The sequence below is a fragment of the Chrysemys picta genome, chromosome 2 (assembly GCF_011386835.1).
Source record: "Chrysemys picta bellii isolate R12L10 chromosome 2, ASM1138683v2, whole genome shotgun sequence".
NCBI lineage: Eukaryota > Metazoa > Chordata > Testudines > Emydidae > Chrysemys > Chrysemys picta.
The window spans coordinates 47,354,081-47,582,742 of record NC_088792.1 but is presented as its reverse complement, the minus strand read 5'-3'; the positions used below and the strand labels follow the sequence as shown (position 1 = coordinate 47,582,742).

The 228,662-nt window shown below is 44.0% G+C and overlaps 6 protein-coding genes across 13 annotated transcripts; 4 read left to right on the top strand and 2 right to left on the bottom strand.

The window, feature by feature from the left end:
- Positions 1 to 5,686: 5,686 nt before the first annotated feature.
- Positions 5,687 to 36,960, top strand: CLXN (calaxin). The gene is made up of 6 exons (XM_005308529.5): positions 5,687 to 6,230; positions 7,745 to 7,900; positions 15,551 to 15,655; positions 24,367 to 24,518; positions 34,321 to 34,425; positions 36,480 to 36,960. Exons 1-6 carry the CDS (start codon positions 6,173 to 6,175, stop codon positions 36,528 to 36,530), a joined length of 627 nt encoding a protein of 208 aa, XP_005308586.1. The 5' UTR covers positions 5,687 to 6,172; the 3' UTR covers positions 36,531 to 36,960.
- On the bottom strand, positions 36,781 to 48,194 carry RBM48 (RNA binding motif protein 48). Of its 3 annotated transcripts, none has more exons than XM_005308532.5 (5): positions 48,063 to 48,194; positions 43,098 to 43,288; positions 42,675 to 42,820; positions 39,459 to 40,027; positions 36,781 to 37,061 (listed from the first exon to the last, which is right to left on the bottom strand). In XM_005308532.5, the coding sequence occupies exons 1-5, from the start codon at positions 48,171 to 48,173 to the stop codon at positions 36,975 to 36,977; spliced, it is 1,104 nt and encodes a 367-aa protein (XP_005308589.1). In that variant the 5' UTR covers positions 48,174 to 48,194; the 3' UTR covers positions 36,781 to 36,974. The 3 variants fall into 3 exon arrangements, with proteins under 3 accessions (XP_005308589.1, XP_042713177.1, XP_065439154.1); XM_042857243.2 differs by having other exon boundaries at positions 48,016 to 48,179; XM_065583082.1 differs by lacking the exon at positions 48,063 to 48,194 and adding an exon at positions 46,889 to 47,784.
- PEX1 (peroxisomal biogenesis factor 1) lies at positions 48,132 to 102,301 on the top strand. Of its 4 annotated transcripts, none has more exons than XM_008163454.4 (24): positions 48,132 to 48,362; positions 52,950 to 53,093; positions 58,432 to 58,515; positions 58,749 to 58,863; positions 58,954 to 59,723; positions 62,998 to 63,117; positions 65,504 to 65,627; positions 65,903 to 66,012; positions 67,267 to 67,370; positions 68,901 to 69,033; positions 69,709 to 69,805; positions 77,937 to 78,107; positions 79,405 to 79,559; positions 80,746 to 80,935; positions 81,175 to 81,341; positions 82,112 to 82,246; positions 83,911 to 83,975; positions 86,778 to 86,920; positions 87,004 to 87,107; positions 88,648 to 88,824; positions 92,636 to 92,866; positions 99,292 to 99,489; positions 99,822 to 99,952; positions 101,999 to 102,301. In XM_008163454.4, the coding sequence occupies exons 1-24, from the start codon at positions 48,132 to 48,134 to the stop codon at positions 102,081 to 102,083; spliced, it is 3,984 nt and encodes a 1,327-aa protein (XP_008161676.2). In that variant the 3' UTR covers positions 102,084 to 102,301. The 4 variants fall into 4 exon arrangements, with proteins under 4 accessions (XP_008161676.2, XP_008161675.2, XP_008161678.2 ...); XM_008163453.4 differs by having other exon boundaries at positions 65,882 to 66,012; XM_008163456.4 differs by lacking the exon at positions 48,132 to 48,362 and adding an exon at positions 48,525 to 48,658.
- Positions 102,302 to 107,293: 4,992 nt separating this feature from the next.
- On the top strand, positions 107,294 to 143,014 carry LOC101935599 (1-aminocyclopropane-1-carboxylate synthase-like protein 1). The gene is made up of 14 exons (XM_065583083.1): positions 107,294 to 107,596; positions 109,205 to 109,264; positions 111,658 to 111,728; positions 113,442 to 113,511; positions 114,735 to 114,801; positions 116,591 to 116,688; positions 117,960 to 118,037; positions 121,688 to 121,788; positions 125,225 to 125,311; positions 126,616 to 126,661; positions 129,522 to 129,663; positions 129,765 to 129,907; positions 132,163 to 132,316; positions 142,173 to 143,014. Exons 1-14 carry the CDS (start codon positions 107,450 to 107,452, stop codon positions 142,352 to 142,354), a joined length of 1,446 nt encoding a protein of 481 aa, XP_065439155.1. The 5' UTR covers positions 107,294 to 107,449; the 3' UTR covers positions 142,355 to 143,014.
- A 7,589-nt stretch (positions 143,015 to 150,603) lies between these two features.
- On the top strand, positions 150,604 to 175,332 carry LOC112061258 (protein lifeguard 1-like). Of its 3 annotated transcripts, none has more exons than XM_065583080.1 (11): positions 150,604 to 150,766; positions 151,233 to 151,455; positions 156,912 to 157,118; positions 160,928 to 161,006; positions 168,634 to 168,687; positions 170,131 to 170,221; positions 172,074 to 172,111; positions 172,195 to 172,282; positions 173,011 to 173,187; positions 174,123 to 174,170; positions 174,764 to 175,332. In XM_065583080.1, exons 2-11 carry the CDS (start codon positions 151,254 to 151,256, stop codon positions 174,944 to 174,946), a joined length of 1,167 nt encoding a protein of 388 aa, XP_065439152.1. In that variant the 5' UTR covers positions 150,604 to 150,766; positions 151,233 to 151,253; the 3' UTR covers positions 174,947 to 175,332. The 3 variants fall into 3 exon arrangements, with proteins under 3 accessions (XP_065439152.1, XP_065439153.1, XP_065439151.1); XM_065583081.1 differs by having other exon boundaries at positions 150,609 to 150,891; XM_065583079.1 differs by having other exon boundaries at positions 150,609 to 150,891; positions 151,222 to 151,455.
- Positions 175,333 to 181,135: 5,803 nt separating this feature from the next.
- On the bottom strand, positions 181,136 to 188,169 carry GATAD1 (GATA zinc finger domain containing 1). The gene is made up of 5 exons (XM_005314292.5): positions 187,984 to 188,169; positions 187,502 to 187,627; positions 185,124 to 185,183; positions 183,650 to 183,833; positions 181,136 to 181,551 (listed from the first exon to the last, which is right to left on the bottom strand). The coding sequence occupies exons 1-5, from the start codon at positions 188,167 to 188,169 to the stop codon at positions 181,361 to 181,363; spliced, it is 747 nt and encodes a 248-aa protein (XP_005314349.1). The 3' UTR covers positions 181,136 to 181,360.
- Between the last annotated feature and the right edge of the window lie 40,493 nt (positions 188,170 to 228,662).

Below are 228,662 nucleotides of genomic sequence, written 5' to 3'. Positions count from 1 at the left end.
GCTTCAGTATCAACAATGAAAAACATTATTCAGCTTTTCAGTACTTTAAAAAAGTTATAGTGAACTTTTTATATCTATCAGCCACGTTTTCCAAAAATAGGAGCCTAAAATTAGGTTTCTATGTGTGGGATTTTCAAACGTACTTAAGAGCACAAATCACATTGACTGCAAACCCTGATGCAAGTGTATAGTCTGGTCATAGTATTGTAGCTTTCTTAACTTGTGTAAGTTCAATCTACCAGAATGTGGGTGTTGGTGGCAAATGTAGCCAGAACTATTTGCTTATCGGTTATGTGAGTTTGTATTCATATCCTAGTAAGAATGTTAAGATCCTGGATTATTAGTCTTTTTCAGCATATGTGAGCATTTTAAGTGTCAAACTTCTTCATAGAAAAGTCCAAAATTTCTTCTAACATTTAGGAAACTAAAGAAAAATATATAAAACATCCACTTTAGCAGTTTGTTTATACAATGGGAAGAAAGTACAGAACTAGCAATGTGTGCATTTAAAATGTTTTAAATTTTTACAATTATTTTTGTACACCTTTTTTTAAGAGATGGTCAAGTACTATCCTATAAAGTAGCTAGTAAATGTTTAGCCTCCATACACTTAAGCTTGAAATCAAATTATTTCCCTTGACTGTTAACCTTTTACATGGGGTAAACATAGATTTTGTATTGTTTTTATTTGGAACACAAGCCATCATGGTTTTTTGCTTTCTCATCCACAGCAAAGTTTTTATTATGGCTCAGTCCTAAGAGGGGTTGAGTGCTCTGAACTCCCATTTAATTAGTGGGTGCTGAGTGCACTCAACCCCTTGAAGCATAAAACCTTTTAGGTAGAGCTCTGGTAGCAGTATTTCTAACCAATTTATGTTCTCTGATGGTTGGCATTAGAGCAGCTCAAGAATGCTGTTGTATACCATATGTACATTTAAGGGTTACCATGATGTACTTAACTCTATATACATTTTTGTTTTAGAGGACATTCCTTATGATATAATTACAAAGTAGGTCATGCTTCTAAAGTAAGCTAGTTGACTGTATTTGTAACATCACTGAATGCCCAGGCCAAATATCCTGTATCTGGAGTTACATGTAGGCACCAAAATAAAAATGGCCTGACTTTCACCAGTGCTGAATACCTGCATCAACTTCAGTGGGAGTTATGAGTATACAGCACCTTTAAAAAGATAGTCACACCTAACTTTAGAAACAACTCTTTCACATTTGGATGCTTAACTTTGAATCAGGAGCAGTATGTATCCTTTTATGATTCTATACAGCTTGAAAGGGTGATACTGTCTGAATATCTATTTAACATCACAAGGATATTATACCAAACTCTCATAGGAGAGGGTAAGAACATTGTTTTAAAGGCTTATCAAAGCTTGGCAAACCAGAGCCTCTTACTACAATATAATAGTTGCAGTTGCTGAGTGACTAAAGGGTGGGCTTTGGCACCTGAACTGGACCCTCTGAAAACAGCCGAGGTGTCTTTTAGCTCCAGTCTGGACTGCACTAGGTCTTTTCTGAACAATAAGGTGATATGTGCAAGTTCCACTTCCTGCCTCATATTCACTGGCTATAAATAAAAGCTGCAGTAGAGCTTTGCTCACTGCAAAGTGTGGTAGGGATAAGCAGTCCAAGCTTCATTGACTGACTTGGAGGCACTGAAATGTGCAAACCTAGAGCCAGCGCCATCCCTTGGGTATGGTGAATTGGGATGATCACTCTGGGCCCTGAGCTTTAGGGGGCCCCGCACTTGAGTGTGTGTGTTATGTTGGGGGGCGCTAGGCTGGCCTGGGGTAGGGGAGCCTGGGGGGATGGAGTTAGCAGTTCAGGGGGCCAGCCCAGCCCTGGGTGTTGCCGGGGAGCCTAGCCAGCCCCAGGGGTTGGCGGGAAGCGTGTGTTGTATTTCTTTTCCTTGCTTGACCGCCGCCAGCATCCTAGCACTGCCGGAACATGCCAGTGGCAGACTGACCCCATCCATTGGCCTTTTGCCCTGAACCTAGGGTGACCAGGCAGCAAGTGTGAAAAATCAGGACGGAGGTGGGGGGTAATAGAAGCCTATATAAGAAAAAGACCCAAAAATCAGGACTGTCCCTATAAAATTGGGACATCTGGTCACCCTACCTGAACCCCTCCCTTTTCTGGGACCTACCCAGCACAGGGGGCCTCCCTATAAAGCCCAGGAGGGCTTTAAACTAGGTTCGACGGGGACAGGTGAGCAAAGCCCACAGGTAAGTGGGGAACATGGAGACGGGTCGGAAACGAGAGGGAGTGTGGGCTATATTGGCAGAGAGAAAAGAGGGTCAGGACAAAACTGGGAGGAAAGATCAAACCAGTATCTTAGATGCCTATATACAAATGCGAGAAGTATGGGGAATAAGCAGGAAGAACTGGAAGTGCTAATAAATAAATACAACTATGACACTGTTGGCATCACTGAAACTTGGTGGGATTATACACGATTGGAATGGTGTGGAGGGGTACAGCTTGCTCAGGAAGGATAGACGGGAAAAAGGGAGGGGGTGTTGCCTTATATATTAAAAATGTACACACTTGGACTGAGGTAGAGATGGACATAGGAAATGGAAGTGTTGAGAGTCTCTGGGTTAGGCTAAAAGGGGCAAAAAACAAGGGAGATGTCATGCTAGGAGTCTACTACAGGCCACCTAACCAGGTGGAAGAGGTGGATGAGGCTTTTTTCAAGCAACTAACAAAATCATCCAAAGCCCAAGATTTGGTGGTGATGGGGGACTTCAACTATCCGGATATACGTTGGGAAAATAACACAGCGGGGCACAGACTATCCAACAAATTCTTGGACTGCATTGGAGACAACTTTTTATTTCAGAAGGTTGAAAAAGCTACTAGGGGGGAAGCTGTTCTAGACTTGATTTTAACAAATAGGGAGGAACTCGTTGAGAATTTGAAAGTAGAAGGCAGCCTGGGTGAAAGTGATCATGAAATCATAGAGTTTGCAATTCTAAGGAAGGGTAGAAGGGAGAACAGCAAAATAGAGAGAATGGATTTCAGGAAGGCAGATTTTGGTAAGCTCAGAGAGCTGATAGGTAAGGTCCCATGGGAATCAAGACTGAGGGGAAAAACAACTGAGGAGAGTTGGCAGTTTTTCAAAGGGACACTATTAAGGGCCCAAAAGCAAGCTATTCCGCTGGTTAGGAAAGATAGAAAATGGGGCAAAAGACCACCTTGGCTTAACCACGAGATCTTGCACCATCTAAAAAATAAAAAGGAGTCATATAAAAAATGGAAACTAGGACAGATTACAAAGGATGAATATAGGCAAACAACACAGGAATGCAGGGGCAAGATTAGGAAGGCAAAGGCACAAAATGAGCTCAAACTAGCTACGGGAATAAAAGGAAACAAGAAGACTTTTTATCAATACATTAGAAGCAAGAGGAAGACCAAAGACAGGGTAGGCCCACTGCTTAGTGAAGAGGGAGAAACAGTAACAGGAAACTTGGAAATGGCAGAGATGCTTAATGACTTCTTTGTTTCGGTCTTCACCAAGAAGTCTGAAGGAATGCCTAACATAGTGAATGCTAATGGGAAGGGGGTAGGTTTAGCGGATAAAATAAAAAAAGAACAAGTTAAAAATCACTTAGAAAAGTTAGATGCTTGCAAGTCACCTGGGCCTGATGAAATGCATCCTAGAATACTCAAGGAGCTAATAGAGGAGGTATCTGAGCCTCTAGCTATTATCTTTGGAAAGTCATGGGAGACGGGAGAGATTCCAGAAGACTGGAAAAGGGCAAATATAGTGCCCATCTATAAAAAGGGAAATAAAAACAACCCAGGAAACTACAGACCAGTTAGTTTAACTTCTGTGCCAGGGAAGATAATGGAGCAAGTAATTAAGGAAATCATCTGCAAACACTTGGAAGGTAGTAAGGTGATAGGGAACAGCCAGCATGGATTTGTGAAGAACAAATCATGTCAAACCAATCTGATAGCTTTCTTTGATAGGATAACGAGCCTTGTGGATAAGGGTGAAGCTGTGGATGTGGTATACCTAGACTTTAGTAAGGCATTTGATACAGTCTCGCATGATAGTCTTATCGATAAACTAGGCAAATACAATTTAGATGGGGCTACTATAAGGTGGGTGCATAACTGGCTGGATAACCGTACTCAGAGAGTTGTTATTAATGGTTCCCAATCCTGCTGGAAAGGCGTAACAAGTGGGGTACCACAGGGGTCTGTTTTGGGACCGGCTCTGTTCAATATCTTCATCAACGACTTAGATATTGGCATAGAAAGTACGCTTATTAAGTTTGCGGATGATACCAAACGGGGAGGGATTGCAACTGCTTTGGAGGACAGGGTCATAATTCAAAATGATCTGGACAAATTGGAGAAATGGTCTGAGTTAAACAGGATGAAGTTTAACAAAGACAAATGCAAAGTGCTCCACTTAGGAAGGAACAATCAGTTTCACACATACAGAATGGGAAGAGACTGTCTAGGAAGGAGTACAGCAGAAAGGGATCTAGGGGTTATAGTGGACCACAAGCTAAATATGAGTCAACAGTGTGATGCTGTTGCAAAAAAAGCAAACATGATTCTGGGATGTATTAACAGGTGTGTTGTGAGCAAGACACGAGAAGTCATTCTTCCGCTCTACTCTGCTCTGGTTAGGCCTCAGCTGGAGTATTGTGTCCAGTTCTGGGCGCCGCATTTTAAAAAAGATGTGGAGAAATTGGAAAGGGTCCAGAGAAGAGCAACAAGAATGATTAAAGGTCTTGAGAACATGACCTATGAAGGAAGGCTGAAAGAATTGGGTTTGTTTAGTTTGGAAAAGAGAAGACTGAGAGGGGACATGATAGCAGTTTTCAGGTATCTAAAAGGGTGTCATAAGGAGGAGGGAGAAAACTTGTTCACCTTAGCCTCTAAGGATAGAACCAGAAGCAATGGGTTTAAACTGCAGCAAGGGAGGTTTAGGTTGGACATTAGGAAAAAGTTCCTAACTGTCAGGGTGGTTAAACACTGGAATAAATTGCCAAGGGAGGTTGTGGAATCTCCATCTCTGGAGATATTTAAGAGTAGGTTAGATAAATGTCTATCAGGGATGGTCTAGACAGTATTTGGTCCTGCCATGCGGGCAGGGGACTGGACTCGATGACCTCTCGAGGTCCCTTCCAGTCCTAGAATCTATGAATCTAACACAGGTGCCACCCTGTGACTCTCCATCATCCCTTGCCCCCCTGCCCCAGGACTGGTGTCCCCTCCCCACACCAGATTTCACCTGTATAAAAAAATCAGCCTGCACTTCCCTAGGTTGATTTGTCCCGGGCCCTGCACCCCTCTAGGGTCGGCCCTGCCTAGAGCAGCACTCTACTATCTGCTGCCCAGTAAGTAACCATTAAGGAGTGGGGAAAGCGAAAACTGGGAAAAAAGGCAAAATGCAAACAATGCAGGCCAACAGCTCTGACCCATAGAGCAGAGAGATTTGCCACTCACTGTCCAAAAGCGGAGGGAGTTTTATTTCCCCAGGTGAACAAACTGTAATTCAGCAGCAGCAGTCGGCAGGTGGCACTTTAGGCGGGTTCTCAAGCCTCCAGTGCCAGGCAGCCTGGACTAAGGCAGCCGCGAGTTGGAGGGTGGAGAGCGGCCCGGGGGCTCAGCAGCAGCAGCGGTGCGGAGCGGGATCCGAGCCGCCTTGGTAGAGTGGCAGGACAGCGAGAGGCGGGGTGGGCATGGAGCTGCCCGGCGGGAGAGGTGCCCGGCGGCTCCGAGGGAGAGGCCATGGCTGAAGGCTGCCATGAGGCGCCTCGAGCAGCGGGCCCCGCTGAGCCCGTAGCAGAGGTGAGGGGCACTAGAGGGAGGCCCGCTCCCCACAGGCGCTGTAGGCCCGGTGCCCACGGGGCTGCTGAGCGAGGCTGGCTGCTGCCAGCACAGGTGTGTGAACGGGGTTCGGCTGAGAAATGGACCTGCTCAGACCCTGTACTTGGGCAGCGGCCGAGGAAGCCGCTGCTAACGTTACTGAGCAATGACGCTTTATGAGTCCCCGCCCCTCTGCGGGAGGCCCGGTCTCTTGCTTTGTGATTGGCTGGTCCCCGGTCTTCTGTTTCCATGGTGACAGCGTGCGGCTCTTAGGAGAAGAGCCGCTGCCGGGCACAGGCCGCGCCGGCTCGAGAGCACCATGAACAGGAAGAAGCTGCAGAAAGTCGCGGAGTCGGTGTGCAGGACCGCGAAGCACTGTGAGTGCGGGGCACGGCCTGGGCCTGCTGCGGCCCGCCACGGCCTGGGCTCCCCCAGCAGCTCCCAGCCCCGCCCCAAGCAAAACTCATGTCTAGGGTGACCAGTCCCGATTTTATAGGGACAGTCCTGATTTGGGGGTCTTTTTCTTATATAGGCTCCTATTACCCCCTCCCCCGACTCCCTGTCCTGATTTTTCACACTTGCTGTCTGGTCACCCTACTCACGTCCCCCCACCCCTGCTTCATCATCCCAGTACCTCCTCTGCACCCCCATCTCCATGGATCCAGCCCCTAATGCCCTGCCCAGCCCTGGGCATTCCCCTGCAGCCCCCATGGATCCATCCCCTAATGCCCAGCCTATTCCCCTGCAGCTGCCCCATCCCCATGGAAACCACCCCCAGGAATTCACCTGCACTTCCCCATTGTCAGGGAACTAGTGCCCTCAAAACTCTTCCAGCTCCCTTAGAAAACCCATGTTGGTCCCCTTACAAAATCAGCCCTACTGGATCCCACTCACCCCTTATGTGTCTGCCACAGAGTATGTTGTATATTCAATCTGCATCTCTATTATATTCTTACACTGTTGTAGGCCTCTCAAAATTTGGGTTCTGAAATTAAGATGGGGAACATACCTGTCTCTATATGTTGTAAAGACCTGGCCAATGTGTAACATGGCCTACTACAAGACGGAGTCATAACTAATTAGTTTGTAAAGGCCTTGCTAAAAGCTAATTGGGAATCTCCTTTAGCTTGAGTAGGAAGATGTGAGCTCTACTTTAGCTGTCACAGTAAAATGAATATAGTGAACAGTACAATGAAAATCATGAAGCTCTTGTTGGTCACACATTTGTTATAATATTTAAGAAAAGGATGTGTAGCTGAGAGAAAGGAGAGGGCTAGAAAATGCTTCTCTCTTTCTTTAAGCCTATATTAAGCTATATATGGACACAAGTTTTTAAGGTATATTGAAAACAAGTGTATATTGTTCTCTTGTGACCTGAAGTCCGTTTTCACGGGAATGGAAATGGCATTGGAGCTGATGAGCTGGTGGTTCAGTCTGATCCTGAAGAGACCAATTTCAAATGTGGAACAGTTAAAAGAAAAAAGTATCAAAGTATTATGAATCCTGATTTTAAAAGCCTTTACATAGCATTTCTCCAGCTTTATTTGTGATATTTCTAAATATAATAGTAGACTGAAACAATAGTCTTCTTGTCACTTCTCACCTTGACAGCATTACAGAGTCTAAACCCACTGAACATTAATGAAATGATAGTATCCTCCTTTACATAGAGCTGAGCTAGTGTTACCTCTCTTTTTGGAAAAAACTGCCTAACATCTCATGCCTCCTCAGGAAACTGGTGCGGTCCCTGAGAGGTATTTACTTCATGTTTTGTTGTTGTTTTTTATAACGTGTTAAAGATTTATTACAATGTTAAGGTTGCAGCTTCTCCTTAGTTTTGCATGGAACTTAATATTATAACCTCTATTATAACTTTGTTTTTATTTCACAGTCAATAAAATTGAAGTGGAATGTCTCATAAAGCTGTTCCACACCCTGGTGGTTGAACCCAGTGATCGGCATGCCACCATTGGCTTAGATCGTAACACATTCAGAAACATTCTGCATGTCACATTTGGGATGACAGATGACATGATTATGGACCGAGGTGAGACTAACTGATTAAAAAAGGCTGTAATTTCTGTAAAAGACACATAGGGCAACCGCTTCCAAACTGGTCTGTGAAGCACGTGCTAGTAGTCCATGGAGTGTTCCCAGTTCACATGATGCTGGCTTCTCGTTCTTGTTGCTCTACAAGAGCATTGGAGAGGAGAGCCTTGATGCCTGTAAAGGTAGCTGGAAACAAGGAGGAGGAGCTGCATATATGTTAATTAACATCCCCCCAAACAAAAATCCTACCAAAACAAGACACTCCACTGTACACCATTCTCCCCACGGAGATGAGAAAACAGATGTGACAGATATTCGTCATATTGCTTAATGCACTACTAGAAGGTGCTCAGATACTATGATGATGAGTGCAGTATAAGAACCTATACAGAATAGAATAGTTGCTGTAGTTGCCACAAGGATGTTGCACAATTGCAAGTGGGATCATGAATGGCAGGCAAAGTGATGTGTGTGATTTGATTTGGAGGAGTCCAAAAGACAATTTATTAAAATATAATCCAAACTATGGAAAAAATTGACAATTTCTTGCTTAGAGCAGAAGATAAAAGTTTCTTATGAAAAGGCCATTGATTGACACATCTGCACTGAGTATGATCACTCACCTGTGTGTGATGTTTTCTTCCAGAACCAGGTCACTGTGTTTTTCCCACCTCGATGAGAGAGAGATTTGCTGTCAGCTTCCTGACACCCACATTCAGTTAGCCACCCAAATAAACTCCTCAGGGCTCTGCCAGTCCTTACTTTGCCTTGCAGGTTAACATTTGGTATGTGATGCTCCAAGAATAAGATATGGAGAGTGTATGTATAAAAGGGAAAGAAAATATGGTGGCATATGCGCTGTCCAGGGTTCTGACCCACTGCATATGGGTCACTCAATGACTAACTCTCCTGCAGCTTTGTAAGGGGGGAGGTGTGACCCTAAGAGCATACCAAGTCAGAGGGCAAGGGGCTCTCTGGTATGTAGCAGTGAGTCTCAGCTGGCCTGACCAGGTCAGTGCACCCCACACATTGTAGTCATATTTATTTAAAAGGTATCTTAACATTGGACAACTATCAACTCACTGATCATTAATATTCTTGCATTATGTATGTATGGTTGACATGCAAAGAACAGGTTTCAGAGTAGCAGCCGTGTTAGTCTGTATTCGCAAAAAGAACAGGAGTACTGTGGCACCTTAGAGACTAACAAATTTATTTGAGCATAAGCTTTCGTGGGCTACAGCCCACTTCTTCGGATGCATATAAAATGGAACATATATTGAGGAAATATATATACACGCGCATACAGAGAGCATGAACAGGTGGGAGTTGTCTTACCAACTCTGAGAGGCCAATTAAGTAAGACAGACCTGTCCTCGCTTACAGACAACCCCCCAACCTGAAGCAAATACTCAACAGCAACCACACATGACTGAACAAAAACACTGACCCAGGAAGCTATCCTTGCAACAAAGCCCGATGCCAACTCTGTCCACATATCTATTCAAGTGACATCATCATAGGACCTAATCATATCAGCCATACCATCAGGGGCTCGTTCACCTGCACATCTACCAATGTGATATATGCCATCATGTGCCAGCAATGCCCCTCTGCCATGTACATTGGCCAAACCGGACAGTCTCTACACAAAAGAATTAATGGACACAAATCTGACATCAGGAATCATAATACTCAAAAACCAGTGGGAGAACACTTTAACCTGTCTGGTCATTCAATGGCTATTTTACAACAGAAAAGCTTCAAAAACAGACTCCAACAAGAAACTGCTGAACTCTAATTGATATGCAAATTAAACACAATCAATTTAGGTTTGAGTAAAGACTGGGAATGACTGAGCCATTACAAACATTGAATCTATCTCCCCTTGTAAGTACTCTCACACTTCTTATCAATCTGTCTGTACTGGGCTATCCTGATCATCACTTCAAACGTTTTTTTTTTCTCTTACTTAATTGGCCTCTCAGAGTTGGTAAGACAACTCCCACCAGTTCATGCTCTCTGTATGTGTGTGTGTATATATCTCCTCAATATATGTTCCATTCTATGCATCCGAAGAAGTGGGATGTAGCCCACGAAAGCTTATGCTCAAATAAATTTGTTAGTCTCTAAGGTGCCACAAGTACTCATGCAAAGAACAATACAGACATGCTGAAAATATGTGACTAAAATGTGTTTAAAGCAGGCATGTCAGAAAAGTTGATAAACAGATTTTTCTTAGACAAGGATTTGTGAACTCCCCCTGTCTGTCTTGCAAGCCATGGACAATAGGGATACATCAGCAAAGCAATAAACAAAGCAATCAGCTCACAGGCAGAAGGGAAGACAACATTTGCACTGTAAAAATTGCAGCAGGAAACAGTGCATGGGAATTCACCAGGATGGGATACTTTCATCAAGATGGTGTCGCCCCCACATCACACCCTCCCAGAGCAGACAAGAGACTGAATCTCCAAGCAGACCTTTCTGGCTCTTGACACTAGGACATTGAACTTTGGGGGAATATAAGAAACTGGAAAAAGACTTTGCTTTATCCTTCACCTGAGGAGGCAAAGTAAACCAGTGCTTTGGGCTCTTTGTTGGTTCCTGGCTAACATAGGCGCTGACACCGTGGGTGCTCCAGGAGCACCCACGGAAAAAGACAGCCAGCTTCCCCTTTCTCCACAGCGCCGTCCTCCTCCCCCCCCTCCCCGCCACAGATCAGCTGTTCCACGCTGTGCAGGAGGCGCTGGGAGGGAGGAGGAGGAGGGGGGGCGTAAAGAGGTGGGGTGGGGTGTGGCCTTGGGGGAAAGGGTGAAGTGGGGGCAAGGCCAAGGGTGGAGCAAGGGCGGGAAGGGGTGGAGTGCGGGCGGGCTCTGGGGAGAGGAGCATCCCCCAGGTAGAGAGGAAGTCGGTGTCTATGCTGGCTAAAGACTGGCCAGCCTTGCTGGAAGAATGACTTTAGTTTGTTAAATTAGATTATAGTCTTAGAAGTGTATTTTTACTTTTGTTTGTTTGTGACCATTTCTCTCCCTTCTCCTTCTACTTGGTACCACTTACATCTAGGTTCTATTGTTAGTAAACTTGTTTTACTTTTACAAAACCATTTCAGTGCTGAATATTACACCAAAGGGTAAAATCCTCAGCTAATCTAGCAGGCTGGTGTGTATTCTGTCTCTGTGGAGGCAAGAAATTTAGTAAGCTCTGTGCGGGTCCAGTGAGGGACTGGATACCACTGCGGAGACTAAGGACTGGAAGGTCTGTTGGTGTCACCCTGCAAGGAGTAACCAGTCTGGTGGCAGCCGGGGTGAGGCCATAGTGCTGTGAACGTGTTGCTGGTGTCAGGGCTCTGAACCAAAGCTGCACAGCACAGAAGCACCCAGGGCTGCAGGGCAGGCGGTGACACAACCCCTTACTGGTCTGAGCAAACCCCCAAAGTGTTACAACCAGCCTCCTTGCACTCAGAAGCATTTCCCTGCAGTCTTCAGCCCCCTGTGACTGGACACTCGCAATAATTACCAGGTTTGCTACTCCTGAGGGACTAGTATACACTGACCAGCTTGTTTGAGTCAACTCTGTGTCAGCTCCAATATAACACAGCACTGTAATCTACAGTGAAAAGAAGTATAAGTTTATTAACAAAGGCTAAGATTTTAAGAGAGTGAGCAAGGGTAATAAGAACAATAGGTTACAAGTAAAACAAAAGTGTAATGCTTCTACTAGACTAAAACTTAACTCTAACAAGCTAACCTCGTCTAAAGCAATTTTGCAACTCCGTCCTTTCATGCAGTGTTTCAACTGAGGTTGTTTGAGAAAGACTGTGAACTAGTGTGCTAGTTATAGTGAGTTTGTCAGGCCTGACAGGAGTTGCTGTTATAGAACACCGAACTCTTGCCAGATGGTATTGAGGGTTTCTTAGGGCCACACCATGCCACAGTGCTGAAGGGAAGGGTCATATGCTGGTACTCCTACACAGAGAATATCTCCTTTGTTTTTGATGAAGAAAGGGTAATGAGTAAGCACTGCTATGCTGAGTTCAGCTCCCTCCACTGTTGTGTATGGGAGGTTTCTGAATGGTGGTGTCCTGCAGCCACGTGGTTGGCTTCCTCACAGCTGCTGAAAGTAGGATGCTAGAAGAGGGCGTTACGGTATCATAGCCACCTTCTTTCTCTGTAGTGAGCCACTATAGGGAGGGCAGTAGGCAGGCATTACTGCCTGTAGACCACTCTTTTCCTATAATGTGAGGTACCAGTGGGGGAAATACTACGGAATACTGTGTCAGAGTGGATACCCTCCTGAGCAGGGACACTGAGAGCAGACTGATATGGAGGTGTTGCTGAGCCAACATAGATTTCTTTCCTTCACTAACAGATAGGAGTGATGGGGAAGTATTAGTGCACAAAAATGTGCTTCCTTCCCCGACCCATGGGGTAGAAAGGGGGTGGTTTGGGGCTCTACTGCACTGGCATGAATTCCGTCTGGCATATAGGTGCCTAAAGGAGGGTACTGAGGAGACATTACTGAGGAAGTGCTGCAAAGCTGGGTCTAACTCCCACACACACATGCTGGGGGGAAGTATCTGAGGTGTTCCATCACCGGGTCTGATTCCCCCATGCAAGGAATACAGAAACGTCATCCTATGGACTGAATGAGATATTGGTCCAGTGGAAAAAATAGTATGCAAACATGTAATTAAAGAGTGTATCATAAGGCATATACAAAAGGGGGGGCTGAATTAAGGTTGAACAGACAACCTTAATTCTGGCATTTCCTAGTTTTGCAGTGCTGTGCTCTAAGGTGTGTAATATTTCAATTCACTGCAATGGTACAGGAGTATTGCTGTTGCTGTAACTAAGCTGCTTAAATACCACTGAGAATCTGGACCTAACTTACTAATTGTTCTAAAAGGATTTTTAAGATGCAAAGCACAATACTAAGTATTTACAGGCTCCACTGATAGCAAAGTTAAATACAGTAGCTTTGTTTCTTATCATAGGGAAGGGTGAAGAAATAAATAGGCATATTGGTTCGTGCAAGATGGCAGAAAGTTGTTGGTGTTATGTACAAAAAAAGACGTGTGTTGGATTTTCTGGATGACTTCCTCCATGGCTACCTAGGACAAAACATTATTGCTAAACTCCTTCGATCTGCAAATATGTTTTCAATGGTGGATCTCCTTTAGGCTTTTCTGGGATTTGTGCTGCTTACTGGGGTGCATAAACCCAGCAAAGCAACAGGTCAGCTAGCAGAACAAGGTGGCTATTCCACCTGTGATAGCCTAGATTCCCCAACAGGAGTTTGGAGCAGAAGACTGCCAGACCTGGATGCAAGATTTTTATAGTAATGGATATTAAGGCTCATATGGTTTTCAACAGAATAGTTGAATAAGGGAATTTTTGCAAAAGTGAAGCAAATCAAAACACACAAATATCTTCAGCCAAAAAATGTTCATATTTACACTAAATTTAAGAAAATGTTGCCTTGTGTCATAGAATCATAGAAATGGAGGACTGGAAGGAACCAAAGTAGGTCATCTAGTCCAGTCCCCTGCACTGAGGGAGAGCTAAGTATTATTTAGACCATTACCTACAGGTGTTTGTCACTGGAGGTTTTTAAGAACACGTTAGACAGAGATTCCACAACCTCCCTAGGTAATTTGTTCCAGTGCTTAACTACCCTTGCAGTTAGGAAGTTTTTCCTAATGTCTAACTAACTCTCTCTTGCTGCAATTTAAGCCCATTACAGTAACTCCTCACTTAACGTTATAGTTATGTTCCTGAAAAATGCAACTTTAAGTGAAACGATGTTAAACGAATCCAGTTTTCCCATAAGATTTAATGTAAATGTGGGGGGTTAGGTTCCAAGGAAATTTTTTGGGGGCAGACAAAAGGCATTATATACTGTACAGTACTTCCCCTTCAAAGCACCGTTTCTCTCCAGCCACTGGCTGCGCAGCTGCCCCTGCTCCTCCGGCCCGTGCTCACAGGGCCACATTCCGAAAGGAGCTTTAAAGCTGCAGGCCAGGGCCCCGGGGCCCCCTTAGCCCAGGGCCCTGCAGTCCCTACGTTCCGGGTGGCCCTGCCCGGGGGGGGGGGCAGCTTCCCCGCTCCCTCCCTCCCTGTCAGAAAGTCCTAAGCACTGCCAAACAGCTGTTTGGCAGCGGGGGAAGCGCTTTAAGGGACGGAGGAAGGGAGGGGGAGGAGGCGGAGAGGAGGAACTTGTGCAATCTCCCTTGTAAAGTCAGTCAAACGACGTTATAAGGGAGTGTAGCAGCGTGGTCCCCCGCTCCTGTCTGGAAGGGCTTAAAACAGCCCTGGCAGAGGGCTGGGGCAGGGGAAAAGCTGGGCTGATAGGCAGAACAGCTGCAGCTGGGCCACGCCCCAATCAGGCCACAGCTGCCCTGTATAAAAGGCTGTGAGCCAGAGACCCAGGAGAAGGCTCTCGGGCCTGGCAGTCTGTGGAAAGGATACTAGGAGTGAAGCAGGGCTAGGGAGGAGCAGGGGAGCTCCAGGCTGGCAACTCCCCAGGCTGCAGGGCCTGGTCCAAGGCCATTAGAGGTACTGGGAGACAGAGGAAGGCAGCAGGTCGAACCCCCTTGCCTATGATGAGTGGCTTTTGCACTGCAGTCTGCCCCAGGGAGCGGGGGCTTGGCGATGACTAGCAGTAGCCCAGACCGAGGCAAGGTGGGGATTAGAGGGTTGGGAGTTTCCCAGAGATTGGTGGGGGTATTGCCAGGGGGCAACCCCAGGGTAAAGGGGCACCGGGGTCCTGGAGGGACACGGGGCCAGCTACAAGCGGGACACCGGCCTGCAGAGGGCGCTCCGGAGGCTGGACAAGCTAATTCCCAGAAGCGACCAGCAGGAGGCACCACAAGGGGGAGTTGTGCACCGTTACAGGGAGCATTGCACAACTTTAAATGAGTATGTTCCCTAATGGAGCAGTGATGTAACTTTGAAACAACGTTAAGCGGGAGGATGTTAAGTGAGGAGTTACTGTACTTCTTTTTCCTGTTCTCAAGGGGTAAGGAAGACCGGTTATCATCCTCCTCTTTATAACAACCTTTTAGGTACTTGAAGACTATTATTATATCCCCCCTACCCCTCTCTTCTCCAGACTAAACAAACTCATTTTTTTCAGTCTTCCTTCATAGGTCATGTTTTCTAGACCTTTAATCATTTTGGTTGCTGTCCTCTGGACTTTCTCCAATTTGCCCACATCTATCCCAAAGTATGGTGCCCAGAACTGGGCACAGTAGTCCAGCTGAGACCTTATCAGTGCTGAGTAGAGTGGAATAATTATTACTTGTATGTTCTTACAACACTCCTGCTAATACATCCCAGAATGTTTGTGCTTTTTTTTTTTTTGCAACAGTATTACTTTGTTGACTCTTGATAGTTTGTGATCCACTATAACCCCCAGATCCTTTTCTGTAGTACTTTTTCGTAGGCAGTCATTTCCAATTTTATATTTGTGCAATTGATTATTCCTTCCTAATTGTAGTACTTTGCATTTGTCCTTATTGAATTTCATGATATTTATTTCAGACCACTTCTTCATTTTGTCAAAATCATTTTGAATTGTTTGTCTTTGCATTGCTCCTCTGTAAGTATTCTATTTGCAATACATCTAGCTTTTCTCCTCTTTTCAGTGTTCCGTGCTTTTGACACAGACAATGACAGCTGTGTCAGTGTAACAGAATGGGTGGAAGGTTTATCAATATTTCTTCGCGGGACATTAGAAGAAAAGATGAAATGTAAGGTTTATGTGTATGTCAATTTTTAGTAATAATTAAATTTATGACTATTTAAATCTACTTTTTAAATGTAACTAATACTAATCATCTGCTGTTATAAAATTCAGGATAATTGGAGGGTTTTCCTTTGAACAATTTCATGCTACTGGGTTGAGTCCTTCAAAGCTTGTTACCATTGGAATTTTGTGTTTTCCATTTCTGTGCTTGCATGAGAGCCCACAGACATGAAAAAAGTCTTTATCAAGATATTAAGACCAAGAATTAAAGACATTTAAAGGCCCAAGCTGGGGCATGTGAAATGCTGTTCATGGGGAGCCTCACAGGGACTAAGTCAGTGCAGAGAAGTCCAGAAGCCACTCTGTCCTAGACACTGGAGTAAAAGCCTAAAATAGTGAGATTGTTATTTTGAAGCATAGCCTTTAACCTAATCTTAAAAACTCTTAAGATCTTTTTAAAATTTCTGCACTCATTTTAAGCAAAAGCAATTGCTTGGTCAGATACAAGAGGTGGACATAATGACACTGGGTTGAGTCCTCCTAAGCTTGTTACCGTTGGACTTTTGTTTTTTCCCATCCAAATCAGGCAGAGCTGGGAGTTGAACATGGGTCTCCCACATTGCAGGCCAGTGCCCTAGCCCCTGGGCTATAGAGTCACGCTAACTTCCCCACCTCCATCCCTCCAAGAGTCAAAACTGGACCTGAGGAACCTTCCTGCCAAATCTGTCATTGAAACAGATATAAGAAGAACAGGAGTACTTGTGGCACCTTAGAGACTAACAAATTTATTAGAGCATAAGCTTTCGTGGACTACAGCCCACTTCTTCGGATTTCTTTCTGAAATCTGAAACAGATATGTTTCCAAGAAAAATTTATCTTTCAACAAAACAGTACTTTCTGACAGAAAAATGTTTCACTAAAAATATTTTGACCAGCTCAAGTATTGACAAATACAAGTAGGCTAAACCAGTTTGGAATACTATTTACAAATAGGAGGGTTGGGTGGGTATTTTGCTGACTGAAAGCTTTTTCTTAATAGTGTAATTGGCAAAGGAACGGACCAGAAGGTTTTAGCAGAAGTCAGGATTGGTTTAGTCATTTGTTCTTTGGGGCTGGGCTTGACATGGTTTGAAAGCCAAGATAAACTTGGAGCCACTTGACAATTAAGGAGAGATTTGCAGCTAGAAGGGGAAGAGAGAGAGAGAGAGAGAGAGAAAGAGAAAGAGAGTGTGTGTGTGTGTGTGTGTGTGTGTACACGCGCTGTCAGTCTTCTCCATATCCATCTCTATCACATGCCTTTCAACCTGCAACTTTCATATAAGTTAGCTACCATGGTTTAAAAATATACCTTCTATTTTAGTCTAAACAAGGCCTGTGGCCTGCAGCATCTCTTTCCATGCCTTCACACATGAATCTGGGGCTCAGCTGCATTTGTACTGGGCTTGGCCTTTGAACTGTTTCGTGCTGTGCCCTGCAGTGATGTCAGGGGCTCCACAAATTCATTTCCCTCACATAATTCTAGAGTAAGAGCCATACAGTGGAGTCGCATCTTACGCGGGGGTTAGGTTCTAAAGTCAGCGCGTAAGGCGAAAATTGCATATCGTCAAAATTACCCTTGAAAATCCCTTAAATCACCCATAAAGTACAGTATACTGTACATGGTTTTGTGTATACAACCCTGTACAGTAATATGTATAATGTATACAGTAATGTACAGTATGAGTACATATGCAAAATATAATCTTACAGTACTGTATTTTTAATTACAGGGGGTAATTACAGGGGGGTCGTCAGGGCTTGATGCCAATCCAGGAGACGGAGGTGACGGAGAGCGAGTCATAGATGAAGTGGTTGGCTCTGGTTCAGCTAGAGAAGTTGATTGTGTAGGCTCATCTGCTGCTGGTTGTTTTTCCTTGAAAAACCATGGTGATCGGCAACTGTCACTGTTGTCTCTTGAGCTGCTCAAACATTTCTTGATACGGTCTCAAATAGTCCATAATACTACATGTGATTTTGAGACTTCGTTCCATAGAAGGATTGTATTCAGAAAATCATTAAAGTGTTTCGCTGCTTGGAACACTTCAGCAAATTTATGAAGATTCCAACTTGCTGGCTCTTCCTGTTCGTCGTCATCATCTTTGTCGTCTGCAGACAATTTTATCAGTTCCTCTAACTCTTCGTTAGTCAATGTTTCTCTATGGCTCTCAATTAATTTTTCAATTTCTTCCTCAAGGATGTCGACGAAGCCATCACCACTCACTTGCCTGGCCACCTGAACAATGCATTTCACTTCTTTGTCAATGGTCAGGAAACCCTTAAAATCATTCACACATTCTTTCCATAGGTTTCGCCAACATGCATTGACTGTTTCAGGCTTGATTGCATCCATTGCTGATTGCATCACTTATATTAAACAGGCAATGTTGAAGGACTTCCAACATTCCATCACATTAAGATTGGGATCAGCATCCATAGCGCTACGTATCCGTGCGAATGTAAGCCTCGTGTACGTGGCCTCGAAACAGCGAATCATGCCTTGGTCGAGAGGTTGGAGGATGGAGGTGGTATTCGGGGGGAGAAAGATGATTTCAACATCATTATGTGCAAACCAGAATGCCACAGGGTGGCCAGGAGCATTGTCTATGATCAGCAACACTTTAAAGTCAAGTCCTTTCTCTTCGAGGTACCGCTTGACCTTCGGAATGAAACACTTGTGGAACCAATCCAGAAATAATGCTGCCAAGCCTTTTTATTTGATTGCCAGAACACAGGCAGGAGATTTCTGTTCTTGCCTTTTAGGGCATGGGGATTTGCAGCCCTGTAGAGCAAGCCTGGCTTTATTAAACGCCCAGCTGCATTGCCACAAAACAACACAGTCACACGGTCTTTAGCTGCTTTGAAGCCAGGGGCTTGGCTTTCTGATTTCGAAATGTAAGTGAGGTTGGGCATTTTTTTTCCAGAAGAGCCCAGTCTCGTCAGCATTAAAAACTTGCTCTGGAAGATAGCCCTTTTCTTCTATGATTTTCTTTAATTGTTAGGGGTAGGCTTTTGCTGCCTCATTGGCAGATGCAGCTTCACCAGTAGTCTGCACATTTTTGAGGTTGAGGCGGTTCCTAAAACTGTTAAGCCAACCTTGGCTGGCTTTGAATTCCTTCTCATCAGAAGGCTGTCCCTCTTCTGCAAGAGGTTTGAACAGCGCGTAGAGGCTAAGAGCCTTTTCTCGCAACGTGTTGCCATCGATAGGCACACGTTTACGGCTCATGTCTTCCAGCCATAAGTTTAATGCCTTTTCAGTCTTCATTAAAAAGTCTTATCACACACCTGGCTCATCACCTTAGCAGTTATTGGAGCACTTGATGCCACGGCTTGACGAATTTCTCTCTCTCGAATCTTGATGGCACGGATGCTAGATTCGTTGCGGCCATATTTACGCGCCACATTGGAGACCGACATACCATCTCTCAATAAGTCCAACACAGCCAGTTTTTCCTCCAGCATTGGAACAGATCGCTGTTTCTTCAGTTGAGCACCAGATGAAGGTACAGACCCCCATTATACCGAAACAATACCAGTTTTTGTATCATCATCCAGAACACCCATCAAACTGCAATACTTGGTCACCTTTCTCAAATGACTACTTTGAAATTCAATTAATCTGAGTAAAGCCACTCTGTCTGACAAGCTTTCTGTCTACCATCACAGTGTTGCTGAAAAAGCAAAACTGCATCTTTAAACTTAAGGGGAGAAAGACGGTTACCAAACTTGCTAAGAAGTTCTATTTAAAAGATTAAGGGCTTTGAAAGAGGGGAAACAGTTTTTCATCACAGCTTTAAACGAGCTAGCAATCTGTGTGTCCAAGGAGAAGGAACAGAGAAAAATTTAAAAAGGAAAGAAAATTTAAAAATGCTCAACATAAAATAGCTGTTTCTGGCTTGTTTGGAGCTTAACCTTGGTTAGCTTTGTGGAATTTTGATTGTTTAAGCACTGTGAATATAGTATGATGCAGTCTATATTTTCATTGTGCATTGGGAAGGAATTTATCAATTACTGACAGCTGTCTGACTCCACAGTTGCAGCACATCCTTAAGACAAAAGATGAAATCCTGGTTCTATTGAAGTCAGTAGCAAAATGCCTATTGACTTCAACAGGGGCAGGATTTTATTCAAAGGCAGAAACATATTTTTGCTGTTGTGAAGGTTAGGTATATCACTTGTATCTTGTGATGCAGTATCACAAGACTCATTGAGAGCAGTCATGTATTAGCAAAGAGGAAGCAATAACAAGTATTTTTGTTGATTGATTAACATACATAGTAAAAAAACTTATTTTTATAGTATTTCGAGATTCTCTCTCTCTACATTAAAGGATGCCTGATTTGCCATTTTTGAACTGATATAGCTCATGCTCAGATTTTATAGCCCAGCTTCTGACCTGGTTAGGGTTCACCCTCTAATTGTAATGCAAAGGTAACAATACCTCAGGAGTATGGGTAATTGAGTCCGTTCTCTCCTATCTGCCTCTCACTCAGTTTCTTTCATATAGGTGTCAGTTTACAAATTGTTTGGAAACAAACTTTCACCACATATTAAACATGTTTAGGGAATGGCAGGAGAAAGAGTACGAGTTACAGTCTTTCCCTGCTCTCCTCCTCCTTGGTGAGTGGGACCAGGCAGGGGCTGAGGCTTGCTTCTCCCATAGGGCACAGGGCTGGGATGGGGTAGCCCTGGTGATGCCAGCCCTGCACAGGACCTCCAGGGATCTTTGAGATGTGATCAGCTGTACATAAGAACATAAGAACAGCCGTACCGGGTCAGACCAAAGGTCCATCTAGCCCAGTATCCTGTCTACCGACAGTGGCCAATGCCAGGTGCCCCAGAGGGAGTGGACCAACAGGCAATGATCAAGTGATCTCTCTCCTGCCATCCATCTCCATCCTCTGACAAACAGAGGCTAGGGACACCATTCCTTACCCATCTTGGCTAATAGCCATTAATGGACTTAACCTCCATGAATTTATCCAGTTCTCTTTTAAACGCTGTTATAGTCCTAGCCTTCACAACCTCCTCAGGTAAGGAGTTCCACAAGTTGACCGTGCGATGCGTGAAGAAGAACTTCCTTGTATTTGTTTTAAACCTGCTGCCTATTAATTTCATTTGGTGACAAGAACTAGGGGTATTATGGGAATAAGTAAATAACTTTTCCTTATCCACTTTCTCCACATCACTCATGATTTTATATACCTCTATCATATCCCCCCTTAGTCTCCTCTTTTCCAAGCTGAAGAGTCCTAGCCTCTTTAATCTCTCCTCATATGGGACCCGTTCCAAACCCCTAATCATTTTAGTTGCCCTTTTCTGAACCTTTTCTAGTGCCAGTATATCTTTTTTTAGATGAGGAGACCACATCTGTACGCAGTATTCGAGATGTGGGCGTACCATCGATTTATATAAGGGCAATAATATATTCTCAGTCTTATTCTCTATCCCCTTTTTAATGATCCCTAACATCCTGTTTGCTTTTTTGACCGCCTCTGCACACTGCGCGGACACCTTCAGAGAACTATTCACAATGACTCCAAGATCTTTTTCCTGACTTGTTGTAGCTAAATTAGCCCCCATCATATTGTATGTATAGTTGGGGTTATTTTTTCCAATGTGCATTACTTTACATTTATCCACATTAAATTTAATTTGCCATTTTGTTGCCCAATCACTTTGTGATGAACTTCAAAAAGATCTCACAAAACTGTCTGCTTTGGTCTTAACAATCTTGAGCAGTTTAGTATCATCTGCAAACTTTGCCACCTCACTGTTTACCCCTTTCTCCAGATCATTTATAAATAAGTTGAATAGGATTGGTCCGAGGACTGACCCTTAGGGAATACCACTAGTTACCCCTCTCCATTCTGAGAATTTACCATTAATTCCTACCTTTTGTTCCCGGTCTTTTAACCAGTTCTCAGTCCATGAAAGGACCTTCCCTTTTATCCCATGACAACTTACTTTACTTAAGAGCCTTTGGTGAGGGACCTTGTCAAAGGCTTTCTGGAAATCTAAGTACACTATGTCCACTGGATTCCCCCTTGTCCACATGTTTGTTGACCCCTTCAAAGAACTCTAATAGATTAGTAAAACACGATTTCCCTTTACAGAAACCATGTTGACTATTGCTCAACAGTTTGTTTTTCTATGTGTCTGACAATTTTATTTTTAACTATTGTTTCGACTAATTTGCCCGGTACCGACGTTAGACTTACCGGTCTGTAATTGCCAGGATCACCTCTAGAGCCCTTTTTAAATATTGGCGTTACATTAGCTAACTTCCAGTCATTGGGTACAGAAGCCGATTTAAAGGACAGGTTACAAACCTTAGTTAATAGTTCCGCAACTTCACATTTGAGTTCTTTCAGAACTCTTGGGTGAATGCCATCTGGTCCCGGTGACTTGTTAATGTTAAGTTTATCAATTAATTCCAAAACTTCCTCTAGTGACACTTCAATCTGTGACAGTTCCTCAGATTTGTCACCTACAAAAGCCGGCTCAGGTTTGGGAATCTCCCTAACATCCTCAGCCGTGAAGACTGAAGCAAAGAATCCATTTAATTTCTCCACAATGACTTTATCGTCTTTAAGCGCTCCTTTTGTATCTCGATCATCAAGGGGCCCCACTGGTTGTTTAGCAGGCTTCCTGCTTCTGATATACTTAAAAAACATTTTGTTATTACCTTTGGCGTTTTTGGCTAGCCGTTCTTCAAACTCCTCTTTGGCTTTTCTTATGACATTCTTGCACTTAATTTGGCAGCATTTATGCTCCTTTCTATTTGCCTCACTAGGATTTGACTTCCACTTTTTAAAGGAAATCTTTTTATCTCTCGCTGCTTCTTTTACATGGTTGTTAAGCCATGGTGGCTCTTTTAGTTCTTTTACTGTGTTTCTTAATTTGGGGTATACATTGAAGTTGGGCTTCTATTATGGTGTCTTTAAAAAGCGCCCAAGCAGCTTGCAGGGATTTCACTTTAGTCACTATACTTTTTAACTTCTGTTTAGCTATCCCCCTCATTTTTGCATAGTTCCCCCTTTTGAAATTAAATGCCAAAGTGTTGGGCTGTTGAGATGTTCTTCCCACCACAGGGATGTTGAATGCTATTGTATTATGGTCACTATTTCCAAGCAGTCCTGTTATAGTTACCTCTTGGACCAGCTCCTGCGCTCCACTCAGGACTAAATCTAGAGTTGCTTCTCCCCTTGTGGGTTCCCGTACCAGCTGCTCCATAAAGCAGTCATTTAAAGTATCGAGAAATTTTATCTCTGCATTTCGTCCTGAAGTGAAATGTTCCCAGTCAATATGGGGATAATTGAAATCCCCCACTATTATTGGGTTCTTAATTTTGATAGTCTCTCTAATTTCCCTTAGCATTTCATCATCACTATCACTGTCCTGGTCAGGTGGTCTATAATAGATCCCTAATGTTATATTCTTATTAGAGCATGAATTTTCTATCCATAGAGATTCTATGGAAAATGTGGATTCACTTAAGATTTTTACTTCATTTGATTCTACATTTTCTTTCACATATAGTGCCACTCCTCCCCCCGCCCCCCCGCACGACCTGTTTTGTCCTTCCGATATATTTTGTACCCCGGAATGATTGTGTCCCATTGATTGCTCTCAGTCCACCAGGTTTCTGTGATGCCTATTATATCAATATCCTCCTTTATCACGAGCCACTCTAGTTCACCCATCTTATTATTTAGACTTCTAGCATTTGTGTACAAGCACTTTAAAAACTTGTCACTGTTTATTTGTCTGCCCTTTTCTGATGTGTCAGATTCTTTTTTATGTGAATGTTTATCATCTGATCTGGCCTTTACATTATCCTCCTCCATCCTCTGCTCCCGACTATAACCTGGAGATTCTCTATCATTAGACTCTCCCCTAAGAGAAGTCTCTGTCCGATCCATATGCTCCTCTGCAGCAGTCGGCTTTCCCCCATCTCCTAGTTTAAAAAACTGCTCTACAACCTTTTTAATGTTTAGTGCCAGCAGTCTGGTTCCACTTTGGTTTAGGTGGAGCCCACCTCTCCTGTATAGGCTGCCCCCATCCCAAAAGTTTCCCCAGTTCCTAATGAATGTAAACCCCTCCTCTCTACACCATCGTCTCATCCACTCATTGAGACTCTAACTGTAGGGTGCCAGGGCTCAGGCATCCACCCTGTGGATTGGTGGAATAGGGGGAATCCAGCCCCTGTTGAAGGGTAAAGGACTCTGCTACCAACTTGACATTTAATCATTTACAAAACAAGTTTAGCTTCTGCAGCCTCTCCAGCCACACACCCACACCTGCACCCCAAACTGCAACTTTAACAAACTGTGTCCTCAATTTTAGGACCAAAAACTCAACTTTCTTACAGCCTTCCTTATATCCAAATAACCACTCACTTTTGTAACTGTTATTTAAAATCTGTCATTTATTATGCATTGCATAATATTGTTCAATCTCTATTATATATTTTAGCTGAAATGAAGTTTAGCTATGAACAATCCATAAATTATAATTAACAATCAGCATAAAACATTTGTACATGGCAAATCTTCTCTGTTCCTGAGCTACTCAGTATAAAATTGTCTTTACCTGTTCTAACACATAACTAACAAGCAACTCTAATGATTTGGGAAATTATTGTATGAAATTAAATTAGATTTATCTTTTGAAAAGATTGTTTTGAGGTCTATGATCTGAATGGTGATGGATACATTTCAAGAGAGGAAATGTTTCATATGCTGAAGAATAGCCTGCTAAAACAACCATCAGAAGAAGATCCTGATGAGGGAATTAAGGACTTGGTAGAAATAACACTGAAGAAAATGGCAAGTATCAAATCTAAATAGCAGTTTATTTTAGTTATGGTGCACCTCTCTAATATAAATGAATTGATCTTCACAACAACTCCAGGAGGTAGGAAAATATTATCCCTACTTTACAAATGGAAACTGAGGCACGAAGATATTAAGTGACTTGCCCAGGTCATACAGGAGGTCTAAGAAGGGGCCAAAAATATAACCCAGATCTCATGAATCCCAGTCCAGTGTCCTAACAAAACTATCCTTCCTTGCTCAGTTCATCACACTAATATATTTTCTCCTGATCAACTAAAGATACTTGGGAATATTTTTTTAAAAGTCCAGTAGACAAAACTCCAAGGTGTAGCTGATCTCTTCTATGAGAACATGATTCTCAAACTTGCTCTGTATTTATTTCAATAAAAGGTGTCACCTACAATTTTATTCTTTACTAAAATTGTATGTTATCACTTTTTTTTTTATTAGGTAAAACTTACTTCTCCAGTTTACTAATTCTGTTTAGAGTACAACCCCAAGGCTATTTGTGTAAACTAAGGGCCTTATCAATGGGACTATTCTTGTGAGTAACGAATGCAGAATTGGATGCTAAAATTGTAGCAACATGTCTAGTAACATAGGCAAATTGTCATACTCTTTCTTTGCCATATGAGAAGTATAAATTGTTTAATATTCATGTAATGTTATGTGTGAGAGAACAATAGAATTTCCAACCTCAAACATTCAAAAATCAGGTCAGGCTCACAGAAATATGAAATTGGCTTAAAAATGAGATTTTAAAATGTAATTTCAGGGTTCTTTTTATTTGCTTTCTATGTTTTAAAACTTATGGTTATGGAGAAAAGCTTGAAAAAATTAACCCTAGAAGACTAGAAACTTACTTTTTTTTTTTTTTTTTAAGTATAAAAGCTGAGATTCTCACATAGTAAGATGAGTTGAGGCTTTTAAGAAAAACACCAAATATCACAAGACTCATGATAAAATCACAAAAGTTGGCAACAATGGAATATTAAGAATGTCAAGAACAATAAAGTTAAAAAAATTGTTGATATATTCATCAAACTGTCTGATTTAACTGAGCCATAAACAAGCATTGCATGGCTGCAACAGCATTTTTAAAAACTTGTTTATTCCAGTTTATTATAATGAGCTACTGAGTCAGACTAGAAGATTCAGCCATTCACAAGTTACACCAGGGTCTTATGTGAGTTCTGTTAATAATGAACCATTAAAAGCAAGCCTGTCAGCACCAAGAAAAGCGCAATATCAGGCACAGAGAGAGTGCTTTGAATCTCTCCCCAGTGACACATCCAGCCAATGTCGGATTGGCATTGACTGCTTCTGTTTCTCTTTAGGTAGAAGAAGACTGGGCTGACGCAGCACCAGACAGATATGTAAGGGAGGAGAGGGGGGAAACCTATGAGGGTATTTGTGGCTTAAACTCACTCCTGCCACAAAGGAAAAAGTAATGGAAGATAATTTTTAATTCACCATCTAATCATTCTACTCTTCAAATGTTAGAAATTTCGTATGTTTAGGGCAACTTCAAATACAACAATAAAATAATTTCTTCTTTGAATAATTATCAATATGAACTCCACTCTTGGTGCTCATGAATCCCATGTATGTGAAATCAGATCATCTTGGCCAGCCGTGTCTGTTGGGGGTCACGTTTGCACTCGAGATACCTGTGGCCCCTCTTCCCTCGAGGATATAAAGGGTAGAGTGACCCCAATCATCCCTCAGTTCCTAATTAGTGCCTGTGGCAGTGAAAGAGAACCTCTCCACCTACATCTCTGTGCACTGTGCTAGTTAGCAGTAGTACTGATAATTATTTATTTGGTTAGAAGCGTTAGTCTCTTGCCTGGTGGCAACAACAAAAAATGGTTTCAGTCAGATATTTAGTATTAGACAACACTCCTTCTACCTCACCCTCTCCCTTGTACGGGGGCTCTAGAAGCATAGCAGAAGCAAAATCCCTGGGGCTTAAAACCTGGTCCAAGTGTGACACTTCAATGTTGCTTAACAAAAAGTATACCAGGTGCCTTTTTTGCCTAACGGAAGGACATATTCTTGAGCAGTGTCCATATATCACTCCTCTAAAGTTCTAAGCGGACTCCAAAAGCTACAGTGAAACCTGCCTAAATTGTTCCTTATGAAGTACTCTATACAAGCCTCCATGGATGCCAAAAGAGAGGATGTAGCAAGATGTCAGTCCTCCGGTCAGTCCCTCTCCATGAGCACCCTGGTGAGACTAAATTCAACCCCAAGATTCCATGCTACATTGACCAATAGGTCCCAGTCGTCTGCTTTGACTACATCTGACAGGTGGGAAGGAGCACCCACTACAGAGGTAAGATGAAATGTAGATCACCCTCCCTGATGCCTACCAAGTTGAGATAGAAGAGTCAGCAAATACCTGATTCATCTAAGGCTAAACAATTGAAGGTTAGTCAACAGCCTGACATAGATCCCTCAGTACTGTCTGTTAAACATGTGCCTGGAGTTCCAACTAAATCTGCGGACTGCCCTTCCTCTGGCACCAATCTATTGGAACTCATTGCCTTGGTATCTACTGCATCTATCCTATCTCTGTTGCTATCTAAAGCATATAAGGCACCAAATGATCTAACTGTAGGACTGGTACCAAAGTCACTTTTTCTTGAGAGGTTGAGGTTGGTGATAGCTAAGCCACCAGTCACCAGGTCATCAGAAGGAAGTCTCTCTGGTATTGACTTCATCCCCTACCCAAGTAGAGAAAATACAGCAGAGCCAGGACACTCTTGACAGAATGGCTTCATCTTTAGAGGTCTCTTCCTTTTCTTCACCACCATTGATCCACAGTATGGAGTCATCTACTACATATTCACACAAACACCCCCTGCTCACCTCCACGAGGTTGCACAAGGGGAGTCACTTATGTTACTTATCACCTTACTATCTTCTAGGTATTTGCAAATTGATTGCTTAATTATTTGCTCCATTATCTTTTCAGGTACTGAATTTAAACTGACTGGTCTGTAATTCCCCAGATTGTCCTTATTCCCCTTTTTATAGATTGACACTATATTTTCCAGTCCTCTGGAAATCTCTCCTGTCTTCCATGACTTTTCAAAGATAATCGCTAATGGCTCAGATATTTCATCAGTCAGCTCCTTGAGTATTCTAGGATGCATTTCATCAGGCCCTGGTGACTTGAAAACATCTAACTTGTATAATTGTTAACGTTCCCCCTATTTTAGCCTCTGATCCTACCTCATTTTCACTGGCATTCATTATGTTAGCTGTCCAATTGCTACTAAACTTTTTGGTGAAAACTGAAACAACAAAATCACTTGGCACTTCTGCCAGTTCCACATTTTTGGTTATTGTTGTCCCGCCCCCCATTGAGTGACAGGCCTACCCTGTCCTTGGTCTTCCTCTTGCTTTTAATTCATTTGTAGAATGTTTTCTTGTTACCCTTTATCTCTAGCTAGTTTAATCTCGTTTTGTGCCTTTGCCTTTCTAATTTTGTTCCTACATACGTGTTTGTTTATATTTCATCCTTTGTAATTTGACCTAGTTTCCACTTTTTGTAGGACTCAGCTTTGTCCCTACAGAAGAACCTGAGAGGCAGAGGTAGGATGTACAGCCATGTTCTTGTAAACCTGCATCTTCTGCCCCTTCCAGAGTTAGATTCTCCCTCCCCAAAGAGGCAGTATAGACCAACCCAGCCATGTCAGTTAGTGCAGCCTCAGATTCTGGAAAGGCAGAAGGAAAGAGATGAGGAACAATATCTGCCAGGAGAGAAACAACTTGTTTCCACTGTGATTTCCTCATCCTCCCTCAATGAGGCAGTAAATCCCTCGATGTCTTCCTCAGCTGATCATGTTCTCATGTCCTTCCACCACACACACACTTTTTTTTCCCCAGTGTTGGCACATGATATGGCCTGGTCTGTAGCCCAGCTAGATCTTCCATGGTGCATGGCTCCTCCAGGAGCTGGCAGACCAACAGATGTTCCATGATTTGTGTTTCACCACTGTCACATGTTTCTGGGTCACTGGAATAGCTCCACTTAGGCATATTGACTTTTGAGCTGCCAACTCTTGTTCAGAAGCAATTTAAACATCTCCAAGTCAATTCTTTTATACATGTATGAAGGCATTCAGCAACATTGATGTGCATGTTGACACCCTTGTTGAGTATTTTGAACCATGTGTGCAACATTTCCAGTTGTGTAGTCGATGATATTTTTAAGCGGTTCCATTGCTGCTAGGAAGCTTTTTCACAATTTCATGTGGCTAAGTGCCCTGGTTCACTCATGTAGCAGATGTCTGGTATCTTTGACCAGTCATAATCATTCCATTTTGCTTGTGAATTCTCTCCGGATATCTAGCGGCACGATTCTGGCAAGCATGTAAAGGCTGTTCACATTTGTTGGTTTTAGACATCCTGTGATATAGTGGCAGCTCTCATTCAGCACAGGATTTAGCTTCTTTGGATGAGCCAGTCTTTCCCACACTGGATATTTATATTCAGTGATCAAATAGCAAAGTGTAAGTGCAGTGACACTTAGAGTTGCTGCGTTGGTTCCCCATTTTGAATTTACACGTTTCCTCAGTATGTTGTTCTGGGAGCTAACTTTGTCTTTTGTCGTCTCCACATGTGCCTTGAAGGAGAGAGTGTGGTCTAGCATCACTCCAAACTAGACAGGATTCCAGCAGTGGGCAAATGATACCCCATTCCAGATAATGTTGAGTTGTCTATTGGCCTCATGATTCTGAAGATGGAAGAGACTTGCCTCTCTTTTGGCTAGGTTGGTACGCAATTGGTTCTTTCAGAGTAACAGCCGTGTTAGTCTGTATCCGCAAAAAGAAGAACAGGAGTACTTGTGGCACCTTAGAGACTAACAAATTTATTAGAGCATAAGCTTTCGTGGACTACAGCCTAATAAATTTGTTAGTCTCTAAGGTGCCACAAGTACTCCTGTTCTTCTTTTAATTGGTTCTTTGTGTAACAAACTGAGAGCTCAGACAGTGCTGATGTTAGTTTAGCTTCGATCTGGACAAAATTTTTAGCTTGGGCAGTGATGCATAGGTCATTGGCACAGATAACATTTCTTGTGCTGAGATGGATTAGTTGATCATTCATGTATTGGAGAGCATATGCTCCTTTGTGGTAGGCCATTTTATTTGTTGGTTGCCTTCAACTCCCCTTCCTGCATAGTTCGACATAAAAACGTTGGTTCTCTAGTAGAGATTGTCAGTCATACGAGGTGGTCCTCTTTCATCATGTTGTATGTTATAAATAACATGTGATTCACTGTCACATGCTGCTGATAGGTCAACAAATACGGTGCTGCTATCATACACTTTTCAAAGCCATCTTCGATATATTGAATGATGTTCAGCACTTGACTAGTGCATGACTTGCCTGGACAGAAGCCAGCTTGTTCTGGGATTGGGTGCTTTTTAATGAATGGTGATAGGTGGTGCAGACTGAGATGGCTCATACAGTTTGTAGAAGTGACATAGTAGCGATATAGGTGTGAAGTTCTTTGACTCTGTTGCATCCTTCCCTGAGTTCAGGAGTGCCACTACATATGCTCACTGCCAGATCTTGGGTCCTTTGTATGTTGCTGAGACATGTGTTAAACAACTTACGTAACCAGTTCTTTACTGCTTTTTTCCCAGTGTTGGCACGTGCTCTTAATAAGGTTCTGTGATTACTTCTGTTTTTCCTTCTTTAGGGCAGAGATCCGTTCTTCACTGGCTATGATGGTATCCTCAGTGAATGGGTCTGCTTTGAACTTCTGTTTATATTTAGCATACCAATCCAATAGGATTTAACATACCAGTGTTAGTCCTCGCACATAATTTGTTTTGAAACCTTGTGGAATATACTTCTTTGAGACAGTCAGTGCTGCATTGACAAACTGGTCATAATTTTCTGGTGTTTGGTTCAGTCTTTCTTACAATGGCATCAAGGTCGTTGGTGAAGCCCTTCCATTCTGCTTTTTTAAAATTAAAGCGGTACCAACATGGTACTGAGTTAGGTGATATGGATGGTGATGGATGCGACACTCTGTACCTCAGAATATCAACCTGGAACTCCCATATTCACCATTGTCATATGATTGATACATTTTGTACAAAGTATGCCTTGTGAGATATCATTTTTAAGTCTTGATCTGCTGAACATTAATATCCTCTTGAATTGTATGTGACATTATGAACTATACCTATAGGTGTTACTGAAATATGTTTTGAGGTTGGGAAATGCCCACACCTGGCCTTCAATGGGGACAAAGGAGCAACTATCAATGGCCAGACAGGTGTTGATGGCCCATCAAGAAGAATCCACTATCCCAGAGACTTCTGAGAGAGGGCACATACACAATTGGGGGCAGCCTGACGCCCACATCACAGCAAGGATCTTTCTAGCAGCTGGAAGAAAGTATAAAAGAGGGACAGTAACATAATCACTGGGCCTCTCACCTCCCACATCTCAACACCTGGAAGATCATCCAGAAGACAAAGTCTTTGAACTGGGGAGATTGCACCCAAGCTGAAAGGGAACCCAAGCTGAAAGGGAACCCCATCTGTGCATTAAGAACTGTGATCTGCCTGTAACATCTATTAGGGTGAAAGACTGTTTGATTCAAATTTTGCTTAGTCTGTTAAAGTTAGAATTTAGACTGCATTTTTTTTTCTTTTTGGTAATCAACTTTTATCTCTATGCTTGCTACTTATAATCACTTAAAATCTATCTGTTTTATATTTTACCTAAAAACAGTGTGGTTTTGGTTGGAGTGCTTGGGGAATCTCAGCTCAGGTTAGCAAAGGCTCTTGCACATGCACTATCCTTTTGGCGGAGTGGCAAACTTATTAATGAGCTTACACTGTCCATGGGAGTCTTGAGGCAGTGTTAAGATGGTATATTTCTGGGGTGCAAGGCTGGGGCCTGGGGTGATTGGTTGGTGCCTGACTCTGTATGATTCGTAGTGGCTCACGGAGCATTCATGCAATTTAGCTGGGTGTGAAGCTCCACAAGTTGATGCTGAGTGATCACAGCACCTGGAAGGGTCTTGCTGCTTGTCATTGGCATAGCATTGTGTGAGACAGCCCAGGCTGGAGACTTACAGGGACACAGCAGTCCCACAGTTCCATGTTGTATCCTGCGGTTCACATCACAAGGGGCCAGTGCTGCAAATGTAGGAATCAGACCCAAATTAAGTTTGTTATATGAATCCGCTATGTTGTTGCTAATAAACACTACATCAGGGTTGTAGCCCTATATCCATGGACTGCTACTGAAAGAACTGGGGACTTAAGATTCTGAATTAACTCAAATGTAGCCTCATTGATCACTTCAGTGAATTCCAGGACCTCATCAAATACATGGCAGAGTCTCTGGAGATTATCATAAAGTAGTACAGAGGAAACCTCACAAGCTCTTGGATACGTTGCCCTCTTCCATAACTGTCAGGCTTTCCATACTGATAAATAAGGTATTGTTGGAGCCTTCACAAGAACTGAGACAGACTTCAATATTTGATTCCTGCTATACCTAAGAGTGCAGACAGAAGTCCCTTCCAGTGACTTTGAATATTCTTATTCTCACGTGGTACAGGGATCTCTGGTTGTAGGAACCATCCAGGAGAAGTCCAAGCTGCTAGGGCCTCCAAAGAAATATCTAGGGAGAAGAACCCTAGCTAGGCCTGTTTGGATGCAAAGTCTGTTCACCTGCCAGCCTCCAGAGGCTTATAGCTAGCTACCACTCTTCTTTAAATATGACTTTTAAAATGGGACAAACTATCACAGGAACATCGAGAGGAATTAAAGCCATCATGATGGAAAGACAACTGATATCGCACGTTTCTATTCAAGATGCACTTGACATGTCCAACACACAGCACTTACTATGGCCACTTCTATGACGGTGAGAAGATATATTTCTGGCTTTGATCATTAAGGATTCACAGGAAGGTCCAACCCACAATTGAGGATCTTTCCTTTGAAGTTAATAAGCATTTTAATTCCAAAACAGGTAAGGCCCTCCATTCATTGGAGGACTCCAGGACAACTCTGCACTCTTTGGGTCCGTAGTTCTATCCCCAAGAAGAAAGCAAATAAGATCACAGTCTTCTGTCAGACAAAATCTCTCTGCCCATTATTATTATTATCAGCCTTAGAGGACCTCTAAACCACCAATAAAAAGGAGAAGTTCCATCAACAAAGATCTTCTGCCTCTTCCTCCACTTCTGCACAATCTGCATCTTCTACGAGGCAGCAGGTTTGGTATTGGTGTTGAGAGCCTGACAGAACTTCTCAAGGATCACTTCCCTTCCACAGACCCCTTCGGCAACCACCTTTTATTTTTGGGAAGCCTGGACTGTCACCTCAGACTAATGTGTCCTGGAAATTGCTGAATCTAGTTTCATCTCTTCCTATCTCCTCCTCCCATCACTTTTAAGGGACCAGATACTGTTTGAGATTCCAAACTATAGTGAACCTTATGCACCAGGTTCTATCTCACCCAGAGACATGGGTAAGAGCATGCCTCAGACTTCTGGGACAGATGGCCTCATGCACATATGCGACTCAGTTTGCAAAACTTCACCTATGCAAAACTTCACCTTACAAGGGTGATTGAAATCAGTGTAACTACCCAGCAGAGACCACATGAATATGTTGGTCATGGTCCCTCAGAAAGTCTTCTCTTTAAACTGGTGGAAAAATACATTTCAGGTGTGCAAGGAAGTACCCTTCTCTGCACCTCTACATACCAAGACAGGTGACAGATACCTCTACTCAGGGATTGGGGGGTGGGGGGGTTCACCTACATCACTTTCAGCCACAGGGTCTGTCGTTTCCTCAAGAACCTTATATACACACAAATGGCTAAGGACAGGGTCACTCTTAGGCTTCATCCCAGGTTCCTGCCCAAAGTTGTGTCAGACTTCCATATGAACCAGTTCATCTCCCAGTTTTCTCACTCGTATGTGGATGAAGCTAAACGTCACACATTTGATGTAGTAATGTCATTGTTACGCTACCTTAACAGGTCAAAATCATTGAAGAACACACCTAGACTGAGAGAGTTAAGAGACAGGGTGTATCCTTACAGAGATAAACAGAATGGGTCTCCACTTGTATAAGAGTGTCATAAGCTAGCCAAGTTAGATCTACCTAGTCACCTTAGAGCTCATTCCATTAGAGCTCAGGCAGCCTCTGCTGCCAGTTTGAAGAACGTCCCTGATTTGTAAGGCAGCTATGTGGCATTCACGAAACATTTATAAAATGCTCTTCTTTGCTAGAGGCTTCCAGAGTGAACACCTGTGTTGGTAGAGCTGTCCTGTTTAAATAGGACTCCTAAAGCCCATCTCAAAGCAATCAGACCACTGCACATTAATTACCAAAAGTGGAATTCATGTGGACAATTCTTAGAAGTATTTTACCTTATAGTAACTGTTTTTTTTGAGATATACTATCCACATGGATTCTATGACGGGGCTTCCTTCCCTGCTACTATGGATTCCTATTCCTCTGGGATTCTGTGTTGGTCAAGGAACTGCAGGACAGTTGGCCCACTCTACCCTTTATGCAATCAGGTGGGGGATACGAGAACATATAGGGTGCAAGCAAGACACCCCCCCCCCCCCCAACAGAAACTGCTGGCCAAATGAATCTGATCTTGTGTGCATACACACCAAGAGTGGAATCCAACTCGACAATCACTCAAAGATTAAATTATTTTATAGCATTAGCACAGTTACTGTAAGGTAAGTAACCGCTTTTGACCAATAATGCTTATCCTCCTTTCCTAGGACTATGATCATGATGGCAAGCTCTCTTACACAGATTTTGAAAAAGCTGTAAGAGATGAAAATCTTCTCTTGGAAGCATTTGGACCATGTTTGCCAGACATCAAGGTATTCATTTTTGCATGTAAAAAAATTAAATAACTTGGGACAATACTGCCCGTCAGCCTAATGATTGCCTTGAAAGCTTACCACAATACATACATTCACAGTTCTTTGAGAATTTCCAGATCTCCAGTTGTAAGATATTCATGTGCCCATGCTGGATTCAGTCTATCATAGCAAGACCTACACAAACACTTCCTTACAGCTCCAGGACTTCCAGGATCCCCGCCCAGGACGGCCAGCCAAGCAGACTGTCCCAGCGCTGGGGCTCTTAGGAGTCTGGCTCCTCCACAGCCCCAATTCCCAGAACTGCTTACCAGGCAGCTCAGGGAGAGCTTGGATTCTGTTTTGCACAGAACTTCAAAATTTTGAGGGTTTATTCTGACTCAGAACAAAACCAACTTAGTATTACTACTGTCCTCTGCCCAGCTGTATTTATCTTAATTTTAGAGATAAGGGAAACAAAGGCATTAGATTAAGTGACTTGTCCAACCTCTTACAAAGTTGATGACAAAATTGGACTGAAAATCCAGGCCATCTAACTCCTACTCTGCTCTAGTTATTAAACCATGGTCTTGTTGAAGATTCAGATCAACTGCTACATGCTCGCAGCTTCTATGCTTTGTGTACTGTGCCCTACAAAACATGTACATTTTTAAAAGGAAACTAGGGCTCCCGTAGAAAAGGAGAACACTTTAGAGCATATTAGCCTGCAGCTGCAGTCTCAGAAGAAGTTTGGATATGCTCTTTATTGTCCTGTAGCATAAAAAAAAATCCCACCAAAACAAGTACCTCATTATTCTTTTACTTTTCTTAAGCCAAGGCAAGACAGCATTCTCAATGCAGCCTTTGCTTTTAACTTCAGATGTTCAAAAATCAGGATATTCCCATGAGTAGTACATCTAGTTATAACTACGTATCAGGGGTCGGCAACCTACGGCACATGAGCCGATTCTGAGTGGCACGCTGCCTGCCCAGTGAGGGGGGGGGGAGGGGCCGGAAAGCGCCACGCTGGGGGAAGAAGGGGGAGGAGGGAAGCTTGGCTGCCGCAGGACCAAGCTTCTGCCTCCAGCCCCTGCAGGGGAGAGCGGGGGGGGGGGAGTGGGAGAGTCCTGGCCCCCTGCCCCACTCAGCCCCCCCCGCCCACCGCTCTCCCCTGCGGGGGCAGGAGGCAGAAGCTTGATCCTGCGGCAGCCAAGCTCCACCCCCCGTTTCTTCCCACAACATGGTGCATTCCAGCCCCTCTCCCTGCCGGCAATGGCCCTTGCGAGGGGGAGTGGAGCAGAGCAGAGTGGCCGCGTGTTCCCTGCTCCGCAGAGGAGGCAGAGAGAGGTAGGGACGGGCCTTGGGGAAAGGGGTGGAACAGGGCATATCCCTCCCAGCCCCCTGCCATGAGCCGCTCAGGGGAGGGGGCTGGGAGCACCTCCACGAGCGGAGCACCCAGCCTTCTGCCATGCACCCCCCACACACCCTCCAGCCCTCTGCCCTGACCTCCCTCCAACACCCAGCCTTCTGCCCTGCACCTCCACACACACCCCAGCCCTCTGCCCTGACCTCGAGTCGCCCCGCTCAGCCCGCTGCAGGCCTAGGTGAACAGACCCCCAGGCTGGAAGCGGGCTGAGCAGGCTGGCGGCGTAAGATCAGCATTTTAATTTAATTTTAAAGGAAGCTTCTTAAACATTTTGAAAACCTTGTTTACTTTACATACAACAATACTTTAGTTATATAATATAGACTTATAGAGAGAGACCTTCTAAAAAACGTTAACATGTATTACATATATGTATCCTTTGGTTTCCCAAAGGAACCATCACTTTGAATGTTCTGACTTAAGTTCTCTGCCTTGAAGCCATTTACATTTAATTTCCATTATCGAAGTGCCAGATGGTATCTGAGAAATTGGAAAGATGTTTTCAAATGTTCAGTAATTTGTTTACTCTTACAAGCCTCAATTTAGCACTATTATTTTCTGAATACCTTTCATCCTTTCTTAAACTAGTTTAACTAATTTTTTTTATTTTACAACTATTTTGTCACGTTGTGTCTTCTTTCTTTTACAGAGCAGCATGGCATTTGAAATGCAGGCATTCCGAGAAACTGGTGATATGTAGCTCTGCAACTGGAAAACTGCTGCAAAGGACAGTTTCTCTGCATCAGTTTTCTTAAGACAGTAAAAACAGCAGCAAGTCAGAACTCTTACTTTAATATTACATCTCCACATTCCTTAACTTCAGTATACTTGCTACTGAAGAAATGGGTAAGAGGATAACAAATGGCTTTTAAAGGAGTTGGAGTTAGTGTTTCATGAGGTATAAAATATTATCGGTGTGTCTGGCTATTGAGATACAAGAATGCTACTAATTATAGACATTTGTTTAATGAAATGTCAAAAAATACAAGATTTAGAATCATGAATGTTTATGCTACTGCTAGAAAATACATTATAATATACAGACAATTTAATATTTCTTTACCTTTGACATTAAAAAAAATAAAAAAAAATGAAATTACATCCTTTAAAGACAGATGATCATCAAAGATGCTGCCAGGGGTATCTATATTCTTCTTCTCTGCTTTATTGGTGGCTTTGTTTGAGTATCTTCTGGCTTTTCCCCAGATGATTTTGGAACAGAAACTGCTACCTAGTTTAAAAAGGAAAAAGTCCAAAAAATCAGTAAATTGTAATTATTCCTGCTTCTGTTGCTTTTAGAATAAATGTCCCTAGATGTTTATGTAACTTCAATATTTGAATTTTAGGAGCAATGTACAGTATTTGTTCATTGCAATTGTATTACAAGCTTTACGCCACACAAAGTTGTAAATGAATGTTACGCACAAAGACAAATTAAATAAAAAAATTAATTCTTAGAATGACAATATGAAATACTGAGAAAACAGTACAGCATCAACAAGCAAGTGAATCAGTGACAAACAACTTGCTGTATTTTAACAAATAATTGATTTTGAAGGTTTGGTAATGATAGAATGTTGCACACTTTCATTATGTGCATCAACAATAGAGGAATATCGAAGTATAGTTTAGCCACCTGCAACTAAAACTGTCAAATGGAAAAAGGAGGAAGTGCTTTGGAATAAAGTGGGTTTTTGTCTTTTTTTTTTTTTTTTTTATTATTATTATTAAAGGTGATGTGTGATTCATTAATTGATTTAGCAATTTAGTTGCAGTTGAGCCCCTTCAAATCTACATAGCTTTCTTTATTGAAGGTAGAAGTCTGTTTCTTGATTGTCTTAATCTAAACCTACTAAATAGAATAGTATAATAGTAAAAGAAAAATGTTTACTATTGCACGTTACCTCATGTACAGTATTACAATTCTTATTAAAGGGCTACTGTACTATGAAAAGTGACTCTACACATGGCATTTGGAGGACCATATTTAATCTCTCTGACTCCGTAACATATTTGTTTAGTTTACAAATGCTTTTCTTTAAATTCGACTGCCAGACCTGCATACAACCTGCAATCGAAGTGCAACATCAGTGTAAATTCTGAAACTAAAAATGTTTGTTCATTTTTAATCAAGAGCTGGCGTACGGGGGAGGGACAGCTCAGTGGTTTGAGCATTGGCCTGCTAAACCCAGGGTTGTGAGTTCAATCCTTGAGGGGGCCACTTAGGGATCTGGGGCAAAATCAGTACTTGGTCCTGCTAGTGAAGGCAGGGGGCTAGACTCGATGACCTTTCGAGGTCCCTTCCAGTTCTAGGAGATAGGATATCTCCATATATTTTTTTATTTTTATTTTATTTTTATTTTTTTTTTACAGCTACAGATAGTATCCACTGAAGTAAATCAGTCCACTTGTGAACTGAAATGCTACTCTATGTGAGTACAAGTGTCTGTCCCTAAACAGCTGTTAGTAAACTGCATTTTGAAAGTTGTACGTTCCAAGATTGAATGCTTTTTGCATTTTAAAATCGGGAATAAAGTAGGTAGTTTGGAATAAAATGAACTCAAATATTTTGTCAAAACACTAGTTTGTTTCATGCCAGTCTCTTATAGTCTCCCCAAAGAAATGTGGAAAAGCATCCATTAAAGCTCTCATATCAGGCAAACTGATTTCCTAGGATGTTTCCTTTAGATCTCATTTAAATCATTCATTGGAGGAAGACAGACTAAACTATCACTCCATTTATTTACTCATTAATTTAGAAATGGCAATTCTAACTATATTTTTGCTTAACTTCAGAGCCGGAGCAACTTAAGCTGTCCTACTTGTTCAACCCCTTTACTGTTCACAGAAAATGAAAATAATCCTGAACCCCTCATTGTAATATAGCAGTTCAAGTAAAATATTTCACCTGGGGCAGTATGCAACTTCAATGAAGAAAATATAAATAATTTTCAAATAATTAAAAGGCAAAGAAAAGGAAATTCTAGTAAGACAGTTCACAGCATCTGTATGCTTTTGTTTCATTCAAAATAAATGCAGACTAAAGCAGACAGCAGAGATTTAAATGATGTCATGCAGTCTGCCATAAACAAAATTGTGTTAAATTCTTCAGAGTCTAAGTCCAACATTATGAAGACCTCTAAAATTCAAATATGTGGTCAGCTGCTTTAGATACCCCTACTGCAAGGAAGAGTGAGGTGTGTGGGGAAAATGAACAAATATGGAAAATGAACAGTATCTTGATGATACTTTTATTTCCAAAAATGACAGAGGCCTAAAAAACAAAACTGTATAAAATGAAAATACTTCAACAGCATGAAGTTGGTGCAGTATCAAAATGAATCAGAGTATTATGATTAGAGGGATAAAAAAACACTTTGGTTTTAGGTGCTTTTTTGACATTTGGCCTGATCCTGAGAGGAGATGAGAACCTGTGACTGACTTCAATGGGCATTATGGTTGCTCGCACTTCTCAGAATCAGGCCCCATTATTATCAAATTGCTGGAAAAATACCCAATATGTTGAGGTAAGTTACTGTATAGCCCCATAAATACATTTAAAACCAATTTTCAATGAATGATGAATATAAACATATGTTTGAATTAGAAGGGTTTTTTGAGTGCATACCTCCGTAAGTTTATTTCTAATTAAACTTGCTGAAGTATTCAATGAATCATCATCCATGTCCACTTTTGGTATTTCTGGTAGCCGTGGACCAATAATGACTCCGGTACTATCTGAGTCTATTCCAATGAAGTCAATTTGATTGCCTTGGTCTCGCTTTCTCTTTCGCTCTTGCAGTTGAGTTGTGCGGGGCATAAATCTCCCAATTCCATTATCAGAAGAAACTTTTCTTTGCAGCACAAGTGAAACTGGTGTGTTAGTATATCCCCCCTGTTGTGCACTTTGAGTCAAAGGTTTACTTTGGCAAAAGGATTCAGAAGTTTCAGCACAGTTACTGACATATTGAGGGAATGCCAACACTCTCTGAAAGTGACCTCCTGAAGGACATGCTGTGTTTCTTGATGAAAATTCACAAGATGGCTGGTAAGGGTAAGGACAACATGCAGATGGATCCCAGTTACCAGTGTTTGCACCTGCTGCACTGAATCCTAAGGTTTCTGGTTGAAAGTCATGTTCTGAGTTCTTTGAAACAGTCTTTTTAGGCTCCTGTATCTTCTTTACCACAAAATGAACTTTAACACAAAGAGGTAGTTGATTGTTATTATATAACTTCTCTAAATTATATATAACAAAGAAAAGCATTTATTTAGCATAGCTGAATTAAAGTGAAGCTGACCACTAGAGTCAAGTTCCAGTCTAATCTCAAGTTTCAGTTACTCATTTTTCAAAAGTTTCACCTTTCAAACTCTTTTCCAAGCATGGCTTCTGCTTGATTATTAATTACATTGGAAATATTGAGCAAAAACATTTCAGCAGTTTTTGCGAAAGAAGGAAAGCAAACAATTCTTCCAACTTTTTTAAATAGTATGTGTTCATGTAATTAAAGACTGTATCATAATTAAGCTTGGCAGAATTCAATTTTTATCATTTTGATGGATAATATTGATTTTTAAGCATTTTAAGATTCTCAATTTAAATTTTCACAATTGTGCAAAATTATGGATTTTAATCATATTTTGCAATTCTTATCCATTTAAATTTTCACAGTTGCAGGAAATTATGGGGGGGGGTCAGACAGTAATTATATAGTAACAGACGTTGAGATTCAAAAAGTTAAAAGCTTTATAATCCTTACAAAACAAATTGTCAACGTCACATATAGAAATACACACCGTAAATATCCTTAAACTCTAATAAGGTCTCATGCAGCACTTATCTTACTTTGCCTATCTGTACATTTTGATTATAATCAATGGAAATATTTTGCGTGTGTATGGTGAACTCGGTTTTTACTGACATTTACCAATAAAAATATAATCCTTCCAAATCTAATCATAATACAGAGGCAGAAGGAGGGAGCAACCTTAACTTTGGCATCTCCTGATGCAGGTGCTTAACTGCAAAGTTAAAATTCTCTTTACATTGTTTTTGATGGAGTATTAAATTAGTCCCATGAAGTTTAATATTTCACCTCTTAACATTAATTCACTTGCATTATCTTTCTGGCAATCCAGACTTCATTCCATTAAGTGCGAAAGTGTTGATTGCCACAACAATTGTAGTTCATGATTAAGGATACGATTTCGTCATGGCAGGAACGGATTCCGTGACTTTACCTGACCCCCCTGACTTCTTCGGCTTCAGCTATCAGCAGCTGAAGTCAGGGCTGGAGCCGGAGCTGGAGCCGGAGCTGGAGCCGGGACTGCACGCCCCCGCCCTGCATGGCTGCAGCTGGCACTGAAGCCGAGGCTATGCTCCTCTTTCTCGCAGGTGGGCTGGAGCCAGGACTGTGACATTCCTCCCCATGTGGCTGGGCTGGAACCAGGACTTTATGCCCTCCCCCGACAGCTTCCACTGGGGCTGGAGCTGTGCACACCCCCTGTGGCTGCAGCCAGGGCTGTGCGCACCGTCCCTCAGCCATAGCTGCAGCCGGGGCCATGCGCTCCTGCCCCATTGCTGGGAATGCAGCCGGGGCCATGCACATGCCCCTCAGCAACTTTGGCCAGGGCTGGAGCGGTGCACACAACCCCATGGCTGCGGCTGTAGCTGGGACGCTGTGCAGCTGCAGCCAGCTCCGGAGCCTGTGCTGTACACCCTCACATGGCTGTGTCCCCCATCCTCCCCACGAGGTGGTGCGGCTTGGCCTGTCAGTCCCCCACCGTGGGACTCCAGCTGTCATTTCCTTCTCCCCGCCTCTGTTATTTTTAGTAAAGTCACAGACAGGTCACGGGCTCCCCTGAACTTTTGTTTATTGCCCATGACCTGTCCGTGACTGTTACTAAAAATAAACATGACAAAATCTTAACCTTAATTCATGATTATTAGTAAGTGTGAAATCACTAGAGTTCAGAAAGCCAAGACAGTGTGTTCCTGACACCTATTCTATATAAACTATTTCCTCTTTCAATTATACTGCAGAAGTTCACCAGTGCAATTATCTTCCCCAATCAGAACCAAAGCATCTGAGCATACAGTGACAATATATGAAACACCTGGAGCCTAAACTCTCTATAAAATCTAGGGATGAGATTCTATGGTGTGCTTCTTGGAGATCTCACAGCTCGAAGGTGGAGGGGCAGGAGGAGGGAAAGGGAACGTGACTGGTTAATGTGGCTTTAAGTCCGTTTTGTGCCCTTCCAATCTGGGCTGCTCGGGGTGAGGCTATCTAAGTTACAGTAACTCCTGGGGCTGTCCTATGGGCTACAACACTGTCTGGAATCTCCACAGTGCTTCATGCTGCAGCCCCACCATTGACATATCCTACCCCTACTATGTCCATCACCAGTCCCTGCACTAGGGGAATTCTCTTCTTGGTAGATCCACGATTTTTAGGGCCTGTTTACACCACTCCAGCCCTTTTACCCTGCATAAATGGGTCAGAATGGGGATAAGAATCTCACCCCATGTTTCTTAGCCGTGCTTATGTTTCTGATAAATGAGATCACACACAATGAAAACCAGGGAAATAGAAGCATTAAAACCTGTGCATTTCTTATTTCCCCCATTCACCATCTTTTGTGTGACTTTGATCATTTAGAATCCACTAAACATTGAGGTGCCTTTCCATTCTGCTCTTAAAATACTAAAGACAGATATGCACGTTTTGCAGCAAAGTAAAGATGAACAATTAACTATAAGAGTAGACATTTTTACTTTGTCAAAACATATCCACAACAAAAGTGATATTTTAAACTTTCAATAGGATGTCCAATTACAAACCTCTATTACTTGTTGCTTTTGCGATATATTTTCTCCTGTCTTGCAGCTTCTCCCTAGTCTCTTGGACTGTTTCAAATTCTGGAGCATAACACACATGAAGCAAACTACCAAAGAAACTCCGTTCATCCAGTTTTCTCTTGGCTATCCTAAACAAAAGGAAATTGTATTCAAATGTTATATTACTCCAGTGTTGTCACACTTCACACTTTAACAAACATATTTGAGGATCACTGATATTCTCTTGATCTATGTTTGTAATAAATGTTTCAGTTGAGACACGGTGAGGAGGACACACCACTCTTGTATGTACCAAATATATTTATGTTGGATGAATATACTACTTTAATCTCAAGAAATTTACCACTATTAAGACACCAAACATTCAAGAAATGGAAGGCAGACAGATATTATCTATTGCAATACCTTGCACTCTGTAATTTTTGGAATTTGATAAGATAAACTTCTGTAAATTGTTCTGCTGGATACTCATCTAAAGCATTGTACTCTTCAATGGCACCATATAATGCAAATTGTTCCACTAATTCCTTCATAACACCCAAAGCAGGAACTCCCTGTATTAGCAAATAACGAGATTCCAAGTTGACAGTATACACCTGAAAGAAATAAACACATTTGAATACATTCATACTTTTATCTTGCAATAAAAACATTAAATACCATATTCAAACAGCTCAAGTAATTTTCTTATATTATCTATTGGACCTAAAACACTCTTAGAACTTTGAAAATTTTAAAACATCTACCGTTTTGATTTTGAGCTTGGAGTATCGTAGGACCGCAACAGGAATTTGTAAGAATTCCATGGTCAACAAAGACCTCCTCATCAGTGAGTGTGGAAAGAACTCAATCATTCTGATCCAAAAGCAGGTGTCTACCATTTGTGTTAGGGCTTATTTTTGAGCAGGTCTGATCCAGTAAAGAGCGGGTCGGATCCAGTAAAGTGCAGTGCTATAGTCTAGCCAGTACATTGCAAATTCCTTGCAACAATGAACAGCTGATTTTCTGGACAATTATCATGTGGCACTGGCAAAGTAAAAGAAAGTATTCCTGTCACATCTTTCTTGGTTAGAAACATGGTGAATTTACATGGGGAAAATAAAGGATCCCCAGTGGGAGAAACGATATGACTCTGTGCAGTGTCATACTAAGAGCAGACTGCTCTGCAAGTGCAGTGATCATGTAGCACATGTGCATTGGGGAAGCATTTGATACAAGATATTCAGAATAAAACAGGTTTTCCCCATTCAGCAGGTTATGCAGGATTAGAGATCATTCTGACTCTGTTGCATAATGAGGAATATATTCCATGAAAAGCTTCACATCTGCTCAATCCATATTTAAATCCGCTAAACTCATTACAGTTAAGGTCAAAATGCATTGTCAATGAGTCTTTCAAGAAGCTTTTTGAATGCATGACCCCCACATTGGTCTTCAGTACTCCTCTTTCTTTTGTTGATCATTGTGTTTTTACTTTCCTTCTCTCATACACCAGAGCAATGATTTTATATGTTATCCATGGGATGTCTTAGCTAGTAACTTCTACCATACAGGTTTATCTGCAGATTTTTGATAGCATCTTTCAGACATTCCCAAGTCACTTGGTCTTTATTTGCATTAATGATCCACAACACTTCTTTGCAGTGACTTTCCATCTCCTAAGTCCTCAGAGCTTCAAGGTATTTGACTTTGTGTAACTTTTTCAGTTTTATATTCTGTCTCCTCATTACCAATCTGTGATCTGATCCACAATCTGTGCTTGGCATAACATTAATCTTCCTAATACAATTTCTATACCTATGGTTGATCATGATCAAATCAATTTTAGTTTTTATTCTTCCCTCCTGGTGATTCTCATGTATGCTTTGTGCTTTCTTTTTGTTGAAAATGACTGCAGATAATGAGACCATGTCTCTCAAAATTCTCTGAATCTTTCTTCTCTGTCATTTCTTTCACTGGCACCAAATAATATCTGTGAAGTTGGCCTTTTTCCACTTCCATTTTTGCATTCTAGTCTCCGATAAGAATTACATCTTTCTTTCCACCACTGATTTCCTTCAGTGTTTTCACAGAATTTTTCAACATCATCTTCAGAATCTGCAGTTTCTTGGGACATATATTTGAATAATCATTGTACATGCTTTTATTGCTATTAGCATTACAGGTTCAGATGACAGATTCACTTATTCAATCCTTTCAGCTATAGTTCTATCTACCATAATTCCCACTCCTTTCCCACTTCACAATCCACCTACATTGATAACTCTGTATTCTTTGCTGCTCAGAAGACTTGTGACAAAGTCATCTCCACCTATACAGAACATCTCAATCCTATTGTAACATTTCACCTTTCCATTTGTCCGCATACACTGGGTGCTTTCTAGGTTGATTCAGTCCCCTTACATTCCTGTGGTCACCAGTTTCACATGTCTGGCCATGCAGGGCACCGGTTCACACTGAAGGCCAGTCAGACTGCATGGCAGTCGAGGAATGTTAAGTTGGGTGATTATGACAACTTTGGCACTAATACTCCACAAACGCCTCAAGAATCAAGTGCAGCCATTTTTTTCAGGTTGGAACCCTAGCCTCTAGCAAAAAGACAGTCCACAAGGGAGCAGGGATTGATAAGAAAATAAGTGAACAACAATATGGTTTCACACCTACAAAGAGCACAATAATGAAGATCACATTAGAAAAATCAACTGAAATGGGGAAAACAATATACTTGTGCTTAACTGACTTCCAAAAGCATTTGACTGAATCTACCACTACATATTGCTCAATATATTAAGTGTAAGGACTAAGAGATATGAACTTTGAGTCATATAATTGCCTTCTGATTCCAGTATAATTGTAATGGAAGATGAAAATGAAATGGATATCAAGAGAGGAGTGAGCCAAAGCTGTATAATGCCACCAATTTTATTCAACATTTATAGTGAGTGTTCGTTTGATTAATTAATTGACAAAATAGATATATTAAAAGCAGGGGCGGCTCTATGTTTTTTGCCGCCCCAAGCACGGCAGTTAGGCGGGCTTCAGTTAGGCATGCCTGCAGGCGGTCCACGGTCACGCGGATTAGGTGGCGTTTCTGCGGATGATCTGCCAGTCCCGCGGCTTTGGCGTACTTGCCGCCGAAACCGCAGGACCGGCGGACCTCCCGCAGGCATGCCGCCGAAGGCTGCCTGACTGCCGCCCTCACATCGACTGGCAGGCCGCCCCCCGCGGCTTGCCGCCCCAGGCACGAGTTTGCTGCGCTGGTGCCTGGAGCTGCCCCTGTTAAAAGTAATGGAAAACGGGTTAATAACATTTGCTATGCAGATGACACGGTGCTGGTGGCTGATTTAGAACTAGGTCTGATGAAGTTAGTGGAAATTATGTATGAATATGGCAAATAATATGATCCACATTCAACTCGAGATAAAACAAAAACTATGGTGGTATACAAGGATCCTGGGAAAACAAGCAAGATTCCAGTTAATTACAGTGCTGTACAGCAATTGAGAAATGATTACTACTTAGGAAGCATCATTACTGGAAGATCTGATACTAAAGTCAACACCAGAATAGCAGGAGCAAAAGAGTCATTCTGGAAGAATAAACATCTCAGAAGGACATAAGTCTGAAGACTAAATTCCAAATCTTCAGAACTTACATTTGGTCTGTTAAATTACAGCTATGAAACATGGATATTCAAAGAATCAATCATAATGAAACTACAATCCGTCGAATTATGGTGTTATAGAAAAAAATCATGGATAGACCCCGTAACCAACAAAGAAATACTGCAGATGATTGGAACTCAGCAAAATCTAATTAGAGATCTTATTAAAAGATTTGAGTAGCAGGGCATATTTTAAGAGCTTCAGTGGGTGATTCATGTTTACACGCACTGCAAGGTAAAGCTGATGACAGAAGAGCACAAGACAGAAAAAGAAGATCTTGGATGGACAGTGTGATGTGATATGTGTGGATCAAAAGAACTATTCATCCACAAAGAGATTAGCAGAGGATCATACAGAATGGGTTACCATGATTGCAAGCCTCCAGTAATGGAGATGCCACATAAAAAGAGCCACATATATATTTCCAAAACTCAAAACAAAAAATACAATGAAAACTATTTTGCAACCCAGCAGCTTTCTTCAAATAGCCTTTAGTCAATCATATATATTCACTGAATATGATTTAATTACCTTTTATAACATGCTGACAAGAGCTACAGTTGGAATATTTAGGTCTCAACCTTAACCAACTTTCAAAATCGTGTTTTATAATCCTGATACTACAAAAACAAGAACAATTTTACTCATATGAGTAGTCCCATTGAGTGAATAAAATTACAGGCCTGTTTGCAGGATTGGACCCTGGATTTGTATGCATTGTACTCAAACTTTCAAGACAAGATAAATGAATAAATCTTTCCATTTCTGTTCTCTACAATTTCATGACTTAACTGAATAGTAATGGGCTTTCTCAGTGCGTAACAAAATATCTAAAATGAGGCCCAAAACAAAAATAGTACAAGTGGAATTTTCAAATAATGTAGGATTTCTTTCAATGTGAATAAAGTTTCCTGTAGTTTCATGATTGAACATCTCTGATGTTAATGATTCACATTCACAATACCACCCAGTTTGTGTAAAAGGGAGGGAACTGTGGTCTGAGCAAATTGATGTTTATTGTAATGAGAGATGCACACACGTTAATCAATCAAGTGGTTCCTAACCATTCTGGGGGCAAGTGTTATATCAATTTTTATCAGACTGAAACCTCATCAATTTCTAGCCAGTGCCAGGTAGGTGAGTGTGTATGAGGGGATGATTTGTAATCCTGTAAATCCTGCATCATCCTACAGCGCGCCTCTTCTTCCTCCTCTTCTCTCCTCTCCCCCCCACCCGTGACAGACTGCGGCCTTTGGACCGGACTGGCACCCACATCTCGCTAGGGAGCTAGGGCTGAGCCCCGGGCTGTGGGGTGCCTCAGGGTGGCGTGGCATTGTCGGGGAGGGCTTTGTTCGGAACTGGGACAGGGAGTTATTAACACAGTTCCAGGCGCTGCAGCATTCGGACCGGGCATACTGGTGTAGCGTCACCCCCGGACGGGGCGGCGGCAAGAGCAGCCCGTAACCTGCTGCGCACCAAGGGTTCTTGGGCTGCGTCCCGGCGAGGGGGGAGCGGCAGGCCGGGCTGTGTTCCGTACCCGGGGGCGGGTGAGGACATTTGAGGCAAGACACCCAGAGGCTCCACCAGGCCTAACCCCCGTGGCGCGGGTCCCGGCTGAGCGGAACCAGGCGACCGGTCCCCGTCTAACCAGTACCCACCACACACAACCTGCTGGCAGCAGCCACCCAGAGCCGCCCACTCCCACCTTCACTGCACGGGGCCTACGCCCCTCTCGGTACTTGGCGCGCGAGTCGCACACGTCCTGCTGCGCGTGATGTTTACAGACACCGCCGACTCCATCGCCAGGCGCCGCCATCTTCCCACCTTCCCCCGCGCGCCACAGCCAGGCAGCACCAGCAGCTCCCCGAGAAAACAGCCAATCACAGAAACGGGGAGCGTTTACCGGGCTCTTATTGGCTCCGGGCGGGGAAGTACAAGAGAGATTTGGACGGGCCAGACAGCACCAACAGAATTCCTCGAGAGAACAGCCAATCAGAGAAAGCGGGTGAGCGTGGTACGCACTCTCATTGGCCTGTGATGGGCCATACCAATGCCGCTGGAGGTTGGGGGGCAAAGTACTGAGGGCTCGTGCTTCCTTCCTTCTTTCTACCTGGGCGCGGAGCAGCCGCTCGATGCTGCCGGGGCGCGCCGGGGTTGGGTGCTGCGGGCATGATGTGGGGCAGCGGCTACCCCGGCGGAGGGGGCGCGGGAGGCGCTGCTGTGACTGTTGCCTTCAGCGGCGCCCGCGACTGCTTCCTGCACCTGCCTCCTGCGCTGGCCTCCCACCTTCGCCTGCAGCAGGTACCGGGGGTGGGCCCCGTCCGGGCTCTGGGCGGAGGGGCCCCTCGGAGCGGCTCATAGCAGAGTCCCGTCCTCTCTCCCCACCAGCACCCTATCGCTGGGGTGACAGCGAGGCGCCCTCCTCCACCCTTCACGGATTCACACCTCCCAGCCGGCCTCCCCCTCATCGCTACTGTGACAGCGGCACTACCCGCCGCCAGTTCGTTAGACACCCCCTCTCCCTGCCAGCATCCCACTGCCATGGCGACACTGAGCCCCCCAATGCTACTGATACCCCCGACACCCACCCTCACCATGATGCTCCCCCCCTGCCAGTGATGCCCCCAACACCAGCACCTCCTCATGATGCCCCCTAATGCCAGTGACACCGCCAGCACCAGCACCTCCACAATGCCCCCTAATGCCAGTGATGACCCCAATGCCTGCATCCCCCACGACGCTTCCACTCCATACCAGTGGCACCTCCCAATGCCAGTGACACCCCCCAATGCCAGCAGTGCCCTCTAATGTTAACATCGCCTCCCAATGCCAGTAATGCCCCAATGTCAGCATCTCCTCACTACATGCCCCCAATGCCAGTGATGCCCTACTAATGCCAGCACCTCCTCACAATGTGCCCCCGATGCCAGCATGCCCTATGTCCTCACAATGCCCCAGAGCCAGTGACATCCCCAGTTCCAGTGATGCCCTCTAAATCCAGTGCTTGATGCCAGCAATGCCCTGATGCCAGCTCCTCCTCACTGTGTCCTGCAATGCCAGCAACATCCCCCAATGCCAGCGCTTCCTCACACTGCCTCTCTGATGCCAGCAACTCCTCAAGGTGCCCCCCCGGTAGCGACCTGTCCATGCTAGCGCCGCCTCACACGGCCCCTTATGCCAGCAACAATCTCCAATACCAGCACCACCTCACAACACCCCTTTAACGCCAGTAACACCACAGATACCTCCCTCAATGCCAATGACACCACCCGATGCCAGCACTGCCCACGATGCCCCCTTGATGGTGGCGATGACCCCTGATGCCAGTATTTCCTCATGATGACCCCTGATGCCAGCAATGACACCCTGATGCCAACACCTCCTCACGACATCCCTCAGTGCCAGTGATGCCTCCCCGATGCCAGCAGCTCCTCACAATGCTCCCCCTCCTTGCCAGCAATGCCCCCTGATGCCAGCACCTTCTGACATTCCCAATGCCAGCAACACCCCCCCTATATCAGCACCTTCTTACAATACCCCCTGACACTGGTGCCTCCTTACAAGGAGCCCCTCAACACTAGCAACGCCTCTGACACCAGCATCACAACACTTCCTGATGCCCCTGACTCCAGCATCGCCTCACAACACCCCACTCAACGCCACCATTGTCCCCCTCAATGCCAGTGCCCTCTCATAATGTCCCTCTTGATGTAAGCAACACCCCCATGCCAGCACCCCATCATGATGACCCCTCAAATCCAAATTTCCTGTCCTGATGCCCTACCTCTAGGCGAGCACCCCCTTGCAATGCACCCCTCAGTGCCAGCAATACTCCCTCTCCAATGCCCCCTCAATATCCTCAACACACCCTGATGCCAGTATCCCCTCATGACGCCCCCTCTCAATGCCAGCAATGCCCCCTCAAGACAAGTACTTCCTTGTGACAGGCCCTTGTGATGCCAGTGACCCCTCGCACCAGTCCTCCTTGACACCAGCAATGCGCCCCACATCACCAGTGCCCCTCACAATGCCCTGTTAGTGCCAACAATGCTAGCTGCACTGCCCTTCATGCCTCCGAGGCCCCTCTTCAACACCAGTGCACTCTCACAATGCACTTCTTGACTCCAGCAGCACCCCCTTGATGCCAGTGATACCCCTTCGCGTCACTCCCCACCACCAGCGATAGCCCCTATTGTTGTCAGTGCCCTCTCACAATGCCCCCCCTGTTGCCACCAGAGCTCCTCACCACTAGTATCCCCTTGCAGTGGCGAGGTGCTCCAAGCCTGTAATATTCTAGGTTGACATGACAATGTCTTGTTGGGCAGAGCACAATGTGAAGACCATGAAGCTGTGTTATGTGCGAGCCGTGCTTAGACCATGGTAATCTCAGAGAATTCAGGACAGGGGCCATGTTTGGACTAGGGTCCCTTTGGCCAGTTGACAGAATCCCCCATCCATCTGGAGTCTAGTGTGCTCTCTGTTATCACAGCCAAAAATCAAACCAGCACTCTTGTGGTCCACAGGTTGCTGGAATCACTATTGGGTAGAATTGCTACCAGCCACTCTGAAATTTACAAGGACTTATAGAGGACTTTGGGCATCCCGGATGTTAAGACCAGGAATATAGGAATGTATACTAGATCAGAGCCCTGGGACATCTAATTCAGTATCCTGGGTGACAGTGATAAATAGTTGATGCTTCAGAGGAAGGTACAAGAAACATAGTAGCTGACAATATAAAATAACTTTCTGTCAAGTTGCCTTTAACTCTTGTTGACTTGTCCAGTGAAACAAAATAAATGCAGCATCATAACATGTTTTTGACACGATACAACCCTCCACTTGTCCCCTTCCCCAAAAAATTGTAGCCTGGAATGTCATCCCTGATTCCTAATGCCACACAATCTGCCTGTACTCCTCCAAATCCCTCCTAATATCCCACATCTTTACATTTTCCGCACTCCAACAATTGCTTGATAGAGCAGTAGGGCTGGGGGAGTGCAGGCAGGAGCCAGCGGCGGCTGGCTATGTGTCACCTCTGCTGCCCACTCATTAGCCCTTTACGTGCTTCCCCTCTTGCTGTCCTCTCCTTGCTTTGCCCCTTCACTCCCCCAGCCCTACTGCTCCTCCATATCCCCCCCCGTGGGGCGCTCCCAGCACTGTGCAGAGAACCAGCCCCTGGTTGGAGTACTCAGCTCACCAACAGCCTGGCCGGCAGGCTCCTTCCTTCCCCCACTACCTCTGGCTGTGCAGGCATCCCAGGAAAACCCAAGACCCTCTGGCCCGAAGTGCTGGCCAGGAGGAGCCGATCCCTACATGTGCCAAAGCCCCGCACAGTGTTGGCACGGGGAAGCCTCTCAGCTAAGTTCTGGAGTGGTGAAAGGAAGCGATTTCTAGCCTGTTTATGTCTCGAACCTGCAGGTTCCACAGTATCCCCCAGGGCAGGGGCTTAGCACCCTCTTCGCCCACCCCTCCCTCTGGGTCCTGCCCTCAGGGAGCACGGGACTGCTCCATCCCCTAGGCACCCTCCTCTGCTGAGCCACTTCTCTGGCTGGGTTCGCTGACGCCCCTGCAGTCAGGTTTCCTGGGCCCTGGTGCACAATGCATCCTTAGGGCTTAACCACTTCCTCCCAGTACCCCCCCTCCTTCTGCCCTGTGACTGGAAGCAGCTCCCATGCCTTCCCTCCTGCACAGGGCCAAAATGTTGCTGCTGGCCATATTCTGGTGTGAACCCTGGAAGAAATCGGGGGGAGGGGCATGTGACCCTGCATGCCCCCCACATGAGTTGTCTCGGGAAGACACGGTCCTAGGTACCAGGAGAGGTGGGTCCATCCCGGGGGCCCAGCCAAGCATGGAGGTTGAAGAGTGCCGGGCAGGGAGGGTCGGGTTGGTCGGTCACCCCCACTGTGTGAAATAGGAGTACGGGAGTGTGTGCGTCACCCCTCCTTCTGTGTGTGTTTGGAGGGGGGTAGGGGTGTGTGTGTCACCCCTCCCCGTGTGAACTCTAAAGCCTTAAAGGTAAGAAGGTAAATAAAAAGAATCCAATTACACAGTATTTCTTTTTAACAGGGGCTCAGTCAACTTGATGCTAATTTGAACATTTATACGATTGCCATTGAATTTATTTGAATATAAGTAATTTTACCAGTTGTCCCATATTCAGCATAGGGAAATATGGTCATCCTAACATTAACCTTTAAAGGAAAACTGACAAGATGCATATATTTGAGTACCAAACAGATTCATAACCTTTTGTGCATGTCAACCTCTTTTTCTACCTTCATTACTTGATGTTCCTATTATGTATCAAAGCAAGGCCCCAATGATCACATTGGATATATATAGGCAAACCCTTGCACCTGCACAGAGAGCCCTATTCAGATTTGCAATGATTCAGTGTATTTCTGTATTACTAGTGCTAAGATCCTACATTATTCATTAAAATAGGGCATGACAAATCCAGAAACAAATTACACATTTCTGTTCATTTTGTAATCAAATGGAAGATTTTGTCTATATTGTTTGTCAGAATGAGGATTATTTAATTTAAATTGTTTGATATTAATGTTGTTCTGTTCTCTGAAATCAACAGGGCCAAGCTGTGAAAGTCTCCTGGGGTCACCAGCCTATATTCTTGAGTTGGATGGAAATCAGACATCATGGTCACCATGGTGAAAATATTGCTGAAATTAACAGACACCTAGCAGAGAAACTTGGCATTGCAGAAGGAGAGCAGGTTTGGAATGCACTTAAAAAAGAATTCTGAAGGAATAATGCTTTACAGTTTAGGCTACAATCATGCAACCTGTTCCATGCAGGCAGACAGATCCCCACTGTCTTCGCTGGGGCTGTATGTGGTAAGAGGTGTCCACTCACATGGAATAAATTTCAGGAGTTGGGGCTTAAGCCCCAGTCCTGCAAAGATTTACCCACTGAAATCAATAGATCTACTTACAGGGTGTACAGTTAAGTATTTGTTTCAGAGTAGCAGCCGTGTTAGTCTGTATCCGCAAAAAGAAGAACAGGAGTACTTGTGGCACCTTAGAGACTAACAAATTTATTAGAGCATAAGCTTTCGTGGACTACAGCCCACTTCTTCGGATGCATATAGAATGGAACATATATTGAGGAGATATATATACACACATACAGAGAGCATAAACAGGTGGGAGTTGTCTTACCAACTCTGAGAGGCCAATTAATTAAGAGAAAAAAAACTTTTGAAGTGATAATCAAGATAGCCCAGTACAGACAGTTTGATAAGAAGTGTGAGCATACTTACAAGGGGAGATAGAATCAATGTTTGTAATGGCTCAGCCATTCCCAGTCCTTATTCAAACCGGAGTTGATTGTGTCTAGTTTGCATATCAATTCTAGCTCAGCAGTCTCTCGTTGGAGTCTGTTTTTGAAGTTTTTCTGTTGTAATATAGCCACCCACATCACTGAACAAAACCACTAACCCAGCAACCTATCCTTGTAACAAACCCCGATGCCAACTCTGTCCACATATCTATTCAAGTGACATCATCATAGGACCTAATCACATCAGCCATACCATCAGGGGCTCGTTCACCTGCACATCTACCAATGTGATATATGCCATCATGTGCCAGCAATGCCCCTCTGCCATGTACATTGGCCAAACCGGACAGTCTCTACGCAAAAGAATTAATGGACACAAATCTGACATCAGGAATCAAAATACTCAAAAACCAGTGGGAGAACACTTTAACCTGTCTGGTCATTCAGTGACAGACCTGCGGGTGGCTATATTACAACAGAAAAACTTCAAAAACAGACTCCAACGAGAGACTGCTGAGCTAGAATTGATATGCAAACTAGACACAATCAACTCCGGTTTGAATAAGGACTGGGAATGGCTGAGCCATTACAAACATTGATTCTATCTCCCCTTGTAAGTATGCTCACACTTCTTATCAAACTGTCTGTACTGGACTATCTTGATTATCACTTCAAAAGTTTTTTTTCTCTTAATTAATTGGCCCCTTAGAGTTGGTAAGACAACTCCCACCTGTTTATGCTCTCTGTATGTGTGTATATATATCTCCTCAATATATGTTCCATTCTATATGATCCGAAGAAGTGGGCTGTAGTCCACGAAAGCTTATGCTCTAATAAATTTGTTAGTCTCTAAGGTGCCACAAGTACTCCTGTTCTTCTTTTTAAGTATTTGTGTAGGTCTTTGCAGGATTGAAGTGTGAGTGTGTAGTGAAATGTTAATTTAAAGGAAAAGTATTTTTAAAAGAAATAAAACAAGTTTGGAATTTTCTCATGGTAATTGTTTGTTTTCTTCAGTTCTTGTCTTTTTGTTTATAATTATGAACTTATTCCTAACGCATTTGACATTCTTTCTGCCCTGAGACTTCGACTCATTTCTCCTTGTACCACATGTTGCCGATTTGCTGTAAAAGGATCTGGCTTTCCTCACTGTTAGACCAGGTGCTATAGTTCTTCTTGTGACTCCTGTTACAAAGAGAAGTTGGACAGGTGCCCAGGAGACAGTACACAGTCAAAGTTTTGTCCATCATGTGACTGTAAAGCTTTCAACAACACAGTGTTTTGGTTATAGTGGGTGGAAAATTAAATTAACATGGGCAGAAAAGTATTACTTCACACACAGCTGTTCTAAGTATATTTCACACATGATAAACTTTATTTATAGAAAGAATGCACAGCAGGAAACATTTTAGGTCAGGCAGTGTGGCACCTCCACTTGTTTGCTTTTGGAAAATCATTACTGGAAAACTAATGGTTATCCGGCCACTGGACTATAAAACATCTTGTTGGGTCAACAGCAGAAGTAACTGGAAAATTTGTATGACGTATAGCTGCTAGAGTGGTTATTTTAATCTCAACTGGAATTGTTTTATCCTGACTCTAGATACAATAGTTAAGAAAAGTAGCCCATAGAATATTGTGAAAATTTGCTATTTTCCTACTGTTCACAAGATAATGATATTGGCTCTGCTGATAAGATCTAACTAGATTAGGGTACTGTTGCCCCCCTAGCTGTAGTTGTGGCCAGATTTTTACACATTTATGCTTATTTAAGATATACAAATGCTAAATAAAGAAATAAATCCTCACAATTATCCTGTTAAAATCGGGAAATTACTAGCTCACAGAAGAAAATCCTTATGAGCAACCTTCAGATCCTAGCAAAAAATTCACCAAATAAATAAAGTCTTCTGTCCTATCAAAGGAACAAATTAAAATAGATGGCCCCACTATCCCTTTGCCTTCAGGAAGCATGTGTTTATTTGCAGTAATAGGATTCCATGAAAAATATTCCCTTCTATTTACTATTGTACGGAAGGGAAAGGATATTTCTTATTTGTATTGTATACATTGAAACTTTAGGATCCTGCAGGTGTAAAGCCAATTGCTTATTTTGGAAAACCTGATTTGAAGCTGCAGTTGCCCAGAGGACAGAGGATTAAAAGTTGCCTCGTTTTAAGAGAACGTTTTTTAAAGAAAAAAATGTTGAGATGCCAGTATCTTGAAAAGTGCTACTCTTTGACAAATGGAGCTTTTGGTGAACATCACCCTTTATTTTTTTCTGTATTGACTGGCTTCTCTGAAACAATCTGCTTCTCCCTGAGCTGCATCAGCTCCCAGCATTCTTCCTGAGGGTCAGCTTATACCAATGAGATGACCAATTCCTGAAAGTTGTGTTGTGGAAGGGATGCTTCTGTGAGCCCACTCATAAAACTGTGATTTTTTCCTTACAAGTGGAAAACTGCTTCTCAACTGCTTCTGCCTTATATAACTGTATACAGTTATTTATACTTTTGAGCTTTCCAAATTCCACTTTATTTTTAGGCTAATTCAAAATTTCAGAAACATGTATTCAGAAACTGTGCTCTATGTTTTTGTTTGGTTTTAGTTAGGTTTTTTAAAATACTTCTGTAACCCCTATGGTGAGTCCTTTGTTCTTGGTATGCTTTGAAATTTGATTGATAGTTAATCCACTAATAATATTATTGATGTTGCTACTTCTTTTCACTTTGTACCTGCTGTGTTGATTATAGGGGAATGGGGGGGTCTATAGCCTAAGCATGGCACAAAAGAAATCACGAACTATATTTTACTCCTGGGGGAATTCTGCACCACTATTCTGCAGGCACGGAATTCAGGTCCCTCTGCAGATTTCTTAGCTTCCCAGCAGAAAATGATGGGGAAGCAAAGGGAAGCCGCAAGAGTGGTCACATGCCCGCGTGTTTTCCAGCATGGGCGGTGGGTGTCATAGTCACGGGAAGGCATTGTCTTCCCAAACAGCCTGACGTCCCCCTGTCCATGCTCCACCCCCAGGCCCCATCGTGCCTGCTGTTCCTTGGGGCAGGCAGGCTTGGGGTCACGGTGTGCCCCCAGGGCTGTGCCGTGCCACCCATCCTCCTGGGGCTGGGGCCCAGGGAGGCTGGGGCATGTTGGGGGTCAGGCCTGGCGGTGCGGCCCAGGGAAGTTGGGTCGGGCCCGGTGGAGCGGCCCGGAGAGGCTGGGGCCGTGCTGCCCGGCACTCAGGGGCCAGGGGGCGCTGAGAGTACTAGCCTGAGGCAGGGGCCAGCGGGCATGGGGAGGACTAGGGTCACTGGGCAGGGGGCCAATAGCCACAGTGGGGCTGGGCTCTGGTGGGCATGGAAGGCGCGTGGCCGTGGGTGGAAGGGGTGGGGCGGGGCTGGGGGCTAGCCTCCCTAAGCCAGGGGTTCACCCACCTCCCATGCTTTCTGGCACCGGGAGCAGCTGGCCTGGGGATACCCATGGGAGTAGTTGGGGGAGGCACTGCCCCAAGAAACAGAGGCAAGGAATGGGGGGGCACACTGGGTCACATGCCGCTGCCATTTCTGGGAATGCAGAGCTGCCTGGCTGAAGGAAGGTTCAGTTCCAGCTGTTGATTCTGCAGCTGAATGCTGCCTCCTGGGTCCTAGTGCTGGTCAAGCTCCTCATTCTCTGTGCTGGGAGCCTTCCTGTTTTCTGTACAATTGTGAGTGCTTGTGGTGGGGCAGGGCAAGAGGGTGGGGTGGAGGAAATGGGGGTTGTGTGCTGGGATGGGGGGAAGACGCAATGGGGAAAGAAGGGGGTAGGATAAGGGAGGGGGATGTGGGAGTGAGAGGAGGGGGATGAGGCAGGGGGCAGTGGGGAGAGGAAAGGTGATGGGAAAGGGGGGAAGCGGGAGCCCGGCATGTGGTGCCGCCCAGCATGTGGTGCCCCTCAGTAGCAGCAGCTGGGGCTCATCCGTTAAGCAGGCCCATCAATTCCCCCACCTGATGAGCCCCATCTCCCGTGCACCTGGACCACCCCGAAGAGTCCTTCCACACGCAGACCCTCCTGTCAAGCCCCAGACCCCCTCACCCATACCCCATCTGCCGAGCCCCAACCACCTTCACCCGGCTCCCCTGAAGAGTCTCATTTTCCCTGCACTCAGAACCCCGCAACGAGCTCCTGTGCATCCATCTCCCCTACTGAGCTGCCCATACCCAGACTGCCTCACACAGAACCCTCTCACCCCTCACCTGGATGCCTCCACACTAAGCCCAGCCACACTTGGATCCTGCTTGGCTGAGCCTGCCTGCCCACACCTGGTATGCCTGGCACAGAGGGCAGGGCTCCGGGGTGTTTCTGGGGTAGGCCTGGCCCTTGCGTTGTGTCAGGGTCCGGGTGCAGCCTTACCACTGAGTCCCTGTCCTGGGGGGAGGGAGGGCTGCAGGGTGATGTCCCACCTTTGTACAGCACTGGCCTGTGCTCCTCACTGGAGCTTCCACAGTTCTTTATTGACAAAAAAATTGTAGAATTTTAAAATGTGCACACAAATTTTATTTTTTTGGCACTGAATTTTTAATTTTTTTGTGCAGAATTCCCTCAGGAGTAATGTATTGAAGCTTCATGCTGTGTTAAGTTGTATAGCTAATGTAATTTAAAAGGCAAGTAATTTTAATCATCCAAAGTGTACAGTGAAGCAGACTTCATTCTTTCAAATTACTTAAAGATTTAACTTTTTTCTTTATGTAAATATCAGAGGCTAAACATTTTTTTTTAAAAGTGTTATTTTCTGCCAGATATTCCTTGAGCCATGCTCCCAAGTCTTATCCTGTCAGCAAGTAGAAGTGGAACCCCTCTCTGCAGATGATTGGGAAATACTGGTAATAAAAACATTTAAATTGCTCTCATACTTTTGTTATTCATGATAAGCATTCCCCGGCCCTCAACCTGTTCCATTTCTCCTCAAGGCACTGTTTCCTATACATTGGTGGTGTACATTGCACGTGTATAATTCAAATTTGATTTTATATAGGGATATACAGTTTGTATCTTAAAACAAATGCAAAATGTAATGTGAAGTATTTGATTTCTAATTATGCAAAGTTGTCTTTAGGAGCTGCATGCTTCCTCTCTTGAAAAGCATCTTCTTGACCAGATTCGAATAGTATTTCCAAAAGCCATCTTCCCAGTGTGGGTTGAGCAGAATACTCATATTTACATTCGAATTGGTAAGTGGTGATGGAGGCATTTCGTGCAATGCTACAGAGAGCCTTTATCAAAGGTAGATAAATGTACTGATGATTTTTGTTTAATTACAGGTACACTAAAGCCACCTGCTTCTTATGGGAGACTAGAACCTCGTACACAGCTTTTCGTATGTCCAAAAACACGCCAGCTTGAAGAAAACACCACCAATCTGCCTTCCTCAAAAAGTGACTTTTTACATGAAAGATTTATTAAAAGTAACATGGATCAAGGAGAAATCATAAAGGAACCTTTGGCCAAAGAATCTCATTTAAATCCAGATGTCCTCAAACAGTGTAAGCCAGATGCAAAAGAGACATTTGGCTCAAATGTCCTGCCAAACGTATGGAATTTTATCGGGAGCATTTTCTCTCGCTCTCCTGAGCAGAAACAGGAGACTTCCTGTGGTCCAAGTGAAATGAGTGCATTCAGAGATGAGCTATTAAACTTGATTCACATGGACTCTATTTTCAGAGTATGTCAGTCCCAGCCTCCTAGTGTACAGAGCACATCAGCCACAAAGGCATTTCAGAAAAATACCATTCATGTTTTTCCATGGAATCTGGAGTTTGTTGATCTAGATCCCAATATTAAAGTGTCTTATGGGAAGATTAGTAAGCTTCGCTCCCTAAGACAACGCCATCGAGAAGCAAAGCAGAATCTACCATTTGAGAAGCAAAAGCAAATGTCCAGCACAGAAGACAGAAACCAGTATGGCTCTAATATCAGTCAAGAATCCAGTGAGATCTCTGTTGTGCAGATAGTATGGAATGGATTTGAAGATCTAGAGAGTGCCATAAAGCATAACAACAGTGTGGAAGCCATGCATGTTGGAAGAGTTTGGGTTAGTCTGAATACAGTTGCTTTTGGGGTTTTAATAAGATAACTTAGGGGTGCTTGATTAGTATAAAATTGTATAGAGTAGATTTTGTAAACATTATTTTTTTAAGTAAGGTAGACTAAAATACAATAGATAATATCAAGTGTAGCTGTTCTTTGCTAATTTGTCCTGTTCTGGACTATTCAAACCCAGCAGTAGCCCTCTGAAATGCACAGCATAGGCTGGGTCTCCACAGCTCTGTGGCAATTCTGCAGCAAAAATGAGAAAGTTCTCCAGCATCTTTTTAAAGATTTTCTGGAATTTGTGAGTTATTTATATTGAGTGCCTTAACAGTCTGCTTGTAGCTATAGTATTCCAGAGACTCTGAAATTATCTATGTGTACATACATATTACATATAACAAGGTATGTGGTTACATCACATACTCATGCCTCTCTGGTGTGCTCTGGCCTCCAGCCTTCAACAAACTAAGGAGTAATGGTATTACATATCATAGCATTGTACAATTGATGTATAATTTTAGTATTTTTTAAAAACTTTAATTAAAGACAACAAGGAGTCTGGTGGCACCTTAAAGACTAACAGATTTATTTGGGCATAAGCTTTCGTGGGTAAAAACCTCACTTCTTCAGATGCATAGAGTGAAAGTTACAGATGCAGGCATTATATACTGACACATGGAGAGCAGGGAGTTACTTCGCAAGTGGAGAACCAGTGTTGACAGGGCCAATTCAATCAGGGTGGATGTAGTCCACTCCCAATAATAGATGAGGAGGTGTCAATTCCAGGAGAGGAAAAGCTGCTTCTGTAATGAGCCAGCCACTCCCAGTCCCTATTCAAGCCCAGATTAATGGTGTTAAATTTGCAAATGAATTTTAGTTCTGCTGTTTCTCTTTGAAGTCTGTTTCGGAAGTTTTTTTGTTCAATGATGGTGACTTTTAAATCTGTAATAGAATGACCAGGGAGATTGAAGTGTTCACTTACTGGCTTATGTATGTTACCATTCCTGATGTCCGATTTGTGTCCATTTATTCTTTTGTGGAGGGACTGTCCGGTTTGGCCAATGTACATGGCAGAGGGGCATTGCTGGCACATGATGGCATATATGCACCAACCCAGGAACCAATCCCTATAGCAAACCTCGTTGCCTACTCTGTCCCCATATCTACTCTGGCGACACCATCAGAGGACCCAACCACATCAACCACACTATCAAGGGCTCATTCACCTGCACATCCACTAATGTTATATATGCCATCATGTGCCAGCAATGCCCCTCTGCCATGTACATTGGCCAAACCGGACAGTCCCTCCGCAAAAGAATAAATGGACACAAATTAACTATTCCTCTCCTGGAATTGACACCTCCTCATCTATTATTGGGAGTGGACTACATCCACCCTGATTGAATTGGCCCTGTCAACACTGGTTCTCCACTTGCGAAGTAACTCCCTGCTCTCCATGTGTCAGTATATAATGCCTGCATCTGTAACTTTCACTCTATGCATCTGAAGAAGTGAGGTTTTTACCCATGGAAGCTTATGCCCAAATAAATCTGTTAGTCTTTAAGGTGCCACCAGACTCCTTGTTGTTTTTGTAGATACAGACTAACACGGCTACTCCCTGATACTTGACACCATGCAAGGCATTTAATTAAAGAAACACCTTTATTTTAAAAATAGTTTGTTTAAAATAAATTATTTTATGTTAATAAAAATTAATTCACAGTTAAGACACTGAAAACCTTAATAGGAATCTCCAGCTGGATCTCAGGATACATACACACTGCAAAATAAATAAATAAAAATGCAGCTAAGAATTTCAGAGCCCAGGTCAACTGATTCAGGCTTGCAGTACTCACACTAGGGATAAAAATAGAGCCCAAGTGAGAATGTCTGCATTGTTATTTTTGGCACTGTAGTGCAAGCCCAAGTCAGTTGACCCGTACTCTGAGACTAACTACTGTGGGTTTTTTGTTGTTTTTGTTTTTTTTATGAGGAGTGGGGTGTTTTCAGTGTAGACATATCATTACATGCTGTTTTGGAAGATTGCACTTGCAGGTCTCAGTTGGTAGCCACTGACATTTCAATGTCCTGACAGCTCTGCTGCTAGCTTTTGTTCTTGGTTCCCTGGAAACAGATGTTGGATCAATAAGAGATAAAATGCTTTTAAAATCACCATTTGGATGTTTTAAAACAGTGGATTCTAAGGCAGTGTTCCCACCAATTCACCATCCTTTTCAGTGGAAATGAGAATACCAGCCAATAGCAGAGTCATTACTGCCGTCTCTTGTAGACTTCAGTTTTGTATATCAGCTGAGAACTTCAAGTGCTATTTTCCAGATATGACTTACTGTATAGTCTCTTGGTGACAATAGGTTCTTCATTTTTGAGCTGTTTCAATTTAGGAATTAAATTAAATTATAATAGAGTGTAAGGAATATATATTTCAAATAAAGGAGGACAAATTGGTTAGTGTAAGCTATGAAAATTAAATTTTATCCTTGGCTTTGCCACTAACCTGCTGCGTCACCTTGAGCTAGTCACTTCACCTTTCAATGCCTCAGTTTTCTAATCTATAAAATAAGGTTAATGATACTTACCCTCTTTGTGTTCAATGGATGAAAGGAGCTGTATAAGAGGATTGGGGGAAAGCTCAAATTCTTACTGCTCAGATTCTCTTCACAAAATGTTAAGAGATGTTCAAAATTACTAGATCATTACATTTTCACTAGCTAAGTTAGATGGCTTCTTCTGCCTCTCTGTCTGTCTACATTACACTCATGAATCAATTATCAAATGCATTACTGGTGGTTAAGACAGGTTTATATGAATTTTGTATTTAAAAGAAAAGAAGCTTTTTCAAATGGCTATTAAAACTGAAGCATTTTTAGGATAGGCATAAACTTTTAAAAGTTATATGGTAATACAGACAGATTCCTCCTTCCCCCTCACTCTTTTATCTCACTTCATTTGTTTGTTTCTAAGGAGGTTAACAAGTTTTAACTGTTTCCACAAAGAACAAAAGAGGCAATTAGGAGGCGAGAGTGTGAGGGAAGAGGATTTGAGTCCAACTGGCAATAGAATGGTTTCCTCTTAAATTCTATTGCAAATTACAACTAGTCAAGTCAGGCTGATGATCAACTGTAATGGAAATGCTTTTATTGATGAATACACTTCCATGGAATGTGAAGTTAAACTTGTGGGATATTGTAACCAATTTCTGCTGTGTGACCATCTTTTCTTTTTACTTTTTGTTTTAAATTTATATATTTCAGATTCCAGATGGCCTGAGAAAGAGAATACATATAGAAATGCATGCAACGGTCAGAATTAAGTCAGTGGAATCAGTCCCTAAAATTCCAGCATCTCTTAGGTTACAACCCAAAAGGAATTTAGTGAGTTGGTGTTCTTAGTATATCATTCAGTCATTTTGCATATGTTTAAGCAATGATAGTGTTGCTCTGGTTGAGGTTTATCAGTGTTGTTTTGTTTTTTATTTGTTGGGTGATAATTTGGGAACTTCAAATCACATTAGACTAATATTTAAAATATACATTATTCCAAATGCAATTTCCCCTCGAATAAATACAATTTTATGATTTAAAGTCATATCTAAATCAGCGAGACACTTGTACCATCTGTATAAATGAAACTTTATACATAATATTACTTCATACTTCTGTATCACCTTTCATCCAAGGATTATTAATGTCAAGTAATTAAACCTCACAACACCCTTTTGTGTTTGGGAGGTATTACAATACTCATTCTACAGTGTATTGAATACAGATTTTCTGTTTTATAAAAATAAAGTGATTTGCCCAAGGTCATACAATGGTTGAGGAATAGAGCCTATAAATTCGGACACTTAGTCTCTAACCATTAGACCGGTCTCCATACGTTTTCAAATCACATCTGTCTTCTCTTTTGCTTTTCCTTCATAATTTCTCTCTCCTTCTGTTTAACACATTGGCATTTTCCATGTTCATAATGTAATTAAATATTACTCGTTTTGTGCAGGACCCTGAGCCACCTGGTGTAGGCTGTGTGTGTGTTATAAATAAAAACATTTACTCTGTAAAGTGTGTTCTGACATAGTTTTAATAAAATATCGCTATGTAGTGTAAGGGGTAAATCCTACAAACCTATATGCCTGTGAGGCATGAGAAGTTAAAGGCTACTCACATGTGTTGGTAAGGGTTTACAGGGCCGAGTCCCAAAATTATATTTGAATATTGTTGTACATAATTACATATTGCTGCATTAGAAAGCATTACATAGCAAGAGTAGTATGGTTCTCACTTCATCTTAGGACATAAGCAACATTTTCTCCTTGACAGGGTCCCACATAGATAAGACTGCCATTAAAAAATAAAAGTGATTTACAAAAGAAATATTGGACCAGATCCTCAGCTGGTGTGGATCAGTATAGTCTAGCTTTAAACCTACAAAGGCAAAGAAACCCAATGCTGAGTCTGAAACTCCTTTGAGAAGAAGCTCTTATGCTCCTCTAGCAGGCAATACCTGGGGAGAGTTTCTAAATAAGATAGTTAAGGCATATTCATACAGTTTAATGTGGTGTTTTAAGTTTTACTCTGAATTATCTTTGCTTTTTTCCTTCTGCTATAAATTTAATAGTGAAGTAAATATTTGAACCCCTCTATCCTCCCTCAACGGAGCCACACCCATTGTTCTCATTGCAAATCTATGCCAACAAAAACCTATTTAATGTCAGCTCTCACTGTCCATCAAGTGCTGCTCTTACACAAGGCAAATGTCTTCATTGGGTTAGTTCATTATGGGCAGTATGTTTGTTTTGCTGTGACACTTGTGTGGTCATTTTGCACTTTAGTTGCTCCACAAAACATATAATACTAATCTATAATAAGCACAGAGTTTTCATATGCATCTGGTGTTCTTTCTCCACAAACGGATTGAATTTTGTTTTGCCTTTTTACTATATTTTAAAATATACCATGGTTGAAATCTATCAGTTTAATAAATACAAATTTTTTCTGTAAATGGTTGATTGCAGGGTAGATGCTTGAACTAAGTAGTAATTAAACCTGAGGTTTTTGTACATAGGTGTAAAATAAATATCTTGAAGGCAGTAAACTAAAGAAATATAAAGTAATTTTATGTGATCTTATATAAATTTAATATGGAGTTCTTCCTTTCTTTCTTTTCTACTTCAGCTCAAGTGATTTTAGTTCCAAAAGGAAGCAAAGAGAAAGGTGGAAAATTAGGTGAATAATATGGTAGGATCCTCTTTTTCCTTTCTGAACAGAGCTTCCTCCCTTCCGAAAGAGATCTCTGTTGATCTCCCTTGCCTTTGAGAGGAAGGATGCTCCAGTAGTTAAGGGGCTAGCATGGCATTCAAGAGGCCCAGTTTCGATTCCTTGCTCTGCCACAGACTTCCTGTATGACCTTGGGCAAGATATTTAATTTCTTTGTACCTCCGTTCCCCATCTGTGAAATGGGTATAATAGAATTTCCCTGCCTCCCAGGTATGTTGTGAGGATAAATACATTAGCGATTGTGAGGTGTTCCAACATTATGGTAATGGGAGTCATGTCTGTATCCAACATAGATAGGTTGTGGGGATGTGACAGGACTTAGTGTTATGAATGAACAATGCCATTAGAACTTTTTCCATCTATGAGCTACCATTAGGAACAAATATATATATACTGAACCATCTATACTGAAGGGTTATCATTTGGAAAGGAACAGCCGTAATAAAGCAACCCTCCCTCTTTTTCCCCCCATTTTCCTGTTTAGCATAAAGACATAAGTGAAGATGACATAAAATCTGCTTTTAGTTCATGGTTGGAGGATACCACTACTGCTGATCTTCCCTGGATAATGACAGACACACACTGCATACAACTAGTTGTTAAAGAAGGTAAGGAAAACTATGTCTGTATTCTCTCTGTATTATGAAGCCTCCTTAGGCAACATTTCTTTTTAAAAATGGTGTTTTTATACTGAGGGACATAATAGATGCTTCCCTCCATTTAAATTGTAGATGTAAGTCAATCTTTAACAGTGATTTTAGTTTAATTCATTCATTTTAGATTACATTTATTTAAAAAATATATATATTACTGGGTTCATATTGTGCTGAAGAAAAATAGAGTTAATTTGAAATCTTGATAGTTGTTCAGTGTGTTTCCACAGGAATGGAAGAGTTTGTCCTTAGTGTAGTACATCCTTCTCACACTGAAGAAAATAAATCAGAGAATATTTTTATGTTGGATCCCAGTTTGCTGCAGAAGACAAATATACAAGTAAATATCACATAGTATCAGGTATCAAGTAACTTAAATTCTGTTACATGTGGTGAAAAATAAAATTAACGGTGTATCATATGTGTCTGTTTCAATTACAGTATTAAGTAATTTAATGTTGTAGTGCCTGTGTTCATCACCATATATGTACATCTCATGTGTTACCTTATAGCATGAGGCTTTGCTAAGACTCCACATAGTCCATAGTATTTTGGACCTAAATTCTGTAGCAATGATCAAACTCCCACTAAATTCAATGGGAGCAGAATTAGGCCAACACTGAGCAATTTTGAAAATTCTACTCTTCATATTTAATTGCCTTAAATACCTATTTCACCTTTTTTCCCCCCTTGGTACCCAAGACATTGTACTGTCTGGAACATGTGAAGTGAGGAGGTGCTAATTGTTTATTCCATCAAATGTGAGGGCTGCTTTCGATCCACACCTGTCCCAGTTCATGCCGTGCTCTTGCTCTCAAACTGCTTCTGTGTCCTCCGCCTCTCCCTTTCCCTGTAAACCCCCCCTCCCTCCCCCACACACACACATAGCCTCTTCTTATGGGGCAAGTATTCCCTTTCCTAAACTGCTTGTTGAGTCAAGATCTGAGTCTCCAATGTTAGCATACCCCTCTATTGTTGCTGGTGATGAGCTAATTTTTTTATATTGATGCAGTTGCATGACAGAAGCAGTGAAGAAAACTGTTCTGTTGCTCTGCAAACTTGTTCACTAAAAGTAAAATAGAAGTTTATCCTTATTAATGGATTATGTCCAAGATTAGTCACTTTGGAGACATGTTAGCACTAGCATCCAAATGGGCCTTATATATTATATGAAGAATTTGATTGATAACTGGGAGATAATTACCCTCTTTAGCTAGTATGAATGAAACTTTCATCTACACCATTTTATCAATATGTGAGTCTTTCATGCAAGTATAGTTTCATTAAAACATTTAGTCAGTGTTTTAGAATCATAGAAGATCAGGGTTGGAAGGGACCTCAGGAGGTCATCTAGTCCAACCCCCTGCTCAAAGCAGGGCCAATCCCCAACTAAATTCCCAAATCCCTAAATGGCCCCCTCAAGGATTGAGCTCACAACCCTGGGTTTAGCAGGCCAATGCTCAAACCACTGAGCTATCCCTTCATTTTCTTCAAACAGCTTACAAAAAGATGCAAATCAGTTTTGTACTTTTCTTTTGTAAATGTATATGTATATTTGATTTTTAAAATATTGACTTTTTCTTTTTGTTTATAGGTTCTTATACATCCTATGCCTACAAAAGCTAATGATGACAGCACACAGTCTACTATACATGATACTGACCAGATCCTTCCTTTCCACAAACTAAACAGTTTAGGGTGAGATATTTTGACAATGTCAAATATGGGAAGAAAAAAAAGAAAGCCAGATATATTAGAAAATGCACAGCTTCTGGAAAACTAAACTAGCTGTTAAAAATTCTGTGAAAAATGTAACTAGACATCTCTTTGGACTGGGTCAGGCTGACACAATACTTGGGACCTGATCATGTAATCACTTACTTATTTACACCTTTATTTTGCTCTTGTGAGTAGCCTTATTGTAGTCAATGGGATTACTTACACAGCTGAAGTGATGTACATTCTAAGTGTTTGCAGGATCGGCTCCTTGGATGAGATGCCTTGAAGGACAACCTACTTTGACAAAGTCAGACCTGAAAATTATAGGAGAGTGGCAGAAAGCAGTTATATCAGCCCTAGAAAGGTGAAGGCCCTTTTCCTTATGAACTGAAAAGAGGTTCCGACAGACTAAGTAGACACACCTGAGTCCAATGACCTTTAAAAATCCCACTTCTGGTGAGAGAGGAAGAAGGGATGAGAAACAAGCTGCAGCAGGGAGAAAAGGCTTCTCCTGGGTGGAAGGCTGCTCGCCTCCCTATAAGGGAAATGATCTAGTTAGCTGCTGTTTGTGGAAAGACTGGCATCCAGAAACCAGCGTAATAAGACAACACACAAGAGAGGGGCAGGGAAAGGCATTCCTTTTTGTGTTATGAATTTGGGATTTTGTTTGGCTTACGAGAACTACTTGGGCCTACCCAATATTGAAAAATAAACCAGCTTGAAAAATTAAAAGTCTCTGGAAGGAGATGCCTTGCCATGCTATGTACTCCCAGAAGCTGTGTTGATAATTCACTAGGTGGCGCTCTTCCCTCAATCTGTACCAAACCGGACCTCGCTAGTGTTAAGGGGTACTATACTGCTAGATGTTTCTTTTTTGTTGTTGTTATGTATTTTCTTTAAGTTGAAATCTAAAACTGCTATCTTTGTGGATCTTAAAGGCGTGCTGTCAGGTTAAAAGTGACCTACAGTTTAGGAAAGGAGGTGAATAAAAGTAGCTTTAAGTCAATTTTGTATTTCCCTAATTCTGGCCCAGGTCAAGGACCTACGTTGTCCCTAGGCTGCTCTGAGTTACGCCAGCTTGTAATAGCTTTCTATAGGCTATTACACCAATGTATAATAGCCAAAGTGTATTGCGCTCTGGCTATACCCTCTCCTGACCACACCCTTGGACACATCTCCTATGCCTGGACACATCCTCTATGCTAGAATAGGGAAGGCGGCTGGTGCAGAGCTTTTACAATAGTTCTTCACTGGTTGGAAAACCACGTGTGATGGGGATATTTTGCAAGGGCTAGCTATGCCCCTTTATGCCACTTGTGTAGTGTAGAAGTTCATGGCATCTAATTGAAGGGGGCCATAGATTTTCTTGAACATCTGAAGCACTTAGGGTTTTTCAGTATGTATGGAAAGCATGCTATTAAAATGCAAGTAGTTATTATTACCTAGATTGAGTGTACTGAGACAGCTGTAGCTTGTTTAATGTTTTATTTGGTTTGCCTTACTTTGCAGAGGAGTGGGTAAACTAGGAACATCCACCTTTGAGCACATAACCCACAGCCTCTTGGGACGTCCTTTATCTCAAAAGCTAGCTACCATAGCTGTGGGACTGCGCAGTGGAGCTGTCCTGCTCACAGGAACAAAGGTGCATTTCTACAACTCTCCTTATCTGTATGCCAAAATAGTTTTCTTGCACTAACTTAATTTTAATACTCCAAACAGGCATTGTAAACCTGTTTCTTTTCTGCTACAAGGAATCAGAGAATAGAATTGAAAAAGAGCTGTTGGATTAACTAATCCACCTCCCCTGCCAATGCAGCATCATTTCCTCTGTTATATTTTAGTGTTTTTTACCATCTAAGTTTTAAATGCCCCTAACACTGGAGCGTCCATCATTTACCTTGGAAGATTATTCCACACTGTGTTTTTACCCTTCAAATATGTGTAGATACTTATGCCTCAACATTATTTAACATTTATTTTTAAATTATTTGAATTCAGAAAAAAATCATAATTTTTCCCCCTAAACACTTCACACATTTGACTCTCAGTGATTCTCCTGTTATATTTCCCATGTTGTTTAATGGCAAATCCTGAACCCTTTAAAATCTGTGAGAATTTTATCACTGATTTCAGTGGGATCAGAACTGGGCCCGTACTAGGTACTACTATTGACAAGGAATGAAAATCACCCTCTATACAACCAGCCATCTATTTAGCATCTGTGTTTCCTGAGGAATAGTCCACAGAAGCAAAGAAAGAAGTAGTTTCTGTTACTCTGGATGTTGTTTTAGAAGACTACCCAACATTTATTTTGTAGGGAAGTGGAAAGTCAACATTAGCGAAGGCCATCTGCAAAGAAGCCTTTGATAGATTGGATGCTCATGTGGAAGTAATTGACTGTAAGGCTTTAAGAGGTATGACTATGATCATAGTTTTTCACTCAAACATTTGTTATAATGATAGGGAAGCATTCAGGGCTTATCATTTTATTATGTTCAAATTATCTACAGTATTATAAAACTTTGATCTAGCTATTTATTTGGGCTGCGTGGCTTTTCTTTAAAATGTTTTGTATTGTTTCTATAATGCAATTTGGTGCCTGGCAGTAAGCACCTTTATAAATTCATTGCATTGTGCTAGTTCCATCATTTAAGCTTATTCAGAATGTACACTTTTCTAATTTTTTGTGCTTCTTCAAGTAGTGTCCCTGTGGGTGCTCCACTTGAGGTGTGCATCCACCTTCAGTATGAGATTTTCATCAGTAATGTCCATTCAGCAAAAGGCATATAGGGCTGCAAGAGATGAACCGCCCTCTGTTCCTTCTCGACCACTCACCTGAGACAGTGCGTCCAATAGCATTCATTTACAATTCTGCCTGTTAACTAGTTTCTAGTCCATTTTTATTCTTTGGTAGATAAATGAAGCCTGTTTTGTCTTTGGGGTATGCTGGACAGAGGCAGAGAAGACTCTAACTAGGAGATCTGTGAAATCTCCTCAGAGAGAATTCTCCTCTAAAAGACCTATCATACCAGAAACTTTGTGCCCTTCAAAGGTTTCTGCGGCGGCTTCAAGCAGTCCTGGTACTGAGGCTTCCAGATTGAGCTTGAGCTTGTCTAAGTCTCAGCTTGTCTTAAGTCTTGCCCCAGTGCCCAATGTACCGTTGAAGCATGATCAGAGTACTAGAGATAAAGACTTTGCACCTAAGAAGCCGGAACCATCCACACCAACTGTGCATCAGTATCTTGACCAACAGTTCAGCCAACATCAGTGCCTCAGCTTTCTACGTCTGGAGCTCACCAAGTCTTTACACAAGCCTACCCAGTACTGCAGGAGTTCAGATTCTCCAGGGATTTAATTTGTCTCAGATGAGCCTGAGACTCCTCTGGTGAGCTCGTTTAGACTCCAAGTACCACAGCCTGCATTATCTTTGATACCCCACCTTTCACCAGTACCTTATGATTCCCCAGTACCCACACAGCCAGACAAGCAGATGATCACTCCACTGTCATCTGCTCTGCTGTCACACTATGTAGACGAGAGCTCTTCAGACTGTCAAATATCAGCTCAGAGCTTTCATGTCTATTTACCCAAACTGATTCTTCTGAAGATGTTCAGTATAGGGACATTTGACTGCCTTCATGGTGTCAACTGATTCAACACCCTCCCTGGATAACATCGTCCTGGATAACTCCCCCATTTCTTTATAGATCACTTCCATGGCCAAACGGGAACCTTTGGGCATTATATCACCAGCAATTTTCTAAGGCACCTAACACTCATGCGGAACATCAGAGACAGTGTTCCCTGCCCCCATCCATCCCTCTTTAGCAATTCCTCCTGCAGGAGGAAACATTTGAGGAGCAAGAAAGGAGGGATGAGGAGGAGGCTACTCCTCAGGCAAATATTTTATCATTCTCTCCAGGTGAAGCAGTTATGCTTCCTCCATCTAACACGGATGACTTCAAACAGTTCCAGAACTGGATGAAGAGAGTGACAGATGCGCTCTGAATTCCAATAGAAAAAGTCCAAGAAACCCAGCATAAATTATGGGACATTCTACGTACACCATCTGTATCACAGGTGGCCCTGCCTGTGCATGAGGTGCTGTTGGAACTGCCAAAACAATTTGGCAAACTCTTGCCACTGCCATCCCAACAGCTAAAAGGGTGAATTAAAAAATACCATGTCCTGGCTAGGGGCTCGGAATTTGTATTTTCTCACCCCACCCCCAACTCCCTAATTGCAGATGCAATCAGTGAACAGAACAGGCACACCATTGAAAGGCTACCCTAGATAACAAGGACCAAAAGCATTTAGATGTGTTTGTTCACAAGAATTACTCGTCTGCCACTCTGCAGTTTAGAAATGTGAATAATCAGGTGATACTCACGAAGTATAATCACATAAACTCTATTAAATCTATATAAAGTCTTTTACAGAGCATCTCCCCAGAAACACAGGCAGCAATTTCAGGCTATCATTAATGAGCGGTATCACTTGGCCAGGATGACTTTACAGGCTTCTGTTGATGCAACTGACATGGCAGCTCATTCCATCTACACAGCTATGGTGGCTGCAATCCTCCGGTTTCCCATGTGACATCCAAGACACTGTAAAGGACCTCCCTTTTAATTGCCTCAAATTATTCAGTGAGACCATGGAGGAGTCCGTACGTTCCTTGAAGTATTCTAGGGCAACACTTGACTTGTTGGATATGTGCACCTCCAAACAAAAGGAGGTTCAGTAGGTCCCAAACAGCTCAAGGGTACAACCTATCCCAGTTTTCCACCTGAGTACCTGAGCCATCTGAGAAGGAACCCAGACTGCAGAAAGGAAAACCCTACACAGCTACCGGCCTGTTGACGCAACAAACGTCATCTGTGAAACATTCCTTCTGATGCGTTGGTTGAGGACCATGACATTCCCACAATCTGGACCAGATGCCACACCATCCTCCCCAGTCTATCCTTCCACCTTTGGGGGTTGTCTCTTCCATTTCTACCGTTCATGGGAGAAGTTTATTTCCAACAGATGGGTACTGGAAAAAGTTCAAACCTTAGTTTTAGCACCATCTCTATTTGCAAGGCTTGGTCTTCAGCTCAGCACCACAACGTCCTTCTTCCTACCAGTACAGCAGCTAGAGGTTATTGGAGTCACTCTAATGCTACAGCATCTAGAGCCTGTCTACAAGGAGCAGATTCCTCACCCTGACAAAACTAATTGCATGAGTTCAACTAAGTCCTCAAGTCACTGCTTCAGGCCATGGCAGTGTTCACCTTTGTCACCTTATATGCCTGCTTGCATCTGCACTGCTTCCAATCCTGGCTCAGGTCAGTCGATATCCCCAACAGGGACAGTATGAACAAGTTTAGCTCTGCCCCTCAAAGTGTGTTAGTCTCCCTTAACTGGTGGAAGAATCCGGACAAGGTGTGTTCAGGGGTTCCTTTTGTGGAAGCAGAGAAAGAACTGACAGGAAGGGGATGCAATGCATGACAGTTCTTTCTCTGCTTCCACACTTTCAAACATTGTCCTCTTGCCGTTACAATTGTTTTGGACACGTTCCTCTTCATATAGAGAGTTCACCTACAGGATCACACTGTACAGAGAAGGTGGACCACACAGGAATCCACCATTCACATCAACATTCTATACCCAATGACCTTAGTAGACACTTCACGTGGGATCACACATGGAAACTCGACAAATCCATACTCAGACAGATATTTCTCTCACCTGGGGTTTTCCAGCAATAGATCCCTTTGCCATTGTTGCCAGCTGAAGATTCATGAACTTCTGCTCAAAGGGAGGTCTGGGTCATCATTCCTGGGAGGATGACTTTCTCCGCTCATGGTCGAAGAACCTTCTATATGTCTTTCCTCCAATGCTGCTAATCCTCAGGGACCTGAATAAAATCAGACAGGACAGAGCCACAGGCATTTTGATTGCACCAACCTGGCCAAGATAAGTATGGTTCCCTTATCTCCTTCACCGCTCCTCTCGACTGGCTATCAATCTACCATTGATGTCTAGCCTTCTCATGTGGGACAAAGGGAACATTCTTCACCCCATCTCAAAACTCTGACTCAAAGCCTGGTACATGGATGGTTGTCAGAGATAGAGCTCTCCTGTTCCAGGGAGGTGCAGGAGGTCCTGCTCAACAGTAGAAAGGAATCCACCAGGAAAACTTACCTTCAGAAATGAAAAAGATTTACCATTGGTGCACTCAGCAACACCTGTCTCCTATGGATTTTCCCATCTTGGAAGTTTTAGAATACTTTAGAGTACCCCGAAGAAAGGGAGGTCTCTCCTTGAGCTCCACTGAAGTCCATCTGGCAGCCACCACAGTGTTTCATTTGCCTGTAGAAGAGTCCTATGTGTTTGCTCACCTTGCAACTTCTGGGTTTATCAAATAGTTATCAAACCTTTTCCCACATGTCAGGGAGCCCACCCCAACCTGGATCTTGAACCTAGCTCTCAATTTGACAAAACCTCCCTTTAAACCAACAGCTACCGGTATGCTTTTACACCTTTCTAGGAAAATGCCTTTGTGAGCAAGGGGCTTCAATGGCTGACCCTTCTGTACTGTTTTCTTCAAAGATGACGTGTTCCTCAGACTTTCATATAAATTGGACTATTCATCTCCCCATATTTTATCCTAAACCCCATCAAACTAGGGAAGATGCTGCCCTCCATACTTTGGGATATTAGGAAAATAATGACATGCTATTTGGACAGGACTAAACCTTTTTTGAACTTCTCTGAGGCTATTTGTATCTTTTGCAGACTGAGCTTAAGGTACACCAGTGTTTACCGAGAGACTTTCTAACTGGGTTTCCACCTGTATTTTCTAATGCTAGGAAGTCACTAACATGCCATGCCTACTCATAATTAAGGCTATGTTTTAGTCACAGGTATTTTTAGTAAAAGTCACAGACAAGTCACAGGTAGTAAAAAAAAAAAAATTCACAGCCCGTGACCTGTCCATGACTTTCACTAAAAATACTCATGACTAAAACTTGAGGCGGGAGCTGGGACCCCTGCTGGTTCCCGGCCAATGGAAGCTGCGGGAGCGGTGCCTGCAGGCAGAGGCAGTGACCACACCTCCACCTAGCCGCTGAGTGAGGGGTATGTCCAGGTAAGTGCTGCCCAGAGCCCACCTCACCTCGTCCCGTGCCCCAATCCTGCCCCCTCCCACACCCAAAGACTGAAGTTCCCATCTCCTTCAGGGGGTACTGCTCAGGAGTCACCTCGAGTGGCGCAGTCATAGGGATGCTACTCGAAGAAGGAGAGGTTGCTTACCCTGGACAGTAGCTAGAGTTCTTTGAGATATGTGTCCCTATGGACGCTCCACTATTCACTCTCCATTCCCTCTGCTTCATAGCCCTGGTCTACACTACGAGTTTAGGTCGAATTTAGCAGCGTTAGATCGATTTAACCCTGCACCCGTCCACACGACGAAACCATTTTTGTCGACTTAAAGGGCTCTTAAAATCGATTTCTGTACTCCTCCCAGACGCGGGGATTAGTGCTGAAATCGACATCACCAGGTCAAATTTGGGGTAGTGTGGACGCAATTCGACAGTATTGGCCTCCAGGAGCTATCCCAGAGTGCTCCATTGTGACCGCTCTGGACAGCACATTGAACTCAGATGCACTAGCCAGGTACACAGGAAAAGCCCTAGGAACTTTTGAATTTTATTTCCTGTTTGGCCAGCGTGGCGAACTCCGCAGCACAGGTGACCATGCAGTCCCCCCAGAATGTTTCTATGCCCCCCCATCATCTCTATCTCTGAGGTTACCGCAGATTAGAAGGCGAAAAAAACGCACTTGCAATGACATGTTTTCCGAGCTCATGCAGTCCTCCCACACTGATAGGGCACAGCGTAATGCATGGAGGCATTCAGTGGCAGAGGCCAGGAAAGAATTGCTATGTTTGCTTAACGGCAAAAGTATCATGCCTCGCTAGTGATCCTGTCCGAGCCAGGTCGCTGTGTCACATGCACTCCGCGCTGTGTCAGCCTTTGGCGGGCATGACTGCTTTGTGAGCAGGGAGTCCATAGATATAGACATTGCATTAGGTAGCTTCTGTAGCTAGAGAAAACATTCCTATGCATTCGTCAAAGTCTGTGGCAAAAAAAGAGAAGCCCCATAGTGTAGTGGTTATCACGTTCACCTATCACATGAAAGCCCTGTAGTGTAGTGGTGATCACGTTCACCTAACACGCGAAATGTCCCCGGTTTGAAACCGGGCGGAAACAGGTCACTGTTCCTTTTTCTGACTCCCCTCCTGCATTTTTAGTCTTAGAACGGACTGCACTGTGAAATTTTACTTTGAATTATATCAATTATGAGTTAAATAACACGGAAGCTCTCTCTAAGTTATAGTCCTGGATTCCTTACCCTTTCAGCTGCTCTGATAAATTAACATTTTTGTTGGGGGCGGGGGGAAATTTTCATTAAGCCTTTTATAGGGACTAAATGTTATCTAGGTCTCTGAAATAATCTTAACATGGCCCATAGAGTGCAATCCTTCATTCTGGATTTGTCATTCCACAAGTTGAACTGCTCCTTACTACTGTCCAGGCTTCATGAGCCATGGGAGCAAGGGGCAGGCTGGGGTAGGTGCGACCGCGCGGTAATGCTGGCTGGGAGAGCAGCCTGAGGAAGAAGCCTCCAGCTCGCATGATATTCCAGGTAGGACTGAATCTCCATGAGACGAAACTTAAAGAAGAGAATGACCTGGAGTCACTCCCATTCAGTGCTCTAAGAGGAGGATAGCCATGTCTGTCCAGGCACCCCTGATCGACCTCACCGAGGTCTGCTCGCTGAGCGAGGCTGAGCAGGACTCCGTCTGGCAAGAGCCGGCGAACGGAGCCCCAGACCAGCAGCGGGCTGAGCCGCTCAGCTCGCTGCCGGTCTGGGGCTCGATCCACCGGCCCCACTCAGCCCACTGCTTGCCTGGGGTTCCCATCGTCCAGGCAGGAAGCGGGCTGAGCGGGTCTGGCAGACGGGACCCCAGAAAAAAGGCGCGAAACGATTGTCTGCCGTTGCTTTCACAGAAGGAGGGAGGGAGGGGGGCCTGACGACATGAACCCAAAACCACCCGTGACAAAGTTTTTGCCCCATCAGGCATTGGGAGCTTAACCCAGAATTCCAATGGGCTGCGGAGACTGCAGGAACTGTGGGATAGCTACCACACTGCATCACTCTGTAAGTCGATGCTAGCTGTGGTAGTGAGGACGCACTCCGCCGACTTAATGCGCTTAGTGTGGACATACGCAACGGCCTGTATAAAATCGAATTCTAAAAAATCAACTTCTATAAAATCGACCTAATTTCATAGTGTAGACATACCCATAGTCTTTTATCTCTGTGGGACTTTGTAATGGAGAAGGAACTGAAGGCGGTTCATCTGTTGCAGTCGCATATGCCCTTGGTATAGGGCACAAGGCTAACTATGGCACATAAATGAACTGAACAGAAACTGCTGCCAAAAATTTCCAAGTGAAGTCACATGTGCAGCTCAAGTGGAGCACGCCTAGAGACACACATCTTGAAGAACTCCAGCTACTGTACAGGGTAAGCAACATCTCCTTCCCAGAATTCAACCACAACCTACCTCAATGTTTAGTCCCCATTACTATGAAATAAAGAAAGAAAGTGCAAATTGGACTGTGTATTTTTCTCTGTGCTGAATGGAACAAAAGTAGTTGAATATAATTATATCTATACTCTTTTTCTCATGGAACAGGTGAAAGTATATCAAATTAGTGAGAACTAATTATTTTTTGTATGTTAAGGAATGTACAAACTTAACATTGTATAGAATAGCCTTTAGTTTCTAATTTCAAGTTTGGTCTAGAAATTTTAATATTTTTACAAATTTTATAGATCTAATGTAAATTACTTTGTCCATCTGATGAAAAATCACTTTTTAAAAAAGCAAACATTTAAAATAAATATTCTTTATATATAGTTTCATTGGAAAACCAGGAATGGTGAATTTTAAAACCTGCCATTCTTCTGAAGGTATTGTTAAATTTTCAGTGCTTGCTGAACTAGAGTAGTATTGACAATTTCTAATTGTTGTATGTACCAACAACTTCTTGATCTCAGATTGTGCTAGTTGTCTTTGTTGACATTCAGGTTCTCTTGTGAGTTCAAAAGTACTTAGGTGCAACATAAAGGGTAGGAGGGCAAATGTGGCTTTTTGCCACTTTTCCACTGACCATCCTTTCCTTGTAATCCTGGGCTTTATATAGTTCTGAAGCTGTTCTAGTTTACTCTGATGTTGTATAAACTAAAGATCCGGTTGTGTTGGATGTCTGTGTCTGGCCATTCCCCCTTCTGCCCCCGGCATGATCCCTATTCCAGGGGTGGAGGCGAGCATTCATATAGAACTGGCATAGCCAGCTGAAAGTTCCTCCCATAAAGGAGAATCTTTAGCTGCCCATTTAGAGTCATTTTAAGGCCCTTTGCATTGCCAGCACAAATTTTAACTTTTTCATGCTGTGTTTTGATACTAAGATTGTATTTTTGTTTTAGGAAAAAGATTAGAAAACATACGAAAAAAAGTGGAGGAAGTTTTTCTAGAGGCAGCATGGAGACAGCCATCCATTCTTCTGATGGATGATCTTGATCACATTGTTGGAGTTCCTTCTACACCAGAGCATGAGAACAGCCCTGAAGCAGTTCAGAGCTATAGACTTGCACATGGTAATGCTATGCTAGAAGCTTCTGGGTAATTTTTTCCTGTTGCTTCTTATGTGCCTGGATAAAAATGTATTGTAATTTAGAATTTCTTGTACCTGAATGACAGTTGTCTGGACAGTTCTATTTTCACCATCCCTACTTCTGGATCATTTAGCATTCTATGTTGTTCACATCTCAGATAAACTGCCACAGTTTACAAGTTCCAGATGAATTTTGAACCAGTTTTAATATAGATTATTATGCATAAGTAGCATTTTTTTTAACTGAATGTGTACCTTTCTTATCTACTTGGTGCACTTCATTGTGTGCAAGTCATCGGTTATTTTATTTAAATTTTTCCAAACCCTAGCCTTTAAGGGACGAACTGGACAATGCATCCTCCATACGATCTTTTTCTCTGAAGTGCAGCCAACATTAAAATCTCTCCACATAAACATTTTCAGTACAAGAGACTGAAATAACATAATATGAAATAATCAAGATCAATGTATTTTATTATTTTAACTGTGTTAAATTATGCCCTGGTAGGATTTAAGCTATAACAGATCTTCAATTTTCTAAGCAGTGTCAAAGGGAGATTGCAACTTTTTAAATTAAATTCCTTTTGTGGTTTCTGGAATTCACAGTGAGATTACATTTTCAAAAATGTTCACCTAAATTACAAAATGGGTAGTTGTATGTACAACTTCAATGTCTTAGTGCTTCATTTTTGTTTTATGCACACAACCTTGATACACAGTTTTAAAAGTTAGCATAAATGATCTGCCTTACTTATACACTTTATTTTTGTACATGACATCTAGAGATCTAAGTAGTTCAAAACTGCTGTTTATCCTAAACTCTTAGTACAATGGCTTGGCACACAATACAGTTCAACATCTTAGTATTGTGCTAAGTCATACAATAAACTATCTAAAGTATATTATTATTTCAACTTTTTCCTGACTACGCTGCAGAGTTGGGATTATAGCTTTCTGCATTTTATTCATACCAGATACAACAGCAGAATTCACAATAGAGAAAATCATCTTTAATATCACAGGGTAGATCTCATCAATAACTATACAAGTTTAGTTCTAGGCAAAGCATTTCTGACAGTGTTTCCTTGTTGGAGTAGACTGTGCCTTGAAAAATAAATGCATTTGTTTAGATGATAACAGTTCTATAATACATTACAGAAAAGTTAGTGTAGTACTTGGTGTTATATAATATCTCTAGTACTGTAAAAATACTCAGCATTAATAAATGTATGAAACTTATAATCTTTTATTACTCATGAAACAATGTCTTCTATATCTAGTTTTGAAAGATGTGATAAAAGAAGTTATTTCCATGGGCAGTTTGATTGCATTAATTGCCACAAGCCAGTCTGAACATTCTCTGCATCCTTCCCTTGTTTCTGGTCAAGGAACTCATATATTTCAATGCTTCAAACATATCCAGCCTCCAGATCAGGTAAATGCAATAACTGAATAACTTGGTCAAAATGTTGGTTGTGACTTCCCTACAGCCTCAGATGCTGCACCAAAAAGGTAACAAAAAAGGATAGTTTGCTGCTGAAGTTGAGATAAAACAAAACCAAAACCACAACACTATTGGGGGATTTTAAGAGGTCTTTTGTGATATTAAATAGCATATAACTTTTCTATCTGTTATCTTCAGGGTTCCTTTTTGGGAAAAAAACAGAGAGTTATGCCTAGTGGTGAGTCTGTCTCCCACCACCCAAATTAACAGACCCTTCACCATAATGTATACTTTCCCAAATTGTATTTGGGTTGTAAAATATTTAAAGGGTACTAGTTTGTTTTAATTCAAAAATTGGTTTAATTAATATATCCTTCTACTCTTAAAAATAGACTGTATTGAAACGGTACAAAAGAAATGGCAACCAATGTATTAAATATAGTGTACTCTAAGGAAAAATAAAAAGATTTGCATTTTGTACTAGTGTGTAAGAGAATGCCCACAACACCTTGGAATCGTACCCAAGTTTATGGTGCTTATTGTTCTCCTGTCATAAATGAGCCATTTAAAAAATCAAGGACTGCAGTCAGATCTCTGACTTGTGCTGACTTGTGACAGAAGAAAAGACTTCCCCTGAAAAACTATGTTGTATGACAACTCTGTAATCTGAAATTACCCAGACTTGTTTTTTAACCAGTGTCCAAATACAAATGAAAATTTCCAGTATAGGCCTTATTCTACAAGGTAGTTGAGGGTACTCAGCGCCTCTCAGGATCAGGCCCTTTATACCTGTGTGATTTGGTCTGTTTGTTCCTAGGATTTCTCATTCTTCATTTCTGATTTGGAATTTATTCCAGTGCTTGTGATGCAGATATGACTGGGATAGAATAGAAAGATTGATTTCTGAAATGATCATTGCTGGGCTAGAGGTTACAGTGGTCAATTGGTCATTTAGAATTGTAAAGCTGGTGAACTCTTAGGAAAGGTCAGATTAAAATAATCAATTTTTCTTCAATTTGTGTTAGTATTTTTTATATATTAGTCACAAAACTCCTATGTTGAATGAAATGTTGGTAACTTTTCATTATCTGAAACATTTGAGTCTTCTAAGCTTAAGATAATAATTCATATCTGGATAAAACTATGTATAAATTCACTGTATATTTTTATTTTTCAGGAGCAAAGATGTGAATTACTGCATTCCATAATAGAAAATAAATTGAACTCCAAAATAAACAGATTCTATGATCTTGATCTCCAGCATATTGCAAAGGAAACAGAAGGGTTTATAGCTAGAGATTTTACAATGCTAGTGGATCGTGCCATACACTCCTGTGTTTCTAATAAGGGAGCGTGCAACAAGGAAGGTATGTGATAGTCACCAAATCTCTACTTTGTTTTAGTTGTACCATATGGCACATGCTTGCAATAATACAAAAGCAAGTAAAACTGTCTCTATATTTTACATTTAAAATGCATTTAACTGTTATTTAGAAAGTTTTGTTGTCTTGATATCATATGCATATATTCTTTTTTTCCCCCACCATAAGGCTAAATTGATTTTAACTGGAGTTTCTTTTGTTCCTGGGGGGTTTTTTTTCAACAGACTTGAATCTGTCAACCTTGGACTTTCAAAAAGCTTTAAAAGATTTTACTCCTTCATCTCTGAGAAATGTTAACCTACACAAACCTAAAGACTTGGGCTGGGACAGGATTGGTGGCTTAAAGGATGTACAGCAAATACTCATGGATACCATCCAGTTACCCACAAAGGTACCCTTTTCTTTTAAACCAGGAACAAATGCTTCAGTACTTTACAAACCATTGTGTTTCTGGAACTCTGATTAACAATTTTACTTTGTGGAACAGCTACTCTTAGAAAAAATGGACTCTTACAGGTACAGCACAGAACTTGCAATCCTAGTAGAGGGAAGACTAAGGTGCCTTTAAGACATTTTTGCACCCTTCCTTACCTGAGATGTTCTGAAGGCTTGAGAGGCCTAGAGAACATAACATAGGCATTCCAAGCCTATGGGCCGTAGCGCTGCCCAGAAGCTCTGCAGTATTGCAGCCTTGACCTGGACACATTCCTCCCAACCCCAGGCTTGTCTTCAACTCCTTAGCTTGTAAGTTGGTCCTGAGAAGGTAACATTATTACAGCTATCTTCTGCAGTGCCTGAACCAGAGGACTCTTCCCTTAGCTGGTTATGGAGCTTTTTAGTACCCTTTTACATCAGCCTGGCTCTCTTACCCAATGTAGAGGTACCAGAGTAAAGGTGAGAAACTCACCATAGAGCTTTTCAAAGAAATGGTTTTGAACTTTTTATAATAGGCTACTTTAATATAACCCAATTATATAATTATAATATAACTGATAATATCAGTTGAGATGAGCCCTTCTGGTCATAATGTGGATGAAGTAAGTAATCTCACAAGAATATCCATATAAAGAAACACTCGTCAGAAGCCAATTATTACATTATGTTTCCAAATAAGTAATTATTTGGAAATAGGTATTACTCTTGATGACTCTGTATTTTCAGTATCCAGGATTATTTGCAAACCTGCCGATACGACAGAGGACAGGAATTTTGTTGTATGGTGCTCCTGGAACAGGAAAAACTCTGTTAGCAGGTGTAGTTGCCCGAGAGAGTGGAATGAATTTTATCAGCATCAAGGTAACAAAATTTTGATGGTTTATTAGTTCTTTGTATTAACACAAAAAATCCCAACATAGTTACTTTGTCTAAGTGTGTGTGTGTGTGTGTGTGTGTGTGTGTAAAATATATATGCAAAAACAAATACCAAAATAAGAAACTCACATTTAAAATGAAGTCATTATCATGACCACAAAGAAACTGTTACAACATTTAATTTTTCCGGATAAATACTTGGATAAATTTAGTCGGGGGGGGGGGGGGGGGCGAGAGAGAGAGAGAGAGAGTGTGTGTGTGTGTGTGTGTGTGTGTGTGTGTGTGAATGAATGATGCTCTAGTCTAGAGGTTAGGGCACCTGCCTGGGATGTGGGAGACCCAGGGTCCAGTCCCCCGCTCGAATCACTCTTTTGTTATTTATCCACAGTGGAACAGGTTCAATAGGAGAGACTGAAGGGTCTCCCCCCCCCCCCCCCCATCAGAATATCCCATAGCTCATTGGCTAGAGCAGTCTCCTGGGAGGTGGGAGACCCCTCTTCAAATCCTTCTCCCTCCATGAGAGGGGAATATTGAACCTGGCTCTCTCATCTCAGGTGAGTGCTCTAACCACTGGGCTAAAAGTTATAAGGTGGGCACTGCCAGGGCAATTTTGAATGGGGGCCAATCCAGTAGGCTTGCTCAGCAGCCACCTACCGGGTTGAGCCCTGCACACAAGATAGGGAGGCAAATGCCTATTTCTATCTTTCCCCAGAATCAAGCCTGGTCTACACTGGGGGAGGGGCGAGCTAAGTCGGTCTAAGTTACGCAACTTCAGCTATGAAAAAAATGTAGCTGAAGTCGACGTACTTAGAGCTACTTACCGCGGTGTCTTCACTGCGGTAGGTCGATTGTTGACACTCCCCCGTCGACTCCGCCTACGCTTCTCGCTCCGGTGGAGTACCGGAGTCGATGGGAGAGCCCTCAGCGGTCGATTTATCACGTCTTCACTGGACGCGATAAATCAGCCCCTGCTGGATCGATCACGCCGGAGGTAAGTGTAGACATGCCCTCAGTCTGAGGCTTAAGTGGGAGACAGGTATCTGGACACCAGAGGCAGAAACATAGGCACAGAGGGAACTTTTATCCTGAAAGTTTAGGCACTGAGTGGGTTTGGCAGGAGATTTGTGAATTGCAGTGGAGCCAAAACTGGGATTTAGGCACCTAAACCCAAGACTTAGATGTCTAAGTACCTTTATGGATCTGGCCCTGGCTATCTAAGCACCACTGAGTGACTTCATGCTGTGGCCACACAATGTTATCTCTGAGAGTTTGTTTGTAATTAATCACTAAGTATATTTTAGAAAATGTTGTTATGTATTCTTAATTTCTTCTTCTTTATAAAAGGATTCTAACTCAGTGGGTAATGCAGCTAGCCAGAATAGTTTAAATGTATCTTCAGAACACAATCCCCAGACTTGTGATACTGTAACACATTTCCCTTTATAGCAGGAAAACTGAGAGCCAATGAAATTAGCAATACCTGGCACAGTTTATCTAGTTTTTTGAATCACCTGGGAACCACTGCTTGCCTGTTACTTTCAAATTCTCTAGTGCTTGCATAAATAACCCACCTTGCTAGTAGATTCCACAGTGATATGGAATTAAGAAAAAACACAACTCCTGAGTCTTCTCATTTTGTTATTTTACAGGGACCAGAGCTCCTCAGTAAATATATTGGAGCAAGTGAGCAAGCTGTTCGAGATGTCTTTAACAGGTTGGTTCTCTAAGAATAAATGTTGTTGTAAATAGATTCCACTTTCATGGCTGATACTAAAAATAATTATTTGAATTTCCTAGTCAGCAGTCTGAAAGAGCAGGCTTAATGGGTCTTGATCATTAGGTCTGAAATATCTAGACCTGCTGAAACCACATGTTAAAATACTGACAGGGTCAACTTAACCTTCATTCTTCATAATTTGATAAATTGAGTTCCTTGCAGTTTATTGTGTAGGCGGCCTTTGGATAAGACTTTACAAACATGTTTGCTTGTATTGATATTAAAGTTTCCATAGTATTTTAACACCATAATTGTGAACTTCAGAAGGAAATAGACATAAGTACAAAATAAAGTATAAAATATTAATGGTAGTTAACAGGAAATCCTGTTCTTCAAAGCAGTTCATTTCCACAGGAAACCATAATAATTGCTGCCTTCTATAATTAAATGTAACTATATTAGGACTTGTCTACCTACTGCGTGGGGGCCATACACAACCCACCAGAGCATTTCATAAGGCCCACTGTTTGCTTTGTACAATATACTAATGGCCGATTCATTAGCGTTTTGTCGTCATGTTTACATCATTTTAGTTTACACAAGTGTATAAATAAACAATACTGTACATAGGTTGTTTCTATCTAAAAATATACAAAACAAGCTGAACTGAAAATATAAACCAATACAGGTGATTTTAAATCTTATTAAAATCTGTAGAATCTGTTTGGCCCACACAAGGTTGTGCTTAGGTTACTCCTGGGGGAATTCCTTGCCACTGCACGTGCGCATAATTAATGAGCCACACATCATTTTAATTTTTTGCGCAGAAAAAAGCGTCTGCTGGAATGTTGCTGCAGTTCTACCTTTTGCTCACCAGAGGGCACTGTGGCGATAGAACACAGCAACCGCTCCCAGCCTGCTAGGGAAGAGAAAGAGCCTGCCTTCTTTGCAGCACCTGTCAGGCCACGTCAGGAGATAGGGGCTATGGGGAGATAGACAGCGTGTGGCTGCTGGGGGGTCAGACAGGAGCTCATAAGGGCTAGTGGGGGAGGACAGACTGGGGCTGAATGGGAGTGGAGGTCCAGGGTCACAGGGGGAGGGAGGTGCAAGGCCATCTGGGCAGAGCGGGAGGGGGCGCAGAGCTACAGGGGGAAGGGGCTGGCTGAGGGGGGGCACACAGACACATGGGGAGAGGTGCAGGGACACAAGTACAGGGGAGTGGCTGAGTGGGGGCACAGAGACACATGGGGATGTGGGAGGGGATGCAGGACCACACAGGAATGGGGTGTCTGAGTGGGGGTGGAAGGACACATGGGAATGGGGGGGAGTGGGTGTCTGAGTGGGGGTGAAGAGACATGTGGACAGGGCATGCAAGGATACATGGGGGTACAGGGACACATGGGGACACGGCAGATGTGCCTGACTGAATCGGAGAAGCTAGGGGTCAGCCAGGGTCTGCATGGGGGAAGCTCCCTAACAGTCCATCCCCACCCCCCAAAAAAAACTGTTCCATACTTTTCCCACTCATACGCAACAACCCTCCAAGTTCACACCCAGACTCCTTCCCAGCAATTACTTCCCTCTCCCTCAGCTCCTCCATTACCTCCCTGACTCCGAGGGGTGCGGGAAATATGGTTCTGTATTGAAGTTTAAATGAATTATTATTCAGAGTTCTGTATTAATATGCCTAGTAAAGAATCTATTTGTCAAAAAACATTTTCCGAATCTTTTTTTATTGCCTGTATTGTTACAGACATACTTGCTGACAGGTATTTTGAAATAAATGACCAAAAATAATTGAAACCAGTGTGATTATATTGTGTTATTTTGACAAATAAAATATGCAGAATTTGAAAATATTGTGCGCAGAATTTTTAATGTTTTGGCACAGAATTTCCCTAGGAGTATTAGGTTTATGTGGCCCTCCTGTGTAATAAGGTTGCACACGACTGGCCTGCATGAACACTGAGTTCATGGCAAGCTGGGATGTAAATCTACCCTGCAATAGTCTGCCATACAAGGGTTCTTAAACTGGGGGTCGGGATCCCTCAAGGCGTCATGAGGTTATTACATGGGGGGGGTCGTGAGCTGTCAGTCTCCACCCCAAACCCCGCTTTGCCTCCAGCATTTATAATGATGTTAAATATATAAAAAAGTTTTTTTAATTTATAAGGGGGGGTCACACACAGAGGCTTGTTATGTGAAAGGGGTCACCAGTACAAAAGTTTGAGAACCACTGCACTAAGGGCTTACCTTCACAAACATTTAGGCTGCGGCTAGCTACGGTGTGAATCTACCCCCGCACTACTCTGCCACGGTCTAACAGTTCAGGCATAAACAGTTTGGTAGAGCACTTTAATCTAGTCCTCTTTGAAACAGGACTAGATCAAAGCGCATTAGCGGATTTTTAATGTGCATTAGCTGGGTTCACACGAACAGTTAGACTGTGGCAGACTAGTGCAGGCTAGATTCACACAGCAGCTTGCTGTAAACTAAATGTTTGTGTAGACAAGCTCTCAGCGTCTGTGTGAACCCTGCTTCTGCACACCAGAAGTTCCCTACTGTGCTTCAGTCTACTCCTTTTTCAAAGCGGGGTAGATCAAATACTACAGAACTTTTAGTGCACACTAGTAGGATCCCCACTAGCACAGGGTAGATTTACACCCCAACTTGCTACAAATAAGTGTTGTGTAGACAAGTCCTTACAAACCAAACAGAACACATATTTCACATCTCTAAGCAGATTTATTTTACTTAGCTTAAACCTAAACTGAATTGAAGGATTGCATTTTGTTCCAGAGCACAGGCAGCCAAGCCTTGTATAGTTTTCTTTGATGAGTTTGATTCCATTGCCCCTCGACGAGGTCATGATAATACTGGAGTGACAGACCGAGTGGTTAACCAACTGTTGACTCAGCTGGATGGAGTAGAAGGCTTACAAGGTAAATAATTTAGCTGCGTCTTTTTTTAATTTTTAAAAGGCATGAGTTCAACACATTAATGATAATCTCTTACTTTTTCTAAGGGGTTTATGTGTTGGCTGCTACTAGTCGTCCTGATTTGATTGACCCTGCTCTGTTGAGGCCAGGTCGACTGGATAAATGCCTGTACTGTCCTCCTCCTGATCAGGTGAAGAAACAATATACTACACCATATATGAAAGGAAAAAAATTAGAATAATGAACAGGATTCTCCATTACCTTGTACTTTGTGTAGTCATGGACACCTGAACAAAGTGGACTTGGTTCACCATTGCATCACTTCAGTTTTACACCTGTGTAACTTTAATAATTTCTGTGGAATTGCACTGGTATAAAACTGGAGTAATGCAGAGTGGATCAGATGCAATGAATGTAAAATGGGGATAAAACACGACCAAATCAAAATTATGGAGTTCTACGCCCGCTTTGCACTGTGTAACTGACTATGCAGTGTTCAAGCAGTGTAAAATCAGTCCCAGTATTCTTAGGTCTTGTGTTTGTAGAAAGAATGTAACCCTTCAGATGTTTGTAATCCCATTTAGTAGACAGCCATATTTGATTTGATTTGACTGGTAGTGTTATTGTTTATTTTCTCCAGATATTCTTCCATTGTTTTCCACAGATGTAGAACCAATCATGATCTTGTGGACAAAGCCCACATAAAAGGGGCTTTGCTTACAGGAAATACATAGGAGCAGGGATTGTGGAGATTGAAATTTGTCATTTCCATCTGCCAACAGGGCCCAGGTCTCCATTTCACCTGCTGTTGCAGGGCATGATGAGGAGTAGAGTACATGGCCTTTTGCTTCCCCATGCAAATTAGTGACCCAGTGTTTTCCAGAGCAGGTAGGCATGGAGTCCAGCTGTTTGGGTGTTCCCTTACCTGGCCTGCATGCAATGGAAACATATTTAATCAGCATTTGGACAGTTATGTACAGTCATAGGACCTGATCCAACACTCACTGATGTAAATGGAAGGACTTTCAGTGACTTTAGTGGGTTTTGGATCAGGCCAGTAGAGATTGCAGGATTTGTCCCTTTGATTGCTCCTAATTATAATGGAGAATATTCATTAGCAATTTACATGGCAAGTTTAATAGATATCATCCCATTTCATACTCACATGCACAAAGATAGATAATCCCATGCACTAAGAATGCAAACACATTCTATCCAAATATTTTTCATTGCTATTTCCATAGGACAAAAAAATGAGCTCTTCAGGCCAATAGGGTCATTTCCTTTGTCTGGACACTTCTCTTCTTATGTTTAGAAAGGTGAAAACTGGTAAAAAGGCAAGGACTTTCTTATATTTATACGTTATATTTATAAAATGTGCATGAGAGTTCACATTTAATGGTGTATTTAAAAATCTTGGATATTGATGATATAATTAGAGAATGCGCTCAGAGAATTCATGGCTCACTGGATATTTTGTTTGGCAGTATTTTTCTTAGAAAAATTAAGTGATAGTAGTAATAAGCATATGCTTGTATTTGAAAATAGATTGTGCAGTATTTTCATATATGTACTATTTTAATTATACAAGTATTCCTTCCAAAACTTACATTTCTGTAGATTAGTTTGACCTCCTGAGAAAGTGCTTGAGAGAATGACTGTCAAAGTACTGAATAGCAGTTAGAAGCAGGAAACAGATGACGTTACCTTTTTTTTTTTTTTCTTTTTAGACTTCTCGTTTTGAAATCCTAAAAGCCCTCAGTCATTCTCTGCCTTTGGCAAATGATGTGGACTTTCAGCATTTGGCAGCAAAAACAGAGCACTTCACAGGAGCTGACCTAAAAGCTTTACTGTACAATGCCCAGTTAGAGGCAATACATGCTAGCTTGGGTTCAAGTTTACCACAAGTAAGTGCACTTCAAGTATTTAAAGTATTTCCTTAATTACTGCATTGTGCTACAAATATATTTTAGAGAGGTTAACTTTACACAAAATAGATTTCTGCCACTTTTGGAAAAATTATATTTAAATAAAATGTCTCCTTTTCCTATAATTTCTGTGATCTGTAAACTCTGACAGATAGTTTAAATCTTATTCTATATTTGTAGCTTATTAAAATTGTAATAATTTCCCTGTGACAAAATTAGTTTAACTTTTTAAAGTATATTTGCCATTTAGAAAAGATGTTAAATTGATTTGTTTTGGTCTGAACCCATGCATATTGACAAGATAGAACCCAGTAGCCCCTCACCTGAGTGTCTTTAGGGTCAGTGAGCATTTTCCCAACATTAGGATACTAAAAGCAGTTGACATACCTAATAATATCAGCGTGGACACCTGATAATTCTTCGTTGAGTAGTGTCCCCATGGGTGCTCCACTTCAGGTGTGCTCATGCCCCATGCACCTTTAATCGAAGTATTTTGGTAGTAGTATCTCTTTGGCCTGCGCATGCATCATATAATTCCTCATGCCCCACTCCAGGCTATATAGGGGCGCACAGGCAAGCCACTCTCCATGCCTTCTTTTCAAAGTTGCTTAGCCTAGGTACCCTTCTTTAGTTATTACATTTACATTTTATTTAATAATTTAGGGTGACTTTTGATCTCTTTCCTCATTGGGGAGGGGGACTTTCCTCTGTTAGATTCTGTTGCCTTGGGGGTAGGCCAGGTTCTCTGAGCTTCAAGTGGTGAATTTCTTGCTGGGAGAAATGCTGGGAGGCATTCTCGTTGTGTCCACCGCTTGGTTGAATCTCATATCCAATGAGAATGCTCCATCTGCTCCATCTTTAAGGGTAGGGTAAGAAAAAATCGGGAGCTAAAACTGACTCTTAATAATGGAGAGTTCCCTCCAACAAGCCTCAGCTCCAGGCCAGGAGACCCTACCGGACATTGGCTGCTCAGTGAACACAGGGCTCTGTCAACTTCAACACATTCACCTATGTCTACCCAAGGTAAATCCACAGAGAAAACCCATAGAAAATGAAGTCATTCTCCACAGAAAGAGTCCACCTCAAAAATACCTCAGTTCCCATGGATCAAGACTGCTTTGGAGATTCTCGAGGAATCTACTGGTTTTGCAGGAGCTGGAGTCTCCCTTGTTAGTCAGTACTGCAAGGTTATCGGTACTGCGACAAGCACGGTCACCAAGGTTAGACCTTTCCCTGGTGCCACTTGGCTCTCCAACACATTCAGAGTGTGTTGAGGCTCCCCCTCTTGAAGAGCAGGAATTTTCCTTTCATTCAAATAGTTTTATCCAGGATTCCCTGACACTTCAGACAAGAGATTTCCATCCTGACACTTTTGACAAGAGTGGGATTTGCACCAAAGGTGGGCCTGTGTTCCCCTGACCTGGTTCAAGCACCAGTGAATGTCACTCAGATGCCTTTTGGCCCTCCCTATTGGCCACACTGAGATTTTTGGGCTGTGTATCGTCCGCAATTTTCCCATGACCCTTGTCTCTCTTGCAGTGAATACAAAGGGAGATGCTCCTCTACTCCAATTGCTCCTCCTTCATTATCTCAGGAACAAAAATCCTTTGAGGAGCAAGAGGCCAAGACAGATAAAGAGGTTACTCCACAAACAAATATTCATTTTTCCCAGATGAAGCAGTTATGCCTCCCTCATCAACTGTGGTTGATGACTTCAGATACTTCCAAGAGTTAATGAAGCGCATTATGGATTCCCTCCAGATTCCCCTGGAAGAGGTCAGGGAGTAACAGCATAAGCTCTTGGACATCCTCCAGTGGATCCCTATACCTGAGTTGCCCTGTCTATTAATGAGGCCCTGTTCAATCTTGCCAAAACCATCTGTCAGACCCCTGCAACAATTCCACCGACGTGTAAACAGGACGATAAAAAATATTATGTCCCAGCTAAAGACTCTGAATTTCTGTTAACCCATCTGAAACTGATCTCCCTGGTTGTGGAGTCAGTGAACAAATATGACAGACAACATCATGCGAAGGCCACACCCTCTGATGAGGACCAAAAACGCCTTGATCTATTCAGCAGAAAGACCTACTCATCCAGAACACTTCAATTTAGGACCGCGAACTGTCAAGCTCTCATGACTAAATGCAATCATTCAAATTACCACCTTTATTGAGCATCTGCCGGCTGATCAGTGTGACCCATTTCAGGTTGCTATTAATGACAGTCCGCTGTTAGCTACAGACCTTTTTGGACACAGCCTACATTGCCACTTGATCCATCTCTATGGCAGTAGTCATGCATAGGGATTCCCCTCTGTATTCCTAGTTGAATACCTTCCCTTTGATGACTTCATTGAGTCCACTGGTGAATCACTGAATACCTATAAGGATTCCAGAGCCACATTGCGATCCCTTGGGATTTACACACCTACAGACAAATTTAGTAGATTCCAAACCACTCAAAGATCCTACCCTGCTTCATTCTCAGGATTGCGGAGACCATATGAACCACCCAGGAAAAAGTTGAGGGTCCTGAGAAAGAGACCACCTGCTCCCTCTGCACCTGCTACTGAAACACCATAATCTAAGCATCAGTTTTAATGGGCTTGTTGAAGACCCGAAACTATCCCCCCCAACACCAAGCTGTATATACACCATTGTACCCTCCTTCTACTCTTTTTGGAATCTCTCTCCCACGTTTTTTTCTGCATAGGAGAGAACCACATCAGACAAATGGGTCCTGGAGGTATAAGATCAGAGAATGCTATTTATCTTACTTCCCTCCCCTACACCCACCCCCTTCCCCGTCCCTCTTCATGGACCCCTCTCACAAGCACCTCTTAAAGCTAGAAGTGGATCTGCAAATGGATGCTGTAGCTGCATCTGCAGAAGTGGTTTTTTTTACCGACAAAAGCTTATGCCCAAATAAATCTGTTAGTGCCACTGGACTCCTCATTGTTTTTTGTGGATACAGACTAACACGGATACCCCTCTGATACTTGGCTGTAGAACTAGTTTCTATTCTGCACAGAGGGAAGGGATTTTATTCCAGCTACTTTCTGGTCCCAAAAAAGAAAGGAGGATGGAGACCAATTTTGGATCTAAGACTCCTAAACAACATTGTCAAGCCTCAAAAATTCAGGATGGTTTCTCTTGTAGCTATAATTCCATCATTACAACCAGGGAATTGGTTTTCAGCCTTCAACTTTCAGGTCGCTTATTTTCATATCGCAACTCACTCATCTCACAAAGGTTTGAAATAGGGCAGTAAGTAGCCGCTCTGTCAACATCAACTGATGGTTTCTTGAGGAAAAGGCATACACAAACCTCTTTAAAATTTAGCAGCATCTTTCCCTCTTAATAGAAACATTGACAAACACCACTAATAATGGACCAGTTACTTTCCAGCAGTCTTTCATCAGCCCGGAAGGATATGGTACAGTACAGGTTGCGTTTGAAGTTCTGTTAACATCTCCATATGCTTAGTGAGTGACACAGGCCACGAAACAATGAAATAAGACATTATATTTATCTCCCAAATTATTGCTCTTCTGTCTGCTACAGAAGCAAAAAGTTCCAGCTAAATCTGAAGAATTTTCTCTGCAAAAAATATTTAGAAATTTCCTCACAGTGGAGGAGGGATTGCTAGAATCAGCAACCAAGCAGAAACAACCCAAATTAAATTGTTTGTTAAATATCAATTTTAAATGAAATAGCAAATTGCTGTTATGTGTGACTAAATTAAAGCCTCTGGCAATGTTCTCATTTTGTTCTTGTTTTGTCTCAGGATATCGGTTCTAGTTCAGACAGTGACCTCAGTCTCTCTTCTATGGTTTTCTTAAACCATAGCAGTGGTTCAGATGATTCAGCAGGGGATGTAGAAGGAGGGCTGGAGCAGTCTCTTATTTCCCTAGAGATGTCCGAGTTGTTTCCTGAAGATTCAAGGTCCAACATTTATCGTCTTTACTTTGGAAGCTCCTATGAATCAGAGCTAGGAAATGGAACTCCTTCAGAACTGGTAATTTGCCTCTTTTTCTATAATTGACATTTATTCTAAACTTTTTTTTAGGGGGACAATATAAAAATGTACAAATTAGGATATTTTGTGTTTGAAAACAGATACAGTGAATTTAAAAGACAGGAACAGTTACAGTGCTTTATCTCTCAAACCTTCCCAGGCCATCTTCTCTTGTCACTTCCTGAGAGGAGAGAGGAAGGCACACTGACAAAATATGATATTGACTTCTCTGCAATTTGACAGCGTCTTAGACCAAGATATTTTATAATTAAGTAAACCATGTCCTAACTAGTTCTTTTTATGTAAACTATCTGTTTTTTCCCGCAAAAAATTCTCCCAAAGTAACCGAGGCTGAATAGTACCATATTACAGAACCATTTCAGTCAGCATAGACTGCTGGAGAGCCAAGTCACAATCAAAATGCTGAGAATGCCAGCATCTGGAATGTGGCAGTTTCCAATCAGCTATTCCATCAGTGCACTACTTTTGGCCAAATGGGTTGCTTCTGTGGAGTAAGAAAATCTTAGCTGCAGTTATTGATTAGAAATTCTGGTTCTTAAGTCCATAGTTTTGTTGCCACCGCTGTTAAACAAGTCACCTAAGGAATTGATTCCTTTATTCCTTTACTTGTGCCAGACTCAGGATTTCACCATAATGGGACTTTAGCAACTATGGATGGGTAACTTATTTTGTTAATGCTGGTCCTATTGATGCCATATATCCAAGGGCTTGTTTGTTATAATTCACGTCAGACACACATGAACAGGTTCAACGTGTGTTGAAAACCAAAGAACAGAAATTATAAAAAAAAATTGAGAATATATTTAAGAACTTATGTGATGCAGTGAACAAATGAAAAAGTAAATTTAATTTTTGAAACAGGATCTTGCATCTCTATGAAATGCATGGGTTTATAAAAAAAATATTTTAAATCCTGAAAAACGTTTTTTTAGGCTAAAGCACCTCTTACTGATAAAATCATACTTTTTTTCTTATCTTCAAATTGGCTCTAGATAATAGGGTTTTTCTAAAAGTCCTATTAGAGGTCTTTGTACAGAAAATAAATATTAATCATTTTGAAGAAAGCTTGGTGATTTGAAACTGTAATAGCCTGTTGTCAGGCTGAAATCCTAACTGGCTAAACAACTTTCCTTTAAATTCCTACTAAATCATTTAATGACATTATAATTCAGGTAGCCACTTCTTCCCAACAGGTATAACTAGATTCTCAGGGTTGGCATAGTTCTTTGGCAGCTCTTTGCTTCCATTCATTCAAGGTCACATGAGGTATAATTTTAATTATGTTACCATAGAAGTAATAATATTATCTTATAACAAAGCTTGGCCAGTAATATTCAAAGCTGTATTCTCTATTTTTTATCCTCAGGGAATAAATTTTGTTCATATTTACTGAAATCATAAAACCCCTCAAAATAACCATGTCTCTTTCAAATACAGTAGAGCAAGTATTACACTACTTGCAGTAATCCCACAAGATCTAGGTGCATCAGGGAAAATTAATATCAAGTATTTAGAAATAGCTTATAAATATAATGTCAGCTAGTCAGTAGAATAAACTGCCAGAGGCAGCTGTAGAATTACCATTACTTGAGGTATTCAAAGATAGACTTGCCACAAGGCTAAATTTGACACCTGCCTGTTAAGGGTGGTTTAGAGATAATAAATTCAATCTTGCTATGATACAGGGAATGGATTTACATGATACAATACACAAGAGGACCCTTCCAATCCAAATGCGTCTATTCCAGATTTTGGAAGAAGTTTTAACATGAGGGAGTTCAAATATTTTCCCAAAACACAAAGAAAAAAACCTTTTTTTTTTTTTAAACTTTTTATTATATCAAAGTTACAGTAAGACATTAACATACTTCATTGTACATTACTTATTACTTATTCAGGATCATGTTAATATTCAAAGAACCTAGCTAAAGATTCTGGCTTGCTGGCTAAGGCCCTCTTCCTCTGAGTATGCTAAAAAGGGTGACCACATTTCTAAATAACTATCCTCTTTTTGGCGCTTCTCTTGTATATGTACTTGATGCGAAACCTTTTCCATTATAAAGAGACTCCATATTTTACTATACCACAATCCCATAGAAGTCACATTTTTCCAATAACATGCAATACAAAATCTTGCTAACAATAAAAAAGAAATTAATTTGTTATTCTGTTTAAAATGTAGCTCCTTTACTGGTGCATTAAGTTAGCAGGTCAGGGTATTCCTGGGAAGCTGGCATTTTGTTATAAGATGAATTTCTTTAATAATTTCCTCCCCAAATCATCTCATTCATGGGTGCCACTGCCACATGTGCAATTGTGTCCCCCTTTCTCCACATTTCCTCCAACTAAGTGCATCTCTAGTGTAAAAATACAATGGATCTTAACTGGAGTCAAATGCCATCTATACAGTAATTTATTTTAAAAAATAGTTTTGAGCTACACATATTGAAAATGTATATCTTGTTTCTCATACAGAGACGCACTCATCTAGATGAATTTTTGTCCAAATTCCTCTCCCATCTTTTCTTTTCTCTGTTTTAAATATTGTGATCATTCTGTCTTTGATTTACCTTAATCTCTTTAATTGCAATATTACGTTCCATATAAGTTTATTTGGTTTGACCTTTGATTTTTTCACTTTGTAGTGCCTATTGTTTTAGTCCAGGAATCGGCAACCTTTGGCATGTGGTCCGCCAGGGTAAGCACCCTGGTGGGCCGGGCCAGTTTGTTTACCTGCCGCGTCTGCAGGTTTGGCCGATCGCAGCTCCCACTGGCTGCGGTTCGCCGCTCCAGGCCAATGGGGGATGCGGGAAGCAGCGCGAGCCGAGTGATGTGCTGGCCACCGCTTCCCGCCGCCCCCATTGGCCTGGAGCAGTGAATGCCACAACAATACATATACAATTGCATTTTTAACACAATGTATTCCAAAAGTATTAACCATCATTCAATAAGGTTTAACTTAATTCAATAAAGTTTAGGATATTACAGTCTCTCACAACATCGTATTAAATTTGTTATCAAAGTTTAAATCCTGGTGGATGGGTATCCAAAGTATTAATATCAAGAAAAGTTCAAATCTTATGTATGGAATTTTTATTATTCCCAGTGGTCTTCCAGGTATCAGAATCTACTTTAGCCAGCCTTTTTTGCACCTAGAATTCAGACTGGATTCTCAGGCAATCCCTCATGTCATTTATTCTTAAAGTAGAACTTAGCTCAATTCTACGTCACCACTAGGTTATTCATGGGGAGCTGCAAACAAAATTATTTTTTTTGAGATAAGATATTGGGACAAATGTCTTCATCCAGGACCATTGTTACTGCAGCTCTACAGTTTCAGCTAGTTTGGTGCATCGTGTGTTCACCTCCTCTCTGGTGTTTTTTATATTTACTTATATTAGAATGTAAAGTCTTTGGATAAGGGACTATATTTTTGCATAAATCTGCAATACAGTATACACACTTACAATGCTATATAATTAATTGTGCCTGGCATTCTTCAGTAACCGTGACTAAGACTATATCTTTATCACAAACTTTTTTTTAAACACAAAAACACTAATTTAAGGTTTTATTAGCAACAAGTAATGATCTTGTAACTTTCTGAGTAAAACTCCTATAAGATTTTTTTTTTTATAAACTTGTCTCTATATGTAACTGGATAACCTGATTTTTTTTAAACAATTATCATTAAGCAGCTTAAAATATTTTAAATTACGAAATAAAGTGCTCGGTTGACTTTGCTCTTCTTTAAAACAAAATAAATGTGTGTCGTCCCCCCCACCAACCTTAACCATGTCTTAACCATGAGATGACAGAATGCTATTAAAGGTATAGGGATTAATCTCCGATGATCACTTTTGAACCCAGATCTCCATTACACTAGGAAAATGTACTGCTGCTGTTTATTACCAGGCTGAACCTAATTTTTTTTTCTCCTTTAACAGAACTCCAACAAGTTTGTCAAGCTACTGTAACATGTTTCACTCTTCCACTCTTGTCCCTAAAAGAAAGCTGTATATTCGTAATGTTTCCATGTTAAAACATGGATGAATGTTCAAAATATTTTAATATGTCAAATATCATCTACATTAATAACAGTTTTTAAAGCACAATGGCTAGTAATGCAGTCAGTATCTTACAGGAGGCAATTTCAAAGGCAGTTCTCTGTGTAGGGAAATTGATTTTGTTCTGCATTTCTAACACAGTAAATTGAAATGCATTTAGGTTTTGATTCAGTTCAGTAAAGTCAACAGGAGTCTTGATTGGATTCAGTGGTTGTTGGATCAGAACATTAGAGATTAAGGCCCCAATTCAGCAATGTACATAGGTATATGAATAACTTTAAGGATATCAGAAGTCAGTGGAACTAGTCATATGCTTAAAGTTATGCATGTGCTTAAGTACTTCTCTGAATCAGACCCTACAGGATTGTCAGAGACTACATGCTGGGAGAATTTCTTTAACAGCTTAGCAGACATTCCAACAAAGACAATCTCTAAGTAGCACGTCTGGTAGTCCCTGTCAATACTGTGGTTAAAACTATGCTTAAATATGATTTTTCTAGTGCAGTTCTAGCATGTTTGGATATATGGGGATTGTTGATGTGTAGGTAGAAGACAGATGTTGATATAACATCAGAGTTAGGTTGTGTAACCTATGAACTTCATAGTTTTCCATAATTGTACTTTAAACTTTAACATTAATGTAGACTCACCTGTCTTTCAGATGTTATTTTTGTAATAACTGCAGTGTTCTGATCAAGCTCTTGTATTAAAAAGTTGATATGTGTATTCAGACCCTTAATTTTATCTTAATAAAGAATTTTGTCTGAGAAATTCCTTTAGTTTTATGATGAAGTATCATGGTAAACATCAATAGCCCTCCAATGCAGACACCTTTATTCTCCAGTAACTGTATAAATTAGATTGGGGTAAAATTTTCAAAAGTGCCTAAATGAGTAACTTAGGCACCTATGTCCCATTTTCAAAAATGATTTAAGGGGTGATTTTTAGAGGCACAAATGGCAGTTAGGTGACCTTCAAGGAGTTTTTCAAGAGACTTAGGAGTGTAAATGCTTAAGTCACTTTTGAAAATTGGACTTAGGAACCTAAGTCCCTGAGGTGCTTTTGAAATATAGCATAGATGACAGTTTGATACTTCAGAGTTCTTGAACTTCCTAATATGCTTCAGCTTTGGGCTTTGGAATGATATAAATTTTCTAAAGTTTGCAGAGAACTCACAGATTACTGATGTTTAAATTATCAGAGTGAATAGTTTCAAAACTTACTATGTAAACTTTCTCAGAATTCAAAGCCCCTAGTTCTTCCTACTGTTGGGATGTGCCAACCAGTACAGCTTGGACACACCATCCAAGTTGTACTGCTGTTGCATCCCTAAGAGTCTGAATATTCAGAGACCACCTCAGAGAATTCTGGTTACAAATAAGTAACCTTCATTTCTTCTTCAAGTGTACTCTGTGTATTCACACTCTTGAAGTGCACCAGCTGGTGCAGTTTGGCCTCAAAGAACTCAGAGTACAAGTAAATAACCTTCATTTTTCACTCATAACTAAAACCAATTTGGACTTATTAGACCAAACTGTTTTTGAAATAGGGCATTCCCAAAAAGTTAGATTTTTCTAAAAGTGAAATACCTTATTCAAAGTTTTGTATGTTGTTTGAGCCAATGTGTTGGTGCAATGGTGCCCCCTCTGGCCAGCGGGGCATTGGCACTTGAACTCATTTAGCCTGGTGGGCTGTTAGTCTATTACTGGTGCCCAGGGATCTGAAGACCCTCCCCACTCTTAAGTCCATCAGGGGGTTGGTAAGGAAATCCATGCCCACCCACTCCACTGGGTTCCAGCTCAGGGTCCTCAAGCTAGATAAGCTGGATCAGGATTCATTGTCTCCAGCTATGCCCTGAGCTCCTCCCTACTTCCCCCGGGTTTCTGCAGACTCTTCAGCCTGCTGTTCTGGCTGTCTCCTTCCAGGGTGTCTCTTCAGCAGCTTGCTGGCAGGAGTTCCCTCCTCCAGGCCTTCTTACTCTTCTGATGGCTGCCCCGCCCTGCCCCTTTGCTTCCCAGTCCTTTTATCCTCCCAGCTATGTTGAGACAGCTAAGGAGCAATGACCAGCAGTGCCTGTGTTAACCTTTTGGTTGCTGGGCCAGCATGGGGTACATATACCCCTTGACAATGTCCAAAATAGCTTGTCTGGTTAGCCAGAAGCTTTTGTGCTGGGATGTCAGTATAAATGACACATTTTAGAAAAAAAGGATTTTTATTGGTGAAGAGAGAAAGCTTAGGTACACAACTGTGGTTAAATGGAACGAGTATTAAAATCTTAACTATGGAGTTGCTGTTTTGGATTAATAATAACTTAGTGTTTTTCCCCCGTCACTCTAGAGCTCTCAGTGTTTGTCTGGACCAAACTCCATAACCCATGATTTAACTGGCATTACTTTGAGAGATATAGTATCGTCGCAACCCTCCATGCTCAGAACCGCCTCACAAGAAGGTTTCCAAGAACTTAATCAAGAACAAATAGAGCAACTCAGGGCTGAAATCAATGCAATCAAGGCCAACTACAGGATCAAGAATGGAGTATGGCAGTTTTTTCATATTATTCAATCCTAACATGTTTCGATTAGTTTTCACTCCTTGTCTGTATTTTTTCCTGTTTATAAATTATTTCTGCAGTAATATTAAACTGAAACAGAGTAAAGCTAATGTGTAAAGGTCAAAGACATAGTTTGACAAAATATGCCAGCAAGTTGACTGCTTCATATAGCTACATTATTCCTGTGTTTTTAATGTCTAGAGATAAGCTTAGTACTGTGTGTGTAGTACACTTGAGATAAAATATACTTTAGAATAATACTGACAAATGTTGGAAAAGATCCCAAAGTTATTACTATTTATTTTCTGTTTTCAAGGAGGATGTTGCCCCTAGCCAATCAGGATTAACCAGGAACACTTTAATTATTAGTCAGTCCCACTTAATGGCTGCACTTGAGGACACAAGACCATCTGTAAGTCAAGATGACTGGAAGAATTTTGTTGAACTGTAAGTAGTAAATTATGTTACTAAATTTGTTTAAATTTCATGCATGAACATTACATTTAGTTCAATCTTTCAAGAGTTGTTTAATATCAGTGTTTTGCAAAATAACTGAATTATATTATACATTATATAATCCCCACAGCAAAGTTCATCTTTTCAGCACTTCTGAACTATTAAACATTAATAAAATTAAATATGCATAAGGGAAGCACAATTCACCAGTGTGTTGGTTTGAACATTTGCATTATCTTCTCTGTTGTTTCTCCTTGTAGTTATTTTGATTGCATATAGATATTAACTTGCTTAGATTTAGCTATTCCATTATTTAGACTACTTTATCTTATGGTTGATAGCAATGATGCATGCTAGTGGCTCATTCTTACTTCAGCTACATAATTGTCTACATAAATCCCACTAGTGCTAAAGGAAGTTACCTATTTGCCTGAAGGGGAAAACTGACCCTTAGAAAATCAAGGCAATTATGCACCCGATCCAAAGACCACTGAAGATGATGGAAACAATCCCATTTTTATCAATGGGCTTTCGGTCAGACTCAATTTCTACTGCAAGTACTATCTACAGTAGCAACAAGAATAATTAAAAAATCTTCAATTAATTTAATCTATCTTTTTCATATGAATAGAACACGCTTCAGTATATTGCGGAAGCTCCATGTTATAACTCAGTTTTCTCAATTAGATTCCAAGTTACAACTACATTATGTATAACTATATTGCTTTCTATAGCACCAAGAGATTCTTGGATCCCTGAGATGGCGTGTTACATGAGCAAAGTGTTACATTTCTTTGCTCATGAAAGTATAAAATATTCACATGTTTAGTTGTATTCATATTTTTGTTTGCAAAGTAAAATCATAAATAATTTAACATGCAATTAAATGCTAATGTTTCAGAATACACAAGTAATATTTTAAATATTTTAGGCCCATCCTGCATCTATACCAGACAAACAGTGGTTTCAGCTGCTTGTTTCAGCAATAAGTCAGGTGTTTTGGTTTGGGGGGTGGTATTTTTGTCTCTAAATTTTTTGTTCTTTTGAGTTTAATAACTTCTTAAAAATGAGGAAAAAAATAGAGAAAGGGAGCAGTTAATCTGAGGCAAAAGTTCGATAACAATTTTTAATGTATTAATCTGCATTTACCATATTCCCATCCATTGACATGGATATCATTGCTAAGTTAGACCTAATTTCATAGTGACCTGAGAAAGCTGAAGCTCGGAGGGGGGAGTTTTTTGTTTTGTTTTGGGTCTGGTTGAGGAGGTGTTAAATTCAGACCTTTTTGGTGGGCTGCCCTAGCACCGTACTTTGATCCCTGAGTTGATTATCTCTTAGAGAATAGGCCATGGCTACACTTGGGAATTCACAGGGCTGCCGTGGCAGCATTGTGAAGCGCGAGTGTAGTCGCGTGTACTCTCCGAGGGGAGTAGCTTGCAGTGCTGCGAGCGAGCGTGCAGCGCTGCAGGCGGCAGGTGCTGATTACACTGGCGCTTTACAGTGCTGCACTTGCTCCGCTCGGGCGGGGGCGTTTTCATACCCCTGAGCGCAGCAAGTTGCAGCGCTGTATAGCGCCAGTGTAGCCAGGGCCAGAGTGTCCCTGCTTTTCAGAGCTTGGGCGTATAAGAATTTCCTCTCACAATCTGCTGGGAACTTCACATGGATTTGGAATTACAGTAAATGAAATCTGTTGCTCTAGCTAAGGATTCTGTGTAACATACATTTTGTTCTATTAATCTTATATATCTGCAGTGTTGCTAATAAGGAGTAAGAATGTCCCATCCTGCAGCAAACATTTATTGGAAGGGTCTTTATAGGTATAAATCTTTCATTAATATGAATCTATGATCACTCATAGTTTGTTCCTAACATTGTGTAAAGAGGGTATTCTCTAATATGTACAACTCTTGCGTTATTCATACAATCACACACAACTGGTTTGGTCTTCATTGGCATTGATGTGTAACTAATGAGGATTTTGAAAAGAATGATGGCATCTTATACTAATATGCTATTACTTATTCTTGTTTCTAGCTATGAGAATTTTCAGCATCCCAAGAAGAGGAAAGGGCAGAATGGAGCAACTTTCAGACCAGGACAAAAAGTGACTTTAGCATAATAATTTTTAATGTGATTGTAATCACTAAATTGTAGCTTTAAATGTTAGATGTTTAAATTATAAGATCAGAATAAGATTTATATTCATATGGGTTTATTATTGCAGTGACTGAATGACAGGCTTCTTTGAAATTAATTTTAAGGACTGTAAAATTATTTGACATTTTATTTTGCAAAAATATGTCTTCCTACAAATTGGTATTAAACATTTTGAGACAACATTGGTTACAATGTATCTAATTGCTTATCTGCCAATGAAGTCCAGGTTTTGAACTTATCGTGCAGTTTTTGGAAGGAATTGATGGTTTTATCAAGCTTTCTTCTTTCTCACAACAAATATAGGTTGTTTTCTTCACAGCTGTTCTACAGTTATATTTCTATAGTTGTAATGAAAACCAAATGGCATCCTAAGGTAGATTTACCAAAATTCTGTGTTCAGGAGAAGCATGGTATTTATACAACTTATATGGATAAATTTTAATAACTAACAACACTGGAAATATACAAATATATTGAGCTATGTATGTTATGGTCTTTATAAGTCTAAAGGGGAAACATTCTGCATGTTTATTGGTAGGTAAGTAGTCCAATATATTCTTTCAGATCAGCTACAGATGAATAGAATTAAAAACAAACCAAAATCTAAGCTTACCTTCTAAAGTAAGAAAATAGAGACAGGATAGATTTATTTTCAAAAAAGGGAAAAGATGTTTTCATTTTCCAACTAAAACATCTGAGAAAGCATTGAAATTTAAGTCTGAAGGGAAGACCAAGTGGAGAACTAGGATATTGATAAGCATCAGAACATAGTAAATTGTCAGTAAAATACTCTGTGGAGTCACCTTCATAGTCAGAGTATGTGTGGTTTTTTTAAATAGCATATTGTATTTCAGTGTCAAAAATTGTACTGACAATCTTAAAATGAAAGCAAGTCTCCATCAGGCTCCACACTGAGATCCCCGTTTACTCTGCAGAATGAAAGTAGGATTACATACCATGGCTTGCAAAACTTTCATGAAAACTTAACAGTACATACTCCTCTACTTCCTCCTCACTCTTTTCAATGAGGAAGTTAATACATATAATAATGGTATTTTACTACTTCTCTATCCTCTTCCCCCCCCCTCCAAAAAAAAAAAATCTCTGAGCAAGAGAGTAAGTAGACTGTTACAGATGTGCTGTACTAACTGATGTAAAGATGGTAGAACCTTGATTGGGGCTGTGGGCAATACTTCTCAGCCAGAGGTCACTATTAGCAATTAGATATGAGATAATCTCTTCTTCACTAATCCTTCAATAATAACTAAAAACTAACAGATGGAATGGCGCATGTCTACAGAATGTTTTATTCAGGTGTATGATTATGGTGTACAGGGGATATAAGAAACCCTTAGCCAGCCTGGGGAGAATTCCTCTGGTTCAGGACTGCATACCAGTCATAGGTAAGGCTAAGATTTAGTCACAAGTATTTTTAGTAAAAGTCATGGACAGGTCACAGGTAGTAAACAAAAAGTCAGGGCCCCTGACCTGTCTATGACTTTTACTAAAAATACCCCTAACTAAATCTTAGGTGCTGGGGAGGGGGCGCTCCCAGGTATGCTTCTTCTCTGGAGGGGTGCCCCCCACTGCAGCTGCTCTGGGTGGGGGGCGGCCTGAGGCCCCGCCACTGTTACTCTCAGACTGCTGCTGCTCCTGGACTACTACTACAGGGCAGAGCCCAGGACCAGCTGCCTGGGGCTGCCCGAGCAGCGGCCGGTTCGGCTGGCTCCGGGCCGACCCGGCTGCTCAGGCGACCATGGAGTCAGCCGCACCGGCTGCTGCAGAAATCACAGAGGTCCTGGAAAGTCACAGAATCTGCAACTTCCATGACCTCTTTGAAAGACTTAGTCATAGGCTGCCCTGTGCAAGCCTTCTCACAAGACCCAGAATATGAGGTATGCCAGGAATAAAGGGGGATAGGAGGGAAGCATAAACTGCTATGAAGATTCTCAGCTGCTGTTGGTTGTGAAACTACCCACAGGCACCCCAAGAATGAGCCCATATTTTTTAAAGCATCTCTTAGCTGCTCTATTTTTCTCCAGGAGCCACACCAGATTTGTTCATGTTCCCCCTATAGAAGTAAAATGGTGAACAAGGATGCCAGTTAGTGACAGGTGGGATGGTAGTGTTTGTGATGTGTTCACTGGAACTAGTCTGAGATCACGACACTAATTTCAAGTAGGCCACCAAAAGTCACTGGATAATAATGACATAATTAATCTATATTTGAACCACTGAGCTAAAGATGAAAGGGTCTGTGCCTCAATACTAATCCCTTATGTCACCCTGTGCCCCTAATGTGATATATAAAGCCGTGAAGTCAATTTTTTTCTGGGTGCTTATTATAAACTGTGTAAAAGTTGACTGTAAAAGTTAGGTTATCTTTTTAATCCTCTATCATCTGTCTTGTCAGCTGCAACTGAAATGTTCTCAATTGCCAGCCATTCTTTCTTAGTAGTTGATGGGTATCTAAAAAAAACAAGAGCTAAATATAGACAAGGTTACATAAGTGCAAGGGATTTTTTTGTTTTGTTTTGCTTCCTGGAAGCAAAACAATAGTTAGGAAAGTGGTGTTTTGAAAGTCCAATGCAATTATGTCAACACAAGACTTCCAATATGATCCCCCCAAAAAGAGAGCCATCAAACTAAATCCTTCATAGAATTATTTGCCGGAGTAACACTCTGACTTAAGGAGAGTGGATTCTGGGAGTGGTTTAGAATCTAATTTATTTCTTTTACAGAATATTGATGATCTCAGCAGTAAGGGAATCTGTCAGTCATTCAGCCAAGGACTGTGTGGCCTTGATCTGTATTTTAAAAAATCATTTTTCATATATAAAAGCTTGTGTGAGAGGTCAATTTTCAGTGGGTCACAGCAGAATACCTCTTTTGTTACACATGTAGCTAAACCAATAAGTACCAGTCTCCTCAAAAATTTGCAACGAACAATAGGTAAAATGCAGGTCTTGTCCCTGTCTGCAGTATAGTTCCAATGTGACTTTCTCCCCCATGTTCACTCTGCATTGGTCATGAAACCTTAGTTGATTTTCAATGGATTCAAGCTATTTGTGTTTTTAAATTCTACTCTGTTTTTGGAGGTTAATCAAAGACAGACAGCACTGTTATGTGTAAGAGATCCATCCCGTGCTGTTGTTATCTAATAGCAGCTGATCCCACACTCCAGTTATATAACATTTCCAAGGAACTTCTAGGAAGTCACAGTAGCCTCCAAGTACTATGTAAAAAATATGTAACTAATACAGCATGACCTTGTTTGGATAGTAGAGAGTTACAACAAGCCTCTTTGGTGCACAAGCCTATTAGCTGCCAACAGCTCAGAAAAGTTACGCTTAGATAACTGCAGGGACAGAATTTCTCTGACACCCATTTGGATAGCAGTCAAAAAACACGCCAGTATTCTAACGTTAACAGAAGAAAATTTCCTTAGCAAAAAACAGAGGTAATTTTTAAAAAACAAACAGAAGTAGTTTAAGCCAGATTGAAAGTCTGTCTTCCATCCTGTGGCCTCACAGAATTACTCGTCTAAATGCAGCAGCGTGCACCCCTAAGTGACCTTAGCTCTGCATGATACTCCATGCAGCACTGCCTGTGATCAACACTCCAAGCTTGCCTTGTGACATGTATGCTATATGCAGAACAGAGAAACAAGCACAAATCAAAGACAGTGCGGCAAGGCAGCCCTACTGGCACTGGAGAAGCAACAGCAGCAGCCCCTCCAGTACCAACATTTACAACAGAACACATTGCTGGACATTTTAACTTAAATCCAACATCTTGTGACCCTCTAATGTACATGAACCCTTGGGAAATTATTCCTATCTATGCCTTGTTGAATCCTGGTAAACCCTCCTTGTAACTTCCATCACATTAAATTTTTCTCCTGGGCATGACAGTGTGACATTCCTCACATATCCATCCTCCCAATGCACACTGACAGACTCACAGAGATACCTGTACCTACCTCCAAATTAATTCTGGAAAAGCAGGGGTTAATGTAGCTTAATAAATAAATACGTATCCTGTTTTCTGATACATGGGGCTCAGCAGATATGAAGGTAAAATCTCTGTATTGACAAGTGACACTCCACATTTTAAGCCACTCATCTGTTCTGGAGGTACAGAGCTCTTTTTCTAAGACCAGTAATAAGGATGATACTCAATCCAAGGTTAAAGTATTGATTAAAAAAAAAAAGAACATTATGTTGTGGTCTATCCAGATCCTAGGGTTTTCTTCTCCATGTCAAAAATACCATTGTCTCAGCCCTATATTAGGTAAGATGCAGTCAGAACAGTCTGCTCTGCACTTAGTATGCTTTACATAACCAACGCAGAATTCAAATATTAACTCAGGCATGGTTTTTGAAGTTAGACACCCTAATTCTCACAGCTGGCTGAAATAAGTTAGAGAATTTTTCACTTGACCACAGCTCAAAGAGTACTCCCATTGTGCAGAAGAGGAAAGCAAAATAGAGATTAAGTGACTTCACCTATTTTGATTTTGCTAAAACTGGACCAAAATAGGACACTTACTCCATAACAAAATGTGTGAATTAAAACAGATTTAGTTATTTCCGTACAAGTTTGGGTGTAGCCGAACCTTTGTGCAGGAAGCTCTGTCCTTCCTGTTTGCTGCATCAGGTCTGAAATGAGAATCTCTGTGACGCTGGGCTAACGTCTCCCTAGCTGCACTGTAAGGCGGAAAGCACATTTCCTGTCACTGTGAAATACTGATAATGCTGCGTTCCAACGCCTGTATTTAATCTCCTAACATACCCGATCAAAACCAACCCCGGGCGTTTTGACACAATGCCATCTGGGCTTGACACACGTACGGGACCAGCTCAGGACGTGGCGATCTCCCAGGGCCCGCCAGAGAAGAGGGACTGTGCGGGGGGAAAGAGGGGGTGTCTGCGGCTCTGCGTGTCCCGGCTCCCGGGCGGCGCGGCAGAGCCCCAGGGACGGGACCTGACCCGCGGCGATGCGCAGCGTCCCCTCGGCTAGCGCACGGCCGGGCCGCGGGAGAGCCCCAGGGGGCTCAGGCCTGGGGCGGGGATGCAGGGCCCTGCAGTTTCCGGAAAGCCGAAGTCTGGGCAGGAAACTGCGAGGGGCGGTCCTCACCTCAGGGCACCCCGGGCGGCGCAGCCAAGCTGAGGACGGGGGTGGCTCCAGTTGACGGGGCGGGGCGGCTTGTCCCTCTCAGCATCCCGGTCTGGAAGACGCCACCTCCACGCTCCCTGCGTCCGCCGCCTCTGTCCCCGACTCCTTCATCCTTTGTCTTCACTCCGGAAGGGCCGCGGCGGGCGCAGGATGAGCAGCGGCGGCGCAGGCAGCAATGGCCGGGCGGCGGCTCTCTCCGCCCGGGGCTCCCGCATCGCCGGCGGCGCCCGGGGCCTGCTGGACAAAGGCTTCGACTTGTACATCGCGGACCCCTTCGACCGGGACCGCAACCCGCGGGTGAGGGGAGCCGGCAGGGCAGAGCCGGGGGGCGAGGAGTCCCGCAGGTTTGGGGGCGTCAGTCCCTCCGAGCAGCAGGCCGGGGGGAGGGCGAAGGGGCCCGCGCCACGGGGATGGGCGCTGCGGAATGCCCTGGAGCAGGTGCCGGGGCAGGTGTCGGCAGACGGGCGGGGGTTGGGGAGCAGGTAGAGGACGAGCCATCCATGGGAGCTGCCCCCATCGCCCTGATATCAGAGCCTCGCACGGGAATTAATACCCCCCCCCCGAGGTACCAGTTCCCTTATCCCCCTTGCCCACACTGGGAACCGAGGCACCCCGGGTATGTTCAGACCGCAGGGGGAGATGGAGTGACTTGCCCAGAGAGCAGGGCACTGAACTGGGGGCTCGAGTCCAGCACCCCAACCGCTGGAGCCTCCTCCCTGTCCCCCTGTGGTGGTTGAGCGGGGCGGGGAGGTGGGGTGCGGGCAGTGCTTAGTTTGTGCCGGGCTCAGCCCTGGAACCGCTAGGCTTAGCAGTTCACAGTCCCGGCGCCTCTGGGCTTGCTGTGTCAGTTATGAAAGAAAAAGAATGGCTTGAGCCCTGGCACCTCTTTCATTACAAATTAAGCGGTGTGTGTAGGGTTCCTCGAGATTCCTACGCAGGACTTTAAAACAACCCTCTGTAAACTGGGCTACTGCAGGGTGACTAAGGAGTAAAGACGCAAGGTGGGAGGGGAAGAGTGAGATGCATTGTTGTTGCTGATCCCTGTAGAGGATGGTGCTGCTGAGCCAGTCTGGGTAAGGTGGTTCAAGCTGGTTTGTGCCAGTAATACTTGATGACGTTATTCCCTGATCCGAAATCACCCTAACAAGGAGGTGCTGGTGCTGCTGCCTCTCTATTTGCATAGTGTCTGACGAACATGAGCATGTCTGCTGTACGTTGCATAATGAGACCACTTCCCTGCCCCGGCAACCAATGTTATGTATTGTTTGATGTTATATTCCTACAGGAATAGGAATAATCCGTGTTCTATACTGTGAGAGCATTCATTTGCCAGAGCACAATTGGATGCAAGCAAACAATTCCAACTCCTTTGATCCCATTTCCAGAGGCTAGTGGTTTTTCTGATACAAACAAGGTTTCTTGTTGTCCAGACCAGAGTGAAGTGTGTCGGGCCTTTGGCACAGTTGTCAGCCCCAATTGATCAAAAACAGGATGTTAACTTAAAAATCATGAGAGCTTAAAAAATAACATTTAAGGTTCCCTTTATTTGCCTCCTAGTTTTTGAGCCTTTAGGAGTAACATTTTCAAGCTTTTCTCCACAACTAGGAGGACTAGAAACTTAGTTTAATTTTAAATGAAACTGAGATTCTCACATCATCACCTGGCTTCAGGAGATGAGGCTTTAAGAAAAGCACCAAATACCCCAAGGCTTATGATAAAATAGCCTGTCACAGTTATTCTCAACTCTGGCAATCTTTCATACTGGCCTCTGGCTAACAGGTTTGGGCTACTGAATTGGAGATATGGTAGTAAATGTTTCAGGCCCTTCTTATAAAGACAAAGGGAATCCAAACTGGATTATTTTTAGATGGCCTCAATTGTTTAATATCTGTAATTTTCTTTCAGGGCATTTTGAATTTGGGAACAAGTGAGAACAAACTTTGCTATGATTTAATACAGGAAAGAGTAAGTGGATATGAATAATTTGGAATGATGGATTTTGACCTATAGAATGGTATTGCAGCTGTCAGTTGAATTTTAATAATGGTGTGGTGTTTTACAGATGAATAATTTAGAACAGAATAAATAATGCCTTTAATTGTCTCTAGTGAATTGATAGCGTTATGACAAAAAACTTTTTTAAACAACCATGCTTTATACTTAATATTTGTATATCAGTCAGATACACTTAGCAAAGTAATATAACAATGAAAAGTGTGGCTCTGGCTGAGAGCCAAAACCATTTTCTTTGAAATTTGCCTAAGCAACATCACTCAGATTTTTAAAAAAATGTTCAATCCAAAGTGTTCTTTATGTTTAGATAGAAATAATTTAAAGTACTCTTCTCATTTAATCAAAAAAAATTGTTTGGAGATTATTTTTTTCTTATGAAAGAAATTACCAAGTACTCTATCATATTGTTTGATTCTCTCCTGGTGGAGCCAAAACTCTTACCTAGAATGGAAAGCATTCTTTATGTTGGAATTATGCATTGATTTTAAGCAAAACTATTTTAAAAAAGTGAGTAATTTTTGTATACCAGTCCAGATGTCAGGCTGCAGTGCTGCACAAAGGCAATTTCTATTATCTGAAAAATGATAATATAAAAATGGCACCTTTTTAAGTGAGAAAGTAATTTTTAAAGCTGTGGAAGAATAAACTAGATTTTATTTTAGGTCACACAGCAGCAAAATTAGTTTCCAATTGTAGGGCCAGCTTGTGCTTTCATTTAGACTTGTTCACCCCTACTAAAAGTCACTGAAATTGCACGGATGCAGTATGTTCTGCAGAATCTTTATTACTGATGTCAGTGCTTGATTTGTAGATCTCAAGGTGAGTTGGCATGCCTGACAATTTGGAAGAGGAAATGTTTTTTTAATAACGTGAGATCTGTGCAAATTTTAGCTGGAAGTAGTTGGCCCAGTAAATATGGAACTGCACATTGTCTTTATTAGTCACTTTCAGACTAGATCCACATTTTAAAATAAAAAATCTAACCCAGTTGCTTCGGCTATTTCTTAACTGTACCAGGTAAAATTATTAGTTCCTTCCCAACCAACTGAGAAGCTAAGTTCCCTATAAGTTGCGTGGCTGCGCAGCAGCCTATTTAGCGCTGCGCAGGTGCTCAGGGAACCAGCCCAGCCGACTGGCCGAGCGAGGGGCTCCAACTTCCCCTCTAGCTGGGGGTGTGTGCTCGACTCTGCTCAAGCCCCGCCCCCACTCCATCCCTTCCCCCAAGTCCCCGCCCACCCTGACTCTTCCCGCTCCGCCCCCATCCCGCCTCCTCCCCCAAGCGTGCCTCATCCCCGCTCCTCCCTCCCGGAGCTTCCTACATGCCGCAAAACAGCTGTTTGCAGCGGGCGGGAGGCACTGGGAGGAAGGGGGAGGAGTTGGTCAGTGCGGTGGGTGGGAGGCACTGGGAGGAATGGGGAGGTTCGCTGCTAGCAGCACCCGTTAGTTTTTCTCTGAGTCAGCGCCGATGGGGGCGCCCGGCCCCAACTCAGCACCGGACCTGTCGCAGTTAGGGGAGGGGCGGCCTGAAGCCAGCCCCAGCCCAGACCTGCCGCGGCGGGGGAGGGGCGCCTATCACCCAGCCCAGGTGCTGCAGAGGAGAAAGAGCTGGGGGGAGTCCCCTCTCTCCTCTCCCCGCCTTAGCCCCAGAACACCCTCCTACACCCTAAACCCCTCATCCCTGACCCCAGGCAGAGCCCACATCCTCATCCAGAGCCCTCACCCTATGCACCCCAACCCTCTGCCCCAGCCTGAACCCCCTCCCATACTCCGAACCCCTCAGCCCCACTCCACACCACATATGAATTTTGTTATGTGCACCAATATGGAGGTGATGTGTCACATCACCTCCATATTGGTGCACATAACAAAACTGATTCCGCACATGTGTGGGAAAAATTAGAGGGAACACTGTTGAGAAGGTAATTTAAACACAATTGACTTTTAATTTTTAAAATAATGCTCTACCTTCTGTAAATATTAAAAGAAAATGGTGGGGATTTTGGTGTGTCCTCAAACAGTAATTATAGAATCTCTGAGATTAGTTCTAGTATATTTTCACTCAACAATGTGTTGGATTTAACCAGGACAGAACAGTCCATAAATAACTTTTTGCTGATCTGAAGAAACTGCTGATGAGCATCTTGCAAATAAAAAGATGGAAGTTTGAACTGGGAAGATGGATCTAACTCTTGAATATTAAGATTTTCCATCGCCCCATTGTTACAGAATGGTATTATGTAACTACATAGATTGTCATGTGGTTCAGTAGAACACAAGCTCATAGGTAAGAATATGTTTTTCGACACTATGTTTTTTACGTCTCTTTCTGTTTTTTATGTTAACAGCTCACAAGACCTGACATGAACTATCTGGCACCTCACCTTTTGCAATATTCTGATACACAAGGCATTGAAAGGTATGAAGTTACTAAAATATTGTCTCCTTTTCACAATTTGTTGTGGTTTCATTTAATCTACAAACCCAGGAGTTTATACCCAGTTTAATATTAGCTGCTTGCTCTGAAGATGTTTTTCTGTTTCCTGTTGGTTTTCAAGAGTTACTTTCCTTTTTTTTTTTCCAGCTCCTACGACCTTTACCTACCACCTCCCCCGCAAAAAAAAGCATGACACCTTGCATATAGGCAGGGGAGAATGCTGTAGAGGTCCTTTCACAGCTAGTAGCAGTAATTCTCACAGGCAAACTCTGGCAGTGAACAGTTAAGCTAGAACTCTGTGTTCTTCAGAGACAGGATCTGGGTAAATGCTGATCCTGTAAATATCAATGGGAATTTTGCCATTGACTTGAGTTGGGCCCACCTGAGAATATAATCTTGATCTACTCTGATTTCACTGATTTTTTGTTGCACCAATTCTTGGGTTCCTTCCAAAACCAAGTCCCAACAGTGGAGTGGGTGCAAAGATGCATATGCTTTTTCTAGTTATTTTTTCATACAGATATAGTTCTGGGGTGGCCAAACTTACTGACCCTCCAAGCCACATACAGTAATCTTCAAAAGTTCAAGAGCCAGGTGTGCCTGCTGGGGCTCAGGGCTTCAGCCCTGCAGCGGGGTGATGGGGCTAGAGCCTTCTGCCCTGCAAGGAGGGAGGTCTTGGGGTTTCAGCCCTACTCCTGCTGAAGCCCCCAGCACCAGCATGTATATCCCGTGGGGCTGAAGCCCTGAGCCCCTGCAGGGATGAAGCCCCTAGACCAGCGGTTCTCAACCTGCGACCGCATGCAGCCCAATTAGCACAGAGCTGTGGCCCAGATGTGCGCTATAAGAATTAAAAAACTTGCCGCTCTGGTCTGGCAGGGGGCGGGGCTGGCTGAGATTGCGAGAGTGTAAGGCAGCCTGCAGGAGCGCTTCTGCCAGCAGGGGGCTGGCGAGTACTGATGGGGTGGGAGAGTGGGTCTCTGGGCAGGTTGGGGGGGGACTTTCAGCATTGAGGGGGTGAGGCGCTGGGAAGTAGGGGTTTGTGGGGATGCTGCAGCACCCCCAGGTTTTAGGTGCGGCTCTGCTCCTGGCCCGGTTTCTCTGGTCCTGGCTGCTAGCCTGTACCCAGTGCTTCACTCCTAGCTGCCCAGCGCGGCGGGACTTGGGTCCTGGCTGCTCGGCCCCATGTGGCAGGGTCCAGCTGCCCAGCCCCGTGCCCAGGGCTCCACTCCTGGCCCTGCTGTGTGGAGGGGTCTCTGAGCGGGCAGGGGGGCAGTGGGCATAGGGAACTGTGGGGCAGGTATTTGTGGGGGAAAGGGGCGCTGTGAGCCGCACTTTAACTGTAAAAGAGCCACATGAGGCTCACGAGCCACAGTTTGGCTTCCCCTGTCATAATTGATCCACCTTTATTAGAATTCTGCACCAGACAGTTTTAGTGGGAAAGAGCCTATCCAAAGCAACCTAGACTGTGGAAGCTACATTTGCTGGCTGTCCTTCACACCAGCCTGTTCATTTTGGCCTACTGCATGTCTCCACCTCAAGTACTGTAACTTAGTGGAACCAAAATTTGTTCATCTTTCATGAGAGTAAAAGTGTATCAAGTTATTTTTCCGATTCTAGATAAAGTCTATTCTATGTATTTTGATCTTTTTGTAAGAAGAATTATGTAATGCAAAGTGTTTTAATTTTGCATTTCAGCTTCAGAGAAGAAATTGCCAAATTTCTCACTGAGTATGCCAAAGCTCCAAAAGCACTGAATCCAGAGCATGTAAGAAACGAGTGCTTCATCTCTGCATCTTGCTTTTTTTAGCTATAGATATTTTCTGTACAGATTTGCTTATCTTTTAGAAGGTATTATAAAAGCATTTCCAGATGTCTCATCAAATTTAAAATGTTCTGGATTGCAAACAACACATGAAACTAGTTACAAACCCACTTAGTATGAAGAACTTATGCTGTTGTTCTTTGATCCTTAACTGATCTTAAATTCATAAAGTTCTAGGGCCCATATGCTCCAGATTTATGTTGTAGAGAGGTGCTATAACCATGAGGAGGAAAACTGTAGGTTGGGTTCTGAAGGGGTTAGGGAGTTATGGCTGTGTTCTTCCCACCCCCTTCACTGCCATGGAAAAACGGTGTGTGGAGACTATGAATAGGATAGGAGGGAGGTGGTTATGTCTCCCCAAATCATTTGCATAGGTTTCAAATGTAGAGTAATAGCTTGTGTATTTATGTATAACAAAATGAGCACTAAAATTCTGCTAGTGGTTATTATGTAAAACTCTTATTGACTTTAGCTGGGAGTGCCATATGCACAGTAACAAGATGTGGCTGATAAAAGCTTCATTTACTTCCGGACTCTGATATTGTAGGCAACAATATATCAAGACTTTTCTATCCATCTCTGGATAGTAGGTGTGTAGCACTTGTGATGCCTCAGTTAACCCACCTCCAGCTGTTGGGAGGTAGAAGGAGCTTTCTGTATCTTCACCTCTTTCTTTCTCACACACACCACCATTGAGCCTCTGGGCTGTTAGAAAGGAGGCATTATTGCAGGACTGCATATTTTGGAAAAAAACTTTCCAGACAGTGGTTATAAATCTTTCCTCTAAACCCAACTTTAGGCCTCAGTGCTGCTACTCATGTGTGATGTGCATGCAGGTTCAATTTAGAAGGCTATTGACTTTTTTTAAACCAGTAGTGCAAACCACCTTTATTTTTTTTTAATTTATTTTCAAAATATTACAAACTGTGAAGCTGGGGTTTACAATGAAATGCATTAAAAAACCTTAACTGTAGCAGCACGACCAACATAGATATCATATATAATGCTCTAGTTTGCAAGATCAGAATCTTGCTTTACAATAATGGTTGCTTTTTAATAAAGTTAAATCCAATCTTGCATATTCTTTACTTTTCTAAGTATTACCTTCTAACCAGTCACAAAGGTGTTGGTAGTTCTGTTGATATCATTTTGTCTACTTGTTTCAGATAGTTGTTATGAGTGGCTGTTGTGCTGTCTTTGCTACCCTTTCAACTGTATTATGTGATCCTGGAGGTAAGCTTAAAAATAAATTTTCTTAATCTGAAAGCATTATATATACAGGTGAATTTAATTTTTTTTTGTAACTTAATGAATGTGTGTGATCCACAGTGGCAATAAGTAGCCTTTGTATTTATTTATTGTATTTATATTAAAAGTGATAAAAGACACCAATTCAAGGCTGTAGTTGCCCTGATATATTAATTACAAAAATCCCAGAAGCATTAAAATAGTAATTCCAATAGAAATCCAACTAGCCACCTACAGAGATTCGTTTTCACCGCTTCATTATTACAGAAAGCATATCCTTAGTCCTCTCCGAAATCCCTGTCAAAGATCTCTTTCAGTATGCCTGAAAGGTCACAAAATCTGGGCTAAAATTTGGATAATCAGAGGGAGCAAATTCCAGAGTCTCAGGTCTGGTCTATACTACCCGCCTGAATCGGCGGGTAGAAATCGACCTCTCGGGGATCGATTTATCGCGTCCCATCAGGACGCGACAATCGATCCCCGAATCGGCGCTCTAACTCCACCAGCGGAGGTGGTAGTAAGCGCCGCCGACAAAAAGCGGCAGAAGTCGATTTTGCCGCCGTCCTCACAACGGGGTAAGTCGGCTGCAATACGTCGAATTCAGCTACGCTATTCACGTAGCTGAATTTGCGTATCTTAAATCGACTCCCTGCTGTAGTGTAGATGTACCCTCAGAGCCCTCACAGCGAACACCCGGCCAGTCCCCTCCTCTCTGTTATAGTGAGAGCACCCCTCTCTGGCACCTATAAAGATGTAAACTTTGGGGACAAGCACTGTTGCTGAAGTGTTGTGTTGTGTTGTGAAAATGTATGGAAATGTAAGTTTATAGTGTTAAAAGAAATAGTAGTATACAGATTAATCAAAATGGCAAGAGTTACTTCTGAACTTTGTTTACATGAATCACAAAAATATTGACTGCAAATGATAAATACAGATATAAATTAAATCATGATATGAATATGTTACCCTGAAAATACTATAGTACGTAGGAATAAGTAGGATGCAAGAAGATCTACTTATATCATTGTAGCACCTAAATGAGGATGGGGAGAGGGAGGAGGGAATGCAAATCTTGGAGTCAAGCCAGTGGCCATGTGTATGTTTCAAACCACTGGTTGTAAAGTTCTGAGTGTAGAACATCATGACAGCAATAAAAACTTAAATAATGAGGGAGCTGCGTGAAAGGAGCTACCTTAAAAGATGGAAAAGCAAGAACATCCATTTGAAAAGGAAGTGACTGTAATTGTATCTGGCAATACACAACTAAGATGCTTGGATACCACAGTGAATGGTGCAGTAAAAACCTATATACTGTGTAAAAGATCAAATGGGCATTATAACATGCGGGATACTGGCAGCTGAGTATAATACAGAAAAAATAATTAAGATTCACAGCATTTACCTGAAGAAAAGATGGCAACAGTTGAATATTAACAAAATGATAATTTAAGCACACACTAGTCATATGCCAGTTTTGATATTAAGGAAACACCCAGTGGGTCAAGTCACCTTCAACTCATGCTTCATAAGTGGTTGTCAAAATAGATATTGAACTAAAAACGCAAAGGAAAAAAGCAGAAAAAGACTCAGCAAATGGAACAAATTGCTTTATGCTGGGTATCCGTAGCCATTCACTTTAGGGTGCAAAGTAGATGGTGAGAATAGATTGGATATAGATCTCTTGGAAAACAACAGATTCAGTCTGTAAATGTATAGTGAAGTAATTGATAATGGGAATATTTACTGTTACCTCTTATTTGCATTTTTGGTTTAGATGGGTACCTTATTCCTACTCCATATTACGGTGGAATAAATTCAAAAACCTGGCTGTATGGTGGAATACAACCTGTCCATGTGCCCTTGTTTAGTGAGGTAAAATTTCAGTCTATTAAAGACTGTATTATATGTATGTACAAAAATGTATGTTAAAGAATTTGAATGACAGTTTCACAGGGAGCATCAAAGCAACAAAAGACCACAGATTAAAGCAGGCATGGAAACTGCACTAGCCTCTTATCTTTTGATGTTTGGAGTGTTGTTGTAGCCGTGTTGGTCCAGGATATTCGAAAGACAAGGTAGGTGAGGTCTTATCTTTTATTTAACCAGCTTATGTTGGTAAAAGAGACAAACTTTTGAGCTTACATATAGCTTTTCTTCAGTTCTGGGTTCTGTGTAAGCTCAAAAGTTTCTCTCTTTCACCAGCAGAAATCGGTCCAATAAAACATGATCTCACCCACGTAGTCTCTCATCTTTACAGGAAAACTATCTTGTTCAGGTTGCAGCATATTGGTAGGATGGTGTGATCAACTTTGTACTTCAGCTGTCTACTGTACCTGCTCTGTTTACATGCAGAATAAGTTTTGCAGAACTGGCAGTTCACCTTTCACAAGCGTTAAATTCATCATGTAAATGTTTATTTTCTCTAGCCCTGGAATATGTATTTCACCTTCCCACGATGAACCCAAATGTACTGCTTGAGAGAGAGAGAGCAGTCTGGGATAAAGATAACATTTAAAAACAAAATTATTGATGTGTGGACAGGAGTATTCTTGGTTATGAATTTGGAGATGGACCTTGGTTTTGTTCCTGTTAGCTTGTTTTTCTTCCTCCCTACTTGCACCATTGTTTTTGAAAACTTGTTTTGCCTATGCTATTCAGAAGTCACACTTAGGGTATGTCTATGCTGCAATTAGACAACCACAGTTGGCCCGCAGCTCACCTAGCAGGGCTGTTTAATTGCGGCGTAGGGGTTCATGGTCAGGTTGCAGCCTGAGCTCTGGGACCCTTCCACCTTGCAGGGTTCTAGAACCTGGGGTGCAGCCCAAGTCTGAATGTCTATCCTGCAGTTAGACAGCCCCTTAGTCTGAGCCCCGCAAGCCCAACTCAGCTGGCATGGGCAAAGCAGGGGCTTTTAATTGGAATGTAGACATACCCTTAGAAGGTAAGGGGAGCAATAGTAACTAAAGTCAGATACTGCTTTCTTCCAGAAATCACTTCTGCAAATACATATCAGATACATCCCTCTCCTCTTTAAAGCTCCCTTCCATTTAGACAGGATTATTTTAGAAACTTTAACTACTATTATATTTGCTTTATTTGGAAGTGATTCCTTAACTGTTTTTTGTTGGTTTTGTCTTGCACAGGTGACTGATGAAGAAAGTCATCCTTTTCAATTAACAGTTGAAAAATTAGAGACTGCCCTACAGAGAGCTAAAGAACAGGTAGGAATGGTATTAACTGATCACCAGGACCAGCTATGTGTGTTTTCTCTAAGTACAATGTTAATAACTCAGTTTCGCTCAACATTGGAACGTTATTTTATCTGGCTTAAAACCCAACTGCTTGAAATCTTACAGAAGTCTGAATTCATGAACTATTACAGGCATGCACACAACTCTGGCAACAAAAAAAGACTTAAATTTCCCATATAAACCAAACAGTGTGATAATGTATTGCGTCTGCATCATACTACTTTGTACAGAATGAGTCTTAAAATGTATGTTTTTGCAGACTTAATTTCTCATTCACTGGTCTTACACAAGTTTGGAGTGTAGTAATGATCTGAATGTGTTGCCTTTAGGAAGAGGAAGAGCATTACTTGAGTGGCCTGTTCAATTAAAAAAAAAAAAAAAAAAAATCTTGTCAGATTCTGAAGGGAGTCCTGTCAATTTCCACCTAGCCAAGAGGATTGGGAACCATGAAACATGGCTTTGGCGATGGGAGATGCAACAAAACAACAAGGGAAGACTCCTTGCAGAAAGTTATCTTTCAAGGATTTTGCCAAAAATACAATCTTAGTTTTCTGTTGAAGTTATATTAAATTGTCTTATTCTAAGCATTCTTGCTTGAATGACTTCAACATGGTTGCACAGTTTGTCTTGTACTCTGGGTTTCTTTCATCCTATTCTGTTTCATATATTCATAGAAAAAACATGAAAGCATTATTTATATTGAACCTGTTTGTGGTGTTTTGCTCAATCATCCAGAAGAGGGAACACATGATAACTAGCAAATCTTGTTACCAGAGCTGTGGCGGTAGCATTGGTAATACTGGTTTCATAACAAGAAAGTAAACTAAGTAGAGTTACTGTTCTGTGTTTTCTAATTAACACAGGGTGAAAAGTAAGGTTTGATAAAAGGTAAAGGACATAGTTGCAGTAGGGAAGAAAATGTTTACGTTTCGAAGAGAGTATTGCAAACGATCAACAGTAAAGCCTACAAATAAAACTGCAAAACATTTGTATCTCTTTATAGTAAATGTGTTACAAACAGTTAGAGTTAAACAACCTGCTGAGAGTTGCTAGCTTGACTTCTATATACATGAAACATTTATTTAATCATTTTCAGAATCTATGTCAAGCTGTGGGCATGTTACAGTTTAAAATAGATCATTATTATTTTTAAAAAATTTGTAGTAAACTTAAACAAAGTCTCTGTTAATATTTTTGACTATCTGCTTCCTATAGTCACTTGCATCAATGACCAGTGAAGTCTCTGTCTTCACAAGACTTATTTTCCACAATTAACTTTCTCTGTATTAAGTGGCCACTGGTAAAAAGCATTTTTGGCGATACTGAGATGGACACTTCCACTTTATTTGCATTGAAACTGTCCAACTTAAGTTATAGGAAGAGCAGTTCCAACTATAGCTGGGGCTTGGATTCACCACGTAGGTGCAGTAGTACCAGATCCTAACAAAGACACTTTAGCTAAACATCCCTGTGTTAGCTGTTGCCACAGGTTTTGCTATATTAATACAGTCACCTATCAATGTTTCAGCAGACTAAGCAAAACTAAGGGACCGCAAGGTGAATTTAAGAGGTTCTGTCACTTAAACTGAGAACATGGTCCCTTAAGAGTAACGTTCCGACATGTATATGTATCTATGTATTAGACGTACCTTGGGTTTTGTCTCAAATAAAATTTCAGTATTTTAAGAAACTCTTAAGTAATCCCTATGGTTGTTCTAGTACATGAAACTGTCTCTCTCTTTAACAAAAAGTACAGTATTGGAAATATTCAATTTAATGATCTGATTGACTAAATATCAAGGGCTTTGTAGTATCTTGAATGCAATTTTATGCAACATCTGCTAATTAATCTTGTGTTACAATATTTTAAAGTCTTGAATTTTACATTAACTACCCTTCAAATTATAACATTTCAGTGTACTATCTATAATTCCCTCCTTCCTATACACAGAAATAGCTGTAAAAATCAGGACTTGAATAGGACACTGCTTTTTGTGTGGAAGGATACTTAAAGTGCACTGGAATCATATATTTTGAAGGGAGCGGGGGGAAGTTTTAGTTGTTAATTTATTATGACAAGGATCTTTCCCTTTTAGATAGTAAAGATTGTAGGATTTGGCCCAAACTTAGCCCAAAAGTCCCATAAAATCAATGGAAAATTGTTGATGTTGTATCTTAAAGGCAATTTTGATCTTGCATGTTCAATTTTTATTTGAAAGCTTTACATTTAATGAACTTTAACTTTTAGAGATCTGTATGATTCAATCCTTGTAAAATTGAAACTGTTTTCAAGAATATTATTACAAATAACTGCTTTGGGACAATTGTTACTGGAAAGCTCCAAAATAGATTTATTTCTAATTCAGTTCATGCTCATTAACTCCTATTAATGTTAATGTAAATTACATATATCAAGGGGAGAATAGATTTCAGTGTTCCCTCACAACCGAAAATACATTTTCCTATTGGTTTTTTTGTCTCACATGTGATAGAAGTTCCTTGGATTTTTGTCCTTAAAAATAATTGCCCTCCTTTGAAGGTTAGAGAGGGGTGAGAAAAATCCTCAACCCAGCCAGTTCGCTAAAAACTAAATGGGGTAAACTCAAAATAGAAGTGTGGCATAATTCCAAATTTATCCTGTACATCAATTAGTGGATGACAATTCCTCCTATTGACATAGTGCTTAAATATAACAATTTATATTTCTTGCTACAATCATTGCAGTAATTGGCTATGTATGCAATATAAAACTTTTTGTTAGATAGAGAATATGTTAAATGTGTGTGTTAATTAGTACATATTGCATTAGTATACAATGGATGAGTTTTTCCTGAGTGTCCCACTACATTCTGTATAAAAATATAATATAAAAAGAGTATGAAGTTGTGTGTTCCTAGTTGTGTAACTGAATTTGTGTGGGAATCTTTTCTCTACACAGTATTTACAGCCTTTTATAACTGGAGGAGAGAAAACTCTCTAATCTCTGCAGAGTTCTATTTCAAATGTACTTTCCTCCATGGTTGAGCAAGACAGTTGGATATAAGTAATTATTTACTTCAGTGTTTGTTTTAACTTTTCTAAATTCCTTTTAGGACACCAAGAAACTTAAATTTCATACTTCTACTGCCTTAGATGCTCTTAATTTTGTAAGGCAATAAGTTAAAAAAATTTGCTCAAAAACTGGTTGTGAGATATGAAGGTCCAAATTCTGCTCTGTCATGTCAGTCTGTATCCTTAGTAACACCGCTGAACTCTATGGAACGATTCTAGAAGTGTAAATGAGAGCAGAATTTGGTCCATACTGCATTATAATCCTGCCTGTTGGCATTCATATTTTTATGGAACTAGGACTAGCTCGATTTACATTTGCCAGTAAATTATTTGATGTATTTCTTTGATGCTATTAATTGAAAAGGTTGGGTAAACTAGAGAACAAGTTGCGTAGCCGGAACTTCCTTGTGTTTTAGTGGTTTATTATTAAAGAAGGATCATATGTGCTCATGTGCAATCAAGTAAATATTTAATAACTTTTTATTGAAGGGGTAGCAGCTTTATAGCCTCGCTAGTCATTTGTTTGACGTCATGTTGGCGTCTCCGACTATCAGTTTTTCTTTTTTCAGGGCATCCGAGTCAGAGCATTAATCCTGATCAACCCTCACAATCCATTAGGGGACATTTACCCAGCACAGTTACTGAAAGAATGTCTAGAGTTTGCGCACAGGTTTGAGTCCTAGCGCTATTTGTTTGGGATTTAATTTCCATGATGCAATATGCTAGTTATAAAAATCACCTTTGGTAATCTTATTTTGTTCCATTGGGCATATGACCTGTGGGAGGGGTGGTTCCTTTAGAATTTATTATCCCATAACTATCCTTTCTATGCGGCCTTTCTGGGGAAATTTATAAGTGAAATTACTTAAAGTGGGACCCAAGATGCTATTTCTGAATGAATAGCCCTATGCTGAGAGTTAGCTCTTTGTGCAACTAAACAAAAAGCTTTCTTGTATGCATAGCATTGTTTCTGTGTTTAATGCATGTGTCAAAAAAATGAAAATTGGTAATTATCAAAGTCTTTAGGAGCGAGAGTGTATAATACAGATAGAACTTTCATTTGAAAAATTACCAAAATAATGTTATAAAATTGGCATTGTGAAAAAGGCATCTAATTGGCTAGGGAAGGTTCCAGGTATCAAGGTATCCTCTATATTTACCTAGTTTAAGATTTATAAGTCAATTTACTCTTCCTCAAAGAAGGAAGACCCCAATAAAGAAAGTATTTTCTATTTTGCTTTTATTCTTCCTCTGACTCAGAGTTCATATTCTAGGATCTAACAATCTCCTGAAGCTTGGATGGGGGAGCATTTGCCACATTTAGCCTTTGCAATTTTTTACGCATTCAAATTCAATGTAATGTCATTGGGAGTTTTGCCAAATAAGGACTGCAAAATTTGTCCTTACGCTATTAGTTTCCAGAGCAGAAGCAAATTTCTGATGATCTAAAATATAACTGGTTGGTATGCATTGATCAGTACATACCAAAAATATCCTGTTTATTAAATTATTTTCACTTTTGAAGCAAATTAACGTAAAAAAACTGTATAACTTCTGATGATCTAGTGGCAGTTAGAGTTCTCAGAACTCTTGTAAATTGTCAAAGCTGAATTCTGCAAATTAGGGCTGTCAAATGATTTAAAAAAATTAATCACTATTAATTGTGTGATTTAAAAAATTACGTGATTAATTGCACTGTTAAACAATAATATAATACCATTTATTTAAATATTTGTGGATGTTTTCTACATTTTCAAATATATTGATTTCAATTACAACACAGAATACGAAGTGTACAGTGCTCACTTTATATTTATTTTTATTACAGATATTTGCACTGTAAAAAACAAAAGAAATAGTATTTTTCAATTCACCTAATACAAGTACTGTAGTGCAATCTCTTTATCATGAAAGTTGAACTTACAAATGTTGAATTGTATAAAAAAAAACTGCATTCAAAAATGAAACAACGTAAAACTTTAGAGCCTACAAGTCCATTCAGTCCTATTTCTTGTTCAGCCAATCGCTCACACAAATAAGTTTGTTTACATTTGCAGGAGATAATGCTGCCCACTTCTTGTTCACTATGTCACCTGAAAGTGAGAATAGGTATTCTCATGGCGCTGTTGTAGCTGGTGTTGCGAGATATTTACATGCCAGATGCGCTAAAGATTCATATGTCCCTTCATGCTTTAGCCACCATTCCAGAGGACATGCTGATGACGGGTTCTGCTCAATAACAATCCAAAGCAGTACGGACCAACGCATGTTCATTTTCATCATCTGAGTCAGGTGCCACCAGCAGAAGCTTGATTTTCTTTTTTGATGGTTTGGGTTTCTGTAGTTTCCGTATCAGAGTGTTACTCTTTTAAGACTTCTGAAAGCATGTTCCACATCTCATCCCTCTCAGATTTTGCATGGCACTTCAGTTTCTTAAACCTTGGGTTGAGTGCTGTAGCTATCTTTAGGAATCTCACATTGATACCTTCTTTGCGTTTTGTGAAATCTGCAGTAAAAGTGTTTTTAAAATGAACAACACATGCTGGGCCATCATCTGAGACTGCTATAACATGAAATATATGGCAGAATGTGAGTAAAATAGAGCTGGAGACATACAATTCTCCCCCAAGGAGTTCAGTCAGAAATTTAATTAACATATTATTTTTTTAATGAGCATCATCAGCATGGATGCATGTCCTCTGGAATGGTGACCGAAGCATGAAGGGGCATATGAATATTTAGCATATCTGGCATGTAAATACCTTGCAATGCTGGCTACAAAAGTCCCATGCAAATGCCTGTTTTCACTTTCTGGTAACATTATAAATAAGAAGTGGGCAGCATTATCTCCCGAAAATGTAAACAAACTTGTTTGTCTTGGCAATTGGCTGAACGAGAAGTAGGACTGAGTGGACTTGTAGGCTCTAAAATTTTGCATTGTTTTGTTTTTGAGTGCAGTCATGTAACAAAAAATCTACAGTTGTAGATTACACTTTTAAGATAAAGAGATTGCACTACAGTACTTTGTATGAGGTTAATAGAAAAACACTATTGCTTTTGTTTATCATTTTTACAATGCAAATATTAGTAATCAACTAATTCTATTAATATAATGTGAGCAATGTACACTTTGTATTCTGTGTTGTAATTGAAATCAATATATTTGAAAATGTATAAAAACATCCAAAAATATTAAATAAATTTCAATTGGTATTCTATTGTTTAACAACGCAATTAAAACTGAGATTAATTGCGATTAATTTTTTTGAGTCAATCATGTGAGTTAACTGCGATTAAGCGACAGCCCTACTGCAAATGTATTTTTTTGCAGCAGGACCCACAGACTTCAGGATGCAACAGTCTTCTAAAGTCAGTAGTAAAACAGCATTTTGGAGGGGGGAAAAAAGATTCCTTCCTCCTCCTCCCCAGCCCCCTGAAAAAAGCCTTAAATTTTCAAACAGAATACTTTTGTATTCTGAAACTGAATTTTCTTTTTTAAATTTAAAAATGAAGGGTTCTGTTACACTGGAATACCTGCACTGCTTGGGTGTTTAAAGGCATCCTGCCATTGATTCTGTATTTCTGAATATACCCAAAGCATGCTGGTATCAAGTATAATCACAGAACTTGCTGTGTATTTGTGGCTTTAACTTTGGGACAATAATAGGGAATATATATTAAATAAAACTCGCCATGCACTTATCTAACAGAACTGCACCCAGATTCATGTCTTGTTGCAATAAGTTCTGCATGGTAAACTACAACGTGTTGCTACATTTTGTGTTTTAGTTTTTAAATAATTGGTTGTGGGGAACTATATCTGTCCTGCAGAGATATTCTTAGCACTCAGTAGAATTTTATTTTAGACATGCTTGCACCTAGTTCTGCTGGGAAGTACAGATTTATATAAAAATGGATGTTGGTAATATGTAAGTGCTTAAACTGAACCTTGTAATCTTTAATAAGAATTGATATTTTGAGTAAAACTTCTCTGGGGTGAGTATAATTATAAATAGGAAATAATTGTGGTAATTTATATGTGGAAATTTGTTAAAGCTTTGACTTTTAAATATTTCTCTAACATATTTATTTATTTCTATACATAGATATCAATTACATGTAATAATAGATGAAATATATATGCTGTCTGTGTACGATGATACCACCTTCACCAGTGTTCTTAGCTTAGATTGGTAAGTGTTGTAGCTTTCTACTATCATAATGCCAAATAGAATGAGAGCCATCTGTTCAGATTTCTGGGTGGCTAATCTTTATATCTCCACCTTTATAACTGAAACTGGTTAATGCACAGTGCCTTATTTTGGGTGCCTACAAGATTGTTTGCTTGCTTGCAACTAGTGCAGATGCATCAGCGTGCTTATCAGGAGTGGGGAAAGGAGTTTATCCTCCTAGTTGCTTCATTTTCTCCAATGGCTGCTGTTGCCACACAGACTAAGCTTAAGGTTTTCATTGGAATGTGTATAGCCCTTAATGGACTCTTTCTATATAAGATGTCAGAAGTCCTGCAAGTTATCTACTGTATCCTCTCTCCATCTGGAATCAGATATTTTGGAGCGTTTGGGTTTCCTGGGGCGTGTGAGGGAGAACATATCCCCCCCCTAAAACACGTAGGCATTTTGGCAACTTATAAATTTTTTCATAAAATACAGAATGTTCATTTTTAACTCTGTATTTAAGCACTTACTGAAATGCACCTCATACAGTAGTAATTCTCCAGGTCAATCCAAATGTGCCTAGCACAGCGAGCATCTGGTTGTTCTCTTATAATCCGTAAGAAAAATTGGATAAGGGCCAAATTTTCGAGTACAGAATGAAGACTGTGGTAAAAAATTTTTTAAAAGAGGCTTTTCTCTCTGTGCAAATTCATCCCAACATTATAGAGCTAAAGGATACAATCATCAGCCTCACCCTGTAACAAGCCAGGGCTACTAACCAAGGTGTGCAATGAGCTGTAGATGTAGCCTTCTGCTCTGCATTCTTCTTCCTTTATGAGGCTGTGGCTCAATGGAGTCACACTGTGTGAGGGTATGCCCTAAATAGGTCCCTTTCTCCACTTCATGATTTAATATGCAGAGTCATCACGGAGCTCAGAACACTATGAAGTGCAGAAGGTATAGAGGGCCCCCTTGTGGATTTTGAGCCATTTACAGAAACACTCTATTGTGCTATTTGGGCTCCAAATGAATAGAATATCTTTAACAGGCTCATGTGTTTCAGCCTCTGTCATTTGTTTTTTATTAATACCTCAGCATTTATGTAGCTGCAGGATATCAATATTCTTCAATAATGACCTGTTATTAATTAGAATATTGAAAGCTATGAAGAAAAAATGGTTATATTCTTTCTACAAAACAATGTTGTAATTTTGAAAATCACTTTTATTGTATTTAGTCTGAAGGAAGTTGTGGTAATCTTCAAAAACATGAAGTTGTAATTACATCTGTAAAAGTTTTGTTTTGTTTTGCTCCTTCTCCAGTTTACCAGATCCAGAACGGACACATTTTATGTGGGGCTTTAGCAAGGTAGGTCCAGAATGTTGATTATATCTGAGTTTAGTTTTGAATATTTCTCTCCAAAATAACTTAGAGTATAACTATAATCTTTTAAAGGAATTGCTTATTGCCAATTTGAAGCATTAGGACACCATTTTGCCAGTTTACAGTGACAAAATAATGGAAAGTCTTTTCAATACTTGTGAAGAGCAGCACAAGCACTTTGCAAACATTTTGCTTTTAGGAGAAATTGCAGAAAATGAGTATTTTAGAGCACTTTGGGGAAATTATATTTAACCTCTATTCCAAAGATGTGCAGTCTACTGGTGGTATCATTCATCTGTGGTTTCCCACTTCCTCTGTCTTCTAAAACAGAAACAAAGCAGAATCACTAACAGCAGCATGGTTTAGTAGACAAAGCATGGGATTGTGGGCCAGGGACACTTGAGTTATAATCCTTATTCTGTCATTGATCTGCTGGGTAACCTTGGTGAAGCTACTTTATCTCTCTGTCTTAGGCCTGGGCTACACTAGCGGGGGGGGGGGGGAGGGTTTGAACTAAGATACGCAACTTCAGCTACGCTATTCGCATAGCTAAAGTCGAAGTATCTTAGTTTGACTTACCTGGCCGTCCTCACGGCAGCGAGTCGACTGCCGCGGCTCCCCCGTCGACTATGCTTACTCCTCCTGCCAAGGTGGAGTACGGGCATTGATTCGGGGATCGATTTATCGCGTCCAGACGAGACGCGATAAATCGATCCCCGATACATCGAACACTACCCGCCGATCCGGCAGGTAGTATAGACGTACCCTTAGTCTTTTCCATAGGTGCTGGAACTAGGGTTGCTGCTGCACCCCCTGGCTTGAAGTGGTTTCCATCATATAAAGATTTACAGTTTGATTCAATGGCTTTCAGCACCCCCACTATACAAATTGTTCCAGCACCTCTGGTCTTCTCCATCTCTACAATGGGGATAATAATTATGTCCATGAATATTATCAGTTGGTCATCTAGTTACTTTGTATACAGTGTTTTGAAAATATATAGTAGTAGTGGTGTTTTAAAATTCTATATAACTTTGTACGGTTTCAGGGCTATATGGGTTTATCACATTGGGATAGAATTAGCTAATATGGACAGAGAGACATAGTTTGCCATCATGGTTGGAAGTGCCCAATGTACTCTGCATCTTGTAGCAACAGGCCCTTCATTTCTTTAAAATGTAGGTGTACTAATAAAGCTACTGAGCCAGTTCCATAAGAATGCTAGAAAATGTGTGTGATGATTAAATACCAAATTACCAAATACCAATTTAAATAACACATCTTCAAGGCAAAAACTCTTAACTCTTCCATCCTACTTCATTTTTGAAGGAAGGATGCACTGTTCAAATATTAATTTGTGGTACTTTTGATATGTGTAAAATATATAGCATTAACAAAACCTTACATTTATAGACCTCTGACTTGTTTAAATTCTCAAAAATCAGGAAATGCCAACATCACAGTTGTACATGCAACTTTAACTCTGCCCCCGTGGGACTACATTCATGATAGTCTTTAGTTACCTGAACACACATTATTTGTCAGATACAATATAATATCATTCAGTATTTTTTCTACAACCTCAGACCAGTGTTCTTCTGTAATAATTGGGATCTGAGCCTCTGGATTCGACTATAACTGCAGATATTTAAGGCATGCAAAATGTATTTAATATTGCAAAAATCCCATAAACTATGTGTTTCTTTGCTATGACATTATCTGATACAAATGTAACGGACTGTAAAACAAAAAGTTCAAGAAGAAAGGGAACAATCAATTCATATAATCATGGAACGCCATAGCTCACCAGTTACTCAGTTTTTTCATTGATTGAGCAGCAGAGATGCACAGTTCTGTGGGGAACAGTACCACGGGTGGTCTGATAGTAGAATGAGCTCTCAGCTTCTGAGTAGCTTCATTCTCCCAGCGGCTGACCAGGATTTATTTGGAGTTTTGTGGCAGGATGTGTGTGTCTCTAGTTGGTTGTTGGATTTTTTGTTTTTGTTTTTTGTGTTGTTCGGTGAGATGGTCATTTCCCTAAACGTATTGGCCCACAACAGTGTCATTTGCAGTCTTGCTTATGTATATTTGCACTGGGCTTGTGTGTATTTTAATGTGACTAGTGCCATGGGATTGTCAACTGAAATTCCTTGAGCTTGATCCTGCATTCTCTACTCAGGTAAAACTTCTATTGATTTCAGTAGGAGCTTTGCCTAAGAAGGAATCTAGGGCTGGGTTCATAAATTGAAAAAATAAATACACAGCACTTTTTCCATCAGTACTTAACAAAGGTAGGTAAATATAATTATCCCCATCTTTCAGGTGGAGAATCTGAGATACAGACAGGTTAAGTAAGTTGCTCAAGGTCATATCACATTAGTGACCGATCTAGGAATAGAACCTAGGTCTTTGTGGCTTGTCCGCTGAACCATGTGGCTTTCCAGTTAGGTATGCAACAAGTTTACATAAATATAGTATACACTGTTAGCTACACAATTTTGGAAGCATTCATTAAGGCAGGAACTACTGTTAGCAAGATCACCCACACCCATTTCCAGGACTGGCATTTCAAACTCATTTCTCTTCAGTTCTTACCTAGTTGTCCTATATACTGTAATTCTAGGACACTTATCTCTATAGTATGCATCTCCTGTGCGCATCAAAATGAGAAATGTTCTCCCTTCCTTCTAACACATGTATTTATCCCCTGAGATAAGAGGAGCAAAACTGGCAGTGTGGTCCAATTATGGTCTTTAAGTATAGATGTAGAGTGAAATTGCTGCCTTCAAATGTACACTTGGATTTGGGAATAATCGCTATGTAACTTTTCTTTTTGCCTTCCAAGGATTTTGGTATGTGTGGTATCAGAGTTGGAGTGTTGTACACCAGAAGTCATGAAATTCGGAAAGCCGTGAATAAACTGGCTGTTTTTCATGGATGTCCTGGGCCTGTTCAATATGTTCTGAGCCAGTTTCTTAGTGATAGAGGTTAGTAAAACAAAAACATTCCCATTTTCATTGGTTTTTGTTTCATGATAGTTGGAAATAAAATATAACAGAAATATGACAATTCTTTTTTGTTTTGATAGATTGGCTGGATAATGTGTATTTTCCTACCAACAAAAAAAGACTTAGAGAAGCACAAAATATTCTTGTGGACGGTCTCACAGAGATTGGAATACCTGTTCTCAAAAGTTCAGGAGGATTATACGTATGGGCAGACTTCAGAAAAGTATGTTGAAAGCTTGGGAGGGGATGGGAAAGAGGGTTTGAAAAATTAATGCTGCCAACAGTTTATTTTTATATGAAGGCCTCAAGGCTTGTGGTAGAATTTTTAGACAGATATTCCTGTCCTCTCATATTGTCTATTTTTCATTTTACATTAGAAATGATATTGCAATTTGGCAAATGCGAAAAAGCCTACTGGATGGCAATTCAATTTAACACATACTGTAAAACTATGAAATAAAGGAAGTTTCCTAAAATGTTCTATTAAATATAGAACATCTAACTTTAGAAGGCTTCATGTTCTGATAGATAAGGTGCTGGTCTAACAGTTGAGCCATGGGGTCTTGTCCCACATGTCCACAGCTGTGCAAGTGACCTGCAGTGTCCTTGGGCAAGTCACGTAACCTCTTTGTGCTTCAGTTTACCCATCAGTAAAATGAGGAGGAGGAAGATATTTGCTCATCTTTGTAAGATTTACAGACAAACCTCACTATATAAATTTATGCAGTATAAGTCACTCTAAAACCTGGCTACAGCAGATTGGTGGAGAATCTTGCTTTACCACTGACTGTGCTGTACCTGTTCTGCAGATGGATATGCATCTCTAGCACTGTTAATAAATGGTATATTCACATAAAACATTTAACTGGAGGACTCACAATATTTTGAGATGTGACTATTTATCATGTTTATTATAGTGGTGCCAGGGGCCAGCCAAGAACGGGCCCACTTGTGCTAGGCACTGTACAAACATAAAATAAGAAACTGTCCCTCACCTGAAAAGTAAACACTGTACATAGACAAGATGAAGAGTAGGGAAAGGGATATCACATACAAGCAGAGTAAATAATACGATGGTGGCAAACATAAGAATGGCCATTCTGGGTCAGACCAAAGGTCCATCTAGCCCAGTATCCTGTCTTCCGACAGTGGCCAACATTGGGTGTCCCAGAGGGAATGAACACAACAGGTAATCATCAAGTGATCCATCCCCTGTCGCCCATTCCCAGCTTCTGGCAAACAGAGGCTAGGAACACCATCCCTGCCCATCCTGGCTAATAGCCATTGATGGACCTATTCTCCATGAACTTATCTAGTTCTTTTTTGAAATGTTATGTTCTGTGATTTTTGTGGTTTAAATCCATTCAATGAGGTTATGTTAAGAGGGGATTAGCTAGATGGAAAGACAAAGATCAGAGGGCTTAGGAGGGGTTGGTGATTCTGAGGAGGGAGTAGAAGGAGCTGGAGCAAACAGCCTGTCGGCACAGGGGAGAGAGAAAGTTCATAGTGAAAACTGCAGAAAGCAGTCTGATATCTTTAGTATCCTTGTCCAATCTCTGCTTGAACTGCTTTCTGCAGCTGCTGTGCATGCTTTGGTCTCCAGGGGGTAAGTTTTCACTACAGAGTTAACTCCGGCTCTGATTTTGGTATTGCCCCTCACCCCCATGTCTATCCACATATAAAATCCTCTCATCCAGATTTGGTGTTTTCAACTCAGGCTAGCTGGCCCAGCTGGCATTTGGCTAGAGTCCGCATGCTGCTTTCACTCAGGCTAGTAACTGCCCACTTTACAATGAGGATGCAGGCTAAATCACTCAAGTGCTGATAGTCTTCTAATGCCTTTCCACAATTCCCTGTTTTCCTAGAAGGACAGACACATTCCTCCACAATTCACTGGGAAAGAATCACAGAGCAGCTTAGTTTCCTGCAGCACAAAGAACCATAGGATATGGCAGAAGTCTTAGTGACACGGGTGAGTGCAGCACCAGTCAGGACTCAGAAACTCGGGTGTGGCTTTGCAGTGATGCTGCTCACACCTGAGCTAGACTAATTTGGGTTCTCGGACCCTGGTGCCAAACACCTGAGTTACTTCTGCATTGAAGACATACCCTGGCTCGCTCCTTCTTGCTGTTTCTTTTTCAAAGGCCACGTGGCTGTGGGGAGATGCTACATGGGTCATTTTGCCCCAGATAGCAGTCTGGCCTACACAGTATGAACATATAGAATGGATCTCACAAGTTTATGCAGTATAATGGGCAAAGGAATTACTAAGAAGTAAGCTTTTGACTTGATTTTCAGAATTCTTGAGCACCCAAAACTCTAAGATAAGTTGGTGGGAGCTGCAGGTGTTCAGTAATTCTGAACATTGTGTCCTTTTCTGCTTTAGCCTTCATGTGGAGTATACTTTGTTGCAGTAGTTCATTAATTTAAGGTTGTATTCCAGTTTTCTTAATGCAGTTTTTGTTTTTCCTCTTTTAGTTCCTAAAATCACAGACATTTGAAGCTGAAATGGAGTTATGGTGGAAGTTCCTTGATAAAAAACTCCTCATTAGTCCTGGAAAAGCCTTTTGCTGTTATGAGCCTGGATGGTTTAGAATGGTCTTCTCAGACTCTGTAGATAAGATTTACTTGGGTAAGTTAGGTGTTACTTTTTATCATAAAATAATATGCATGTTCTAATAAAAGCAAACCGCATTCTGGGGTGTTAGCAGCAGGAGTGTTGTAAGCAAGACAGGAGAAGTAATTCTTCCACTCTATTTTGCACTGATTAGGCCTCAGCTAGTGTACTGTTTCCAGTTCTGGATGCCACATTTCAGAAAAGATGTGAACAAATTGGAGAAAGTACAGAGGAGAGCAACAAAAATGATTAAAGGTTTAGAAAACATGACCTATGAGGAAAATTGAAAAAGTTGGGTTTGTTTAGTCTGGAGAAGAGAAGACTGAGGGTGGGACATAACAGTTTTCAAGTATATAAAAGATTGTTTTAGGGGGTAGAGGGTTGAAAAATTGTTCTTGTTAACCTCTGAAGTTAGGACAAGAAGCAATGGGCTTAAATTGCAGCAAGGGAGGTTTACATTGGACATTAGGAAAAACTTCCTGTCTGGGTAGTTAAGCACTGGAACAAATTGCCTAGGGAGGTTGTGGAATCTCCATCATTGGAGGTTTTTAAGAACAGGATTACACAAACACCCATCAGGAATGGTCTAGTTATTACTTAGTCCTCCCTTGAGCGCAGGGGACTGGACTAGGTGAACTATTGAGGTCCCTTCCAGTCCTATACTTTTATGATTCTATAAAAAGGTGATACATCTCAAATGTTGGGTTCAAAACTTTTATTTCCTACTGACTTGTGAAGGCAAGAGGTTTTGGGCCATATTCAGATCTTGTGTAAGATAGTGCTGGTCAATTAGTCTGAATTTGTAGATCCAATTTTAGCATTATCTAAGTGATTTTTGTTCACAGTTTTTAGGATAAGTCTATATTTTTAGTTTATAATTGGTAGAATATAGTTACTGAAGGCATTGAGCATTTTCCTCTGTGAGACTAGAGTAATTTATTTTGTTGTTGTAACATAAAGCCAATTTTGAGAGGACTGGAATAATTTAACAACCAAAATACAAATTAATAGTTTTGAAAAATCCAATAACTCTGATTGAATAAACACATTGATGTCTGATAGCATATTTAGGTAAGCACTTTTCCCTGAACTATTGCTATCATAAAGGAAAAATTACATACATGCACGTGCACACAACCTAAAGTTTTTGCCAAACTGTGTTACTAATTACACTTTAGGTCAGGGGTGGGCAAACTCCGGCCTGTGGGCTACATCCGGTCCAGCCCCGGAGGCCCTCTGGGTGGCGGGGCTGTGAGCTCCTGGGGCAGCGCAGCTGCAGAGCCCAGCCTGACCCGGTGCTCTGTGCTATGTGGTGGTGGCAGCGTGGCCCGGCTCCAGCCGGGCAGCGCGGCTGTAGCACCGCCAGCCACCGGTGCTCCAGGCAGCGCGGTAAGGGGGCAGGGAGCAGAGGGGGTTGGATAGAGGGCAGGGGAGTTTGGGGTGGTGGTCAGGGGGCGGGGGTGTGGATGGTGGTGGTTGGGGGGGAAACAGGGGGTTGAATGGGGACAGGGGTCCTGGGGGCCAGTCAGGAAGGAGGGGGAGGGTTGGATGGGGGGGCAGTCAGGGGCAGGGGTTCCAGGGGCAGTCAGGGGACAGGGAGAAGGTTGGATGGGTCCCAGGGGGAGGGAGGCATCAGGAATGAGAGGAGGGGTTGGATGGGGCGGTCAGGGGACAGAAGGAGGGTGTGTGTGGATGGGGCAGGGGTCCCAGAGGGGCCGTCGGAACAGGGGGGGTTGGATGGGACAGGAGTCCCGGGGGGGGGGGGGGGGGGAGCCGGGCCACGACCCCCTCCCCTAACCAGCCCTCCATACAATTTACAAAACCCGATGCGGCCCGCAGGCCAAAAAGTTTGCTCACCTCTGCTTTAGATGATTGTTTAAACTGAAATAATTTTATAAAGGTAAATTACTTTTCACTTTTTATGCTCATATTCTTAGAGTTTAAGGCTAGAAGGGACCACCAGATCATGTAGTCTGACCTTTTGTTTAATTTCTGCCTTTAACTCCGCTTGATAGATTAAATTAAAGTTGCCAGTCTTATTTCTGGTAATTGTGCACTAACATGATTCTGTTGTGTGGGTTTCTAGCATGCCAGTGGAGCATATATGTCACGGTGTCTGATATGTGGCTCACTACTGGGAGTGCTAATCTTAGGTCAGACTGTCAGAAAACAGGGTAGACAGCCCATGTGACCCAGGGTGCCTGGTGTAGCCCTCACTGAAAATGCCAAGATCAGGGCAGGCTGCAAAAGGGAGAGCAGATACTCCCAAGACTGGTGGTTCACATTGAAGTAGACTCACCAACCAGTCACAAACTGTGGTCCTGATTCCCTACACTGGTTATCAAGAAGCTAAAAAAGAAATCATATAGCCCCCTTTATTGCATTCCAGTTTTCTGGCTCCCAAACAAGGTGCAGTAAGGTGAGGAGTTAATTAAAAACTCTTCTCACTATACAAAATATTCTTCTGAACACCAAAGGGCCAGCCACATTGCCAGCCAATCCTTTAGCATCTAAAACTAAAGGTTTATTACAAAGAAAAAAGAACAAGAAGAGAGTTGTTAAATGGTAAAGCAGTCAGATACGTACAGAGACTTCAAAGTCCATATACAGTAACTCCTCACTTAACGTTGTCCCGGTTAACATTGTTACATCGCTGATCAAATAGAGAACATGCTCGTTTAAAGTTGCGTAGTGCTCCCTTATAACCTTGTTTGGCAGCCGCCTGCTTTGTCCACTGCTTGCAGAAAGAGTAGCCCATTGGAGCTAGCTGGTGGGGGCTTGGAACCAGGGTAGGCCGGCAGCCCCCCATCAGCTCTTCACTCCCCTAAGTTCCCTGTGCGTCAGCTACCCAGCAGGCTATCAAGTGCCGGGCAGTTCAGTTGTCCCTTCCACACGGCAGTGTGCTGCTCCTGCCCTCTGCCTTGGAGCTTCTCCCGGGAGCCTCCAGCCTGCTCTGTGTGTGTGTGTGTGTGGCGGGGGGGGAGAAGGGTGCTAATGTCGGGGTGTCTCCTTCCCCTCTGCTTCTTTTCCCCATCTCCACTGAACAGAGCGGGGGACATGACAGGGCTCAGGACAGGACGAAGGGAGCTTGCTGGCAGCAGCTGCCTCTCAACTTGCTGATCTACTTAAAAAGGCAGTGTACTTAGAGTGGGGCCAGTGTACTTAAAGGGGCAATGCGAGTCTCTCTCACACACGGTTGTCTCTGTCCCTGTCTGCCATGCTGTCTCCCCTCCCTCCATTCATGCTGCCTTGTAGAGTGTGAGGTTACATTAACAACAATGTGTTAACCCTTGAGGGCTCAGCCGAATGCTAGTTCATCATTTAGCAGTAAGGCATTCCCTGGGAAATATCCCACCCTCTGACTTCACCACCTCAACCAAGCTTCACAATCATCGTTGCTGTGTACAGTATTAAATTGTTTGTTTAAAACTTAAACTGTGTGTGTGTGTGTGTGTGTGAATATGTAAAATATAGTCTTTTGTCTGGCAAAAAAAATATCCCTGGAACCTAACCCCTCTCCCACCCATTTACATTAATTCTTTTGGGGAAATTGGATTCGATTAACATTGTTTTGCTCAAAGTAGCATTCTTCAGGACCATAACTACAATGTTAAGCGAGGAGTTACTGTATCAGGTTCTTAGCAGTACTGGTGAGTTTGCTGGTTTGAAAATCTCTCTGGAACACATCCACAGCTTGGATGGATCATTCAGTCCTTTGTTCAAAGCTTCGTTTGTAGAAAGGTCTCTCCAAGGGAAGAATCAGGAATGAAGACAAATGGAGGTGATGCAACTGCCTTTAATATTCTTTTGCCATGTGGCTTGTACTTCCTGTGTCCACAAACACAAGCTTTACAGCACATAGCATGGTAGAGTCTTAGCATTCTTTCCATAAGCATACCACATGCCTTGCTGACTCGTAAGGTGTATCCCCTGGTTTCTTTCAATGGGTTAATTGTACAGTTGATGACCCTTGATGGGCCATCAAACAGGCTAGGCAGTGCCCTGATGCCAATCTGTCTGGGGGTATCACAAGTTTGGAAATACAGGTATACCATACATATATATAACTCGTAATACAAAGGTGATACAAACATATAAACAAGATTATCAAACTAGGCAATTTATAACATTTTTGCAGATACCTCAAACAACATATCTGGTCAGATTGCTTAAAATTTTATAATATTGGTATCAACAATATCATAGTGTCTCCCATATTCCATACAGCATCACAGCCCATACTGGTGATATATTCTATAACACTGGTCTACAATTTTTGAGAAGTCGTCTGCTTCAGAGATAAAATGTGCTATTTATTATATATTTTGATGTGCTGAATTCAAATATGACAATTAAAACAACTGATTGGCTACTGTTTCTAAGATATTTAAGTTTTTACATTTTATGTCTATGTATATTGTGTAGATAGTAGAGTTTTAATCATAAATTGTAAACCTAGGTCTTTTCATGTGTTTATGGTTGCTTTACATGATAATATTTCACCTGTCCTGTTTATGTAACACTTTAAAAATCAGCAAAAGGGTTATATAAATAAAATTTATTATGAAACAAAAGGCAAAAAACTATTATGTACATAGTTTAGTCCTATTCAGTGTCTACTCGGCGCTTCTTGGCTTGTCTCTTGTATTCATTAAATGGAGCATCTCTTGTCACTGTCCAGCAATAGTCTGCAAGCCTTGATGGGCTCCATTTTCCCTGATAGTGTTTCTCCATTGTTGCAAAGTCCTGGTGAAATCGCTCGCCGTGCTCGTCGCTCACTGCTCCGCAGTTCGGTGGAAAAAAAATCTAGAGGAGAGTGCAAAAAATGTATCTTTAGTGACATGTTGCAACCAAGGCTTTTGTATGCCTTGAGGAGGTTTTCCACCAACAACCTGTAGTTGTCTGCTTTGTTGTTTCCGAGAAAATTTATTGCCACTAACTGGAAGGCTTTCCATGCCGTCTTTTCCTTGCCACGCAGTGCATGGTCAAATGCATCATCTCGAAGAAGTTCACGAATCTGAGGACCAACAAAGACACCTTCCTTTATCTTAGCTTCACTTAACCTTGGAAATTTTCCATGGAGGTACTTGAAAGCTGCTTGTGTTTTGTCAATGGCCTTGACAAAGTTCTTCATCAGACCCAGCTTGATGTGTAAGGGTGGGAACAAAATCTTCCTTGATTCAACAAGTGGTGGATGCTGAACACTTTTCCTCCCAGGCTCCAATGACTGTCGGAGTGGCCAATCTTTCTTGATGTAGTGGGAATCTCTTGCACGACTATCCCATTCGCAGAGAAAACAGCAGTACTTTGTGTATCCAGTCTGTAGACCAAGCAAGAGAGCAACAACCTTCAAATCGACACAAAGCTCCCACTGATGTTGGTCATAGTTTATGCACCTCAAAAGTTGTTTCATGTTGTCATAGGTTTCCTTCATATGGACTGCATGACCAACTGGAATTGATGGCAAAACATTGCCATTATGCAGTAAAACAGCTTTAAGAATCATCTTCGATGAATCAATGAACAGTCTCCACTCACCTGGATCGTGAACGATGTTGAGGGCTGCCATCACACCATCGATGTTGTTGCAGGCTACAAGATCACCTTCCATGAAGAAGAATGGGACAAGATCCTTTTGACGGTCACGGAACATGGAAACCCTAACATCACCTGCCAGGAGATTCCACTGCTGTAGTCTGGAGCCCAACAGCTCTGCCTTACTCTTGGGTAGTTCCAAATCCCTGACAAGGTCATTCAGTTCACCTTGTGTTATGAGGTGTGGCTCAGAGGAGGAGGATGGGAGAAAATGTGGGTCTTGTGACATTGATGCTTCACGACCAGAAGTTTCATCCTCTTCCTCTTCCTTGTCTGACTCAAGTGAGAATGATTCTGGTGCATCAGGAACCGGCAGTCCTTCTCCATGGGGTACTGGGCGTATAGCTGATGGAATGTTTGGATAATGCACAGTCCACTTTTTCTTCTTTGACACACCTTTCCCAACTGGAGGCACCATGCAGAAGTAACAATTGCTGGTATGATCTGTTGGCTCTCTCCAAATCATTGGCACTGCAAAAGGCATAGATTTCCTTTTCCTGTTCAACAACTGGCGAAGATTTGTTGCACAAGTGTTGCAGCATATGTGTGGGGCCCACCTCTTGTCCTGATCTCCAGTTTTGCAGCCAAAATAAAGGTGATAGGCTTTCTTAACCATAGTGGTTATACTGCACTTTTGTGATGCAAAAGTCACTTCACCACAAACATAGCGCAAGTTATCTGCACTGTTCACACAAGTACGAGGCATCTCTGCTCACTTTGGCTAAACAGAAATGTGTCTCTTTGCAAAATCAAACACTGACAAATAAGAGAGCACGACACTGTATGATTTCTAGAGCTGATATAGGGCAATTTGTTCAGCAGAGTGATGTAAGCTTTGTTATGATTGCATCATCCATGACTTCTAGGAATAACATGATGCAATTCATATCATGTATGATGCAATACCAGCTTCAGATTGCATCATTCATTGTTTTGCCTAAAAAGCAAGTACTGTCCAAACCCAGTCATAGATTTATTCATAGATCCAGTCAAAGATGTATTTTAGTCATTTCTGGTTTAAATTGAGATCCCTTCCCTTTAGAACTCACTTACCCTCCGCCATTCCCAAGTCAAGGGTCGTATATACTGACCCAATAGCATATCTTGAAAACTAGAGCCAATCAACAATTTTAAGCATCATTTTCGTTCTCAGTGACCCAGAATTAGGAAAGTTTGACTACATTTATTTCAGAAGCATTTTGGCTGTAGAGCAGTGTAATTAGATCTTACCAAACCAGTAACAAGCATGCATTTCTGGAGTACTATATTAGCTTTACTGTGGAGCCAGCAACAATCCCCTTAGGTTTTCCAGCATATCTTGGCACTCAGACAAACTGGACTTTGGTTTTAATAAGCTTGTATTCAAAAATCACTTCACATTAGGATCTTCCAACCCCAAAGGGTTGGTCACTTACTCCAGGTCAGTGGATACTCTGGCTCTCACACCAAAAACAATGCTGATAGCCAATCCTTTAGTAAACTAACTAAAGATATATTAGCTGAGAAAAGAATGGAGAGTTGTTGAGAGATTTAAATCAAATAAAATACATAACAGGTGAGTCAAAGTTTTAAATCCAAATGATAGCCATGATGTGATATCTGCTAGTTTCCCACAAGTCCCTCAGGGTTGCCCAAAATGGCTTTGGGGACCTGTCATGCATCTGGAACGCCCCCTGACATCAACTAAATAGATCAGAGATGCAGAATTGCTCCCAGGGTGCCAGTCTGACAGCACCGCACAGCTCTTGCTTTGTTGACTAAATGCAGACAAAGTTTGTGGGTTTCCCATTGTTGAATGTAAAGACGCATGCTTTGAAGTTAATGTTTCTTCATTTACAGTTCTGAGGCTTTCAATCCCTTTTAATGGGCCATTCAATTGCAGAGGCACACATAATGCATTTACAACGAGGTGTCCTTGTGGCACCTTAGAGACTAACAAATTTATTTGGGCATAAGCTTTCGTGGGCTAGCGCCCACTTCTTCAGATGCATGAAGTGAAAAATACAGGAGCGGGTATAAATACATGAAAGTATGGGGGTTGCTTTACTAAGTGTGAGGTCAATCTAATGAGATAAATCAACTAACAGCAGGATACCAAGAGGGGAAAAATAACTTTTTGAAGTGGTAAGAGAGTGGCCCATTACAGACAGTTGACAAGAAGTTGTGAGTAACAGTAGGGAGAAATTAGTAATGGGGAAATTAAGTTTAGGTTTTGTAATGACCCAACCACTCCCAGTCTTTATTCAGGCCTAATTTGATGGTATCTAGTTTGCAAATTAATTCCAGTTTCACGTTGGAGTCTGTTTTTGAAGTTTTTTTTGTTGAAGAATTGCCACTTTTAGGTCGGTTATTGAGTGAGCAGAGAGATTGAAGTGTTCTCCTACTGGTTTTTGAATGTTATGATTCCTGATGTCAGATTTGTGTCCATTTATTCTTTTGCGTAGAGACTGTGGAGTTTGGCCAATGTACGTGGCAGAGGGCATTGCTGGCACATGATGACATATATCACATTGGTAGATGTGCAGGTGAACGAGCCCCGGATGGTGTGGCTGATGTGGTTAGGTCCTATGATGGTGTCCCTTGAATAGATATGTGGACAGAGTTGGCACCGGGATTTGTTGCAGGGTTTGGTTCCTGGGGTGGTGTTTTTGTTGAGTATTTGTTTCAGGTTGTCTGTAGGCAAGGACTGGGCTGTCTCCCAAGGTCTGTGAGAGTGAGGGAAAAGAATGGAGAAAGCTTATGCCCAAATAAATTTGTTAGTCTCTAAGGTGCCACAAGGACAACTCCTTGTTTTTGCTGATACAGACTAACACGGCTACCACTTTGAAACCTGTCATAATGCATTTAGTTGAAGCATTGCTTCTGGATTGCTGTATTATTTTCATGCAGTTTTACATATTAAGTGGTAATTTCTCATCTAAAAGTTAATACATTTTGTGATTAAAGGCTGACTAAGTACAAAGATAGTAACCACAGGAAACAGGTGAAGACAATAACATTAGCATTTCACTAGCTTTCATGCATTTAGAGCAAAGGTAATTCCTGGCATATGCCATGTACATGTAATGGGATAACATCCCCCTTTGTTCTATCCTAACCAGTGAATTGGTACACTTAACATTTCCTTGAGGTTGTGATCTGAGTTGGCTGGCTGGCTGGCTGGCTGTCAGCACCACAATATAAATAAGAGAACTACTTTTCATAGAAATGACGTTTCCTAAACATGATTTCTCTCTGTCATGGAGGAAAGCTGGTTTGATATGAAGATATGTAATGAGAATTGTTGGGACGCTTTGGCATTAGTAAACATCTTATCTATTGGTTTATGTAAATTAAGGTCCTGATCCTGCAAATGCTTAAGCACATGCTTTGCTTTATTTATGCATGTGAGTAGCATTTTGAAGACCTTAATGTGACTGTTGTTACATAAAATTAAATGTATGTTTGCAGGATCAGAGCCTAACTCTGTCATTCTAAATTTTCATGATTAAGGGCCAAATCCTGCAATTTCTTTTCTCAGACAAAACTCCTATACAATCTGAGTAAGATCTTCTCTGCACAGTAACTGGAACTGAAATAACTACATTGGTTGTAATTCAAAGTGTTATTTCAGATAATGCCCTAATTCGGTAATTCTTAATTTGGTTTTAAAAAATCTATTTACAGTAGACGTTTTTATTCTGAAATGAGTATTGACACACAGACTTGCATTGAAATAACTAAAGGTGTGAATTACAACAGAATTTAGTGATTTAAATTGCAGTTGCCACATAGAAAAGAAATGCAGGACATAGATATATGGATTTGAAATCTGTTGAAGCTTTGCAGCTGGCCACATCAGCTTGTAAATTAAAAAAAAAACAAAAAAACTTTGTTTTGTAAAAATAATCTTTTCACGAACTGAAGTCAAATAGAAATGTTCTCTTGACTTTTTTTAAAGTTCCAGTGGAAAGTTATTACATAAATTTTTCCTGCAGAATTTGCAACCCAACGGCTGCATTATTTTGATCATGCATGAGAACCAACTTGAAAATTGATGTAACTTGAAAATGAAAATAAAAAACCCTGCAATTAACCTATTTATCCAATCTGAGAAATGTAAAAAGATCATTAGTGGAAAAGTAGTCCTGCATTCTGCATCATTTGTGGAAAAGTAATTTGGTTTTTAAAATTCTCTTCCAACAATCTAAGATGTTTAAAGTATAGCTAAGGACACTTTCAACACCACTGCTTCCCTTGAGAAGAAACTTATACTGATGTGTCTTTCTTTTTACAGGTATACAGAGACTTGAGCAAATGCTGCAAACTGAAACTGCTGAACCAGTTGCAAACAAAAAATCTGCTGTAGAAGATGAGTTATCTAATTTAGAAGACGAAACTTCAGTGAATCACGCAAATACATCATTAGATGAAGTTTCAGAAGCATACTCAGATATGAAAAAAATTGTTGTCTATTAAAATCTTATATGAAATTGGAGACTAAACAAAACATGATATAGCATGCGTGTGTTTACTAAAATTGTTACTTTGACTGTAATACTTGAGGACAGTCTCACTTTGCTGTAGCCTGTGGTTACTAATTTGCAAGCTGGACTCCTAGAATATTAGTAACCTGGCCCCTACCCTGACTTTAGCCTCTGTTCTGCAAAGCACTAAAGCCCACTTTTTAAGCATGCTGTTAAATACCATTAAAGTCAGTGGGTCTTAAGCATATGCTTAAGTGCTTTGTTGATTAGGGTGGGTTTGCTTACTCAGGGCCTTAATGAATCTTGAACACAATATTTTATATTATGGAGTATATATTTTAATCAGAAGACTGAAAATGTTGTACTAGCTGATACTGGTTGTCAAATTTTACTAAATTTGTCAGTTGACAGACAGACAGACATGTGTATATATAAAATCTACATGGGAACTTTTTATGATGGTTAAAATAATTCATACATGAGCTTTCTGAATATGCACATCAGTGTAAATACTTGTTTACGAAATATTCATTTTTTTTGGCTTTCTGGCTTCCTTTCAGATGTGTAAAAACGCGTATTTGTATATTATAATATTTGCATCTTTTTTTGCAAAAAACATCAGTTTTTCTCATAAAATATAAATGTAAAGAAATTTAGAAGTATGTCGTATGCATTCATTTTGACAGGTAGATGTGTGTTGGACCAATGTTTAGACCTATATTTGTAGATTTAATTCATAACTTTATTTATTTTAGGCATGGGAAGGGGGCAAATTTAAATTGCAAAATTAGAAGCCTTCTCTTTTACAGGGAATCTCAATATGAAAAAAAAGGACTTTCCATAGCATTTAAAATACCGTTAGAGGTGGTGGTTGTCGTGCTACCTATATTTAGACAACCATAACACGTTCCATTATAAAATCCTGTCTTTAGTTGCCCGCCCTTGTGCCGCCCCTTCCTTCTGAGGCCCCGCACCGCACCGCTTGCCCTTACAGCCAGCAAAGACTGGGAGAGCATAGCCCTCTCACTTTTAAAGGGGGTGGGCATGGACTCCTAACCCGCCCTGTTCCAGCGCCCCTGGCTGGGGTAGAGAGGCAGAAGTGTACTTGATCTTGGATTCCCAAGTTGCAACATTCCTCTGACTGCTAGCTAAGCTGTGAATCCCACTGGCAAGTGTTTCTTCACTTTCTAGTGAGGGTCAACATGGATCCACATAACAGAATTTCTGTTTTGGCTTTGGGGGGGGGGTATAGGGAGGAAGTGGCTGCTCTTTAAAAATGTAAGAAATTAAATTTTAAAAGAGACATTAAAACATTAAGGTTATAAGGTCAAGCAGTCAAAAGTTAAGAAATGCCAGAATTAAGGCTCCCTGTGCAGTCTTAATGTAGCCCCCTTGTGCATATGCACTATGGTAACAGGCTTTACATGATCATATGCTACTTTTCCATAGGACTCTGCCTCATTCAGTGTGCACGATGGCTGATGCTCACTGCATGGTTTCAATATAGGAGTATTTAACTTTGCATCTTTAATGGTAGGGATTTTTATGTAATACTAATATAAGTAGGCTTAGAGGATTAGATTTTTATCAGTAAATGCCAGTAACCATCAATTTCATGGTACACACACAGACCAATGAAAAAATGTTTCCATCAATAATAATTGAAATGTACAGATAGGCAAAGTAAGAAAAATGCTGCTTGAGAACTTACTAGAGTTTGATTTAAGAATATTTATTTTATAAATTTTAACATGATAATGTTTTTAACAGTTATAAAACTTTAACTTTTTGAATCTCAACATCTACTGTTGTTAAATTATTGTCTGACCCTCCCGACAATTTAAATTGATTTAAAAAAAAAATTAAAAGTGCTTAAAACTCATAATTTTGCACAACAGTAACAATTTAAATGGATCAAAATTAAAAATGCTTAAAAATAAACATTGATATTATCAGCTGAAATTATTTTTTTTAAATGAATCCTGCCAAGCCTAAATATAAAGTTGCAAAACAAATTTCTGCAGTCAAATTGATTCCTTCAAATCCTTCTTAAGGGTTGCAGTTTTAAACTCATATTTATTGTCTAGCTAGAAATGTATTTGCTTTTCAATTGAAGGGATAGTTATGTTGGAATCTATCTGATATTTAACGCCATAGGCTCTCCAAATTATAGTTCATTAGTCAAACAGCTGAATTAAATTACTCACTTGTGTATGTGTCAATAGTTTTTCATGCATATATTTGCCCAACAGGTTTTTTTTTAATAATCTTCACATTATATATATATATATATATATATATATATATATATATATATATATAAAACAATCCTCCAGTAAATGAAAAATTAGCATTTAAAAATATCAGGAAGGTAATGTATCCTGTATCATCCTGCATTGCTAAGAGATGAGATAAATAACTTTTTTTCCCCCCCTTTGGAAGACCGACCAGTTGTCATCAAGTGAATCTGGGGTAGCTTGTGCAACAACGTGTTTCCCTCACAAGCAGTGACTTACTCAACCCCATCCCAAAGGGCTCTACCATGACAATTGATAGTTTGAAGGAGCTAGTTTCCTTGGATGGCTATGGGAATACATCATTCTCATTTTCAGGCTCGCTCTCTGCAGTGGGTTTTCCTCTGTTCTGCAGCTTCAGGAGTTAAGGATCAGCCTTGTCTGACTGGAAAGGACATGGTGACCAGCACCAAGTGCTTCAGAGGAAGGGGAGCCCTATTGTAAGCAGATGTGGGATAATTTTTCCCATCATAGGTCTCCACCTGGTCTCTAATAGTTTGAGATTAGGCTAAGCCCTAAAGCATGAGGTTCACTCACCCTTCAAAAATTATTATTGTTAGTTAAAACAACTCTACATAGTCTTGATATCTTTATAACTATCCAAACCCTTTGTGAATCTTGTTAAATTCTTAGTAGGGATGTAAATAACATTTTAAAAAGTAACCGTGTAACCGATTAAAATTCTGTCGGTTACATGGTTAAACATTTACCCGGGGAACTAGAGGTGTGGGGGGTGCTGCAGCACCCCCACATTTTACACAGGGCTCTATTGCTGCCCCCACATCTGGGGATCTCTGCAGCTCCCGCTGCATCTGGAGCTCTGCTGCTACCCGTGCCGACATCCCGGCTGCGAGCCCCGCACCTGCGGCTCTGCTGCCGCCCGGCATCCCGCAGCAAGGCGGCAGCCAGGACAGACCCCAGCCGTGGGGCCAGCAGCCCGGAGGGACCCTGGGCACATTGTGATGCCGGGCGGCAGCCAGGACCCCAGCCATGGGGCCAGCAGCCCGGAGGGACCCTGGGCACATTGTGATGCCGGGTGGCAGCCAGGACCCCCGCTGTGGGGCTGACAGCACGGAGGGATCCTAGCAGCTCGGAGGAACCCCGGCCATGGGGTCAGCAGCCTGGAGGGACCTCTCAAGTCATTGAGGCTAAGAATTAGGGATGTAAGAGTTTAACTGGTTTCTGTTAACGGTTAAACTACGCCCAGGGTCCCGGCGGCCACACAATAGCCGGGTTTAACCGTTAACAGAAACCAATTAAACTCTTACATCCCTAATTCTTAGCCTCAATGACTTCCTGTGGCAATGAGTTCTACAGTATAATCAGCATTGTTTCTTTGGCCTAGCTGAGGACCTTAAGGGCAAAAGTCATTTGCTCTACAGTCTGTAGCAACTGTTCAGCCCCCTCACCTCACATAGAGAAAAAGACAAAAGGCTAGGTCCACAAAGGGATTTAGGTGCCTAAGTCCAATATTTAGATCCTCAAAACCTTCACTCTGTCTAACCCTGTAAGTGCCTACGTTTCTGCCAGTGGGCATCTACAAAGCCACCTAAATCCTCATGCCATGAGCAGCGTAGCGTCTATGACGACCAGGATCCTCAAACCAGGTATTGTCTTGTCTATCTTTCTAGTGGGGCCCGATACGGTAGGTGTTCTCAGCAGTTGCCTACCAGATTGGGCCCTACACAAAATACAGTTGTGATGGTACCCTCTTACATCATGTAACCCAGTTAGAGCACTCACTGTGACAGCATGTACCCCTGTGTTCACACCCTACACACTGCTGTAATAATCGTTATACAAGTGTAACCCCCAAGGAGATTACCTAGATTCCTGGGGCTCTGTCTGCTGGCAGCTCAGGGAGAGGCACACTGTCCCTGGTAGGGAGGAGGAGCCAAGGTAGCCTCAGAGTCTGCCTGGCAACCAATAGGGAGTGAGATGCCCTTCCCAGGGAGCTCAGGAAAGGGGAGAAGCCATTTTTTGAGGCAGTCTGGAGCTAGCCAGGGAAGGGCAGGACTGGCTGTGTGGGGAGCTGGTGAGTCCCAGGCCTGCATGCAGGGTTCCCCCTGAGAACTGGCCTCTAGGGACCTGAAAGCAAGATCCCTCAGCTGGGCTTTTCCCGCTCCACTGATAACTCCATGTTTGTAAAGTTTTGTTGGGAAACTTCCCCAGCCAGGCTGAATTAGCCCTCCAGCTCCCTAGGTGAGACCAGTCACCACATGGTCAGCTCTGCTCTGGCTGCTAGTCCAGGTCTGCTGCCTCCTGTAAGTGTGTCTGGATGCTGGGGTAGGAGACTACAGATTTTAGTATAATTGTGTAATTTGCACCTTGAGCCCTGCACCCTTTTGTGGTGAGGGGAAATCCTGGGACCAGAAGAAGCAGCCTGACTCCTGCCTGAAGAGGATCCCTGCCAGCAGAGATCAGACCCTCTGCAGTGACCGAGTCATCTCTCAACCTGAGGATCATTCATGGAGTTTGTGAGTGAACCATATTTTAGTCAGTCAGTCAGATAAATTGTTTTGGGGACCCCCTACTCCCTGAACTGTGTCCTCAAGCCAAGGAGTAAGGGTTTGGGGATTTTATAACCTGCTGCCTATTAAACCTGTGGAGGGACTTAACACCTTCTCCCACTTGTGAGTCCTTTGGGCTGTACTGAACCCAGTCAGCCACACTGCTAAACCACTGCAGAAAAGATATCGTGGTCATAGGTCATCAAGGGCCTCAACAAAGTACGCGTACCAGTGGGACACTAATCTTACATTTGCTACATCAGGTCACGTGACTGGGGAAAGTCACAGGTAGTATCAGCATGGGCACCGGTGACCCTAAAAATAGTGTTTTACCCTGTTATGTTATATTTGTCACCTGTTTAATATAAGTACTGTGTTGAATATATTGTAGGTGTTTGTGTTATTTCTTGGGAAAGTCCTAAGTGCCACCAAACAGCTGTTAGGCGGCGAGGGGGCAGGAAGCGCTGGGAGGAGCGGGGACGCGGCATGCTTGGGATGGGAGGAGGAGGCAAGGCAGGGGCAGGGGGAGCTTGGCTGTCGGTGGGTGTCAAGCACCCGCTAATTTTTCCCCATGGGTGCTCAAGCACCGGAGCACCCACGGAATTGGCGCCTATGCCTTGTAAGGTATCATCTGAAAACTCATTGTTTGCTGGTCAGTATTGTCCTGATAAAATATGTCTGGCAACATTGTATGTGAAGTTATAAGATTCCCCTGTATGGTGATCTCATCCCATGTTCCAAACTGAGGTTGGCAAACAGGTCTGTCTCAGACAAAGGAATGTCAGCTCTGCTTAGTTTGCATTTAAGCAGTAAACAGAGTCCTCAAGCAGGAAGGGAAACAAAAAGAAGCTCCAATAGGTGAGGAAAAGCAGCAGGGAATATCCTTTCCTATAGACTCCTATAGTCTCCAGAATCTCAACTAGAACTGTTTTCAGAGAGGGGGACTGACACCATAAAAATGAGAGACAAACACTCCAAGTCCCCACCCCTCTTTCTCTCTGTGTCCATCAATTCACTACACCAGAAAGAGCAAAGGAAGCTGCCATTGTATTGGAGAAGGGATCCTGATCTAAGAAGTTTGGTCAGATGGCTGAGAGCATGTGATGAGAAAAACATTGCTTTGAATTTAACATAGTTGGTTAAGTTAGGCACCAATTCCATTTTATCTTTATTTATCTTGTAACTATTTCTGACTTTTATGCCTCATTACTTGTACTCACTTAAAGTCTCTCTGTAGTTAATAAACTGTTATTGTTTTATCTAATACAGTGTGTTTGAATTGAAGTGTTTGCGAAACTTCATTTGGGGTAACAAACTGTTTGCATATCATTTTTATTAATACAATAATGAACTTTATATAAGCTTGTACTGTCCAGGAGAGGTGCTGGGCAGTACAGGACATACATTTTTGGGGGGAAATCCAGGACTGGGAGTGTGTTAGGGTCACCCAGCAGCATAACCAAGGTTGGTAAGAGACAAGGTGTGGCTGGCTGGCTTCAGCACACACACAGACACAGCTGGGAGTGACTTGCATGCTAGAGGCTGTTTGCGAGCAGTCCAGACTCGAGGCTACAGCAGTTGTAAAGGACACCCCAGGCTAGAGGGCAGGGGTGACACAGCTACTCATTAATCTGGATTGTACCTTGGGTATGTCACACTCACCCAGTTTGGTGCACAACTGAGGGCTGTGGGTTCTACTAGATGGCAGGATACCTACAAGTTAGGCGTTTCATCGCTGAGTCCAGGTCCCCTTTGTGGATCTAGCCCAAAGAGTTGCCTTGTGTACAGCAGCCATACAGCTGTGGTGGGCATTGGACTTCTATTCTACCCACAAGGGTCCACACCCCTTAAAGAGCAACAGAGGGTCCTGTGGCACCTTTAAGACTAACAGAAGTGCGTTGGAGAGGTTTAAGCTGAGGGCTGTAGGTGATGGCCAGTGGAGTTCTGATGGTTTCTTTTTTGGGCCTGTCTTGTAGCAGGAGGCTTCTGGGTACACATCTGGCTCTGTTGATTTGTTTTTTTATTTCCTTGTGTGGGTATCATAGTTTTGAGAATGCTTGGTGAAGATCTTGTAGGTGTTGGTCTCTGTCTGAGGGGTTGGAGCAGATGCGATTGTACCTCAGTGCTTGGCGGTAGACGATGGATCGTGTGGTGTGACCGGGGTGGAAGCTGGAGGCATGAAGGTAGGCGTAGCGGTCGGTAGGTTTTCGGTATAGGGTGGTGGTAATGTGGCCATCGCTTATTTGTACAGTGGTATCTAGGAAGTGGACCTCCCGTGTAGATTGGTCCAGGCTGCGGTTGATGGTGGGGTGGAAGCTGTTGAAATCATGGTGGAATTCTTCCAGGGTCTCCTTCCCATGGGTCCAGATGATGAAGATGTCATCAATGTAGCGTAGGTAGAGAAGGGGCATGAGTGGACGAGAGCTGAGGAAGCGTTGTTCCAGGTCAGCCATAAAAATGTTGGCATATTGTGGGGCCATGCGGGTGCCCATAGTGGTGCCACTGGTCCGGACCCACCGACCGCTACGCCTACCTTCATGCCTCCAGCTTCCACCTTCACCAAGCATTCTCAAAACTACGATACCCACACAAGGAAATAAAGAAACAAATCAACAGAGCCAGACGTGTACCCAGAAGCCTCCTGCTACAAGACAGGCCCAAAAAAGAAACCAACAGAACTCCACTGGCCATCACCTACACTTCTGTTAGTCTTAAGATGCCACAGGACCCTCTGTTGCTTTTTACAGATTCAGACTAACACGGCTACCCCTCTGATACTTGACCCCTTAAAGACACTTTCACCTCTCGGTACTGGCTCCCTATTGAACAGAGTGCAGTTTTAGATCAATGTCTTGATTTCCAAAGCTGCACAGAAATAGTCTTGGCTTATCAGAGAGATCGCTTCATCCATGACCATGATTTACCACCACAGCTGCCTTTCACTGGAACAGTTGACCAGTAGGATTATGCTTGTAACCCAGAGAGATGGACCTTTCACAGGAGTCTGACCATACCTATATAACTCACTGCCAAGTGAAATAAAAATGACTGCTAACCTTACCGCGTTCTGAGCCAAATGCAAAGCCCATCTCTTTATCCAATCTTTCCTACAAGAGTCCCCTCGTTCTCTCCCATTCATTTAAGAAAACAAACATCCAAATCCTGTCTGGAGGTGGCAGGGAAAGGTGAGAGAGAGAGCAAGAGTTGTCAACTTTTCCCCTCGTGACACGTGTTTAGCTACTATGGTGAGACAGCCCATACAAGTACCTGGATAGGCCATTACCAGCCTGGGTTAGATTTGGACTAGTGATTCAAGGGTGCTGTTTGTTGACACTGTAGTATTTCTGCTCTTCGCACCTTGGTAACACCTAGACCCACCCTAGATATGCAGACTTTGTACCGGATGCTGATAGGTAACAAACAACGTAACTGCTTTTACTTTTAGTCTGGTGAATGCATTTGCAGCTTCCATGCTCGCTGCCCTTGCTGGGTTTATGTGTAACTTCTCAAAGAAAAGGGTGAAAGGATCTTTTTAATATTATCTAATGCTGCAGCCATCTGCCAATTAAGCTACTTAGAAACAAAGATTAAAGAAATCAGGTGCAGTAAAAAAAACAATGATTAGCTCTGTATAAGGAAATTCCTGCCTGTTAATAGCTTGGTCTAGTTTTATCTCACACACCACACAAAATAGCTCAGAGGTCTTACACTGAAGAAAAATAGAGGTAAGTCTAGTAGTAAACTTTAATCTGAAAACTGTTAATCATGCTTAGTTGGTCTTCAATGTGTAATGTTGAAAATATAATTGACTGGTAAACACTAATGATCTGATTATTTTGCACAGGTGTGTTTTACAGTTATATAAAGTTATGTATTTTTCACATTAACAAATTATAGATGAATTCATAGTTGTGTTTGAATCAACTCTGTTGCATTTATATAGATCATGTTTTTAAAAAATACTAGATTAAGCAAGAGTTTCTGGTTATGGATTAAGGTACTTTTTAAAACATTCTTGTTGTGAAGATAATGGCTACTAATAGTTCTTTTCCCAGCACATGTTTAGGTGCAGAAAGTACTCAAGAAAATGAATAAAACAATGGAGGCAGAGGTCAGACGTCGCTCATTGAGACGCAGTCAAAACAAACAAAACATTGAAATAGCAGATGTCCATTCCCCACCAGCCCAACACAGCGAAAAAAGGCTTCCTAATAAGGGGTCCCAGCAGAGCAGTTCAATGCTAAACCAGCACAATAATGAGTGGCAATGTCTTGAGTGTTCACAGAAAGGTAAGTGGGGAAATTCCAGAAGTAGATGTTACTTTTCTGGATGAATCCGTGCTGACTGAAAGGATATTCTGCTTTTGTTCTTAACTGGTTCATGAAGTTCAGGGTTTACACGCAGGAAATAAGGAGCCCAAATTCTGCTCACATTGTTAAGATTCTGATTCCCTTGCTTACACTGAACAAAATGACAGGTTTCAGAGGGGTAGCCGTGTTAGTCTGTATCCGTAAAAACAACGAGAAGTCCTTGTGGCACCTTAGAGACTAACAAATGTATTTGGGCATAAGCTTTCATGGGATATAAACCACTTCATCAGATGCATGGAGTGGAAAATACAGTAAGCAGGAATAAAAATACACCATCACTTGGAGAAGAGGAAGGTGATCGGGAACAGTCAACATGGATTCACTAAGGGAAAGTCATGCCTGACCAACCTGATTGCATTCTATGATGAGATAACTGGCTCTGTGGATATGGGGAAAGCGGTGGATGTGCTATATCTTGACTTTAGCAAAGCTTTTGATACAGTCTCCCACAGTATTCTTGCCAGCAAGTTAAAAAAGTATGGTTTGGATGAATGGACTATAAGGTGGATAGAAAGCTGGCTAGATTGTCGGTCTCAATGGGTAGTGATCAACGGCTTGATGTCTAATTGGCAGCCGATATCAAGCAGAGTGCCCCAGGGATCGGTCCTGGGGCCGGTTTTGTTTAACATCTTTATTAATGATCTGGATGATGGGATGGATTGCATCCTCAGCAAGTTCGCAGATGGCACTAAGCTGGGGGGAGAGTTAGATACGCTGGAGGGTAGGGATAGGGTCCAGAGTGACCTAGACAAATTAGAGGATTGGGCCAAAAGAAATCTGATGAGGTTCAACAAGGACAAGTGCAAAGTCCTGCACTTAGGAAGGAAGAATCCCATGCACCACTACAGACTGGGGACCGACTGGCTAAGCAGCAGTTCTGCAGAGAAGGACGTGGGGATTACAGTGGACAAGAAGCTGGATATGAGTCAGCAGTGTGCCCTCGTTGCCAAGAAAGACAACGGCATACTGGGCTGTATTAGTAGGAGCATTACCAGCAGATCAAGGGAAGTGATTATTCCTCTCTATTCGGCACTGGTGAGGCCACACCTGGAGTATTGCATCCAGTTTTGGTCCCCCCACTACAGAAGAGATGTGGACAAATTGGAGAGAGTCCATCAGAGGTCACAAAAATGATTAGGGGGCTGGGGCACATGACTTCCGAGGAGAGGCTGAGGGAACTGGGCTTATTTAGTCTGCAGAAGAGAAGAGTGAGGGGGGATTTGATAGCTGCTTTCAACTACCTGAAATGGGGTTCCAAAGAGGATGGAACTCGGCTGTTCTCAGTGGTGGTAGATGACAGAACAAGGAGCAATGGTCTCAAGTTGCAGTGGGGGAGGTCTAGGTTGGATATTAGGAAACACTATTTCACTAGGAGGGTGGTGAAGCACTGGAATGGGTTACCTAGGGAGGTGGTGGAATCTCCATCCTTAGAGGTTTTTAAGGCCCAGCTTGACAAAGCCCTGGCTGGGATGATTTAGTTGGGGTTGGTCCTGCCTTGAGCAGGAGATTGGACTAGATGACCTCCTGAGGTCTCTTCAAACCCTAATCTTCTATGATTCTATGATCTTTTCATGTGCTTTATATTTATTCCTGCTTACTGTATTTTCCACTCCATGCATCTCATGAAGTGGGTTGTTATCCCACGAAAGCTTATGCCCAAATAAATTTGTTAGTCTCTCAGGTGCCACAAGGACTCCTCGTTGTTTTTACTGAATAAAATGTTACTCCACACGTGGTCCCATTGAAATCAGTGGGGTGGCTGCTCTCTGAGTTAAACTACTGCACATCTTGAATAGGAGTGTCACAATCTGGTCCGTTGAGCTCAAGAGCAAAAACACTCATTGGCTTCAGTGGGAGCAAGATCATGCCTTTTTCTTGCTTGCTTGCTTTTCTTTTTTAAGTTCTTGTTGGGAAACTAACTGCTGATATGGAAGTTTAAAAATTAGCTGCTAAATGTTATCAGCAGTCACATCTCATAACAATGTTTTGTTGGGTGGAATGCTGAGTGTCCATTTTCATGGCTTAATTGCTTGACCATTTCAAATGTCACTGCTGTGGTAAGTTAGTAGCCTCACTGCAATCACAAATGGACATCTAGTTGTGTATTTTTGTATGCAGCAGTAGTTTTAATCATTTAATAAGCCGTGGTTGAGTAACCAACAGATGTTTTAAATCCACGTTTCTCTTCAGCATGCCTTGGCATGATTACTCTTTGTCCCAATTTCCTCAATATTTTATCACCTTTTTAGAATCCTAGAAAATAAACATGCTGTTTCCCTCTGCCCCGCCTCAGTGAAGTCCAGGGCTCTGAACTTGCACCATGCTTGCACACTCCCATGGAATCTGATTTACATTTGTGGGTACACAGCTTCAGTTCTGATTGATCAACTGCAGGATTGGTGCCCAGCAGTGTAAATTCTCTGATTGATAATCAAACATTATGCAATAGCCTTGATGTTTCCAGAGAAAAATGACCTTTGTCCAAAAAGCTTGCATCAAGGGGTTATAAAGAGAAACCGCATACAAATAAAGTAACCTGTACGTCAAAACACCAGGGAACAGAAGTTATTTATTCTTCATTTCTGTGCAATGTAGAAAGACAAAGAAAGTGCAGTGATTTGATCCCTGTGGAAAATCTCTTATTAGTTCACAGTTTCCTTGCAGCCAGAAATTTAAGGGAGCGGTAGAGTTGTAGAGACATCCACCCATCATAGTAGCGGGGCAGCTGGGTAAGGGGTAAAGTAATGAAGACACACATGCACACACCTGCAGCCCCTAGAGGGGTGTCAAGCATATCAGACACTTGCAAGTCAGATCCCACTGGAAAATCTCCAAGCTACAAGAGGTGTGTGGGAGGGAGTTCTCCACTACTTTATCTTTCCTCCAGGACTCTGGTTGCTGTGCTAGTGTATGTATGCTTCTACTTTTTACCTCGCTCTTACATTTCTGGCTACTGCAAAGGGAATATCTTGTCTCTGCTATCCTATTCCTTTGCTAGTTACGGCTCAGAACTTTACCAAGCAATTGAAAAGGAGCTGATTTTGTCAGGTGTTGTAGTCAGGAGTGCTTAACTGTGAGTGCCTAACTCAGGGCAGACACCCCAAACTGGTGATATGTTCTATAATTAGATTTCACCAAGCCAGTGACAAATGTGAACTCCTGGATCACTGTAACAGTCTTACCATGGAGCCACACACTGTCTCCTTAGACTCTCCAGTCTATCTTGCCACCCAGGCAAGCTGGACTTAGTGATAAATGGTCACCTACACCAAAACCCACAAAATATTCAGGTTGCTTCCAGTCTCAAGAGACCAGTCACTTACCACAGATCAACTGGTACCTAGATCTTACAGCAAAGAAAACTCCTGTAGCCAATCCTGTAATAAACTATCGAAAGATTTATTAACTAGGAAAAAGAAATGAGAGTTATTTATAGATTAAAGCAACCAAAATTATACAGACACATGTGTTGCAATCTAAATCCTAAAAGTGACAGAGTTATACAGATCTGTCAATTCAAAATGTCTTTCAGGGCAGACCCAGGGGTAACCCCTGTGGATCTCTGGCTTCAGTTTAGTGTCTCTAGCCCTGTTGAGTTCAAACAGCAAAGAGATGAAAAATCTTCATGTCCCCTATTTTTATTTCCCTCTTCCAGCATTCAAACCAATGGGATGAGGTCTTCTGCACCTACTTCTCCATGGATGGATGGGGCAATTAAGAAAGCTTATGTCTTATGATGGCCCACTTAATGTTTTATAGTCCTCCTGAATGGGGAGATTCCCATGCCTGGGTTCACAAGTGCAGAGCAAACATTTTCAAACTTACAAAGCAAATCTTACATATTTCCATAAAGCATGGAATACAGCCCTTACAAGTGAGATTAATGCATGCAGCAATTTACAAGCATTTCATAGAGGTTAAACACTAAATACATTGTCATAAGACTAATACCTATTTTGAACAAAACTTACATACAGGTGAGCTGTTTTGGTCTCCAACTATGAGTTTGTCAGCTCTTAGCTAACGCCTATGGCCTTGGCCAGAGCTGGCACTTTGTGTACCAGTGTCAGTCACTGCAGCCCACAGAGTTCTGAAGATCAGTGAAACTGGAGAGAATGTGGTGAGCTCTCATACTGCTGCATCTTAAGAAAATTCTGGGCAGCAGCAGAGGCCCTGAAGCTCATAGCAGAACCTAGATCACCAGAGCTGTCGCAGATTTATAGTAGGAAGACAATGCTGCATTAGTTACATTAAGTTCTTATTGGGAAGGTTTTCTTTGCAACAGTAAGGAGTAGAAACCGTTTTTTGTTTGTTTGTTTGTTTGTTTGTTTGTTTGTTTGTTTGTTAATGAAAGCATAGATTCTGCAGAATTTAATGGTACTTACCCAGGAAAGATTCCTACTCATCCTGGACAAGTGGATTTTTCAAACTCTGTATTTACACTTGCAAAATATTTGCATACTCATAGGTACCATTCCCACTTGTGTTTAGAATGATCCATTCTTCCTGTCCTATTCTCTCTTCCCCCTTCTTGGTCCTTTCCGCATAGTCTATGCAGAGATTATTCCTTTGTTACGCCCCCTCTGGAGGGGGAATAACTTGTGAATGAGGTCTCCCCCAAGCCAAACACTCCCACTATACAACTCTCTCCCTTTCCCGAAGCCATCTGTCAGGGGTGGTTTAGGAACAACAAAATCAATCTTTCCACAATCCAATGGGGTGGTATAGAAACTCTAGATAACCTGTTAGAAATCCCTTCCTACTCATAGGATCTGTGATTTTGTTTTAACCAAATTCCTTTCTATACATTGGACACTACTCTTGGGTGTGCATAAGCATAGCATTTCAAGGTGAAATAATGCTTGATTTTGAAGGGCCAACAGCAGCCACTGCATGAACAAGCTGCTCCACTGGGATGCTGCAGTCCTTTGCCGTATTATGTCAGACACACACATTCAGTGTGCCTATGCTCAAAGGTCTCCAAAAAGAGAGAGGATTCAACCAAAACTGGCAAGCTTCATAATCCCTAACAGTTATTTGCATATTCTTGTCAGAAACTAGGATATTAGGAGCGTTTCATCTGTGCAGTGTGTACCATCTGTCAGACTAGTTTTGCCTCTGACACCAAACAATATTTCAATGTCCTTTTATAGGAGAAAAGTAGAGGCAAGTCTAATAATACATTCTTATTTAGCCACTGTAAATAATGGGCCAGTCATCTCTAGTGTAACTCCATTGTGTTACACCAGGGATGATTTTGTCCCAATATTTGTCCATAATTTGAATTGGAAATAAACATAGTTTCCATTAGCAATTACCTTATAACTTCATCATGACACCTGAATCTCATGCTACAATATCTACCAAAACCTTAGAAGCTGCAGAAAGAAAACTGCTAGAGATGGAGAAAAACAAACCAGCTGAGATTAACATTAAAGATGGAGGGCAGATGCCCGAGACTGAGAACCAGAATTCCCCAGCAGTGTCACCTGGGTACAATATGGGTTACCGGATGAGCAGTCCAAAGACAAAACCCCAGTCTACAGGAGTCACATCGGAAAGCTCAGATGGTCTTCATAGAGGTAGGTGGGGGAATGCCTAACACAACTTCCTACCATGAGGCATGTCTGGGCTTGGTTCTGGGGTACATGCAAGGAAGGAGCTGGCAAAGGTCATTTTCTTTTTGTTATTAGATTTCAAATCGTGAATTATTCACAATTGGGACAAGAGGTTATTCTTGACAGTGTGGATCGCACCAGCAGAACCACTTTCCAACTTTAAAACCTGGCGTTTTTGTACATTTCTAATGAGGGATTTTTAATAAGATTCCTCAGAACAGTACCAAGGGGCAGAAAGGAGAGTACCCATTAAATAGCTGTGCATGTGTCATTGGCCTCCCCTCCTAAGTAGCTCTGCTTTGGAGAAGTAATGGGGGAGTTTCAGATGTCAATTCCTACCACGTATGACAGTATAACTTAAGTCGCTGAAGGATGTGAATAAGCCACCCTCCTGAGCAACGTACGTTACACCGACCTAAGTGCTCATGTGGCCACCTCTATGTCAGCACAAGAGCTTCTCCCACTGACGTAGCTACTACCTCTCACTGGAGGTGGATTAATTAAATCAATGGGAGAGCTCTCTCCTGTCGGCTTAGAGTTGCTACACTGGCGAGCTTATAGCAGAATAACAAGGTGGTATAGAATTAAAAATAATTGCTCCCTAAAGATATAAACATAAACATGGGGGAAGGCATATGGGGAAAGAGGGAGGAGGGGACAAAAAATAAGGTAATGCAATGAGTAGTGTACATGTCCTATTTCCTGATTTTATAATTTTGATACTGCTTAGAGGGGAAAGATTATGATGACATACAGGCCTAACTAAAGACACATGTTTCAAGGCAGGGCTTTAAGGAGGAGCTATTCCAGCTAGACCTTTAAGAAAAATTAATACTTTTTACTTGCACAGTGCTTTTCATCCAAAGCTCACCAAGAACCCAAATCCAGTTTTTGTTTTTGTTATACCTCTATGTTTAATGTGATATTTACGTTATGGAATTTAATAAAGGGAAGATTTTTTCTCTGCATTCCAGTCTGTGAAAGTAAATATAATTTCTAATATGTACTCTACAAAGATAGTAAGAACAACTAAAATTGCAAAATCCATTTTTTTCCATGCAAATTGTTGCAACCTAGATTTTGCTCACAATATACATGTAAATGTCATTTGTATGCACAAATCAGGTAGCCAGATGTCTGATTTCAGGAAGGCAGATGTCTAATCTGAGTTATTTACCTGATTTTCAGGCCCTGGGAGTTTTGGCTGAGTAAAGACTGTACAGGATCTGGCAGTATTATACCAAATAACAAGCCTAAATAATTTATTTTTCAGAACCATCCTAATTAAATGTGTATTAGAATTCTCAGGAATAAACATAACTATAATAATAAATTATTATTATTTCCTACTACTACTTTTTAAAAGATTGAATATAACCTGTGCAAATCATCTGATAGTCTCTAGTAAAACAGTATACAATAGATTGGAGACTCCAAATGAACATAACTTTAGTTCAAAGTCTTTATAGAAGGTATTATAAAAACAATTTACCTTTGTGCACTTAACTCATAAAATAAAAAGGGCAAGGTCAGGCAGTGTTCATTACACAAGACTACATTTCCATTTAAGGTAAAAGACAAACAAAGGGTAGCTTGTAAATCACTTATCAGCTCATTATTTCCTACAAAAGCAACATAGAATTATTTGCAACATGTAAATGCACCATTCTCAGCAATAATGGATTTGTTACAAAACAACTATGGGACCAATGCCTGCAAAATGCTGATTGCTTCCTGACAAGCACTACAAGCTTTCAACGCCCATTGAAATCAATGGGAGATCTGGGTCCTAAGTGAACCTCTTCATCTAAGAGAAGCAGGAAAATGCAACTGTCTAGTCAGTGAGGCCTTGGCTACACTGGCAATTCACAGCGCTGCACTTGCTGCGCTCAGGGGTGTGAAAAAACACCCCTCCTGAGCACAGCGAGTGCAGTGCTGTAAAGCGCCAGTGTAATCCGCGCCTGCAGCGCTGCACGCTCGCTCGCAGCGCTGCAAGCTATTCCCCTCGGAGAGGTGGAGTACTTGCAGCGCTGCGAGAGAGCTCTCACAGTGCTGGCGGCGCGACTACACTCGCGCTTCACAGCACTGCTGAGGCAGCGCTGTGAATCCGCGAGTGTAGCCAAGGCCTTAACTCCTGTGGGAGGTGGTCTTATACAAGGAGAACTGAATTAGGCCCTTTATAAATGTATGCTTGCTTGAGGCTCTTATTACAGGAGGAATAAAAAGGAAACAATGCACATGAGATGCATGTTCAACAATGCAATGCAATGCTCTTGTCAAACACATAGTCAGCATTTTACTGTGTTTGTATTACTAGGGACATGAATGAAAAACAGGTGAAGTTACTTTCCCACTCTGATACAAGTTAGGCCTCAACTGGAGAGCTGCATTCAGTCTGAGACACCACTTTTCAGTCAAGATATCAACAGATTTCTGTCAGAGGATTATAACACAAATGATAAAAAGCATGGGGACAAATACACATGAGGAAAGACTAACAGAAATGGGCAGGTTCAGACTGGAATAAATATGGCTGCCAACGCCGAGGAAACGTGAGAGGCTTGGCCAGCCCTGTCAGCCACAGCATTAGCAGCCTCAGTGAGGGCATGTCTGAGTTTGGTGAGGGAAAGAGCATCACCCTAGCTCCTTTTTCCTGTCCACCAGCATAGCTGTGCTGCTTGGGAGTGTTTGCTATAGGTAGCAAGGGACAATTCACACACATGCCCTCTAGTGCTCAGAATGTCTCCAGCCTTCTCCATGTCTCTGCTGTGGCTCACAAGAGGCATAACCTTATCTCTGGCTGAGATAACTGAGGGAGCAGATTATGGACTGAACAGCCAAATTAGACATCACATAAAAACAAATAAGAAAGCTATAAATGGACATACACTTTAGGAAAGCTCTGGACCAATTGGAGAGAGTCCAGAGGAGAGCAACAAAAATGATAAAAAGAAAACCTGACCTGTGAGGAAAACTTTAAAAAATTGGGCATGTTTAGACCGAGAAAAGAAGACGGAGTCGGGAGAAACTGTTTACAGTCTTCAAATATGTTAAGGGCAGTTATAAAGAGAATAGTGATCTCTTGTTCTCCATGTCCACTGAAGGTAGAGCAAGAAGCAATGGTCTTAATCTGCAGCAATGGAGGTTTAGGTTATGTATTAGGAAAAGTTTTCTAACTATGGGGCTAGTTAAGCTCAGGAATAGGCTTCCAATGGAATCCTCATCATTGGAGGTTTATAAGAACAAACTGGACAAACATCTGTCCTGGATGGTCTCAGCACAGGGGGCTGGACTTGAGGGTCTTGAGGTTCCCTTCCAGTCCTATATTTCTATGATTCTATGCTATCGCAGCTATCAAGTAAGCACTGGCTATGTTACCAGAAGTACTGATATGAAAAACCTCACTCAGAGCCAGAACTGCACACATGTACATGCATGCACACCTGCTGAAAGACAAACCCACCCAGAGCAGAATCTCATGGAAGTCATGCAGCCTTTATGGGTTGCAAAGATTCATCTGGTTTTTCAAGATTTGTAGTGGTTCTCAGACAAAGAGGCAGCATTTCACTCTCAGCATCAATCCATTGGCTATTTATTCTATGGTGATCTACTGCCTGATATAAATGGAATATGGTGGCTTCTTCAGGCTAATATCGTTCAGTTCTTACACCTGAGAAATGGGAAATGACATTTTCAGTAAAGTTTTACTCATGGATGTTGTTTTAAATCTAAATGTCTTATCTGAAATAACACTTTCTGCACTATTTCCTCAGCTTTCGTCTTGAAAGTGGACTGCTTTACAACACTTCTCTTGGCTATAACAATTGGTATAATCTCTGGATTGATTTACTGGTAAGTTCTCAGTGTTTAGTATCATATTAAGCTACAGTTCTAGGAGTGTGTCCTTGTAGCATCAGTTCAGACTAATGCTGCCCAAAGGCTAGATGGTGCCTATCCCTTACATGGCCATGTGGGGAAACAGGAGGGGATGGAGACTTCCCCTTTGTAAAGCTGTGTCAGGGCTCCTCACAATCATGCTCAAAGGCATATAGAGGATTCCCATTGGGTGCAACTAGGCGGGGGTGGGGAGTAGCCAGAGCTAGCTGGATGCACTGCTCCGTTGTACCCCATAAAGCTGTCACAAAGTACTCCCACCACCTCTCAATGGTGTAACCCAGGAGCCCAGAAGGAAAGAGGGGGGCATTGAACAGTAGAGTTTCCATGGGAGTTTGTAGAAGGAAGTTTGGAGGCTTTGCATTACAGGTTCAATTTCGCCTCAGCAACAAGGATGGACAGCAAGTAATCAGTTAGTGTTATCAGCATCGGATGTCCCATGTTCTGTTTCCTGCCTGAAGAGAGAGAGATTGTCTGCATGAAGTGCAGGCTGATAGCCCTGATGGAGGGAAAGGTTTGTGGTCTCTAGGAACAGATGACCACCTTCCAAGCACTGGGGCTATGGAGGGTTTCCTGTCTATCCAGATCCCATCAATGCACAGCAGGTCCTGCAGGAGGAAGCAACAGAGCCAAGTGAAGAGGAGAGACAAGGAGAAAGAAGACTGGAAATTTGTCACCACTCCCTCTAGGAGAACCTGAAGGGTATTTTCATAGTTGGAAGTCTTGTCTTACTCAGCACCTGGTAGCAATTCATGTGGAGAGAACAATCTGCAAGGACCTACTGGAGGAAAAATAGCAAAGGAAAGAACTGAGAACTGCTGCTCGGATCAAGCCAGATGGACCTCAGACAAATCCAAGAGAGCATCCATCAATGGTCAAAGAGGAATACAATCCTCACTGGGGACTCCGTGCTAAGAAGAATGGATAGAACATTCTGCAGGGGCAGAAGGACAACAGGACAGTTTGCTGCTTCCAGAAGCAGAGATGAAGGCCATCACCACAAGAATAAATAAGATTCTGAGATCAGCCAGAGACATTCCTTTGGTGGTGATCGTCATCAGCTGCAATAACACCGCAGCAGGCACCATTCCACAGATCCTGGAAGATTTCAGGAAGCTGAGAAGGAAACTGAAGGAAAGGAATATACAGGTGATCTTCTTAGGAATCCTTCCTGTCCCTTGAGTGAGAGAAGAAAGAAGGTGAAGATATTGCAGTGACTTGCTGGTTAAGTAAGTGGTATAGAGGAGAAAGAATTTGGTTTTGTGGAACATTGGGTCAACTAATATATGGAGAGAGCTTCATGGTTCTGCTACGGCCTTCATCTCAGTAGTAGGAGTACCAATCTCCTGGGTTATAGACTAGCTAGTATAGTTGGGAGGGCTTTGAACTAATGATGAAGGGAGAAGAGGAAAAAGAAGTAGTTATGGTGCAAACACCAGATATGTAAATGAGGCACAAACCTAATGCATATGACAAACCCAAGGACTATAGAGCATGTAAGGAACACATGTTTAATTGTTTAGATACTCATGCTAGGAACCTAGGTAATAAACAAGAGGAGTTGGAGATGCTCATGTTTGAGAGGAAATATGATATGGCTGCTATGACTGAAATGTGGTGGGATTGGTTTTATGGTAAAATCAGTGATTACAACTTGTTCTGTAAGGATAGAATGGGGAAAAACGAGAGGGGAGGATAGTACTTTCCGTCACAGACACTGTCATGCTGTCTGGAGTGGTTCACGATCATGAGTGCCAACCTCAGGGCAGACTGTCAAAAAGCAGGGCAGACACCCCAAACTGGTTGCATGTTCTATAATTAGATTTCACCAACTCAGTAACAAATGTCAACTCCTGGATCACTGTAACACTCTTAGCATGGAGTCACAGACCATCCCCTTGGGCACTCCAGTCTATCTTGCCACCCCAGCAAGCTGGACTCTCTGATAAATGGTTGCTTTATTCCAAAAATTACAAAATATTCAGGTTGCTTCCAGTCCCAAGAGACCAGTCACTTACCCCAAGTCCATTTGTACCTTGGATCTCACACCAAAGAAAATGGTTGTAGCCAATCCTATAGGAAACTAATTAAGGATTTATTAACTAGGAAAAAGAAATGATGGAGTTACAGCAGAACCTCAGATTACAAACACCAGAGTTATGAACTGACCAGTCAACCCCACACCTCACTTGGAACTGGAAGTATACATTCAGGCAGCAGCAGAGACCAAAAAAAAAAAGGCATATGTAGTACAGTTCTGTGTTAAATGTAAACTACTAAAAAAAATGGGAAATCAGCATTTTTCTTCTGCATAGTAAAGTTTCAAAGCTGTATTAAGTCAATGTTCAGTTCTAAGCTTGAAAGAACAACCATAACATTTGGTTCGGAATTATGGACAACCTCCATTCCTAAGGTGTTCGTAACTCTCAGGTTCTATTGTATTTACAAGTTAAAGCAGGCAACATATACACACAAATGAGTTACGGTATATGGTTCCAAAAGCTGACAGAGATATAGTAGTCTGTCAGCACCGAATGTCTTTTAGTGCTAGCCCAGGTTGACCCTGGAGATCTCTGCTTTTATTTCCTAGCTCCAGCCCTGTGAGAGCCCAAACAGCAAAGAGATTAAGAATTTTCAAGTCAGCTGTCTTTCTTTCCTTCTTCCATAATTCAAGTTGATGGGACGAGCTTCCTTGCATGTAGAACCTTCACAGGTGTGAGGGGGCCATTCACCCATTCTTTATATCATGATGCTTCACAATGGGCCCCTTAAGTTTGATAGTCCTTCTTGATGTGCAGGGGAACTGCTCCTCCTGCTTGAGTTCACAAGTTCAGAGCAGGCTTTTTTACAGTTATAAAGCAAAATTTACATATTACCTTATAGCATGGGATACAGACATTATATGTAAGATTAATGCATTCAGCAACTTACAACCATTTTATAGAGTCTAAACACTAAAAACATCCTTACACGTCTATCACCTATCTTGAACAATACTAACAAACAGGTGAGCTGGTCTGGTTTCCAGCTATGAATTTGTCAGTGCTCAGCTGACACCTATAGCCTTGGCAAGACCTGGTACCTGGTCTACTAGCGTCACAGACACCGTGACCTGTTAGAGTCATAGACAATGCAGAATCACCAGACTTCAAATTCTCATGGATTAAAGTTCTAACTAGTCAAACTACAGGTGGTGTAGTGGTGAGCATCTCTCAGAGACCACCAAATCTCACCAAACACCAGGACAAACTGCTCCAACTTCAACTTAGGGATCGTTGCTGAAAATCGTTGCACTGGGCAGCACAGTATGGGGAGGAGGTGACCAGCCCTCTGTGGAGAAAGAAGTGGTTCAGGACTATTTAGAAAAACTGGATGTGCACAAGTCTATGGGGCCGGATGCGCTGCATCCAAGGGTGCTAAAGGAGTTGGCGGATGTGATTGCAGAGCCATTGGCCATTGTCTTTGAAAACTCATGGCGATTGGGGGAGATCCCAGATGACTGAAAAAAGGCTAATGTAGTGCCCATCATTAAAAAAGGGAAGAAGGGGTATCCGGGGAACTACAGTCCAGTCAGCTTCACCTCAGTCCCTGGAAAAATCATGGAGCAGGTCCACAAGGAATCAATTCTGAAGCACTTAGAAGAGAGGAAAGTGATCAGGAACAGTCAGCATGAATTCACCAAGGGAAAGTCATGCCTGACTAACCTAATTGCCTTCTATGAGGAGATAACTTGGTCTGTGGATGAGGGGAAAGCAGTGGATGTGTTATACCTTGACTTTAGCAAAGCTTTTGATACGGTCTCCCACAGTATTCTTGCCAGCAAGTTAAAGAAGTATGGGCTGGATGAATGGACTATAAGGTGGATAGAAAGCTGGCTAGATCGTCAGGCTCAACGGGTAGTGATCAACGGCTCCATGTCTAGTTGGCAGCCGGTTTCAAGCGGAGTGCCCCAAGGGTCGGTCCTGGGGCCGGTTTTGTTCAATATCTTCATTTAATGTCTGGAGGATGACGTGGACTGCACCCTCAGCAAGTTTGCAGACGACACTAAACTGGGAGGAGTGGTAGATACGCTGGAGGGTAGGGATAGGATACAGAGGGACCTAGACAAATTAGAGGATTGGGCCAAAAGAAATCTGATGAGGTTCAACAAGGACAAGTGCAGAGTCCTGCACTTAGGACGGAAAAATCCCATTCACTGTTACAGACTAGGGACCGAATGGCTAGGAAGCAGTTCTGCAAAAAAGGACCTAGGGGTTACAAAGTGGACGTGAAGCTGGATATGAGTCAACAGTGTGCCCTTGTTGCCAAGAAGGCTAACGGCATTTTGGGCTGTATAAGTAGGGGCATTGCCAGCAGATCGAGGGACGTGATCGTTCCCCTCTATTCGACACTGGTGAGGCCTCATCTGGAGTACTGTGTCCAGTTTTGGGCCCCACACTACAAGAAGGATGTGGAAAAATTGGAAAGAATCCAGAGGAGGGCAACAAAAATGATTAGGGGACTCGAGCACATGACTTATGAGGAGAGGCTGAGGGAACTGGGATTGTTTAGTCTGCAGAAGAGAAGAATGAGGGGGGATTTGATAGCTGCTTTCGACTACCTGAAAGGGGTTCCAAAGAGGTTGGATCTAGACTGTTCTCAGTGGTACCTGATGACAGAACAAGGAGTAATGGTCTCAAGTTGCAGTGGGGGAGGTTTAAGTTGGATATTAGGAAAAACTTTTTCACTAGGAGGGTGGTGAAGCACTGGAATGGGTTACCTAGGGAGGTGGTGGAATCTCCTTCCTTAGAGGTTTTTAAGATCAGGCTTGACAAAGCCCTGGCTGGGATGATTTAGTTGGGGATTGGTCCTGCTTTGAGCAGGGGGTTGGACTGGATGACCTCCTGAGGTCCCTTCCAACCCTTATATTCTATGATTCTATGATCTAATGCAGCCAGTAACAAACCTTCCTTATTGCTTCTAAAAACAGATGATGATTTCTTAACACAGAAAACTCTGCACCCAACAGAGGGTAATTCAGCACTGAACCTCATTCAATGAAGAGCTAATCAATGACCTAAAAATTAGCCATTTCCTAGGTACCAGTGACCATGCTCTGGTTACATTTACATTGTGCAATCCAAATATGGTACCAACTTGCCATATATTATATTATGAACTTGAAAGGGGCTAATTTTCCAAAGCTTAAAGCAACTGTTGCCATAACAGACGGGGGACAAATTTAAAGTGGGAAATGTTAATGAAAACTGGTAATTATTCAAGGACATCCTACTGGATGCCCCAAAAGCAATGACTGCATATACATAAAAAAAAGTTACATGAGGCAAGAAACCATCCTAGGTAAAAGGAAATGTGGAATCAGTGATTTTTATATATATACATAAAGAGAGAGAGAAGATGGAAAAAGGGGAAGTAAAGGGTTATGAATATAAATAGCTAGATTAAAAATGTAAGCAACTGATAAGGGAGGCCAAAGGAATCAGTAAACTATCAATGGCTAATAGAGTTAAAGGTAATAAAGAAGGCATATTAAAAAGTAGAAAAACCCTAAATCAGATATAGGTCCATTCCTAGATACAGATGGTAAAAGTGTAAATAGTGATGTAGAAAAGGCAGAAATGGTCTCAATAAATATTTCTGTTCTACATTTGGAATGAAGCAGGAGGCTGTATCCATTCCATATGTTCTGGTGGATGGAATAAAAACTTCAGCATCTTTAACAAAGGAGAATGTGAGTCAGCATCTGCTAAAATCAAACATTTTCAAAATTGGCAAGACCAGATGGCTTACACTCAAGATCGTAAAGGAACTAGCTGAGGAACTCTCTGAACCACTAATGGTAATTCTAACAAATCTTGGAAGGCTGGGGCAATTCCAGAGAATTGGAGGACTGGCTGGGATTTCGGGAGGTGTTTGCCTTCCTCTGCAGCCTGGGGTATGGTTTGACTGCTGGGATCATCTGGCCATATCTCATCTCACATAATCAATCCCCTATCATTGCAGGGGCATCAGGCATTGGTGGCACTTTAGTCTCTCCTGCTCTCTCCCTGTGGCACATAATCTTCTTAGGACTGATGTGCTTTAGTCTCATTAGTCTTCGCACTTGATACAGGGGTATCTGGGTAAGATGTGATGGCTTGTGATGTACAGATCAGTCTACAAGATCTACTGGTTTCTTCTGGCTTTAAACTCTATGAAACCCTCTGAAAATATGAATTTGTCTCTGAGGCACATTGGTCTAGAGTGAGGCTACTTTTGTGGCCAAAAGGTAGAGCAAGGAGTTAGCAGTTAGGGAGAGCTGAGGCTGAAGGAGCAGATTAATTTTAAGGTGAAGTGCACCGAGAAAGAGCACATGACAGCTACTATGCACCCACACAGACCCGAGCCCACTTGCTTTGAATAGCCTACACAGCATCGTTTTGTACAATTGTCTAAGCGTTTCCGTCTTGATAATACTTAACTTAGTTGCTGTTTAGATCAGCTATTGCAGCACACACAAAACTGTGAAGCCTCTGAGAAACTGATTTTTTTTTTGCTTTTATAGGTTTTCATGGCGTGGAAACTAAATATATTTGCTACGGAAACTTGTCATAAAAGCAGAGAATGGTTCTCTCGCTCTCTTTCTCTCTCTCATTAATTTTCTTATTTCCTCATAAATTGGGGTTGGGCATGTTATACTTTGAGATTAAAGGCAAATGCCGATCCTTTGCCCAAAGCCAGGGCATTTCCATTGAGCTGGGAACACTGCATCCGCTGCACAAACTCACAGGTCTGTTTAGGCCAGTTGATCCTTACAGTGTCAGACCCACTGGTCATCCCCCAACCCAGCCCTGACTTGTTCTCTTCGCACAGCCACAGCAAACAGGTTTCTGTTGTGTAGGGAGCATAAAGTCCCCCTATATAGTCCTTTCTTCTAGGGCCAGCTCTGGCTTTTTTGCCGCCCTAGGCCAGAGCGCCGGGGGGAGGGCGGTAAAACCTGGTCGTGGTCCCGCTCTCGGACCGGAGTGCCCTGCCACGCCGCCTCCCTCCAGGCGCTGCCCCAAGCACATGCTTGGTGGGCTGGTACCTGGAGCCAGCCCTGCTTTCTTAACATGTGCTCCACTACAGAGAAGGACCACAGCAGTTCTGTTTAGGGCCTTCCATGGAGAATGAGGTGTGAACTTTTACCATGTCTGTCACTGCTCTATAACTCAACTTTGCTATTTAAATTCTTTGTTTTTTGCCTGTTCGTCTTCTGTGAATTGGTGTAAACAGCGCTTCCTGTAAGTTCAAGTAGTGTGTGTGAAGCAGGGCCATGTAAGGAAAGCAATGCTAAATACAAATAAAGGGCCAGTTCCACTCAGTTAAACTCCTGCAACTACACTGAGGTCAATGGAGATGCACAAATATCATGGAGAACTAGGGTGACCAGACAGCAAGTGTGAAAAATCGGGACGGGGGTGGGGGGTAATAGGAGCCTATATAAAAAAAAGACCCAAAAATCGGGACTGTCCCTATCAAATCAGGACATCTCGTCACCCTTCAGAGAACTGAAGCTTGCCCAATATATTTTGCAAAGCCACATGTGACTTTTGTCTCTTACTAGGAACATGCTTCAAGGATGTCAGCAGAAGAATCTCTGGTTTTGGCTTAAACTTCTGTAAGTAACCAAAATGACTCACCAACCCACTGTGTTTCATTAAACATCATGATCTGTGAGATTATTAACAGTACAAGCAGGTATCCCTTCCCAGGCTGGGTGTGACCAGTACTGCTGTCACATCTCGTGATAGCGACAAAAGAAGTGAATTGATTACATTTTCCCCGCCACTTTCTTTTCTCTGTTCCCCATCTTCTTCCCTCCCCTCCTTTATAGAAGTTTCAGTCCTAGGATTTCCGTGTGAGTCTAGTGAATAGAAATGCACACCAGTATGCTCTGTATGCCTCAGTGTATGCGTTTTAGTTTCCTGATGGCATTATTTCATTTAGTGACAATTTATCATTGTACTTTACCTTCTGCATAGGCGAATATACTCAACCGCACCGGGGAGTTTGTCAGTAGCTGGTTTATAGGCACGCATGTGCCACATAACACCAGATTGTTGGATTCACCCACAGTACTGGAACACAAGAGGTGGGCAGCTATGCTGGCTTTGTGTGGAGATCTACTGTCCAATGTAGTCATCAGCATTGCAATACTGCTGCAATGGAGTCTCCAGAAGAGAGCTCCAGCCTGGGGACGGAGTCAGGTGGCCTTGAGCTTGGTTGGTTGGCCCAAGTCTCTGCTGCAACAGCCACACAGCTATTTTTAGCACTGTAGCTCAAGCCCCACTAGCCCAAGGCTATCTACCTGCGTCGGGAGCCTCGCTCCCAGCTGCAGTGTAGACATCTCCTTGGTGAGGAGATAGAAAGAGGAAAGAGTCCCATGTGGGGTGCTCAGATATTACAATGATGAGAGCCGTATATGTATGTAAACAAATAGCAGGTGGAGGTAGGGGGAAAAGAGAGGTGAGCAGATATTAAAAGAGAAATGTCAGAGGGCGTAGAGAAAACAGAAGAGGGCAAGACACAAGTGATACAGTTTACATGTGTAAAACCCATCTCTTGGGTACCTACAGGTGTTGCTGATCAAAAAGTGCATAGACATAAATGAAAGCCACTTTTGGAAAACTTGGCCTCAGCAACATTTTTGCAAGGGTCTGTATTTCTGCACAAATCTGCAGTTTGAATGACATCTCCACTCAGGCAAATCAGATAGAGAATGTGCGAGTCATTTGATGCACTTACAAACATATGATGATATTCTAAGAACAGGTAAATCCTGATGACCCCTCTGATTCAGGGATCATAGCCAAAAATCAAAATGTCAAAAAAATAAGATTCTGACTGGAGGGATATTACCATATTTCAGCTAATGTGGCTTTGTATAATTAAGAGCCTGGTGCAATAACAACAAACATATAGACAACTGAACATTGTATAGGTAAGTGATTCAGATGTAATATTTGTATGCTATGTTTTAAATAGTGGAAATATTAACAACTGTCATCAACTATATTTAGCCAAAACATTAATAAGTGAAAAATGTTTAATTTGTTTTTAGTCCAGCAACTATTATTCTGCTGTTTATAACTGACTGGTGTGAGAACAACTGCAAAAAATTCCCACTGAACTTAATTTTACCATTGATGATTGTAAGTATATTGTTGAAGTCTATGCGTTTCCCTATTATTTTGCTTTAATATGTTTTAAAGACCTCACCAGGTCTTCTTCAGATACGTAAATGTGAAAATTTCTCTGAATCAAAACGGAGTCCAAAAAATGACTCCTACAATCCTGTACCCTGGCAGTGCCACCTATTTTGCAGGATGGAATCTGCTGAATAACATGGAATTTGTGTAAATATAAAAAGAACACGTGCCTGTGAAGGAGGTGGAACTGTGCGATTGCTGGAGAGTCTTTATGACAAAATTAATAATCTTAGCTCCTTTCTAGACTTGTAATCCCTAAAACTCAAATTGCTTTACAAAGGAAAGTCTGATTTACTCCCCCTCTGCAGTGTTCACTAACCTATTGTGTTGTGTATCCATTAACCACATGCTGGTGCAGGAATAAAAACCATCTACTGCCTGGCATCAGGGGAAGCAGAAGGGAAGAAAGGATGAACGATGTGGTGGTGGTCAGATCATTCAATTGTATCCTATCAAGTTTTTGTCCCTGGAGCATTCCCTCTATTGCCGTGTCCTTTTTGGAGGTCAAAGAACCCCACAGTTCCCTAATCGTTGAGGTTCCAAGTTGTAGCTAGGGTTGCCAGGTGTCCGGTTTTTGACCGGAATGCCCGGTTGAAAAGGGACCCTGGTGGCTCAGGTCAGCACCGCCAACTGGGCCATTAAAAGTCCTGTCGGCGGTGCTGCCCGGCTAAGGTAGGCTAGCTCTTACCTGTTCTGACACCACACTGTGCCCTGGAAGCTGCCAGCAGGTCTGGCTCCTAGACGGGGGGGAAGGGTGCACGGGACTCCACGTGCTGCCCCAGCGCCGAGCACCGGCTCCGCACTCCCATGGGCCAGGAACCAGCCAATGGGAGCTGGGGGAGGGGGCAGTGCCTGCAGGTGAGAGCAGCGTGCAGAGCTGCCTGTGAGCCTCCACCTAGGAGCCGGACCTGCTGCTGGCTGCTTCTGGGGCACAGCGCGGTCCGGGGTGCCAGGACAGGCAGGAAGCCTGCCTCTGCACCCTGGCTGCACCGCTGACTGGGAGCTGCCAGAACTAAGCCCGTGCCCCAACCTTTGCCCCAGCCCTGAGTGCTCCCCCCCAAATCTGGAGCCCCTCCTGCACGCCAACCCCCTCATCCCCGGCCCCATCCCAGAGCCCGCACCCCGAACTGGAGCCCTCACCCCCTCCCACACCTCAACTCCCTGCCCCAGCCTGGAGCCCCTTCCTCCACTCTGAACCCCTCATTTATGCCCTCACCCCGGAGCCCATACCCCCAGTTAGAGCCCTCACCCCCCCGCACCCCAACCCCCTGCCCCAGCCCAGTGAAAGTGAGTGAGGGTGGGGGAGAGCAAGCCACTGAGAGACGGGGAATGTAGTGAGCGGGGGGGAGGTGAGGCTTGGGGAAGGGGCGGGGTGTCAGGGAAGGGGCGGGGCTAGGGTGTTTGGTTTCGTGCGATTAGAAAGTTGGCAACCCTAGTTGTAGCCATTATTTTTCCAAATATGCATGTAAGAAAATGGTCTGCAGACTTACTAGTTATTCCTATTTCACTTGATTGTGATGCAGGCATGAAGAAGGATCATTGTGGAATTGTTCAGATTGTTTAAGGTGTAAAATAATAACGCTTTAAAGACAATGACTAGAGAGCTGATTTCCTTAGTGATCTTTTATATGCTGTGTTTCTTTCCCATCATCATCCTGACCATTTTTTTTTTCAGTATTTCATATCAGTAATATAAGGAACTGAAATAAAAATATGCAACATTTTAATAAGGGACATTCTTCTCCATCTCAAAGAAAATGGTCTCTCTCTCTCTCTCTGTTTTGGATTTTTTTAGACCATTATCGAAGGCCTGTTTCTTGCAGTGGTTTCGTCGTAAGTCTTTTTCAAGAATTTTCTTTAATTGTACTTTAATTGTGCATTTCATTTAAATAATATGTTGTATGCTTGAATTTTAGCTACTTTGCTGCCATGACGGTAATGCAGGCTGGAGGAATAACAGCATTTGTGACTTTGATGCTGTCTTGGGTTGCTCTAAAGTCAAAAGTAAGTATCATCTAATAAAATATTTGGCAAAAGAGCAGTTTGAATAGACAATATTAACATTAATTTACCAACAAAATTACGTTAAGTTATATTTTTGGGTCACGTAGAGTTCTGGTGAGCTACTTTTTTACTCAGCATCTTACTTCAACTATTTGCTTTTGTTTTGGTGTTAGGGATGCTCATATTAAAAAAAAAACAAAAAATCTGAGAATTTGACTGACCTAAACCCTGTGGTCCTAATTAATTTATGCTATCCTCCCACAAACTACACATCTATCTACCCATACATTTTGCTGCTCTAATCCCAGTAACCAAGGACCGATAAAACCCAACTACACTGGTGATAGAATGCATTTCTCTCAGCGTGTTTTCCATGTGAAAATTCTATCATTCACATGAGCAGGTACTAGAATCTCTCCCACAGGTGCTAGTGAGTGCTAATATGTGTGTAATAGCAGCTGGAGGCCAGGTTAAGGGCCTAATTAAAATCAAAACCTGCAGCACTTAGAAATCAATAAAACATATTTCAGGGATTTATTTAGTTTAATCAAAGTCCAGGAAATGGAGCAGAAGCTTAAACCAGCCTTGGTAATTTCAGGATTGCATCATCACTGCTGTATATCATTGATTCAAGCTTACTAATCACTGTCCTTGGAAAACATGGTAGCATTTGCAATCACAGATGTGTTGTTCAATGAAGACAGTCTTATTGTATTTGTTGTTCTCAGTTGAATGTCACTCGTGAAGCTGTGCCCTCCTGGATTGTGGTCTCAGGAAATTTGTTAATCTCTAAGATGCCAAAACTCCTGCGCTTTTTGCGGATACAGATTAACATAGCTCCTAATTTAATACCTGTCTCAATGCTGGTCATCGTTGGAATTTTCTGTATCCTTGACAAATCACCTGTAAGTAATTTACTTAGTATTTCTCATGAAAGCACACAGTGCTCTTCCAGCATAGCATGGCAGTACCATACAGTACTTATACCCACAATGGGTATGTCTACACAGCAGCTGGAGGTGTAATTCCCAGATTGGGTAGATTATACATGCACTAGTTTTGCTCGAGCTAGAACCTAAAAACAGTAGTGTGGCTGCAGCGGCTCGGGAAAGCTGGTCAAGTACCATCCCACCCACTGCTCCAGGCCCATGTGTGGGTGGCTAGCCTGAGCTGCTGCCTGTGCCATAGCAGCCATACTGCTATTTTTAGATGTTCCCACAAGCAGAGCTAGACCGTGTAAGTCTACCCATGCTGGGAAACCTCCCAGCTGCTGTGTAGATGTATTCTATATCTGGCATGGGATAGTACCAGTAACCCCAGCTCTCACTACAGCAAAATCCTCACTGCAGACAGAAATGATGCACAAGGAAGAAGTGCCACTGTGTGACACAAATTGTACTCCTCTGAACGTTGTTTTGTTTAATCAGCTGATCAGTAGATGTCTTCTGTATGTTTTTCCTGTTTCAGTCCTCTCTGAGTAGCAAAAACCAAATGTGTTAACAGGTATCCATAGTCTTTTCTGGATTTACGAGCCAAGAAAGGCTGTGCATGTTCCCAACGTGGAAAACAGAATACCGTGGGAGAGAGTCTAAATGATCCCACCTGAATGAGAAGCTTAGTAACAGATATATGAAGTGTAGTATTTGCCAGTTATGGATTAGCATTTGTTTTAGATCAGCTATGAGACAGTTCTGCTGGGGCTTTTTTTACTATGCCAAAAATGTCCCTTTTAATGCTGATATTGATTTAAATGCAATAAGGGCTGTAACTTTAACTTGTTCCTATTTGTCCTTTTGCAATGATGATGAACACAAACATATTTCTTCACCTTTTCTTATAGACACTACAACTAATTTATGCTTTGGCTGGAACGCTGACCTTTGCAATTGTAAGTAGAATATTTGTATAGCATTCGCTCTCTCTCTCTTTTTCAAATAGATGTTATCACTATACAAACTATTTTCTTTGGCCAAAATTTTCAAACTCATTTATCCAGTATGAGGTTCCTAATTCCATAATTAGGCACCTAAATAGTTGTGGTCTTATTATTTCAGAAGTGCTAAACACTCTCAGCTCCCATTGAAGGCAGTGGCTCTGCAGAGAAGTTGAAAGGATCCACATTAAGGGGGAGCGGTCATTAATAAAATAACAGAGGGACAAGAAAATATTTGTAAATTGCCTTTTCTTAAAGCATTTTGCCAAAAAAAATATGAGTGACAGCTTAAATTCTGCCCTCCAGTCTTGTTACTAGGACTAGAGGTCCCTTTAGGAGAAATAAACCTTTGCAATTATGATGTCCATAAACATTAACAAATGCATCTGAGTCCATGCAACACAGTTACCTTCACAGAATGTTGCACAGTAGGTTTAGTCCCGGATGCGGGCAAGTACTGTATATAAACCTTGATTTTGTATAAAAGTTGTAAGACCCAAAAGAGGAAAAAAAGGTAATTGAGGTTTTTCCTTCCTTATTCTTGTAAGCATTTGATGATGACACAAGTTAGGATCAGACGAGAACCCACAAAGGATCAAGAACCCGTTGATTATGCCCTTGCAGCACTGAATCTCTACATAGACATTGTAACCCTTTTCTTCTTCATTCTGCAGTTTATGGAGTCAACTGTTTGGATTGCTGCCCCCCCTCAAGGGCAAGGGCAGCAATGAGTTGTTATTTTGGAGTGGGGGGTTGGTAATCCTCCCATCTAGTGAGAGAAGTACACTATGTGGTTATACTGAACTGTTTTTATCCATATAGCGCCCCTGCTTCTTGGTCCCTGTGGAAAGGGGCTAGGTTAATGTTGTGGGAACACCCCCCTTCCCTCCTGTGGGAGTGTGAAACACACTAGTACAGTGGTTTTCAAACTTTTTTTTTTGCACTTGAAATTTGCTGAGGGTCTCGGCGGACCACTTAATGATCTTTCCAAATGTTGTTTGTATCATTAGCTAACTACTGTATTGTAAAGAGCTTTGGATAAAAGCACTTATATAAAAAAAAACCTTAATAATTGTTTTTTTGTTCTACAAATAAAAGCACACAACTCATATTTTAATATCAGTTGTCTTACCTTTCTAATGTGATGGATGTGCCCTGTCTCCCCCACCGCGGCAGCCCCCGAGTTGGGGCTGGGAGGGAGGGAGGTCTCCTCTGTCGCAGCAGTCCCTGAGCTGGGGCTGGGAAGGAGGGGGGTCTCTCCCCTGCCACAGCAGCCACAGAGCTGAGGCTGGGAAGGAGGGCCATCTCTCCCCGGCAGCTGCAGCCCTGGAGCTGGGGAAAGTCGCCTCTTTCTCTGGCCGTCGCAGCCCTGCACATCCCAAATTCCCCCCACCCCCTCTTCTCACCTCACTGCCCCCTCCCACCTACCCCTGTTCCCCCCAAGGCCACCACCTCACCTTACATGTACGGCTTCTCCAGGGTCCAGGCACCTAATTAGTTGGGGTGAAAGTAGATATAGGAGCTTACCGGGACGGGGCTGGGTTGGGGCCGGCTCTAGCCCCCAGAAGGGGCGACGCCTCGGCCGGAAGGGGTGAGGATGAGGGGGTCAGAGCAGCCCCCCTGCCCCGTACCAGTAAGTGCCCTCCCCTTCTCCCTCCCCCACCGGGGTAGCAGCAGCAGCCGGGGCTCCGGCATCAATTTAAAGGGTCCAGGGCTTGGCCGCTGCTACCGCCCCGGGGCCTTTAAACCGCTGCTGGAGCCCCCGGCCGCTGCTGCTACTCCAGGGCTCTGCCAGCGGGGCTCCAGGGGCTATTTAAAGGACCGGGGCCGTAGAGGCAGCGGGAGCCCTGGGCCCTTTAAATAACCCTCGGAGCACCGCTGGCGCTACCCCAGGGCTCCAGCAGCGGGGCTCTGGTGGCAATTTAAAGGGCCTGGGGCTCCAGACGTTGCTGGGAGCCCCAGACCCTTTAAATTGCCACCTGGGGAAGCCGTACTGGGGCGTACTGGCTTACTTTCACCTCTGCTAATTAGTGAAGCCACACCTGCGCTGCTCCACTAATTAGGTGGGTGGCCCTTCATTCTCTCATGTACGGCCTCCCAGGCGTGCACCTTAGAGGAAACTATCCGTGGACCACCTGAATGGAGCTCGTGGACCACTGGTGGTCCACAGACCACAGTTTGAGAACCTCTGCACTAGTAGATGGGTTGACACTGAGTGGGGTGTTGCAGGGGAGGGAGCGTGTCCAAGAAGATGTGGGATATTAGGGAATAGAAGGGTATTTTGTGGGGAAAATGTATTTGTGATAACTTATGGAAGGCCATGGGGTGGGGGAGGGGGAGACCATGAGCTCTCTTAAGAGAGGATCACTTGGTGTTGTGTGCGGATATTCTAACATTTGTGCAAGTCCCAGGGAATCGGAGGCTAAGGAGGGTCTTCGATTGTGGTGATGGTGATTAAATTATTAGGATGTCCTTTTGCAACCTGCCTTATTTGGGTGCCCACTGGCATCCTTTTGGTGGCTACTGTAGGGTGGCCAAGAGCATGAAACAATGCTGTCATTGATGGGGACGTGGAGGCCTGGTGAAGAGGTTGGGGCTGACACATATGGGGGACTTTGGCATTGCAACACCACTGAAATCAACAGGAGTCAGGCAACTAATGGGATTTTTCTAGGTGCCTATCTGCAGCTTTGGGTGCCTAAATATTAGGGCTGTCACTCAATTAAAAAAACTGTGATTAATCGTGCTGTTAAACAATAATAGAATATCATTTATTTAAATATTTTTGGATGTGTTTTACATTTTCAAATATATTGATTTCAATTACAACACAGAATACAAAGTGTAGAGTGCTCACTTTATATTTATTTTTGATGACAAATATTTGCAATGTAAAAAACAAAATAAATAGCATTTTTCAATTCACATAATACAAGTATTGTAATGCAATCTCTTTATCATGAAAGTTGAACTTACAAATATAGAATTATGTACAAAACCTGCATTCAAAAATAAAACAATGTAAAACTTTAGAGCCTACAAGTCCACTCGGTCCTACGTCAGCCAATCGCTCACACAAACAAGTTTGTTTACATTTGTTTGTGTGAGCTTCTTGTTTACGTCACCTGAAAGTGAGAACGCACGTTCATGTGGCACTGTTTTAGCTGGCATCTCAAAATATTTACGTGCCAGATGTGCTAAAGATTCATATGTCCCTTTATGCTTCAACCAACATTTGAAAGGACACGCGTCCATGCTGCTGATGGGTTCTGCTCGATAACAATCCAAAACAGAGCGGACGGACCCATGTTCATTTTCATCATCTGAGTCAGATGCTACCAGCAGAAGGTTGATTTTTTTTTTGTGGTTCGGGTTCTGTAGTTTCCACATCTGAGTGTTTCTCTTTTTAAGACTTCTGAAAGCATGCTCCATATCTCATCCCGCTCAGATTTTGGACGGCACTTTAGATTCTTAAACCTTGGGTCGAGTGCTGTAGCTATTTTTGAAATCTCACATTGGTACCTTCTTTACGTTTTGTCAAATCTGCTGTGAAAACTTTCTTAAAATGAACATGTGCTGGGTCATCATCCGAGATGGCTATAACATGAAATATATAGAAGAATGTGGGTAAGGAGACATACAATTCTCCCCAAAGGCGTTCAGTCACAAATTTAATTAATGCATTATTTTTTTAACAAGCGTCATCAGCATGGAAGCATGTCCTCTGGAATGGTGCCCGAAGCATGAAGGGGCATATGAATGTTTAGTATATCTGGCATGTAAATACCTTGCAATGCCAGCTACAAAAGTACCAGGTGAACACCTGTTCTCACTTTAAGGTGACATTATAAATAAGAAGCAGGCAGCATTATCTCCTGTAAATGTAAACAAACTTTTGTCTTAGTAATTGGCTGAACAAGAAGTAGGACTGTGTGGACTTGTAGGTGCTAAAGTTTTACATTTGTTTTGTTTTGCAGTTATGTAGCAAAAAATCTACATTTGTAGATTACACTTTTAAAATAAAGAGATTGCACCTACAGTACTTGTATGAGATAAGCAAAAGAAATAGTATTTTTCGGTTCATCATTTTTACAGTGCAAATATTTGTAATCAAAAATAACAATATAAAGTGAGCGCTAAATACCTTTAAAAATCTGTCCCTATATGACCATGGGGGATGTCTCAGACTCTAGCTGACTACCTGTGACAGAATTTTTAGAAGTTTTATGTTGTATAGGAAGCAAATAAAAGGTTCTTTGCTTCCACCATAGAGTCTGCAACTTCTCTGCTCAGCAGATTTATTTCACATGGTGGACATTTTGGTTAAGATAAGCTGCCTTCACCGTATGGCTGATTCAAATACCTCCCAGTATGAGGAAACTGCTTCTTTTATAGATAAGATTGTGAGAATTCAGCCTGCAATGCCTGTGTAGTGGCAGGGTAATAATAGAATCATAGCAATATAGGGCTGGAAGGGCAGGTGTTTGTCCAGCCTGTTCTTAAAAACCTCCAGGGACAAAGATTCCATAACCCCTTTGGAAGCCTATTCTGGAGCTTATCTACCTTTATAGTTAAAAAGTTGTTCTCATATCTAATCTAATCTCCCTTGCTGCAGATTAAGCCCATTACTTTTTGCCCTACCTTCAATGGACACAGAAAACTGATCAGTCTTCTTTGTAACAATCCTTTAAAATAGTTGAAGACTCAAGAAAGAAGACTGAGGGGGGACCTAAGACTAAACATACCCAATTGTTTTTAACCTATCATTGTTGTATCACTCATCTGGACTGTATTCAATTTGTCCACATCTTTCTTGAAGTATGGCACCTGCAAGTGGACACGGTACTCCAGCTGAGGCACGAAGTCTTCTTTTCACAGGTTTCAGTGTCTCTCACTGAGATTCTGGAGGTAGTGGGAGCACTTGTGTGACCTGTGACCTTTTAAGATGGCAAAGGCCAGTGAGGAAAAACCTGGCCTAATATTAGAGAAGACTGTCAACTCTCTCTTGGGAAGGGCAAAGTGCTAGCGTTGTACCTACATACAGCCATCATGTAAGTTTCTTTTGGGTGTGGATCTTCCTGCTGTCACCCATGCCTGTGTCACCTGAAGATTAGATTACTGCAGTGTCCTCCAGGGGAGTTACATCTTAAATGTATCTGGAAACTAAAGTTGGTGCAGAATTTAGTTACCTGTTCAATAAATGAAGTATCATGCTACCAGCACAGTGCTCCATGATCTGCACTGGCTGCTTATTCATTTCTGGGTGGAATTTAAGATGGTATTATTGAGCTATTAAACATCCCCCCTCATCCCCCCAAAACAGAAAAAATGTAGGCCCTATGCCTATAATAGATTTGTGCCATTCTGCTGTATTTATGGCTACTAGAGTCCCCTCCAGAGAAGTAGGAGCTAGTGGCCAAGTCCCTCAAATTTTAGAATTTACTCCCCCACCTGGAATACTCCCAATAGGTTGACCTTGAGGGCATGCTGCAAATCTTACCTGCTTTCCCTAGCATTTGGAGAGGGGGAAGAGTTGAGGTTACACTTTGTCTGGCTACTGCTAGTTAACTGTTAGTGGAATTAAGGGAAATGTCATTATTTTAAATTTCAAGGGTACATACCCTTGAAGAGAACTTTTTTAATTGACTTCAGCTTTTCCTCACTAAGTTAAAACATGTCTGTGGAGCAGGAGTCTTGTCTTTGTCTGTGCTTACACAGGACCACCTGAGACAATACCTCAACATTGAGTGGGGTTTTTTGAGTGGTACCATAATATAAATAAAAAGCATGAAGGACCTGCAATCTCTGAACCGTGTAGTATTTTTCCCCATGATCTAAGCAGATTGTAAAGTGCTTATGTGGGATAAAAACGTTAGTATGAATTTATTAAGCATATTTTCTGTTCAATGGACTAAAAAAAGTCAGTACTTCCAGCTTCTAAGGCAGGGGTTCTGGACCTCGGGGGGGGGGGGGGGGTCACAAGCTGTCAGCCTCCACCCCAAACCGCGCTTTGCCGCCAGCATTTATAATGGTGTTAAATATACAAAAAAGTGTTTTTATTAGGAGGGAGTCACACTCAGAGGCTTTCTATGTGAGAGGGGTCACCAGTACAAAAGTTTGAGAACCACTGTTCTAAGGTCTAAGATGCTGGTGAAGGCTCTTAAATATTTATGTAAAAAATAAGATTTAATGATGGTCAGTTGTTAATCTTGATATTTAAATATCTTCTATTTCTGTAGTAACTGCTTTGGAATTTGAATCCTATGAGTTTAACATAATTAAACTCTGTTTTTCAGAAGTCCATTTTTTACTACTTACCTTATCATTCTTATGAACTACCATCAGTAAGTAGTGTACCAAAACTCAGAGAATTTAAAACCAACCCAAGGGCCTGATCTAGCAAACACATACAAAAGGGTTATTTACATCATGCTTGCCTAGTCAGGGCTCAAGGCGGTCTCTGTTTCTGCACCAAGTGATGTTGCTCTGCTCAGCAGGTTTTTTTGTAGGGAAGGTGACAGTGGCAAAAACCAAAAAATGGTAGTTCTTGAATCTGTCTCATTCTCTTATGCAGTTTTACAGAAACTCTTATAACTGCACCTGTTTGTAAAATTCAGCTCAGTACACTCGATGCTCTTTCATTAAAAACTTGAACAAACGCGTGCAGAGCATAGCCACATTAATGAACACCGGTTTTAGTCTTTAAAGTCAATGGCAGGGAACAAAAATACACTACCTTAGCTCTATAATATATTGTGTGGGTAGTGATGGCTCTTTAAAATACTGCACAGAGTGCTAGTCCTCTTTTGTAAGAGACCGTGGCAAGATTAGAAGGCTACAGGCCCAGCCAACTGAAAAATCACTAACTCACGGCAGGAGAGACGAAAATACAAAACGTGTAGTTTCTCATACTCAAGCAATGGTGATAAAACAAGTGGTTTTAATTGGAGCAAGGGAGGGAAACAGAAGCATCAAATAAGAATTTTCTTTCAAAAGTTCGTTATTTGTTTTAATTATCTACCACCACAATCCATGTGGCCAACCAAATATTTTATAAAAAAAAAAGTTCTAATTTCTTGTAATAGATGTACAGATGGAGGCTGAGAATACAACTAATATACTTTTAAAGGGAACTCAAACAAAGATTATAAATTGTTGGTAACAGTTTCCTTGATGGAGATTGCAGGAGTAGGTCCGACATGAGTCCAGATATAGCCTTTTTCTGGTCTAGTAGGAACCGTGGGGAAGGGAGATGATCGAGATTTGAAATATTCTGAAGGTGCATGACAAACAAATTCTAAGTATTCCATTTTCCTTGGAAGATCTTCTTCTGGTCCTAAAAAACAAAGTAACATTTTTATTCCTGAGGGCATTCTGTGCCAAAAAATTAAAAATTCTGCAAGTTGTATTTGTCAATAAATAAATGCAGAGGCTGCAGCATGGCAGTGGAGAGCACAGGCTACTGGCTGTCCGAAGGTGGGAGATCACCCTGCAGCCTCTCCTCCCCTGGGACACGGACTCAGTGGTGAGGCTGCACCCAGGGCCAGCTCCAGGCACCAGGCAACCAAGCACATGCTTGGGGCGGCACCTGGTAAGGGGTGGCCAGTCTTGGGGGGGCGGGGGGCAGCACGGCATTCCGCAGGGGGGTCGCTCCGGCGGCTCGGCGCTTTTTTTTTGCTGCTTGGGGCAGCAAAAAAGTTAGAACCAGCCCTGACTGCACCTGACCCCGACACAGCACAAGGCCTGGACATGCCTCAGAAACACCCTGGGGCCCTGCCCCTCTGCACCAGGCGCACCAGGTATGGGACAGGCAGGTTCAACCAGGCAGGATCCAAGTGTGGAGGGATACAGGTGTGGGGTTAGAGGACTCTGTGTGGGATAATCTGGGTGCAGGCAGTAAATGGGGGGGGTCTAGGTGTGGGGGGATCTGGATGCACAGAGGTTCATTGGGGGCGGGAGGGAGTGTTCCAGGTGCAGGGGTAATGGGACTCTGCAGGGGCTTCCAGGTGAAAGTGGTTGGGCCTCTGTCGAAGGGTCTGGGTGTGGTGGTCTCTGCAAGGGGGTCTGGGTGCAGCTAGTTGGGGGCTCAGGTTGGTGCAGGGGGTTTGAGGGCAGGAAGCTCAGTGGGGGGTGGTCTGGGTGCAGGGGGGCTCCAGATGCAGGGGATGGGGTTCAGGGGTATGGAGGGCTAGGAGGGTTCTGGGTGTACGGAGTGAGGTTTGGCCGGCGGTGTCTGGGTATGGGAGGCCCAGATGCACAGGGTTGGGTGGATGGGGGAGCAGCTCCCTGTACAGTAACCCCTCCCCCCCACAGCTGAAGAACAATGGGGGCAGGAAGCAGGGGAGGATACTGAGCTTCCTGCAGGTGGGGGAGGTTTCTGGGGGTGGGTCTGACACATCCCCAGCCACTCCTTGCAGGGGAAGAGGAAATCCCATTCTCTCCTGCCTCCAGCCCAGACAGGACTAGCAGCTGATCCCAGCTCAGGGTAGGAGCCACTGGCTGGGGTGTCCCCAGCCCTGTGGTGATTTACGTCTCCACCGGCTAGTCTGGGTGCCTAAAACAATGTACCTGCACTGCTAGAACAATGTGCGTGACTGCTCTTGCAGCTTCCATTTGCTTCCCTGTCAGAAAGTCATTTTTCTGTGGGGAAGCAAAGCAATCTGCAGGGGACATGAATTCTGTACACGCACAGTGGCACAAAATTCCCCCAGGAGTACATTTTTAAGCTTTACACATTATGTATAGAATTAACAGAATATGGAACAACAGCCAGCAATATCTGAGAACACTACTATTTCAATCAAAAACTGCCAATATGGTAAAAGCCTTTTTAAATTTGTTCCATTCTGTGTTCAAGTGTTGAAGCATTCTTCCAGTAGTTATGAGTAGAGCTGAAAAAATATATGTAATGAATTTAGCTGCTCTCTGTGCTTGAACTGCATATCCAGCTCATTTTTCTCAAATATATTCATACTTGATGTTTGTAATAGAAACTGTTCTGGAATTATGTCACACAAGCCCCCTCCCCCACAATCCCTCTGTACACCCAAAGTGAGTTTCACCTAATTTGGGTCATTTGGAAACCAAGGGGAGAATCTGTGCCTATATAGTAAGTTGCCTGCTTTATCAGCCAGGACTAATATCCCTAGGGCTAGATTCTGATAATTAAGTCCACAAGCCCACAACTATTATGCCTGTGATTATTTTTATGCATGTAAGTAATTCCATTCACTCAAATGGGACTACTCACATACATAGTTATTCCTGTGCCTTGTGTTCACAGGATCCGGGCCTAAAAACTACATGAATGATGGTCAGGGAGAACAACAAAGTATTCTATAAACTACACCATAGATAGGCATAGTCTATACAAGGTTTTTTTTGTACCAGTGTAGCCATGTATACAAGTTATAATAGGAAATCTTGGCGCTTACCTATGATATAGGATGCAGGGTCAAAACAGTCTTTGGGACTGGCTACAGTAGGAATGAGCCATGTTAAAGCTGCACTCTTTTCACAGTATTGGTCCTGAATAAACCCCCTAATCTGAGCATAGTATGTTTTTCCATCCTGCTCATCAACCACTGAAACAACATCTCCAATTTGATAGTACACTCCCTGGAAGAGAGACAGATAATTACTTTTTAAAAAACCTGATTTTACTAGCAACTGCCTGGAACTTTCCTCAGCTCTCTTCAGGGATATTTTAAATACCAGATTTCCCTTCCTTACACCATTTATTTGCAGACACAATGCTTAGACCTCATCTCCAGTCCAGATAAACTGCACCCTTCTCCAAGTGCTCCAACAATTCAGCCATTCAAACCAAGGGAAAGGGGTGCTGTAAAATGGAATTATTCTTCACCCACAGTATGGTCTGTGCAACATCACCTAATCTCTAGTGGCCTCGGTTCCTATCCTGCAGAAGCGGACAGTCACTGCCTCACTAATACACAAGTACAGTTCTTCAGGGCACCAGTCTACATGCTGTCCCCAACAGCTACATATGATTCTAGACTCTAGAGCCAGAAGTTGTGGATCACTGACCAAGGCCTTCTATACACATGGCAGCACAGAGTAACCAGCCAGCAAACAGGTTTTTGTTAGTGTCAACAGGTCTTTGAGATAACTGATTTAATACTGGTTTTGATTTTTTCCTTTGGGGAAAAAAAAAGAAAGAACACCCTCAGTTTTTAAAAAATACTATATATGATTGAGCGCTGTCCCAGCTATGGACACTGCTACAAATAGAATACCTCAGACATCCTATTAAAGAAGCAAATATGAGAATATACATTAGCATGTCTATGAAAATTAGACACCAATATTTTGACAACAGAACTTCCTCAGAACATTCTTTCCCTTTTAAGTTTGGCTTATTCTTTTCTTAACTTGTCAAATATATACTGTCCCCTTGTTTGAAACGTCTAGAGTGTTCCCACTGGCTGCAACAAACTTCTTGAAGTCAGAACTACACAAAGACAATCTCCTATATCTGTGATATGCCCTCTACTTAAAATAGGACCCACCACGCTAAATTTCAACTACTGCTGAAAGTAAATGTCAATTTTGCTTGGTTCCCAACGCTAGCACAGTGAAAGCTGACACTTTTTCATAAACTCACAAGTGTGTTTTTGAAAAAAAATTCCAATTAAAAAGCTGGTTCTCTTTATGAGAATTACACAATTTAATGCTTAACCTCTGGAGAGAAAAAAAGATTAAAACTTCTGGGGTAAACAATTTTCCATGATATAATGATACAACACACTGATGCTGGGGTTCCCCAAGAATTCAGTTTGTGAAAGGAAGAAAACTTTTTGTAAATGAAGTCCTTTCACTATCTATCTGCAATAACTTTTGAAAGTCTTAGAGAAAGAACATCTTTTTCTCTATATAAACCATACATACCTTATGAAAGATGGATTCTGCTGTAATTATAGTGGATACAGACTCAGGAGCCTTGATGGGCTAAATAAACAACAACATAAAAACAGTTAGAAGTTACAAGGGTAGAAAAATTCATGAAGAAAATGTCAATGTTTTCTAGGCTTGGTCTACACTACCCGCCTGAATCGGCGGGTAGAAATCGACCTCTCGGGGATCGATTTATTGCGTCCCTGGATCCCCGAATCGACGCTCTTACTTCACCAGCGAAGGTGAGAGTAAGCGTCGTCGACGGGAAGCCACAGAGGTCGATTTTGCCGCCGTCCCTACAGCGGGGTAAGTTGGCTGCGATACGTCGAATTCAGCTACGCTATTTGCATAGCTGAATTTGCGTATCTTAAATCAATCCCCCCCCCATAGTGAAGATGTAGCCCTAGAGAAATAGGAAAGAAAATTCTAGCAAATATAAGATACTAAAGCAGAATCTTCACATAAAGGACAAGACATTATAATTTCTCTAATACTTCCATTTTTATAATAAAAATAAAAAATGACACCACTAACTTTCATTATCTTAAAAATGAGGTTTTAAAGAGAAAGGCTGGTTATAAACTTGTATGATTAGTCTCACCGTTAAACATGGAAGTGGGGGAGAGGAGAAGAAAGCACAGGACCCTTGAGAACTCAGTTCAAACCAGGAGGCAGAATGACCCCTTACAAAAGGCATGTGAGCAGGTTTGTTCACGCTGCTCAGAGCTAGGGACAATCCAAACCTGTGTACCTGACACTGCAACCATATCCTATCCTGACTAAAGACTGATTGTGTGAATGAAGTTGCAAAAGAAACTACAACAAGGTCAAATGCATGTGTCATCAGACATCAGGGTGGATTAAATTTAAATCAAAGCAATTTTTAATAATGATTTAAATTAGCAAGCAGGAAACCTTTGTTTAAATAACTGATTTAAATTGTTTTGTATTTGTACTTTTAAAGTTATTTTCCTAAAGAAAGGTTGATTCTTGCTTGGCAACCATTCAAACATGTTGATTTGCAACTAAATACAGGCTGTACACTAAATGTTGAGCTTTTTTGCTAACCAGGAAAATATATCTATACATATTTATTATAAAGATTAACTTATATTTATTCATTTTAATATTTTATTGTGTTAGAAAATGGTGAATAATGCATGATAGATTATATTTTTTTAACTTGCAATTGGTGTCAAGTTCTATTGGGATGGAAATTCAAATTAAATTACAAGTACACAAAAACAATATTATTTTTTTTATTAACTAAAACTACCTTAAATGTGTTGGATTCATACAATTTTTTTTTATAAAAACTTGTTTAATAAAAATCAATTGTAAATACATAACATGGAAAGTATTATCTGTAGTTAGTGAATTTAACTGATTTGTTTGTGGTCACGGGTTCTCTGAGACTTTAAACTAGCAGATCTCATCATCTTCCAGTTTTTGTTCATAGACTGGAAGAGGAAAAGAAGCCTTCCTGCTTTTTCAACTTCTAATTGTTTTCTTAACTTTGGATGACCTCGTATTGAACTGAACTAGTTGAATAAACTGAATTAAAGAAAATATTCTCTCTGCAACTGTTAGAAGAGGCTACTGCTGCCAAAAGCTAGTTTAGCACTTCAGCAAATTCTGGTTCCATATTTTTAGCCAGTGTTTTCCACCAGTTCAATGATTTGACTTTATTTAAAACTTAGCAGCAACATATATTGTTTAATATTATTTATTTTAATTATAAGTTAATGCATTATCACAGGTTGTCACTTTCGATTTTGATTTTAAATTACAGGTTTATTTTCAAAAAATAAATGTGTATTTAACTGAAATTATTTAAAAAAAAAAAGACAAATTGGATTTTTAAGTCATTGATTTTTATCCACCCTGGCAAAAATGAAGGGACTGAACCAGAAATTGGAACAGCAAGCTGGACTCAGTTTGGGTTTAATTTGATTTTCTGCAGAAAAGGAGTAAGTCTTTGGAGAAATGACAAATATGTCTGCAGATCTGGATTACCTTGACATGTTGGGCCACTGCTTTGAGGAGACTGCAACACCAAAGCGGTGTGTGGCAGAACACACTATTTAGGGCTAATCTACACTAGAAGCGCTACAGCTGCGTAGCTGCACTAATGCAGCTGTAGCGCGTCTGGTGAAGAGGCTCTATGCAGATGGGAGAGAGTTCTCCTGTGGGCATAATAAATCCACCTCTGCAAGAGGCGGTAGCTGTGTGGGAAGAAGACGCTCGTTGTAATTTATATAGCTCAGGGGGGCGGCTTATTCACACCCCCGAGTGACGTAAGTGGTAGCGTAGACCAAGCCTTACACAGTATAATTGCAACGAGCATAAGACATTAGTCACCATCACCTTACATTTTTTAACTTGAAGATGTGTCTTCTCCCTTTGCCTTTAGTGGAAACTTTCTTTTCCGCAGCGGGAGCAGATTTGTATTTTGTGTTCCGCAGCCGAGCTGACCGCCTGTGGATCTCCTGTTTGCTCTGCCATGCGGACAATGAAACGAGAAAGCGGGAAGGAGTGTTCATGTTACGGGGTTGCCGCAGGGCTATGAAGCTAGACGGGCCCGCAGTTCAGACACTCAATAAATGGGCTCTCCATAAAACCGGGTTAGGCCCGACAGCGGCTCCCCTGATTTCCCTGTAGCTACGCACCGAGTTAGCCCGACAGGCCCGGCTGCGGACACCGCCAGCCCGCCGGGCGCTGCAGCCGCGGGCTCCGCTCTTTGCCCGCCGGGAAGGGCGGCGCGGCGGTGTCACGCCCCGTGTAAACCCCCAGGGAGCCCCGCCCCGGGACCCCGGCCCCTTAGTGCAGCACAGCGGGTGCCCGGCAGCCTGACCTGCTTGCCGCCGCCCCCGTTGCTGTGCTGGGCGGCGGCCGAGGTGGTGGCGAAGGGCCCGGGCCCGGGCGGCCCGGCGCGGCCCGTGCAGTTGTTGCAGAGGATCTCGCCCTGGCCGCCCTTCTTCCACATGGAGGAGGAGGTGCTGCGGCACACGCTGCACGTGGGCTTCAGCCCCAGCGGCATCCTCGGCGCCGGCCCGGGCCGCGGCCCCGCGCAGCCACAGCGAGCCCGGCCGCCCGCACTGGGCCGCCTCGTTCCTCCGCCGGCGGGTGCTGCTGCTGGGAGCGGCGCTGCGGAGCAGCCGGGGGGCGGAAGGAGCGGAGCGAGCCCTCTGCTGGCTGCTGCGCAGGTACCTGCGGCCCGGCCCCCAATCCCCTTCCCCCGAGCCCAGCTCCGCCCAGTCCGGCCTGGCCCCTAGCTCCCTTCTGCCCGGCCTGGCTGGCACCCAACCCTCCCCCCGCTGTGCCCAGCCCAGCACTCATTGCGCAGCCTGGCTTGGCACACTTCTCCCCCCCAGCCTAGCCCAGCTCCTGTCTGTGCACACACAGCCTGTGTCCCCCTGGACCCAACTCTTCCACCCACACAGCTCAGTGCCCAGCCCCCCACATAGCACCCAACCACCCTTCCCCCCCACACACAGCCTGGCTCAGCACCCAGCAAACCCCACCCAGTACACAGCCCTGCCCAGCAGCCCCCATTCCACCGACCAGCCTAGCAATCCCTCCCGCAGCTGGGATCCAGGATATGGAGGTAGCTGCACCACCCCACAGCCTTTCTAGCATGTACCTTTCTCCCCCCAAAAAATAGTTGGTACTCCAGCAAATGGAGGAATAGACTCCATCTTATTCTGCCTTTTTGCTGTCTTGGCTTTGCAGGACTAACAACAGTACCTCTTAACCTGCCACAGCCGGAATGTGTGACAGAGACAGAATTGGGGACACAAAAATATTCATACAGGTAACTAAAAATGCTGTAGGGTTCACTCCTGTAGTGTAAATAACTAATCCTGTAACTCATTGAGGGTTGCAAGGTGTCCAATATTCGACTGGAACGCCTGGTTGAAAAGGGACCCTGGCAGCTCATTAAAAGGCCGGTTGGCGGCGCAGGCAGGCTCCCTACCAGACTCCGCATGGCTCCTGGGAAGCAGCTGGCATGTCCCTCTGGCTCTTAGGTGGAGGGATGGCCACGGGGGCTCTGCGCGCTACCCCCCCCCCCCCCATGAGTGCCAGCTCTGCAGCTCCCATTGGCCGGGATCCGTGGCCAATGGGAGCTGTGGGGGCAGCACCTGTGGGCGTGGACAGCGCACAGAGCCGCCTGGTCGTGCCTCCGCCTAGGAGCCAGAGGGACATGCCGGCTGCTTCCCGGGAGCCAGCTGAGGTAAGCACCACCCGGAACCTGCACCCCCTCCTGTGCCCCTACCCCAGCCCTGAGCCCCCTCCTGCACCCAAACTCCTCTCTGAGCCTGCATCCCCTCCTGTGCCCCAACCCCCAGCCCCCTCCAGCATTCCAAACCCCTTGTCCCCAGTCCGGAGACCCCTCCTGCACACCAAACCCCTCATACCCAGTCCCAGCCCAGAGCCTGTACCCCCAGACAGAGCCCTCACCCCAGCCCGCACCCTGAACTCCTCATTTCTGGCTGCACCCCCAGCCCAAAGCCCGTACCCCCCCACACACTCCAAACCCCTTGGCCCCAGCCCGGAGCCCCCTTCTGCACCCAAATCCCTCATCCCCGTCCCTGCCCCAGAGCCTGCACCTCCAGCTGGAGCCCTCACTCTATCCTGCAACCCAACCCCCTACCTCAGCCTTGTGAAAATGAGCGAGTGAGCAAGGGTGGGGGAGAACGAGCGGAGGGAGGGGGAATAGTGTGAGTGGGGCAGGGCCTCGGAGAAGGGGTGGGGGTGGGGCCTTGGGCAGAGGTGGGGAAAAGGTGTTTGGTTTTGTGATATTAGAAAGTTGGCAACCCTAAACCTCAATGCCATGATTTCTTCTTTCTGCTGTAAATAACTTTCAACCTGAAGAAGAACTCTGTGTGGCTCAAAAGCTTGTCTCTCTCACCAACAGAAATTTGTCCATTAAAGTTGTTAACTTATCTTTCAACAAGTGAAGGGACTGTACATTTTTTGTGGAATGTAGGTAACTTTTGGACTAAAATGAGTGCTATACATCATTATGAAGGGCAATTGAGAAAGATGGCAAACGAGTAAAACTAAAACCATTTAAAAACATAGGCCCCAATCCTACAATAGGGTTGGCACTAACAGAATCGTGGCCATGCACAGCTCAGAGGTCTGCTTGTGCAGGTCTGACTGCAAGATCAGGGCCTTATTTTAGTTACTCAAGTCAGCAGCTGTGACACCCACATGGGGAGCAAATGTGCTGAGTAAGAAATGTGCTTTGCTAGAGCTATACTGTTCTGTAGACCAGTAAAGGACTTTGGAATGCAGGGTCGTCACATTGTGACATTTCTAAGCACGAAATTCACACAAAAAGTGGGGAACAGAGATTAAATTAAAATACAAAACAAAAGAATATTTTGGCTGAATGAGGGCTGAATTAGTGGCCTCCAAGCAAGGCCATCCCTAGAGATTGTGGTGGCCTACGCAGCCCCCCTGTGGGCCTCTGATGGGGGGGGAGTGGTGTCCCAGGCCTATGCAGGGGGTAGGGAGCGTCCCAGGCCTCCGAGGGAGAGGGGGAGGGGATGCCCTAAGTGGCTGCGTAGTTTGCGTATGGGTAGGGACCGCCCTGCCTCCAAGTATACATTGCTTGTGGCCTTGATTCTGAAATTGAATGGGACTTGAGTGGACTCCTGCCCCCACACAAAGTCAGCTGATGAGCTGAGGCCTCAGTTTGTGCCTCAGGCTGAGCCGGCCTTTTGTTAAGATATTCTTTCCAGAAAAGTCAACATTTTCCTTTTCCTGTTTTTAGTTACTTTTCATAAATTTCTGCAATATAGAAACATAAAGGAGCCCAAATAATGTAATCACTTTTATTAACAGTTGCACAGCAATCTACAGCTCGATGTAAAAGTACAACCTTAAAATTCAGTATGCCTCTGATTCTACAAGATTTGGATGGTGGATTCCTGCACCGGTATGGAATCCCGTTGACTTAACTGGGACAATGTGCAGATTTAAGGGTGGACCAGCTTGCAGGATTGATACCTGTGGGAGGATGCTTCAGAGGCCTTAAAATCTTCTGCATTAAATTAGTTAACTGTACGTTTTTGCCCAGAAGTCTCCTACTTTCAGCAGAAGTAGCAAAATGGCATATATGAAAATGTACTGGATTTGTGGTGGTATGTTGGTGTGTCACAGTTGCCAAGGCAATTCCACCTCTAATCCCTTCATGGCCTACTTGACAGTGTCTTGCTCAGGCCTCAAGCCTCTAGATGTCACCTTTTGGGGATGGGAACCCACGATCCTCTTCTTTAGGCTGAAATTCCTCCTGCAATTCACTGTAATCATCTTAGAAATTTAGTTTGACATCTGTAGTTCTGCACTCTCACGGCTATGATGACCAGCTAGCCTTCATAATCATAAAGCAAAGTATTTATTTAGAACAAAAGCATTACAGAGAAAACATACCATAAATCAATAAACAGCTTACAAACATGCTATTCAAATCCACTTTCCCTATCAGGCTGAGAGGGGAATTAAACTTGGGTTTTCCACATCCAGTGCAATAAATGCTCTATCTAAGTTATAATGTTGGCAGCACTAGCACCACAACCACCTCCTCCTCTAGTGGCCAGATTTTGAATGGGCCCTGATCTGGTAGGTGGCCTCTGAGCATGTCTACTAGATCAGGCCCCACAAGAGTTATGTATTTGTCTGCTATCCCCAGTTTGTGGATTGCTCTGAGGCGTATGCCGGAGATAGGCATTTGGATACCCAGAAGGAGGCAGCAGTATGCATTCTCAGAGGCAGAAACTTGGGCACCTAGGGAACTTTTACTCTGAAAACTTAGGTGCTGAGTGAGTTTAGACAGCTACAGAGTTTGGTGGCAGTTTTGTGGATCTCAGTTAAACCTAAAACTGGGATGTAGACGTTTAAACCTGATGCTTAGGCATCTAAGGCTGGGATTTAGGTGTCTACCTTTGTGGCTCGGGACCAGAGTATTTATCTGTCTTACCAGTCTTTAATGCCCTTAATGGGATTTGCTCCTACATAACCTGGCTTCTGATAACACCTCTGCTCTAAATTTTCTTACTGATATTTATTAGTAATAAATATACCTAAAAATGGTTGTGAAAGCTTTGAAAACTTAAAACTATTTTTATTTTGATGTAATAGTTTGATCTAGTTTTGATGGGTTTAACTAAACTATAATTTTGTAATGATGAAAGAGAAAACAGCTTTATTGCAGCAGTTGAAAGTATTTTAGCAGATAGATCAAAGTACGATTCCTGAGAGCGCATGCATAAGACTGCAAGTTTGTCATGGAGGTCATGGATTCCAGGACCTCCGGGACTTCTGCAGCAGCTGGTGTAGCTGGCCTGGGGGCCTGAGCAGCTCAGGCAGCTCCTGGGCCAGTCGCATTTGGCTGCTGCTGGGGCAGTCTCGGGCCACTGCAACCCCTCCCCCAACATCAGCAGGAGTTTGGGTGTGGGAGGGGGGCTCAGGGCTGGAGTAAGGGTGGGGGTGAAGGCTCTGGGTGGCACTTACCTCAGTGGGCTCCCCGGAAGTGGCCACATTCCTAGGTGGAGGGCTCTGCCAGGGGGCTCTGCGCACTGCCTCTGCCTGCAGGCACTGCCCCCGCAGCTCCCTTTGGTTGCAGTTCCGAGCCAATAGGAGCTGCGGAGCCGGCGCTAGGGGCGGAGGCAGCACGCAGAGCTGCCTGGCCATGCCTCCGCCTAGGAGCTGAGGGTTGTTGCCACTTCCAGGGAGGCACCCCCAGGCTGCCCCCGCCCCCAAAATTTAGTCAGGGGTATATAGTACAAGTGATGGACAGGTCATGGGCCGTGAATTTTTGTTTACTGCTGGTGACTGTCCATTACTTTTACTAAAAATACCCATGACTAAAACGTAGCCTTACTCATGCACTTGTACTGTTTATTAGCCTAGAGAAATATTAACTGTCTTTCCCCCCAAGGACTGTAAACCCATGTGATGTTGTTAAAAGTTCTAGTTCTTTTTTCTCTTGTCTTTAAACATTTAAGAGATTTCTGTGCTGGTGAAAGTGTCAGCCCGTTTCAATGCTGGAGGGTGACATCCTGTTTCTGTGAAGAAGTGATGTACAGGGAGTAGCAGCTGCCTTAGTTCAGTGGGCCTCACTCCTAACCTGGAATGACCAGTTTTGCTCTCATGCCTATTCAGTCTAGGCCCTCACTATTATTCAGACTGCCAAAAAGATTGGGGAAAGAAGGTCAGAGGAAATAATGCAAAATGTGATGTGGATACCTGTCTGCTAGGAGCTGAACTGTGGAAGTCAGCTAATTGCACATAGGTTACACAGCTGCTAACAGGTAGCAATGAGTTTGAGTTATGTAGGTGAACCAATGATCTAAAGGAGAATTGCCACCAGTCCTGTTACCAAACCAGTGAGCCATCCTGTCCACAAATGTGAATATTTTTTTTTACCTCCTTAGCAAAGTTATAGTTTGCTAGTGTCTGTCTACCCTTTGTATGGGAGCCAAGTACAAATGGTACCATTTCAAATTAAAAGGTAATTGCTCTGGTTGTTCTAATAGCCTAATGCTAATGAGCTACCACAGCAGAGGCTGAGGTGTGATTGCCAATTGTGGTCTATCGTTCCCTATGTTAGAAAGTAGCAGGAGACAGTAGTGATTAGAGTATTTGATAGTAAATGGAAAACAAAGTATCTGTCCACGCAGGTTACTTACAATACAGTTACTAAGGTCAAAATTTTCAAACGTGAGTCCCTAAATCCATATATGGGAATTTAAAGAAATGGCCTCATTTTAGAGGCACTGGGAATCCAGGAGCTGTGAGTGGTCAGGACCTCTGAAAATCAGGCCATTTTTATTTAACTGCCTAAGTCTAGGAACCCATGTTTGACAATTTTGGCCTACACCCACAAAGGTACTTGGGCGCCTAAGTAGTGCCAGACTTTTGAAGAACCACTGCGATCCACAAAAGCTTAGCTCAGCTGCTGCCTAACTCTGTAGGCTCCTAAATTCACTCAGCTCCTAAAGTTCTGCTGCAAAAGTTCCCTCAGCAGCTAAGTTTCTGCCTCTGGGTACATACCCTGCTGCCTCACGCTAGTTGTCCAGACACCTAATCATTCCTAAGCCCAGCATGATCCTGAAAGCAGCGGAAGATAGATGGAGGGTTGCCAGTCTTGCCTGTGGGGCCTGATGCAATAGGTGTACTCTGAGTATGCCTAATGGAGGGTCCTCATTTAAACCGAGGACAAGGAGGTGGTGCTGCAACCTCCTTTATGATTTTTATCCCAGTGCTTAGAGTATTCTCCCTGGATATGGGAGACCCAGGTTCAATTCCTCCCTTTGCCTGATGGGGAGAAAGGATTTCATAGAAGATTAGGGTTGGAAGAGACCTCAGAAGGTCATCTAGTCCAATCCCCTGCTCAAAGCAGGACCAAGACCAACTAAATGATCCCAGCCAGGGCTTTGTCAAGCCGGGCCTTAAAAACCTCTAAGGATGGAGGTTTTTGCTCTGCACCCACCGGCAGCCAAGCTCCCCTCCCGCCCCCCAGAGTGCACCGCATCCCCGCTCCTCCACCTACCTCCCAGCATTTCCCCCCCCAGCCACTGCCAAACAGCTGTTTGGCGGCATTAGCATGCTCCGGGAGGGGGAGGAGGAGCGGGAACGTGGTGCGCTCAGGGGAGGAGGCGGGGATTTGGGGAAGGAGTTGGAATAGTGGCAAGGAGGGGGTGGAGTTGGGGTGCAGGAGGGAGTAGGGGTGCTGGCTCTGGGAGGGGGCTCAGGGCTGGAAGTTGGGGTGTGGGCTCTCGCCTGGCGGCACTTACCACAGGCAGCTCCCGGTTGGCAGCACAGCGGGGCTAAGGCAGGCTCCTTGCCTGCCCCAGCCCCACGCTGCTCCCGGAAGGGGCTGTCGTGCCTCTGCAGTGGCACCCAGTGCTTGTAGACAGGAGCAAGCGTGCAGACACCCCTGCCCCCTCCTCCCCCAGGGCTGCGGGGGTGTGCTGGCCACTTTCAGGAGCGGCATGGGGCCAGGACAGGCAGGGAGCCTGCCTTAGCGGCAGCCCCACCACACCACCCATCTTTTAGCGACCGGAGATCGCAATCGACTGGGAGAGTCTCCAGGATCAACTAGTCAATTGCAATCTACCAATTGGTGGCCACTGGCTTAGGGCATCTTTGGAGAGATACAGGCCCCTGTTCAAATCAAATCAAAAAGAAGAAGTTTCCAGATCACAGGCCCTGGTTCTCATGGGGGACTTCAAATCACCTTGACATCTGCTGGGAGAGCAATACAGCAGTGCACAAACAATCCAGGAAGCTTTTGTAGAGTGTTGGGGACAACTTCCTGGTGCAGGTGCTGGAGGAACCAACTAGGGGCTGTGCTCCTCTTGACCTGCTGCTCACAAAGAGAGAGGAATTGGTAGGGGAAGCAAAAATGGGTGGCAACCTGGGCAGCAGTGACCATGAGATGGTAAAGTTCAGGATCCTGACAAAAGGAAGAAAGGAGAGCAGCAGAATACGGACCCTGGACTTCAGAAAAGCAGATTTTGACTCCCTCGAGGAACTGATGGGCAGGATCTGCTGGGAGGCTAATATGAGGGGGAAAGGAGTCCAGGAGACCAGGCTGTATTTTAAAGGAGCCGTATTGAGGGCGCAGGCACAAACCATCCCGATGTGCAGAAAGAATAGCAAATATGCCAGGTGACCAGCTTGGCTTAACAGAGAAATCTCCGGTGAGCTTAAAAACAAAAAGGAAGCTTACAAGAAGTGGAAGATTGGACAGATGACTAGGGAGGAGTATAAAAATATTGCTCAGGCATGCAGGAGTGAAATTAGGAAGGCCAAATCACACTTGGAGTTGCAGTTAGCAAGGGATGTTAAGAGTAACAAGAAGGGTTTCTTCAGGTATGTTAGCAACAAGAAGAAAGTCAAGGAAAGTGTGGGCCCCTTACTGAATGAGGGAGGCAACCTAGTGACAGAGGATGTGGAAAAAGCTAATGTATTCAATGCTTTTTTTACCTCTGTCTTCACGAACAAGGTCAGCTCCCAGACTGCTGCACTGGGCAGCACAATCTGGGGAGAAGGTGACCAGCCCTCCGTGGAGAAAGAAGTGGTTCAGGACTATTTAGAAAAGCTGGATGAGCACAAGTCCATGGGGCCGGATGCGCTGCATCCGAGGGTGCTAAAGGAGTTGGCGGATGTGATTGCGGAGCCATTGGCCATTGTCTTTGAAAACTCATGGCGATCGGGGGAGGTCCCTGATGACTGGAAAAAGGCTAATGTAGTGCCCATCTTTAAAAAAGGGAAGGAGGAGGATCCGGGGAACTACAGGCCAGTCAGCCTCACCTCAGTCCCTGGAAAAATCATGGAGCAGGTCCTCAAGGAATCCATTCTGAAGCACTTAGAAGAGAGGAAAGTGATCAGGAACAGTCAGCATGAATTCACCAAGGGAAAGTCATGCCTGACTAATCTAATTGCCTTCTATGATGAGATAATTCCTCTGTGGATGAGGGGAAAGCAGTGGATGTGTTATTCCTTAACTTTAGCAAAGCTTTTGATACGGTCTCCCACAGTATTCTTGCCAGCAAGTTAAAGAAGTATTGGCTGGATGAATGGACTGTAAGGTGGATAGAAAGCTGGCTAGATCATCGGGCTCAATGGGTAGTGATCAATGGCTCCATGTCTAGTTGGCAGCCGGTATCAAGCGGAGTGCCCCAAAGGTCGGTCCTGGGGCCGGTTTTGTTCAATATCTTCATTAATGATCTGGAGGATGGCGCGGACTGCACCCTCAGCAAGTTTGCAGATGACACTAAACTGGGAGGAGTGGTAGATACGCTGGAGGGTAGGGATAGGATACAGAGGGACCTAGACAAATTAGAGGATTGGGCCAAAAGAAATCTGATGAGGTTCAACAAGGACAAGTGCAGAGTCCTGCACTTAGGACGGAAGAATCCCATGCACTGCTACAGACTAGGGACCGAATGGCTAGGAAGCAGTTCTGCAGAAAAGGACCTGGGGTTACAGTGGACAAGAAGCTGGATATGAGTCGACAGTGTGCCCTTATTGCCAAGAAGGCTAACGGCATTTTGGGCTGTATAAGTAGGGGCATTGCCAGCAGATCGAGGGACGTGATCGTTCCCCTCTATTCGACATTGATGAAGCCTCATCTGGAGTACTGTGTCCAGGTTTGGGCCCCACACTACAAGAAGGATGTGGAAAAATAGGAAAGAGTCCAGCAGAGGGCAACAAAAAAGATTAGGGGGCTGGAGCATATGACGTATGAAGAGAGGTTGAGGGAACTGGGATTGTTTAGATTGCAGAAGAGAAGAATAAGGGGGAATGCAGCTATGAAATCCAACTACCTGAAGGGGGGTTCCAAAGGGGATGGAGCTCGGCTGTTCTCAGTGGTGGAAGATGACAGAACAAGGAGTAATGGTCTCAAGTTGCAGTGGGGGAGGTTTAGGTTGGCTATTAGGAAAAACCTTTTCACTAGGAAGGTGGTGAAGCACTGGAATGGGTTATCTAGGGAGGTGGTAGAATCTCCTTCCTTAGAGGTTTTTAAGGTCAGCCTTCACAAAGCCGTGGCTGGGATGATTTAGTTGGGGATTGGTCCTGCTTTGAGCAGGGGGTTGGACTAGATGACCTCCTGAGGTCCCTTCCAACCCTGATATTCTATGATTCTATGATACTTTGGATAACTAATTAAATTGTCATTAGAGCAGGGGGCAGAACTCTCAGTCTCCTACCTCCCAGGTGGGTGCTCTGACCACTGGACGGCAGAGTCATTCTCTCTTTCTCTGACTGTTCAAATATTTATCCAAAGTGAACAGTTTCAACAGAAGAGGGTGAGGGTGCCCTATATCAGGATATCCCGTAGTTTGGTGAGAAATACTCCTGGTCAAAGCCTTTTACTCCATCTGGCAAACCGGGGAATTAAAGCTGGGTCTCCCTCATCCAAGCCAGGAGCGCCGGCAGCTCCCTAGAAGTGAGGGGGGCAACCGGTGCCCGGAGAGTGGCCCCGCCCCACCCCTCCATCGAGGCCCTACCCATGCTCTGCCCCTCCCCCAAGGCCCTGCCCACACTCCCTCCTCCTCCCGAGGCTCTGCCTGCATTCTGCCCCCACTCTGCCCAAGGCCTCGCCCCTGCTTGGCTGTTCCCCTGAGGCCCCACCTTTACTTCACTCTTCCTGCCCCCACTCTGCCTCTTCCGCTGATGCCCATCCTTCGCTCGCTCCTCTCTGCCCCCTCCAGCCATGGCTTGGCCTTAAGGCAGGAAAAAGGTGGAGGGCATAGTTCTTCCACTTGTAAAGTAATGGGACCATGGCTCCATGCCCCTCCCCCCCGTTCCTGCACACCTGGTCCCAGCTGAATGCTTTTAACCAGTAGGCTAAACGTCATAAGGGAGAGGTGAGGGCAGCACCACCTCCTCTGTTGTTTCTTGCAAGAAACAGCTTAGGTGCCTAAGGGCGTATCTACAGTACAAACTTAAGTCGACCATTATTAGGATAACCACAGTAATTACACTACCCTCCTTCTGTTGGTGGAGGATGTCCTCACCAGGATCGCTTCCACCGATGAAAGACGGGTAGTGTGGGGGGGCTGAGAACCATGGCGCTCAGCTCCACACAGCTCCCTGCTAGGAGCCAAGCTGCCCCCAAGCTTCTTGGCTCCTTGCTCTCCACCAGGGGCAGCCATCCAGGCTTCGCCGCTTTCTGAGCGGGGAGCTGGGATGGGGGGGGAAGCTGGGCTCTGGCTGGAGCCCACCACCAGCCTTGGCTTTCTTGTCACTTTCAGGCTGTAGCATGGAGCCATGAAATTGACAAGAATGACAGCCATCAGCTGATGTAAGTAACACAGAGCCTACACCAGAGGGCCCCAAACTATGGGGCACACCCCCCTCGGGCGGTATGGAAGAATGTTGGGGGGGCAGCAGGGCTCAGGCCAGCTCCCATGGCGGGGGACAGGGAGGGAGCACCACCTCTCTGCCTCCAGCTCTGCTCCGGTCCTGCCCCCAGCCGTGTCCTCGACTCCCAGACCGGTGCCTGGCCCTGTCCCCAGTCTCGGTGCGGCTCCACTCCCACCCTCAGTCCCTGGCTCTGACTCTGTTTCTGACCCAAGGCTGGGGGGGCGGAGGGGGGGGTGTCAGGGTTGGGAATGGAGCCGCACCTGGCCGCAAGTCTGGCTACCAGCCCCTACTCCAGCTGGGCTGCGGCTCCACCCCCAGCCTCTGGCCGTGGCTCCAGCCCTGGCGCTGCTCCCAGACTCACCCCTAGCTGCAGCCCCAGCCTTGGCCCCCTTACCTCTGTCCCCTGTAGTTCTGGGCCTGCCCCTAATGTTTTGCTGATTTCCTGATGTCCCTGTATGGTAGAGCCAGATCTAGTTCTGGGGCTGCAGTGAGTGCTATCAGCTGCTGGGCTGTGGCTCACAGGCTGGAAACACCAGAGCTAGCTGAGTGGTGCAGCATAACTGTGCGCAGCTGAAGTTGGGAAGGAAGACTGGTATATCTCCCAATGAAAGTAGAGTCTCTTTTTGTTTAATCCAGAGGTTTGACATTGTATGCTTATCCTCGAGCCAGACCCACAACCCAATTTATTTGCATACACTTGTCTTTCAGCAAGGTTATATCTTGCAAAGGCTCAGCTGCCCCACTAGAAAACCCCTTTTACACCTGTTTCCCATTTGTTCTCCCAAGTAAGCAGCCATATGGGAGTATGTGCTTGCACAAGCTTTTGAAAATTTGGCTCTGAATCTGTCAGCTGCTTTCTGACACTTGAATACTATGCTATAAGACCCAGCCCTGCCCATCTGTGACTAATTAAAGGAAACTGCAGCTGCATCAAATATCAAACAGCAGTTAGTGAGACAGTCTGAGTTTGCTGTATAGAAGCCTTGCAGCAGAAGCTAGTTATTGTTCGGTTTAATAAGAAGTTACAGGAGAGGTGGAGGTTTTGGTCCAGTAGCAATTTCAGGAGGTAGGTAACTAGAGTTTGGCTGTGCTCTGGAGGTTGGGACTATTATAACTCATTTTGTTGGTTAATTTTTTATTTTGTGTGTTTTTCAGTGTTCTGGTTCTTTATTTTTGTAAATATAGTCCAGTTATTCCTTGGTGATGATGCTGTTATTAAAACTAACAAATTTAACCTAGTCTGTACTGTAGAGATTGTTTATATTTCATCCTTCCGCCAGCATGGATAAACAACTAACTATTCGCTTCTTTTGTGTTAACAATATTTTGTCTCAATTTCCAATGTTGAAGTGGATGTCTAAATCATCTCCCTTCACAGCTTTTAATTGGCATTAAAACAAACAGCCCTGCATGGAAACAGTTCTCCATATCAGGTTCTGTTCAAAAGGGGGGAGGGATAGCTCAGTGGTTTGAGCATTGGCCTGCTAAACCCAGGGTTGTGAGTTCAGCCCTTGAGGGGGCCACTTGGGGATTTGGGGCACAATCAGTACTTGGTCCTGCTAGCGAAGGCAGGGGGCTGGACTCAATGATCTTTCAAGGTCCCTTCCAGGTCTAGGAGATGGGATATCTCCATTAAAAAAAAAAAAAACCTTACCATAAAATATCCACAACAGTCTAACATCTTTTTTTTTTTTTAATTTTCAAATCTGCAAATCTCTGCTAAAATCCCCCCCCCCCCCCCATGTAATATTTGGAACAAAACAAATTTCAGGTTTTTTAATACCCTTGAGTGCTGTTCCAGAATATCATTACACTCCTGCTTCTTTGTATTTGCCATCATCTCTAGTGCTAATAAAAATAAAAATTAAATGTTCTAAAACTTTCTGCATATCCTATAGTTACCCTGTGCCTTTCACTGCCACCAATGGCTCCCAGCCAAATGCTCTGGAATGCTCTTTAAAAGTGGTTGGTAGCTCTATGAGTAACAAAACATTCTTAGCTATGCTGTTATAATAATAAAGGTATTCACATACCATACTTCAGGACAGATAGTCTATTGCTGGCACTATTTTAAAAACAAAGTCAAGGACTTGATAACAAAGGTTAGAAAGGGCTCCCAGTCTTGTACAGCTGCTAACAGATACACCCCTGCTGGATCACTTCCTTTGAAGCATTACGTTTTGGCCACTGCTGGAAGCAGGATACCAGAATACACTATTCAACAATCTGATTGGGTATAGTGGCTCTTAAGTTGTTTTTAATTCCCATAAGTGACATGATATAATGCACTTTTTACTAGGAGGATAAAGTAGTACAGTTTTCCTGAAGAGGACTGGGTCCTGTTCTCCCCCCTGCACCATTAAATCATGAGGGCAAAATCCTGGTCCCTTTGAAGTGTATGTGAAAGCTCCTCTTGACTTCAAGGTGACTAGAAAGCCCTGCATGGTTAATTATTAAATTCTGTCCTACAGTTCTCTGATTCGTAGTGGTATGGATGGTGGTGTGAGGGTTTTTTTGGTGGTGGTACTAAGAGACCCCAGCCTCATGGTGCATGGAACAAAGATATCGATCATAGGGTCTTTGGGACAGGGATAAAGTCTGCCACCTGTTACCTATATCATAGAACTGGAAGTGACCTCGAGAGGTTTCTTGGAAATGGAGATTTAAAAAAAGAAAAGTAGTCAGGCCTTAAATAAGGTCATGTCTACACTACGGACCTTACAGTGGCACAGCTGCAGCACTGTAAGGTCTCCTGTGTAGCCGCTCTATGCCGGCGGGAGAGAGCTCTCCCACTGGCATACCGAAACTAGCCCCAACGAACAGCGGTAGCTATGTCGGCAGGAGAGTGTCTCCCACCAACATAGCGCTGTTCACACCAGCGCTTCTCCCAGATGCTTTCCCGTCGACCTAGCTTCTGCCTCTCAGGGAGGTTAAGTACAGATGTCGACGGGAGAGGGCTTTCCCATCAACTCAGCGTGTCTTCATCACACCCTCTAAATTGAGTTGGTAGCGTAGACATGGCCCAAGTCTTTGTTTTCTTAGCACCACTTAATCTGTGTGGGTGGCTGCCAGCAAGTATCTTTGATCTAAGGGCAGTCCTAGACATCGTTAAATCTGATGCCACCTTTCATTCAGGCTAAATAGAAGAAGTAATTAAGCTCCTTTTGTGGAACAATAGAAGCCATTACCTGAAGTGCTGAGCCACCTGGGAAGGCTTGAGCAAGAACTAATTTAGGAGAATAAGAGTTTTCCTCCGAATGACTGAAAATGCAGAGGATAGGACATAGAGGGATGGATCTGTATCTGTCAGAAGCAGACCGGACTAAGCCCATGCTCACAGTATTGATCTTACAGTGGCACAGCTGTGCTACTCTCAGGTCGCTCGTGTAGCCCCTCTATGCCAACAGGAGAGAGAGCTCTCCTGTCAACATAATAAAACCACCTAAACGAGCGGCTCTCCCACCATAACACTGTGCACACGACCGCTTTTGTTGGTGAAACTTATGTCAATCGGGGGTTGAGTTTTTCACACCCCTGAGTGATATAAGATTTGCTGACATAAGTGTTAGTGTAGACATGGTCTAGAAAGCTAAAAGAAGCATCAGAGAAGAGCTCGTAGCATAGCCCTGAGAGGGAGCAGAGACAGATTTGGGGACACAGGACTGGCTGGAAAAGAGAGCTTGGATTTCTGAACAAGGAAACCACCTCCTGGGTGATCTATAGTCTTTGTAAATAAATAAACAGGACTGCACCAAAGAAATTCCTGACTCCATAATCAATTTCTCCTCCTAAAGAAAACAGCCTGGCAAGGTCCTCAGCATTGGCTAACCGCTGGGGCCATGCACAACGTTGTTATTGCAAGTTGCAGTAGAGTTGCCTTTGGCTGCTGGTTTAAAATATTAAACTTGCCACTAGGTTACTACAAAATGGCCTTCAGTAACTTGCTCTTGGTCTAACTAAGGCATGGCCTACACTACAGAGTTAGGTTGATGTAAGGCAGATTACGTTGACCTAATTATATCAGTGTAGACACTATCACCTTGCTCCTGCTGATATAAGTGCCCTGCCCCACTAACATAGTAACCACCTCCAGGAGAGGTGTAGGGCTTACATTGGTGTAGTCAGGGCAATGTAGTGGCTGTGTAAATACTGCATTACTTACATGTCAATTTCATGGCTCCAGCCATGGGGCCAGTGGGGGCTCCAGCTAGAGCCTGGTTCCAAGCCAGGCTACACCTGCCTGGCACCCTGCTGCCAGCCGAACTGTTGCCCAGAGGCACAGTGCTCCCCGCTGGGCTGCACCCATCTGACTCCCTGCTGGGAGCCTGGCTGCAGAGGGGAGCAGGGAGCTGAGCGCCCAAGCGGGCAGTACCGTGGCCCAAGCGGTAGGGAGCTGGGGGCGGGGGGCAGCCGGACTCCCAGTGGGGAGCTGCATGTGGAGCTGAGAGCTGGGGCTCTCAGCCTCCTGCCCCTCTTAAGTAAGTTCTAGGGCTCCTGGTGAGGACAGGCACCACTGACAGAGGGAGGGTAATGTGGACATGAACCACCACAGTAATTACTGCAGTGGTTGTAAGCATAGGCATTGACTTCGTGGGTGCTCCAGGGTTGGAGCACCTATGGAAAAAAAATAAGCAGGTGCTTAGCACCCACCAGCAGCCAAGCTGCCCCTTACCCGCCGGCGACCCCTGCGGCATGCAGGAGGGAGTGGGAGAATCAGGGATGGGCATGCTTGGGGGAGGGGTTGGGAAGAGGTGGAGTGGGGGCAGACTTGGGGCAGAGGTGGGGTCGAGCACCCTGTGGCTTTCAAAGAAGTCAGCGCCTATGGTTGTAAGGTCAACTTACCTTTCTAGTGTAGACATGTCCTAAGAGTAAGGGTCTTCAGTCCCTTTTAATAATTATGGGCCTGATCTCGTATTCCTTATAAACCTAAAACTTTCATTGATTCTCCGGTTCAAAAGGAATGGAGGATCAGGTTCTGCATGTGTAGGGAAAAGTATACTTCCAAATACAGTGGTAGTGATTTCTGCCAGTGAAAAAAGTGTAGGATATATAGGGTTGCTAACTCTGACTGAAGCTATTCCAGGAGATTCCCCTCCCCCCCCCCCAACATGATGTAATGTCATTTTCTTAAAATATCCTATTAAAATCTCCTGGATTGCTTTCAATAGTCACCGGGAGATGGATACCAATTCCAGGAGACTCCAGGCCAATCCTGGAGGGTTGGCAACCGTAAAGATGTACAAGCTATGGCACTGTTTTGATTACCACAGACACTTGACTTCACACTTGTCCACGATGCCCCTGAACTTATCCATAAGGCACTGTGTGGTGTTTAGATGCTGCATGTGATTATTAGAACCGGGAGCACTGGCTGTTGGGAATCTGAAAGAACAGGAAGGAAGGGGGAGGAGTTGAGGAGGCTGGGGGAGTTACAGAGTGTGCAGCTAGAGCTTGGTAAAGAGATTTCCACTGTAAATAAAGTTCTGTTAAAGTTTGTTAATACCTTGCCTGGGGGATACAACACACTGCTCCTCCAAAATCCACTTTCACTGTAATGCCTACCAGAAACTAAACTGCTAGTAATAGCACAGTAGGAGGACTGTTGGGGTCAGTATAACCTTAAAGTGTGATATGTTTCTTCCCCATGCTATTCATATGTTTAAATTCTTTGGGGCAAAGGCTGTGTCTTCATATGTTTAGCAAGCACCGACCTAGCAGAGGTGTTTGGTTTTGCAGCAAACACCTGGCATGCTAGAAGCCAGTTTTATTGGAATTAAGCAACACACTGTGTTTAATCTCACTCTAATAACTTCTTACATTTGTATGACTTTGTGCCCATTTTATACTTTCACCTCACTATGGCAACAGCCTAGCTCACAATGCTGTACATCAGGAGTTCAAACTCGCGGTCCATGGACTTATTTCCTGCGGCCTGCCATAGGTGCCAACTCCCCCCCCCATGCCCCACGCCCCTCGCCCCCCTCTTTCCCCCTCCCCCAGTGTGCCATGTCCCCACTCCTCCGCCTACTTCCCAGCGCTTCCCGACTCCAAACAGCTGTTTGGCAGTGCTTAGGACTTTCCAGGAGGGAGGGGGGAGGAGTGGGGACGCGGTGCGTTCAGGGGAGGAGGCAGGGAAGAGGCGGGGCTGGGGCAGGGATTTGGGGAAGGGGTTGGAATGGGGGCGGGGAAGGGGTGGGGCATGTACTGAAGTGTCGCTAGAGGTGAAGAAACTGAAGGGCAGGACAAGCCCAGGCTCTTCCCTTCCCCCCCCCCCCCAGTCCCGGGGGGCTTCCTCCTCCGCCTGCCCAGTGCCAGGCTGCAAACTCATGCCAAGCCGCACAAGTGGAGTGGCGGGAGTGTGGGGCAGCATGAGGCTGCCCCCCCTCTTCCCCCAGCCACACACAAACGCGGGCGGGCTGCGGCAGGACTAAGTGGAGCCTGGCGCTGTAGGGCCACGAGCAGCCGAAGGGAGGGAGAGCAACAGGCTGGGCAGGAGACCCGCAGGGGCTGCCAAGGCTGTATTACTGTGCTGGGCTGACGGGGTGGGGGGTTGTGTTTTTTTTTTCTCAGCCAGCCCCTCACTAGTTTCTCGGGGCATCACAGAGTTTTCACATTTTAAAACAGCCCCCAACTCCTCGCTTCTCCCCTGGAAACAAGCACGATTTGCAAAATGGGGGGAGGGGGTTCCAAGCCGCACTCTTCCCTGCCCCTCTACTTCCTTCTGCTCCCTCATTACACAAGCCCTATGCAGCTAGATACCTCTTGTGGCTATGGTAACACCCCTCTTTTCATTAGGTGCCAGCAATGTGCTTGGTAAGACCTCAGACGGCTTACAGTCTAACAGAGATACACAGGAGCCAGGGGCGGCTCCAGGCATCAGCGCACCAAGCATGTGCCTGGGGCGGCAAGGCGCGCGTGCGGGGGGGGGGGGGTGTTCTGGTTGCCGTGAGGCGGGAGTCAGGCAGCCTTCGGTGGCATGCCTGCGGGAGATCCGCTAGTCCCGCGTCTTCGGCGGCAGGTACGCCGAAGGCGTGGGACTGGCAGATCACCCGCAGAAACGCCACTGAATCCGCGGGACCGGCAGACCTCCTTACTGTTTTTTGCCACCCCAAGCATGACATAGAGCTGCCCCTGACAGGAGCCAGGATTCACAGGAAGACCCAGAGGAGAGATTAACTTGGAGCAGTTTGGGAGAGGGGGTTGTTTATTTGGGCATCTGTGGCGTGATTTGAATCATAACTGTCATTCCCCTTGGCTTCAGGGCTTTGTTGCAACACAAGTGCTATCAGAGCCAATGCTGAAAGGTGCTAAGCACCCTGAGATCCCACTGGTCTGAGTGGAGGAGAAGGCACCTCAGCTCCGCACAAAGGAAGTTTTAACAGAGAGATGACCCAAGTGCAGGAGAGTCAAAACCTGTGACCCAGTCCCTTGCTGTTCTGGGCTGTGACTTGAGGCTGAAAGGTGCTGCCCGCTGCCTTCTGTGAGGTTCAGCGCATGCTCATGGCCAATGGTTCTTAGCCCATCAGTCCCCATGACACCTCCCTCTGCTTTTGCAGGGGTAATGGCAATGTTTGGAAGTACATATATATGTGAACAGCTTTTCTCTTCCATGAAGACTAAGAAATCTGTGTTAAGGTCACTGATGAACATTTGCAAGCAACACTGAGATTGGTTTCGTCTCAGGATATCAAACCTAATATTGATGCTCTGGTTGATGCAAAACGCTGCCAGCTAAGTGGCCAAAAATGAAATGACTGTCAAAATTAGCACTGACTTTTCGCATTACTGTTTTAAAAAAGTTAATACATTGACTTTTAATAGCATACTATATTACTCTTCATCTTTTTCATTTTTGACTATTCTTTTGTATCGTATGAAAAGGTTTCAGTGATGTGGCCCTCGGGCCAACGTACTAGTCCTTGTGTAGTCCCCATGGTGATTTGAGTTTGAGATCCCTGCTGTACATAATGGGGAAAAAATTGAGCAGTCATGTTTTCACAGCTTCAAATAAACCCACAGTAACCAATTATTTTTCTGACATTTACTTTTAAACAGTCATGGCCCACAAAAAGGAGAAAAGCTCTTTATCTAGCTCTGTGTAAATGCTCCCTACTAAGTAAATAATTTCTTGAGATAAAGCAATCAGATGTGATGAAAATTGATCAGTAGTTTGGTATAAGGTGGTTCCTTATTCCTGTTAGTGACTGTCTTTTTTGTTCTCTAATACAAAGAAAGACTTTTATTTTTCCCCTGCTAAAGATCAGAAAGTTAATAATAGGCCTTAATTTGACAGTGTTAATAGTTGTGTTTTAGTGATCTGGTCTTCACTATGGTAAACATGAATTATTTATCTGTAACAGTATTTTCCTGTCATGTAGAAGCATTGTGCAGCTATTTTGTTAAGTGTATGTACAAATCTTCTTGGTAATACAAAGTTAAAGGCTGGTGTTTTTTTTTTTTCCCTGGAGTCACTGATTCAGGTGTTTAAAGTATTCTGCTCATGAATATAATGCCACTAACAGCTTTTGTTTCAATTACCGCGAAGGAGTAGAAGGGATTTTAATGTCTGAAGAGGGAGAGAAATGAATCAGCAAATTATCCTGGAGATGGAAGACGGACACTGTACAGCAAGAGCAAACCTCAGAGCAGGGAGGCCAACGCTGGAGTGAAGGTTATCCAGCAAGTTCTTCGCCTTATGTTCTGATTTGCCTCCCCCAGTCTACCAGCAGCAGCCAGGTGGAGAAGGAATTTCAGGTACTTACATGCCACCAAAAACCTATCTGGAAGGACAATCTCTCACAGTACAGGAGTGCTGTAGAACTGCCCATCCAATTCTTGGAAAAGACTATCTGCAGAGGTAGGAGGGTGAAAATCCAATCTGGGCTTTGTGCTGTGGGTAGCTGATCTCTCTCTTGTAAGGGAGAGCAAGGAAGGAACTGATCAAGACTGGCAGAAAGTCTAGGGTTACCATATTTTGTGCCTCCAAATGGAGGACACTCCACGGCCCCGCCCCCAGCCCCGCCCAACCCCGCCCCCTCCCCAAAGTCTCCGCCCCCTCCCCTGCTTCCCGCGAATATTTGATTCGCGGGAAGCCTGAAGCAGGTAAGGGGGGTGTGGGGGGAGGAGGCGCGGCCCAGGCTGCCCCCCCGGCGTTTCCAGCCTGGGTCAGCTCGGGCCCTGGGGTGCCGGCCCTGGCCGACCACCCCCGGCCCGCCCAGCACTGCCGGCCCCCGGCGGCCCGGCGCACCCCCCCGGCTCCCGGCCCCCCGCCGGCCCGGCGGGCCCGGCCCCCCGCCGGCCCGGCTGACCGGCTCCCCCGCGGGCCGGCTGACCTCCCGATTTTCCCGGACATGCCCGGCTTTTGGGGATTTCCCCCCGGACGGGGATTTGAGCCCCCAAAAGCCGGACATGTCCGGGAAAATCCAGACGTATGGTAACCCTACGGGTGGGGGTGTGGGGTCTGGGAGGGATTAGGGTACAGGAGGGGATTCCGACCTGGGGCAGGGGGTTGGGGTGCCGGGTGTGAGGTCTGGGAGGGAATTTGGGTGTGGGAGGGGGTTCCAACCTGGGGCAGGGTTTCTGGGTGCGAGCTCCAGCCAGGCGGCACTTACCTCAGCCAGCTCCTGATCAATGGCACACGGGTGCTAATGCAGGCTCCTGACCCCTGGTCTCCCTCCGCTGGCAGGCTCTGAGCAAGGCCTGTGCCGAGAACATGGATGACGAGCTCTCGATCCTGCTGACAGCACCCCCCAGCACAGACAAACTCCAGCACATCTTGGAGGTGAGCAGAATGGGGAGGGGCAGCAGGGGTTTTACCTTAGCCCTGGGGACTCCTAGAAAGAAGAGACTGGAAAATCCATGTTTCTATTGGATCCTTCCGAGTATGCATTCGTGATATAAACTCACTGGGTGACCTTGGGGTAACTCACTTCCCCCTTACGGCATCAGTCTTCTCCACTATCAAATCTACACTGGGGAAGAAGGACAGAAGCCCCGACAATCACCTTCACCTCTGGGTGTCTGGTCCTGGGAGCCGAAACCAACTGGACTATCTGCCCCATCTCCTAAACTGCCCTGTCTTTCCCTCCTAGGGCCTGGTCCTTAGTGCTCAACCTGGCCCCTTCCCAGCTTGTCCCTGACCTTTAAAGGACTCTCCAAGCCCCTCCCATGCCTGCTTCCCTTGGGGTCTCTCTCCTGGCTGAGCACAGGCTGCCCTTCTATCTCTCAGCAGGCCTGGGTCCTAATCACAGGCTGCGTCTTGTCACGTGACCCCCACACTTATTCCCTTCACCCTAGGGAGCTGCATCACCTGGGCCAGGTGCAGTTGAGCTCCAACCCCTTTCCTGGCCATCTCACCCTGGGACAGGTTGAAACTGGAAACCTGTGGGTAACAGTAACTGGTTGCTCGCAAAGGTGCTGAAGACACAATGGAAGAGGAAATCCTTTGGCCTGGATTGAAATTATTCCGACTGAAAGTGAATGAGAGAAAATAGGTCCAGAGTTCTCTTCCTAGCAGCAGAAAATGTAGCGATTGATAGAGGTTCAGGTCAGAAAGGACCATTATGTGCATCTAGTCGCCCCTCCTGTATAACTCAGGGCCTAGAATGTGACCAAGTGGTTCCTTCAGCCAACCATAGCATGGGACTGAGCCAGAGCATGTCTTTTGGAACGACATCCACATGCAGGAGAGCCAGCTGGCTACCAGAAAATCTCTCTTCTGCAGTGATGTGGGGTTAAGGGACACGGGGGAAAAGACATGGAGGCTGTGACTAAACTTAGAGCAGCAAGGCCAGGAAAACCAGGGTTAGGTCCCAGGCCTGGCTATCAGATCTACTGTTTTCTATTCCTGGCTTTGGGACCATGAGCGAGTCTCTGCACCGCTGGGTGCCTCGGTTTCCCCAGCTATCAAATGGAGCTAATCAAGGTTTTGTTTGTTCTCCCCATTTTACAGGGTGGGAAACCGAGACACAGTTGGGACCTGTCTACACTACAGGTCTGTCGTGCGTTTGTAATCTGCTGACCCCCACATGTTGTTCAGAGCCTATGGACAACACAGCTCCTAAAGGTACGTTTGTTCTGTGCTTATCCCCTATGTACCAGCAGGGCTGGACAGCATTTCTCACTGTGATGTGGGGAGCAGGTCCTGGGTACTAAGGGTCTGAAGACGCTCTCAAGGACTAATTTTTTAAAATAATTGTTATCAATGAATTGGGAGAAAACATACAATCACTGCGGATAAGATTGGGGGGTGACAAAATACAGGCAGAGTGGTAATTCCTGATGGGGAGAGGGCAGTGATACAGAGCGATCTGGCTCATTCGGCCAGCTGGACCCATTCAAAGAAAACAAGTTTGAGCAGAGCCCAATGCAAGGTCCTATGCGTGGCAACAAGGCACGCCGGCCACACCTCCAGAATGGGGACGTGTATCCAGGAAAGCAGTGACTCTGAAAAGGATTTAGGGGCCAGAGTGGAGAAGCCACTCAACATGAGCTCCCAGTGTGATGCTGTGGTGAACAGGGCTAAAGCCATCATTAGACGAAGGAGCAGAGCCGTGAGTAGGATAGGGAGGTGACACAGCAGCAGTGAGACTGCTATTGGAATACTGCCTCCAGTGTTGGTGTCCTCCTTTGAAAAAGATGGTCCTAGAAATTGGAGCTGGGGCAGCAAAGAGCCACCAAATGTTCTGAGGGCTGGAGAAAAATGCCTTCTAGTGAGCTATTGAAAGAGCTCAACCTGTTTAGCTTATCAAAAGAAGATTGAAGGGGACTTCATTGAAGTGTTGATGTGCCTTAATGGAGAGAAAATACTGGGGATTAAAGGGCTCTCTAGTCTAGCAGAGAAAGGCAGAACAAGACCCAATGGCTGGAAGGTGAAAAGAGACAAATTCCTATGACAAATAAGGCACAAATATTCAACAGCGAGGATGATTGAACACAGGAAGAAGGTACCAAGGAAAGTGGTGGATTCTCCATCTCTTGATGTCATTAATAAAGACTAGATGCCTTTCCGGAATGTGTTTGCCCCAAAAGTAGCTATTGTGATAGACAGGAGGCCTGTGATATGCAGGGGGTCAGATTAGATGCTCTAACTGTCTCTTCTGGCCATAAAGTCTACTCATTTCTGAGAAACCGAGTGTAGCATTGGGAGCAGCTTGTGATGTTTTACTGTCTAGCCGGCTTGCTTCCTAGAATGAACACTCATTGAGCGGGGTGATCCCCAGAGAGTAGCTCAAACCTCCAAAGTGTCTGCCCTGTGGCAGGACATTAACACTGCAGGGGAGGGGTGGGTGTGGCAGTGACATCACAAAGGCCTTTTGCAGGACCTCGGCCTATTGGCCAAAGGTGCAGGGGAGGTGGTGACCTCACAGAGGGATGCTGACATCAGCCAGGCAGGACAGGGGCGCAGGGCCAAGGAAACCTCAGAGACCCCTGTGGCTTTGCTTCAGCAAGTCTCCTCTCGAGATCTCTCTTTGAGGTCTGAGAGAGTATTTGGGTTCGTGTATGTGAGCACCAGGAGGAACCTCTTTTGAGTTTTCTCCTTTCTTTTTCCTGATTTCATTAGAAATCTGACGTCCCTGTTTAGAAGGTAAGAGCCTCCGAGAGGTTTGGAACCTGTTCAGTCTGCTGCATCTGGCTCCAGCTGAATTTTAGGCATGGAAAACACTAGCTTAAGGTGGCCAAATTTTATTCCCCACCTGGGATTTTGTCCCTTAGAATCTCTGGGGACATTAAGGTTTGTCCTTTTTCTTTTACCTTTTCCTCTATCCCTCCCTCCTTTCTTTTCATCTCTTACTTCTTTTGTCCTTTCCCTGTTCCCCTCCCACCACCAGGAGGGGTGTGTGTGTGTCATGGGGGTTGCTCTACAACTCCCATTGTGGGAGGTCCACCGAAAAATGTGGGGCTGAAATAGTGCTCAGACAGTGATCCCCAGCGGTGACCTGGGCCATCCTTTGGGCTCTCTGGTGAGAACCCTCATCCTCCCGCCCCTCGGTCTCTACCCTGATTGGCTGAGCAGGGGGTTATTGACAGGGAGGAGACTCAGGTCCCTGTTGTTTTCTTTTAAGACCAAGTAAATAGTCATAACCAGTCATATGTTCGACAAATTTTGCTGCGTCTCTGCAGTTCATTATTTTCTCTAACATTCCAGTTCTCCTAAAATACTTGCTGAATAATTACTATGAACTCTTGCTGGTCTGGAACTCACTTGAGAGCACTTTATTCAGGTCATTCAATGTCTGAAATTCAAGATCCGATGGTTAGTTTGAAAATCAGGGCTCTTGGGTCCTATTCCCAACTCTGCCACGGACTGGCTGTGTGACCTAAGACAAGTCAATTCTCCTTTCTCAGCCTCAGCTTCTCCCTCTTTCAAGTAGGGATAACAATCCGCCCTATTTACCTCCCGGCAGGTGGAGAATGGGGATCTATTGGAGAGTGTCACTAGGAGCAGTGCATAAGATGAGGTGTCCTATCCTGTTTACTCAGATCAGATTAGGACATAATAGAATGGCTGAAATAGTCTATTTTATTTGTATTTTATTATGTTGCAATTGTTAAAAGCAGCACCTACTTAGCTCAGACTGAAACATCTTATCTAATTTTTGAGATCTAAGTATCTCCTCTTTGTGTAGCTCAAACCTCCAAAGTGTCTGCCCTGTGGCAGGACATTAACACTGCAGGGGAGGAGTGGGTGTGGCAGTGACATCACAAAAGCCTTTTGCAGGACCTCAGCCTATTGGTCAAAGGTGCTGGGGAGGTGGTGATCTCACAGAGAGATGCTGACATCAGCCAGGCAGGACAGGGGCGCAGGGCCAGGGAAACCTCAGAGTCCCCTGTAGCTTTGCTTCAGCAAGTCTCCTTCTCGAGGTCTCTCTTTGAGGACTGAGAGAGTATTTAGGTTCATGTACATGAGCGCCAGGAGGAACCTCTTTTGAGTTTTCTCTTTTCTTTTTCCTGATTTTACTAGAAAACAGACGTCCCTGTTTAGAAGGTAAGAGCCTCCGAGAGGTTTGGAACCTGTTCAGTCTGATGCATCTGGCGCCAGCTGAATTCTAGGCATGGAAAACACTAGCTTAAGGTGGTCGAATTTTATTCCTCACCTGGGATTTTGTCCCTTAGAATCACTGGGGACATTAGGGTTTGTTCTTTTTGTTTTACCTTTTCCTCCATCCCTTCCTCCTTTCTCTTCATCTCTTAAGTCTTCTGTCCTTTCCTCTGTTCCCCTCCCACCACCAGGAGGACTCTGTGTGTGTGTCGTGGGGGGTGCTCTGCAGTGGGAACAGGGACAATTCTCCAACTTTGGGCAGTCGAGAGCCTGGGTGAGATAAGGGGCGTTAAAGCCCTTTGTGAAGGAGAAAGGGGAGTTTCACGGTGTTGAGCACCAAGGAATTCTAAACTTTGCTAAAACATCTAGTCTGCAGAAACCAGAAATGGTTGGGGCCACATTGTAACCATTGTCTTTTTTAAGCCCATTGAGGGATGTGAGTCCCACCCTTTTAGGTATCTGGGGTGCTGGGAGAAGAGAAGAGGTGCCTGTCTCCATTTTATGGCCTCAACAAACTAAGTGCTGTGCCCCAGTTCTCGTCAGAGATCCCTGAAAAAGAACGTCTTCCCATCCATTAACATACCTGGAAAGATACTGGAACCCCTTATTAAACAATCAGTTTGTCAGCACCTACAGGACAATTTGGTTCTTAGGACTAGTGAGCATGGACTTGTCAAGAACAAATCATTCCAAACCAATCCTAGCTCCTTCTTTGGCAGGGTTACGGGCCTAGTGAAGTAAACAGTAGATGTGATCCATCTTGGTGTTAATAAGGACATTCTCACAAACAAACTAGGGAGATGTGGTCTAGATGCAATTAGTATAATATGTGTGCACAGATGGTTGCAAGCCCGTACTCCAACAGCCCAGAACCAAACACTCCTTCTCCTGGGCAGTGCGCTCCGACCTCTAATGGTCAGATGCTGCTTAGCACTGTCAGAGCAGCTTTTGCTGGGGGATTCTCCCAGCACTTTCCAATAGTGGGAAAGTATGAAATCCCCATTTGACTGCTGGGGACAGAGCCTAGAGCGGGGAGCAACTTACCCAAAGTCCCACAGGTCAATAGGAAACTCAGGCGCAGGGCTGGGAGTCACTGCCCCTCCCATTCCCAGGTCACCGCCCAAGGGTGGCTCCTCTGGCAGAGGTGCGGGGAAGGGTCACTCTCTCCTGGCTGGGCTGTTCTTTTCACTCCAGTAACATTGCAACGGCTTTGGGGAGAGGCTCACTCCCAGGATCAGATACAGGAGGGGCAGCAGGGTCCAGGGAACAGGGGCTATTCCTGCCCTGCCACTGTCTGTCTGAGAAACCTTGGCCTTGTCATTCCCTGGCTCGGTGCCTCAGTTTCCATTCTCGCCAGCCTGTGCCTATTTCCCTGCAGTTTCACCTGCGTGTTGGTGCCAGTCCCATCCCCGCACTGCACAGTCTAATACCGGCTCCTCTCTCTTGCCAGCACTATGACACCTGCCGTGGAGCCAGAGCTGGAGACCCACCTCCTCCGAGCTGCCCTGCACGCCGTCTTCACCCTGGGCATGGAGAAGGACACCACCCAAGTGCAGGTAGATCATGCTAAAGTCATGGATTGAAGAGCCAGCTGTCATCCTGCCATGAGTCCTTGCTAATTGCCTGCAGTGGGATGTGAATGAGAGAGGCCAGGATATGTGTTTGGGGGTCTCACCAGTGTTTCCCAGAGACCCCACTTCCCATCCTGTGGCAGGTGTAGCCCCACTTTCCCTAACTCTGACCCATGGCTCTCCTTTGCTTTCAGGATCTGCCTAGGGTCTTGCCAGACCTCCTGGATGCCATGCTGGGGAACCTGCTGGCAGAGTCCCCAGACACCGACAGGCTCCAGTACATCTTGGAGGTGAGCCCGATGAGAGAGGTGGGGACAATTTTACCTTCACTCTTAGATCCATTTTCCAGTCTGTCCTCCTAGCCGGGCCCCAAGTGGGCATCCTTGGTCAGGGCAGTCAGTGCAATGCCTCCTTTCCCCACAGCACATTAACTACTAGATCGTGTCCACGGTGCGGCGAGAGAGAGCCAGGGCCGTTAAGAGCAGCACTGCCCTGCTCAGATTCACCATCACCCTCCCTGAGTTTGACGTAAGTGACCTCTGACCCCAGCTTCCTGACTCCAGGCGTAGGTGATCTGGCTCCGACGGGCTGTAGGATCTGCTGCTGCAGGGGCTGTGGGTTAGGAGTGTTCCTCTTGGGGAGGCAGAGTCAGAGCAGAGAGTGAGCCTGGCTTGAGTCAAGTTCTTCTTGTCCTAGTTAAGTGGTGACTCTGGGCTTTTAAGGGGACTGTGCTCCAGGTTCATGCCTCCCTGTCATCCTGGAGCAGCTGGGGAAGCAAGTCCTCATGGAGGGCCCTGCAGAGGGGCTGAGGGGAAGGAGAGTCCTGGCCCGGGGGGGACTGGGAGCTGACAGGAAAATGCTGATGGAGTCCCCTCTCCCTCTCCCGTCCATTAGAACTCAGCGGAATTCCCCAGGATGGGTCACCACATGGCACAGCTAGCTCTGTCCGTCAGTGACCCAGCCAAGGACATCAGCCGGCAGGCCAGGGAGGGGGTTTACCGGCTCTACCAGCTGCTGCTGCACCAGAGGAGTAAGGAACCCAGCTGGGAAATGGCACCCGCTAGAAGAGTGAGACTGGGACCCCAGCCAATTTCTCTCAGATTGACCCCGGCTGGAGGATGAGTCTCTCTATCTCTTTCTGTGTTCCACACCACGCCCTGCAATTCTGTTGGGCCGGGCACGCAGCGAGGACTCTGCCCACTGTGCAGCCACCAATGGGATTGGAAGGACACAAGCCCTGCAACCAGAAGGACAAATGTGTGTGTGTGTGTCTCTCTCCCTGTCACCTACTCCCTCCTGGGGGAAACCCAGCAGCTGATGGGGGACAAGGTGAGCAGCTGCATTAGACTCAGGAGATTGGGGCGCGGCCCAGGCCTCATTCCCATCCTGTGGCCATTCGCTGGCCTGGCACAAGAAGCCTGGTGGGGAATGAAAGGGAGAGCAGGTGCTCCTGGGAAGGGAGATGAATTCACCTCCATGAGCAGGAGCGAGCCAGCTTGTCCCCGGAGCAGCTCCAGCCAGCTCTTTAGCCAGGCTAATTAATGACAAGCTTTGCCTCATCCCAGACTTATGTTCTTAGGACAGGGTGCTATCGCTCTTGGGAAGGGCAGGAGAGTCCCCCAAGTGCCCTCTGCGAGACTCTCCTGTCCCACAGGGCCGCACCCAATTCCTAGTGGTCTGGTGTCTGTGTCACCCGAGCCACCACCCAGAGTTGCTCCCATCACTGGCAGCCTGGGAGGCCAAGGACTGACGGGTGATGGCGTCTGACCAGGCAGGGCTGAGGCACATGGGCAGGGGACGCTTGCCCTGCTGCTGGCAAGGCTGGACCCGTTCTGGAGAGAACAGGAGGATTCAGTCAGCAGTAGGGTTACCATGTCTAATAAATAAAAAAAGAGGACCCTCCACGGGCCCTGGCCCCGCCCATTTTCCCACCCCTAGCCCCGCCCCAACTCCGCTCCTTCCCCGCCCTAACTCCGCCCCCTCCTCCCTCCCACTCCCAGCCATGGGGAGAGGGCTGCCACAGCGCTACCGGCTTCACGGTTTGCCGTGCAGCCCCCAGACCCTGCGCCCCCGGCCGGCACTTCCCCAGCGCAGCTGGAGCACGGGAGGGGAAGTGCCCACCCGGTAGCGCTGGCTCGTGCAGCTCGGCTCTTAAAGTCTGAGAGGGGAGGAGCGGAGCAGCTCAGCTGGAGCCCGGGAAGGGAAGTGCCTGGCCGGCGGCTCGGGGTCTGGAGGAAGGGGGGGTGCTGCCCGAAGCAAGTAGCGCTGGCTCGGGCAGCTCGGCTCTTAAAGTCTGAGAGGGGAGGAGCGGAGCAGAGCAGCCGCGGGAGAGGAAGTACCCGGCCAGCATTTTCCCGGACATGTTTGGCTTTTCGGCAATTCCCCCCGGACGGGGGTTTGATTGCCGAAAAGCAGGACATGTCCGGGAAAAAACGGACGTATGGTAACCCTAGTCAGCAGGGGCTGCCGATCCGTCCCATTCACCAGGGCTGCCATCCTGTGGCTTCAGCATTACTGGCTGGGGTGACTTGGGGAAAGGTCTCAACCTCCCCACATCCCACTTCACTGCTGCCAGAATCCCTCCTGTCCCCCCCACCCCCCGCTACAGTCCCCTCCCTACCCAACCTGCATGGGGCTGGAGGAGAGGGGTCTGAGAACTTGAGCTGTGGATTGGAGGTGGAACAGCTGTCAGGGGCACTGAGGGGGAAGTGGCAGGAGCTCCCCGTACAAGGAAGGGGGTTGCCACTGGAGGTCACTAGGAAGGACAACAAGACTCCATCCTGGGGGTCAGGAGGGGAAATCCATCCCTCAGAGGTGGGCAGAGGCTGGGTGGAAATGCTGCTGGTTCCAGGGGCCGTTAATCCCCCCTGATTCCTCGGAGGCGTCTGAGTCTCAGACAGGTTCTCATTCCCTTGCAGCAGGAGGACGTCACGGCCAATGTGATGCGCCAGCTCCGTATCATGCGGCACTTGCGCCAGGTGCCCGAGGAGCTGCAGGGCCTGTGCCTCCCAGGACACCAGCAACTCCCGCTCTCTGCTGCAGGTACTGCTCTGGCTCTCTGTAAATGGGGAGCTAGTGGAAGGGGAAATGGAGCCCCCTGGCACTCACAGAAACCCTCTCCCCTCTCTGTGGAGCAGGGTCCTTTCCTCTGCCCCCAAATTCCTTCATCTGGGACAGGAGCTCTTTCCCTCACACCCATTCCCCTCCCCTCTTTCCTTGATCTACCCCCATCCCATTCCCCCTGCGCCCAGGCAGAGCTCTGCCTGCCCCATATGGTGCAGAAAGGCCTGTGATATGTAGGGGATCAGATTAGGTGCTCTAACTGTCTCTTCTGCCCATAAATTCTACTCGTTTCTGAGAAACCGAGTGTAGCATTGGGAGCAGCCTCTGCTGTTTTACTGTCTAGCCGGCTTGCTTCCTAGAATGAACACTCATTGAGTGGGGTGATCCACAGAGAGTAGCTCAAACCTCCAAAGGGTCTGGCCTGTGGCAGGACATTAGCACTGCAGGGGATGGGTGGGTGTGACAGTGACATCACAAAGGCCTTTTGCAGGACCTCCGCCTATTGGTCAAAGGTGGTGACCTCACAGAGAGATGCTGACATCAGCCAGGCAGGACAGGGGCTCAGGACCAGGGAAACCTCTGAGTCCCCTGTAGCTTTCCTTCAGCAAGTCTCCTTCTCGAGGTCTCTCTTTGAGGACTGAGAGAGTATTAGGGGTCACGTACGTGAGCGCCAGGAGGAACCTCTTTTGAGTTTTCTCCTTTCTTTTTCCTGATTTTACTAGAAAACTGACGTCCCTGTTTAGAAGGTAAGAGCCTCCGAGAGGTTTGGAACTTGTTCAGTCTGATCCATCTGTTCCACAAGTCCTTCAGTCCAATCCACTTCCCTAACTAATTTCCTTAATTTTTTAAAGTTAGCCCTTTTGAAAAAAAAAACCCTAGTCACAGATCTATTTTTGTTTACCCTTCCATTTAGTTTAAACTGAATTAGCTCACGATCGCTCAAATGAAGGCTGTCCCCTACAACCATTTCTTCTAAGAGATCCTCACTACTCACCAAAACCAAATCTAAAATGGCATCCCCTCTTGTTGGTTCAGCAACTACTTGGTGAAGGAATCCATCAGCTATCACATCTAGGAAAATCTGAGCCCTATTATATTACTAGCACTTGTCCTCCAGTCTATATCTGGGAAGTTAAAATCTCCCATGATCACACAATTCCCATTAGTATTTACTTCATTAAAAACATTGAAGAGGTCTCGATCCCTATCCAAATCAGACTCCAGTTCTAACAGACAGCAACCCCCCCCCCCCCGAAAGGCAGAGATAGAGCCCAGGAATCGAGATGGTGGGGAAATTTCATTGAAACCATTTCTGACCGAAAATCCTATTCAAACTAAACCAGTTTGTTTCTTGAAATCATAACAAGTGGCAATGAAAATTCTTTGTCACAATGTGTTAAATTGTCTCGTCGCACTCAAAGAGGAGACACTTAGATCTCAAAAATTAGATAAGATGCTTCAGTCTGAGCTAAGTAGATGCTGATCTTAACAATTGCAAAATAATACAATACAAATAAAATAAACTATTTCAGCCATTCTATTATGTCCTAATCTGATCTGAGTAAACATGATAGGACACCTCAACTTATGCACTGCTCCTAGTGACACTCTCCAATAGACCCAGCAGTCCTTATTTCCAGGCCCCTTAACTAACCACTGCTGCACACTCCCTCCCACAGCTGGCAATTACAACCAATCATGTCCGGTCCCCCTGCTTTGAGAGGGAGTGTGCTCCGCTGGAGAGACTTCCCTCACGGATCACAGGGGGAACTCAATCCTGCCAACGATGCCAATCATAAATGAATCTACTCATTGTTAGGTGCCCCCCGGCAGCCAGGCATGGCATCACAGCCCTCTCGCTGGGCTAGCGTCCCCCATCCATGGTTGCTCCAGCACCACGGCAGTTTCTCTGCCTGGTAACTCCGGCCAGGTCACCACCTTTAGTCCACCCTTCTGGAGCCCAGCTTGCCTCACACTAAAAGTCCAAAGAGGTCTTTCCACAGACAGAAGTCCTTCTGCCATCGCTGGGGCATTTGCTCTGCCTGTAGCCCCCTTGCTGGGCTTGGGAACCCTCTCCAGGTGCGTGTACGCCGCCTCCTCTGGGGCCGGTAGGGGAACCCAGTCCCACCCTGACATTGATAGCAGCTCAGGGCCCTGGACCCAACAGCTAGGTCTGCACCTTTCTCTTTGCTGCACTTTTCCAACCTCTCTTCTCAAGTTCCCCTCCAGGCTTTCCTTGCTGCTCTGAACTTCCTACCTCGTTCTTAATCCTGTTGCTACCCCAGCTGGGCTGTATCACCACTGAAGTCTGGCTCTTTATGGGGGCGGATATGGTGCCTCTCAGTTCGGGCTCATTCTATAATCAGCTTTCTGTGAGTGCCGGGGGGCTCCATTTCCCCTTCCACTAGCTCCCCATTTACAGAGAGCCAGAGCAGTACCTGCAGCAGGGAGCGGGAGTTGCTGGTGGCCGCAGAGGCACAGGCCCTGCAGTGCCTCGGGCACCTGGCACAAGTGCCGCATGATACGGAGCTGGCGCATCACATTGGCCGTGACGTCCTCCTGCTGCAAGGGAATGAGAACCTGTCTGAGACTCAGACGCCTCCGAGGAATCAGGGGGGATTAACGGCCCCTGGAACCAGCAGCATTTCCACCCAGCCTCTGCCCACCTCTGAGGGATGGATTTCCCCTCCTGACCCCCAGGATGGAGTCTTGTTGTCCTTCCTAGTGACCTCCAGTGGCAACCCCCTTCCTTGTACGGGGAGCTCCTGCCACTTCCCCCTCAGTGCCCCTGACAGCTGTTCCACCTCCAATCCACAGCTCAAGTTCTCAGACCCCTCTTCTCCAGCCCCACCCAGGTTGGGTAGGGAGGGGACTGTAGCGGGGGGGGGGGGGGAAGGAGGGATTCTGGCAGCAGTGAAGTGGGATGTGGGGAGGTTGAGACCTTTCCCCAAGTCACCCCAGCCACTAATGCTGAAGCCGCAGGATGGCAGCCCTGGTGAATGGGACGGATCGGCAGCCCCTGCTGACTGAATCCTCCTGTTCTCTCCAGCAGGGCCGGCTTTAGGAAGGGCGGGGCCCAATTCAAACATTTTTGGCGGGGCCCCGGCAGGGATGACAAAAAAAATAATGTAAAAAAAAGCCTTTCATTTCTTCCATGTATTATTTACTTTCCATAACTGTATAAATAATAAAATTATACATTAAGTACATTGCATCATATATGCTGTTGATCAGTTATTAATGAGTTCCGTTTCACATGTGTGGGTCCCCGCCACTCCCTGGGGGTGTGCTAGGGTGACCAGATGTCCTGATTTTATAGGGACAGTCCCGATTTTTGGGTCTTTTTCTTATAGGATCCTATTATCCCCCACCACCTGTCCCGATTTTTCACACTTGCTGTCTGGTCACGCTAGTGGTGTGCACATGTGTGGGTCCCAGCTGCTCCCTGCCCTCCTCATTGAAGCAGGTGTGCAGGGTCACTGCCCTGGGAACTGCAGGGCACCAGTGGACATGGGGCTGGCTGGAGGCAGGGCAGGGGCTCACTGGAGGTAGGGTCTGGCTGCAGGCAGGGCAAGGGGTGCGGGGCTGGCTGGAAACAGGGGTGTGTGGGGCTGGCTGGCTTTGGGCAGGGCCGCAGGGGGGTTGCGGCAGGGGTTGCCTGGAGACAGGGCAGGGGGTGCGGCAGAGGCTGGCTGTGGGCAGGGGGTGCAGGGCTGGCTGGAGACGGGGCTGGCTGTGGGCAGGGTAGGGGGTGCAGGGCTGGTGCGGGGACGGGGTGCAGCAGAGGCAGCTTTAAATAGCCCCTGAGTCCCCCGCTATCCCAGGGCTCTGGGGGCTATTTAAAGGGCCCAGGGCTCCCCTGCTTCTACCGACCCGGCCCTTTAAATAGCCGCGGGAGCCCTGGGGAAGCAGCGGGGCTCCAGTGGCTATTTAAAGGGCCAGGGCGGTAGAGGCAGCGGGAGCCCCGGACTTTTTAAATAGCCCCCAGAGCCCCGCAGCCCTACCCCAGGGCTCCAGCAGTGGGGGTCTGGTAGCAATTTAAAGAGCCTGGGGCTCCGGCCCCTGCTGGGAGCCCTAGGTCCTTTAAATTGCCCCCTGGGGAAGCCGGGCCACCCTGGTACAGCGCACCGGCTCTTGCCGGTACACCGTACTGGGGCTTGGGCCCAGGGCCCGATTCAGGGGAATTGGTTGAATTGGCCTAAAGCCGGCCCTGGTGGGGGTATGGCCACAGAGCCGCAGGGAGGGGAACCCTGAGGTGTGGCGGCTGGGTGGGTACTGGGAGTTCCTCCTGAAGGGATGGGGGTTGGCCAAGGTCACTCAGCCCCGGGGTCTGGGAGGGGGACAGGCTGAGGGCACTCAGAGCCCCATGAAGTGGGGGGGGGGCTGAGGGGAGGGACTGGCCAGGGGCACTCAGAGCTCGGGGGGGGGGCTGTCCGGGGGGGCACTCAGCCCCAGGAGGTGGGTGGGGGAGGGCACACAGGATTTCAGGAATTCCCTGGCAGTGAAGAGCTGCTGGCGGCAGGGAGGAGCCAGCCGTGACAATCCCCACTTGGGATCCCTGGCTGGGCTAGTGGCTATGGGGGCCCGTGGCCAAGCTGCAGCGGAAGGTGACCTGAAGGAAATGCCTCGGCCTCGGCCTCCGGCTAGGAAGGGCCTGGGCCAGACAATGACCCACCGCGCAGTGTCCCAGTTCCTTGCCCCACACCTGCGGGGCACGGCCCCTCCTCTGTAGGGAGGTTGGCATGTACCTTAGTGCTGCTTCCTCCATCCCCAAAGGCCTCTCCCAGCCAGTCTCTGGCAACCCCTGCCGTTCAATACGCACATTACCCTGCTGTGACATACCCGGGTTGGGGGGGGAACCCCTCGGGGATGGGGGGGCTGTCACACAGCTGGGCAATTTAACCCAGCTGGGCAGGAGTGACTGTCTCCCTGGAGCTGGGGTCTCAGCCCAGGTGTCTCTCTGCCCTTCCCCCTAGTCGCCCCCGGGCGAGGTGGGAGTGCCCCACGTTGCGTTCCAGCCCCACATTCGCACCCACAAGTGCTGGTGGGTTCCAATCCCAGCTGAACACGCCCACCCGGCCCTAGTGCGGAGCAGAAGGGCCCAGCGCTGCCCCACAGACCCTCTGGCTCTCCGAGCCCGCTCTTACCCATCACCCCAGCACGTCTGGCCCAGGCTGAACGCTGCTGCTCTGTGCAGAGAGGCTGGCACTTCTCGCTACTGCCGTACGAGGGGCTGCTACCGACTGCTCCCCCTAACCCCCGCCCTGCTGCGCTCTGGGGATGTTGCCCTGCTGTGGAGCTCTGAGGTGTCTTGAACTGGAATTTGTTTGGAAAGAAACTGCTAAGGAGCCTTATCAGCCCCGGTCAGAGAGTACCTGGGAGCCTGCCTGGGTCGGGCGGGTCTGGTACAGCCTCCCCCCAGATAAGGCTCTTCCCTGGACCTGCCACCCATTGGAATCTGGAACGATTCCCTCCGAGGTAACACCTGGGGCAGCCAGGGCAGGGCAGGGCATGGCCTGCTCCCCTGGAGCGTTAGGACTTTCAGGAGTCAGAGGTGTCAGCGGAGCAGGTTGTGATTGTACGTTAAAGCAGTGAAGAAAGTTGGGGGGACAGAGGAATTGGGTGCTGTGGCCCCCCCATGCCTGGGGCCTATTTGAAAGGCAGCTGTCACACTGTCCCCTTTATCGGGAGTGCCCACTACACCCATCTCACGCAGTCCTCGGCACGAGAAGGGGGAGCATGTTCCCAGCTGAACGGCGTTCGTCCAGGACTCACCGACCCCTATTCCAGGATGGGGGAGTGACCTGAGAGAGAGGTCACCATGTAGCCTGCAATTATCAGTGGCTTCTGGATTCCTCTGGGAAAGGGTTAACCAGGGGCTTAGTTTAGTCCACACTTGGCTTTCTCGGCAGTGCTGGACTCTGGTGGCAGGGAGGTGTCCAGCTCGCACCCTTTCACCTGGCAGGGAAAGTGCCCTAAAGGTTAGGATGTTCTCACAGGCTGTCGTAGTTACTGGGACCTTGGCAGGGAGGATTGGTGGCTTGTGGGGCATCGGATACCTCCCCTCCTCCTAGAGCTGTGCAGTAACCAGAACATTACCCCCGCGAGGAGAGGGTTTCGGGGACCCTGGGATCTTGGGAGCCAGGGCTTCTCTCAGCAGCCTGGAAGCCCAGGCCCCCCATCAGCCTGTCAAGCAGGTGGGCAGGCGGGCGAGCTGGCAGGGAGCTAAGCAGCTTTCCGTGCTAAACCTGCCTGCTTTCTGTCTGAAGGTTTGTCCAAATCGACGTGTTCCCACGAAACGTTTGGATTTTGACAAGCTGGCAATTTCTGATGGAAAAACGGTTCCACTGGCAAATTCTGACCAGCGCCTCTCCTGACCGCACAGCTCCCTGCATCTTTGCTGAGCGTGGAATCAGAATGGACTTGACACAGGTGGTTGTGCCCTGGGATGCCATCTCAGGCCAGCTCCCCCAGTGCTCCGGCGCTCACATTCTCCTAGTGGTGACGTCTGACCCTGGGGAGATGAAAGGCCTCTGCGGGTTGTTTCCTGCAGTGTGAGCTTTGGCTGCAGGCTTCTGTCCCCAGCCATGGCACGAAGGAATCTGTCTAGCCAAGCTGGGCGTCCTCCCTCATCTGTGGTCAGAGGTCACACGGGCCCTTCCAGTGACAAGGTGGCAGCATCTGGCCCTGGGAAAACAGACATCTGCTGTGTGCTCACCTCAGAGATTTCTTTCTTTCTGCAAACTGAAGAGGCCTCTCTCCTGTAGCCTCAGCAGAGGCTGCGAGGAGGCCAGCAGACCCGGTGGCCCCCTGCAGACTGGGGGAGGCCCTGACCAGTAGCTCTAAAGGCCAGAAGACCCCACAGGACAGGTGGGGAATGGGACTGTGACGTTACGTTGCTGTTCCATGGTTCCTTTCTCCTAGGGTTACCATATTTAAAAAAATAAAAAAAAGAGGACACTCCACGGGCCCTGGCCCCGCCCCAAGTCCACCCCTACTCCGCCCATTCCCCCAAAGTCCCCGCCCTAACTCCCCCTCCTCCCTCCCAGCCACACGAAAAAGGCTGCCCAAGCACTACCAGCTTCACGGTTTGCCGGGCAGCCGCCAGACCCTGCGCCCCCGGCCAGCGCTTCCCCAGCACAGCTGGAGCCCGGGAGGGGAAGAGCCCAGCCGGGGGCGCAGGGTCTGGAGGCTGCCCGGCAAACCCGTGAAGCCGGTAGCGCTCGGGCTTTGGGCAGCCCCTATGCCTCCGGACCCTGCGTCCCCGGCCGGGCACTTTCCCTCCTGGGCTCCAGCTGCTCTGCTCCTCCCCTGACTCTTTGTCTCTGTTTAAGAGCCAAGCTGCCCGAGCCAGCGCTACGGGCTTCGGGCAGCCCCCTTGCCTCCGGACCCTGCGTCCCCGGCCGGGCACTTTCCCTCCTGGGCTCCAGCTGCTCTGCTCCTCCCCTGACTCTTTGGCTCTGTTTAAGAGCCAAGCTGCCCGAGCCAGCGCTACCGGCTTCGGGCAGCCCCCTTGCCTCCAGACCCTGCGCCGCCGGAGCAGAGCAGCTGGAGCCCGGGAAGGGAAGTGCCCGGCCTGCGGCTCGGGGTCCGGAGACACGGGTGCTGCCCGAAGCCAGTAGCGCTGGCTCGGGCGCTTGGCTCTTAAACAGAGCCGAAGTCTGAGTCAGGGGAGGAGCAGAGCAGAGGGAGAGGAAGTGCCCCGTCCGGTATTTTTCCCGGACATGTTCGGCTTTTTGGCAATTCCCCCCGGACGGGGGTTTGATTGCGGAAAAACCGGACGTATCGGTAACCCTACGTGACTGGTGCCCGGGGCCGGGGGCGCAGCTCCAGCCCCAGGGGGATCCAAATCCGGACAGTGCCGGCTCCCCGCAACGCGCTGGCGTCCACAACCCCCGGAGGGCGCCCCCCAGCCCTGCGATGGCTGCCAAGCGGTGCCCAGAGACACCCCCGACACAAAGGACAGGGGCTCGCGCCCCCCCTCCTCCGACGGCTTGCTGCCTCACGGGGCAGGTTGGTCGCGTCGCAGGGGCCGCTGGGAGTTGTAGTTCTCGGCCGCTCCCCTCTCCCGGCTCTCCCTGGAGCGTGAGGCCCGGCCGGACTACAGCCCCCAGCATGCCCTGGGCAGGAGCGAGTGTCGCACCGAGATGATGTCACAGCGGGCGACCAACACACACAGATTCGGAGATCCTAGCCTCCCTATTTCCCCGGACATGTCCGGCTTTTTGGCAATTCCCCCCGGACGGGGATTTGGGGACCAAAAAGCCGAACATGTCCGGGGAAATCCGGATGTATGGTAACCCTAAGAAAGTCCCTAAAAGTGTGTGTGTGTGTTTGGGGGGGCCACTGGCACCCGAACTGTGGGTCTGTCCCCATGCTGCCCCTGCACCCATGCCAACCCTTCCCCCGAGGCCCCAGCTCCTGTTCGCTCCTGTCTGTTGGTAAAAAGTGGGAGGACCATGGCCCCTTGCTCCTCCCCCCCGCCCCCCATTCTGGCTTCCCTGGAACTGATCCAAAGGACAGTTAGCTTGTAAAACTTTTTTTTTTCTTTTTTTAAATGGAGACCTCCCTCTTGGGGAAACCAGTGATATCTCCAAATGTGGCTCCTACACAGCAACCCTGTATTGGAATCTCACAAGCAGGGGCGGCTCTAGCTTTTTTGCCGCCCCAAGCACGGCAGGCGGCTTTCGGTGGCGTGCCTGCAGGAAGTCCGCCAGTCCGGCGGCTTCGGCTACCCACCGCCGAAGCCGCAGGACTGGCGGACCTCCCGCAGGCAAGCCGCCGAAGGCTGCCTGACTACCGCCCTCGCAGGGACCGGCAGGGCACCCTCTGCGGCTTGCCACCGGAGGCATGCGCTTGGAACGCTGGTGCCTGGAGCCGCCGCTGCTCACAGGTATCTAATAAACAGTGTGTGGTGCAGCATATTTACATGTGCACAATAACTTAAATATTGATGGGAGTTCCCCTGTCTTTCTACATAAGAACGGCCATAGTGGGTCATACCAATCTAGTCCAGTATCCTGTCTTCTGATAGCGGCCAATGCTGGGTGCTTCAGAGGAAATGAACAGAACAAGTAATCATCAAGTGATCCATCTCCTATCGCCCATTCCCAGCTTCTGGCAAAGAGAGGCTAGGGACACTTCAGAGCATGGTTTTGCATCCCTGCCCATCCTGGCGAATAGCCATTGATGGACCCATACTCCATGAACTTACCTAGTTATTTTTTTTGAACCATGATAGCTTCTTGGTCTTCACAACATCCTCTGGCAAAGAGTTCACCAGGTTGACTGTGTGTTGTGTGAAGAAATACTTCCTTTTGTTTGTTTTAAACCTGCTGCTTATTACTTTCATTTGGTGTCCCCCAGTTCTTCTGTTATGAGAAGAGTAAATAACACTTCCTTATTTACTTGCTCCACACCACTCATGATTTTATAGACCCCTATCATATCCCCCCTTAGTTGTCTCTTTTCCAGGCTGAAAATTCCCTGTCTTATTATTCTCTCCTCATATGGAAGCTGTTCCATACTGCTAATTGTTTTTGTTGCCATTTTCTGTACCTTTTCCAATTCCAGTATCTTTTTTGAGATGGGGCGGCCCGATCTGCCAGATTCAAGATATATTTTCTGTCTTATTCTCTCTTTCCTAATGATTCCCAACATTGTTAGCTTTTTTGCTGCTGCACATTGAGTGGATGTTTTTCAGAGACTTATCCATGATGACTTTAACGTCTTTCTTGAGTGGTAACAGCTAATTTAATCCCCACTATACATATAAAATGATGGGGTCTGTTTTCCAGTGTGCGTTGCTTTGCATTTATCAACATTGGGCAACAAAATGGCAGATGAAATTTAGTCATCCGTTTGGTGAGATCCCTTTTAACTCTTTGCAGTTTTTGTAACTTTTTCTTTGGACTTAACTATCTTGAGTGGTTTTGTATCATCTGCAAATTTTGCCACTTAACTGTTTACCCCTTTCTCCAGATCATTTGAGATGACTAAAGCCTTATTTTTCAGAGTACTTAGCTCAATTTAAGATAAGACAAAGAGAATCTATTTAAAACCGTGTAGTCACCCCTGTTGGTCAGAGGCCCTCTGTTTTTCTTAAAAACAAACACAAAAATTCCCATATTTTATTTTTGTTTTGAACCAGATATCCTCCCTACTTCATTTCTTTTGGTCTTACCACTCATTTTTCAAGGTCATCCTTCTGCTTGCTAGTCAGGGCCTTTCTTTACAACACATATATTTCCTTAACCAAACTTAAGGTAACTAATTCTTTAATTCATATTTATTCTACATAAGACTATAGGCTGTCATTGTTTATGTGGACCAGCACTAGAGGGGAATGAAACACATTTTTAGTGGGTTTCACAGATTATTTGCTGACAGCAGAAGAGTGAGTCAGGAATCTTGGGTTCTGTCCCAAGCTCTAGGAGGAATGGTCTGTAGTGGGCACAGACATTTGTGCCCCTTTCCCTCCAGCCTGTCCCAGTCCTGTCTCTTCCCCATATGTGGCTCTGCCCCAGAACAATTTTCCTTGCTTACCCCACCCTCGTCTTGATTCCACAGGCTGCTTCTCCCAGTCCTAGTTCCCCCCCAATCTGGCTCCTCGTCTGCTTTGGCTCTTCTCCCAGCCCCTTCATCCCAGTTTCTTTGCCCAAAAGTCTGTACCCCCAAGACTGCAGCTCCTTGTCAGATGTCTCTCCTCCCCCTCCACTTCACCCCATTGATTCCTAGACAAAATCTCCTTGCATAGCCTAGGCGTTTCTTTCTCCCCCCTCCACTTCATCCCGTCCCAGTCTCATCAGACTACTGCTTTCCCTGTCCCCCATTTCCCAGGTCAGGGTTTATCCCCTCTGCACTCTAATCAGAGAGATTCCTCCTTTATGCTGCCAGGGTGACAACAGGAAGGTCCTTGAGAGCACAGGTGAGACAGACTCCCTGGTCCCAGCTCAGAACTGCAGTGTTACA

Coding starts and splice junctions, on each gene's coding strand:
- CLXN (XM_005308529.5), top strand. CDS start 6,173: ATGAACAGGAAGAAGCTGCAGAAAGTCGCGGAGTCGGTGTGCAGGACC. Junction 7,901..15,550: donor TGACATGATTATGGACCGAG/GTGAGACTAACT, acceptor TCCTCTTTTCAG/TGTTCCGTGCTTTTGACACA. Junction 34,426..36,479: donor CATGTTTGCCAGACATCAAG/GTATTCATTTTT, acceptor TTTCTTTTACAG/AGCAGCATGGCATTTGAAAT.
- PEX1 (XM_008163453.4), top strand. CDS start 48,132: ATGTTTACAGACACCGCCGACTCCATCGCCAGGCGCCGCCATCTTCCC. Junction 78,108..79,404: donor GAGCTATAGACTTGCACATG/GTAATGCTATGC, acceptor TTCTATATCTAG/TTTTGAAAGATGTGATAAAA. Junction 81,342..82,111: donor CCATCCAGTTACCCACAAAG/GTACCCTTTTCT, acceptor CTGTATTTTCAG/TATCCAGGATTATTTGCAAA.
- RBM48 (XM_005308532.5), bottom strand. CDS start 48,173: ATGGCGGCGCCTGGCGATGGAGTCGGCGGTGTCTGTAAACATCACGCG. Junction 43,289..48,062: donor GTAGGCCCCGTGCAGTGAAG/GTGGGAGTGGGC, acceptor TATTTCTTTCAG/GTGTATACTGTCAACTTGGA. Junction 40,028..42,674: donor AAAAGCAACAAGTAATAGAG/GTTTGTAATTGG, acceptor TTTGTGTTAAAG/TTCATTTTGTGGTAAAGAAG.
- LOC101935599 (XM_065583083.1), top strand. CDS start 107,450: ATGAGCAGCGGCGGCGCAGGCAGCAATGGCCGGGCGGCGGCTCTCTCC. Junction 107,597..109,204: donor ACCGGGACCGCAACCCGCGG/GTGAGGGGAGCC, acceptor ATTTTCTTTCAG/GGCATTTTGAATTTGGGAAC. Junction 111,729..113,441: donor GATACACAAGGCATTGAAAG/GTATGAAGTTAC, acceptor TTTGCATTTCAG/CTTCAGAGAAGAAATTGCCA.
- LOC112061258 (XM_065583080.1), top strand. CDS start 151,254: ATGAATAAAACAATGGAGGCAGAGGTCAGACGTCGCTCATTGAGACGC. Junction 161,007..168,633: donor ATCTCTGGATTGATTTACTG/GTAAGTTCTCAG, acceptor GTCTCTTACTAG/GAACATGCTTCAAGGATGTC. Junction 173,188..174,122: donor GTATCCTTGACAAATCACCT/GTAAGTAATTTA, acceptor CTTTTCTTATAG/ACACTACAACTAATTTATGC.
- GATAD1 (XM_005314292.5), bottom strand. CDS start 188,169: ATGCCGCTGGGGCTGAAGCCCACGTGCAGCGTGTGCCGCAGCACCTCC. Junction 187,628..187,983: donor ACGGGGGCGGCGGCAAGCAG/GTCAGGCTGCCG, acceptor TCCGCATGGCAG/AGCAAACAGGAGATCCACAG. Junction 183,834..185,123: donor CAGAATCCATCTTTCATAAG/GTATGTATGGTT, acceptor TCTCTCTTCCAG/GGAGTGTACTATCAAATTGG.